This window comes from Diadema antillarum, unplaced genomic scaffold (assembly GCF_040938485.1).
Source record: "Diadema antillarum isolate AM-2024a unplaced genomic scaffold, OU_Dant_1.0 scf00000035, whole genome shotgun sequence".
Taxonomy (NCBI): Eukaryota; Metazoa; Echinodermata; class Echinoidea; order Diadematoida; family Diadematidae; genus Diadema; species Diadema antillarum.
In genome coordinates this window covers 2,898,527-3,186,884 of record NW_027270924.1, presented here as the reverse complement: position 1 = coordinate 3,186,884, position 288,358 = coordinate 2,898,527, and the positions used below count along the sequence as shown (strand labels likewise).

The 288,358-nt window shown below is 37.6% G+C and overlaps 5 protein-coding genes and 1 long non-coding RNA gene across 6 annotated transcripts; all 6 read right to left on the bottom strand.

Annotated features, from left to right (window-relative positions):
* Positions 1 to 106,238: 106,238 nt before the first annotated feature.
* On the bottom strand, positions 106,239 to 110,310 carry LOC139743930 (L-proline trans-4-hydroxylase-like). The gene is made up of 5 exons (XM_071654402.1): positions 110,128 to 110,310; positions 109,478 to 109,569; positions 108,246 to 108,339; positions 107,426 to 107,707; positions 106,239 to 106,545 (listed from the first exon to the last, which is right to left on the bottom strand). Exons 1-5 carry the CDS (start codon positions 110,296 to 110,298, stop codon positions 106,393 to 106,395), a joined length of 792 nt encoding a protein of 263 aa, XP_071510503.1. The 5' UTR covers positions 110,299 to 110,310; the 3' UTR covers positions 106,239 to 106,392.
* A 10,243-nt stretch (positions 110,311 to 120,553) lies between these two features.
* On the bottom strand, positions 120,554 to 127,334 carry LOC139744672 (uncharacterized). The gene is made up of 6 exons (XM_071655099.1): positions 126,899 to 127,334; positions 126,097 to 126,174; positions 124,947 to 125,216; positions 124,046 to 124,267; positions 123,442 to 123,507; positions 120,554 to 120,660 (listed from the first exon to the last, which is right to left on the bottom strand). The coding sequence occupies exons 1-6, from the start codon at positions 127,146 to 127,148 to the stop codon at positions 120,554 to 120,556; spliced, it is 993 nt and encodes a 330-aa protein (XP_071511200.1). The 5' UTR covers positions 127,149 to 127,334.
* A 9,091-nt stretch (positions 127,335 to 136,425) lies between these two features.
* LOC139744660 (uncharacterized) lies at positions 136,426 to 270,588 on the bottom strand. Its single transcript, XM_071655089.1, has 10 exons — positions 270,473 to 270,588; positions 269,746 to 270,061; positions 256,711 to 256,929; positions 256,169 to 256,243; positions 255,391 to 255,660; positions 254,753 to 254,962; positions 253,956 to 254,021; positions 252,956 to 253,018; positions 139,273 to 139,384; positions 136,426 to 137,560 (listed from the first exon to the last, which is right to left on the bottom strand). Exons 2-10 carry the CDS (start codon positions 269,765 to 269,767, stop codon positions 136,426 to 136,428), a joined length of 2,172 nt encoding a protein of 723 aa, XP_071511190.1. The 5' UTR covers positions 269,768 to 270,061; positions 270,473 to 270,588.
* On the bottom strand, positions 204,267 to 206,820 carry LOC139744383 (uncharacterized). Its single transcript, XM_071654828.1, has 3 exons — positions 206,672 to 206,820; positions 205,886 to 206,096; positions 204,267 to 205,034 (listed from the first exon to the last, which is right to left on the bottom strand). Exons 1-3 carry the CDS (start codon positions 206,818 to 206,820, stop codon positions 204,267 to 204,269), a joined length of 1,128 nt encoding a protein of 375 aa, XP_071510929.1.
* LOC139744373 (uncharacterized) lies at positions 229,109 to 234,261 on the bottom strand. Its single transcript, XM_071654817.1, has 6 exons — positions 234,038 to 234,261; positions 233,437 to 233,502; positions 232,761 to 232,829; positions 231,445 to 231,577; positions 230,658 to 230,868; positions 229,109 to 229,834 (listed from the first exon to the last, which is right to left on the bottom strand). Exons 1-6 carry the CDS (start codon positions 234,138 to 234,140, stop codon positions 229,109 to 229,111), a joined length of 1,308 nt encoding a protein of 435 aa, XP_071510918.1. The 5' UTR covers positions 234,141 to 234,261.
* Positions 237,050 to 240,348, bottom strand: LOC139743922 (uncharacterized). Its single transcript, XR_011711791.1, has 3 exons — positions 240,221 to 240,348; positions 239,623 to 239,938; positions 237,050 to 237,241 (listed from the first exon to the last, which is right to left on the bottom strand). It is a non-coding gene; the product is annotated as an uncharacterized lncRNA (long non-coding RNA).
* Positions 270,589 to 288,358: the final 17,770 nt, after the last annotated feature.

The window sequence follows — 288,358 nt, the reverse complement described above, 5'->3', positions numbered from 1 at the left end:
CTAGGACATGTGTATTTTCTATTGAAATCGAGAGGAGAAAGAGAAATGGGGAAAACACAAAATAAAATCAAAAAGAAGTACTACTGTTATGAGAAGCAGTGACAGGAAATGGTTACTCTGCAGTCATTCTCACAATTGAGGCTCTCACACCCCACCCCACTCTGACAACGAGCTATTTTTCAGGAGCACCTAAGCAGATTTCCGATCGGAAGTTTTCAGTCGCGGCTAAATTTGGTGGCCGGCCACGTCCGTCAACGCCATCCGTCAGAAGAGCCCGGGGTCCCAGCTCTGCTCTGTGAATATCTAAAAGCCACCCATGTCCGTGCCGTTTTCACTCGTGTTCGTGCTTTGAGGTGCTCACAACCGGCATTGTATGGGTTAAACTTTGCCATGATCGATTCACCATCTCTCTATCTATCTACCTCTATTTTTCCCTTCCTTCTCTTTAAATGCATGAGAAGGATATGCAAGTGATGAAAACAACTAGAAGCAAGTATCCTTTTTTGGGTGGCAATTCTGCACACTCTTCCTGTCCATTGCATATCCTGGTTGACAAGAATGAAATTGTTTATATTGTCTGCTATTTGTTTCTGTTTTTTTCCCCCTTCTTTTTGATAGGGGGGGGGGGGATTTCCAGATGTTTCTATAAATGGTATGTCTTACTTTTTATATTGGTCATTGGTCATTGGTCATTGGTTCCAGTGCTGTCTTGTCCACCTTGGTGTTGTGTGAGTGCATACTCGGAAAGATGTGTGTAATGCAGGCTCATATTTCCGAGGTGTTTGCATGTGTGTCTATGTATGTGTAATGTGTGATTGTCTGTTTGTGTGTATGTTCGTGCAAATTCTGCAGGGGTATGGGTATAATATGTACATGTTGGGCAGTGTCTGTTTGGTTTGTTTGGCTGTAGTTTGATTCCAAAGTAGGCCTACATGAAATTCTCATATTAACGTTTATCTCCAGAAAATAATAAAGTAGTCCACAGATGTCTTAGAGATGTCTTTGAATGTCATGTTTATTAAGAATAAGTAATAAAAACACAAATTTGTCACATGAGTTATGTTTAGTTTCAGTGAGTGGAATCAAGTACCTCTATGTAAGGAATGGTACATCTTGGTAGGAATTATATTGATATGTATATGATTTGGTAGGAGATTTTTATGGATGTGTGTTTGTGTGCTTGTTTGTGTGTTTTTGTTTGTTTGTTTGTGTATAAGTGTGTATAATGCAAACATTATGTCCATTGACAGCACAATTTATTTTTTCTGCCGCATGATATTGCAGTGTCTTTGCACTTTCTAGGCCTATATTTCTGTGGTCTCGCTTCCGTCCTTGACAGGTTCAGTCAATATTGACCCTATAGGTGGACCTGTAATTTGGCCATCAACGTTTCTACCTGGTCCATCCTTCCGATTCCACTCAAGCGAGGGCCTCCTGTCATTACACCTCATAATCCAGCCTTCCTCGCTCCTCGGCTCGTCCGCAAAGTTTGTGTGCACATCCTCCGAATTTCTCCTCGACAAGTCGTAATTAGGAAGTCCCTCGTTCAGCTAAAACAGACTTGAAACTTGTTTTTTTGAGCCGAGCCCCTCCCTGCAGTCACACGGAAATGACAGGTCGCAAAGTTTAGCTGTTGGCCGTCAGCGCGCTGTCTAGCCGCCGCAATTTTTAGCAAATCATCACTTCCCAAGCTCGCCTTCTTTCCCAGTATTCTTCCCCATTACTACGAGCCGTAATTCAATGAATTATTGCCTCTTTCTATGGCAGAAATTCATGACTTCCTGAAATTGTCGTCCCACCCGGAGACATCAACCCATTGTCTATTGGTTTGATATATGGGCAAGGAAAATTAAGCACTCATGAAAAGTTGTCTTGTAGAGCGAGAAGAAGATATTATTCCGTAATAGATGATGCATATCTCTATAGTAGCCATTTCTTAATTTATCTTCTTTTTTTTTTACATGTGACAGGTGAAAGAATAATTGTTGCACAAGGGCAACCCTAGATGATAATATGAATGTCTCCAGTAAGAATTTAACTTCATTATTCAAATTCAATGTTCTGTTAAATCTTTGATTATTCAACAGGGTTTGATATGAGATTATTAGCTATTGCATTTTCCCTTACACTCTCAGTGTACTTTTGAGAAACTGCCACAGAAGTGATAGCGATTAACAAAGTATTCTGAATCACAAGGAGGAAGTATTTGACACCATGGATTACATCTATAATCTACGTGTTTGTCAGTCATTTAGGCAGTTATTGGTTTTTTCTTCAACTGTTTTCATAATTCATACAAAAGAAATTTATATATATCAGTATTGCAAATGAAGCTAGACTGAGACTTAGAATCTTTGAGACTTTGACTTCACTTGTGTGTTGTGTAATAATTGCAAGGCTTGTGTTAGATGAGGGGGAAATTTTCCATGTCATTCAATGCCTTCCTAGAAGGAAACTTGGGCTTCATGTCCAGGAAAAGCTAATGGCTTCATGATTTCCAAATGCAAGGTTTGTGTCTTTTGCAACTTGCCTGCTTTTTTTTTTCTTTATTCATTCTTCTGGCACAGCATTCAAATTCAATATACCCTTGGAATAGCACATAATTTATGTGAGGTCATATGTGTGGATTACTTAGAATGGTACCAACTCAAAGAATTTTCCCCGTCATGGTGCACCCGTGACTTTATAAAAGTGCAAGCCGGCCCATCCTTCTCTGAACACTTCACAGCTATAGCAGTGCAGATTCCCTTGAGTGTGTAAACCATCATGTTTTTCGAGTTACTTCCTTTAGCTGGCCAGCCGAAAATATTGGGGCGGATGCCAACTTTTAGCCTGCCCACTGCCTAGACAGGCTGCGCAAGTTCCCCTGTCTCTGTCAAAATAGAAAGTGTGGAAAGTTATGTGGAAAAATAGGTTGTCAGGAAATGAAACAAACCAAAACAAACATATAAAATACTATCCGAAACTTTTTTTAATTCTTTTCTTTCCAAAAAAAAAAAGAAAAGCTCTGTCTCGAGTAAATGATCATCAGTCTTGTTTAAGAGAGAGAGAGAGAGACTGACAATGTCTTTTCCAAGTCTGAACTTAAGAGGAATTTGTACAACCTGGAAGCTTCTCATTTCCTTCTTCCGCGTGCTGCTTGCAAGAAAAGGAACTACACGTTACCATATATGTGCTTAGGTGGGAAAGGAAAATGCAGAGTACGCTTTTGTGCACAGGCTTACGTGAGTGAGTGACAAAATGTCCACATCATTCCACAAGTTATGGTGGAAGAAGTATGAATTGTTTTCCTAACCCTGTCACCCCTCCTGCTGATTGACTCATGCAGAATTTCAGTGGTATTCTGAGGTGGTCATCCACACTGGGTTAATCATGGAAATCTGAGCTGTGTCAATGGGGGGTACAGTGTTTGTAGGTTAGATGGCTCTGCTTTCTTTTCACACCATAACTCAAAATGACATATCGTACAAATTTTACTTTTTAAATCACATTCCATACAAAATTTTAAAAACATGCTTTATATGTAAGACTTTGATTCAGGCCAAAGAAAAATTTCCTTTCATATGATAAGCAGGTAATTTAGAAAATTCTCTGAGTCAACAAATCACTCTGAGAAAAAAAATATTGTAGAAAAAATATTTATGATGCTTTCCTAATACCCAATCATGTTCCTTTTTATCACTTTTATGATAAATTTTGTTTCTTTACCACATTTTTCATTATTCCTATGGAAACTAGTTTATCATTTCCTGATTAGAAACACACTTGAAAGTTTGAGGAAAGTTCATATTTTAAAAGTTGGATTAAATTCTAAAGTGCCATTTTCCTTAAAGGAGATGGCTAGTAGCTGATCAGTGGGAATGCTGGGGGATGATTGTTCCAATAAGATTTTGTTTCTTCACCATATTTTTCCATTATTCCTATGAAAACTAGTTTATTATTTCCTGGTTAGAAACACGCTTTCAAGTTTGAGGAAATTCAGACTATCCACTCAAAACTGTTCATATTTAAAAAGGTGGATTCAGTTCTAAAGTGCCATTTTCGCTGGATAAGAAGGCTAGGACAATGTATGATGTCACAGTCGGGAAACATTATAAAGAAAACATAAAGAAAATTGTGTCCATTTCATTTTTTGGCATTATGAAAGAGCAATCGACTTATCTCTTTCATAAGGAAGTAGAAATGATATTACCCGAAACGTATGTCAGCAACAAGTTTTGAGCACATTTCATTTCATTTCATTTCAGATAACTGATTTTTTGTGGTTTTTCTGCAGGCCTACAGTATTTCATATTGCACTGCAACTGTGACATCACACACTGTTGTAGAGGTTTTTTTCAGCAATGACAACACATGGGATTTAACTAAAAGCTTAACTGATAATATACATTTGAACAGATTGTATGATATTTTCTCAAACTTCACTCATGTGTGTCCTACTAATATGTTGACATTCATTAGATCCATGTATGCGTATGGGCTAGATTTTCATCTCCAATTGATCCAGTGTGAATCTCACACTGGTAATCTGGTACCCCTTTCAGTAAATCTCTGGTGAGGGCCAGGCCCGGCTAAGTTGTAAAATTTTGAGTTTACGAATGGCGCGGGCCAAAATGGCCCACGCCAGGCTTGGGTTACTAGTATTCAGCACCAGGCTAGCACCCATGCAGGCCCACGCCTGGCGCTGACCAAAGGGTTCATGAACAACAGCAGCACCAGGTTCCGGTCAAAATTCGTTGCATGGTCAAAAGTAACAATTCCCAAGCTGTACATCTGCAGGAGTGCGTGTTCAGGTACCATGTCAGTTTAGCGAAGAGCCCTTAGGTGGCTGAGTTTGTGAATCGGTCATCGTAAAAGAAGCGTGGCGCTGCTATAGTTGCTGAACACAATTTTTACATGCTTGGTGCGCAGACTATTTTAGCACGGGCCAGGAGCGGGCCAAAAATGCATCAGTTACTGAAAGGGGTAAAAGTATGTGTTACTGAGGGCAGCAACCTCTGTGGTCTATTTTCATTGAAGAAGAAAAAAAAAACCCACAAAAATAAGAAGGTTTGTCCTTCCCAAAGGCACTCAGCCTTGTCAGAATTCTCCCTAAGAATCAAAAGCAAGATGCTGGGCATTGCTTTGTCCTGATGCACTGGACCTCAGCATGCAGACTGTCTCCTTTAGAAATGGCATTGAAAAAAGGAAAAGAGAAGAAGAAGAAAAAAAAAGGAGATTAACTGAGGGTCACTGAAGGGTCAGGGAGTGGTCAATTTATGAGACCTGTTGTCTGCTGTGGTTTTCTTTTTGTCCTATTTTTCTCTCTTTCTTACTCTCTCTTTCTATCATTCTTTCTCCTTATGCTTTCATTGTTTTTACACATTCCACATATCTGTGACAGTCTAGAATTTCTTTGTTAACTTCTCACACATACACCCATTCCCCCCCCCCCCCCCGAAAAAAAAAAATAATGAGAACAGGTACACCCTTCCACAGACAGAAACTAATAGTACCTCCTTACTTCTAGAACTGTGTGTCATCATTGACGTGTTTCTTGACTCATAGAAAGAATTCTGTACCTGTGTTGATTCACCTGCGGCCTGAAGTATTGGCAAAATGCTGCAGAATGTCATCTGCATATTACTTTTTTTTGTGACAGATATGTTGCTCAAGCCTAAATTCTTCTTTAACCTGTTGAGGAGGAGGCCCGAGTGTACTCGGGCAGGTGTCTGGGAAATGCGCTTTGTAGCAAAACCAGCCAGTCCTCAACGGGTTAATGCATACCAGGGTGTCTATTTTCCACAACCTGCAGATTAGTTCCCTTCTTCCCAAAAATTTCATTTTCCACAGTTTTGTTCTCTCTTTTTGTGGGGGTAGATCCAGATGGGGAAGGAAATGATACCTGAAAGAGAAAAAAAAAATATCTGCCTCCATAACACAGACACAGCCAGAGCAGATAACTTTTACTCTTCATTTACTGGTAATCAACTTGCTCTACAATTTTGACTGTATACTCCCCCTGCATCTTACAAACTGTAGGGCCTACGTGTTTGCATTTCTGGTTACCAATATTTGAGTCTTGATAAATGTAATGGAAATAATATGGTAGAGATACTGAAATCCTGTCAAGAAGTTTGGAGAGTACTAGTATTGCCTGCAAAGTGACAATATTTTTCAGAGGTGGAATGCCTTCAAGAATGGGATTGTATCACTGTGGTTGACATGAGTATAAGAAAATGAAAGGCATAATGCAACTATTTTTTTTTTTGCATTATACCCTGGGACAATAATATTAGTTCTGAATATTATTCAGCTGTTGCAAACTGCACAAGGACTTTAAAGAAATCTATGCAAGTTAGCAAAAAATTCACATATTTGCTATCAAATTCACAGCTCAATCTGCATACTGTTAGTTTGTATAGCCCTTCATATCTTTCTTCCCCATTATCTTCTTCTTGCTCATCTCTCAGCAAATGTAATACTGTAAAAACCACAAATTTTCATGTGTATTTTAATTTTACGAATTTCATGAGAGCCAGCATTCACGAAATTGAAATGCGCGCAAAAGTTCTCCACTATAGTGCATTGGATGCCAGTGAGTGGCAATTCACGAAAAATTTCATGCCGTGAAGAGGCTGTCGGCTTAATTTGCCAAAATTTCATGCCACAAATGTTGCTTGCTTTACATGCTGGTCATGCTTCTGTTTCTCTTTCATATATTAGACGAGTATGCCTGAAAACCAACACCAAACTCACCCCTCCTTGTGATATGTAATTTTGTCTCCAAGCAAAGATTGACATGGTTGAGTGATGCCACTGGATATAAAGGCTATACCAGGTCAAACAATGGGACATCTTATGGAGGCGTTGACTTGTTTTGTGCACCATCACTTACTAATTGAATGAAAGGGGATGAGAAAAAGTATTGATCGTCCGGTCACACTGTTTTGGTGAGCAATTTACTGCATGGCTCTTGCGCCAGTTAGCGAGACAAAAGCCACCAAGCATCTCCATTGATTGGTCTAATTATAAACCTATCAATCAATCGGCTGATCTACCATCCTATAGAGGGCAAAAGTTCAATCCCTGTAAATACCATTGTTGGTCGTCCAGGAGATGGGACCGTGCCATCCTGTCAAACTTTCACATCTTCTATGGCATCATTCATGTAAATGTTTTGGCCAGTTAGTCCCTCTATCTATTCTGATATATATTTTAGACATTCTCAGTGATAACTTGCCCTACTAGATGTACAGATCAATTTTTTTTTATTAAGATTTGATAGTGGAAAAATGAGCCAGAAAAACATGGATTCGAACCCAAGACCTCTGGAGCTAGTTAGTAGAGCACCGGGCTAGCAATCCGGTGGTCTCAGGTTCGAATCCCGATGTAATCCCATTTTCTTTGCTCATTTTCCACTAATAAATTATAATCATTTCTGGTCAGTTTCCTTCTGCTTAAGATTTAATGGTGGTACATTGTGGAATCAAAAAGGCAGGAACTCAACTGCAGCATGGTTCAAAAGGAACCAACATGCTCTGGAGCACAAGTTTGCTTTACTATAAAAAGATTGCGATGCACCAATCACACTAAAAATATCTTGAGGTACCTCAATGTGCAAAAGACAGAAATCTATTTTGACAGACTTCTCTAAATGATATTTACAAATTAGCACTCTGCCTGAGCATCTGAAACAAGAAATGTGATATTTGTTTGTTTGTTTGTTTGTTTTTGTTTTTGGTTGGTTGGTTGGTTTTTTTTTTTTTTTTTTTTTTTGCTCCCTCTCTCCCTATCTCCTAATTGCCGATTGGACAGGTTGTAAGATGATTTTGGTAAATTCAGAGACTCTTAACTTTTTAATCTGATTTCTGTTTTCATTTAACTCTTCTTTGATTTCATGCCTCTGTTACAATGCTTAGTGCAAGTATCACACAGTTGAGCAAAGAAGCAGAGATGGACACATCATAAAATGAAATGTTCATATTCAGCTCTGATTGTATAAACATAAGAACTAACGTTGTTGGTGAGGGCATCTTGTAACCATCGTTCAATTGCCGGTTGAGTTTCTCAGGTTGCTAACAAAAGATCATACGTGCTTTGGCTTTTGATTGGCTTTTAACCAAGTTTGGGGCTAACTTCACTCAAAATTGAAATATTGGTATGGCCGTCTTTTGTGTCAATTTCGGGACAGCGTGATGTCAGCCTTAGAGAGCCACTTTGTGGTTGGAATGAATTATTTCCTTCAAGATTCATAATTCGTCACTGGATTGACAGGACCTCATATATCCACAAAATGTCAAATGTTCAGGAGAGCAAAGAAATATGGCAGCCAAAGCACTGCATCAAATGGGATAGCCTTTCCTTTGACATGTTATGGTGGCTTCATTTTGGGGGTAAACAGCTAGGATTTGGATGGGACATCACTTTAATAACTGATTATCTGACTATTAATTTAAAAAAAAAAAAGTCATTTTCACCAAAATTTGAGGTACAAGGTCTTGTCACCCCAGTCATGATAAGTGAATCTAACAGAATATTCTTTTTGTGAATGTGGAGCACAGATTATAGTTTTTATCCAGGAGAAACCTTTGTGTCTAATCTGAAACCTTAGAAAAAAGATGAATGTGTAGAGAGGTATAAGAAGTATTGCCTCATATCTTGATGAACAATATTGTTGATGGAAGGAACTTGGAAGTAAATCATGTACCTTTGAAATCAAAATGAAAACTGTCTAGTGGGTGTTTCGAGAAAGAGATGAGGAGTAGAATCGTTGTTGAAAATAGAAGCCATATTTCTCTCCACAGAGCAATATCTGTCCCATCTCAGCTTTTCGTCTTTTCTATCAGAATGTACATTCCTCTTGAGCTAACACACACACTCTGTTGCAACACTTCAGCATCGGTTTGTAATAAAGAGATAAGTCTGATAAATATTGTTTGCGTCCATGTACGACCGGTGCATCCATTATGGGAAAAGCATGCTCATATTTTTATTCACTCTCGTACCAGCGTATACCCTGATTTGATCAAACTCGGATGGACTCGAAAATCCGATCAAAATCTCCCTCACCACCCTGCCGCCACCAGCCAGAGCAGAAATATGCTTGTAAATGGATGGAAGTAGGTTGTGGTGACTCATCTCCAGTCAAATTAAAGTTGGAGCATACTCTGACACGAGGGGTAAGGGAAGAACTGATAGGAAGGGATGTTGACCCCGGTAGAATCACAGGGCAGAGCGTTGACCCTCTTCCCGTGGATGCGACAAAACTCAAGTGATGCGGGTTGGTGGTCGTGGTAGTGGTGGTGGGGAGGGGGGGGGGGGTGGATGGGGGATGGGGGAGGGGGATGATGTCATCCATGATGTCAGTGGACATATTTCTGAGTCTCACTCTTATTAGTCATCATGATTGATGTACAGGTATTATCATTATTATTTTTTTTTTTGAGGGGGGGGTAGGGGGTTGTGGTTGCTGAAAAGAGGTATGCGCATGGCTGTTAAGGCACGTAAACCAGTTTCTATTTGTTTAAGGTACATAAATCAGTTTCTATTGAGCATGTGGATAATTATGCGAGTCAAGCAAATGTTTGTAACAATTTGGTCTTTGAAAGGCCTTAAAAAAAAGAATATGATGTTGTAATAGGACTACAATTTCAGGATGCTACCTTATGTTTAGCGATACTCTTTCATCTGTTTTAGTACTTGACCATGCAAATCATATAAATATCATACTGACAAAAGAGTGTAAATGAAAATGCATGAGCTAGTTAGCCCCTTTTTCAGTAGTAGTAGTAGTAGTAGAAGAAGAAGATGTATACATAGTGCATTAACATACTGCAGCATAATATAAGATAATATCACACAACATGATATATAACATGTCACACGATTTGATATATAATATATCACAACGCGACATCACATGGCATGGCACAACAGAATAGAATACAGCAAAGCATCTATTCGCTACATTGACCCCTTTTGCATTTTAGCCATTTCAAAGAAGACAACAGCTAATCTGAGGATCTATGGAAAAAAAAAAGGTTGGTGTGCGCTGAAACATGACAAATCTTCTCAGCATTCATTTATGCTCCATGATCAGGGAGTCAAACTTTGTGAAAATTCAGAGGGTTAATTCAAAGGGGGTGGGGGTGGAGAGGGGGTTGGAAATAGGGGCTGGGGGCGCACCTGTTGTTTTCCTAGCTCCACTTCCTCTGGATGACAGTAGGTGCACTGGACTGAGACTGCTGCGGTCTTTGCAAGGGAAGTGGCTTTGTGGAAAAAATAACAAGTATTTCTTCTGGAGTAGAAGGTAGAGCGGGGTCTGCGGCCGATGGGGCTCAGACAATGCCCCGATCCAGGGTAGTAACCGTGTGCGGGGGATGTGGGCAGAGATAACAGGCATTGTGTCTCCCGATTTCTATTGTTTTCTTCCCAAACGGGGATGGACGGATGTGTCTACCCCCCGCATGTGAACGGAAGTGTAGGACGCTAATAGTTGCTTGTTTGAAAGGGAAATGTCACAAAGTTCTTTCTTTTCAAATGAGGAAGAGTAATGTCTGTCATTCATTGTTTACTTTCACTGACCCACTAGGAACATATACCAAAGTCAGTATAGTATTTTTGGTTATTCTGATAAAAGAGAATATTTATCAAAATGTGACTTTTTTGGTTGTTTTTTTTTCTAAGATGAATATACATATATGCATGCATACATACATGCATACATATATACACATACATACATACTTACATAAATACATGCATTCACATACATACATACATTGAATACATATATATATATATATATATATATATATATATATATATATATATATATATATATGTAGTATGCACACACATGTGTATTTACATATATATATACACAGACATATCTACATACATACTTATAGGCCCTATATTTCCATATGATGAAGATTGTCATATATTCATTATACATGTGTATTTCATACAGTCATGTTTTATAAAACATGAGAACAATCCCTTTTTAATAGAGTGATCACTATGTGCAGGAATGAAATACTCTATCACATTAAATCTGTTTGCCCTATAAATACCTGTATACAACCTCTCTCAATTATCACAATTACGATTACACACACGCACACACACACACACACGCACACACATACACACACACACTCCAAAATAGACCCCCAGAAATAGATTTCAACTCCCAGGCATGTGTCTAATTTCTCTCACCAATTTATGCGTGATTGATGGCCACCCTCCCATCCTCCAGAAGTTTATGAATGGTTTGTAAGGAGACCCTGGGAAAGATAATGATAGTAGGGAGATTAACTGACAAGGCAGTAGAGAGAGAGAGAGAGAGAGAGAGAGAGAGGGGGGGGGGGGAGGGGGGGGAAGAGGAGGGGAAGAGAATGATGGAGCAGTTGCTCTGCAGTTTGTTCTCCCTCATATCATGAGATGAGAAGAGTTGCAGCAAACTAATATTACTAAGATGACTCATCAATAGCTGGTTGGTGGTGGTTGATGGTGACTCATCCCGTCACTGCCGAAATATGCAATCCAAACAATGACCCATATGAGCATTCTCTTTCACACACACACACACACACACACACACACCGCACACAAAGTTATGCCTGTAACATTCAAAAGGAATGTATGAACTCTGCCCTCCATTCAAAATTCCCATCCCACCCCCCCCCCCCCCTTCCCCCTCTGTTAGTTCTGTCACTCCAACATGCTTTTCCTTGGGGAAAAAAATAACCCAACGGCCAATGACAGGGAACTATAATCATATTCAATTTCAGGAAACAGCGTTCCATAAATCAATGTGAAACCCCCTTCTACCCTTCACATCCCTACCTCCCCTCCCCCCCCCCCCCTTCCCTCTTCTCCAAACTTATTCCCAAAGTATGTCACGTAAAGCTTGCCACAGGCAGGGACAATCATAGAATTGACAAATCTGTCACTCATATTTCTGCCGGCTCTTATAACCATGGGGAATACAAACGGTATCATTTGCTTTTTTTTTTGTGCGCCCAATAATCTGTTATGTTTGCTTTAGGGGGGAATGCAAGTTATTATCTCTTGCCTGGGGGCACAAGTTACTCATCCATCTATCATGGCCGTTTGACATTTTCTACATTGTATCCATCTTTCTGATACAAAAAAAAAGGAAGACAATGATTCAGAGCATCTCTTGTAATACTGCAGTTCCGAATTTCTTATAACTAGCTTTCCTTATTGACTTTAAGACAAAAAAAAAATATTAAACTGATCATCACAAATGATGTATTTTTGAAAAGTTAGTTCAACCCCATTATAACTTGTGTTTAAATCATTTATACAAACCATAATTATCCTTTTTTATTAATGGACTTGTGCTTTGCAGCTGTCTTAATTAAGACAGAGCTTCATTAATTTCTGTCAGAAAAGTCACATAAATACCATGAAGTAAAATGCTTATGGCTAGCTTTCGTGATGAGTGTCATTCATCTCATGTATGAATGAATATGCATCAAAAACATCTACAAATTCTTCGCCAAATAAAGCTGCTTTTGTAGGAGGCAAATGATTGCTTTTATTTCGGTGCAGTCATAGCCGCCACGAGAGGAGAAAATAGAAGTGTTTCTTGCTTGCCACATGTTTCCATTTTTCATTTTCTAATATTGGAATAACAACTACAGTATTTTTTTTCCATCTTACATGCCAATATGTAAATGCTGTAATCCATTGTACAGAATACCAAAGTGATGATGTCACAGTCTTTTGTAATGATTATAGCTTCAGTTGGAACCAGGTGTGCTCATAAACACTCAGGCCAGGTGAGAATCTTTTACAAACCAAATTCTGTGGCAATGAATGGATATGACATCACACTTTGGTACTCTCTATATATAGCATTACAGCTAAGTTCATTGAACTTTTTTCTTTCATCTTAAATGCTCTGATTTTGGTCCAAGGGAGTAAAATAAAACAAAACAAACAATGTTCTGTTCAATAAGGAAATGGCGGGGGGGGGGGGGGGGGGATGGAAAAGAGGGGAAAGGAAAAGTGATTGTCTTGCAATCCGAAATCATATGTGCACAAGAGCAGTACCTATTTTGGAGAGGTGTACTTTTGGGCCAGAAATACCATGGCATTTCATGATTAGGTGCATCCACTTTAGAGTTATTTTGGTATGAAATACCACTTTAATTTTGTTGGTACAGTTCTTATTCTCACAAGATACCATGTTTTTTTCTGGACCATGGTAAGCACGGCATATATACATATCTGCTATAGTAGGCTATAGAAAGAATACAGGAAGTTTGTCAGGCCATGTTAGAAATGCACTGCTGTCTGAAAGGTGGTATTTTGTGACAGGATGCGCACTCAAATGTCGCTTGTGTAATTCATGCGAAGTTTGAGATACCACCCGAAATACCACTTTGTTGAGCGAGGTATTTGCGTTCATGTTACAAAATCACCGTAAGTGAAGTGTGAATGCCTTTGTGTGTTTGCGTAATTTGCATCAGTCTGGGATTGTGTAATATCATGTGTGATTAATCACACAACCAGGTCGAGGTGAAATGAGGCTGTTTTTTGTTGTAACACCCCATCCTTGATTTTCCACAACTATTCCTATTGTATGCAAAGGAGTCTCTTTCCTTTTGCAGTGATGGTAGCTGTGCTCACAGCCGTATTGTTTTGAAGTCAACTTACGTCACAAATGGCCCCTGGATTTTTAGCTCACCAATACCTTAAAATTTCATGAGGTCATGTGCTACGTAACGTAAACTTTCCAATCTTATCATTCTGTTCATCTGATTCTGCTCTTATTCATTCAAGTCAATCTGAACATGTTATGAAATTGCATCATGAGTAGCTGGCAAAAATCATCTTATTTTGAAAACTGCTGTATTTTCACTAACTTTGCCAGTACGCGCATTTGGTTTGAGCTCAAATATGGATATATGCAAAGGGCACAGCTCACATTAGATTTCGTCAATTTTAATAAGATAGAAAAAGCACTCTTACAACAGAAGGCCATTCATTCAGGACAGACTGCCCAGATACAATCTAACTCGGTGTTCGTCAGTGGATAGGACATTAACTCATCATCAGATGCCTCCAGAATTAAAGCAATTACCACCCTGCCCCTCTCTTTCTCCAGCTCTAGCTATCTTTTCCTTTTTCATATGCGCACAATATAATTTGAATAAGTAAAGAGGCGCTCATGTTTGTGGTGAGGGTTGAGGAGGAGACCAAAGGTCAGAGAGAGGTCATATGGAATTCCTCCTCCATCTCCTTCATGTGACTCATGAGATTCCCAGTCAATTGAATTCCTTCCCACTGGCATAGGACAATCTGTGGTATCCGAGGCATCTCCTCTTCCTCCTCTTGCTCAGAGTGATGCCGCCTCCTTACAGATGGGCCGGCCCATTAGTAACTCCGGTCACCATGACGGCTCCATGGCAACTACACCTCAGTATGGAGCGGTGGCGATGATAGTGATGATGACGATGATGACTATGATGATGGTAATGACTATGATTGTTGATGATGGTAATGACGATGATTGTGATGATGATTGTAATGATGATTGTGATGATGATGATTGTAATGATGATGATGATGGCAGGGATGAGGATGGTGAGGATTGAGGAGGAGAAGAGAGAGAGAGACCATATAGATTAGGATGAATAAAGATGGGAATCATGATGGTGATGATGATGGTGATGATATATGTAATGCTTATGATGATGATGAGGAGGAGGAGGAGAAGAAGGAGGAGAAAAAAGATATAAGTGTTATAATTGTTGGCATTTGTGATGATCCATGGAAAATTAAGATGCTGACAACAGTGACACTGGTGCTGTTCGTGAAGATGGTGGTGATCCCTAGGATGCCTTCTTCCCAAGGAAAGGATAACTGTGGAGAAGTCTTGAGATTACTAATGATACCAATTGAATCCATGATGGGTGATGGTCATTACCATGGTGACACTGCCTTGCTGATGAGGATTGGTATCTATGTGGGAGTGGTGTGATTGATGATCTCGATGATGCACAATGGTATTCCCTAGGGGGTGCAAAAAAAAAAATTCTCAGAAAGGGATGCTAAATATGGTTTCGGCTCATTCTCTGCTGAGCAGAACAGGGGCGTAACAGAACTCATTCTGCAATTATGCCAGATATCTCTGGAATTCAACATATCCTCTGGGTCATGGTTGTGTCACGACAATGGCACAGTCCACCGTAAAATGCTCACTTAATCTGTTACTCTTCTAGTAGGGCCTATACCTGATATCGTCAAGGGGTTGTAGTGGAATGTAAGACTCGAACTCCAAGCCAGGCAGGTAATCATGTATTGAGCAACTTACAGTTAATCACTTTTTGCTGATAAGAGGTCTAAAGGTACCAGAAGCGGCATGTTTAAAACTTTGATGATGGCGATATACAATGTTAAGTTGTTGATGATGATGATGATGGTGATGATGATGATGATGATGATAATGATAAACATCAAAAGAAGGGAGGCATAAACATGAATCAAAAAGAAAAGGATGATCATAGTATTAACAACAAATGCAGTTTATCAGTTTTGCAAACTGTGATAAGAAATTACCCTATTTCATAAAACAAGATGAAGTAGCAAAGCCAGTCCGTCAGCAAATTATATAAAAAGGAGCAAATGAAAGGAGTCCTTTCTCGTGTCTTTAATGATTGCCTAGCTTGTGAGAATCATCAGAGGTGAGGCGCAATCATCGAGGCGATGTAGCGTTGATGGGGTTGGGGGGCGGGCTTTGCATCGACACGGCGATTGAATTTCAAGTCATGCTGCGTGCTCCTCTTCATTGATGAGTCATGGAAGTGACAGTGAGGGAGAGAAAGAGAGACAGGCAGACAGGGGGAGAAGGGGAGAGATGGGTTAGAGGGAGGAGGGGGGCATTATGATCTCACCGTGGTAACCCCTACCAATGGCTGGCATCCAAAGTATTCTTGGTATTCCCAGGGTGATGGTAATTGCGTGAAATCTACCATTGTAGAACCCCCAGACTGGCTGCCAGGCCTTTATTCAAAAAGGAATGTCAAGAGATGTTTAAAAAAAAATGATAAGAATGAAATGGGCAGTGCTGGTCAATGATACTCCCAGAGGGATTTCTCGTGACAAATGGTGCAATATTTCAAATGAATCATATTTGTCTTCTTCTTTTTTTTAAACAATTAATATTGGTACCTGGGAAGTATTTTCAGAGAGAATGTGGTGCAAGAGAGATAACTGATAAGGGGGGAAAATAGGACGTTTGATGAATGACTTGCCCTGAGGAAAGTTCTGCAACAAATGGTATATGATATTTCTAAGTTATTACCCGCAGAGTATCATCTAGAGAAGATGGAAGAGCGGCTTTGTGTGAATGTTTTTTTCTTTCTTAGATAACCAGCGGGATCGACTGCTTTACAAGATCTGATAATCACTCGCAGTCCCAGTCTCCCAGGGCAGCAAGTTTTGCTCTACATATTTTTCTACCAGACATTATCATGGACATATGGGTATTGCTTCCTCCAAACATCAATCTATATTTCAAAATGACAGTTGCCCTAGATGCTCTCATATTGCATCTCTCCTATCATTTCCTCTAGGCCTGAGAAATGCTCCATCCCAGTCCAGTGCATTTCCCCAGCTGTCCATTTCTTGGTCATCCCAGGTTGGCCGGCCATGCTCGCTGCCATTTGGGTTTATTGACACAGAAAATGATGGCCGGCAAATATTGAGTGCTCTGCTCGGTGACTCACGCGGGACCCCTTCCCAATTTCCACCACGAAACAAACACCACCATCATTGGCCCCAGCATCTTTCCTCCTCCTCCTCCTCCTTATTCTGCATCCTACCAACATCCGCTCCTTGCCACTCTGTCCGTGTATGATGATATTCTGATAAACTTTGATGCATAAGGCAGGACCTTTTAGGGAGTGCAGTCACCCTACGAGGAAGTGTGTCCACTCATATTGAGTGTCATCCTCCAGCTTTCTCGAACATGGTATCTTTTCCCATCCTTTCCTCAAATGTAATGTCCTTCAATGTTTGTAATCCATCAAGTCCTCAAGTAACTTTGCTGTGGGAATATTTATCATTACTTTAGTAAAACATAATTTTACTGAACATCAGATTTTGGACAAAGACAAGGTTGAGCTAATTGAATTCATTTAACCCGTTGAGGATGGACTGATTTTGCTATAACACACATTTCCCATAGACACCTGCCCGAGTATTCTCAGGACTCGTCTTCAATGGGTTAATCTGGGACAAAATCAAGGGGAAATATTTTGAAAAGCCACTCTTAAAGAGAAATACCTACTAAGATCTTGTGAAATGCATCGCCAAATCAAGGATCAGTTGTGATTTTAGTGATTTAGAGGTTTTTGATAAATGTGCAACTGAAATAATCAATAGTATTTTGAACAAAATTTGGCTGACATGAAAGGGGAGTTTTGGTTTTAATTAATGAAATACTGACAATCAGTAGTAAATATATATGTATAAGATAACAAGATACAACACTAAATCCCAGAACTGTATTTCCTGATATTTAATAGATCATCAATAAGAGACTGGAAGACATGGGGAAGTTTTTCGCCAATGAGTAAGCGATGTGCACCAGGTATTCATTTTCTCTTCACTCCCACTCCCCTCCCCCAACTCCTTCCACTCACACTCCAAGCCCGGTGATACGAGTGCCGGATTGCCACTGAAAGGTTTGGCCAAATTAGGAGCATTCACATTGACAGTAAAACAATGTGGTATTTCTGTTGGTATTTTGTAATGTGAATGCAGATAACCACGAAATACATTGCAAAAATACTGTGGTATATAGGGTGTTGATTCAAGGTTTGGATGAAATATGAATGGGAGATTCAAGTGTGAATCATGTCAGGAAATACTACCGATAATACAGCTCCTTGGGAAAGCCGCAAGAGTTTCATGGATGTGATGAACATTTGTGTGGCGCTCCGACAAAATGAGTCATAAGTCGCACGGGGACTTTTCTCGTAATGAGCCGAAAATGAAGGGGAAGCACTACTCGGGTCGAAAATTTTTTATGACGGATTTAGATTCCATGACGTTTTATCTATTTGTACAGAAAATTTCAGCGTGTAAAAATGAGGACAAGTGTCCCAAATCACAGTTTTTCTGAGACAATTTTTTTCGGTTACATTTTTTTCGAACGCTCGCCTTTGCGCTGCGTTTCGCACCTATTGTTCTTGCCCGATTGAGACTCCGCCTCCGTTGCTAGGGCGTATGCTAATGAAGCATTGCTCTTGACCCCATTGAAGACAAAACAAAGCATGGTGCGCGCGGCGGCGTCGGCGGCGGCGAGGGCTTAATTACGCAATAACAGTGAGCTGACCAAGGCTATCGATTGCATGACCAGCGAGTTGCGTTTGATACATGCACCACATTTCATGAAGTGGTGATTGATGTGACGCACAAATGGCGCTGAAAAAAAAATCCAACGAATGATTACGCAAAATTTATGATACTTTATCAATGAGCTAATACATGATCACATATCGAACTTGAAACCTCTTTCTATGTGTGTGTACTTTTACAACTTTTATTGGCCTCATTAATGAATTCATTCAAATAATTATGTATAACTGTCGTTCCCTGGTATGTGACTTGCTGTTTAAAGTTCATCTTTGGAGATATAGCATGGCATAAGTTGTCAATTATTCTCGTCTTTATAAAGTCGACAATTCGCATGATAATTTAAGCCAAATGTGTGTAATGCGTAATTTTATTTCCCCGGTTAATAAAACTTATTGCCCTATTTTCTTATGATGGTTTGGGCCGCAACGGCATGGAGAGAAATCGGACGACAAACATTATCAATGCCCAAATAGCTCGTGTTCCCTTTGGAGGATATTCTGACTCTTGTCATTTGTGTATTTTTTTAGAAGTAGGACCTATGAGAAAGTGACAGAAAGCTGTGTCGCTACTCAAAAGTGTTTTTCTTCATTTTTTTTTTAAAATCAGAATGTGTGTAATGATAGTTGTTTGTCGTGTCTTACGTGTAGCTGACATGTGAGAGGTCAAGTTTGCAAAGAATTTGGCTAACAGCTTTGCGAAGTAGCAGCGCTAATTGCCTATTGAATTGTGTATTCTGAGGAATTCCGAATGAAAGAACTCGGACAACACTGTTCACGCCTTGTATCCGAGTAAACCCGGCATCAACGAAGCCTTGAACAATGAAAGGTAACTTCCTGCTATCACGGGGTGGATAATCACGCAACCAGTACAATTCTTTTTTTTTCGCTATTGATAGCAGAATTAGTGACGTAACGGAGCGACAGTGTTGGAGGATCGGCATTATGTCTGCTAATTTGTAAAAGATTTTTTCAGTCCCCTTTTGTGTTCAGAACCACAGCCAGGGACGCCAACTTACTTTATCTCCTACAAGCTATCGTTCCTATCTTAAAACGTGAATTTTATGAAAGGTTGAAAGTGATCGAGGAATCAGTTCTTCTGCGTGACACAAGGCTTTTATAATAGCATACCAAGCTTAAATCGTTTACCTGTATAGAAAGGGCGGGAATACACACTTATCGCAATCATCCGGATTTGAGAGTGATACACTCTACTATTTTTCTTCATCTTTCCCCCGACAAAGACCATGGTAATTCAAAACAAACAAGCAAGCAAACAAACAAACAGACAAACAAGCAGTTGCATTATATCAGAACGTACAGAATTATTGTGGTTCATGCATAGGTCATCTTTTGATGTATAGTAGTCATTACTTGTTGTCGTTTTTATAGCGTGTCCTAATAAATGCCTTTAGCGAAAACCCAACATAACTTTTATCAAGGAGGGAAGGGAACTTAAATTTAGATATAACATAGTTTATAGAAATCAGACATGTAAATAAGGCAATCATATACATCCGCATGGCCGATTGTAATCTCTTACTTTGACTATTAAACATGATCGCCTGCATTTACGTGCTTTTTCTAATTTCTTGAACTTTGCCTCATTTTCTCTTTTTTTTTTAAAGAATTGCTCGCAACGTTTAAAAATCGTAACGCAGTCCGCTTTCCCATAATTAAATGTTCCATTTGATTCGTCACTTATTGTTGGTCGGGTGACGACAAATGTTGGAAACTTGAGCGATGATACATGGCATTTTGTTTTGTTGGTTTTCGTCTCATTGCTCAAACGAATTTTGACTACGATTACAGAGGTATCATCTACGAGACTTATCTGATGGTTTTTAATACAGAAATGATCATCAATCAGCAAGGATTAATCAACAAGTCATGAATTCACTTTACCCATCATGTCTAATCGAACTACGACATTGTTGAGGTAACCGCGCCTTTTTATTTTCATAGTTCAAACTAATTCTTGGCATAATCCAAACAAATAATTCTTTATATAATTTCTCAAAACGCTCAAAAGATGGCCATAGTCAAAACTTTCTACAAGGATTGCATACGGCAATCTTTACTGGCCTAAACAAGTTTTCTAGAGCTATCAGTTCCCCCTATGACGATATTTCGTTTGCGTTTCGAACTTGTACCGAACTACTTTCAAAACAGCTATTACCTTTATGGTTCGATTAATGAACCAGTCTTTTGAATTCATAACCAACATTCGTAATCGTAACCATACAGTACCATAATACTGTCAATAACAGTTGGAAAATGTAAATGCTATAATAATAGCATGAAATAAATGAGTAACGATTATCTTCATATTCCTAAGTGATGCCGCTGCGATAATGACACATGGTTTGACTACTGCTTCAAGCAAATAAAAGGAAAAAGGAATGGGATATACTTCTAATGATGATACCACCCTGTACAATGCATTCCACTGTATTTGGTAACATTTGGTTACGTTTCTGTGCGCTTTACGTACGGAAAATAAAAGGCAGATTGATTCCATTAACACGCTAACACACAACGCATTCAAAATGTTTTTTGAAATACACCGTGTACAATGTAATGTTTTAGTATACGTTTTGAAACTTTGAATTTGCGAGTCCTTTGTAAAGTTATAAGGGTTGTTACATTATCAAGCAAAAATTAAAGTATATAGGGATTCGGATTTGCTCAGAAGACTAAAAATGCTTTATATGGCGATCGCTCGCAACAGAGACAATCCGTTTCAGTAGATATACAATGTAATTCTGTTTTCATAAAATGAAAGAGAAACGTAAAGAAGTCAACTTTTTAACTTCATTTAGCTTTCTCACCAATTGAACTTGATTTGATCTGCCACGCATGATATTGCTGTATGTTCTATTAATTCTATCAAATTATTTGATTGGCGTGCTTGTTTTTTATGCGGACTATTACAGGTAAGTATAATCACTAATTCATTGAAGTTCATCATGTACGATTCTGGCGTGTTAGTTGTTTTGTATTTTCATTTTTATGATAATATCACGTGTGTATCTGATTCTGACCACGAAAATATGGCGACTATCTAAATGCGGAGTATGTATACTGTAAAACTAATGTCTCCAGCCAGTATAGACAAACTAATTTCTAGTCTTTCCCCGCTTGAAATAGAATTAAAAAAAAAAAAAACAAAACGAAGTTCGACTTTCAGCAGATTTCAACCGTTTTGTATAGTGCCTGATACAATAATGATTGTATCTCATGGAAGAAAACTAGTCTCCTTGCCTGAATTTTAGCTGCTTCCTTTTCAAGCTTGCAGGAAAGAAATAGCTGAACATCAATCGCAATCATAAGGAGAGGCACATCCTTAAAATAAACACAGGAGTACTGAGACATACTACTAAATAAAAACGGGCCCTTTATCACTATTGACAACACATGACATTGAAATGTTTGTTTGTTTGTTTGTTTGGTTTTTTTTTTTTGGGGGGGGGGGTAATACAATTGATTATTCTGAAGGTTCGTTAATCATACAATGAAATATGGTTCGCTATTAGCTTAGGTTCGTTAAAAAACAACAACAAACAACACACACACATTAAATGCGGTTCCTTTTCCGGTGTTTCCTTTACCCGAAAGTAATCAAGCAATCATTTATTTTAGTAAGGTTTGTGAATACAAAACGAAATGAGGAAGGCCTAACTATCAATTTAGAATGTATGTCATTATAATTATCTATACTCAACTTCACAAATGCAGAAAGATTGTAACTGTAAATGTGATGTTAAAAAAAAAGATAAGCTTAAGCTACAAGTTAACGAGTCTTTATATGCTATGGTATTACAAAAGTGACCGAGAATAAGAAGTATATTCATGATACAGTCATAATTATAAACCCAACGTGAAGCTGTCAGGCCTACATCAACCTTTGCTTCTGATACGTATAGTACGTGCAACATTGGCAAGCTTGATAAGCAATAATTCTGTGGACGCAACGCCTATAAAGGATATGTGCCTAATATGGCGGGAATTCAGAATGTTACGGCTGTATACAGCTGCAGCAGAACAGACGCGAAAGCAGTCTTTGATGTTCTGCAACATTACGACCATGTGCGTAATTTGAGGGTTTTTAGTACACGCAAAGAATACGATCTCAAAAGACGACTATCGTTAATTAACTTCATTTTGAACCCCCGCCTACAATGGGTTCTCAGGTTCTATCTAGGTATTGGTACTTGCTAAACGCATCCTCTTTAGTTTCCATTGACAACAACTACATGGGAGGAGAATGGAAGCAATCAACGCCCTCGCTAAAAGACGCTTCTCGTAAGACGCATTGCGTGCCCGCCTATGCTACAATAGGTACTCAGGTTCGATTTAGGTATTGGTACTTGCTAAACGCATCCTCTATAGTTTCCATTGACAACAACATGGGAGGAGAATGGAAGCGATCAACGCTCTCGCTATAGACGCTTTTCGTAATACGCATTGCGTGCCTTTTTTCTTTCTACTGTTTCCTATTGTTTGTGAGTTAAAAACTTGCGGCAAACTACACCGCAGCCGACACACAACGCGTACCGACTCATTCATGCGGCGGCAGCGGCACGGACACAAACGCACCGAAGTTTACATCGGACGACCGTATTGGTCAGAATCGTTAATGATAGACCTGTCCTGCGATTGGTTAATTATCTTACACACCCAAGCTATCGCCTTATACGGTAGTGCGTGCGATGGAGCGTAAACGCCGTCGCTAAGCAGGACTGTTGTATTGTTTCATCCTGCGAAAGAAACAGGTTGTGAGCTTGAACCTAACCTGAACTTTGAGAGCGATTTTCTCCGTTATTTAGAAAAAGGACCGACATCGTAAGCGTAGTTAATATTCGTTTTTATGATCTACAGGGATGTCGAAATGAGTTGTATTACATATCAGTGTAAAGCTTAGAGTCTGTAGAATTCACATATAGGCATAACTACGATTTCATTTTTTGCGACTTTTGACTCATACCGACGGAGCGCCACACATTTCTGATTTTGCAGTAGTTCATGAATGAGAAAGGAACCAAGTGCATAACGGCAGTATCTATTACTGTGGAATTATACAAATGGAAATGGTGCCTACAAATTAGCGTGGTATCTAATACCATGATAATTTAGATGTGAATGCACCCAATGTGTCTCATGATATAGTCGTCATTGAACTTCAGTGACCGGAGCATGGGGGAATATATGAGTAATCAATCAGCAGTGAGGGTATCAAAGAGAAACTGAAACAAAGAAAAGGATTGTGAGGTTCATTGAGGAAAGAGCGTCCACATCTGGGGAATTTGCGAGGCAAAGGAAGTAAAGTAGAAGGAAATGGAAGTTATGGTAATGGAGAGTGCATACAGTATTTCTGGTAGTAGTTTATACGCCATTGCTTTTATAGCCCAATTAAGTTTGGTTATGAAAGTATACCTTTCAGAGAACCCCTGCACAGGTCACTCTGAATTACTGATGTTCCAGAAAATATAAATGCCGGCTTGATATTTGTGCATAATGACTGAGAAGTCAGCAAGTGAAAGAAAAGAAATTTCAAAACTTTAACTTTTAATTCTGCACTTGAGAAGAGAATATGTTCATATTCATGATGTTCATCGATTCAAGTCATATACACGCTGTAATTGACAACTTGTTTCGTATCCAACACCAGATGAAATGTTTAAATGTTTAGGGTGCTGCAATCTTTTTTTCTTCTTCTTTTTTCATGTAATGCCCACCAGGTGAGGAAATTTTACAACAATGGGGCCCCAAAGTGTAACTCATCGAGTCCTGGGATGATTTTAATGAAGAAAGTATCATCTCAACCTCATCAAATTGGCAATGCCAAGTTTTGCTGCATATCAATTGTTTAAGAGAAAGATTATGTGGAAGTTGTTCAGTTCATTAAATGTGCACAAAGTCAGAAAAAAAGAATGACCCCCCAAAAAAATGCCAATTCAAGACGGAAACATTTAAATTCAATCATGTAACACGTGTTGGTAATATTAGGATCAGTTCATGAATTCACCAAATTGACGGCTTGTCATAAATTGTAGTTCTGCAACTTAAATAAACAATGATATGTGAGCACAAAAATGGCCCAAATGAACCAGATCTTTCTCTCCACTGCCTCTCATATGAATTATGTCAGCAGTGAATGATAACTAGTGTAATAGAAAGATAAAGCACCAAAGTATAGAATGTGGTTTCTTGGACTTTGGTGGTGGAATAAAGCTGCTTTCGTGAATAAAGCAAAGAATCAAGAAAATGTAAGAATCATTACAGGAGCATTTGCTGTATTTGTTTTTGTTTTTCTATAGATGTTAAGGCAGCTCTTTGTACTTTTATTCTCTTTGAGGGGAGTACATTGAAAATTGAGTGACAGCTCTCTTTATTGGGAAAGCCCCCCAACAATATACTTCCTGGGTTTGTCATGTTTTTGATGTAACAGTTTTGATGTCTAAATAGTCTTCACATGATGAAGTACTGCTTTATTGGATACTCCGCTTATAGTTGATGCACAGACTGAACAAACAGTTCCGATGCATGTTATACTCACATAATAATTGGTTAGCATGTTGGTTAAATGGGTAGAAATTTTCCATACAAACCTGATCTACTTTTATAATTTTCTGCAATCAGTCTTCAAAATGGGTGTAAATATAAATCCTTGAGTGAGAAGCGACAGAGCTCTTAGTTTTTTACATTTAACATGGTATATGTGCAGTGTACGATTGGTTCGCTGTATCACTACAATGGTTAGCTCTATCACTACGAATTATAAATGCGTGCCTTGTACAAACCCGTACAAACTCGTACAAACCACTGCGCCAGCACCAAACACGCTACCAGAACTACACACTAGTCACACGCTAATCACTACATGTGTCTTGTAGAGCCAGCTCTCAAGAAAAACAAAGAATAATTAAGCTAGCTCCACTGAGATTTTAACATTTCTTCAGGCTGTTCATGGAAAAATGAACTTACAGTCACCATTTTAAGCTATGAGGACAGCAGAATTTATTGTAGCACATTTCCACGTGTTCAGCAGAGGAGTCTGGCTGCCCAGGAACAACCCAGTCATTAGCAAAGAAAAATGTATTTATGTGTTCTTTTCCTTGAAATCATTTCTAGAATAATTGGTGTTTCTGCAAAGGATGTTGTAATAAACAGAAGAGATAATGGCCCATTTGCATCACAAACATCCTGCGTGTGCCCGTATCATCGTCACAATTTCCTAGAAGGATCTGAGACCTAAATAGCGACGCACATGGAAGAGAATGACTAAATTTAATGTCAGACATCTTTAGGAGCGCTACAAAGTGATTTCTTGGAAGGAGCTCTGACTGATTAGCGCTTCATTATATTGAAGTACGACGAAATTGAATCTAGTTCGTCATTTCCGTATCACGTCATCATTATATTAGGATATTATCTTTTATGTCAAATAGAAATATATGTGCCTGCCGCATATGATTTTAGAATAATAATTGATACTTGTAGGGTACAGGGTATGTACATTGTAGACAGCATTGTGGCATACCAATAGTACTCTCTAAAAAATCAAATGAAAAATGTTCACTCTTGAAGGAGTAAATAACAGAAAAGAGTGGATTTAGAGTGAAATTGGAGTGAATTTTGAGAGAAAAATGTTCATTTTCACTCATTTTGGAGTGACCTCAGGGATCACTCCAAAATCTTTGAGTGATCCCTGAGGTAGAAAGTAGAGAACCCGAACAGACAGATGTAAAGAATGAATAATGGGGATGATACTCAAAATGACAAAAAATGCAGAAATATCAGGATCTTGATATTTGCACAGGGGGTTAAAAACCTGCATCATGATATTATCATGGAGCAATTCATTGGAAACAATCTAATGCTATCATGCTAGAAAGTATTCATTCAAATAGGATGGCTGTGGAATGTGATGCCCATTTAAAGACTACAAAATTATACTGGTCTCCATAGTTGGGGCTCATTACTCTGAGTAATTAGCTCTGTGAGGGGGAGGGAACCCCTCCCCCACCCCCAACCCCAATTAAAGAATATTGTAGCTATCACCATGGGAATGCAGTTGGCTTTCTTGGCCTGTACACGCCACTTTCCTATAGATTCTCTTATATCAAATGCGGAAACTTTGCCAAAGGTGATGCACTCTGTAAGAATAGTTACATATAGTTATAAGAATCGTTTCGTCATCATCATTAAATGGGAGCCAGACGGGTAAAGACCAAAATAGAACCAGATGATGTGTCAAGAAGGCGCTGGTGGTATATGTTTAGATTTTTAGTCTTTCGTATGTAATTCCCCTCTCAGGAACTTTAATTATGTGTACTTCATGTATTAATAGATCAATAGATGAATATAGTGTATAAATAGATAAATATATGATTAAATATTGTATAAATAGGTAGATGAATACATACATAGATAGATAGATAAATATAGCGGTATATAGATATCTGTAAGTATCTGGGAGAATGAGGCAGGGGGGACGAGAACAAAGCTGAGGATGCGATGGACATACAAGGTAAATGAAAATGGTGTAGGTGAGATAAAGATGATCAATGAAAAAGAGTTTCATATTCAGCTAGGTTGCAAATGTACATCTGGTATATTTCTGTGTGCATATGTCCATGATTGTGTGTGTGTATGTGTTTGTCTGTGTATGTGTGTGTCTGAGCATAGCAAGTACAGAAGGAGAAAGGAGGAGGGAGGGGGAGGTTGTGAGGAGGGTGGGGCAGAGGATGCAGGTCTGCCTGGCCATTCTATGTGGGGCACACAATGACTTGGACTTGATGAATGGACAAAGGAGATTGCTTCTCCAGACATCCCCCTTTTACCTCTACCTCACCCCACCCAAAGCTAGTCTTCAGTTTCAGACCCCATGTTCATTTATCATCACCACTCCTTTGCAACAGCAGAATGTGTTCTTTACAGGATAAAAACCATCATTGCTTTGCCAATATGAAATCTTGAAATATACGACAATAATGAAATAACATTTTTCGTTCTCTTTCCTCTGTTTTTCTCACAAAATATAGAAAGGTTTGGATACTATGAACTTTGACGTATGGCATCAGTTATGAAAAATGTATTGAGGAGCATGATTTCATGTCCACTGTGTGATTTCAGGGCATGCAATATATTAACGTAGAGATGGTATCCATTTCATCACGAATTTTCAACCTGTCCCCTTTTTTCTAAAGTCAGATTGGCATATTGTGAGCTGAACGATAAATTCATGTGAGTCTCGTTTCACCTTTCAAAATGTCAGACATTTCAGCTGATTGTAATTGTGCTGCCTTTTGACATTTGCTGGAATCAAATTTATAGAGAGAAACTAGACTTTTATGATACAACCCTATGTGTGTGTATTGAAGGACAAAAGATGCAAAGCTTGGATATGTTGATATTTACCAAAGGAACTTTCTGGCCTCGATTGCAATTTCTGTGATAAACTCGCAGTAAGCATCATGAGCGCAGAATGCTGGAATCTTACCTCTGTTAGTTTGCATAGAGTTGACTATTAGAATACGTACGATCATTTGCTCTGCCCAAATTTTATTCAAGCCGATAAATTCTCTCACTCATTCGCACTTGTCATTTCAAAATCTACCTTGATATGTACTTAGCATTGCTCTTGAAACAAAATTGTGTTCTTTTATGATGCGATGATGTTGAACCCAATTTCCAATGAGAATCTGTTTCAAGCGGTTCCATGACATTTGCTCCTGCGACAATTGCTCCCATGAAATATCTGCACGCTAATCCAACATAAAACCTGCTCACAAATATAACCACAACCCTAATCCTAACCGTCACATCAAAATAAACCTAAAATCCTATTACAACCCTAACCATAACCCTAAGTCATTGTAATAAATAAGACCGGAGCAGTTGTCGCAGGAGCAAATGTCGTGTCACTGTTTCAACCATGTCTGGGGGGAAGAAGACTACTACCCCCAGCCCTCCCTCCTGTCCCGATATTCATGAACTTGGTTGGTGAGCAAGATGGTAGTCTAGGCTGATGGCCACAATGAAAAACCACTTCCTCAGACAAAGCAACAAAGGGAGGTTAGTCACCGTGGAGACCAGGAGGAGACAAAAGAGACCAATGAAAAAAAGTGAGTCAACCCTGGAGGAGAGTTACTCCTGTTTCAGACAAAGGTTCCGAGACAGGCCGACTTTGTCTCCTGTCATTGGGTGCCCTCCTTGCCTCACTCGGCTCACAAGCATCATCATCATCATCATCATGATTATCATGCTGCATTTACAGTTATTGTAGCATCTTTTTCTTCATCGTCATCCTCATCATCTTCATCAACCTCATCATCTTATTCTTCACCTTGATGTATTCATCATTATCTTCTTCATCGTCATCTTTTGTGTAGTAATCATCGCCATCACGATCATCAGTTTGATCTTTATCCTGAATAACATCATCATCATCACCACCATCATCATAATTCATCATCATCATCATCATCATCATCATCATCTTCTTCTTCTTCATCTATGATGCATTCATCATCATCATCTCCTTCATCTTCATCTTTTGTGTATTAATCATCACCATCACCATCACCATCATCAATTTGACCTCTATCCTCCATATTATCATCATCCTCCTTTTTCCCCTCCTCTTCCTCCACCTCCTCTGCCTCACTGTCATCATATTCACTCTCATTAATGGCATGACAGTTGTTATCATCACCTTTATAACCATTAGCAACATCAAAGTCCCTATCAACATCATCATGACCACCATTCTTGACATCATCTTAGTCATCATCATTATCATCATTGCCATCATCATCATATTAAGTATCTTACCATCACCATTGTCATCATCATCATCATCATCATCATCATCATCATCATCATCATCATCATCATCATCATCATCATTATCAGTATCATCTTCCTCATTGTTAACATCACCATTACTAGCATCACCATCATCATCACTGTGTATTTCATCCCTGGTATCAATACCTTCATACTATCTTCATTTCTATATGTTCATATATCTGTCTGTCTGTCTATGTACACCAGCAAAATGATTCCTTGCTCTTCCGGACATACATCCCACTCCCCCCCCCCCCCAAAAAAAAGAACAAAAAATATGTTCCACTCTTTTGTCTTTGTTGTCGTCGGATCCACTTCCCACCTCATCCAGGATGCACTCTGGGAGGCCATTATCCTGCATCTCAGGGTCAGATGTAGAGTTGACATTTCAGCGCTCCAGTTAGGCAATTCTCCAGCATCCTCCCCCTACTTTTTTTTTTCTTTCTTCTCTCTTTGCTTTCCAATACACCCCTTCTTCTGCTGATGAAAAGGTCAATTCTAAGCAGTCTTCCATTTTGCTGGTGAATAGTGATTTGGTGGTTTGGTGTGGGTTTTTTTTTTTCTTTAGTGATGCACTCAGGCAGGTTTACCCTGTTTTGAATTGTGTAACCTTGATATATGTCTGCACTTTTCTGCACAAGTCAATTTGGGTCTAGCAGAATATTCAGAGCTCTGGTGTTTCTAAATGTTTGTAACATTTTGCTGTGGGATAGTCTCATTGTGTATCATTGTTCTGTAGTCGTGAGAAATATTTCTCTTTGTTTTGAGAGAGAGAGAGAGAAACATTTCTTTATCAGAACTATGCAAATTCTAGAATACTTCTAATGATTTTCTGCGATTGATACTCTGATCTCATTCTGTAGGGTGGCATCACAAGATGACAGTACGAACATGGAATTTCAATTTCGTACGAAGTTGGCCCCGAACATGGTCAAAAGTAAATCAGCCGCAAGAGCAAGTACAGAAATTCACACACTAAAAGCAGTGGCACCCGTGCTTCACCTGTAGGCTGCATGCCTTTTTTAAAGCTTCTTTTCCTTTTCCTAAATGCGAGTTCCCTTTATAGAAGACATTTATTATCATGCGCTCCCTTTAGGAGACATTTCACTAGTATGGTCTCCTGCATTTTCAGCTTCAAACCATTTGGGACAATTGGCATATGCTATTTATATGCAATTATGTGGGATAATACTTTGCACTAATGAAAATGATGTATCCAAGTAATGTATGTTTGTTTTGTGTCATGAGAAAGCCTGAAAAGAACAAAATTTATTCCAGAATAGGAAGCAAATAATAATCCAGGAGAGAATATTTCCATACGCACTCCCAAGAGCACACTGTTAGATTTAGGTGAAATGTGACCGGACACGCTATCCATACCAACTGTAACCCCGCGGAGGAAATTTCGGTGGAAATTGATTGGGCCCGCAAACGAGAACTCAGCGATGTAATGTCCTTTGTTGGGGTATATCGTTGTGCTTATCTGTGTACCAGAACTTCCACCTGGCTTTGTAAATGAGTCTTTTTACCTTTCGATGCGAAACTCCTACATCGGATCAGTCTTGTGAAAGGTGGCGTCTAGACAGCAACTCTCAATGTGTTAAAAGATAAACAGAAACAACAGCAAGCACACATTCAAAACTCACACACATACACACCCATGTACACAGAATAATACAAACTCACACCAACACACATACACATAAATACATTCTTCCTCATGGGTCGTAGAACTTATTGGCAGGTTATTTCGAGGTGGACTTCCTGTCACATGACCCGACAGTGACCTCTGGAAATGAGGCAGACCGCACAGAGAAAGAGGGAGAGAAATAGAGAGAGAGAGAGAGAGAGAGAGAGCAATGGGGTTGGAGACAGACAGACAGACATACATACAGACAGACAGACAGACAGAGATGTAGAAATGTTTGAATATGATTTATTCCCACCGCTCTTCCTGCATTAGAATTCCTGTAGAACTTGTGAAGTGAGGATCCATGTACCAGAGCATTTATTGGCATGCCTTGTGCTGTAGCATTCTGTATCCCATTTCATTAACCCTTTGAGGAAGAATCCTGTGTATACTCAGGCAGGTGTCTATGGGAAATGTGTGTTGTAGCAAAATCAGTCCGTCCTCAAAGGATTAAAGATGTTCGGATAGCAACCTCTTGCTAGAATATACGGTAGCAACTTCTCATAGCAACAGCCAATAAAGAAGCAGGATTTTTTTTGTGTCATTACCATGTCACTTGCCATTGCAGCAAGAGATGCTATCATAGCAATTCTTTTATTCTTTTTCTTTTTAGTAATGATATAATGGGACCCTGGAGTGCCCTTAGTTCATCCTTCACGCCCAGTTGAACATGTTTTAACCCATTGAAGATGAGTCCCAAGAATACTCAAGTAAGTGTCTATGGAAAATGTGCGTTGTAGCAATATCAGTCAGTCCTCAACTGGTTAAAAATGGTCATCAAAGAGAAGTGACCAAAAGCAACTACTATAAATGACCAATGGTCACTTTGAACAGTTTGCCTCTCACACAAGGTCTATTTGTTTGAAGTGAGCGGATGACCATCAACAGTTTGCTATATATACAGCAACAGTTTATCTGTGTGAAGAATCCATTGTCCACTAGACATTTATATGAGAATAGAGGAGGGGGGGGGGGGGGGGGTGATTTCATTTCATTAGAAGCAGTGCTGCAAGATCCAGTTGGCAGAGACAATATCTTTAAGAGTGACAAATTACATTTGTAAAAAGGAGAGTATACTTTGTAGAGGAAAAGCAGAGTCAGCATTCTGGGTCATTTACATCCATTACAAATATGCTATGCTATGGGTATTTACAAAATCTAAGGATTACTGGCACCAGAAGAAAGAAAATTTGTAGGCCCTAAATTGGTGATGAGAAAGGGGGTAGCTTTTTATTATTATCATTATTATTATTATTATTATTATTATCATTATTATTATCTTCATTTCATATTCTTTGTTTGCTATACAGACATACTCAAGCCACGCCAGAAGATAAGATGTCTTATTTCTCTTGGAAGGTGCCACATTGTAACTTAGAATTGACACATTTGTTTCATATTTTAGACTGAATTGACACATTTGTTTCATATTTTAGACTGAATTAAGCTCGCTTAGTTTCAAACCCTGCCTCACAACTATGGATTTGCAAGTTAAAAGTTTCCCTGAAAGACACAGAGAGGAATTTTTAAAGGAATTTAACACAATTAGTCCCATATTTGCTGCTCATGAGCATTTTATGTGCTCCATAGTAGCTCAGTACCGGTATTGTGAGATCCAAACTCAAAAGCTTGTTGCAAAATATCTGCTAAGAATCTACCTGATGCTGTTCAACCAACTTCACCCATAAATTGAAAGATGAACATGAGACTAGAGAAGAAGGGAGAAAGCCAGAAAGCCAGCACCATTTGTCCCCACAAGCCTTGTTGTCACTCTGAGGTCAACTTGAGGTCAGACTCAGACCCCAGTGTGACCTTAGATGACCTCATTAGCATATCCATGCCAGAAAGAATGTCTGCAATGCAAGCTAGGGTTGTGGGGTGTGTGGTTTTTTTTTTTTTTGGTTTTTTTTTTTGGTACCCTTGGGTCTTGGACACCAGTCTCCATATTCCAGACCCACTTTTTTAGATTTTTTTTTTTTTTTTTTTTTTTTTTTGGGGGGGGGGGATGGTTGGTCGATGTGAGTAGACAATCAGAATCTGCCTGTCATTTAGTATGACAGAATTTTTTCCTTTAGCAATTCTGTGGGAGAAATTGCAGGGTGGATTTATTTTTATGCACACAAAAACAGAAAGTACCAGTAATCTGTTTGTTACATACCATGTAAACTAGTACTGTTACATAAACAGGCACTGGCACATGCCCCTACACTGGCACACACTTATCTAGGGGCTGCACACCCACCCAAGAAACTCCAGACTAGGCATGTGTAGAAAAGGATGAGCTGGACATGTGTATACAACATGCCTGATTGAACAATCACCGGCACAGCAAACAACATCATTTGTGGTTAAAAGCCACAGAAGTACAAGCAACACCACAGAGTTTTTGACAAGATTTATTTTCAATGATAATTCTCCATCACAGTACACATCATTTGATTCAGCTCCAGTGTCACATATGAGGGAGGAAAAAGATGGATGCTTTCTTGTAGAGAATAAAAAGTTCCTGTTGTCCTTTTGAGCAGTTTTCATCATTTCTTGTGGTCCTTAAAGGACAAGTTCACCTTCATAGACATGTGGGTTGAGTGAATGCAGCAATATTAGTAGAATACATCAGTGAAAGTTTGAGGAAAATTGGACAATCCATTAAAAAGTTATGAATTTTTGAAGTTTCTGCTCAGTCACGGCTGGATGAAAAGACTACTATGGCTTGTGATGTCACATGAGTACAACGATATAAAGAAAGAATAAAGAAACTTCACCATATTTCCATTTTTCTTGCATAACAAAAGAACACTCGACTTCTCTCTTTCAGAAGGCAGGGGGAATAATATTACCCTTGACATACGTCAGTAGCAAGACGAAGAAATGTGCACTTTATTCAAAAAGTAAAGTTTTGTGAAATTCTCTTTTTATTTTCCTTATATAGTTGTACGCATGTGACATCATACACTGTAGTAGTCTTCTCTTCCAGCAGTGACTGCGCAGATACTTAAAATATTCGTAACTTTTGAACGGATTGTCGGATTTTCCTCAAACTTTCACTGATGTGTTCTACTAATATTGCTGCATTCTCTCAATCCTTATGTATAAGAAGGTAGACTTGTCCTTTAAAGGAAATGATACCTCTGAGTTTGTTTCTCTCTGTTGTCCAAGTCATTACACAGGGCTTAATTTTGGCAGTGGCCCGGTGGCCCAGGGCCACTAAAAATTGATGTCAGCTAGGCCACCAAATTGTCAAAAAGCATATCTTTTGGTGGCTCAATTGGGCACTAGGATTCAAAATAGATTGCTATTTTTCTTTTATTTGAATAGTGCCAAGCCATTTTGCTTTTGGGCCACAGACACTTCAGATTCAATGCTTTTAGTGGGCAGAGCAGGCTACCAGAGAAGACCCTGCATTATAATACCACAGAATAGTGGACAGAGCTTATAAGTGTAGCTCAAACAAGGACCAACTACATCAACTTTCTTTATCTTATTGCGAGTACTTCACAATAGCATGTTTTCAATGTGCTCTCATCTACAAAAACAAAACAGAAGCAAAAAAGACCATGACAGTTGTTGCTGTCATGGGGTATCATTGCAGCTCCCACTTTGAAAAATATTCCACAGGCCCTTATAACTTGCTTATGGCAAGCACATCTTCGGCATACTTACATCTTACACCTTCAACTTTCCAGAGAGGAAAATGACCACTCCTTGCCAATGAAAGCAGGAGTAAAAATTAGGGAAATATGTGTGGTGTGGCATGCCCATGGTAGGTATGCTGACATCTTGTGTGCAAACACACAGAAGAATTTTGGTGGAAATTTTATCTTACCCCCCCCCCCCCCCCTGACTTCCGATCTCCGGATGCGCATTTACACAAATGTACCAATACAAAGAACTTCATGTTTATGTGTAGACGGTTTGATTGCCAAAGTATGGCTCTACTATTCCTCCCCCCCCCCCCCCACCCCATCACATTTTTGACAGTATTCCTAGAAATCTGGCAAACTGTGAAGTTCGTTATGAAATTGCGCTCTGTGTAATCACACAAACACCCAGTGACATAGAATTACAAAGGTCTGCTTTTAATAGCCTAATCACCCCTTCTCCTCCTCCCCGCCACCCCCCCCCCCCCCCCACTGCCCCAGTTTAGTGTCAAGGCCTCCACCCCCCTGAGAATGACCTGCAATGGAGGAGGTCCTCACTTTCCAAGCCTGTCAGGAATTAGTCTAAATTTCAGCCTCTGTATATATCAGTATTATGTAAAATATGATCAGGAGGGATGTCTTTATCCAACTTTATACATGTACGTAATAGATAGAGAGGCAAATACAGAACTGTGCATAAAAAATTGATATAAAGTTATAGGAATGTTTACATGTTCATGCAAATCAATATCAACGCTTAGCAAAGATTTTGTCCTCACAAGCTTGCTGACCTCATTATGAGTATGGTTTGCTTAGGCAGACTTCAATATGACAGCATATGGTGTGTGTTTGGGGGGGATGAGATGATGATATATTGCTATACTGTAAAACATGATATCTTCGCGGCACGAAATTTTCGCGAATTGGAGCCGACGGCCTTTTTCGTGGCATGAAATTTTCGCGATTTGCCACTGGCGTTAAGTGCATATAGTGTTGACAAGAGATTTCGCGTGCATTTTAATTTCGCGAATCCTGGCGCTCGCGAAATTAAAATGCACGCGAACATTCCTCGTTTTACAGTATGAGGGCTTATATTGCCTGACCTTGGACAAGGACAAAGCCACACGGTGACTGTGGATGACAATAAACTGGAGCTATCAAGGCCAATAGGAGGTGGTTCCCCTGCCTAGTTTACTATATGAGGACAGCTTCCCTTATCCTAATCATTTACACTGGTTGATATAAGGAAACTCAGAAAAGTCTATTGCATGCTTTCCTTATGCATATTGGACAAGCAAGAAGATCAAATAAGTCATCAAGGGCATTACATCTCATTATACTTTGTGCTGCACTAGTGCCCTTCTAACCCTCACCAGCTGCCAATATGGAAATATGTGAGAGTCCCATTTTTTTTTCCCCAGGGCACGAGAATGTGGCCACATATGGATCATAAATCTATGACAATAGTAATCGTAATAAGGCAACTTTACTTCCTAGCCGAGGAGGGGGGAGGGGGGAGGGGTGGCTGACACCAGTTAGAAGACTTTGTACCGGTGAGAAGACAACCACCTGCACCCTCTAGGCTTCCGTTCAGAAGTCAATATTTTCATAACTATTACCTCCTCCCCCCCCCCCCCACCACCTCCTCCCTTCTCCCCAGTGCACAGTGCACCTGTCCCCGTTAAGTGTATCACCAGGAATCATTAAAATGCCACTTTTTCTGTCACTTCCTGTGTCAGGCTGGCATTGGGCAAATATTTGAAAGGCGACCTAATTAGGTTGATAAATCATCTGCGGCAGTGGGGACAGATCATAACCCAGACCGTATGTCATCGTGTGCCAGCTACGCAGGATTGACTTGTAATATTGATTTAAATTTTCACAATTTCAACATTTTGAGAGGCACTATCTTCTCTTCTTCATTTCGATGCTCATGGTAGATATTTACATGTTATTTGTGCAGTTCTCATGGAGTGATCATCAACATTCTTCTTTTCTTACTCAAAATGCATCCAGCTAATGAAGACAGCCAGAAATATAAAAACAAATAAAATATTTCATTTTTCCCTATCACAGTGCCATCTCCAAGTTGGAACTAACACAGCCACTTACTAGCAACTGGATTATTTTACCCAATAAACACTTCAAACACACCAAAAGCCTCTTATTCTGGATTGGTCTTTGTTGAAGTCTCTACCTCAAAATATTGCGAGAACATCAGGCATCAAGGGTCTCCTTGGCAGACTAATCACTGACCACTTGAAAATGACCTCGCCCCATAATCACTGTGCCTAGGGGGGCAGGAGACCTACATTCTCTTCGCTTGCGCAAAAAGGCCTCTTGAGCGAGCGCTGGAGAGTCCGGTCAGTTACACAGATTGTCACCGGAAATCTCTGATACTCTGGTAATGACTGCTAAATGTAAGAGTCGTGTATCGCCGGATTTGATGAAAAGACATCAAGATTTCCTCATCTGCTACCACCCAACCCCCAACACCTCCCCTCTGTATCATTTGCTTTCTTGCATGTGCTTGCTTACTATTTTCTGCATCTCAAATTACCAGAGTCAGCGTCATCCATAAGAGGTTTGAGTGAGAGAGAAATTACGCAAGGCGGTAACAGAAGTCTGTCGCTACATTCTGTTTACGCCATATATTTGTCAAGTTGTTAGATTTTCGCAATTTGGGGCTTCCTGACTATTTAGCAAGTTTTTTAAATTCGCGATCGTGGCGTACAGTACTGAACAGAGAAATGTATAGACATCACATTCATATTGGAATCAGGGCCAATATTTTCATGTATCTTTAAATTCATGAGTAGCACCTGATGAGAGAAATTTGCATAAATAAAATCCTCGCGAAATATTTGGCGTATGCAGCAATGATTCAAAAGTGAAGTCAGATTTTGTGGTTTTGTGGTTCTCCTATCTCGTGTTTGTGTAATTTGTGCAGTCATTCAGGTACTTATCAAAACAAATCATTTGGAAATTGGCCTACTTGTAACAGCAACCCAATGAAATCAGTACAGATTATGATAACGATATTTGTCATCATTATGAACATCATAATCATCATCATGATCATCCTCACCAGCATATCGTAAGATTAATAAAGTCACCAATGCATCTCAGAGCAATTAGTCATTCTGAGGAAAAGTGATTTTATGCTCTCCTTATCCTCCATCAGAACATGTACATTTAAGTACCCTTTACCTACCCCCCCCCCAATATGCTTGTACTAAGCCATTATTTTGACAGAAAATTGTATGTAGCTAGAGATGCTACTTACCACCCCTCCAGAAGCTGTTTTTGTTTGAAATAATCGATCAAGTGTGGGTATAAGTAAAGTCAACTTGTAAGCAGCTGTTAGTTGCAGCAGGTATTTAGGGCAGAGATGTACGTTTTTGTACAAAGTACCAGTCGACTGCAGTATTCCATCATTTGTAGTGCATCATGGGCTGTTCAGTCAGGTTAATGCATTCTAAAAACAGTGCAGTGCTCCTTGAAAACACAACAAAATGTGGTTGAAAATGACTACAGAATTTAACAAAAAAATAATCTCCCTCTAAAATTCTGAAAGAAAAGAGAAAGTGCTAAGTAGTAACTATTACCGGCAGTCACTGAATATCCAGTCAGACCAGGGAGGTGGTCAGACCAGCTTTACACAGGAGACTGCTATGAAACAATTTCTATAAAATAGCTTCAGTCTGTGGTAAAGAATGTGACAGTTGTGATAATGAATACTGATAATCAAAAGTGTAGTCACAAGTATTCACATATTCACAGTCACAAGTATCATCATTATTGCAGTTGCAGTGATGATAACTGTAAGTGTTATTCATTGCTACCATTATTTGTCACTATCATCATCATCATTAGTAGTAGTATCAATGTTATATTATCATTATGATTATTGTAGTAACCATCGTCATTATTATTGCCTTGAAATCTCATATTGCATGCAGACAACTACATGCCGCCATAGTCAACATCTTCTTTAAAATTACAGCTATATACTTTCTCTTTAAAAAAACACAACAACAACACTTATACTTTCCCTAGGCAAAAGCAGATAATTTTTTTTTAATGACTGACTAGGCTCTTTGTGACCCCAACTTGACCTCCAACAGTTTTTTTTACCAAGGTCACATGTTTGTGTTAATGCATATAACTAGTCAGTAAAGGATATTATATGCATGGAGAGTGTAGAATGCAGTATATTGGCAGGAATTCTGTCCACCACGATAAAATATTGATTGAAATTCCAGTCCTGTCATAAAATTTGATCTCCAACTTCCTGACCACCATGTGTATGTAGGAAGGGCTCGGTGAAAAAATGGAATTAATATTTGATAATTTGATGAGTTTATCAGGCAAAGATATTGGTGGTAAGTCTCCAGTAGGCTGCCTGCATTATCTGAAATTAGTTGGATGAATAAGGTCCTTCAGTGGAAGCTCCAATTTAAGCAAGTGATCACATTTTTTTTTTTGTTTTTTAGTAGAAAGCTGAAAAATAATAATGCATATATACCAAATTTATTGCTTCCCAGAAGACAATAGCATTAGAATAAGCTAGTCAGTATTTGATTTTTAGCATGGTGATATGCTTTAAGAGACCTCTTGCAATAGTGAAATCATACTCCTGAAACACTTTTGAATGCAGGAGTGTTTTTTTTTCTCTCTTATGCATTTGAATCTTATCATACAGCTCGATACTTAAGTTGTACAATTTCTGAAGTTTAAGTATCCAATGTTCAGCAGTAGGCCTATCTTTCAGTTGAAAACATACTCTTTCATGGTATATGGCAGCTTATACAGATATTTAGGAGCTTCAGCATTCAGAAGAAATTTGCAACTCACACATCATTAAAAAAATCCTTTTCATAGAAAGAAGAAAAAGTTATGAAAGTATATCCATTAAAGGTCCAGTTACCTATTGGAGCAGTGATTTTAAAAAAAATTCAAGATATCACTTTTGATGCATATGTGCAGGTCAGTTGTATCACAAAACATCCTACCATATAACATTTTTGCAACAAAGCCTAAAATGTGAGGAGATATCACTATTTTTCTCATTAAACCATAACTGTAGACGGTTTAGTCTGGAAACAATTTTATTAGAACTATTGTTCACATTTTTGCATATTTATCAATACTTAACATCGATTATACTTGTTCACATTTTTACATTGGTCGTTTCTATCCCAAACTCATACTTTATAGCCATTTCAAAGAACTTTTGCTGTTTTTTTGTTTCATCTGCAAATGGTAAATTATGCCTTTAATCTTGCACGTGGAAAATGATATGATGTGAAGAGGAATACCTTCCTGGCCTCAGAAAGTCTAATGAACGGTCCAGATGACGGGATTTTCCTGCCACCAAGGTGAAATAATTTTGGAAATTTCCCTTTCTGTATTAAGAGGAGAGAAGGTGGAAGTTACGCTGTGACCACTTTTCCTTCCAAGAGCACATCCCATTGTCTTTTGATGTGTCAGACAGATTCCGCTTCCTGGAAGTCACTGTAAAACCAGAAACATTCGTGGCATGAAACTTTTGCAAATATTGGAGCCAGTGGCCTTTCTCGTTGCATGAAACTTTCTTGAATCGCTACTGTCATTCTGCGCATTGTGTGTGAGTAGGATAAAAAATTTACAAATCATGGCTCCTCGCAAAAGTCACAGAAGTTTCATTCAAGTGAAAATGTCTGGTCTTACAGTAGTACGTTGCTGTGATCAATTGCAAAGATTAGTTTACACCTATGCTCGTGATTTGATTTCAGTTTGACCACCTCTCCCCTCCAAAACACGCACACACACACACACACACACAAACACACAAACACATACATGCACGCAATGATGGTCCATGCAAGAAGTACAGTAGCAACCGCTTAATTGGGGCGACTTGGGAGGGACACCTTTTTCTAGACAAATGCAACTGTCCAAATGAAATGAGGTCCGAAAATCCAGAGTCATCCGTATACTGCACAAAGTTCAAAACATGGCATTGCTTATCATATTGTATCTTGTGCAAATTCAAATATTGTCTATTCTGTCAATCAGCCTTATGTTACTGTTAAGTTTTTTTTCATGCATATCGTAGTTTGTGTTTGTTTGTTTGGATTTTTTTTTTCACTTAAGAGGCTGGCTGTGCACATATAGCTACCTTTTCTTTCATGCATGTTTTTCTTTCTTCATAGAGTTGAATAGTTCACAAAGTTTATACTTCATTTTCAGCTTAGTAAAAGTGAAAATTTTGGTTTGAATTTGCTGACCCCCCCCCCACACACACACACATGCACTCACTCACACATACATGATTTAGAAGCAACCAAAACCAGGGGGAGGGGGGCTATATGCAGATCAATTTTTGAAGCATATCTATTGGTTTTACTACAACGTAGAACAGTGTGGTGTGCGGCATTAAAATCACGTATGATTTAAAAGAAGGGGAAAGTGAAAACAATCCCCTGCAATATCCTTTTGCCCTGTCTGTGCCATGCTTTTGAAATTTGGAAATACCCTCGATTGACACAAGGTTGTCATTCCATGCGATACGGTGGTTATTTATAGCGCTTTGGCACACCATATGGTGCTTTCCCCACATAGGGTGCATGAAGAAAGCCTACTGCATCATTAGTCTTGTGACACAGACCACTATGCGGTCCATGCACTGCTAGGGTATTGAATGATATCGTGGAAGTGACAATTGTGGTTGTAAAAGACACATCTGAAATGCTGAATAAGATTGTTCTGCATTTCAAAGCAACAAGTATTTAGTGTCATTCAACTGACAAGTCTAGATAAACCATTAAAGAAGTGTAAAAACAGTCACTCTGTAATGTATGTGAATGACTCACGAAGTATTGATGACTATTAATGTGTAATATAATAGCCATGCTACTTCATGTTTATAGACACAGAAATAAGTGATCAAAGATGCATTTCGTTTTGGAACTTGGTCACAAAACGTTCATTTGTGTATTATGTTTATTTCATCAAGACAAAGTGGGTCTGCATAAAGAGACTATGCACCATCTGCTCTGTGGTCAAGGCTCAGTTGCTTACACATTATCTCTCTCCCTCTCTCTCTCCCTCTCTCACTCTCTCTCTTCCTCCTTTCTTTCTAGTAATTTTCCAGTCCCAGGGTTTTCCTGGTTTTTCTACAAGGCTACTCAATTGCAGTAAGATCAATAAGCATCATGCCAGTAAAGCCATAAAAGCGCATCATGTACAACTCATAGTCATAAACGGTCCTGGACATTGTGCCATGTTTGCCAATTAAGTCTTCCGACCTTCCATGAAAAACCTCTCATATGAAAGTGCAGTAAGCACCAATCATTGACAGCCTAGCTATCTATACTGAGGAAGGCCTTGAGATGTTATGATAAACCAAGCACATTCCTGTATGCATGTTATCCATGAATATTAAGGCGGTAGTGTGGTAGTATAGTGTGGATAAGATTCTTGACTTTCAAACGGGAAGTCCTGATTGCATATCCTGCCAAGTGCATAGATCCTCATAATAATGAGATGTTTTGAAGGACAAGTCCACCTTCATAGACGTTTGAATTGAGTGAATGCAGCAGTGTTACCAGAACATGTCAGTGAGAGTTTGAGGAAAATCTGATAATCCGACCAAAAGTTATGAATTGTTAAAGTTTCTGCTCAGTCACTGCTGGATGAGAAGACTACTACAGCTTGTGATGTCACATGTGTACAATGATATAAAGAAAATATAAGGAAAATTCAACATATTTTCACTTTTCTCGCATAATAAAATTATTAAAAAAAACATTTGGCTTGCCGTTTTCAGAAGGCAGAGAGAATGATACTACCCTTAACATACATCAATGACAAGTCGAGGAAATGTGCACCTTTTAAAAAAAGAATAGAAATTTGTGAAATGCTGTTTATAATTTCCTTATATTGTTCTACTCATGTGACATCATACACTGTAGTAGTCTTCTCATCCAGCAGTGACTGCGCAGATATTTTAAAAATCCATAACTTTTGAACAGATTTTCCACTTTCCCCCAAACTTTCACTGATGTGTTCTACTGTAGAAATTCCCCGCCCACATACCGATATAATGTACATTATCAAATTCATGTCCGTACAACTGACTCAATAATTGTTGTTGTTGTTGTTGTTTTTTCCTTTTAATGGTGCGTTTGTATTCAGCGGAAATGGGGATCGAGCACAGGAAAAAAAAATTGTACAGTAGCTGTGCACTTATTAGGCGAGGTAACCATGTTTGCTCACTATACATGTATATATATTTTTTTAATCGCTTGTCTGTCCGGAGTGGGTGAGAGTTGGGAGGTAATGAATTAGGTACTAGATAATGCATGGATTTCCTGCGATCTAAGAGTCAATACCCGCTATTTGGTTATTGCTCCAAAAGGGTTGTTTTTGACACACCCATATAAATTATACCTTGGACTGGCCACGCACGAGTGCAGCGTTTGAAAGGACTGTTCTGGGTAAAAGAATTGATTATGATATTTTGTGAAGGGGAATTACCTTGTATGTAGGGCAAGAAATGATGTGTTCTGGGTAAGAGAATTGATTATGATATTTTGTGAAGGGGAATTACCTTGTATGTAGGGCAAGAAATGATGGTGTGGTTTGAATTAACCCACAAATTCTAGCTTGTGCTTCTGAACAGAAAGTAAAATTTAGATCGGTCATTCAGGCAAATAATACAGGTTTTCCCGGTCAATTTCATACTTTTGTCATTCAAGCCCATATTCCGAGCGTTCACTTTCACGCATTCCACGCTCGCAGCACTGAATCAGCAATCAAATTCAAAATCCGGTCATTCGAATTCACTATCGGAGCATTCAAATTCACTATCGGAGCCTGATGTGCCTGTATATTCCTTCTCGTGAAGCCCGAGTTCAAATTTTACAATGAACAGGTGGACCTATACTGCAAAATAAATAGTCTTCATCATAAATCCCAATATATTCCAGGGGCCGCGGAACGTTTTTCAATTGGGGGGGGGGGGCTGGGCAGCCCGGGGGGGGGGGGTATCAAGGTCAACCCCCCCCCCCCCCCAGGCGTAGCCTGGATAATGGTCTTCTGATCTTGGGAGGGCGGCGGTTACTATGCGAGGGAGCCAAGCGACCGAGCCCGAGCGAGCGGAGGGAAGGGGGGGGGGGGGGGGAGAGTGTGGGAGGGGGATGTTCCCCCTCCCACGGGGAGAACTTTTTGCATTTTGATGTTTTGGTGCAATTTGATGCATCTTTTTGCGCCTTTTATCGACTTGAAACCCCTGCTTACACGCACCGGCGTAGCCTGGATAATGATCTTGTGATATTGGGAGGGCTGTGGTTACTATGCGAGGGAGCGAAGCGACCGAGACCGAGCAAGCAGAGGGAACGGGGGAAGGGGGGAGGGTGTGGGAGGGGGTGTTCCCCCTCCCACTGTGAGAACTTTTCGCATTTTTATGTTGTAAATGGTGCAATTTGATGTATGTTTTTCCGTCTTTTATCGACTTGAAACGGCACCACTTGTTTAAGGTAGCAGGATATTTTGATGTGGATTATTACTGAACAATTTGCCTTTAAAGTGGTAGCATATAAATAAACTTCTTGTATTAATTTATTGTTACAATTAATTTCGTGAAAGTTGTCTATTAAGCAATCAAACAGAAAAGGCATGCTCACGAGGGTGTATATACAAAAGGGATATTTCTCCTCCCACACGAAGGTGATTTTACATTTTCAGACCTGATTCAGCGATCTGGTGCAAACTTTTGGTGCAATACTTGGATTTTTTTCTAGCTCCCCCAGCCCCCCCCCCCCAAAAAAAATAAAATTATGGAAATGATTTAGACTTTTTCAGGAAAGTGTTAATAGCAAAATCACGGCATTTAGCTCTTATTCTGCGTGTGCATCATCTGTGTGTATGTACGAAGTCTAATGAGGTAGAGGGGGAGGGTGTGGGAGGGGGATGCCCCCTCCCACTCGACGGAGCTTTTGCGTTTTTAAAATCAAGATAAAGCGATCTGAAGCACACTTTTTGTGAGAAATTCGGGTAGTGTGATTTTCCCCCGATTTTTCCCCTTTCTTTCTTTTTTTTCTTTTCTTTTTTTTTCACGATCCAAAAGTGTGTGTGTGTGTGGGGGGGGGGGGGGGGGGCTGCAGCCCCCCCCCCCGTTCCGCGGCCCCTGTATTCAAAGCTTAATGAAAACGACACACATACACGGCACCAAATTAACTAAATTCAGGACTTCTTTTAAATTGAATGCATTTATTTGGAACTTGGTTGCCTATTCACGAATTTGAATGACCGACGAGATTCCATCGCCAGCTTGAGATGAATTTGAATGCTCATTGCTGAAATGCGTGCTCCTCTCTTAAATTTGAATGCCCCGATAGTGAATTCGAATGACCGGATTTTGAATTTGATTGCTGATTTAGTGCTGCGAGCGTGGAATGCGTGAAATTGAATGCTCGGAATAGGAACTTGAATGACAAAAGTATGAAATTGACCGGGAAAACCTACTACCGCAGTGACAAACTCTAGACGCACACACAGGACACACACACACACACACACACACACACACACACACACACATATATATATATATATATATATATATATATATATATATATATATATATATATATATATATACATGGATTGACAAACGCAATAAAGAGACATTTAGGAAGTGAACGAGCAGACAAACTAAGCGGCAAGGCTATAAAAACTAGAACAATCCCAAGACAAATGTAAACACGGATAGATAACAGAGAGAGGAAGACACTGTAAGGGATATAGCAGTGCCTCACCCTGCAACAAGAACTACATTCAAGCGTTATCACAAACATGACAACATTAAGAGTTGATTCGACGTCGATCGTTTCCATGCTAAGACGGGGGGGGGGGGGGGGCAGAGAACGCCGGAGTTGGGTTGAAGCCGTTGCCATAACAACTACGTTTAGAAAAAGGAAACGGAGGAGGGAACACATTGTGTGTAAATCGGAAGTACGAATCTGTGTATGGACAGCCGGGCAGCTCTTGTTTATAGCAGTGGTAATATGCATATATATACAAAATGTACACATACACACGGACACACACAGACATACCCACACACACGCACACACACACTCATCCGCACAACACTCATACAACACCGCGTCTTGTTGATTTATTGCGTACTGGGATAAGCGTGTGTGTACTGTAAACATAAAGGATATATTTCATAAGCACTCAGTCAGACATCTCAAAACGTCAATCATTTTGAGCTCTTACGCCAATAAAACTCGGTTTATCGTACATATTATCACTGGTGCTTGGACCCGAAATAAGATTAAAAATACATCATCAAATTTCATCTTTATCATTGTAGACATTTCAGACATTCCAAGTACCTATCTTGTTTGATAAAACAAGAAGAAGCTTGGTCGTGACTACCCGTATATTCCATAGACCCACCACTAAGTCCCCTCACCCTTCTCATCTTTATTGCTGTTTGCTATTCCTTATGGAGTCATGAAGACCGTGCCTGTGAAATAATCCATAGTTTAAAGCTACAGAGGGCCACTTGAAACCTATAGATCGACTAAGTACTTGGTTCATGTTTGTTTGCGGGCACATGGACATTTTTGTCACGTGTGTTTGTGTGTATATGTGTGTGTGTGTGCGTGTGTATGTGTGTGTGTGTGTGTGTGTGTGTGTGTGTGCTTGTACGTGATGAATACGAAGAGACGATAAAAAATTTACCCTTATCAACCAAGAAAGATGGGACCAACCTCCTATGAACCTGCGAAAGGCCGTTCATCCTTTCAAATCTGCTAGTTAAATAGACAACATTGCTTTGAAAATGTATGGAACGCGATACTTGAATACAGCACGATACAGCATGAATTACCAAGGTACACAAATTATCGATATCTCTCTTTCGCAATAGTTAAGGAAATGAAAATAGTGTACTAGTAGTCATCGATGTCGCTTCTATAAATATCAGATGTTTGTGGTGGTGTGGGATGTGACAAATTCAGCTTAGCTCTACCTAGTTTACTTCTCGTTCCCAATAGAGAGACGTTCGCTCTATTAAACAGCACACACAATGTTGTCACCACATCTTTGATTTAGTATAAAGGAAAAGTGATCTTTCATAGGCTATTGATAATCTGTATATCGCACATATTATTTAACCATTAGCACTGTAAGTTTTAGTGGCTGATGTTCAAATCTTAGATGGATATACCATTGCTCATGATTAAGATTCAAATTAATTTGAATTCCTAGACTATTGGCAATTCTGGAAAGGCCATAAACAGGAGCAGGTAACTTGAAAAAAACAGAAAAACAAACAAACAAGCACACGAACTATGAACGAACAAGAATAATGATAATTTTATGTCATGCTGGATTACTTGACTGCCGAGTTATGACACGCTTGCGCTACGCAATCTAGATTTCGTCCCCACCTAACCTTAAGCGACCCAGCCCAGAATAAGAGAGAGATACAGATAGATGGATAGAGAGGGGGATATATATATATATATATATATATATATATATATATATATATATATATATATATATATGTCTCCCTCTCTCGATCTAGATTTAATAGATGAATAGAGAGAGAGAGAGAGAGAGAGAGGGAGGGAGGGAGGAGGGAGGTGGGGGAGAGAGTTATTAGTTATTTTACCAAACTTTTCACTGTCACTCTTGAGATTGCGGAATCGAAATGACGTCACACACCATGTGATCACATTTCCATCTCAGACCAAGCCTCGCCCAGAACTCCAGGGGGGCATTTCATGAAGCATTTTGTCCGACAAGTTGTCGGACAAATTGGGCTCTCAACCAATCAGATGCAATGATTTCAATAGCTTGTAACAGTTTGTCTGAAAAATATCCAACCAAAATGCTTCATGAAATGCCCCCCAGGAGTTCAAAATTGAAGAGCGCAATACGTTTGAGAGTAAATTAATGCTGGACTATATAATATGCCGAAGAACAGTGAGAGTCTTTACTGGGGTTAATTGTTCTGCCGCTCTCCGATTTCAGGCCACTTCACCGTTGCAAGCGCAATCTGCATGATTGTCCATTACTACCTCTGTTCGACTTTTAATGGAGGAGTCCATTCAGGACTAGGGCCTGCCGAAACTCAATACGACAAGGAGACGTATTTTTTTTCTTTATTCTCTCCCTCTCTCTTTCTTTCTGGGTTCTCAACGGGGACCAATTCACGATTCACATCACCGCGGCGGGTCGCGTTACGCCTCGCTGAAGACCTCAAGAGGGCATGCAGATTTCCCGTACACACACACACACACACACACACACACACACACACACAGACAGACACATCATATACACACACATACGCAATGCGCGCACACACATACTTACACCCTAACTTTATAATGTTCTTTATTCAAATTTCGCCCGTTAAAAGCACATTCACAATGAAATGAGTATAAACAAAGCTAAGCGGCTATGCTTATTCTTAATTCTCACTTGTCACATGCTTGTGCTGCTAAATCACATTCATACCATGTAGCCTATGCAAAAGTAATACCAAATCCTACATAAGTTATGAAATAAAAAAATAATAACGATAAAAAGCTTATGATATTGACAGTATACATAACCAACGCATACTGTATCTTTCTCGGCCGCTTGTTTAATACAAACATATTGATTTTCACAATTGGTTTGCGCCAGTAGGCATTGCGCCAGTAGGCATTGCGCCAGTAGGCAGTTGACAATGCAAAATAGCCAGCGGATATGTGGCGCAATGTTTGTCATAATCATTCGACTCTTTCCTTCAATATTTTTATCTTTTACGGAATGCGTGATTCGACGTAATAGTATACTCTTCTAAGATGTATCAAAAAAGTCACTGTTTTCTATGATTGATTCATTCATCATTCCGTGGTCGATGTATATTTCCTATATGTCTGTCTATGCATGAGTATGAATTATGATGAAAATGTATAACAGAAAATGACACACATACACATACAAATATGTGTATAATGTATAAGAGGGAGAGAGGTGGATTGAAGAGTAATGTTCCCGTTATATGTTTACGATGAAAGAGAGATATTGTAGTGCACGGACTATGATATGCCGACTCCATACGAAAGAATTATTCGACACGGCTCAAGAAAGATAAAACGGCAGAGAGAAAGAGAAGGACCGTATGTAAAAGTAAGACTGAACATGTTTGCCTCGGGGCAGAACTTGGAAAACCCAACAAATAAAAAGACGATTTCAGGCTTGTTTAAAAACGAAAAGAAAAACAAAACACGCAACAATCTTGCATGCTCTATAATATCGTCAAAGGTCTTATCTTCTCACGAGGCTTTGCTCTTCGGCATTTCAAGCAAGCTTGTTATTATTCGAGAATTTGAAGAAATCATGGAATATTGCCGCATCAGAGACATTTAGGTGCAAAACCATTCTGTAAGCAATGAAAAAAGATAAACAAAGTTGAATTATAATGTAATGATTAACTTGCAGCTCTTGAATACAATTTCATTAAGGCTACAGGCCGTGAATACAAGTGCTTTTGTACCTGCAGCCCATTAATACACTTTCAACACGCCTAGTGATATGATCCTAAACTCATGGAACAGAAGAATTAATGTGATAACACGCATGAGTATCCAATTTTGTTCGTGCAAAAATAGAGCACATTACAGAAACTCAGAGGAGAAAGAGATAAGTGTTTTATCATATTCCCAATTGACAAATTTCACAAACCCTACAAAACCCATCTCGCCTACGCATTGTAAAAGTGATTATCATTTCGGAATATTTCGTTCTGGTAATAGTGTTGGCGGTAGCGAAGCGCATTGTGTCAATAGTCGTTGCCATAGTAACCGCGTCCTCACTTATATTTCCCCGATGGAAACTAATCTGTATTGCACGCACATCAATGTAAGTCTGGGCAATTATGATGAAAATATCGCTTATCACACTCAACCCTCTAACAACCACCGTTTTAACTTGCCTTTAATGTTGTATACTAAGTAAGTTCGTAAGTATGGGTATAGCAGTGTAAGAGTTTAGAGACTCATTTAAGAGAAATTGATAGAATTCCACGGGGAAATAAAAGACATTCTTGATGATTCTAGGCAATGTCAGTTATGATATGTACTCATGGCCAACTTTATATATTACTAGCAATATTGAAGAGACGACAAATTTTGATTCATTGTCAATGGAACACGCAGCAGTCATTAAATGTGAAATGCCATAAATCGCGACTGTGTGTAATCATCATCAATTCCGCTTTCACGCTCTCGCTCATAATCGCCGCAGTAGTCTCCTTCAAGACGCACAAGTTCTCTCCTATTACTCCGACAGTTATTTTAAACAAATCTCAAAGTTCGTCATATTATTACAGCTGATACTACTGGACTTGCTCTATTCAAATTTAAGGATAATCTTCCTCTCAGGACCCGAGCCACCAGTCGGACTTGAATAGCTTATTGTCTCGACTTTCATACTTCCTCGACTATATACATCACCTTAACATCTTATTTAATGTACTCGATGTTTATGTAGGCACTATGATGTATTTCATGAGATTATGGAGTGAATGTATTTGTTACGCTTAGGGTAACTATTCTTCGAACTTGGAGTTGTCAGTCGTATAGAGGTCAAGTGGTAATGGCAATGAACATCAAACACAATGCAACGATGCAGTACACGATACCACATGCATACATCAACACAAAATGTGGATAAACCATTGTTCCTTTCGTACGAGCGTATGTGAATACACACAGAACCAGTTACGCCTTGTACGCTAGATGCATTTTGCGTCGCCCTTTCAACATCATTTCAGATGTTTGCACTTACAACTGTGGGTAAACTATTCCGGGCACGTTATAACAGCTGGTTGATGTCAATTACAGGCCCTCATTACACAACGTGATAACATGGATCAGCAACATTCAAAATGTGCACTCGGGGTACGATGTATTCAAATGGCGCACGAGAGGAAAACGGAAAAAAAGGCGTTTTTATATCACCAGCACGAACCGCTCATGCTGAAAAGAGCCGATGTGATTACAGTGAAGAACAAGGATAAATTGTCATATATGCAATTTCGCATACTGTATAGAAGTAATAAGCGCTGATTATCATTTTCACCCTCAGCTTTACTTATATGCCAAATAAAAAATGCGGCCAAGTTGACGATCTATGATAACATGTCTTTTCCCAGTTGACGCTGTACATTATCTACTTTGGCAAATTAACAAAACGCACTCTGGCATGGATCACATAACATTGAATTTGATTACCTTTGAAAGGCTCATTGTGTCATTGGGTTGGAATAAAAAGGACTCAGTATTACGTCAGTGTCAAGCATTGACACAATCAACTGGGCAATATCTCATGTAGGCCCTGCATAAAATAATCTGTTATTGTGGTTATGTAGGCCTACATGAAATGACGTGGTAATATAAATGCATTGCTTTGCGCAAAAGTTATAATAACGAACAGTTTTCCAAAGCCCTATTATTCAACTCTGATTGGTTGTCGCTCGAAAGAGACTTTCTATATATATCCCTGGTAACCACCCATCCCCCCCCCAAGACCAGGTCGGCGTAGTAACTCAAACTGATGTCATTCAATCAATACGAAAAAATAAAAATAAAAATCATGAAGGCTGTATCAAAGAGGTATCACATATCATACACGAGTGTGACATCTCCTTGGTAGTATCAAGCCCCGTTGCGCCTAATGAAAACGTAGACCTCAATCGGTCTTAAAATAAATGTCACCAAAATTTGAAACAATGACGAACAGTGAATCAGCGATTCACTGCTCATTATTTATGTAGATTCCTCATATTTCATATTTGTAATTGTCTTAAATGCTGTATTTGACAATTCCCCCAAGCATTTTTTAAATGTTTATGGTTTATTTGTTGAAACGTGGGATATGGAACAATAAAAACAAACAAAACAAAGAAACGATCAAAATTTTTGTATAATGGACTCGAAATCAATCATATTCTGATTGTGTAGTTGGTAATATATCCTTTTTTCAGTGTTTATGTCCAAATATTTTGATGAGAGATGAACATTTTGATATGAAAAAGAGATTTCCATCGTCAAAATATATGTGAAAAAGATTCGGAAGGTATTTTGTTGATACTGCAGTTATTTTTTGTTTATTATTATTATCATTTTTTTTTTTTTGGGGGGGGGGGGTAAGATTTCATCCATGTCCATTTTCCGTTGGTTGTTTAAACCATAGTTATATCCATCATGTCCATAGAAACTTGATGAGTGATTTCTCTCCCTCACCCTTGACAATCACAGGGCTGCCAATATATCAAAATCAAAATCACGCAGAGCAATCAAGAAGATAATTGTGTTTTACATGCATCTCAATAGACAGAAATAGTTCCCGAATCACGGAGGTCTTAATATCAATAATATATATGTATATATATATATATATATATATATATATATGTTGTTGTTATTATCATTATCATCATTTTTTTCTTACCATTATTATTACTACTGTTATTACTACTAATATTATTGTTATTGTTATTGTTTTTGTAATTATTATTGTTATTATTATTATTATTATTATTGTTATTATTATTATTATCATTATTATTACAATCAAAAGATTATAATAGTCTATTGTAAGGACATGAAAAGATGAAGCCTCCTGAAACTTGGCAGCTCTGGAATCCTTTCAACACGAGTTTGACAAGAGAATCCCTCGAAGCAAAATTTGCAAAGAAAATGAAATAAACAGAAGCGACAGCAGAAACAAAGCCATGTGGAACTTACTTTGTATTCCTTTCGTCTGTTCATCATCAGATCGTCTGGTACAGTGTTCGCTCGTTCTCTGTAGAGACACATACACACACCAGAAGAGAGAGAAAGAGATAAGAGAGAAATATATATATAATATTACAAATTAAGTTTGCCAACTCGAGATGAAATATATCATGCCTAATTCATAACATAATATGCTTTTCTCGTCGTCTGGCCATCTCTCTCGAACAACTTAAAAGGCACGCTTCATTTCTGATTACCTACGTATTCCATGACATCTTCTTTCCTAAACCAATTTGACAGATATGACTGTAACAGAAGGAATAAAAGGGGGATGGGGAGGAGTAATCTGTTAAAGTTATTGGAGAATGCATCTTGGAGTGCATCAACTGAAACCCACATCGGAGATTTTAGCCACAAGACGTAATTTATCAGAAAGTGATTTGGGATAGAAACACGGAAATTTCTTGCAGAAATTTTTAAAAACCTAAGGCGTGCTTCCTTGCTACTTCACGAGGCGGGAAAAATTCCATAAGATATATTTCCAGGAAGATGTATACTTTCTTTGGAAATGGCACTTATACATCCATCTCTAATTCTGTGTGTGCAATGTCATTTTCATGTAGGATATTGTGATGGATCTCTCCGTTATTACAATGATTATTTTTGACAAATTTTCGAGTGATCTTTGGCATATGGTCACTTTGTTCTACTGGGTGGGGGTGAAGTAAGGCAGATTAACTCAAGGATATATCTATGCCCCCCCCCCCCGATAAAAAATAAGTATGTATTATCATTTACTTTGTTGAGCATAATCCTTTTTCTTTTTCTGTCTTCCTGCATATGATAATATGCATATATGTTTATAAACGCACCCCATGGGCCTCAGTTCGGGAGGGTAAAACGTATCCCTTTATAGCTCGTCCTTCATTTCATCTGGGGGTTTTAATGTTCCTTTTATTTTCTTAATTTCTTTCTCCCTTTCAAATACGGAATTGGTAAAAGTACAGTGGGTGACCCGATATTTGCACACCGGTGCACACCCGGTTTACCTTTCCTCTAATGACTTAATATGAGCAAACAGGGAGCGATGCATGGCCGGCCGAACCCGCCCCGCTCTCGTGGCGTTGAGATGGTTCAATCGGGCCGAGTGGTGGCGGGGGGAAACGCACAACCTCCACTCTATTACTTCTTCCACACCGCTGATCGTCTATGGGACTATGTTTGCCTGTTTCATTTACCAGCCGGACCCGTAATGTGTGGAGGGTTCATTTGTACCACTCATCAGCGGCAGTTCCACTGGCGATATCATTTTCCCCTCCTCATCATCTTTTTTTTTTTTTTTTTTTTTTTGGGGGGGGGGGGGGGGGAGGGGGGTTCTTTGGTGCTTTGTCGGTCTACCTTAATGGAAGAAGGAGAAACAAAGATTCCTTTCACAGTCCTCCGTGCCAGTGCACTACAGTTTGAACTTCGAGAAGCCAACGCACTCTAGAGCGAACCGCCATCTTTTAATGTGTTTGGGGTTTATATATTTGTCACGTTTTTTCTCAATCTCTCTCCCTCTACCCCCCCCCCCACTCTCTCTCTCTCTCTCTCTCTTTCTTTTTTTTTCTCTAGTATCTCTCTTTCTCTCTCTTGCTTTGCAAACATAATTGCTCGATAACAATCGGGCAAAAAAACAACAACAAAACAACCCAACAACTATCAGGGTCAGTTAACAAAACCATCACTGTATGTTTCTTTACTTATCCGAATGTCACTGCTAATCTCTTTCACGAATAGGTGTGAAAAGGATGCAACTATTGTATAAAAAACAAACAAAAAAACATTTATATATTTGTATATATATATATATATATATATATATATATTCATTTTCATTCATTAATTTCAAACATAAAAGATATAAATATTTCACAGACATTGAATACATAAATTTCATCATAATACATAATAAAGGTTAAGTTTACAAAATATTATAAGTATATGGAAATGCTGAAATATATATATATATATATATATATATATATATATATATATATATTTATTTATTTATTTATTTATATATATCTTGGGAAATATGTTCCCAAGATATGCTATTATGCAAGATTTCTTAATCATAACCAACATTGTCATCTAGTCTTCTACTACTCTCTTTTTACGAATCCTCGGAGAAAAATTGATGGTGCTTACTAATCGTAAAGATTCACGCTTACTGTCACAAAACCCGATGCTTACAGAATCGCCATAGTTTGAAATGGCAGAATGTCTGGTTTCCAAATAGGAAGGAAACGTTTTCCGTTCACTGAAAGATAAGAAATATGAAGTAATAATTTCGTTCTGCCACGTACGAATGCCTCCTTTGAGTGTGATGGTTGTAAAGTGATTTATGCAATAAATGTATGTTGTATAATCTGCTTGGAAGTTGAACAATGACGATGATAATAACATTGGAAACATTGACAATGATATAAAAAATTATGATGTTGAGATCAGTAAAATAGCGAAGAGTCCTGGTATTGTTAATGGTGTGTCGTGATAATCAGGAGCATGAAGATCAAGATTGTATAAATGTGTAAAAAGCTTGACATTTACAGCTGCAGTGTTTGACATCATAATTCAAACACCGTCAAAGCGGGTAGAAAATAAAAGGGTCCCAAATGTCATTGTATCTTATATCATGTTTTCTCGCGCTTTCCGGAGCGTAAAATACTCCATTGCAAATTGTGACATGCACAAATAGGATAAAGGCATCTTTTCAGCCACGAAACCGCTACTTCCGCGACTAAAACCATCTCTAACATTTAGTTTCTGTAGGGAAATATTTTTTTTTCCTGTTAGAAATTGAAACGGCTGAAGATTTGTTAGCAGATAAAGTTGTCTTGCAACAATAAAATCCAAGGAATATATGCACATTTACCATCTCGGCGTTGTTTGTATCGTTGCGAGTGAATATAAAAGAGAACAGTTAGATAGAGAGTTATAGGAAAAATTAGACATATTGAAGGTAACAACAATATATATATGGATATTGAAGATTTATATGTTGATTGCAAGTTGATACACGTATAAATGGATGAATATATAGAAAGAGAGAGAGTGCATGCATTTAGATGGAGGAGGAAGAGAATTTTATTTCAGCTTCAAATGATGTCGTCACATTAGTTGTGTAAATCAAGAATCCGAATCTAACACATATCCTCGTATATTGCCTCAAATGATGCTTGAGTTTGGTGGAAAATATTCCATATCATATCTTCGATTGTGTTGCCAATCTTTATTCATCAATCGTGCTCTAATTCAAGACGAACTGAGGAGACTTTGACATTGACGCCAATTATTTTACGAGACAAGGATTATGAATAGACACAAGTTACACCTAACATCGACAGAGTAACGGGCTATTGGTTGCAAACACTACCCCACAGTCAACAACACCGAGGAAAATCTGAAAATGAATCATACCATTAGATACGACCAGATTCAGTGGCTGTAACAGTAAAAAAACAAAACAAAACAAAACAACTACCACTGATTTGTACTCATATACGCTGACTAAGACGCCCTTACACAAACAAACAAGTTAATAATATATCGGTTTGGTTCTAATCTCCAAAATCTCATAGCTTTATGATATCAACAAAGGGTGACTCATGCATGTCTGCTGCCTATACTGTAAGGTAAGAGAATAAACAGAAACATTAAAGACTGTATGTATTTATATATACATATGAACATAATCATTTATTACACATAAGTATGGATATGTATGTATGTATGTATGTATGTATGAATATTTCAGTCACTCAGTTAAACAAACAAAAAAACAAAAACATTTTCAAGAGTAGTCGTGAACCGCAGTGGCTAAGGGAAAAAACGGGATTTTTTTTTTTCCTGTATGCGTTTACCCCGTGCATAGGTACCTTTTCAGAGTGTTGGGAATTACCACTATGCAAAAACAAAAAACACGTTTTACCTAATTTCCGAATTCATTCATTTGGTTTGAGTGATTTAAATTGCCCCAGATTTGTGTTAAAGGGTGTGTACAGCTCTGGTTGAGGTGAGGATTTAGCTTTTAACGTTTCGCAAGATATTCAGAAACCACTCTATGAGATGTCAAAGAGCATGCAATTCTAAGGGGTATCACAAGTTTATTTGATGAAAATCGGTTTTGAAATAGCTGAGATATCCCTAAACAAGGTGAAACAAAGATATCCTAATAAAAGGCGTGGCCTGTTGCCTTTTATTATTATCACTTTTTTTTTGGATATCTCAGCCATTTTAAAACCAATTTTCATCAAATAAAAGTTGAATCCTTCTTAAAATTACATGCTCTTTCATATTTCCTCAGAGGTTTCCCATTATCTCACTTACGAATGTTCAAAAAAAGAATTCCCACCTCAACCAGTATTGTACATTCCCTTTCAGGGTGCACTCGTAGAAATGTTAGTCGATAAACTTTTAGTAACTCATGGACAGAAAAAAAAGGGCCGAGAATCAATTTCCATATAATTAAGTTCCATATACTTGGTAAGGAAATGTGTCGATGATTGCTTATACATGATGTATAAACTCGAGAGGGATATCATTAACATGCTGTTCGGATTTGATCAAGCGATTCTCAGAATGTGAAGTATATATTCGTGCTGTGGCAAGAACGCAAGATTATATTTCTTTAACGGAAATAATATGAAATGTCAATCACTCTTATTACGATTGGAAAAAAATTTTCCGTCACATAGAAACTAACACGAACTTCTGTAATACCAAATATCTAGAAGATACGGGAATATTTGAGATGGATAGAATGTCGTGTAATATAGTTTTCTCCAGCGTTTCCAGCGAATGATATATTTAAGGTTCCATCTCAAGTGACGGTATGAACGAGATATTTTTTTCCGCCTCACATCCATTGCGTCATGTAAGCCAGAAACGCTTTTGTGCCGTTGCCCAGGTAACCGGCTAACAACATGTTTCACACATATGATATCGACATGACATTGATGATTTGGCGCAAACATGAGAAATGTATTTGCTTCGTTTTGTGCTCTTTTTTAAGGAGGAAAGGAAATACGAAAAGAGGATGCATGACGAAGACAAACGATTTTCTCTGTTCTTTTCCAGCTACTTTTCTTCAGACTTGCGAATCATATAGTTTGAATTTTCTTGGTTTGGGTTGATGATTAGCAACAAAAAAGACCTGTTTAATAGTATTCCAGCATTGCACAAAATGGGAATAACTGAAGAGTTAAACATGTCAAATGATTAGAATATACGTACTTTTTTTTAAACTTTCCATTTTACCTTTTTTTTATTTTTTCGTTCTGGGGCGACAAATGGGTGACAAATGAAGAGGTTTTTTTTAATGTAAATGATATAAACACACGGATTACGACACCTGCTCTTCATATTTTCACCTTCCCATTTTTACAAAATAATCAAAACATCTCTGTTTACATCTTACCATCCAAATAACGCCCCTTGTGCCACGGTTAAAATCTTGTTAAATGTCTGTTGAAGAAGTCGTAATGAAGCTCCCTAGAGACGTAAGAACTTCACCTTTGAAAGATTCTGTGAACACCGAGGGTTGCTGTAAAACACGTCAAACATACTACGCTTCTTAAGAGAAAACAAATATACATTTAGCTACGATGCAGTTTTGCTCTGAACAATAAACCCTCCTTCATATGTCCTTGTGCAATTCAGCGATAGTCTTCCCTTTGAATCGCCCCCAGCAAATGTGACGATGAACACTTTTGGAAATTCTAACCTTCATGTTCTTGCCTCGCCTGTGTTTTTTTTCCCCGCGCATTGTGGACGGCGATTCAAGCGCCTTGGAAAGCTTTTCGGCAAGCCCGCCAGAGGCAATAGAAAGGACGCCAAAGTGCAAAAACACGTGTTTAATATACTCACGATTTTGTCTACAGGTGGGAAATAGATCCCGATCCAGTCTGGATGTGAGAAGACTCGTCACTGCTGGTCGTTTGGCAGACAGAGGGGAAAAAAACCAGGAATAACAGAAAAGGCGCAAAGAAAGCACACAACTTGATCTACATGTGATTTTGTGGCCGCTTCATCACCTGTGTGAGCATTTTCGCACAAGATCGGGCATGGTCTCAGCTGATTTCCACGGCGCGATTACCACGTCTTGATCTTCGTGAGACGAAACACGGGAGTGTAAGTCTTTCCACGGTTCCTTCGAAATTAATGCCTCTTCGCGTTAGCGACATGATTTTCCCGCTGTCGGCGGGAAAGGGCTTGCTGAACTCACGAGTCTCATTACCGTACTAATTCGTATGGAGGTTGCACACGGTCGACCGGATCGCCGCTCTGCATGCATGAATAGTGTGCAGTTAAAAATCCGCGGGCCTTTTTCTCCGCGACGCGCCAGCAGCCAGCAAGCTTGGGATGGTGTTGGTCTTCCGCGACCAGATTTTCGGTCTCGCTAATTGCGCGCCAAAATTGGGAGCTCGCTGTGAATGGTTTACTCAAATATTGTGTTTTGATACGCGTCTTAGCGATTGGCAATGGAAAGAATGTCTCGTCGTTTTTTATATAAGAAGGGGGGGGGGGGGGTAGGGAAGAGGGGAGGTTGGGGTAGTTTTTCGTATATGCTTTGAAGGATGACCCGACCTCTTTGGGGACTGGGTTAATAACACAGGCAAGAATTTTGCAGGTAGAAATGTCATACAATATTAACTTTTCACCATGGATCTTATAGAGAAGGTTAGGATATTCAGATATTCGGCTGGAAGTGTATATTGGGGTAACAATAGATGAATGAACTATGTAATATCAACTGTGCATTCGTCTTGGTCGATCGATAAGCGTCACATGCGTGACTGTTGTGACTATTCGTTACATTTTGGGCAATGCGACGACGAGTTCTTGCACAAGAAGTTAATGTTGGATATGTATGCCTTTTAGTCACTCTAGCACTAGCGTCCGGTGCATAAACTTCATCATAGTATGTATGAGTCTTCGTACAATTCTGTTCAATATTCTGATAATCTGCAGATCCATGGACCAATGAATTTTGTCCGATGTAAACTGAATGTACATGATTATCCTAGTAAAATGCCGATTTTTGCAAAATATATTTACACTGCGACACACAACATCACATACATATAGAATGGATCGAGAGAGAGAGAGAGAGAGAGAGAGAGAGGGGGGGGGGGATGTCGCCCGAGAGAGAATAGCCTATATGAACAGAGAGAAGGGAAGAGAGGTGAGATAGTGAAGGAAGTAAGCAATCAAGTCGAATTCCCTGATGAAAGGCACTGAATTACTAGAATTATCAGCATACACAAACTGCGCTTCTCTCGTGTAATCTCCTTCGCCAACGACCAGCGCTGGAATTTTTTTTGAATGTCAGTCTCCACTCTTCGCGAACCGATGAACGGCGCCGCATTCCCCAATTGTGCTCGCTTGGCGAGCTTTAATTTACCTGATTACTCATTAAAACATCATTTGCGTACACCAGATAAGCCACTTTGGAGCGGCACTCATTTACCAGCTCGCATCGCGGCGGCGCTGCTTTCTACACTCAAATTAGGTCGACAGGTGGACGATTGGCTAAATCGCAACCGCGAATATTCTGGTTTATGACCTAGATCTAATAGGTTTGACATTAGGTATGCATAACGAAATAATAAATAAGTGAAACTAAACTGAACTGAACTGAACTGGAATATAGGCAAGACAATTTGTGCTTACAAATAAATGCGAGATTAAGCATCTGACAATAAAAGATTTTTATGCATTTTAACAGGGCCAGTTCATGTTTAATTGTATCATCAATCAACTTCCTAATTTCGTGATTTATTCCATACTAATTAGCCATGTGCATGATTACCCCACGCGACGATCCAACGAATTCTATCTTCCTTTGTTGAGAACAGTACATTCTCAAAATACATTTGTTTATACTGAACCCAAACTTTGAAATTAATGTAGATGCAATTTTTTTTTAAATCTTTTAAATTCATAGTATTAAAATATCGATTTAGAAAACATTTGCTTTCGATATATAACATTGGATAATCGTTATGTGATAACATTCGGTTGTGGCAACTTTTTTCCATTGTTATATAAACTTTTTGGTCAACCTTCCAAGGTATGCATTGCTATTCTTGGTTATTCTGCGAAATTGCATACGCTTCATTGTATACTTTACGATTTATGTAGTTCTTACTGATAAAACAACAGTTGTGCAATGGACAGTATGCTTTGTATTTTGTTTCACACTTTGTTTGATGGACATAAATGCCAAATTTGGGGGGATGATTACGTGTGAAACACGCACACACACGCTCGCGCGCGCGCCACACACGCACTCACATACCCACATTGCTCACTGTGCACAAACTCAATCGATCATTAGCGTTTATTATTATGCAAAGAGAGACCTGTCGTATGTACAGACACCGATTCTTATTCTCATTAAGCACACACCCCAACGCCCACTCACACAGGCGGACTTACAGGGCAGTTAAGAACGTACAGGCGAGTTCGCTTGCAGTTCGTCAGGATGCCTTAAAGTAAAACTCTGTTCCTTATTACATTTTTTTTTTTTGCTTCAATAGCCATGTCAAATACACGAAACAATGAAAGTGTCATAATTATGCCATCGAGAAATTACGCGTCGTTCTACTATTTCGGATAGAATCTTTTGCGTAGTTCACAATATACAAGCATATACAAGCATATTATATCAACAAGAACCTCTCAGTTCTTTTCCCCCTAAACGTAACTTTATATTTTGCCAGATAAAAGATGATAGACTATAACAAGACGAGAGTTGATGGATGGTTGAAGCCGCTCAGCAATAATTGTTTGATTTTAAAAGAAAATAAAGAATGTGTGCTCTTAAACAGAGGGAATTTCAAGTTGCTATTAGACCACTGAGAAGGATAATAACATATTCTTATTATCATCACCCAGGCAAAAACATTGGAAGAGTTGTGCTACGTCATGGACTCATTATTGCATATAATATCACTGTTCTAAATGTAAAACCTAATTCAATATGGCTCTCTCCTTGATCGTAATGAAACTTATTTGTTGGGTTGCTATTTGAATTCATTTTAAAATAGTCATTTATACCACATTTTCTTGAAATAAATTTTGTTTTCTCTTCGAGAAGTATACAATTTTAATTGGACAGACTCGAAATCGACGTGTCCATACGCATCCTTACTAACTTGTTAGTAATGAGTTTTTGATATTGTTGCATCACGTGGCTTTTCTGTGTTTTGTTTAGTAACATTTGTTTGACTTTTTTGTTTAGTTTCCATAAGTTCCTCCCAATCATAGATGGTCTGAATATATATCTGTACTTCAAAAATTCCTCCTATATGATTTATCCTGGGACCCGCGGCTGAACAAGCTTGCTTTTACGTAGGCCCCATCATTATTTTCGTACTATGACAAAGCTCAACTCTAAACAAACATTTTTGTCTCCATACTGAGAGAGACTGTTGTACATTTCGATGAAGTTTCAGCCAATTTATGCTTTGTATGATTTTTGTTTTGCAGAATTGTATTTTTTTCCTGCGCTATCACTGTGTAAAATATGAAATAAATTGAAATTGAAATTGAAATCATATGACCATAACCGCTGATGTCACACAAGGTCAATGTCATTTTAGGTTGACAATTTTGCTGCATACTCGCATCGGAGATACAAAAAAAAACAAACTAGATATATCGCTACGGCGACTGATATGCCTACGCCATAATGCATGGTTCTCCTAATAGGTCTATAGTACAATGTCTTGACAATATGTGATAACAGTTTCACACAATTGGCAAAATATTAAAATGACAGGTTTGACACAAATGTGCTGAATGTTCACTTTCCTAGAACTAGGTTCAATTGGATGAATGATTAAAATGTCAGAGTGCAGGTATTTGGGGAACTGATGATTTTTACTTGACTTTTGACCCTTTTATAAGTTTATGCATTGAGTAATTTTCAAGGTATTGAGAAAAAGTATAATTTCAGTATCAAATGGGAAAATAGCATTATCTAAACCTGGCCTTTGACCTTTGACCTCACAGTTCCAAAGAGAATCACTGTTAGGTTGAACATGCATAAATATGTAAGTTTCATGATGATACCTTGAGTTACTTTCGAGATATGGAGGAAAAAGTGCAATTTAGCACTTTCACTTGACCTTTTACCTTTTGACCTTTGACCTTTTGGCAAGAAACTTCCCCAAAAATATATATTGGGTAATACATGCCATACATCAAGTTTAAAAAAAAAAAACCTTCAGCCTATTGCATTTTAAGGAAAGTAGTGATATTTTGAGGAGTTGACCTTGACCTTTGACCCCCCTGACCTTTGACCCATGACCCCCAACTTCCCTAGATAATCACTGCCCATCGGTACAAGCATATATACTAAGTTCCATGAAGATACCTTGAACCATTTGCGAGATATGGAGAAAAACATGAAATTTCAATTTTTTTTTCACAAAATAAACCTGTGACCTTTGACCTTTGACCCTGTGACCCTAAAATCCACACAAAGTATTATCCCCCAAGGATATACCCTCATACCAAGTTTGATGTAAAACCATCACACGGTTCTTGAGATATCGACAAAAACAAAACGGGACGGACGGACGGACGGACGGACGGACGGACGGACGGACGACCCGAAAACATAATGCCTCCGGCCACTTCGTTGCGGAGGCATAAAAAAAGTGTATGTTATCAAGACAATTTCGTTCTATTCTTTTAGAACATATTTTCTCACAGACATCTGCAGTGTCAGTGTATGTTGTTGTCAACCAGTGCATGATGCACGACCTGTGTCTCTGTAAGGAACATGCTAGATGCAGTGCTCTTTACCTTGTGCATGAAGACAAGCGCTCTCTCAAATGCATTGTTGACATCCTTACCAAGTATATGGAACTTAATTATATGGAAATTGATTCTCGGCCCTTTTTTTTTCTGTCCATGAGTTACTAAAAGTTTATCGACTAACATTTCTACGAGTGCACCCTTCATGGAACCTAGTATATATGCTTGTTCCAATGGGCAGTTATTATCTAGGGAAGTTGGGGGGTCATGGTTCAAAGGTCAGTGGGTCAAAGGTCAAGGTCAACTCCTCAAAATATCACTACTTTCCTTACATTTATGCAATGCCTGAAGGTTTTTTTTTAAACTTGTATACATGTATTACCCAATATATATTCTGTGGGAAGTTTCTTGCCAAAAGGTCAAAGGTCAAAAAGTCAAAGGTCAAGTGAAAGTGCTGAATTGCACTGTTTCCTCCATACCTCAAAAGTAACTCAAGGTATCATCATGAAACTTACATATTTATGCATGTTCAACCTAACAGTGATTCTCTTTGGAACTGTGAGGTCAAAGGTCAAAGGCCAGGTTTAGATAATGCTATTTTCACATTTGATACTGAAATTATACTTTTTCTCAATACCTTGAAAATAACTCAATGCATAAACTTATAAAAGGATCAAAAGTCAAGTAAAAATCATCAGTTCCCCAAATACCTGCACTCTGACATTTTAATCATGCATCGGAGATACAAAAAAAAAAACAACTAGATATATCGCTACGGCGACTGATATGCCTACGCCATAATGCATGGTTCTCCTAATAGGTCTATAGTACAATGTCTTGACAATATGTGATAACAGTTTCACACAATTGGCAAAATATTAAAATGACAGGTTTGACACAAATGTGCTGAATGTTCACTTTCCTAGAACTAGGTTCAATTGGATGAATGATTAAAATGTCAGAGTGCAGGTATTTGGGGAACTGATGATTTTTACTTGACTTTTGACCCTTTTATAAGTTTATGCATTGAGTAATTTTCAAGGTATTGAGAAAAAGTATAATTTCAGTATCAAATGGGAAAATAGCATTATCTAAACCTGGCCTTTGAGCTTTGACCTCACAGTTCCAAAGAGAATCACTGTTAGGTTGAACATGCATAAATATGTAAGTTTCATGATGATACCTTGAGTTACTTTTGAGGTATGGAGGAAACAGTGCAATTCAGCACTTTCACTTGACCTTTGACTTTTTGACCTTTGACCTTTTGGCAAGAAACTTCCCACAGAATATATATTGGGTAATACATGTATACAAGTTTTAAAAAAAACCTTCAGGCATTGCATAAATGTAAGGAAAGTAGTGATATTTTGAGGAGTTGACCTTGACCTTTGACCCACTGACCTTTGAACCATGACCCCCCAACTTCCCTAGATAATAACTGCCCATTGGAACAAGCATATATACTAGGTTCCATGAAGATACCTTGAACCATTTGCGATATGGAGAAAAACATGAATTTTCAACCCCTTTTTTCACAAAATAATCTGTTACCTTTGACCTTTGACCCCGTGACCCTAAAATCCAAACAAAGTATTATCCCCCCAGGATATACCCTCATACCAAGTTTGATGTAAAACCACCACACGGTTCTTGAGATATCGACAAAAACAAAACGGGACGGACGTACGTACGGACGGACGGACGGACGGACGGACGACCCGAAAACATAATCCCCCCATATATATATATATATATATATATATATAGAACGTTTGGAAATAGAATGAGCTCCCTTTCACCTTTTAAACTGACAAGAAAACAGTCAGGATCCTACTAGATATGATTCGTTATGTAAGATAATAATTAGTTGTAAAATAAAATGATAACACTAATAACTTCTGACTGTTTCTAGAAGAAGACACATGTCTTATACAACAACAACAAAAAAAAAACATTGAAATTGATATTGACTATTCCAGTGACACATGAGGCAAAACAAAAGCAAGGAATAAAAGATAAACTTAAAGAAGTGAAACAGAGCGAATAGCTAAGCAAGCGCACGCACTTTTACACAGACCTGTATAGTCATGTGATTGAATTATTCCATCTTACCTCTTCTCTAAATTCGGTTTAATTTGGTTTTACAAATTTGACTGTTTGATTTCATCTTCCAGCAGAACAAATTCAAAATGCAAAACTGATACATCGGTACATCATCAGCGCAACGTATGGAAAGCAAATTACTTAAATTTCGAACACAGCTCCATTTCTCATGGTGAATTCTGGTACCAAGAAGCGGCTCACTATACATAAAGCAATGCTTGTAAACATTCTCTCCCACAAAAGGAGGTGGTGTTACTTCGAGCGAGAAACCGAACAAACTTTGAAGAAATGTAAAAAACATCTGACATCAAGCACTGATATCTACGCGCTACATTCCGACGTACTAACGTCATGCAATAATTTCATCAATCATATTGAATTGTGTATATTTCTTGACATGACGAATAGAATAATGCGCACACCACGTGATAAACACTGGAAGAGGCCGTGAAAGAAAAAAACACTCGTCTTGCCGACATCTGCCGATAACAACTACAAGGTATCTATCTTCCACGAATACCGACGGTAAAAGCATTGAATCCCGAAGATGGCGTGTTGTCGATCTGTTACACCAATACACACACGGATAGAGGCAAATTGGATTGTCCCTTTCTGTCGAACGATGCTATGCTAGTGACAAGCAGTTCGTAATAGAATTTACGCGTCTAATCGCTCCCACCGACGCGGAACGGGGGTGAAATACAAATTGTCAATCTACTGTCTTGTTATACAGAGTTGATAATTTGATAAGCACATCCATCATAAGGCAGGTTATATGGCATATTGACAATCAGACCCAATGAGATGGCAATACAGGCTTATGCTTTTTGACATAGACGGATAGACAAGGCTCTGACAGAACCCAGCAAGGACGAGGTAAAAAAGGGAGGTTGAGAATTGTTATAGAATGCAAGAACATCCTGGAATAAATCCATCAGACCGGGAGCTGGCACAGTTAATCTTATCAACTCGATCAATACAATTTAAAAAAGGCAAACGCTGCAGGTCTAATTAGCAAAATTTGTATAGATTCCAGATATAGAAGTTCATTGTTATTCTATAGAATTTACGATATAGATCATGACCTGATTACGTAAAGGGCTTAGCACTTTGTAGAATTTTCCACATAACCAGAAGAAGTACTAATGTATCTTGAACGCCATCTTTTTATGTATGTGCCTGCCAGAGAAGAAACACCAGACCAAAAATTATTCATTTGTACGCCAAAAGGAACTTCCGAGTGCTTGGGATATAACTACCACATGTCACTTACAACATAGAAACACAGACAGATTTGTACAGAGGAGAGAGGGGTTGGAAAGGTGAGAGATAGAGACAGACCGAGAGATAAATAAAGAGGGAGTTTCAGGCAGAAAAGCAGAGCAAAAAAACCACAGGAAAATTGGAAAATAGAGAGAAGGGGGGTGAGAGAAAGAGAGAAAAAAAGAGATAAGAGAAGCATATGGTAGAGATAAGTGATAAAAAGCAATAAGTCTGATTGGTTACTTTATTCCCTTGCTGTTTGTCTCTCTGACTTAGTTGAGGGGGAAGAGGCGAGCAAGTAATAGGAGCAAGTGACCACCTCGATCTACGGATTCCACAAGGGAAATCAAAATACGAATGGATGGGCCTTAAATGAGCCAATTCTATATCCCCTTTCCTCCCTTCTCACCCTCTTCTTATATTCTCCCCCCCCCCCTCCCTCCATGTCTCTTTCTCTCCCCCCTTTTTTTTTTCTTCTTTCTTGTGGCTTTTTTTTAACGTTCCTTCAATGAGCGAGAGTCACGTTCATGTTTTAATGGCCCGGAGAACGCAGCTAGATGCGAGAGTCGTAAAGTGTTCTTGCGACGATTACGCAGTAAAGAGTGCTTCTGCAGCACACAGCGCGGACTTCAGACAATATGTTATGATAATAGAAGATGGATTAAGGTGTGTAACTAGCATTTTCCTTGCCTGATTTCTGTCTGGAGAAGGTCATCTCATGAAGACAGAGGTTCTGGTAGGGGCAACTCTAATAACTAGATCTTTCTAAAGCCAACACTCTTACCATCATCAGAATCTCATGAAACTAACTTGTGATCTCCCTCCCACACACTCTCTCTCTCTCTCTTGTGTCATGCAAATGGGAAAAGATCGTAAACGCACATGCTCCTTAATTCCCTAATCCAATTACGTATGATGATACGATGAAATGATTATTGCCAACCGACTATAGTAAAGAGTAACATTGACATTAAGCCCCTCCCACACACACAAACATCAAACACAAACAAACTAACTAACACACAACCAAACACACACCCAAACAAACACACACCAGTGATACTGGTTTACAGACGACATATTTAAGACTATAATGGAATTTAAAAAAAAAGGAAATTAGGGACAGGTGCTACAAAAGTTGCGACAGGTGGAATACCAGTTGTATGTCATGTGACAGACCGTCCAACAAGCCAATCAAAATGGTCCTTCTTAATTGTCATGTGACAATAAACTCTGTCCGGTACTACTTACATGACTTATGGCTTATTCTTCTTAAGACAATTTTGCAACATGATGTTTGTTTTGACTTTTTGTTCTTGTTTTTGCTCTTGCATTTATTCATGTTTCTTTCTTGGCATGAGACTAGTAAATGTCCCTTTGTCTCGGGCCATATACGTAGAACACAAAGAAGAGACATAGAGTCTCCAGAGAAAATTAAAGCTATGAGGCTACGTCATAATAAAAGAGATAATGACGCCTGCTTCTCATTCAGTAAGCCATTATGACGCCATATACGTGTTCACTGCCAGTGTAATGGTTGTAACGCTTTCCCCATTATCTGATGTTATCGAATTATAGCTGTACTGTAAAATGCTGTTGCAATCGTTCGCGACAACGTTATCATCATTTGCGACAACATTGTTATAACGATTAAGTGGACGATGCCTTTACAAATAGTTCCAGCGCCATTTATACACCTGTTTGGGATTCTAACAATACCTGCCTGAACAAGCAAAGAAGTAGCCCGGATGTCTCCCTTGTATTGTTTTTATATGAGTCGCAAGTAAGAGCGACGTGTTGGTAAACACCCGTTGATGACACACCGTACGATGAGTCGGGTGCTATCATGCCGTCTGGACGGCTGCTATCATGGTTATTATTGCTGAACACAACTCCACGTGGTGGTCATCGGTTATATTACCATCACTGTCTACCTCTCGTATCTATGCATTTTGAACGACAAAATGTTCGGTTTTCTTGTTTGTGATCAATGCTATTGATTGTGAACTTGATTCAAGTCCACCACAACACACAACGTTTAAAGATATGACGTCTATATCAGCGTTAGCTATAAGTGTTCCAAAATACATTATATGCTTGGGTAGGAAAATAGCCAAACGTAAAAATAATGAAAGCAATTATGGCATTATAGAACAGACTCACATTATATTAACTCTAATAAAGACGAATGAGGGTCCCATCGTACAAGCTTTGCTTTTTAGTGGGAACCCCCACTTCCATTCACATCCTTATTTAATTTGTACTACTGGGTATGCATATGTATATATTTTAATAAATCATACAATTCTATGTTTCCTTCATTTTATTACTCATTACCAAATGTATTTTGTTAAGTTACGTTTTTGCAATTATTACAAATATGTTCTGCTTATACATTGTATATAATTATTCTGTTTATTTGATGAAAATGAAAATAAATTTGAACTTTGAACTTTGAACGAATGCATAAAATGGTCAGCAAACACAGCCCAAATACAATGTACTGACTTCGCATAGGTTGGTAACATCTGACACTGCCTTTTGCAGAAGGTAGGATCATTAATCTTTTCTACTGTACAGCTAATAATGGCTCTAAACTGATGTATGCTTTGTTACGTGACTTTACGAGATTATCAGATTGCGAATAGTACTATGACGACAAGTGCCATTAATGTTAGAACGTGATTGATGTAACAACTCGAGAGCTTCGATTCAAACCACCCAATGGAGTATTACAGGCCTGCGCGTTCCAAGTTGTGAACCACATAGAATGTGCCCTTGGTATTGAATCAATACTTAACTATTTTAAGGAAATATCATGCCGACACTGCTACTACCTCTTTAAAACCAATGATCTGGTTAGAACTGTTCCTTTTGTGTGTGTTTGTGTGTGTGTGTTTTTGTGTGTGTGTGTGTCCTGTCGTCTCTAGAAGTGGACTTGGTGGATATTGTTGTCGTTTGCTAATTATGCCAAGACAGCTTCCATTTCGAATAACTGATGATAATTAAGGTCGCTTATTTACTCTGCAGGATGAATAGTTCGTACATTGAATTCTTGATCTAGAGGTAAACAGGAGATGATTTGCTCCAATGATATGTGCATGTCACTTATCATACAAAACCAAAGGTATATTTATCGAGGACAATGTAAAAAATAACTATTTTGCTGCGATGCATTTGTTAAGCCCATAATCAAGACGCATAAAGTGTTCAGTGTTAGATGTAAAAGATTATTATGATATCCATAAGTGCAAATAAAGGTGTAATTTCCAATTGCTTGACCTTTAGAAAAAAAAATACTGCCTTGTGAAACTATGAAATTGATTGCTAACAGAGGAAAAATGTATGTTCCATTTTGCTTCGTTCAGAGAATTCATTCGGCAGGTGAGATTGACCACTATATATCAGTTTGTATTATGCGTTTAATGCGACGTTTCATCAATTTATTTGCCACTTATCCATTCGTTTATACTATTATCACTCGTTAAATCTCTCTATACATCAGTTTTCGTATCTATTCGATTGATCATTCATCTTTTCATACGCCGAATTAACTGTTATCATTTCCCTATTTATCTAAATATATACCTATCTAATTGGTTTAGTCAATTATTCATTATCCATGCTATATTTTCTTACTATTATCATATATATATATATATATATATATATATATATATATATATATAAGTAATTACACCCATCTATCTATTTCAATGAATCTCTTTATCTCTTTGTTTGCTTGTTTATCTATTGATTGCTTCAGCTCAGCGCCCCTGGAGAGGTGAACGGCATCGATGTGGCCCTCGGTGCGGGTTCCTATCCGGAACGGAAATGCATCGAGAATGGCAATTAATTCTCGTCAATTTTGACCGATAGGTCCAGGGGAATAGGTAGATACACAATTCATTACTGTCAGCGCTGCAAGAAAGCACAATGCCAATTTTCTTTTCCATTTTGTTGTTGTTGTTGTTGTCGTCGTTGTTGTTGCTACTGCTACTGCTGCTGCTGCCGCTGTTGAGTCGTATACTTCTTGAAACGGATCGCTCATTACATGCGAGGTATTGGCTCTTCATCTTAATCAGACGGAAATAAAGTAGAGAATCATCTAGACTCATTTCATTCCCCCGTCGTAGCATTATGATTGTTCTAGCAGATTGCCAGGGGAGAGAACGTAATTTTTCAAACAGAATAAAGAACATATCCCCGTGGAATGAAATTGTATCCGATGTTGCTCATGCGATATCCGCTACTTCGTTCTCTTGTCACAAATTAGGCCATGCTTCAACGCCGTAATAGGAAACAAAATATCAACTGTATGCATGACTTCTTTCCTATTGAACGAAGATAGAGTTTGCGTGCATGAGCTCTATCTAATCTTTCCGTGACATGAAATGACAATCAATCGTTAAGATATATATCATCATCATCATCATCATCATCATCATCATCATCATCATCATCTTCATCATCAGAGCTTGACACTTTATAACTCTTTTCTCTGATGATCCGTTCAGGCCACTAAAATCTTTCAATTTTGGTTCCCCGGAAAAGAAATCTAGTAGCCCGAAATAAACGGAATCGTAACAATCCGTTCTGAATATTACGTGCCACCAAAATAGCCTTTGTAGAAATTTCGTGGCCTAACATCCATTTTTGGTGGCCCTGGACCACCGAGCCACTGAAAATGTCGAGCCCTGTATTGTGATACTTTCGAGCACGTAATAACATATTGTCATTAAATTGAGTGCGGTTTAACTGCTACCTGGGGTCTGTTGTTGAAGGGTATGCGACTACCTCTCATTCGTTGTTGTAGCTGTGTCAAAATTCAACTCATGAAATACAGTGAACTCCCATTAGGTTTGTAATTCTGTTTTATATCTCGCAAGACGACATCATCAGTTTCAAATAGTGGACAGTCCTAGTCTCACACTTCAATGTGTTACACCTGACCACTGCGTCACATTGTTTCACAATGCAAAGTTTATTGTATTCATTTTAACACAGAGTATTCCATAACTTTCAATAGACATTTTAGAGCCAATATCTAAATGATTAATGCTGGGCTTTGAGACACAGACACGCACACACACACAACACACACACACACACACACGCACACACACACACACACACACACACACACACACACATATATATATATATATATATATATATATATATATGATAAAAACCTACAACGGCATAAAACTAAGCAGAAATAGATCAAGTCAAATCATATATATATATATATGATAAAAACCTACAACGGCATAAAATGCTTTATCCTGGCAGGGAAGCGTATGTTCTAGACACAAAAGCACCAACCAGGTTAGTGATCGCATTCTTCATCAGCGACCAGGATGCGATGTGATGTTAGATTAAAATCCGTTACTTTTTGAAGCAGACATACACACAAACAGACATACAAGCTATACGTCCGCGTAAACATTTTTTATGTCATAAATGTTTGAGTAAACATTTATATACTGGCCCCTATATACGTTTGCTTTGTTTCACCATGCAATATGTAGTTAATTCTTATTAGTTATATATGTCATTCATTCTTTCCCATATTTTTTTAACAGTTTTCACATAGCATATACGGGCGGTAAGCACTGTGCATGGGCACCGTTGATTGATGTATGCTGGTCGATTTCTTAATTAACTGAGAACCTGTGCAGAATTTCGTAGGGCTTTTTGGCTCGAACTCCCGCAACGAACGTCGAACATGATTTTAATGAACTGGGGAAGCCAGTGCGGATTAATAAAATTACAGTACTCCCCTCTTTAGGAGGACTCGGGTAAAGGCAAATGTTTAGTGACTATATAGGGACTGTTTCATAATACTATAGTAACCGCTCGGTTTCGTCCTGATGAAGGTTTATACAAATCAAGTTAGTGTGATGTTATTTTCAGACAACATTTTTTAAGAAACAAAACGTGACATCATATGAAGGATCTCACAATGTTGCGCTTAACAGGTGACCGACTCATAGATAAGTATTATTCAACACACGCTTCGAAAATGCTGCAAAGGAGTGGTGGATAAATCTTATTTCTATTCGCCTGTCATACTCAGTAAGACTTTGAATAAAGTTACACTGATTTTTTTCCTTTGTGTTTTTATATAAAGTAGAATTATATATTCCAGTAATTCTTTTACTTTATATTTTTCCTTGTATGATTTTTTTTGACACAGAAAATTTATTTCTTTGTGGGTACTAACAGTACTTTCGGCTTCATCTTCTCAAGCTCTCGGTGTACATATTGTTTTGTTGCTAATAATTATGTGACTGTATAAAACAAAACAAAAAACTGCACAAGACAAATGACGCTCTGGTAATGTGTGTTTCTTTTTTTTTTACGTGAAAATATGTTCTTATGTTAACTTGATGAAAAGGGGGACGGTTACCTGTATATCAATAGCGTAAAACTCATTTTACTGTAATGATGGCACTACAAAAATGTCTAAACGATAAAATCTATGTCTGAATCTTTAACTTTTGACATGATGTTATGAAGGAACCCTGTGAAATATTAAAAAAAAATGATTATTGAACCGTGGAAATGCAAGAAAAATAATAACAGGAAAGTTGCAGTTAAAAAGTATTCCCGGAAAAATCGGAGAATTTGTCCTTCGGATAAATGTGTATAGATGCCGATATTCAAAACACGAGGAAAAGTGGCCCTCTGCGTCATTAGAAGTGACTCTAATTAGCCAAATAAACTAAGCATCCGCCTCGCGTTAATTAAACGGGGCTGTTTCCGAGATTATCCGTTAGGAAGATGTCGTAGGCGGTTACGGGAAAAACACACTCCAGTTTTGATTCGCCAGTCGCGTATAATAGGCTGCCTCTCTCTTTGAGAGCATCTACCGGCTTTTCTTTTCACAGGAAAATCAGAGAGTTGCGTCCCGCTGGTATCGTATACACGGAGAATTGCGCGATCATTGATAAATATTCCAGTTCTATTTTCAAGGCCATGCTGAGACAGACAATGTGGAAAGAGATTTTCTGTGTATTACAAAAGCTAGCGACGTTGAGATATACCGCGTGGGGGGATTCGATTTCGCTGTCGATGTTCTTCGTCTCCTATCAGTGATGAGCTCAGCATGCATTGTGAGGGATACTATGGAGTGCGCGTGCTTTATTCTGATTTGTCAATGCCAAGATAGTCACTTGCACTCTATTAGCATTATCCACAAAATGACAGATAGGCAGTGGCGTCCGTGACGTATTGCATGTATAGCCATTGTGACGGGCTTACTTTAAGATTTATGGATCTTACACACAATTTTCTGTTCGTTCCATCTTTGATGTCGACGTATCATTTCCATACATCACTTTTTTTTTTTACAGAATTGTGAACACTATCTTTAAATGAAGAGCTTCAAGCGAGCAAATCTCATCGCAAAAGGGCATGATCGATATCAAGGTGTATTTTCGTATTCACGTGAGGCATTACCCGCAACACAACTATACATATCATTACATTGGCGTTACATTTCGGCATCAGTTTCGATACACATTCCTAGTGATATGCACGACAGGACATTATTCACCTGCTCCGGCATTTTTTTCACACCCCCTTCCTTTATCTATGCGCGCACACACACATACACACTTTTAACTGCTTTAACGAAGGGGGGGGGGGGGAGGGTCAACATGAAGAAACGTCATGACAGGTAAACAGAAGAATTATGCGTATTTACTATGCACAAATTATCCGCTCTCCAGCTCTCTCTCCGTCCCCCCCCCCCCCCTCTCTCTCTCTCTCTCCCTCTTTGCTAAATTGGGTCCATGTGTGGTGTAGTATACTTTATTCACATGCAAAATGGAGATTCTTATACGTGGCTGGCGCATTTTGATAGTCGAGTTCGTAATTTGATGTTTTAACGAGGATGATAATCTGTATACAACTTCTTTTTTTTAAATCGATAAGCATTATGAATTCAATCTCCTATTTTGCATCTCTGGTGCGAAAATGCCAAGAAGAAGCGTTCTTGTCACCCCAACGGGAGAGCTTTTTACACAAGGAGTGTGAAGAGAATGTTGTGAAAATTAGCTTTAGTTTTATGAGTCGCAAAACGATTTGTCAGATTTCTTTCCCCATTTCCTCTCCAACGTTTAGTAAACTACGACTATTGGACTATTGGACGTAAAGATCTCTTCAACGATTCATACACAGCAAACACACACACACACACACACACACACACACATAATGAACATGGGAATCAATGGGTACCTTCATTTTCGTAGCTCAGCAAACTTCATTAGGTCATTAAAGTGTTATTTCATTCATGTCATCTCATGAATCTCTAAATAAGTGAAAAATATCTTTAGGTGTAAAGTTGGGGAGAATGGTGAGGGCGTGACGATTTATCCCCAACATCTCTTTCACGGTGGTCGCTGAGAATCAGGTGCCTTATAAGGGGTACGACTGGCTGTCGGCCTTTAACCCATATCAGCGGTATACATTACGCAGGCGGAGGGAAAACGTTTCTTTCCCGTTACCATGGAGATTCGAACCCTTAAGTCTATTAGCGAGACGAGAACCATGAACGCTCTCCTGTATTATAGTGAGCTCGTGTTATTTTCAGATACAGCAACCTGTGAGGCAAGTATGGCAGAAGACAAGTCGCAAACGAAGTACAGTACGTTAAAAAGAGATGTATACTGTAATCATTGAAACACAAACATTAATAGGTTGTAGAGATCACCCTTAATCCCACAGTTTTCTTATGCAATTGTTCCATTTTCCTTTTGATACTATTGAACAACATTCTAACCCTATTTCACTGTATTGGACACGGTTTTGAGTCAGTAAAAGACAACAAACATGTACTGCGTAATTTCTTTGGTTTTGAATTGAATTGAATTGAACAGGTTTTGTTAAAAATCATGTCTGGCAGCCAAAGGCTGAATTGCACATGTTTTACAATCATAGTTATAAAAACAGACAGATTATTTCGGTACTCTGTACAAACAATGATATAACGACATGATATAAAAAAAGAACAAATATTACAGTGATCACATGTGGTAAATCACAAAAAGTGATCAATCTATTGGTACATGAAGTTTAGATGTTTACACAACAAAACGTTACAGGGTAAAATATGATAAACTTAATAATCTAATACCATACATCCCAATCCTACCCAAGAGTTTACATGGGAAAAATGTGATAAACTTATCAATTTCCTGCCATACATCCCATTCCTGCGCAACAGGTTCCGTGAGTCACATGAACCGATAATCATCACAGAAGAACTAATAGATCAATATAGTCGCCGTGCATACTGTCGCGTGCAAGAGATCAATCCAACATGTACTCCCGTAGCCTTTGTAAACGAAATTAATAGCCTCGCTATGTATTGCCATAAACATCGGATTGTGTGTGTGTGTGTGTGTGTGTGTGTGTGTGTGTGTGTGTGTGTGTGTGTGTATGTGCCGTATCCGATGACATTAATAAAATGAATGAAATAATACATATATAATACGATACAATATACATAATACAATAGTTTTTTTTTTCAAAAGTCGAGACATTTCTCTGGCGTTACCCTTCAAATTTACCAAGTCAATTCCAACTTTCGTGAAAAGGTATTTACTTTGTACGTCATCACAAGAACAATCATGTCAATTTCTCCCTTTCTCATCCTTTTCCAATTAAATCCATGAGTCATAGATAGATAAACTCATTATCTATTCAGTTCTCGCGTGCGTTCATGATGAGTCCGATGGCTTAACAGGTGTTTATCTTCTATCTCTTTCATTTGCCTAATAGTCGTACGGTTTGGCGTGTGAGGCGGTGGTGTTTAATCTCGTTCATTTTTTTTTGTTTTAGTTTGTAGCGGTGCAAGCAGAAATTCAACAGCGTGTGCATTAACCAAATGCATTTGCTCTTTGGCGAGATTACGTTTATGTGTGTTTGTGTATGTACGTATATATGATATGCAATATGTTTATTCTCGTTGGTAAACATACACATCAGCATACAACACACACACACACACACACACTCACATGATATATATATATATATATATATATATATATATATATATAAAACATACTGTATATATGTTAATGTATATGCTTATATATATATATATAGAGAGAGAGAGAGAGAGAGAGAGAGAGAGAGAGAGAGAAGAAAAGAGATACAATTATCTCTCTTTTTCTTGCAAAGAATAGTTTAAGGTATCAAATATATACCGGCATGTGCTTAAGGGATGTTGATTGGGTCTTGCGCCCGTCTCAAGTTTCTGAAAGGAGATATAAGGTATACTGTCCTCCTTTTGAGGATGCTTGGCCGCATTCTCTACTCCTCAAGAAGTGCTTCGCCCTCGCATAACGTCAGCGATACCCAGCGCATCTATTGACAGGGAACCTCCACCAAGGAAAGGGGGGAAAACTCCACCATCGAGCACCTGTTGATTAAGGGGAGTCCACAGGAGGCAGTAGGGGTGTGCAGACATCGTTATGTCTGCCTGGCACTGATTCTGCGGCCGTGGTAACAGCCTGCCTTAACTGCCTCATCTCACCAACGAGACAGGCGTAGGTGCCCCAAATTGACATTTTCACATTTCGCAGATCCAAGTCCAACGCACGTAATAAATGCGAATTATGGCGGGGTATATTCGCTCTGTCGTATACCGCGATTGAAATATCCAGCCAAATAACGCGGAATCATCGCTGGTACGTAACACTGTCAACTGTGTTGGGTCTTCGTTACATGCATGGGTCACAATCTTTTGCACCACGCAAGGCATCAAAGTTGGTTTGACGATTGTATACATGAAACATTTGCATAGAAACTGGTGCTCCATCCGAGTAACATTACTACCAAGGGGAGTTTCGTCGTCCTTCATAAACAAACCCAAATGTGGTAGTAGTTGGTTCCAAAATTAGTATAGATTCTCCCTAAAAAAGACCCCCCCCCAAAAAAAAAAAAAAGAAAAAAAAAAGGAAGTTAAGGTCAGAACACTGGAATGTACTTCTAAACGCCAAGACTTTTAGCTTTAGTCCTTATACTTCGTGTTAACATTTCTCCAACTGTAATCAAGAAATCCACTAAAGGTTTGTTGTTATCCGTGTCACATCACAAAAATAGTAATTAATGGCCTTCTCCCTATATGTGCCACAAAGGTTACTACGTTCTCACGTAAGAATTGGAATGCATGTAATTCTCTAAGAGCACGAAGTAGGACCAACATCAACAGCAATAATTATTGCAAGAGGGGGCCCAAGAACAATCTAACCCATGTACTCACACTACAAGAGCGTCCTAGGATGATTTTTCTAGACATCTCTTTTACTTTCTTCAAAAAGAGGGAGAAGAGAGAATCTAGGTCAAAACAAGCGAACAACAAAGTATCTTACTGACTGACTGAAACAACAGGTATAAATCCTATTTACCTGTTTATCGAATAGACAACAAAACATATGAAAAGATAACAACGAACACATCGTACATTCCTGGAAAATTGATAAGGCAACAAACAAACAAAAGTGAATAATGCAGACAAAATTACTCAAAGGTGTCATATATAGCAGTTTTTATAAGTTTTCCAACCTTATTCAGATTTAAGATCACTACAATCCCATTTTGTTATGTGTAAGTGGAAAACGATTACACTTTGCTGATCTCGCGTTTGCAGACGAGTCCAAGAACAAACCTGCCAGATTTACATGTCTTATGGATACAGAATGACTCGAAATTCATAATCGATGTTACCTCTACGAAACAGCAAGACGTGAAATGTTGTAGATGTTAGCTCTTTCATTCATCACTATCAGATTGCGAGGCTACATAAAAGAGATGCAATCTAATGACAGGTTTACACGTAAAAACAATGATTCTTGACATTGTAGCGGGAACAGCTGAAGAAAGACAATTACTACACCAAACGAGATGATATGAATGAATTGGTAAGTTTCCACACAAGAGACAAAAAAGCTAGCAGAAACTGCAGACTTTGTTATGTGTCTGAATATTGTAGACAGAAATTGATTGGTACATTTTGTCTGGCAAAGAAAAAAACATGCAAGAAAGTGACAAGACTTACTCGACTTTCTTTTTCGGCTTCATCATGGCGATGATCGTAACACAGCGAGCAGCAGAGGAGAGAGCAAAATCAGTAAGATTCCAAAAAGAGGGGCAAAGATTGAGCCGATGAGCCTCAGCACGATCAGGATTGGTTTGTCAAAAAAACGTGGTTTTTGTGACAAAATTTCAGGCAGCGATCTACACCCGATGTGAAACAACTAGAAAGCCATTGTCCGCTAGCTGTGCGAAGAGCCGTGAATGTGTGGCGCTTTTAGTACACGCCGCACTAAACAGGGCAGCTGTTCGAGCACATACACCTCTCGAAAAAAAAAATATGACGATTTAAAGCAAATTATGAAAGTAACCCACGGACAAATCGTCGCTGCTCGACGTGGGAGCGAGACAGAGGGGGCAAGGGATTCTCGCAAGTCAACTGAAAAGTCAACGAATCTGCGCGTGCTCAACCGTCCTCCCACTCTTTTAAAAGGCTTTCGAGTCCTTGAAACCGATATTAATTTACGGCTTTCTAGAGATTAAAAGACGGGGTGTCCTTGTTGTTATTGTTATGGTTGGCTAAGGAGCGAAGCCACGGACAAATGGCGCGCGCACACGAAAGAGGGGTCGCAAGAGATCGGGGAAGCGATTTCTGTGTGTACACATACTATGGAGATTAAGTTTGCTCATCGGCGGGAAAATTTATTTATGCCATTCACTGGGGTTAAGGAGGCGGAGCTCTATCGCCCAGGCTCAGAAATACAATTCTCTTCTTCTGCCGTCTCCTGCCTGCCCTCGTCCTCTTTTTCTCTCAAACGCACTTTTGAGCTTGGTCTTTTTTTTCTCTCCCTCTATTCTCTCTGCTCTCTCTCCACTTTCTCCATCTCTACTCCAACTCTCTCGCTCTCTGTCTCTCCGTATATATATATATATATATATATATATATATATATATATACATTTATTTATATACATATATATATATATATATATATACTATTTATCTTCTCTCCTTTATGTTGTTCTTTTTCATTCCTTTATTCTTTTACCACTTGTTTACTCTCCCAAAATGCTTCAGGGTTTGAGGACAAACAAACACCAGATTTGCCTGGATTATGTTAAACTTTCCTCTTGCGTTACTCTGGACATCACCTACGGAAATGGCATTCACCCATGTCCATGATTATTTCCTATGAAAACTGGTATATGAGATGATCATGACATTTATAATCATATCATTTTAGTTTTCATGTGAATATTATGAGCTATGCTCTGCGTTTTCGATATTTAATATTACGCTGTGATACCTTTGAACAACGTTGAAAAAATATGTACCTCTAATCTTCTGGTTCATCTTCTTTCTTTATTTCTATTTCCAGAACCAAGGTGAAACTCAATTAAAGTGCGGACAGAGTCATATGACAAAGGTCGAATTACTCGATTTTAAAAAGAAATGCTATTGTGCAACAATTTCGACTTTTTAATTTTAGAATCTTTCCCGAAAGCAAACTGACTGACTGAACTTAGCCGCTAATTCGCCTGATCCCTACCACAGGTGAAGTCTTGTTTAATATGTGATAAATGACATTTAAGATTGTGTTATGTTTGATATGTTTCAAAGTATTTAGTCTTTTCAGTGGATCCCCATTGCGGCCTACTTCTGTATCATAATCCCCTTTTTATGCTTATGTCTTTATATCAGTTATTTTCGATTTCAATCGTTCTGTCAAATACACACACACACACACACACACACACATATATACACACACAAACACACACACACACACACACATATATGTATATATATATATATATATATATATATATATATACATGTATATAATATTTATATATACATATATATATCATAATTATACACCCAACACAGCTCTATTAACTAATCATTAACCCCAAACTTCTGCAGCGTACCCATGTTGAAAGACCCGTCAATAATCTTTCCTGAGTGTATTGAATCCCATCTGCCCGCGTCTTGCGTTCCAATATTTCCTCCTTCCTATATTTTCGCCTCAAAACGTGTTGTTTGTTTTCTCTGCCTTGCTTTGTGTTTGTTTTCAACACAGCCCCAGCGTGACCCAGTTGTTTGCTGTTTTTCTCATTTTACCCCTTTTCTCCGTTTCGCTCTCTCTCTCTCTCCTCCCCCTCCGCCCTATCACATGACCGCACGTCCCCCATCATTAATGACGAAGAGAAAATTGATGACTTGAGTACTCCGAGGGTCATGGGGATATTTAGCCACCTTGATCACTAATGGATCACCCCTTTTTCGCGGTCACGTGACTCCCGCCTTCGGGTTTAATGATGGATAACGCATTCTGGACCCCTTGTATCGATGAGATGCTGACACATGAATAAATGATGATGGGGCTAGCTTGCAATGTGTCCTCCATTATCTGCGAGCCGCCCGCCGACTCGGTGCAGTTTTCCATAATTTCAGCAATCGCTCGTGCGGCTCAGTAAAGGGCGATTTTTTTCCCCCAGGAAAATAGATAATCATGTATAAGCTGTGTGTAGGAGCTTAAAGAGACGTACTGAGAGGAATATGAATATAAAGTGATGAAGGCACACACACGCACACACACACACACACAAACATGAATATATATATATATATATATATATATATATATATATATATATATATGTATATGTAATTATTAGAAGAAAGATTCTCAAGTACGCCATTGGTCCAACGAGAAGTTTTTTTATTACAAAATTTTCGGTCTGCCTCAGACCTTCGTCAGTGCAAAGACAAATTGCGCAGACCGAAAATTTTGTAATAAAAAAAAACTTCTCGTTGGACCCGTGGCGTACTTGAGAATCTTTCTTCTAATAATTACAGCATTCGAAGTCCAACACGTGGAAAGTTCCAAGATGAACATATGTACCTATATATATATATATATATATATATATATATATATATAGAGAGAGAGAGAGAGAGAGAGAGAGAGAGAGAGAGAGATGTATAATAATATTGACCACTTTCCCTCACACATGCAATTAAAACATCCCGAGAGCCAATGTAACCAAGGAGGTTTAAGAGATGGTAGTCACAACAGTCGTACTCCCTTTGATCCCATATTTTAGCGGTGAGTTGGCTCAGTCGGTAGCGCGTCTGCCTCAATATCCTAGGGACCGGGTTCGAACCCGAGTCTGGACTGAGCAATGTTGTGTGTAATCATACCGTCCACTCTAGCAAGAGGCAAAACACTCTGTCCCTCGGATAGGACATAAAATGGAGGTCCAGTGTGTGAGAGTCACAACTCATGCACGTAAAAGATCCCGCTTCATTCATTCATCTAAAAGAACAGGGTGTTTAACCCGGTGAAGTGGTCAAACCTCACATCAAATTGGGCCCCATGGAAGACCAGCTTAGCGTAGCTGAATATGGGATATCCCGCCATCTTCTCAGATGGAAATGAACAAACAAACAAACAAACAAACAAACACCGCCACCAAAAAACTTTTGAAATATGTGCTACACTTGAATTGCCCCACATATAGGACAATTGATTCATGTGTCATTGCACAGTGACCAGCTTCTCTCAAAGGAAGAATATGTCTTTATATTATTGTACTTACCGGTACTTTTCGCCGTCCCTTCATATACAAGATGAGCGGTACATACGAGTACAGACACGGGGATAAGCGAATATAATGTTGAAAGATTGATGAAACACAAATCAAAATTACTCGAGTGTGCATGACTTTAACCTAATCTGGCATATAAATAGATAGAGAACTATACTTGAAGATTATGCTAAATCTGTTTCATTTTTTTGTCCGAAACTATTGGAAAGATGATATTAACGTATTGGCTTTCCAGTGAGAGTGCACCTGCAGTTTCAAATACTTTCCCAACATACGGCTCAGCTTTACATTTTTGCCCATATATTTGGGCGGTTCTGTATATGTTTGCTTATAAGCATCCATTGCTTTCTGGGTGGCCACGTAAAATAGAAAAATTCCTGAATATATTTATTGAAGAAATAAATTCAGTGTTAATCAATCAATGTATACACAAACATTAATATGTACACGCAAATCATTTTCCCTCGTTCTCCCCAATTTATTCCTGCACCGCTTCTCCCTGTACATTCTCTTCTGTAAAACTCACTAAGAAATGTTCATGTCATGTATTTCCCATATCCAAAATAATACAAAACCATTACAGAGTTACAATAGTCCCTTGTGAAAACAATAAAGCAGGTAACAAGGCATATTGAAATACTACAATAAAGTAACTACAAATACGTACATGAAATAAACATAAAACACATGTATGAATCAATGTACAGTTTGTATGTCTACACGTACACATGAGCATATTACACATACACAATAAGAAGGGAAAGACATTCCTTCCTTACATTTTGTGTTGAATGTATGTCTCAATCATCATTATCTTTACATTCTAGAGTCAATAAAGACATTTACACATAATATACGCAGTTCATTGACTCTACTATATAATTATGATATCTGCTTGAACAATCTGATTTTGGCTCATTAGAGGGCTTTCAAATTAACATGATTGATGGGAAATGAATTGACAGTATAATGTGTGGAATACGGGATCAATCCTTGTGATTGCATCTTATAGCGTAATCGAGTGGGCTTTCTTTTATGAAGATATTCCTCCTTGATTTAATTGATGTTCTTTTGTAGCATGTCTTTTCTTTTTTTTTTCTTTTTGTTGTTGTTGTTGTTGTTGTTTAATTAGGATGCTTCGCAAAAGAGCTCGACCTTTCGCTTTCCGTGATTGAAACCAATGAATTAAGATGAGGGATGAACACATTAGAAATAAAAAAATAATAATCAAGAGTGATTTCCGTGACGTCACAAATGGATCTGACATCATCGTTGTCATGGAAGCAAATAAACCCGATTCAGATAACAACAGCAATAATGACACTGATGAAACTGTTCATCAAAAATTAACGGGCTAAAGAGAGTCATGATTCAATACATTAAGTATTCATCAGAACTTTGACAAACAGGAATCATGCAAGTAAAAATGTACTGAGAAGAGAATAACAAACCATTAAACTAAACACAGAATCAAACCTAAGAGGAAGGGAAAATAATGACATCACCTATAAAAGGTTGCCTGACCCACACAAGATCGCTTTTGTAATGGCGGGACCAATGATACCGCGCGGAAATGACATTTCAAGAACATCAATTAAAATGGCCGTTGATTTTGCAATAATTCATAGTTGCCCTTTCGTATTCGCTCCTACCTCGTTGAGGGTGGATTGATTAATTGAATTGATATTGATTCATATCCCGTCATTAGAAAGAGGTGACAAAAAAATAACATGATGACAATTATTCCTTTTTGTCCCGTTCCTCCATTACGTAGGTAGAAACAAAACATTGAAAAAGGAAAACTGTTGGCTATCTGAACTCTTATTCTAATAAATCATCCCAAAGATATGGTGCCTGATGAGACCTCATTTATGAGACATTCTGAAGGATTAATTCAGACTGAAAAATTAATATGTTATATAATATAAGCCTTGAACAGTGTAACTCAATCCGAATTTCTAATGACAACCGCCGTTATATAATCGAGAGGGTTTGAAAAATTAAACAAATGAAATATATATTAGAAATGAACGCATGACTGGGTGTGATGATTAACTATATGGCAATTAAACCACAGTGGACGGGTCTCAGAGAGAGAGAAAGAGAGAGAGAGAGAGAGAGAGAGAGAGGGAGAGAGGGAGAGAGAGAGGAGGAGGAGGAGGAGTAGGAGGAGGAGAAAGAATACGTTCAAGAGTATCGACAGAGTTTAAGATGATGTGATCATAACAACAGCGTTCGCGGTCGCACAATTGTAAGTGTGTGTATGTGTGTATGTATATATATATATATATGTGCGTGTGTGTGTGTGTGTGTGTGTGTGTGTGTGTGTTTTATATAACTGAGTTTGCAGTATATTTTGAAAATTTATTTGTTTGTATCTTTTAATTGTATTTGTATTGTTTTTGTTCATGTTATACCCAGAATGGGTTAATTCATGAATGACTTGAATGGAATCAATAAAGATCAAGGGAACCCCCCCCCCCAAAAAAAAAAAAAAAAAGGAAAAGAAGAATAGAGCTGTCATGGAGCAGTTTTCACTCATTTGAGATTCATTTACAAATATTCGTCGGAGCTTCCTTCCAAACTTTTATTTTTGTTAGTCTGTATGTTTTATCAATGTGCTGCAAACTATATAATCTCTAAAAATATCTTTAAATTGTTTAACATACTAAAGTATTTGATTTAATGTCAGTGTCGCTGCAGAAATAACTCTGCTAATAAGGATGAAAATGACAAAAATCTCACAACCCCTCTTTTGGCCACATCTTCCTCCCCCCCCCCCCCCTCACCTTACAACTAAAAATTGTCTCTATATAATTGCTGTCTATTACATGTTGTACCATCATGCATAATATGTAGTGATATGCCAAGGTTATATCTTGGGACGACATTGAAGGACATGAGAGAATGCAGCAATATTGACAGTTTGCATCAGTAAAAATTTGAGGAAGATTGGACAATTTGTTTAAAAGTCATGAATTTTTCAAGTTTCAGAGCCACCATCGCTGGATGCGAAGACTGCTTCAGCTTGTGATGTCACATGTGTGGAACAATAGAAAGAAAGTATAAAGAAAATTACCATATTTTCATTTTTCTCACACAATGAAAGAGCAATTAAATTACTTCTTTCAGAAGGCAAGGACAATAATATTTACCCTAATATACATCAGTGACAAGTCGAGGGACTGTGTACCTTTTTTTTCAAAAAAATAATCCATCTTAAGAAATTGTCTTGATAATTTCCTTATATCGTTCTACGCATGTGACAGCATAAGCCGTGGAAGTCTTTTCATCCAGCAATGGCTAAATAAAAAAAAAATCGAACATATTGTCTCATTTACCTCAAACTTTCACTGATGTGCTCTATTAATATTGCTGCATTCACTCAATCGACATGATGGAGGTGAACTTATCCTTTAACAACAGTTAAATAATGTCCCTCGAGGGTTTCACTGAAATGTCACAATCGCACATTATGTTTCCTCTTATGATTCAACTGACACTAAGCAATGTACCCCAATTTGCAATTTTGATGCATTTCGGGTAGTGTGACTATTTACTGTGTGCCCGTTTGAAACAGTATGCTTCTGTTTGAAGCATTATAATGCCCGTGCCAATGCTCTCTACGTGTTACTTGTTGAGTGAGTATTGTGTGAATCATTCCTTTACTCTTCATTATTGTGCATTCTTCTCAGTATTCGTCAAAGCTTAGGATCACTTTCGATGTTATTCTTTCTCTATATATCTCTATCTTTCTCTCTCGCTATCTTTCTCTCTCTCCCTATGTCGCTGTTTATATCTATTTATTCCTCTTCTAATGCCTCCGTCTGTCTGTGTATAGGGATTTAGATCTCTTTATTTCTCTTCTCTCTCTCCTTTTCATTCTTAGTCTCTTTCTACAGTTATGTCTGTCTCTCTCTCTCTGTATGTTTATCTGTCTGTCCATCTCTCTCTCTCTCTCCTTCTCCTTCTCTCTCTCTCTTTCTATCTATCTCTCTCTCCCTCATCCTCCCTTCCCCTGTTTCTCTCCCGGCATCGATATGCGAACCGTCCGTCTCATTTCCGGCATCGGACCGTAGCTCGTCACTCTTCGTCGCCTATAATCGGACTGGAAATGACAGTGGCGACAACGTTTTAAAGGGGAAGATATATGAAATGGAGAATTCTGTACAAAGCTTTGGAATATTATTCCGATTTTTTTTTTGTAAGTCAGCTCAAAATTAAATGTATGCGTGATATTTTGCTATATTGGCAGGGAGTTCATGCACGTAGCTTTATCTTGAGCGTCCACAGAGAGAGAGAAAGCGAAGACGCATTATGATTCTGCCAAGGTTTCCAGAGACTCTGATAGTGATACGTGATGGCAGAGAACGATCATTCAAATCAGTTAAATCAATAGATGATCGCATTTCCATCCCATCAAGGAATGATGCATCGGTTTAGCGTCCTGCAGTGCAAAGGGCTCGGGGTCAGATCACATTTGGGAGACTGCCATGCCAAACGTAAGAAGACATTCAACGCCTAAAAGAAAATAATAGATAACATGTTGTCTGAGCTGATTCAGATACTCATCAATGTTCAGCTAAGAAAGTCAGCGCCCATGTGGGATCTTACCACACTGCGACAAACTCTATACTAACTGCTCAAGTCGACTTGGCAACTTACGGTAGCTTGCATGGGTTTGCCAGCGCAGAATCTGATTGGTCAACGAGACGTCCAATCACCGCCCAGCAATGGATGGATGGAGAGGGAGATCAGTCCCCGGCGGTCGTATCAGAATCAAACGAGACGGAATGAGCGACGATGCTGTTTTGCAGGAGATAAAATCGCGCACCGTGCAAAGTTTGCCGCCACGGTTACGAATCATTTCAGAGCAGTCAGATGACAAGCGATACAGTGCAAGTTATTGTTTTGTTTGTTTATTTGTTTTGTTTGCTTATTTGGTTGGTTGGTTAGTTGGTTTGGTTTTATTGTTTCATGATATATAAAGATGCCATGGATTTTCAGACAGAGTCGAGACAACAAAGCAGGCATTTTTTTTTTGTTCAAATAATGTCTATTCACTTCCACAAACAATACAAGAAACATCAATTCACTTCGGTATTACTGTACAAACATGAAAAAATTCCCTTAAAGATAACTGTAATAATTTAACATTTTCATTGTTGAATATTCGTTTATTCATCTCATTTTCGGATAAAACAATACAACAGTACAACTTCCCCTAAACAGCAATTCTCCCTAGCTAACCTACGTACCATCCTAACCTACACTACTTTACCATAAACTACCCAAAAAAGCATATTATACAACGCACACACACACACACATACATACACACACACACACACACACACATAAACACATCACACACACATACACACGCATACACATATTTTTTGACTAGCAAGTGTGCATGAAAAAAAAAATGCAAGCTTTTCCAAGTGAATAGACAGACGAACCAAATCCAAACAAAATAAATACACACACATAAGTAGGAGGACACCATGGACTTTTAAAGGACAAATTTACCCAAACATAATATCTATGTTTGGATTGAGTGAATTCAGAAATATTAGTAGAAGACATCAGTGAAAGCTTGAGGAAAATCGGACAATCCGTTTCAAAGTTATGAATTTTTGTGAAGTTTTTGTGCAGCCATAGCTGCATGAGGCGGCTACTGCGGTTTGTGATGTCACGTATGTTCAACGATATAATGAAAATATTCAAAAAAAAATCTATAAAATCTCACGCATTTCCTAAAAATTTTCAACCGACACATGTTAGCGGTACAAATATTGTTTCCCTACTCTCTGAAAGCGCTCTTTCATTTTGCTAGATATATGAAAATGCGTTTGAATTCCATTTACATTTTGTTTTTATCATGGCCCTGTAGCAAAGTCACAAACTGTTGTAGTCTTCTCACCCAGCTATGGCAGCAATGAAACTTTAAGAATCCATACATTTTCTATTAATATTGCTGCATTCACTCAATCCATCGTATATGCGCACTATTTTTCCACAAGTGTATAAGAAGAAAGATAAGAATTATCTTAAGTTTGGATTCTGTGTCCGTTTTCTACAGGCTTATGATTGATTGCTTTTTATTTTTGTTAGGGTGTTCTTATCTAGTCTGTTTGATTTGATCTTTGAGCGTTGCAAAGAGAAAATAGATTTATCAGTATTCTACAGCGAAACGAATGAAGCAAAAAAAAAATAGCTTGGCATTTGAGTTCATGGTATAGTTTCCGAGACACGCGATTCAGTGAGCAGTATTCAAGGCTTGCATGACATTTTGCAGTTAAAAAAATGTTTCATCGCTGTATCTCTCTGATCAGCCGTCCGTAACATGGACGTGCAGAAAGGCAAAGGCGGCTTTTCCGTCATGTGACTTTTCTTAGTTTCTTTTACTTCTTTTCTTTCCTTCTTTTCTCTCGCTTTCATTGTAACGACGATGGAAGCAGAAACATAGACCTCGTCAAAATGAAACATACTATGTTGGCCCCCTCCTGTACAAATGGGCAAGATCTGTTTCTTTGCTGCTAGCAATTTAATTGGGAGACGGTTAAAAGGTTTGAGCCGGGAACAGGGCGCAAAGGAGAGGGAAGGGGAGAAGTAAAGTGGAAGGGAGGAAACGCTATCGGTGCCATTAGCGTATTCTTAGCTAATGGAATCACCACGAAATACAGCGGCTGTTGGCAACAGACGTTTCGAACAGGTCTTATTATGGTGCCATACCCGCCACAAAGTCTTCATGTAAGCCCTTGGTTTTGTGTGTATGCCGATGAAGACTGCGACACACGATGTAGGGAAGAGGATGGCGCGACAAGCCATACACTCTTTAGTGGAAAATTAGAATAGATGTGGTTTGTTACTCGACAATTGTTCGATGGATGGCGGATGTAGCTTGATACGGGGGAACCTTCTCTTATCGCTCGCAAAAAAAAAAATGCTATCAATTTCTCAAACATCAACAAGCTCGCTTGCGACGATGGCATAATATGCCAAGCAAATGGACAAAATTTAATGGCATCTCCTTTCTCGTTTCCACAATTTGAGTATCAAAACCTATCCGCTGGGCATGGACTAGGAATGATCTTCACATGTAGGTAACATGAGGCAAACTTAAATGAAGGGGACGTTACAAAGGAACAAACAATGTTTAAAGTATTAGCATTAAAGCGGCAGTAAAATTCAGATCCTAACTGGACACAAGTAGAAAATATCAAAGATTGAAAGATTGAAGACACGATTATTTTTGTTTCGGTCCCATGAAAGTGACAACTTCTTCTTTCCCTTTCAAGAAGAACTTCAAGTAACATCTATAAGATATCTCCAGCAGAGTTAAAGAAGAAATGGAAAGAGGAAAAAATCCAAACCAACATTATTCGTGTTAAGACCCGTTTACACCGAGCACGGAAACGGGCAACGGGCCGGGTTTTCGCTATGGTGCGTCAAAAGGAACCATGTCTGGTTCTGTTGCAATATCACTTCCCCGCTAATAATTTTGTTACAAAATTAATCTTCTACTGTTGATTTTTTTGTTGCTCTTGATTTTGACATATGATTTCGGGTGATTTTGTATCGAATTACTGATTCTTTTCTAACAGAACCAGATATGGATCCTTTTGGCGCACCATGGGAAAAAAACCGGCCCGTTCCCGTACCGTGCTCGGTGTAAATGCGCCCTTACTCGTACTCCATTCAGAGGAAGTAAAGGGGAGGATTGCTGAAGTGGCGTCGCAGTCACGTGATCATGGGACCTGACGAGGGAATGTCCTGAGAGGAAACCAGGCTAACTTGGTCAGCAACACTCAAAAGTTTGATATTAATGGTCTTGCCGTTCTCAATATTCACCCTCTTTTCACAAGAACCTTATTCAAGAATGATTCTTCGGATGTTTACAGGAAGTATGTTACCCATGTAAGAAGGCTGGCAGTCGACTCTTCAGAATAACAGCACTGACCATATTATCTTATGTAGCGTTCAACAGAGTTATATATATATATATATATATATATATATATATTTATTTATATAGCCATTTTCCTTCGATTATCTCAGCTTTCGTGCGAAAACTAGCCTGCACGATTCCAGCCATGATATCGTTTCTTTTCAAATTCTTCAAGAACAGCTTTTCTACACGTTTTTTTTCTTGTTTTTTGTCTCTTTTTTCACTATTCACGGTACATTGTAGCGATGCTGTGATCTGATGATGGCATGCTGCAGAAGGCTGTGATTTTGATATCATCTCCATTAAAACCGTTCATATTCAACTTTAATATATTATGTGTATATATATATATATATATATATATATATATATATATACATATATATATATATATATATAAACTGATGACATTTATTTGGAACGGCCAAACCAACAAGACTATTAGATGGAGGGCGCCATCCGCGTCAGACTCTTCTGAAGAATTAGATACAGTAATGAGCTCAGCCGCGGAGCCTTGATCACGAGGCTATGTTTGTAGCCAAGCTAAACTTTGATTTTAAAACCGTGATGATACTGATGTTTCAGCTTATTTTTCATTACGGGAAACCACGACATTGCAACACGCAATATTACTTAATCATAATGCTTACTACTTAAAGCAAGGATGAATTACTTATGGTCAAATTACCCGCGTGCGGCCAAACCGGCGGCTGACCGTGACAACATTCTCAGAAAGCCGGTATGTCAATTTTGCGTCATATATAGCTTACCGCGCTCCACAACTTCACGTAGATTTGACCTCAAGGTGTCTGTTTTTGTTAGCTCAGGCAAAAGTGCCAAACGTTTGCCCTCTCGTATTGACAGCCATCTACCTCGACCAAAGTTGACAGCTTCTGCATCTACCAACCCTGAAGCACAAATAGTCTCAGAATACGCGGAACTCCAATGCTAGCTAGATGAACGCTTGTGTAACGAATGCTTTTTATACGCGAAAACAAGCGAAGCGAAAGGTGTACATTTCCGGGAAAGTGTTAGCTTGATTTTGAGTGGGATGAATTCAACATGTCGTAAAAGCAGCTCGGTCTGAATTCGGCTAGTCGCTCATCGTCGCATTTTTTCCTTGTATTACTGTTTGAGTTTGAATCTTTGTGAGAACATAAGTAACCGCAGGTAGTCCAAAGTAACTGAGTTTCAAAGGAGATGGCAGACAAAAATTGACCTTCTCTACATTATCATTCGAAATCATCGAACCTTTCGTCAGTATTTAAGTGGTTAAGACAATACAATCTCAATATTGAGGCCCCCTGTTCAAGGGGGTCGTCCCACGAGACCTATTACATTGCACCCACGAGTCACATGGCCCATCGAGTTAGACATCGAATAAAGGTCCATGAGTCATACAACCCACCAGTCATATAGCCCATGAGTTCGACACTATAGGTAAATAAGGGCCATAAGTCCGACACTAAGTAAATAAGCCCACCAGTTCGACACTATTATAGGCAAACAAGGCCCACGAGTTCGACACTAAGCAAATAAGGCCCACGAGTTCGACACTAGGTAAAAAAGACCCACGAGTACGACAATATATTACTGGCGTAATGTGTCGGTCTCGTGGGCCTTGTTTGCCTTGTGTCAGACTCATGGGCTTTATTTGCTTATTGTCTAACTCATGGACTTTCTTTGCTTAGTGTCAAACACATGGGCTGTATGACTCGTGGACTGTATGACTCGTGGGCTGTATGATTCCTGGGTGTCAAACTTGTGACGTGCACCCTGCTCAAGTCCCCTGGTAGTAGCGGCTGTGCCCTCGGGCAAGCACATTAGTTATATTCCACATGAAAAGTTACGTACTGATGGACAGCTAAAAAGAAGAAAAAATCCTCCATACTGGACTTGATTTGATGAATAGAATGAAATCAAGCCAGATGAGCCTTGAAATTGTCCATGAAAAAACTTCTTCCAAAGATAAAAGGGATAAGGGACTTTCATTGCGTATGTTTTAAAAAGAAATGATATCTCTGACATCCTCTTCCATAATTATCTCTAATGTATCAATCAAATCATCCCCTTTTTTGAATGGATTTTAAAGTTAGAGAAGTCGTATACTTCTCATCAAATATTTCATCATATTAAATAAGCGATGACGAATGAATGAATCAATGAATGAATGAAAATGATCACTCAATAATTGCGAGTTATTACTACTAAAAGTCGACAAAATTAGTCGACTTATAGTCCTCTTATCATGTGAACAATCTATGGTGAGAGTTGAAAGTCAACACAATAATCCCTTGTCTAATTTGCACATTGTACTCTATGTCATTCCTTTACGAAAATTTGAAAGCATGCAAACCTCTACCATTCCAACACCTTTCATTCTTGTCTTTTCTCTTTGTTTTAATTTATCGTAGTTTTGACCAGTCTATACCGTCATTACTTCAATATTCTTTAGCGTTTAAAGGGGATGGCTAGTAACCGATCAGTGGGAATCAGTGGGAATGCTGAGGGATGATTGTTCCAATCCTTGTGGGATTCATTTAAGAGTACATTATATATCTACTGTTGTGTGAAAATTATTTGCTTCAGAACGGTCTCATATTCAAGTAATGTGCAGATTAATGCCCCGTCACTGACCAGGGATGCTTACCTGGAAACATTAAACTGCACATTACTTGAATTTGAGACCATTCTGAAGCAAATAGTTTTCACACAAGAATAGATATATAATGTACTCTTAAATGAATCCCACAAGGATTGGAACAATCATCCCTCAGCAATCCCACTGATTCCCACTGATCAGTTACTAGCTATCCCCTTTAAAGAGACCGTGATCGAAAATGTGCTTGATTTGCTCTTTTCATTACATTCAAGAACTTGGGACAGATGGTCAAGACGTCTGCACAAAAATACCAGACTCCCGCCTTTTTCAAGGTGTATGACAATGATTAGTCATGGTAGCAGCCTACAGCCTCTGAAAAGCAAAAAGAACCCCTCTCGCAACCAACACCCCGACATATCATAATTAACACAATATATCATAATAAAGGACACCGATGGGATCGAGATTGTTAACTATCACTAGCTAGCTGCTGTTGTACGGGTGTTGATCTCGATTCTGATAGATATCGGTGGCCAACTGCGCTGTACTTGGTCTTGAGAGGGCGGGCTTTATCATGCTATCACATCGTTATTTTCTTACTCTGCGATTTTTTGCTGGTACGTGGTACATGGTATTAGTTTGTCAATCCAGAAGTTGATATCACTGGTGGCATTTCTGGAATTTGTTGACACAAGAGTTGGGTTGCTCTTTCAATATCGTCGATTCACGCTTCTAGCTTTAGAGGTATGGACATTATGGATGAGGAAATAATGCCAGTTGTTCTCAAATGGAATTTAAAGGTCCAGTCGACAGCAAGGAGGCTTAGCTTATGTTCACGTTCAATGTAGAAGGGAAGAACAGTCTGCATCAATACAGAAGAAAGGGTTTCTCGATGAATATTTTCAACTCTATCCCTTGAAGTTGCAAATCCATTTGGGAAAGATGTGTTTTTATGCCGTGTCTCTGTTATGTCGTGGAGAGGGATCTGATTTCTTAACTTATCCATTGTGGAGAAATAGTTTTATTCAAACTGGGCAAAAAACATACAAACTTTAAAAAAAAAAAATCTTGGCATGAATATATGTATAAGTGTAAATCTCACATATTGATCTAAATTTATCGATTTCATACCGACGGCATCTTACTGTAAAAAAAAAGAAAAAAATATATATATACAAGTATATACATATATCTATATATATATATATATATATATATATATATATATATATATATATATGAATAACAGCAATAAATAGTTTCTGCTCGGAGTCATATGAAAGTATAGATTCACAACAGTAGGTCAATATAAACTCCGTTGGAGACGTAAATTCGACGAATTTTCGCCCATAGGGCTTTGTCAAATCTATCTATCCATCTATTTATAGATAGATAGATAGATACATAATAATATACATACTATCTGATATGTCTGTCATTATATACATAATGTGTTTGCATGTGTATGTGCTGTCCGTGTGTGTTCGTGTCTGGATGTGAGTGTGTGTTTGTGTGTATGTATATACATAGGAAGAGATACAGTATTCTTTTTCGCTGTTATGCACAGTGCTGAACTTCTGACATAATACTTTCCTTATGCCACGTGGTATCCACGTACACACTTTGGCAGAAGCTAATAAAGAGGGTGCCATTTTTATGCTGAAATGGAGAATTTGCATGTAGGAAGATTGCGACCTTTAACTGCATTAGTCGTGAACAAGAACAATATTAATTTACAAATTTAGCCATCCATAGAGTTGGTGTAATGTCGGTCTTCAATCGGTACCCTCAGTCCTAATAATTCCTTGAAATTGATTGCCTTCCTCCCTGTTGCCCTCGATAGATGTTGACAATTATTTTCGTCTGGTCTCTTTACGATCCCATACAGGTCGCTTTATTGATACAGTGTGTGGATTGTTTTAAGTATGAAATCACATGTTGTCTTTGATCAATGGACCATCGCATCATCGGTAGGAAGTTTGAATGGGTTTTACTATCGATGCATCCAATGAGACGTTTCAAATGACGAACATTAAGTCTTAATTACCGCATAACACCGGTGAATAATGAGACATCAATGAAAGCGACATGGGGTTCCGACATCCTACAGGCACACTATGTGATTTCAATTCTTTCAAGTATAAAGATTATGTTATAAACAAATTTGATGCAAAGTATGATAACGGATGGATAATGGATAATGGATGCGAAAAGATGTAAACAGTCAATGTAAGATAAATGTTCATTCTAAACAGGCATAAATGTACAATAATGTGCATTCGATGCCATGAGTATTCTTTTTTTTTTTTTTGGTAAGTTTTCAGGACTTAAGTCATTCTCTCCTAGATTCTGAACAGGCCGTGGACTCTGCACAAGGTCCACCGGTTGCTGTAGGAAATGGGTTAATCGCTGATTATCGTATAATTTTGAAAGATATCGACTATATAGTATGATGGCACTGTGTTCATTTGCTGCCGCATACACACGTTTGTAAATATACAGGTAACTGACAGGTGGCGTTGGAAATTTTATTTTTTCAATTCCATATCGAAGTGTCTTTTCTCTCTTTATTTTTTTTTAACAAAACAAAACTAAGCAATATATGTGTGTGTCTGTTTGTCTGTTTGTCTGGCTGTCTGTCTGTCCGTGCGTGTGTGTGTGTTTTGTCACCTTTCAGGAAAATCGCATGGGCCTCTATCAATATCAGTTTGCATTGGTCTGGTATAACGGGGAGAATGGTAGGGGAAAAACACGCCGCCTACCACCCGGTGCTAGCGCCTCACTATCGACCTCGGAACTTGATTACGATGGATATAATTGAATAAATTCCCCATAAATGGCTGGCTCATATCACTTGATAGCATGGTTTCGATTGCAACTTTACCAACATCTCACCAAACCCACCTCCTCCTCCTCCCCCCCCCCCCCCCGCGCAAGTTTGCAATAGCTCAAAAGCAGATACGATGATGGAATATAATGTGCTTCACGCATGGTGACGCCCCGATGTATCCGACTTTGTATTTCTCGTACAGGACACATCGGCTCTCCTTGGTGATATTTTACAATGTTTCTTCATAGCAATGATGAATTATGATGTTTTGCTTTCACAATGTGTCGTTTACATTATGCTTTTGCATAAAAAAGTGACGTGTATGTTATGTTCTGTCGAAAATGAAAATAAAATTGAATTGAATTGAATTGAATTAAAAGTATATGTCTCAATGTTTAGTTTGGTTTGCTTTGATTAGGTTTGCTTTGATTGGATTTGGTTTTGTATAGTTTTGATTTGATTTGGATTGGTTTGCTTTAGTTTGGAGTTGGTTTAGTTTGGTTTGATTTGGTTTGATAGATTTTTGTATGTGTCGTTTACATTATTCTTTTGCATAAAAAAGTGACGTGTATGTTATGTTATTCCAAAAATGGAAATAAAATTGAATTGAATTGATTTGGATTACAAATCTATGTCTCAATGTTTAGTTTGGTTTGGTTTGATTAGGTTTGCTTTGGTTGGATTTGGTTTTGTATAGTTTTGATTTGATTCGGATTGGTTTGCTTTAATTTGGAGTTGGTTTAGTTTGGTTTGGTTTGGTTTGGTTTGACAGATTTTTGTATGTGTCGTTTACATTATTCATTTGCATAAAAAATGACGCGCATGTTATGTTCTGTCAAAAATGAAAATAAATTGAATTGAATTGAAATGAATTGAAGTGAAGTGAAGTGAATTGAATTGAACTGAATTAAAAATCTATGTCTCAATGTATAGTTTGGTTTGGTTTAATTAGGTTTGCTTTGATTGGATTTGGTTTCGTATAGTTTTGATTTGATTCGGATTGGTTTGCTTTAGTTTGGAGTTGGTTTAGTTTAGTTTGGTTTGGTTTGATAGTTTTTTGTATGCAGAAACTGGCTATAAAGTGTTCATCTCATTTTTTCTTCATTGATGGTAGGAGGTTGGTTGACATCAAGGTCGGGCAGTTTCCCGCTTCTAATTTCGAATCTCAACTACAAATAAATTTCCACCACCTGACGAGACAAGAAGAGTCACGACACCTCCTTCAGAATGTTATCAAACTTGAAACTTTCAGTTGGACATTTTCTCTGTTTACCCGTGAAAACCCAGTCCTGTAGCATGTACGTGTAAAGTCGTGTTGCGCTTAATGCAGTTTTGTATTTGAATTCCGACTCTTCAGATGGAGATGGTATGAGTACGGGTGGAGCGGGAGGGGGGGGGGGGCTTTGACAGTGCAAAATTGCAATAGAGCGGACATGATTGTAGAATACGATGCTGATACTCTCGTTTTGACAACTTTTGTTTTCCCTCACTAGGCCCTTGTCTGATGAAAAATGAAAATGTATCTTCCGTAACGAAAGCGTCATTGAAAGCTCGTAAAGATTGTTAAGGAGAGTTGAATTAAAGCCGTCATGTACAGGAAATGAGATATCAACATAGATCATGTGTATTCGTCACTCATGCACAGAATGAACCTGACAGCAGTAATTCCGTGCACATGAAGAGAAAATATCAATTTATGAGTCCAAGGTACCGGAGTGTTTTCTTTTCATTTCGGTTAACATGGGGCGAAAGGCAGAAAGACAAACATTGTAATGAGTATGCTTTGCGTAGGGAACTACGTTTCATGCCTTCGAAGGCTACCTTCTTTATCTTCTTCTTCTTCTTCACTGCCTTATTACCACCATTTATGCTTTTTCATCATCATCATGTCTTATTTTTCTTCACCCTCTTTATCATCATCATCATCTTCTCGAATATTCGATGTAAATCGATGATCTATTTGAAAAGTCTTCCCCTTCTTCTTTTTCCCCTTCTTTTTCCTTTCCTCCTCCTCCTCCTCCTTCTTCTTCTTCTTCTTCTTCTTCTTCTTCTTCTTCGTCTTCTAGGGGAGGGGGAGGGGGAGGAAGATCTGCCCGTCAGTGACAAGAAAGCTCGATAGGGTTTGATTAAATAAGTTCACTTGTCATACGGAACCACCAGTGCGCCGTAACGTCCCAATTTGGTCGGATGAAAAATCAATTAGTAAATGTCGATACGCATTACGCACTCAGCCTTCTCATCAAGCCACCCCAGTTCATTTAACACTCGCGACGCGGGCACGCCGTACCGCACGTAAATCGTAGTGGATACGCACTGGTATACTGTACACGCTGTCATAGAGAATGGCGCGGGGGGGGGGGGGTAGACGTAGGACGTCACTCAAACATGGAATAGACACACGATGATTCTACCAATATATACTGGTGATAATTTTGAATGATTTGTGGGGGGGGGGGTCCATAGATGATTAGCCTCAGTGCATGCCAGGATTGGCAATCTTCAAAATGTTCTATAGAAGATATAAAGATATGGGAAAGTCTCTCAGATTGATGAAGCAACATGCCTGGATTCCTTCGACATCTACTCTGGATACTTATGTCTCACGAACAGCTAGGGTTTTGCTTTTTTTTTTTTTGGGGGGGGGGTAGATTTCCTATTAATCTTTCGAGGCAGCAAGAGGAATAGCATGTCAAAAACGATAACAAAAACAATAACAAAACACCCTGAGCTTCAAATGTGCCAAATGTACTCAGTGGAAAGAAAAGATAAGATTAAAGAGTAAGGCGATCATAAGGAAAAGGGAAAAAAATACTTCGATTGTTTCCCTTTTTTTTCAAACAAAATAACATTTTCAAAATAGCATCCAAAATCATATTGATCGAACGTCTTTTCAGTCCATTTTACTTGTAAATCGTTAACGTCACATGTTATAAGCTATTGATTACACTATCGATGTGAACATATCACAGGGTTTACATTCAGAATGGGATGTTTTCACTAGATGGAAACTTCAACGTCTGGAACTACGACTACGAAGAACCTGACATTTTCGACGTGCTAGTAATACTGTCCTTGATAGCGTGCAGTTATCATACACATGCATGCATGCATGCATGCAAAGGTGCACCCTTTTTCAGTGGTATTTATTTCATTTCCATTCAAATAATATGATTACAAAATATCTAAACTGTTCTTTCCTGTATAAGGTAACAAAGTATTCGCATAATTTTGAGACAATTTAACAAATATATGTCAGTCATGTGCACACACACACACACACAGAGACACGTAAACGGAAGAAAGAATAAGGTAAAAAGAAAATTGAGCTCTTGAGGTGACAAAACATCAAAATTATCTCACTTTGCATATATATAACAAATCTCCTAATCTAATTTTCAATGTAAAAAATACAGCTTTTAATTCTATTTTATGTATTTCATTTATTCATTTTCATTTTCAGAAATGCATGCATATCATGCAAAAAAGAAACATTGATATTCTACAGATATCGCAATGCAATATAAACACAAATGATTGAAAAGCCTATCTATGAAAAAAAAATGTGTGACATTAACTAAATAATGTTTAAAAAATGAAAATAGAGGGAAAATTCAAAAGCAGAGCTTGTAATATGCTTTCCCCTCAAAACCATTATTGATAAGGAACAATGTGATGGGAGAGAAACGTATACCGGTATCATGTATAAAATGACAGTACATCGGACATTGCCGACAAAACTAAAAACCCTTCAAAGCCCTTTACAAAATTGCCTTCTTGCAATAAGGAATGGGGGGTGGGATGAGAAGGAGTCACGAGTTGACTGACAGAACAAAACATTATTAATGTAATCTAAGCCGATGTTTCTGCATACTTTGACGTCAATTTGATGTTGTCTTGCGAAAACATTGCGAAAATCAAAAACTCCCTTTTCTCTCCCCTGAAAAATCCATGATTTCGAGAGAAGGATGACTCGTCACCCTGATGGGAACGCATGATGACTGGGGAGGCCGCCATGACGATGTTTCGTCACAAACGAGTTACGAGGACACTTTGATTAACTCGACATCGATTCTGCATCACAATCTCACGGGCATGATCATCTCAGGAGAACAGAGATTTTTCTAACAGCCGTCTAAATATATACCATGCCCTCAGGGCCACAGATCAAGCAGTGATCAGATTTATCCTCAAGTTTATCTCGGTAATCCGTATATCTATCAGTCTTAACCCACACACAAGATTTGGATTTGCATTCACCGAGAGCCCGTTTATTTCTTTATTCATTTATTTACATGCTTATTTATGTACGCATGTATCTTTGCCTCTGTTTGCTATATTCATTAGCTATTCATTCAATCAAGTAGTGATTTATGAGCTTATCTTGATTGTGATTACGTATTGATACATTAATTTGATTCCTCTATTCAGCAATTTATACATTTATCCTTTATTCTTAATATTATTGCCTTCCTAAATAAAAACACGACATTAAAAGGAATATCAACATGCATCAAACGTCAATCAAGCCAGAAACTATTAGTATAATTATTTGAATATTAGTATAATTTGAATTCATGAACAAAAGATTATTATTGAATTATGTGGTACATTCTTAAAAATCTATATGAGAAACCGTGGTCAAGCGCCCTACAATGATTTATGTTCGTTAAGCATGTTGCCAATCTTTATTTTGAATGTTGTGAATCCTTTTTTTTCCTTAGATTTTGCAGTAAGCAATTGCACACATAAACACACACGCACGCACACACACACACAGACACACACACACACATATACATGGGAGCAATGTTCATATCTCCAAGTATATCGTGTAATGCTAGTGTTCACATTGTCGTTTCCACCGCGTCTAAGGTAAAGGCATCAGTCGGTGCTTTACACCTGTGTTCTGCGTTAGGTTCCAGCACTTTGACGTCATCCGTTAAAAATGTAAATTTAGGAACATAATGTAGGCCAGATTGCGATAATTTCCGGGGGTTTTTTTTCAGCAAAGAACTAGAGCACGCCCTTAGAAATCTAGGCAAGATATTGAAAATCAACACTAAACATATTATGATATACACAGATATATGCGTGTATTTATAAGTGCGTATGTGATAAATACATATCAGGAAAAACAGAAATACAGGAAATAACAAAAGAAGCCATTGAGAGAGGTGGAGCGGAAAAAAAAAACATCCTGGGAATGAGGGAGAAGCAGTTTGATCGTACAAACGATGATTTGAACAACAAAAGTCTTTGGGGCGGACATATGGGGAGAAGGCATAAAAGGGATCGAGATAAACCGTTGGAATCAATCCTTTGACGTAGCAGTCAGGTAAAGATAGAACGAAAGATAGAAAACAAAATATCGACCAGAAGAAGTAATTACAGAGGAGAGCACATAATACTGTTTTCATTCATCTTCATTTTTTTTCTTAATATCATTGACTTTAAGAGAAAGAACAATAATAGCAGTTACTCAAAGGAAGCAAAAAGTAGATATCTGAACAAACCCATTCCGTATATTCCTTTCAATGCTACCGGCGAATATTTCATAATGATAAAAATAGGGGTAAAGAAATATTTTGAACCATACGCACTTTGATTTGGTTTGGACTGAAAATAACAGTTTCGCTCGAACCAATAACCACTCATCTTTTGCAGCGCAGTGATAAGCTTCGGGTGACTAATAAGAAAGCCCTGGTTTAGGTATATGGTTTGATTTTGGTTGGTTTCTGTATTTTTTTTTCCGTCCAAATTGTAATGAAATCACAAATGCAATACAAAGAAAGCAAATTTCAAAATAAAAATGGTTGATAGACAAGATGACATAATCAAATTTCATATCCTAGAGATCTTGTAGTTTTGGGGGTTTTGTTTTTTTGGGTTTTTTTACGTACACAAACTACCATTTTGTCACGGAGCATTTGCAGCAGGAGGCTGCATTTGAGGTAAGAAAGATTAATCTTATCTGACAAGAAAAAGAAGGAACATTCAGGTTGATGGACAGACGCCGAGATGGGTGGAAATGGAGGACGAGGCTGGAAGAATGTATTTTCTCGCTCTATGTTACGTTATCTAACTGCGAACTAGAAAAGATTTTCTTCGAAGTTCTGTATTAAGATTTCATTAACATGTGCAAGTAAAAGTGTGCGAGGGGCTTTCAATATCCGGTTGGTGCCTGGCTTATATAGAAAGAGGGAAGAAAATTGTTATTACGGGTGGCGCACACACTGGCAAAACGCATCTGTTGTCATTTCTTTTTATTTTCCCCCTTCCCTCCCCTCTTTCCCTACTGCTTTCCGTTCACAATTTCCTCGTTTATTTTTCGTACCACATCTACTGAGTATGTTACTGGACAAGAGTGCGGGCAGATGGACATGTATTATCGCGTTCCGTATCCACGCATGGGAAATGACAGAAGGCAACACTGGTGTAGAGCCAAATGGAAAGTGATGGGTTATTACATACATCTCTCCTCTGTCTGTATGTACGTATATCTGTTTGTCTGTCTGTCTGTCTGTCTGTCTTTTTCTCTCTCTCCTTCTTTGACATTAAATAATACACCATTTTCTTCCTATTACATTGATAACACCAGCAGAGCACTTAACGCGGGGCACCTTTAGACGAAATAAAAAGAACATTTAAAGCGTGACACTTCATGCGACATGTGTTTTCTCCAATCTGTATACTTTGAAAGTATTTCCCTAATTTTGCATTCTCTTTCAAAAGCACCATAAATTTTGGGATATTTCATAGCTCTTATGGTTATGGAACGTCAATTAGTGTCTGTCAAATTTCGTAGTGAACCACCTGCGCGTTTATCATTATGCCTGAAAGTTGTCTCTGAATTCAGGAATCTTCTTAACTAATTTTTCTTGTCTTCCTTCAGCAACTGAAGCAGCTCTTAAGTTTTTTCATCCCGGAAACGTCAAGATTCAGACTTAGGGTTACGCTGTGCTCGTGTACACAGATGATCTGTGCAGCTGTTAGTTCAAAGAACAAAAAAATATGAGCAGCTATTATTCCATTATCTTCTAACAAACACCTCTTCAAAGTTTTAGCATGTTTGAAATAAAACAAATCATACAGGGGGAAAAAATTAGATTTATAAGCTTTTAGGTATGCATTAACGAGGTGCGCATGATGTATACCAACACCGGTACGGACCAACAACCGCCGTGATTACAAGATGCATTTTGGTCCGTCAGGCATCACGTGATTTGTAGACGCCAGGAGGAGCCTATTTCCGCTTCGTCGCAAAAGCTTACTTTGGCCTCCATCAAAAATTTATGAATTGTCACTTCTCTGTTAGCAATAATTCCGTGTTTTCTAACGCCGTGTACATGGGGATTTAAGGAAAGGAAGAAGGGGAAAAAAGATAAAGCGCTGCGAGCCAGAAACTGTGGGGTTTGTTATGATAACGTCAACTCTCATTACTGGCGGCATGCTCACTGGGTACACGTTGAGGGTATCTCTTGGTGTATGGGGACAGCATGGAAATTGCTCGCATAACTTGCTTTCATATTATCTTTCAATATGGGTTCATTAGCGTGGTCCCGTGGTAATACATAGTGCCATACTCTGTGTTTATCACGTGCGAAGGTCTTGGTTCCATTTTTTTTTTCGCCCACCTTACCAATATTGACTCGTTTCTCCTGGGAGTATACCCTCCCAGGTATGACGCCAGCTAGTCTTGCAAGAAATTGTTGGAGAAGAGTCGGGTGTTTTCGTCATTGACAGATAATTAGCGCCGTGGAGTCGACTAGAGTTACACCTCCACGAGGAATGATAAATATACCAGACAACTGACATGGGAGAACTTTGGGAGACGGCGCTGCAAGGCAGGAAACGTGTCATTTTACTTACCGTCACGTGATGAAGCCCGACTGGCCTGCAGGAAGTGATAATATTTACAGGGAAAAAAAATATGTCTATTTATTGACGACGATATGAAATAAAGATCCGGATTCGAGTCGAAACACTTCTACAAGCTCCTGTTCAGTGTTGGTGGCTGTTACTGTCTTACGATCCGACAAACTAGGAACGGGGCGCAATGTTGGTAGTTAGTGAAATAGTTCAGTTAGTTGCCGACACACTGAAAGTCAAAGAGAGAAAACTTTGCTCGTCCTTCCCGGCATTGAGTAGAAAAACTTGCTCCTGTAATGCTTCGATAACAATCCACGCGTTTTTTCGTCGAAGCTGAAAAAACTGTCATAACAGACTACTCTATTGCCACCATAGAAGAATGAAGTCCGCTTTCAAAATGACGAGCCGGGAGAATCTGTCCAGTGTCCATACAAGAAGCAGGAACCAGCGGAAATTTCGTGTCTGTCGTTTGCCACTCTTTTTGGTCAAATCCAAGTGCATCATCCCCTTACTGTAGCCACTTGTGTGCCTAATTGAGCTGGATATTATTCTACACTAAGTAGTGAAGGGCGCCAGCTACGACACCTACCCCTGATTGATTGCACTTGAACTTGGTGGGATTGGCACGTAGACGAATATGGAGTGCGGGACAAGTCTCTTAAAAATTCTCTATAAAAGCTTACATTCAGAGACATTTGAATAATGAGAACACACACACACACACACACACACACACACACACACACACACACACACGCACAAACGAACACACATGCATCCACACACACGCAACTAGTAGAGACTTGCTCCAGAACAACACTCATTCCCAGTAATAGTATCACTCGTCCTTTCATCACATACACTGTATTATAAGGACTCTTAAAACAACAACAAAGAACTTACGAACCCTATCTATCGCATGTTCTTTTAAACCACAGAAAAAAAATGACGCTGGAGAGCAAAAGACTGATTAAATTGACCCTGAGTATAATGTATTTCCTCACTCAACATAATGAGCAATATCATTACCATGACATGCACAGAAAGACCTCTGCAATGATTGTCCCCATGTGAATGTCATCTTCTATCCAATTTCAGCCCACACTAAACGGTTCAATGAAACAAAAGACAATTTGCATCCGGGAAATATCTTGCTTGGATGTTCCGTTACGAGTCATGAAAGAATAGTTTGTCACCAATAAAATATGTTGTTGTTTGCAAACGAATCTCGTGAAATGGTTAATTTCGACAAGTATTTTCCTGTCACTTTCGCAGTTTTAGTTCGTTTCATTTCTCCACTGACTTGTCATGCTTTTACTGTATTAACCCTTTCTAGCCCAATGAGTCAAAAAGTATGCACAAATCTCGCACACAAACCTATGGACAGAAATTATTATGGCATACAAGGGTCAATCAAATCATTGTGACAAAATCGAAAATTGTCACATCAAAATAATTTTATACAAGAGTACTCAAAAGACAAAGATACAATAACGTGTATAATATACACACAATTCATTTTATACTAGAAGGTACATGTGGATTAGACCGTTATGAATAAGCACTTCGTTTGACTGGGATAACGGTCTTTGTGCAGTATGATATTGAGAAAAAAAACTCGCTTATCTTTAACTGAAGATTCAAAACACACACGCATCACATGCATAGAGCACAGAATTTCTGAGTATTTTCAATATCATCTGGCCGAGGGGGAGAACAAAAGGGAATATAACAAGACACAAATGAATTCACCGGACAAAGAAGGGGATTCTAGTACATGAATAGGGAAAATCTGGGAGAAGAGAAGCTATAGTATATAAGGCTTATGCTTAAAACAGAATTTGATGCAATCGTGGACAGACTGAACTCTGGAAAACTCATGAAAACAAGATTATACAATGACAGCAAGAGAAAATATTAAGCAAAGGCTTGTATTAATCGACATGTTTGTTAAACTATAGATCAGCTGTTGCGATCTTACAAATTTCATTTCTTAGAGGGAGACAAATTGCAGAAACTTCAAACCTCAAGAGTATACAATTTAAGGACTTTTGGAGGAAGAACTGAACATGTGACAAACTCGAAAATGTATTACTGTCAAACAAAGCCGCCCCTATAATGTCGACATTAGAGCCGTTGTTTGGAAAACGTATTTGCAGAATGAGGGAGGGGAGAGAGATAGATAGAAGGATAAGGAGAAAAGGTGAGGGAGAAACAGAGGGAACGGGAGGGGAGGGGGAGGGGAAGGGGAGGAGAGGAGAGGTAGAGGGAGGGGGAGATGAACTCTTACAACAAACTGAGTTCTATGTTCGTCGGTTTGGGTTCTCAAAGCCGCCTGCCTATATAGTCCGTAATGTTAATTTCAGACAAAAGTGGCAATCTTTTCGACAGAAAAAATAATAAAAACAAATAAACAGACAAACAGAACAAAACAACCGTAAAACATAGTAGACATACCGAAACCACTTCAACCAATTGATTGATCCTCGGCAGAAGCAATTTTCAAAAGTCTTAAGTTACATTTTCAAGACCTAAAAAAGTTCCTGACGCAAGTTCTCGCCGAAATACTTTCAGTCTACTTTGAAGTCCTGATTTCTGTAAGCCGCTTCATCTTTTCAATTAATTCATCGGTGGTCCATTTCATTCTCTCTTTTTTTCACATCTTCAAAAGAAACATACATGTAATGACACATTAACGGAACAATAAGCTGTGTCATTTGTGGTCAGTGGTTATTATATCATGTCTGCACGTCTCATGTCGAGTAAAGCTTCCTCTGGTTTTGTCTGTGAGCCGTTACAAACTGGGGTGCTTTTCTGCACATTTTCTTGTTTGAATCTTTAAACTAGGGAAAAAACCTGCACGTCCATATAAATCTTCAATTTTCCTTATAAAACTATAGACAATTCGCTTATGTCATTTCCACCGTTTATTGTGCCTTGTGCTCTGTTTTGAGTCTCTTAATGTCACTGTCTTCGTCGCCGTCCTTGTATCTAACCGTCTTGTCACTTTTTGGATCCAGAAAATCTTTTCCCGCCAAATCGGGCACGTCCGAACACTCCATGATAGCACTGTCTGGTACCTGGATGTGAAAAGAAGAAATCGATAATTCTAATTTTAATTTTAATTTTGATTTTTAACCGAATAAACCCGGTAAGTACAAAGCCCGTTTGCCACAAACTGAACAAGAATCATTCTTGTAGTTACCATTATTCAATTACAGTTAACAAATTCCTTAAGGATACAATTAAGTTCCACTCATCGAACACCATCAAACGGTAACGAAGCTGGTGAATGATTGGTCCTCTCGCTATTGTAGTATTTTCCTTTTTGGTCAGATGTTCTTACAAACTTGTTTTTAGTGCGACATCAATCATGGTGAAGTTCTAACCCAGAAGAGTGGAACATGGGAGTTGCAAAGTCTTGACTAATCTTGTTTCTATTTTCGCGCTTTCCGAACCTACAGTAAACACTGGTAAATGTGCTGTACTCAGGCTCTGCACATTGTTCGGTATCATGTGACATGTACATTTCATGGCATTACGTAACTGTTTTGTGAAAATCAATATAACCTCGTTCGTACCGGAAAGGCTTTAGTACATAATGCTGTTCAATTAGTTGGGGTTTTTTTTCGGGGTCAAGTTTGTAGGTGTTGCTGAAAAAGAAAGAGAGCTGTCTTTTCTGACGATGCTAACAAGGTGACATACACTGATGTTAAAATGTAAAATTCAGAAGTGGATTATTTACACTTATAATGTCGCTACGATCAATATTCAGGCGGAAGAATTGAATCCCTTCAATCGAAAACATGATCGATCAGTTTTTTGACACAGCATGAATGTTTTCCTCGCATAACATCGCATATCCAATTATTCATCCCCAAAATTGACCACAGACTTTAACATGGTATTCCCGGTATACCCACGAGCAAATATTTAAAGACTAAACCTTTCCCGAATTACCAACGTCATGGGCGTGTACTGCGGGTGGTGGTGCACGATCACCGGGTCGTTGTCCTTGCGACTGTAGGCGAGGATGAAGGACCACCGACGTCGCTCGCTGCTGTTTGGGCTGCTGCAGTGGAGGAGGTTGGAGTGGAAGAAGATGGCGTCGCCGGGTCCCAGCTCGACGAAGGCGAGTCCGAGTCTCTTCTTGGCGTGCTCGACGCGCTCCAGATTCGCTCCCGTCTGCCCGCCAATCATCTCGTGGTCGACTCGGCCCATTTTGTGTGAACCAGGTATGACCTGTTAAGCGACATTGCTTACTCATGACACTCACGCTGAAGGAAATATTGATATAAATGATTTGCTGAATTCTTAACGAATGATGACGAAAACAGCAATCCCACATTATTGCATATATATGGGGGTGAGGATGTAAATATATATATATATATATATATATATATATATATACTGTATATATCCACACTTCTAAGTTATTCACGAATGGAAATTTGTCTTTTAGAGCAAAATCATTATATCACTCCTATAGTCGTTAAAACGGGGCAGGAGGAATATCATATCACACAAACTTTCGAGGTTTAAACAAGTATTACATATATGGTATTGTTTGTCACTCTGAAATCATCTCTGAGTTAATAATACAAAATATCATAACTATCATTATACAACAAGATAAAAGCCACACATAATATATAATACACTCGTATGTATACAAAAAACAACAGAAAGCAACGCCATTTTATGTTTTATATATATATATATATATATATATATATATATATATATATACAAATCATCATGGTATGAACCGTCTTACCTGCAAACAGCCGTTTTCTTTGTCGCATTTGTCCACTGCGACGAATGTAGAACTCATCATATCGGGAAAGAGACATCCGTTTTTATACCAGTACCTTCGAATAGTATTCATAGCAACAAGCTTGTATCATTTCTTTATATATCTGTACATGGTCATAAATATATGCAAAAAAAAAAAGAGAAGCTATTAGCAAATCTGTTCATCCCGTAATTATGCAAATACAATGTCTGATCCGTTGACTACATGGACGCATTTCGTTACATTTTATGTTAGATTTTGAATTACGGGATCATATTGATAACTTTTTTAACGTTAACGCATGCAAGGTCTAAAAAATGGTAATATCATTATTACATATAAAATTTATCAATTGCATCTCTATTTCTGATTTCACGAATTTATGCATTTATTCATTTGACACGAGTTGCCTGGTTGATATACTGCAGAAAGATCGGTGTAAGATGGGTGTTAAATCTAACACCGATCAAGTGTCAATAGAGGACCACACCCACAGGTGTAGAAAGTATGTTGTGATGGTGTTGAAAAGTGTTTGCCTTGCACTTCGCGGTGTTAATTTGACACTGTTGCTGGTGATATTTTGACACCACGCTGGTGTTAATTCGACACTGACACTACATGGTGTTGATTTGATATTGTTGCTTTAATGTCAGTGGTATATCACCCGTCCAGTGTCAATAGGAAACCACACCAACTGGTGTTATTGTGGTGTAAATGTGTTCACATTTTTTTCCCTAAAAAATCGAGCACTGTATCGGAAAGTTCGTGCTCCTCTTGTTGAAGTTCAAAATCAACAAGATACACAGCAACTAATAATTATCTATATATAAAAAAGGTGTTTTTTGTTTTATTTTGAAGTGACACCCGTGGTGCTAATTCAACACGCGACTTTTTGCGGTGTACCGTTGCCAACCATTGCTATCTACTTGGAGGTAAGCACAAAGTGTGTGTATACTGTTTCTCCTCCTTTTCGGGCTGGAGAATTTAAAAAAAAAAAAAAAACCTCAGCAGAGAACAGAAGATCTTTTCTTAGTAAAAACAGCAAAAGACGAAAAAAAATGAATAAAAAGATAGATAGATAGATAAATAATTAAAGAAGTAAATAAGTAACTACATTTCTATATTTGTAAGGTATTGATATGTCATAAAGATACACTTCAGATTAGTCGATCCCGCAGAGAGAAATGAAGTATATAACAAGACAACTTGCTCACCCGTAGTCTTGGTGCCAGACAAACCGTCCACCTGTCTTTGGTTCTTTCATAATCATCTTGGTATGGTAGTGATATATTTCTCCTCCCAACAACTGAAAAAAAAATGCACCGCAAACGTCAACTCGCTTAATCACATCATAGTTATCCTGTTAGATGCACGACAGGTTGCAATTGTCTTTCATATTGGCCTCATTAAAGTGTCTCTTATATAATGGTGAATAAGTTCCAGGTGATTTGAAAACAAAAATATTACGTGCTTATCTTTATGTACATATTATATTTGTGCATTTCGTATGTTTGTTTGTTTGTGTGTAGTTTTTTGGGGTTTTTTTTCTTCTGACAAGATGGCTGCCAAGGAATAGCTCATTCATCAGCTGCACGAGGCTGGTGTTCCATGGAGTCCAGTTGTGAATATGCCCAACATTGTGCAATCGTGTGTTACACGTGGAGTGGTCAAGGGTAAAAAGAATAGAAAATGAAAACTAGAAGCGAAAAGAAGGAGAAATACTGAAAAAAAATGAACAAAAACAACTGAAGAAGAAGAAATTCTGAGTTCCATTATACTCGTGACATTCATAGCATGGATTTTGAAGTGTATATGTGAAACATATTGCGCGGGAAAAATCAGACGACAGGAAAGACTGGTCTACCTTCTCGCTGACTCCACCGACTTTCTGCGACCTGGCGATCATGCCTGTGATGTCGTTGCCGGGGTGACTCCAGATGACCAGGCGAGTCTCCCTGCCGTGGCCGTCGTTCAGGGGATACGAGTGTTTTAATATCCCCTCGTCGTTTTCTAGGGCTCGTCGCAGCTTCTTCATCTCAGCTGCACCGAGCAGTGACCTGCGAACCAGGGGCCAGAAAAGTTCACAACCTCAGCCAACGCCAAACGTTGTTTCTGTTTAGTTATTGTTGTTTTTTCGTCCTCCATACTGACTCTACAGATTGCAATAACATTGAATGTGTCTACATGAATGTTGCTCTAAATGAAAGAGAATTGATTTCAGAGGCTAGATCAATCTCATGCCAAACAAAGATAATTAATGTTGAAGGCAGCAAGCACATTACGTGCAACAAATTTCACACTCAGTATTAAGAGAACAAAGGGCAACCTTACAGCTCGAATGAATGCGGTAAATACCAATTTTACTTCCATGAGGCATCATGAACGCATATGCAAGACCATCGTCTTGGTTGAAGACGGGACTTGCATGTTTAATGATGGGAAGAGGATGAAGAGATGTGAATCCTTTTTAAGTTTTACGCTTATTCATGAAAAGGAGATGTCCAATTTTCATGAGTGCAGCACTCATGAAAATTGGACAATATTGATGAAGCTTCAAAAATTTATCATAAGGTTGTCCACCAAGTAATCTATGAGTGTAAACGATAATTGCAAACAAAATGATCTTAAAAATGGGGTTACGTTCAGGTATGTTTGAACCACGCAGTCAATGAGGTGATATTTCTGTGATGACGAGTTATTCCCGTAGTGATTGCTCATGATGAAGCGCGTCGCTGTTTGGCGCCCTCTCTTCAGACTTTGCAGTGTCCTATGATACGGCACTGAGACCTTATAGTCATTAATCATTGGTTATTACCCACTGATCTCTACAGGAAAGATCTACATATATCGCTTTGAAGCCACCGCGCCGCCATCTCACCAAGCACATCGCCTATAGGCCTACACATTGTGTAGGAACTCACAACATCACATAATCTATAGATGACAGTCTCTGCGTGCTGGACAACGTGTGCGAGTCAACATATAGAGTGTGCCTGGTAACATGGCGGCGCAGAGGCTTCACTTGTTGGTTCAGAGTGAATGGGTCAATGAGATATCCAGATACGTCCTATAAGAGATCAGTGGCATTACCCGGCCGCCAGTGGACTCAAGACTGCAGAGGTGCGCTTGACGATAAAGCTGAGATAGTCTTTGATATCGTACAATGTATATGCTCCTATACATGTGAAGAGTTTGGTTGCAAAATGAGTGAATTCAATTTTTGTCAATTTGAGATATTTGCAATTCAAGCTAATGGAGAACAAAGGATATGATAAAATAATTATGTGATATTTCTCATTAAATCTTCAAAAATGTTCCTTATCATGTAATGAGTAATGACATCAATGGAAATATCTGATTTTGTTCTATCTGATGATGGACTTACAGTTGAAAAAAATGTTTTAAAATGACTCTCCATGGATTTCACATCACGACTCAAACAGGGGCGTTAATACAAGAGCGTTGGAGTCACTGAATGGCACTTAAAGGGATCATATAGTTTTGGTTGAGACTGAACTTCAGGTTTTTATCATTTTTTTTGGAGAGATAGTAAGAAACCTCTTATGAAATATGAAAGAGCATGTAATTCCATGAGGATTTCAACGTTTGTTTGATGAAAATTGATTTTGAAATGGCTGAGATATCCAAAACAGAGCGATCCTAATAAAGTGTGGGACCCACATTTTATTACGATCGTTTTGTTTTACTTTGTTACTGGATGTTTCAGCTATTCGAAACCCGATTTTCATCAAATAAACTTTAAATTCATCTTAAAATGGTATGCTCTGTACTATTTTATAAGTGTTTTCTTGGTATCTCGCAAAAAAAGTTAAAACCCAATTTTTATCTCCACCAATTCTGTACCATCCCTTTAATAATTCATTTAGTTACCATTGGTTACTTCAAAAAATGGAATGGTCAAATTTGCCCTGCGTCGCCGAGTGACGTAAAATGTATAGCGGGTGAGCTTCTTCGAACAGAATTTTGCTTATTGGTTGTGATTTCTTTTCTTTTTGCTCCAAACTCTGGTGACAAATCAAATACATGCTACAGCGCTGGGGGTTGTCTCTTGGAGGGGTTTGATCCTTAGGGGTTTAGTGAGATCTTCTTTAACAAAGGCTAGTAAAAATCCTCCGATAATATTAGTTTAACTCTCGTGTGGTGATTTGTTCACATTAGTATCAACATTGTGATATAAAGAGCAGATGAAGATGGTGTTGTTACAGAGTGCGGTACACGCCCCCTCCGATCCTTATCACAAGGCACGAGACTGCAGTGGTTTATCCCATTCCAAAGGGCGACTGTTTACGTTGTATATGTGAGGTTAAAGTACACATTGTGTTTGTTTAAGCAGCAGTGATTTGAATACAAAATGTGGTACCCTGACAATATGTCATGTGTACGTGCGCTAATTCAAGTACAGGTAGTCATAGTTATGACAACAATTATATCAAGATGAATTGAGAGTGTCGAAACCTTTTCTTCCCCTCTTTTGAGGAGGTGTAAAGCATCTGCCGGCCACTCCCTCCGAAAAAAAAATTAAAGATGATTCCCCATGATTATGTAGAGTGAGAGTGAATATGTTGGTATATATACAAGTATATAAGCTCATAATAAGCTCGTAAGGGTTCATAATAGTGAAAGTTTGTATCCAACCTGACAATGATAAATCCGTGTTCATCGTAAGCTGCCTGAACTTCTGGGGTGACGTGAAACCCTTCTGTGAAGGCGAATTCTGTTAGTGGACGAGAACAGATATACATGGCGCCCGACGATCATTGTTTCCAATAATGATATTATCGTCATATTTCAGGAATAAACCAAAATATATACACATAGAGGTGTGAGATTTCTTCAATTTGTCTCCCTCTACAAATGAAATCTGTAAGATCGCAACTGCTGATCTACATTTTAACAAACAAGCAAGATAATCTCTTCATTTCAATATAAGCATATTCATGTATTTATGCAACAATGAGTAGGAGCACCAGTAGTAGTAACATAGTATATAGTTATTGCATTTCTTTAACTGACCAAAAAAAAAAAAATAGGAAGAAAGATAGAAGATACGTGACTTTCTCAAGATTTATCTTTGTACGTTTCGCCTTACAAATTAAGGAACAGGAAAACTTCAGACAGCAATCACAACGTTCTATTTCTAAACAGTGTGACTGTTCCTACGCATATGAATTAAAAGAGCAAAAATGCAATAGTAGTCTTTTACTAATCCAATAGCAGTCGCAGATTATTCTGAAGAATTGCAACAACAGTCTAACAAGTTTTACAGTGGTGAATTCCTTCATTTGGCTGAATCATAAACGTCTCACTCCCACGAACACTGACGAACAAGTCGTGCAGTGTAAATTACGTCACTATATTTAAAAATTCGTTCTGTCGTTTGCGAGAAATTATCTTCAGTTGACAAGCACACGCATCGTATAGACCTGTTTGGTCTCCTGTGACCATAAAGTGCCCGTACAAGCAAGGCACGATAAACGATGCAAACATTGCGGAGCTATCATTGCGGAGAACGCATACAATGTTTAATGTGACTTACAAGACTAACAAATACTTGCCTGCCTTTTCAACCATGACTAATGCTGTTTCACCTTCTCAGTGAACTGCTCTCTGTTGCGTCTAGAGAATTTTGCCAACTTCGGTCACACCAGTCATTCCAATCAATATTATATTTTCTTGTTCTTTCTTCAAACTTGTCGTTTCTCCATGCCCGCGAATGCAAACAAAGCTGACACGGTTGGTGAGAAGTCCAATTTATTGATAGGTGGCGGTGGTGCTATATAGCCCTGAATCATGCGAAATTTGAATGAGATTATCTTGTAGTCGTCGTAAAAGAAAATGAACTTTGTAATCATAGCAAATATAACTATAAAAACAACATCTACTGTCTGATGTCAAAGACTGCACGTTATTCAGAGTTTCGTGAATGACGTCTTGGATGGACGTAAAACCACGGAAAGGGATGAGGAGGTTAAGATTATCGCTGGGGGACTATAGTTATCTTATCAACAAATACGGACGGTGTGTTTGCTTCTTAAATATCAAAACAACAACATCTGCACATACTACGTCAAAACACAGCTCAGACTGTGTTTGGCGGGATCGCGTTCCAAACAACGACGAAACAAAACAAAACGAAACAAAGTGTAACATTAACTGAATACAGCGTACACAGTTGCGAAACAAAATCTTACTTTTCTTTTGTCACGGTCGGGTCTGAAAATAAGAAACTGAATGTGTGCATTTACTCATTGCTCCCGTATTTAAAAGATAATATACCCGGTATATGCAGGTGCAGATCCAGGAATTCCGTAAAGAGGGGGCTCCTTTACAAAATTAAAGGGGGGGGGGGGGACTAGAAACTTTAAAACTTCCCAACTTTCTCCTCGTAAGCCCAGGTATTGTGTTGGAATTTCCGTTGTTCTGTTTGTTTGCACTCTTGGCATCCAAGTCGACTTGAACAGGAAGAGAAATTCAAGTGAAACACACTTTGAAAAGACATATAAAAAACCGCATGAAAAACCATGACGTTCGAGTGTTCCGCCGTGCGTTCATTCCAATCAAAGGGGGGGGGGTGTTGACGGGAGGATGCATTGACCCCTGACTCAACCCCTCTCTTCCCCTACAAACACACACACACATACACACACACAACGGACACACACCATGCATAACGTTCCGCGGCCCCTGCTGCTGTGTATCCGCTTCGACAATCAATGAGTTAAATGCCAGCGGGAGACTGTAGAATTCCCTACCCCCCCCCCCCCCCCCCCGACCCACCCACCATCTCCTTTCCCGTGAATGTAGGAATTCTGTTGGAGCTGTACGCTCTTTTGTCGATAGATGGGGCTCTCCTGGTTTCTGTCGTTTCATTCTTAATCCACCACCCCCTCCTTTTTTATTTATTTTTGTTTTAGTGTCTAGGGCTAATCAGACAAAGAGTAAGTGTCGAACATGACTTTGTGTGTGTGTGTGTGTGTGTGCGTGCATGCGTGCGTGTGTTTGTATAAGTATATATAAAACATATCCACCACAAAGTTAATATGCCCTCATTATTTCATAAGATTTTTTTTTCATTTTGAAGCGCGAACGCGTGTTTTTGTTTAAGTAATAGGTATATAAAACATATCCATCACAAAGTTAATATGCCCTCATTATTTCATAAGATTTGTTCATTTTGAAGCGTGAACGCAGGGGTGCTATAAACATTCTTTTTGGTTGTTTTTTTTTTTCAAATGTGTCATGGTTAAAGGCATTGCGCTTTAAAAGAACTAAAGTAAATTGATTTTTTTTTGGGGGGGGGGTAGGAAGCATGCCAAATATTTAATTCCAAGATCCGGTTTCATTTTTAAGGTGCATGATCATGCAATGCTTTTATAGGAGGTGTAATTTTTAATGCAAAAATATTTTGGTTTTCTTTTGATAACCATTCCACATTCAATTTCAACATGCAAGGACTGGAAGTAGGAGATAATATTCAGACTACTTGCAGTGTGTGTCTTTGTATGTCATTAGTCATACGTTTTGATTTCAAAGGGGACTTTTCAAACGCTGTGAAACTTAGCAATGACTTGCAATGATTGCCCTCCTTCTGTTGATATCAGGTCGAAGCGCGGGATGAACTTGCGCAACTATTCTTCAAAAATTCCGAGTATGAGTGTGAAAGTGTAACTGAAGTTCGACCAAGCATATTGTATTATGTTGGTATTTCTGGCCTTCCGTGAGCTGCCTATGTCTATGCAAAGAAGAAAGCCCACTCCTCTCTCAAAATTTGTTTTCACTTTCATATCCTTGATTGCTAATAAATTTATAAATGCTGTTTGCCTCAAACATGGGGCTACTGAAAGGTAGTTGCTCCCTGTTCATCTACTTTCATTGCACTGAACATAATATTATTTAGTCAGCAATGAAATCTTTTGATTCTTAACGCGGGATTTCACTTCTTGCACGTGGATTAAATTGAGTCGTCGACAAACAGGTTGATAAAATGGTGATTTGATTCCTCTTTATTTCAAATCAATTTCTCCGGTATAGATAGTATAACTTTTCAAGGGTAGGCGTTTTGGAGTGATCGTATCCTTTTGCTTGATTGTTTTATGCTTGTCTACATAAAATGCATTTTCAGGATAAACACAGAACCGTTTAATATCAAACTCTTTCAAGCCTAGCTTCCGCATGATCTCTCCTTCTCAGCAGTGAACTCTTCAATGACAATTTTTTACACTTTCACATCATAATCATCAATAAGCAGCTGAGCGGGTCTTAATTCATCGATTTCCTGTCAGTTACAAAATTATCGATTCTCATGTTATTTACCATCACTGTGATATAATCGAAACCACAAATTCCATAAAAGCGTACTAATCTTACCACATCAGCAATGTGCTTTTTCCTTCCCTTCCTCAGCAAATTGTTTGTGAATAACGGCATCAGTAAGTAATGTTTTTTGTTATTAAGCCTCTTGTAATTGTACGAATATGATACAATGTATTTTCAGTATCTTTATAGGACATTAAGAAGTGGCACTGTAGACACTAATTATCTTTGTTACAATATCATCTATAATGTTTACTTATTACTTTCATTATTCAAAGTCCCGAATTTTAGCTCTGGATGTCTTCTGGTCATGAATGAAATAGTGCCAGGTATTTCCTGATATGACGAATTCCGGTACTGCATAATATCAGACAAACTATTATTTCCTCTGTTTTCAATTTAAAGAGTTCTTTGCCCTTAATTTAATTCAACAATATTACATGTGAAATCCATACCTGAAATTACTTTATACAATGTCCCATTGAGATTACCAAAGTTATGAACATTGTGTATACAGCATATTGGGTTAGTTGAGTTATCAAACGTCCCTCGCAGGTCTTAGTAAAGCTCTCAATAGTCATGATAGTGTTTGTTGCTTTCTCGTGTTTCTTATGTTAGCTCACTTGCTCACTTTCACCGAAACTTGTTAACTTGTAACTTGTTTCACAGAAATCACCGTAATGATGATAACTTATAGCAAACATTAATAAACATTGGAATTATCCTAAAGACCATGCATTATTATAAAAATGACACATTTTATGTTCTCAAGCATACTTTTCTTATTTTTTTTTACACAAAACCAGCTTCTTCAGTAATATAGCAAGGCACTTGCGATATCTGTTTAGTCCGGCCTGGCACGAAGAACTAAATGCCAGAAAACCTTTTTTATAATTCACGAGCAAATACGTGTGCCATCTATATTGATAGCACTGAAGTCTGACGACGTATCTACCTTAGATTGTATTATATATGTATCTGATATTTTTTTTAATAGCAGGGTAGAAAAAACGAGACTATTTAAATGATGATATGTCCTAGTCCAACCTAGAAACATGATGAAGTCTGTGCGTTCCTATAATTTTAAATTGCATTCATTTATCAATGTACTTCGGTAATTATAGCCCAACACACAGGGGCCCGTTTCATAAAACTTGTCATCACTGACAACTGCCATATTTCTACGACAAATTTGCTCTCAGCCAATTAGATGCAAGGATTTCAGTAGCTTGTCACATCTGTGACAACTTGTCACTGATGACAAGTTTTATGAAACGGGCCCCATCGTGCATACACAAACGTTATGGTAGGAAACAGGTATCTTCAATGAGGTATACAGATAGATCATGTACCTTTGCAGCGTATCGAGAAAGCACTCCAAAACAACATCCATTAATACAGTGTATAAACTTGAATGTGATTTGTCCTGCCAAGGATCCCACTTGCTGCCATAAGTCCTCAGTGTATTTACAAATCGAGTTTATCTTACATTCATCTTATAGTAACACAACCAATGAGTTTTCACAAAATGGAGTAAATATGTCACTTACATGAATATTGCAAAGAATGAGTTTTGAATGATGACAATGATGCTTCATGTATAATTTTCATCAGTGGATTACGATAAATATCACAAGTTATGATTATTTTGTTTTGCGTTCGTTCATAAATATTACTTTTGCTTTTCACTTGAATTCAACCTGTTAAAGACGAAGGCCGAATTCTCTTTGAAGGCTCTCTTCAAAAAGGCATTTGTTCTCATACTTTCGGGTTATACTGCATGGTTGTAATTAGGTTTATAAAGCTTAAATGATTCCCTAACGCTCCATGACGATTAGTTCACAGATAATTTAGCCAAAATATAAGCTGATATATTGGAAGTTTGGTTAGTGCACACCTTCTTATTACTTTCGGATTAACTAACCTTCCGAATAACAAACCTTATATCATTTTTGGATTAACGAACCTTTGGAATATCGAACTGTATTTCATTTTCAGATTGACGAACTTCCGGACGAACGAATCTTATGATCAACAAACCTTCGGAAATCTGAACTTTATTTAATATTCGGACAAACGAGTCTTATTATATATATGTTAGGATTAACGAACCTTCCAACTACCGAATTTCATATAATTTTTAGACTAGCGAACCTTCTGAATTACTCCGCAAATTTTCGAATTAAGGAACCCAATTTAATTTTTAGAATAACAAACATGTATTTCTAGGGAATTTATGTGTTACGGAATAACGAACATGCGGAATGACGAACATTACCCATCGTATATTCGTCGTTGCTGTGACATTATTTACCAGTTTGCAAAATAAGTATAAAGGCATCTTTACAGTTCTGGTTCGCGAGGAACATGAGGAATACTCTCATACACTGTTGAATTGAAGTGATCTTCTTTTGGGGGGGAAATGTTGTTTTAGTACAAATCTATCTTTGTGGAAGACAAGCTGTTGTGGCTCTCACAACCATCATTGACGTTTTCATCAGTAGGTGCTTCTAAAACGAGATAGCCATGTTCATCCACCTCATGCTCCACTCTTGGCGTGTTAGTATAGATAGATACCGCATATAAAGGATCGTTTCGGGTCATTGCATAAGGGCCAAATTCTGCATTTCCTTCGATATTCCAGTAGGTAGGACAGTACTGCGGTTCTGGAATAGGCGCGGATTGTTCGGAAGCTGAGGGAATTTCGTGGTAAATTGACGATTGGCATTTCCCACTTTGACTAGTGTCATCTACATCTCTGGACTGGATAGATGACGCTATGCTGGTTTCTTTACCACATGGTGAGACACTTGTTTCAGGTTGAAATCTAGCAGCTCTGTGCAGACTGACATTTGAAATGAGGTAGCCGTCTTCATCAACGTCTTCTTCCTCTTTTTTAAAATGCCTGGATTGAAGATATATAACCTTCTTCTGCCCCCTTTTCCCTGAACCTGACATGTCCATGTATAGTGCTTTCGTGTTATCCGCTGTTTCATTATTACACTCGTGTTTACCACCCTGGTGTATGACGTCATGAGGACATGATCTATTGTATGCTGAACCTCTCCCGCTCCTCTGTCTAGTTTCACAAAATCGGTCCGTTGAAGATGACATGTGACCCTGTATCAGGAAACCAACAAAAATTCTCCAGGAGGCATATCTATATGAGGATAGCTTCTGAAAAGGGAAATATCATTACTCAGGGAAATATCATCATCGAAATACATGATTGGAAATCAAAACAAATAGGAATGAGAAAAGGGGATCCGAAAAATACGGTCTATTCTAGTGCAATGAGTCAACTTATGTCGACGATTGTGTGTGGACTAAGTTGACATTTAAAACTAAAAAGCAACTACAGGTATACAGATTGTCAGATAGACGTAGATCTCGGGGCACTCAGTTCAATAGTTTAGCATGATTCTATCAAAATATTAAAGGTACCGCTGACTGAAATATACAGTGGATTCCCGCTATAATTAAGTCCTCGGGACCGGCAGTTTCCTTTCGTTATATCGAAATTTCGTTGTAAACGAGTAAATAAAAAAATAACTAACATAGAGTGGATAATGTTGATGAAGTTTATTATAACCGTGTTCGACATAACGGGAGTGAACTGTAATCACCTACGTTTGCTCGATGGACTGAGAGAAAAGGATTTGCTGTATACCAAGCCCGCAACACGCTCTGAATTGAAACACACACTCACACACACACACACACACACACACACTCACATACACAAGTTGAGGAGTTTCTTGCTTTCCGTTCCTTTTTTAAGCATGGTCACTCCCCCCCTTAAGATATATTATAAAATTATATATATATATATATATATATATATATGTATATATATACATGTATATATATATATATATATATATATATATATTATATACTTTCACACTTTAACATATAAAACCACAACCTGCAAACCCAAATTTGTGTGTCGTTAATCACCTCTGTTGAGTTCTCATACGTGTTCTCTTGGTGACTGGTGGCGCCTCCAGATTTGTTGCCCGGATGTTGAGGCAAAACCCGACCTGCTGAATAAGTGTCGATACTGGTAGAGTGCAATGAAACAACACCGTCTGTTGAGCCTGGAGTTGAAGTGTTTAGAGGATTCAGCTGCGACTGCTCTTCACTTGAGTTGACATTTGACTGACCAGAAGCCTCTGGACGCCTATATGTATTACATTGGGTAAAATAAAGAGAAAAAAACGTTAAGAAGTAAATGGATACTGTCAAACTGGAGGAGATGTAATTATAGACCGCTTAAAAATAAAATAAAAACAAAAAAATATGAGGCATTATTACTACGTAACCATAGATTAGCTAAAATTGTTTAATACAAAAGTAAGTTTTAACTTTTTGTCGAAAGTTTTGATGTGATTAGAATGCCATCGAGATTTAGCTTTCCTCTTTTTATCTTCAGTTCAGATTTGTTTATTGTCATTTATCAGTATAATGTTACAAAACATCATCAAGAGAATGCACCGATAGGTAAAACAGTAAATTCTAGCTGACATATTTTCTCCCCTACAGTATTTAATACCTTGATTTACCTATCAGGATTTCTTAAACCGGTCTTCTCAAAGGTATGTTTATTCATTGTTCACCGTTGTATTGAAATGGCGGTGAGATTTTGCGAAATAGGTAACAAAAATATCATTATAATGACAAAATTACAAAATCAGAAATTCGGTTCTCGGCGACTTTAATCATATTTTCGTAATGACCCGTTACTAAATAAATAAACCACCCATTCTCTTTCCCCCATATAATAGTTTGTATTGAAAAAAAAGTCACCTTTTATTTTGATGTTTCCACCAAGCCATTATCATGGACAGTATGACAAGCACGGCGAAAACAACACCGAGAAGGGTTCCCAAGATGAACGTAGTAAAATTAATCCCATAAAGTTCGGTATCTGGTTCGGTATCTGGAAGATAAATCATTTAGTTATTCCATCGTCACCCTGAAAGTCAATGGAGGAAGAATTTGCTCTCGCGGGTTTGTTTGTTTGTTTGTTTGTTTGTTTCCCTCTCTCTCTTTTATGATGACTATAGGCAGAAACGACGTTTTTTTTTCATATAATCAGATCAAATTATCCTGAAGAGAAATACAGCATGTACAGTGAAGTTCTATTCCGTAAACTGGCAAGATTTTTCACGTTGCTGAATTATCGCAGTATACTAACATAAAAGAAATTAATTGTTTTCGCTGTTGACGAGGGACTGTTCAGATAGCATGAGATGAGAGACTTCAGAAAATCAGATTATTTGAAGTGTTGTACTCATAGAAGTTTACATACTTGACGGAAAGAGCATATGGGAATTATTACACAAATTCGTATGCAGATTCTGAAGTGATTACTGTAGTAGAAATGTTTATCACAATAGTCCCTAAGTCCCTGATTTGCATTAAGACAGAGCATTCAGACCTGACCAAACTGTTAACGAATAACACGTGAATAAGGGATTAACAAAATGTTCTGTAAATATTTACTTTACATATAGGCAGACGTAATGTACTTGATCGCTTTTGTAAGCCATATTCACGAATGGAGCTTTTTCAAGAAAATGCATTTTTGTTAGACCAACGCAAATGTGTTCTATGACAGTAGCGATACTACGGAGACCTGATAACGTCGCCAGACATTATTATGTTTTCTTCAGTCCCTGTTGAAAAAAAAAAAAACCACACACACATTACTACTTGCCGTTTCTTCATGGACAATGGGTATTCTGACTTTTGGATATCCATCGTCTTTCTGTCTGTCTTGCTTTACTGTCTGCGACTTTCTTCTTATAATGCGTTCATTGTTTAGATATGAACTCAACTCACAAACTTAAAAAAAAAAAGAACTGGGCAAAAGCTTTATTGATTCCAATGTTATTTTAGTATCAGACTTTTTTGTCATCACAAGGCAGTAGCACTTTCATACCTTGAATTCAAATTCAAATAAAATGATGTCGAATTTACCAGGAATAGTCACCTGTGGTTTGCTTTTGCCATAAAAACATGTTAACAAAAGGGTTACCCTAAAATGTAGATCAATTGCAGCAAAATAGTTTTGACGTAACTACTGCCAGTGAGAAGGGGAAAATGCAGTAAAAAAAAAAAACACTTGCTATATGGATTGAATCAATTACTAAACTCACGTGACGAAGAAGTTACAGTAACTGTTGTCTCTCCAAATGACGTCAGAACTTGAATAGTCGGTCTATGCCCTGTGCATTTTAATCAAAACACAGGCAACACTGACAGTATATACTTGTACATGTTGATGGGAAATCTCCTAATCAGTTTGTACTTTTTGTGACAGCACTTTTCTGTGCAATATTACAGTTTTCACACTTTCCAGATCGACAATACGTGCATGCATATACAGAACAATTCTTGTATCTGTCAGATATCAGACTTATTTGCATGGTGATCAAAGTACAACAGTAACTGTTCGTAATGTATAAGAGTGCTCACAAGGGAGAAGTCGGCATTTTATTGAATTCATGAGATTGTCTTTGTTTTCTAACATGTCTCAAATTAACCGTTGCAGTCAAATGAAATGATACTACATTAACGACAATTGAATTTCGAGGAAGATGAGCATTTTTTAATCAATATTTTCGATATTGATTGACATTATCTTTGACGTCATCTTTGCTGCTGTTGTCACGGTTTTTCAGAAGCGCTTAGAGGCTGGTCGAGATTGTGCTTCATGAGCATGTATTATTATCTATTATAGTTATCATAATCATAATCTTTAGGGCATTTGTTGTTACACAAAAATTTTGTTCATGCGGATATGATGAGGTATATAATTGCAAGCCTTGGTACTTACCATTAGACGTGTTTTGCATACGTTGTGTGGGCTTTATGCTGACGTTGACATCTTCCCACTCATCGTCTGTGAACAAAAGGCCCACACACAAAAATAGTTACAACCACATTAACAGAATTCGTCCCATAGCGTAGCATAAAATGTCACTCAGAAACTTCACGGACTTAAAATGCTGTCTTATTGAAACGTAGTGATGAAAGCGCTGTAGTAATCTGTCATGAATCGCTTGTTAATGTTAAAAATACATTTCATCTCTTTTTGTATGTTTTCTAATAAAGGCGGGAAAATATCCAGGGGCATTTTCAAAAACGCATCAGCCATTCTCATGAACATAAAAGACCGAGATAGACTAATCTTTTCTTATGTTAGGGTATCAGAATCTGTGCATTACGAGTTGTATGATTTTAAGTTAATAAGTCTTGAATGATACAAACGCATTTGAGTTACTTAGTTCAATTGTTCCATCAGGCGTGGAAGTATTAATTCAATGTCGTTACAACCATCTGTCATTGTTCCACACTAATTGATGAGAGATTGGTTTGAAATACTGTGGTTATCCGAGATTAGGCAAGATTATACTGTAGGATGTATTTGCACGTCACACCGTTAGTCTCCTTTCTGGCTTCACGGCAAGACGGAGTTGAAGTGTTCCAAACAGGGAAGTAGGTCGACCGCCCTGGTAGTCCCATACACTGCATTGTCGCACTCCCGTTCACGACGAACTCTCTGCCACAAGCGAGAGTTATCTTGGACCCGAAGCGTGTGATATTCGAGTCCCAAACACCATTAGGCACAATCCCCGGATGATCACAAAACCCAACGGAGACTTTCAAGGAATAAAGAAGGCAGGGTTTAAAGTGCCATAATCAATTATATAGTAATATATGTTATTATGCAATCTTAATAATAATCAAGGGAAATGTATAACAATATATCTTTTTCCTACAACATATTCACAATGAAGTACCCCCGGATCTCACATCAGAAAGACCAGCACACACACACACACACCACACACACACACACACACACACACACACACACACCACACCACACACTTTTATTACACGTTCAAGGGAAATTTATGACTCAATCTAATATTCCAAGCCATGTCTAGAATCACTAAGAAATATGAATAATATACTATAATATAATAATATATATAAACGAAGATAATTAAAAAAAACAGTGATAATCAATCATTGATCAGTGAACACCTGAAAAATAACTATATTAAAAGAATCGTGTATTATTTACAAGAAGGTTTGGAATAACTTGTTATTTCAATCAAAAGCAACTACGTGCAATAACAAACTACATTTTATGCCATCAGTGAGGACAAATTAGTGCTTTTATGATGATCATTGAAGAAGTAGCAAATACAGTAGCCACCAAAAAAAAAAAAAAAATATATATATATATATATATGTATATACTGAAGATCATTTTTGATAAGTTATACACATTTCGGAGTAATATGGACATTACATACTTCCGATACTCACGGATGAATGAATAAAATTGGTCGGATTCAAGCTGTGTCCTGAGAGGACATGTCCAATTGTGGGAAAAGCTTCCGCCAGAAAGGGCTGTTGTATACACTTCCGACTGGAAACACATGCATCCCTCTTGATGCATGACAGCAACGCTATAATTTACGGGGTATTGCAAACAGGTAGATATACACTCTTCGTCCGAATGAACGCCAAATCCAAAGTTAGAAACGGCCTGAAATTCATGTTCGTTATCCTTGTAGCATCCGAGAAATCCGGGTTCTACGCAGTTACAGAATATGATGATGAAAACCAGCAAGTGTGGCTTATATGATATCATACTTATAATTTTTCATGCAGGTGTCAATGACTTTAGATGATTAAAATAGAGATAGAAAACATACAGTCAATGGAAATAAAGATCATATTCAATTTAAGGGACAGGGAATCATCCAAGAAGTGGTATTTTGTAACTGCTTGCTGGCATAATGATAAGAGTTTTTTCTCAGTTAAAAAAAAAAATCAAGTTCATGACATGTGAAGATAAACGTGTTTGATTATATTGGGAAATATTTTTTTTTTTGGGGGGGTGGAATCATTTCTTCATTCAAGGAAATGTTTAACATACATAACAAGGGCAATTATTTAGATAATTTCAGGTATACATCGAAAGCTATATAAATCACAATTTAAAGAACATATAATACAGATGACATCCGTGAAAATTATGCACCGATTTCAACAATATAATATTTCACACTAACAATCATTATACAATTATATCAATTCCATAAACAAATATATATTCATACAATCATGCAGACTTTAAAACATTTAAAGGAGGATTAAACATTAAGGGTCTCCATGTGAGGTTTTCTTTCTTAAACAGAAATAATTCTGAAAATTGTGTCTATCTTTTCCTTCCAATATTTTGCAACATGAACTTTAATATAGTATTTAGTGGGGACCTGCGCACAGGGGGGTTCGAGTGTCAATGGTACTTTACAACTTGAATCTCTGGACGTAATCCTCTGAAAGTCATGAATATTGTGATTTTTTTTCGATCTTTTCGTTCTCTTTTTCAAAACAAGGGCCAAAAGTGTATTTCACAAGTCAAGGGTGTATATAATTATTAATGGATTCTGTATACGGTATGTCTTACCTCGGCATTTGAGCCTAACAGCTCTGTTTGAAGAACACTCGATGGTTGTCGATAAGCATTCATCCAAACGTAGAGATCCTGTGCATTGGTATCGAGGACAACTTACTGAGCTATTCAATAGTTTCTTAATTTAGAGCTCACGAATTATTAATGAAATTCTTGCGTAGAGTTGTTTTTATTGCAACTGATTGACAAATTGCCCTATAAGGTAAATCGACGTAAATATATGCACGGAATTAATCAGTTTTAGTAGTAGCCACGAAAGAAATCATGGGCATACATACTTGGGCAGGATTTGAAGTTACGACATTCTGATCACCGTACAGGCGTCTTATCCACTAGACCACCGAGCAAGTTAGAGCTGGTTGTATTCCTTATAACATGCAGCGGGTATTTATTAAAATCAATGATTTTTTTTTTTGTACGACTGATTGACACACATCGATGTGAATATCGTGGCTACTACTAAACACTGATTCATTAGGTGGTTATCAACGTTTATGTATAGGACGATCTGTCAGTCAGTTTTAAGAACTCACGATGTTGGTAGTAACAGTCAGCAAGAAATACCCCATGTAATGAAAAATTGTAATTCTGTTAACAGTAATAACCGAATAAGACGGGAATTTTAAAAGAAAAAAAGTCATGAGAATGAAAATAATTTGCACTTTTCAACCAATATTGAGTGATGAATTTACCATATGTTTTTAATCGAAATTATCTTGATCTTTCAGTGAGGTATTGTACACTCGAGTTATACTACGCATCGAGTATGAATTTCATTGCCTAATTCTGTAGTCACCGTTCGAACACGATAGGCGTTCAACCCTCCTCCCTGCTGCTGTATGCTTACTGGTCAAAATCTGACCAGAAAACTCCTTTGCCGCTGGAAAGCCGAGCTCTTTGCAGACCAGTTTTGCAGTTATGTTGCTAAATCCATCAAAGCAGACATAGTTGCCTGATCCGGTGACTAGTAGGCCGTCTAGGTGAGAGTGGCCGTCAATCAGCTTCACCGACGGTATTCCTTGAAGATTAATGAACAGTAGTTTCATGCTCTATTGCTTCTGTTTATTGGTATAGTATCAAAATGGAATGCTAAATTCAATCGTGGTATGAGTATTGAACGAACACAGTTGTATTAAATGAGCACGACGTAGGAGAATGATGATTACGCGTATTGTTTCAGAGAGTCATTGAATGAAATTCTCCCTACCATGCCTACTTTGACAAATGTTTTATTTACATCGATTCATCAAAATAGTAGTCATTGTCAATTCTATTTTTGATATAATCAAGACCGATGAACTTTACCCCTGGGAAGCTGTGCGTGTAACCTGATAATGCTAGTCGGAAATGAAAGAACACACTTATGAATATTATATTTATATAGTGTAATAGCTGAAGACTTATTTATGGTACGCAGAATGCCTATTGTCCAAATAGAATATCAACACAAAGAATGTCTTACAGAAAACTTTTTGCTAGGTCTCTAGATCTGTCAACAAAGCTATAATACAAAATTAATTCATGCAAATGACGGGTTTGTAAGTCACACTCTATTCTTACTGCATTCACTCTGCAAAGTAGCAAATAGATGCCTGAATACAAAACCTTGTCCCCTTTACGCGACTTGAATTTTATAAAACCTAGGAGGATCAAGAGAAGAAGTCCAACAGTCTAATTCCCTTTTGAACCCATGTCTATATGCAGGCATTAAAGTAAAAGTCGAAGTATGTTCCAAGTCGGATATATCTCACCCGGTGTCTAGGGCAATTACCCCCTTGGCACTTACCCCGGACCCTTCCCCTGACCCTAACCCCAATCCTAATCCTGAAGCTAATCCTAATCCTAACCCTAAACCCATACCCTAACCCTAATCTTTACTCTAACCTTATCACTAACCGGTATTTAGCGGGGGGGGGGGGGTAATTGCCCTCTATGGGAAATTGCCCTGATACGCCTCGGCCACCATTTCTCAATGGAAGACGCGTTTTAATGATGGGAATAACTTTTCGTCATCCCTTGGTATAAAAAATGAGCGACACACAATGGCATAAATACACGGGAATGCGCAAACAGAAATTGCCCAAAGATTGATGAAATGAATATAGACATTACTCGACTGGGCACTTCCGGGCAATTACTTAACATACTAATCTATAATGAACTGTACTTGGAGACTATGCCATATTAGTTTTATTTGTCGGAATTAAGCGGAAAAGGGATGAAATCGGTTTTCCAGGAGGTTGCACTTTCAAACATTCGTCTTTCACAACACACACAGCTTTGATCTATATTTTTGCGTATATTTCTGGACGTAATTTACTTTCGTATCATACGTTTTATCATAAAGGCGAAATCATATTTCAGTTAATGATTACTAAGCAACATATCTCCTACAATATTCTATAGAGTTCGAAATGAATCTTAATTGAGATTGCTCAGAAAGATGGTGGTTTCAAACCTCTGACATTAAAGGCATTTATAAGCATGACATTCATTTGAAATGCTCTTGTGCCTCTGTAGTAAACTAAGGGCTGCTTTAATAACTATTAGCCAGGTGGAGATCCAACCTCCTAGGTAAAACATTGAAAGAAACGTTTTCAAAGCCGTGAACACAGGCTGCTATTGTGGATTTATATTGAATAACATTTATATTGCAAGCAATTCATGAGAAATATCATTCTCTCTACAATAGTTTTCACTGAAGTAGGCACAGATAGGCCTACTATAAATGCATAAAGTCAACATTTGTTTAGTTCACGTAGCCACCGAGGAAGAACTTTACAAAAGGAAATAGCCACCTTGGCCACTGCTATGACGGTCTCAAATCCCTTCAAAGGACCAGGATATTGTGATAGAGTGTTTTTTGTTTTGTTTTTTGTTTTGTTTTTGCACAGAACACTGCGAACCCGAAGATTTCCGTCCTTCTTAACACACCCAATATACACAATTATTCCGAATACGCATTCCAGAGTGGGGGGGGGGGGGGGGGAATACTATCGTATCATTTGGATAAGTGGCAAAAACGACAAGACATTATTGTGTCTATCGACCTGTTCGGGTTGGGCCCTGTTTTCCATGTTAATATCTGTTTCGGCCATAACCGGGAAGCTACGGGATGCCTACCTATAGTTGATTTATGCACTTACGTAGCGATGCACCTAGATCACTGCGTACAAACTATCGAAAAATCTTTCCTTCTCTTTGTGGAATCTCACCAGTTCCTGCTGACATAAGTTACAGTGTTTGGATCCCTGTGTGTGTGTGTGTGTTTTTTTTTTTGAGCAAGTCTTTGGTGAGTAAAAGTTCATTGTCACACACACACACACACACACACACACAAACACAAAAGAGAAAGATCATGTTCAAAGAAAAGAATAAGAGAAAAGAGAAATTAATTACCGACAGTAGTGAAAATCATATATGCAGATTATATGGATATTCATATTTATATACTCATGCAAATAACACTATATCAATATGCAGTACTTACCCCCGTAACAAGTCACGTTGATCTTGAATTTAACTGGGTAGGTATATATACTGTATCCATAGCTTCACTCGATGGGTAAGAGATAAAGTGAAGGAAGGCTGGTTTTGACCGAAAATTAGGAAAGAAGTCTTCGTGTTTGATATTTCATCGATAATGTTGAATGCCAAGAATCGGTTGTTAATGGACTCCAAGGTAGAGACAATTCGCCGTCCAAGAGGTGCCAGTAGAACCCAGCTATTACTGTTTTTAACGCAGCTTCTGTCACACCATATCTCACGTTCTAGTGGCTTTCCCGAACAGTTAAAAGTAAATTCAGCTGGAGATTAAAAAACAACAACGCAATGACAAACATATCTTGTGGTATTTTGTTTTGTAAAAAAAAAAAGAGAGAAAAGCACTATGAAAATATTTATAGGAATACGGATATTCAGCAAAAGCTTTAAAACAATCTACCCTACGTTCTATTTCTAGTGGTTCATTCGTCTTTTTAGATGTTATAAAACAAAAATGATAGTAGACTTTAACCAGTGTATCTCCATGAAAATTGTAGTGCTTTTAGTACTTTGAATAAAATGTGAGGTATACATACCTGTCGTTTGTAAGTCTGGCGCAGAAGAATTCACGAAAGGACAGCAAAAGATGAAACAGGCAAGCCAGAACCAAGCGGACTGCATTTTTCTTTCCATTGCGAAAAAGCGATATGGAAAATCGATATCTGACTGTGGTAATTCTCTGACCAGTTCCAGCTCAACACAGAATACTAATGCCTAAACCAAGGCAGTCTAATTAAACTGCAAAATGAAGGTATATGCTAGAATTGTTGTGTTATTATCCTTCCCCTGTGTTGTAAGATGTAGAATCGAGCAGTGTCCACTTCTGGTTATTTTGTACCTGCTGATGACATTCAAAAAGTAAAATCAGTTTTGCTCACGTGAGGCTGCGCAACTGCACGACCACTCCCTGCGTTAACCTTTTGAAGTTGAATCGTGATATCTCTTCATGTTTCCAATGCCTTCAAGGAAGTAGTGCATTACTAAATGCAGTAACCACTTGAAAATGTCAATCAGATGTTCTCTTTTCATTACAACAGAAACTCCGTCCCTCGATAGATATGATTAGTTTTAATTACTTTTGTTTCTGCAATTTTTCTTCTTTATAGGGTAATAATGGCTCATTGTCCTTTAATAATCTGCATGCCTGACATCCACACTCTTCACTGCGTGTGATTCAAATCATCGTGCCAGATGTTAGTTTTGAACATCAAAGTAATTAATGTAGGGTGTTATGATCAGCATAACTTCGAGATGCTTGGGGTGATTAGAACGTCAAGATGATCTTCTTCCGACCTTCTCTCAAGGCATCTTGAAGAAAGAAAGGCACGTTTTAACACTTTTACCCCCTGTATGAAACTCAAATCTGTTAGGCAAGTGTGATTTAAAAACAGAAAGTTTCGATACAGTTGTTCATTTAAGGTCATCCCAAGAGAACGACACGCACGAGTTATACGACCCACGAGTTAAACATTGAAAGAAAGTTCACTGGTCATACAGCCCATGAACTCGACACTAGGCAAATAAGGCCCATGAGTCCGACACAAGGCAAACAAGGCCCGGGAGTTTGACTCTAGGCAAAAAGGCCCACGAGACATTCAAGTGAACGTTCAAAGAAGATTACAATTTGGCACAGATTTATAACCTGTGTTTATTCTAGAATGTAAAATTCATACGATGTCTGCGGTAATGCAAGCACTCTTGGATGAATTCGGGAAAATTCGGCGAAGGTTTTTCTGACGTCAAACAGAGCAAGGCCAGAGAATGCTGACAATGACTTTTGGTGAAGCGTTCGGGGCAGGTAAGTGCCTGAGAGACATGGAATTTTACCTTCTATTTGAAGATTATAATATGCTTACTATTGATGTTTTAAAAGCAGATCATTCAAATGAAAGATTCACTTTGGAAATGTTAGATTCACTTTGCATTGTCATGGCATTTGTTCCGGCTAGATACCAATTAAACGCTCACCATGGAAAACAGTTCCACCTTTGACATCGGACGTTTTCTTCTATCGCTCCTCACCTGTGGAACTTCATCCCATTTTTTTTCCCGTGAAATTGACATAGTAAAGCACTTCCAAACCTCACTCGAGACTCACATTTTGTTTAACCAGTCATTTAATTTCGAACTTTCTTGCAGGAGTCTGCGCCTTTGAATGTTTCTACAACAGATATTTGACACTATACAAAATCATCATCATCATCAGCCTGTGCATTATCTATAGGACGTAGTCTGCTCCTGTGTGCCGATTCCATTCAGTGACGTCACAAACATCAGGCGTATTTTGCGAGATTCTTAGGTTTTTCAAAATAGACAGGAGAATGGTATTCTCTTCGCTTTATGTTGCTTAAATCTTTTCCGTTTGGTCGGTAATTGTAATATCTGGAGCAGGCTTTAAAACTCTATTTGCAATTTCACGAAATGTTATTCATGTTTAATATCTTGGAATGGGCGGTTTAAGCCCTGTGATGTAATGAGTGTCGAGCTATAGTGAACTTTGGCTATCTAATGTTGGACTCGTGGACTGTGTTTGCCTAGTTAATGACTCATCGGCCTTAATTGCCTCGTGTAGTGTCGAGTTCATGGGCAGTTTGGCTCGTTAGGTCTATGACTCGTAGGCTATACGACTCGTGGGTGTCGAACTCATGACGTGCACCCGTGAATTTTCCTTTCCTTCGCAGAAAGCCTCATCATTGCCTATCAAGCCAAAGAACGAATTTCTTCTTTTTATCTGTTTGACATGAATTTGTGATATTTGTTATTATTTCAAGAATAACTCTACCTTTCAATCTTATGAATCAAAAGAATAAACGTTCATTAAAAGTATACAAAGCGGGGTCTCCGTTTGTTTGTTTGTTTGTTTGTTTTTTGGTCCGTTGTTTTCTTTCCCATTATCTAGTAACCCGATGTTTTTTTTTAAGTTTTTGATCATAAAATATTAACATCGACTAAACTGCAAATATCTAAGGATGTATAGTCACTATCAACTAAAAAACAACAGAATACCACGACTTAATTTTGGTTAACCTCAAAATGGCGATGATTGATTCAAACCCGGAAGTGGTTTACCACTGCAGGGACTTTTGAACTGAAGAAAACTATTATTCAGCAAAACTTTCTGTCAGGAAAATCATTGAATAATCAAACTTATCTTTTACGTGACCTCTACGACCAGGCATCCACTAGGGCGCGGACAAGACGCGGACAAGACCCGGAAAGCAAATTTAGTAATTTCGCACTCATTCGGCAGCCTCTTCGCACGTTCTTGAAAGAGTCCGTTCACTGTCTTAAACATGTCCGGGCGTTTCCGCACTTTCGGGAGAGAGAAAAAATCCGCGTCCAAATTTTGATCGTGTCCAACATTTGGACCCGGAAATGAACTTCCTGACACCTCCGGCAGCTTGTCGTGAGAACATCTTCAGGACATCCCGCCTGTCCGAACCCTTCCGCTCCTTCCGCAAACGCTCCTGAAAAAAAAAATCCCGCGGAGTGGGGAAGCTTCGCGAATGAAAGCGGAAGACAACCGGAATGTTTCAGGACAGCACGGTGCCGATGCGGATCTATATGCAAGTGTCCGGAGCCAATGCGGACATTTTGTGATCAAGACATGAAAGAGTCAACACGTTCCATGTTCGAAAGGATTTTGAAACTTAAGAAGATAGATCAATGCAGCATCATGTCAGTGAAACGCAAAAAGACCAATAAGGGAGGCGAGGTCCCCATGCTAGTCCCACAGCCAAATCTCTCTTCCACTGATTAGGAACAGGTAAATATCACATTTCCCAGACCCAATTTTAAATGAAGCAGAAGGCAGTGGATATTTTGCCAACAGTAACTAGGAAAAAGTGGAAGCAGCAATTTCGCGCTTTTCCTGAGCGATTCTAGGACATTCCTAAGACATACCTATGTTTGTCTGCAGTCAGTTCGCAGAGATTCCTAGGAATGTCCCAGCACAAGCCGATTCGCACATGTTTTCCGCGTCTGACGCGGACAGGATGTCGCAATGACAGAATTTTCTTCCGCAACCCTTCCTGGGCTTGTCCGCTCCCTAGTGGACGTCAGCCCAGGAAGCAATGATCTTTATTAGCAAGCAACCATGGAATCGACTGCTTTGGTTCCCATCCGAAGGACTAGGCAATGGGATAAAGTGCCCAATGGGATAAAAACACTTATGATATATACCATTTCAAGAGGAATTCAAAGTTTAGTTGATGGAAACCGGGTTTGGAATGATTGAAACATCCAAAAACAAAGTGTAATAATATTTCTAATAACGATTCTAATAAAGTGTGGCCCCAACACTTTATTATCATCGTTCTTTTTTGGATATCTCAGCCATTTCAAAACCAATTTTCATGAAATAAACGTTGAATTCCTCACAGAATTACATGCTCTTTCATATCTTATAAGAGGTTTCTCATTATCTCACCAGAAATGTTAGAAACCTGAAATAAGGTCTCAGACAAAACTATACGATCACTTTAATGTCAAGCAGCATCCCTTTCTGTGTCTAAATTACTCCATGGAGAATTAGAAACATTTCATTTTATGTGAAAAAACAAACGGAGCCATTAAAAAGGGGGCAACAAGAACATTTCCTTACCGATAAGCAACGTACACTCAAACACACGCACACACCTACCTCGCCATTCAAAGATTGACACTTCATAAGCCCAACAATCACTTTAGAAAAGAAAAAAAATAACCAAAAACCGAACAAACAAAAACAGAACATTTGTGCATCTATTACTTGATGTTCGAACAGCATAGTTGACCACCTATTTGAAGGTGATATCTATAATTACAAAATAAAACACTTTATGATACATATACAAAGATATGCAAGAAATAACTCACATCACTTCCGCATGCATTTTCACAGGCAAATTGCACACACTGCACCATAGATTACCCCAACCCCACTGTGTAACATACTTGTTATCTGCTGTAATAGGTTAACTGTTTAAAAAAAAACTGTTTCAGTTATGATGATTAAATACTGACAAGTATGTAGATCTTCTTCTTCTTCATGTACAAAATAATTCGTATGCACGCAAACAAGTCTGGAGAATCCTAAGTGGACGATAAAATAGAACTGAAGTGAACTGAACTGAATAAACTTGTTTAAATATTTTGAACGGCTGATTCAGTTGCATTACGGGATCCCGTTTAACAATTTGTTAGTATACGCTCTCTACATACACGCCAACCACACAAGCCACAATCAATAGAATTTGAATCAGAACTGTCTTTCGTCTATTAATAACACGGCGAATGAAAAACAAACAAGAAAAAAATGTCCAGCAATAAGCATGGATGTATTATTGAAGATTGCATCCAGTAGGCAGAAATCTGGAGACTCTCGTGCCTCTCATGTCAATTCACTGCGCATTGTTGGAAATGTGTTAGGCACCAAAAGAGTTAAAAAGTAAAATTGTAGAAGGCATACTCTCCACGTTAACATCATGCATTAAAGTGCGAGAAGGGGTTCCCGACCGTGTACAGAATGTGTATCATTTCACAGCCCTGATGAAGGTCTTAACAAGATAGAAATAATCCTCCATGAACGCAAATTCACCGCACAAAGGCAATAAACAACGGCTTTGATTAATTGTTTGCTATAATATACAATAATAATGTGATGTTAATGTTAAGTGCATCTATTTTTACATAGGAAATTAGCCTACAAAATGTCCATTAAGATTACTCCCGACTCTTGAGTCATTCAAACTGACCTCCTCTATCTTACATCTCAAGCAAGTATGGACAACCAAGCAAATGATGAAAGATTGGTCACGTATCTTTTTGATCCGTCACCATGTTGCAGTCTATATTTAAACAAGCACATTTCAAATAGGTGAATTAGATGACACACAAACTAGAACTTAAGAAATCATTCATTCAAAATCTGTACTTAGACATGTCATACCTGTGTTTGTTCCAAAGCCGTTTGGTATTTGAGCAGCATATTACCTTTTCTATTTCATTTGCTAAAATGCTAACTCTCATATGTAGCAAAACTTTCATGTCATTTCTGTTGGAACTGTGTATATATTATTTACGATTTCTTTGCCGTTCTCGTGATGGGTTTTGGGTAACGAATGGTACAAAATTTTTACCATCGAAAAGAAATCCAGAAACTGATTAACTCTGTTATTACTCTTTCAGAAAATATGCCAAATCAAGGACTGACTAGGTGGAGCTATGACACCTATTTTGAGTTCTCACGTATAGCTGGAAGTAGCAACTTTGTGTTGGTTTTGTGATGCACTGTCATATATGCTAAAATATAGGAAAACGTTCATGTCATTTCAATTTGACCTGTGCATATACAGTGCGATCTCTCTATCCGGACATGTAGGGACCTGTGCTAATGCGGATAAGGGATTTGGCCGGATATGGGAGACTCAATGTTTAATAAGCGCAGTTGCCGAAGAAACCATGAAATCTTAGAGGAAAAAGGAAAAATGTTAATAATAAGCTACTTGGTTGAATTTATACACTATATACATCATCAAACTTTAAGATATTCATCAATACTATAATGATACATCAAAAAACATTCATCGCTATTTGAATTTTTTTGTTTCTTTTGCAATTTTGTTTATTTTATTAAAATGTCGTTCATATACTTAATTTGCATATTGATTTAAGCAATAAAATGAAATATTTCAATATAACGATCACAAGTATATGATACTTTCTAAGAACTTTATGATATGTGCTGTTTCGGTATATACATTCTGTGAGAACCCATAGTGTCCTCTTTCAAGCAGCCACCTACATATTAGTGAAGTTCATATAGATTTCTTCCTGCATCGTTGGCTCTGACTCAACCCTCGAAGCTCCTCGTGTTTTATCCACCTGTGCATAGAGCTCCTCACACGGTGGCGGTTCTACGATCGAAATGTTACCTACTGTTTTGTTCACCGTCGCGTACATGTCCTCTCGGGTTTGGGATCTTGACGTAAAACTCTCCGGGTTCTGAATCTCAGTGTCGTGACAACCATGGAAGCTGTCCCCTTCTCCCATCTTAGGACGAAGATCATTGGCGAAGTCTTTTTCAGGATTCAACAGACTATAATCTCCAGAGTCGAAAGCTTCAGGACATCGCGGTTGCTTGTTGGTATCAATGTCACGTTGTTGCTCCGGATTCAGTTGATAGTAGAAGACGTCTTCAAAAGGCATGGCTGTCATGGCATCCTTGCTGGAACAGGGCTTATTATATTTTCTGTCAGGGTAGATCTTATGCTGTGAAGTTTGACCAATAGGTGACAGACCAGGGTTGCGACTTCCTGTTCTGTCGTCAGGGAAAGCATGATTGAGGCGATCGTACTCGCTTTCTGTAGTCATTTCGGATGAATTGGGAAATAACGTCAGTGAATTGTAATAACTGTCATCAAGCAAGCACGCTTTACCAGTGGATCTAATGCCACTATTCGTCATCCTGTCCAACTTACAAAGGTCTACAGCCTGGTAGTCATTATCATCTCCGTAAGCACACGCTGGTTGTTCCAGCGATGTCTCCTGCAGGCCACAATATTCATTATCAGAAGGAATATTCATTGAAATCAAAGAAGTGCCGATGCCGGTATTTAAGTGACTTTCGTCAGGAACTGTACAAGGGAAGCCATGATTTGTGCTGGTAAAGGTAGAAAGCCCCTCGTCTATCTCTTCAGCATCCTGGTAGATGTGACTAGTGTGCGCTAGATGGCCCCCTCTGTCTCCGACGGTGATGCCCAGATTATGGGGCAAAAAGCGACCAGCTGTTGTAGCATTAGGATTGGTAGCGTCCGACAAAACGGTATGATCCGTCGTGATTGGCTCTTGTACAGAAGTGTCGATGGGATTCATCTGAAGCTGTCCGCCATTTGGGTGAACATTTGGCTGATGCGAGGTTTGGGATCTCCAATGTCTGCAATTTAATGGGGAAATTGAATTTATGATTTTACGCATGTGACCGTGCATCGCAAAGCCACCAAAAAGTCGCCATACATGGATTTTTAGTTAAGAGTAGATTGTGGAAGAGCAGAATCTAAGATTTAAAATGAAATATATACGTCAGTGCAAACAGACTTGCCAAACCAATTTAAACAATGGAAAGACAGGCACACTTTGCAAAAGTGTGTAGTCAAAAGAGAGGCTTTAAACTTTAGGGTCTATAGGCAAATGCGTAATTTCCCCCAGCTGTCTGCAATGAATGGAACAAAGAAAAAACATATAAATTTCCATGAAAATCACAATTAAGTGGTTATTAAACTAAACAGAAAGTTTGCTCATCATTAAAGTACGTTATATTTATGGCCAATATAAACTTCAAATGCAACATTAGTGTGATTTCAATTATTAGAGATGAAAACTGTTTGAAGGGTTTCTAGTGTTTTAAATCGGTAAATCTGAGAAAGCTTACATCAGACCGAAACAAAGTATTTGAAAAACTGCAGAAGAATCAAGGTGCGCAATCACATAGTATAGTGTCGTTGTATCGACAGCGCTTGACGCTTGACCATGTAGTTTAGCGTAATAAAGTCGGAAATCCTAGAGCTGACAAAAAGAGGTATATTCATTTTGCCCTTTCTTCGTATTCACCCATGCCGCTTTACTCTTGATTAGGTTCATTTCAATTTGAAGGTCTAGTAAGCTTGACTGCCTATTGTTATATCATTCGAGGCTTTCTCCCTGCACACTATTCAGACGACTGGTGAGAATTTTCAATAATTAAAGACTCGGTAGCATTGGAAAATGTGGGTGTCCGATTGAATCGGTCTTAATTCGCTGCCCACCGAGGCATATTCGAAACAACGAATAGTGCTCGTCAGCCAGTTGTTTTAGGGACGATTCTAGTCAAGATTTTTCTTCTCCCCTTCCCCTCCCCCTTTTTTTTTATTTTACGCTGAGTATGTACTTGCACACCAGTGATCAGTGATAAAACTGTGCACAATTTGTTACGGGGATTTTCGAATATACCTGAACCGGGCCCGCCTTTCGAATCCATGTATCCCCACGATACGGGGTCTTTAAAAGATGCAATTTTTATTTTAAAAAAATATTTACGAGATCAGCAAATTAAATCAAGATGAATGTCTTTAATTGTTTTAAAACAATACCAGAAGGCTGACTCAATACTTGGACTTGGACTGGGAGAGATACTCATCTCGTATGATAAGCCTGCATTCACAAATTGGCAGTCTAACCACTCACACTCGCTTGACAGCCTCCAAAATTCAACTCCACATCATTTTGTCTTTGCTTGTTTTTCTGTGTTGTCCGTATCCTTTTCTCTAGTTTTTTTTTGACTTTGTATACATAGGCGGATGGCTCCTTGCCATTGATTTGGTGGTTTTCGTAAAATTTTATGTTGAAAAAATACTGTATCAATGAAAGTTTTGGGCGACAGATGGAATAATAACATGATAAAATGTCTGGCGACCAGAAATTCGGGTTTTCGTGATAACAAGTCCACCCACCAATAGTTATGTAAGAAGAATACAAATCAGCAAATTTACTTCAACATTCATGTGCATTCAGTAATGTACACTCACTTCTGAATATGCTTTATTTGTTTCCTGGGTTGCATACAATGATTCCACACCCTAGATTTACAAACTAGTTTTCACAAAAATTCACCTTTTCTGTTGATGCCTACACCAAGCGATGGATAGTATGCCAACCACAGCAAAAACAACGAGAAGGGTTCCCAGGATGTACGTAGTATAATTATTCTCGTCACTCTCAGGAACTGGAAGATAGAGCATTAACTTATTTAAGATATAAATACACAATATTTATATACATGTACACTGCATATTCCTAATGTCCCATTTTATTTCGATACAATTACTAAAAGATACATGTAATTATAATGTTTAATAAAACATCTATATTGAAATGAATTATAGATTATGTAAACATACATACTATGAAAATATTTTGGATAGTAAAGTAGTAAAGTGTATTACATCAAAATCTGATCTATTATAGGCAGTGGGTTTAGAATTTCCAAAATTATAAAAGAATAACGGGGGAACAAAATAATTATGGTCATTGATATTGCTTACTTTATACTTCACAGTATCACTTGGCCCTTTTGCACAATGACAAAGGTGTAATTTCATTGCACTTGTAACCTATTTTCCCTCATTAAGCTTCTTTTTTTTTCAGGAAAATGCCTTTCCATTAGATCAGCGAATATTTGCGTTACGATATAGTCACATCACCACGAAAATCTGATAATTGATGAATGGCTCCTGTTGAAGAACGGCGCTTTGCAGCATTTCTTCATAGACATTTTTGTTATTCTTGTATCATAAGAATTAAACACTTCTTCTCTCTGAGACAGTAACAACTTCAAAATTTGAATCCAGGTCATTGATTCATGATGAATTCACTATGAAGAAACGATGAAGAACCAAATCTAGTGTGTTTCCATTTAAACAAAGTGGTGAAACAAATGATGCATTTTAGGCAATAATTGCGAAGTAGTCCTAATGTAATTATGCGTATGCAATTAATGCGTTAAGAGGTAAAAGTGGAAACACTAGAAGCAGAAATATATATATATATATATATATATATATATATATATATATTTTTTTTTTTTTTTTTTTTTTTTTTACTACGGGTCGAATCATATTACTTCACTCACCTGACTGAGACGTTTCAGTTGCCGCTCGCAATGACGTAATTGCTTGGGTAGTCTGCGTCTGCCCTGTGCATCGAGATAAACCCACTGCAATTATTGATGGTATACATGCTGATGATATAATGTCCTAAACTCCTATTCTCAAGATGGAAAATACGTTCATAATATAAATTCATTTATCTATCTGTAAGATATCAGACTTTTGTACGTGGTGATAATAAAAGTATGAAAATTTGTAGACCATGAATGCTCATAATGGAGATGTTGGCATTGCACAGGTCGCCGACCCTCATCCCCCCCCCCCAAAAAAAAAAAAAAAAAAAATCTGGCTCTCCCGAAACAAAAATAAGGGGAAGAGGACTTAGAAATCCTGATAGCAAATATCAAAACGAAAAAATCCAAAATTCCGCCATGAGATTCTTCCCCTCAAAGGGAATTATACACTACACAGAAATTTTGTATTGAATTCATGTCATTGTCTTGTAATTGTACGTCCTAAATTAATTGTATAAATAGTTTTAAAAAATGAAGTGATAGGCTTTGCAGATAACAGAAATTTAAGCAGATAGTCGTCATTACTCTCGATGCCTGCGAACTTCATATTAGTGAATTACCATCTTTTTTTGTTGGTGGTGATCTTTATTCAAGCGCATAGGGGCCTTCCAGCTTATCACACTCTAGAAAAATTCCAAATATCAATTACTGTTAACATTGCGATCACTTTATTACTGTACACAAAGTTTTGCTCATATTACGTTACACCGTACTTGCCAATGTAGTACATACCCTGAGCAGTGCTTTCTATACTTTGTGTAGGCATCGTGGTGATATTGCCATCTTGCCACTCTGCGTCTGTGAACAAACATTCCCATCCACAAAAAAAAGACAAACTTATGGAAAGATGTGTGAAAGCACAGCAAAAAAAAGATGAAATTCAGTAACTTCATGGAGTTCAAATCAGTGGTGCCTGTGGTGTTGTAATCTTGCGTGATCAGGTGGTAAAAATGCCCATCTCTTTGGCATATTTTCAAATTAAGAGAAGGAAAACATGCAGTGAGCATTCCAGAGCACGTATCATGCTCATGAAGACGATATACCGATTATAAAAATAGATTGATATTTCCCAATGAATTACTTCACGGGATACAATACGATTGTGTATAATTTCGAGAAATTGATAATTTTGTTGTTAAGCATTGTCTCCTGTCAATTTGATTTGATTTCATTTATTTCCGCATTCAATCAGATACAAATTTAACTACACAAATTTCAAAAGCACAAAGAAAAAGAATAGCAAGTGCAGTGAAATAAATCGATAACAGTACACAAATAGATACACATAAGTGATGGCATTGAGCAGTATACATACACAGAAACATGAAATGAAATATATAGTATTTTTTTCAAGAAATAACAGAGATAATTGAATGCAGGAGACCGCCATCGTAAACGATTAAGCTTGAAATGGATGGGGGCCTCAATGCATTTGAATGACTACTAGTAATTTCAATTTTTCTCCTATCATGCCTATCAATTATGGCAGTATTAATTTCCACTGGTGTGCTCTACGTGGTGTGTTTTAGGTGAAGGCTCAAATGGCACACATTTTCATCATCCGCACTCATATGACGATAACTCTCGGAAAATCTAAATGCTTACAAAAAAAAAAAAAATCCGCATTTTTTTTTTGAATATCATTTGCAGCTCCTCCCTTTCAGATATAATGTAAAATGTTGTATTTTTATTTCTCTTACACTATTGCACAAAGCAGAGATTTTTAAGATCTTAATCATTGATAATTTATTTTCAAATTGATGCCGTTTGTTTTACTTTCGACGGCTCGGCAAGAAGGGACCGAAGCGTTCCAAATCGGGAAGTAAGTCGACCATCCTGGTTGTCGTATCACACATTGCAGTGTCGAACTCCCGTTGACGGCGTAACCTTTGTCACAGATGAGAGTTATCTCCGACCCGAAGCTCGTGATATCCGAGTCCCAACTTCCATTGGGCACTGTCCCAGGATGTTCACAAAATCCGACAGAGACTTCCAATAAAGAAGACATGGGAATTCCCGTGAGTCATGAGGGAAAACTTGAAATAATCATATCATTACGATGTATTACATGAAATAATCATTGTGAAGAAAGATACTATAATCATGTAAACAGAATCAGTTTTGTATCTCTTTCGGTAAGGTTCAGATGCCTGTTCATATGCCAAGTTAAAAGACTAGCTGACTAGCACAGAACGTAAACATAATTATAAATATTGATTGTATACGATACCAGTAAACATATGTGATGAAGTTTATTTACTTTTTATTAAACATGTTAAAGGTATGAACCTGACAAAGCATATTACAGGTATTAATAGTCGCTGACAAATTATACTGTCATTACCATCCCTGATGCTTGCCTACATTCATTTCATTCTCTGATGTCAAGAAATCTTTGTTTGTCGATTACTCACGGTTAAATGAATGATGTCGGTTGTACCCTAATTCTATCGCAAGTGGACATGTCCAATTGTGAGAAAAGTTTCCGCCAGAAATGATCTGCGCATACGTCTCGGACTGAAAACAAATGCACAATCCTTCACGCATGACAGCAACGCCATTGTTTTCGGACTGTCTTCTACAGGTAGACATGCACTCGCCGTCCGAATCAACGCCAAATCCGGTGTTAAATGCTGTTTGTAAGTTTAGTTGGTTGTCTTTGTAGCATCCAAGAAATGCAGGCTCTACGCAGTGACAGAATATTATGATTATTTCAAACTTTCAATACCTGATACTTTGAAGTGTGCATCATGGAGAATATCTTGTATTTTAACAACAGCTAGTCACAAATCATCCCTGAAATTACAGTTTGATAAGTGTTTTTGTTTGAATACAGGTTAATTACTCTACATCTGTAGCGCCTGAAAATATCAAACACATGGACATACATACATATGTGCGTGTGTGTGTGTGTGTGTTTGTGTTGACAGTGTTGAATCTATAGTTTTTAACAGTGTCGAGTTTCATTCCACACCATACACATAATACACAATTAGAGACTAAGAATACACTAGTTCGCATACATCAAACACACTGATTTACTCTTTCCATGCGACGTAGAGTCACACAAAAGCATAAGAATAGAATGATATCAATGTTTGCGAACGTCTGAACTTTATGAATGATAAAGAATATCTAAATGTTTTAATATGACAAATTTGAATCTCTTACCTCGGCATTGGAGTCTAACAATCCTGTTTGAGAAACACTCGGTTGTTGTCATTGAACAGTCCATTACACGCAGCGAATCTGTGCATTGACATTGTACAAATCGTTCATGAAATAAATAAAGTTTGAACGCCGCATTTCTCATAAAAGTTTGATACACAAATAACGGCTCTCGTGTGTAATATGCATGTAAAAAGAAAATAGCTACATAGTAACAAAACATAACGACAATATCAGTAATGAACACATTTGGCCATTAATAAGTTTGTGTGTAGAGAAAACGAATCTTATTCTAATGAACGTTCGATTGCTACATTTGTACCATTAAGTTCTGTCATCCAACGTCAAAGAACGTAGTCATTAGTAAGTATGATTGTTCATCGTTGTGCATGTCTGTAGCAAGAAAATTGGCCGTATAGTTTAAAAAGAGGGTGTGAGGAGTTTTTAGATATTGGGAAATTGCAACTGTTGCATGTACGAATCATGGCAATGACAAAAGGCCTACGTCATTAGCTTTAGTTTATGTATTTCCATCTTTAAATATCTTGCAGAGTTACTTCGGACGCAAAGTGTTCTTTGTAGTGATCAAGTTTATTTGATGCGATACATGCTATTCTTTCTGGGATGGTATTACATATGCATTCACAAGTTCTGATCTGCATGCATATAATTCTGCGGTTACCTATACGACATGACATCGCTTGAATCTCGTGTCGTGTTGCTGTAGTCATACTGGCCAAACTTGAATGACCCGTAAAATCCTTTGCAGCCGGGAAGCCTAGCTCTTTGCAGACCAATGCAGCAGCTTTGTTGGTAAATCCATCCAAGCAGACGTATTTGTCTGATTCGATAACCACTAGGCCTTCAAGGGGAGAGGGTCCGTCAGCCAGTTTTACCGATGGTATCCCTTGAAAATAATGACAAAGGTTCTAACCAGTAATCTATAAGCAATCATTCACGTCGTAGCTCATTCGAGGTGAAGACGATTATCAGAATTATGGTCTAAACCCTTCCACGAGTTGATATACACTGATGCATAGTTTGCCCTTTACAATTTTTCAAAAGGAACAGAAGAAGCAATGCGATTTATATATTCGTTGTTGTTGTAGTTGTTTTTAATGCAGATCGCACTCTACTTTAATTCTCCTCCCCACATTATTTAGGGAACAATATGACAAAACTGAATAAACTTTCCTGAGTCAACTGGCATCAATAGAATCCATAAATAAATGCAATTCACACGTTACGCAAAGATCAGTGATAACACTTATTATTATAGAGATTATTAGCGAATGTCGAGATATCAATCTATCAACTAATAATCGGTAAGCGTACTTGACGGCTTTCTGTTCATCCGGTATTGGAATAAACATTTGCCCCAATATTTGAGTACAATATACAGTACAATAATACATTATGACAGATACGGGTACAGAATGATGGCTATTATGTGAATTGATTTCACAACAACACTCATGGGCAACAACACAACACATGTACAACGACATTAATAAATTCTTTCTGTTTTTGCAGTTTTTTTAAAGAATAATGGCAAGGATACCTACCAACGAAGTATCCAAAAAAAAAAGTCAAATTTGCCGGATACTCCCCATGGCAATTGCCATCGAGTATCTTCCAGGAAAAAAAAATACTGTCGCAAATTCTATGCCGTATGTTTCTCTCCCCTGAGTCACAACATTCCCATGAAATAATTCAATTTGATTTAATTCAATTTATTTTCATATTTATCAATGAAGGAATGTACATCAAAAATAATAAGATAAAGTGAATCCAAATATCCGGCCAGGACACACAGTCTGTGGTTTGGTATTACCCCAAGTAGCCATGACCATAAAGTGATCGCTTAAACTCAGGGGTATTACATCACAAAATGATATTTTCTCATGATTTGAGGAAAACAAAACATCAATTAGAGTTGAGGTTTTAGATGTAATCCGACAGTCCGAGTAGGCAATTCAACGAATTGTTTCAGCTCGTGCTCTTCCGCTATTTGCAATAAACGTTTGGTGTGATGTGCTGATGGCACTTTGTTAAGATCAAAATTCATGTCACCCAAAAGAAACATAATCAATGCTCTGGGTTTCAATATTCTCTAAGAGATTTTCTACTTTATCAAACATATCGATATAAGAATATGGGGGTCTATAATAGTAAAGCACAAGAAATAGCTTTTGTTTTGGTAAACAAATTTCGATACACAATAACTCCAGTTTATCATAAGAGATATCCTGTCTCTTTTTATATATTACAGACTCGTGAATATATATATCAAGTTACCTCCACCATTTCTGTTTCTGTCCATTCTGATGCTTGCATATCCTTCAATAGAAAATTCATTATCAGTAATAGATTGGTCTAGTTTTGCTTCAGAAAGACGCAACACATGGATTTTATTTGTTTTCACTATGTGTGTTATTTCATCAAAAATTTTTCAAAAGAGAGCATACATTCAAATGTGCAATGTTAAAACCAGGATGCGAGTTTACATGTTGAAATATAACTTCAGGGTTTTGATGACTGATAAATCTATCTGTTACAGTTTATCAACACTTTCCTGACTGATAGTTACATATTCATCATCATTATCATTCAACTTATCTATGTTTCGAGGTAGTTCATTCATCAAACACGCATTGCACATCCAATCTACATCAGAATTGAAAAGTTCACGAGAAGCTCCCGAGCAGCGGAAGTGTGCCCATTTTAAACAGGAGACGCAAAGTACACCTTTCTGATTAGACCTGACTGACTTGTCACATGATAAACACGGAAAAACACGGAAATTTAACAGCCATCTACAAGACTAGTGTATATGATGATATACAAAACTGATATGTAAAAGTGTTCTGATTCTTTCAAGATCTGCCAGATGTCGAATGTTCACTATCTTGCTATCCCTTGTCAGTGCACGAATTCTGCCGTCATTGGTCCATACTCTGGTGATCGAGTCACATCTCAGAGCCTCACGGACGAGTTCTTGCCTAGATGATGTCAGGTCTTCGCGAATGTATATCGGGGTTCTCTTCAGCTTCATTCTGGCGGCATGTTACACTTTTTGACGAACATTGTACCGCGCAAAATTGATGATCAGTGGCCGTGGGTGATCAGCTCTTCATGTCTGAGGTGTTTTCGGTTGAATCCGGTGTGTTCTGTCGAGGTCGCCTTCCCCCACGTTGAAACCGAGGTCGAGTTTGGAGTTGAGAAGATCGAGCACAACGTCATCGCTGATTTCGTCCTTCTTCTCCGGCACGCCGTATATTCGAAGGCAGTTTCGCCTTGAGTACTGCTCTTGTTCCTCCTGGTAGTTTTCGCTGTCACAGAGCTTTTTCTCTAGTTGTTTGACTTTTTTCTCGAGTTCATTCACTTCTTGTTGCTTTTTCTCGACGTCCAGGTTGACTGCCGCATACACACTTTGAGATACCCGCGGGTCTATCAGAGCCGCTGCGAGGAGGTCAACCAACTTTGAAAGAATTGGCTCAGCACAAAGGACTTCTTTTATCTGGTCTTTGAGTTTCATTGTGTGACTCTCGTCGAACTTGAATGACGCATATTCCGGAAACATATAAAAAAAAAGAAACATATAAAAAAAAAGAAAACATGGCGGTCCCTCTTCGTAAATTTGGCTCTCTGTATAAATGCTAGAGAAAATGATGGAACCTACATAAAAGCAAGCCTGTTAAGCGTAGGACCCAAATTCTGAACAGAGGGTACAAAAACAAATGAGGAGCACGGGTGCAACATAGGACTAAAATATAGAAAACAAAACTGAAAGGCAAGGATATCCGTGGAAATCACAGATTCTTCTCAAATGCATATAGTGAAAACAAACAAATAACCACATTCTGCAGAGGTATGAACAGTTGTTTTAGCAATGTTAACAGTATGGTGTGATAATAAGATTTGAATAATGCTGCAAACACTCAACATGCAGGTCCTCGTGCAGAAGAGACATGGGAAGCCTTAATAAGGGAGAGAGAACTTGCATGTACTAACACTTCAAAAAAGATTTACCAGCCAGTAGCAACGACGTGAGTGCAACAAAGCCAGTTGTTAACGAGTTCCAAAGTCTATACACTAGGAAGACGTATAATGATTTGGTGGGATTTAAGAGCGCAAACAGCGAGGCTCAACAAATTTGAATGACAACAACCAAGCACGGCAGCAAAACGCGCATAAACAAGGTAGAAAGAAATTTTAATGATCGTACGCAATTTAATTTGTGTCTTAATTTGTACTGGGAGAGCATTCCAGTATTTCGGTCCTGTATACAATATATTTGTATACTGTACATAAAATGACATTTTGATACATCAATTGTACAGTATTATGGCTTCGATAAAAATGGGGCTTATGACAAGACATTCAATTACCTTGTATACTTTCATTTTACTTCTATTTTATGTCACTGTTTCATCGTGTCTTTTACATTTTAAGACTTGAATCTATTGTTTTTAATAGTAATGTGTGTCAACGGAGTGCGTCCTCACTGTAGATCTTCATGTTTCACTCTTTTAAAAACACGATGTCAGCCATTTTGAAATCACACGGCTATTTTTACAATTATTGTCAACTCATTCCTAGTCTTATGTCCTGTCATGCAGATGGAAACATCATGTTTCGAATGATGGAGGGAAAAAAGTGTTGGAGTAAGTAACAGTCAGTGAACAGTTGTATTCATGCTGTGGAAACTACACTTACCTTCGTAACACTTCACGTTCATGTTGAATCTCACAGGGTAGATATATATACCATAACCGTAGCTTCGTCCGATGGGTAAGTGATAAAAAGGGAGAATACTCTTTGTCTCTCACTATCAGATTCCGAGAGGTCATGTTTGCTATTTCATCAAGTCTTTCGAATCCCACCACAATATTGTTGATGGAATTGAGGGTATAGAGGATTCTCCTTCCACGGGGTGCCTGCAGAACCCAACTATCATGGTTGTCATCGCAGGTTCGGTCACACCGTATCTCCCGTTCTGGAATCCCCGAACAATTTAGACTGAAATCTGCGTGATGATAAGGATAACAAAGGGTTCACGTAAATGAATGAATTATGAGAATAGTAATAAAAGGAACAATGAAACATTCCTCAAGTATTCGAGCTGATGTCAGTTCGGTGACATGATTTAAAGCACCGAATCATGTACTATTTCTTACCAAATTCTTTGAACGCATTCGTCTTCCTGGAGGTAATAGCCCATTAGTTAAGTTATATATCGTTTTTCTTTCAAAAGCGTAGCAGATTAAAAAAAATGATAAAGGTTAACTTAATAGAACCTAATTACTCGTGGGAATTTTTAGAACAGATGTTCAAGCATATCTGATATAACATCCCATTCTTGTGTAAAGACTGACATGCTTAACCCGGTGAAGTGGTCCCACCTCACATCCAACTGGACCCCATGGAAGACCAGCTTAACGTAGTTGAATATGGGCTATCCAGCCATCTTCTCCGATGGAAAATGAACAAACAAACAAACAAACAATAAGAACTGAGAAAGAGAGAAATGTGCGAGGTATGTCAATGATGGAATGAAAATTGAAAGGTATACCTACATGTATTAGTTCCCAATGCTGACGACCTCATAGAAGGATTGCAAAACATGAAATGAGCAGAAATCCATACAAGGAATATCATTCTTTCCTCCATCGCGAAAAAGGGGGAATCATAGCACAGCCACTGCAGATAACTCCGAAATACCAGCACGCTATTATACGAAAGACTGAAAGTCGGTGTAATGTTCCCTTGAAACCCTACATGCAACCCGTACGTGGAATAGGAATGAACGATAATTGCAGTTGATGGTACTGATTGATGACGTTGGAGTATTAAAAAGTCTGAGTGCGCATGATAAGAATGCGTTCGAGCATAATGAAATTGTAATTATCTCATAAAGTTGCCTGGGTTTTCAAGGAAGCGATACAGGAGAATCCACAGCATACAGCCACTCGATAATGCCAATCATTATAGTTTCAGTAATATTACGCCCACGCTATCGTTTGAGATATTGTATTGTCATGTTACTATCATAGATCTATTATCATATTTCTGTGATAGTTACAGACTTTCATGAGATACTTTCGGACTACACTATACTGGATAAGTGCTTCCAGCAAGCTGAACGACTCCATAAAGAATTGTGCTGTACTATGATGCATGTTTTGAACACGAAATATGTAAACCAAAGTGATAAGCAAAACTCTTGAGGGTGGAAAACTACTTTCGACCCTTAACAAATTCACAAAGCATTATCTCTTTTTCTCCTCTCTCTCTCTCTCTCTCTATCTATCTCTTTGGCCTGTGCATTATATATCATTTTAAATGTTTGATAGTATTGGTGCAAGAAGCTGAACCCGCCTGTTTTGCTTTTTTCTTTTGTGAGTGCTGGATTCAAATCTGGATGATAAAGCTCTTTTACAATTGAGCGCTTTGAAATATCAAAGGACAAATCCACCTTCATGAGGATTGAGTGAATGCATGCAGTACAGCATATCAGTGAAAGTTTGGGGGAAATCGGACAGTCAGTTCAAAAGTTTAGAATTTTTTAAGTTTCTGCTCTGTCACTGCAGGGTGAGAAGACTATTACAGCGAGTGATGTTACATGTATAGAACAATGTTAAGAAAATATAAAGACATTTCAACATATTTTCACTTTTCTCGCATCATTAAAAAGACCACTTGACTTGCCTCTTTCAGAAGGCAGGGGATAATATAGGTTTTCCCGCCTTATTTCATCAGATTTGCATTCGATTTCACGGACATGAGTGAGCACCACGGACACGAGTGAGCACAATTCTAAGTGCCCCTTCATCGTCACATATACCAGTGATCACCTCATCAAGTAGGAAACTGACCTACAAGAAACTGAGAGGGATGAACGTCGACAATCTTAAAGTCGTGCCAAATTTAAGTAATTCTTTTGTAGAGTCCAATTGTAATGTCTGTTTATGGAATGCGCATTCTGTCAGAAACAAAACTATATGCATTGCTGAATATGTTCACGAACATGACTTCGATATCATGTTTATCACAGAAACCTGGCTTAACTCCAAGGACGATGTGATAATTGGGGAGTTGACTCCTAGAGTGTATTCTTTTATAAATTCACCACGAAATACAAGTACACGTGGGGGTGGAATTGGTGTATTGTACAAGTCTACTCTTAAGTTGATGATGAAAAATTCTGTTCTGTCTTTTTCCACTTTTGAGTATGCACACATTACTGATTTGTCATGTTCGGTCAATTTTTCATTGTGATAGACCACCACCCTCTTCAGTAAATAGACTCACATCTTCTAAGTTTCTGAACGAATTCGATGAATTTGTAAGTGAGATATCCTTGTATCCGGGGAAATCGGTGTTATTAGGAGACTTCAATATCCATTGGGAAGACATGTCTAAAAGCGATGTGCTCCATATGAATAATAGTATAGCATCTGGGGCCCGTTTCATAAAACTTGTCATCAGTGACAAGTTGTCATAGATGTGACAAGCTACTGAAATCCTTGCATCTGATTGGCTGAGAGCAAATTTGTCATAGAAATGTGGCAGTTGTCACTTTATACAATAAGTTTTATGAAACGGGCCCCTCCTGGGCTTATCCAACACGTTCAAGGTCCAACTTATAATCTGGGTCACACCTTAGATTTAGTTTTTACCCGAGATGATTTAGTAATATCAGATTTTAGTACAGTTGAAACATGTATCTCTGATCAGCATATGATCCGTTTCTCACTGGCTAAACAGAAATCAGAGTTAATTTCTATTACTTCTTCATTACGCAATTATCGCAAGTTCAATTTGCTAATGCTTTGCATAGTGTCGTCTCAACCCGCAGGATTAGATAGCGAGTCCTTGTTTGATTGGTATGTTTCTGGAGTTACTAAGGTACTCGATACCTATGCTCCATCTGAGACAAAATCTCGCCCTTTGAAATCACGTATGCCTTGGTTTAATGAGTCCACACTTGTAGCTCGCCAACTTCGTCGTAAAGCAGAACGAAAATGGCGGAAAACAAGACTTGATTCAGATCGTAAACTGTTCATTGCAGCAAACAGAAATGCATGTCGGGTTATTAATGTCTCTAAAGAGAAATTTTTGAAAGACAAGTTGAGTTCATGCACTGTCAAGGAGGTATATCGCATTATCCACTCACTTTTGAATAAGAAAGCAAGTCATCTCCCCTTGTATGATTCTGCATCCATATTAGCTAATCAATTTTCTTTGTTTTTTGTCGGAAAGATTAAAAAAAATTAGAGATGAAGTAGATGCGTGCAACAGAATCACTGTAAACCAGTTTTGTGATACTGTAAACATTCCTCTTTTTGAGAATTTTCAGTTGCTTACACAATCAGACTCGTCCAGAATCATTATGTCATCTGCTACTAAATCTTGTCAACTTGATCCCATTCCAACATGGCTCCTGAAAGAGAACCTCAATCATGTATTACCACTGCTTACAAATATAGTCAATCAATCTCTTTCCACAGGTGTTTTTCCCAAAGGAGCACACTCGGCAATAGTAAAACCACTTTTGAAGAAACCCAGCCTGGACCAAAACGAACTTAAAAATTATAGACCAGTGTTAAATTTAACATTTCTAGGTAAACTTATCGAGAAAGCAGTTTGTAAACAGTTAGTTCATCACATTGAGTCTAATAATCTTTTTGATTCTTTTCAATCTGCTTACAGGTCTCGGCACAGTACTGAGTCGGCTTTAGTAAAAGTGAAAAATAATATTATGTTTGCCATTGATTCAAACAATGTTGTTTTTGCTGTACTTTTAGATCTGTCAGCCGCATTTGACACAATTGACCATCAATTTTTTTCTTTCCCGTTTATATAAACGAACAGGTGTTAGGTCAACAGTCTTGTCCTGGTTTCAGTCATACCTTTTAGGATGGTCTTCTCAAGTTGACATTGCCGGCAATTTGTCAAACCCCACAATGTTAGAGTTTGGACTTCCCCAGGGATCAATAGTAGGACCCATAGGATACTCAATTTATACTCTTCCAGTTGGCGAGATAGCCCAACATCACGATGTTAATTACCATCTTTATGGTGATGACATACAGTTATATATTTCTTATGACCCGAAGATTGCAGGAGCTTCTTGTAATGCCATTACTAAACTTCAAACGTGTATTTTAGATATTAAGAAATGGATGGTAGCAAATAAGTTGAAACTGAATGATTCGAAGACTGAGTTTTTTGTTGCGGTTTCAGCCCACAATCTGCGCGGTCTTCCAAACATTCAGCTCAATGTTGGTTGCACACTAATTAGCCCCTCAGAAACAATGAGAAATCTTGGTGTTATTTTTGATCGTCGAATGTTCATGTCTCAACATGTTTCTCAAATTTGTAGTACTGTTACGTTTTATTTAAGAAATATTGCTAGAAATAGGAGATTTATTGATCAATCTGCATGTCATAACGCAGTGCGTTCTTTAGTTCTATCCCGTATAGATTATTGTAGCGGGCTTCTCTCTTCCATTCCTTCAACTCAATTGGATCGTGTGCAGCGACTTCAAAATTGGGCAGCCCGATTAGTGTTTCAGGTTTCTAGGGACTACCCATCTCAGCCACTTCTGAAGTCGTTGCACTGGCTTCCTTTGAAGCAACGGATAATTTTCAAACTAGTTTTGTTTGTCTATAAAATCCTCAACAATCAAGCTCCGAAATATATAGACGCCTGTTTGACTTTATATACACCTACTAGAAATTTGAGGTCATCTAGTGATCCGCTTCGTCTCACATACTCTGTTACTCGCACCTTAATCGGTGATAGGACATTTACTGTGTCTGCTTCAAAGCACTGGAACGATTTACCGGGTGCTGTTCGTTATTCCGAAGATTCGATATTCCGAAGGTTCGTTATTCCGAAGGTTCGTTAATCCGAAACACACAAATTCCCTATACCTAGAGGTTCGTTAATCCGAAAATGAAAAAGGGTTCGTTAATCCGAACATTTGTGGCGTTATTCCGAAGGTTCGTTATTCCGAAGATTTGTTCATCCGAAAATGAAATTCGGAAAAACGAACCTTCGGAATAACGAATCTTCGGACTGAAGAGCCTTCGGAATAACGAACCTTCGGAATAACGAGCTGTAACCCAATTTACCACTTACCGTTAGACAGTCTCCATCAGTCAGTGTTTTCAAAAAAGCCTTGAAATCACATCTTTTTAGTAGCAACTAGTTCGTAGCTGTAACATCGATTTTATCCAATCACACATACTGTCGTACATGTTTTGAATTGATTGTAAGCGCTTTGGGCCTTGTGGGAAAAGCGCACTATAAATAATAGTAATAGTAATAGTAATAGATTTAAAAATGTGATCATTCAAGTTCGAGTGAATTTTTGAATGATCACAGAGATCAGCATTCAAGAAAGAACAGGTTTATTCAATTTGATTTAATCAACATACAATTTCATGAGTTTCTCAAATAAACATGTAAAAAGGGCGTTAGAAGAAGGTTAAGGAATTCAAATTCACGATAAGCAATAAGGCAAACATTTGCAACATATGGACAGTCTTTTTCGTTGTTTCTTATATTCCTTGTAGTTACTCATCTATTTGAATATGCACACTTAATGTATTCTGAAATGAGACTTTTGCCTTGTATAGGGCCTATGAAAGCTCGTATAATTCTTCTTTGAATCACTTATTATGTACATTACATTCATACACGACCCTAACACTGCTATAGAGAAGAGTATACATGAATATCTCGAATACGGACAGAATTCAAGGGCGAAGCTTTTGACAACTAGCAAGACTATATCACTGGCGAAACCATTGGGTGAAACAGGTCTACAGTTGAACCGACTGTGGCAACTTATGGTATGGACACGGGGAAGATGGGAATGGAATCAAAATGTAAATTTGAATGTAGACAAAATTTTGAGATATAGCCATTCCCTTAATGTTACATCAACACTGTAAGGAAGTACATATTGTAATTTGAACGTGGAAGACGAGATTATTCACACAATACAGTAGACTAAAACTGAATAAACGAAACTTTGAAATTAAAATGTAATTGTATGTATACAGCAATCCAATATATTGCAGACAGAAACAAGAAAGGACCCGTAGAAACGCATGGGAACTTCTTATGTTGATTGAATTTGAAATTTCAAAGTGCGAAGTTGTATTCCTGTAAATGAAATTGAAACTGGTAATTCTTAACTTTTGAACGAATTGCCCGATTTTCCCCAAACTTTCAGATGCTCTCTACTAATATTGCTGCATTCACCCGATTCACACAGTGGCGAATCCAGAGGGGGTTGCACCGGGTGCGCGCTACCTCTTCATTTGTTGTTAAAACAAAAGAAATAAAAAGGAAAATGAGATGAAACCCGGAAGTAGCACCAAAAATATTGTTTGCGCCCCCTCCCCCTTTACAGAATTCCTGGATCCGCCCCTGCCACATGCCTATGAAGGTGGACTTGTCCTTTAAAGATGGTAGCCAAAATTGCCGCATAAAATGACGTCTTGCCACATTTTCTTTTAGATTGTTGAAAAGGGAGAAACAAAAATTAAAGATTTTCTTTACATTTTTAATCTCGAGTTAGCTGAACCTGTATCTGGATGTAGCAACTTTTGCATCCTTGAGAATTATGAGATATTCAAGATTCAGAATGCATGTAGTACCAGTTTGTTTGAAGTTATTTTATTTTTAGTATGATTATGTTGAATTTATGATATTATGATACGGATAGTCAGGCCCGTTCCCCCTCGATATGGAAAATGTCTGCAGAACGGATGACGTTTCCAGGAGATCTTTCCTGCTCTGTAGAGTTATGTGAACACATAATATCCTTACTCTGTCAGTGCTGAGGAAGAAAAGGGCTCGAGTACACGTCATGAGACCTCTTCAGCTGATCGGCCACTCCCTGCGCGTGCGTAGATGTCCAATCGAAAGCGTACTAGCCGATTCCCAAGGCTTTTAGGAAAGTGGCACGAGCGAGTACTTACATTGTCGATCATCTTTCAATTCATTTTTACCACGACTCAGACACACACACACAAACACACACACCCTCGTCCTGTACCTACCAATAGACACATGCACACACGTACATCTATTACACTTCAGTTAATACTTGATATTTATTAAACCTTCCTGCTTACATTGAGATTATGACAGCTTTATTCACACACAAAAAAATACATACCAATTATATATATATATATATATATATATATATATATATATATATTGTCTTTAGAATCTGAAGGAAAATATGATATATGCCTCCTTATGTAAATTATGAGGTGACACGAAATTCGCTCCTGCGACAATTGTTCCCGTCTCATTTTCTCCTAGGACTTAGGGCTCAGGTTTGGGTTGTGATATTAGTGTTTTAGGTTTAGTTTGATGTGAGGATTAGGATTAGGGTTAGGGTTATGTTTGTGGGTAGAATTTATGTTTAGCTTAGCGTGCAAATATTTCATGGCGGCAATTGTCACAGGAGCAAATGTCAATGAACCAAATTATAAACCTTCCCATTTCCTACCTTTTTTGACAGCATTTTGTTTCTCTTCCCCATAATTGAATTGCTGTTCTAACCTCTTGCAATAACTGAATACAGTGTAGCTGATTCTGACCTTATTAAACATGTTACTTCTTTCAAAGGTCCCTTCAATACCATGTACAGTGTATTTGTACACACATTCAAACATACTCACACACACACACACACACACACACACAGAGAGAGAGAGAGAGAGAGAGAGAGGCGTAGCATGCATATACACATCCATACAGCTTCAAATGCTGTACATCCACGCATCTGGATGCAAATAAAAACATATGTATGCATCAGTTACAGATCAAGAGGAAAGACACATTTGATAAACTAATAAGATTCACCAGTACACCATGGCTGTGGATGTAAAGACACATAGTTTTTAATAGAAGCAGGAAGCTTGTAGCAGTCCTCTGACCAAAAGTTCATTTGGATATCATGTTCCAATATATCAAAAATAAGTTAGTTCGGAATACTGTTCAGTGTCGCACATTTAATAACCTTTAAAGTCCAAGCATTTGCTAGACAACTTCTCACACTTGAGATTAGAGGGAAAAAAAAATCTACACTACATCATCTGTACAACTATTAATGAAACACTATCAGACGGGCTAATTTTGGCACAAATTACTTTACGCGCACAGACAACACTATGAAAACTGACAATGTCAACAACTCAAAAAATGCCACTAAGTTACACTAAGAAGTTACACACTAAACTGCACTATTTTCTTCTTCTTCTTGATACAGTGTACTTCCACTAAATAACGGCATCAGTAACTAATGTTTCTTGTTATTAAGCTTCTTGTAATTGTACGAATATGATACAATGTATTTTCAGTGTCTTTATAGGACATTAAGAAGTAGCACTGCAGACACTAATTATCTTTGTTACAATATCATCTAATGATTACTTATTACCAGCGTTGCTTTCATTATTCAAAGTCCGGAATTTTAGCTCTGGATGTCTTCTGGTCATGAATGAAATTGTGCCAGGTATTTCCTGATAACACGAATTCCGGTACTGCATAACATCAGACAAACTATTATTTCCTCTGTTTTCAATCTGAAGAACGATGACTTCTTTGCCCCTAATTCAATTTGACAATATTACATGTGAAATCCATACCTGAAATTACTTTCTACAATGTCCCATTGAGATTACCATAGTTATGAACATTGTGTATACAACATTCTGGGTTAGTTGAGTTATCAAACGTCCCTCGCAGGTCCTACTAAAGCTCTGAATAGTCTTCGTTGCTTTCTCGCGTTTCTTACGTCAGCTCACTTGTTCACTTTCACTGAAACTTATTGACTTGTAACTTGTTTCTCAGATATCACCGTAATAATGATAACTTATAGTAAACACTAATAAACATTGGAATTATCCGAAAGACCATGCATTATTATAAAATATTATGACACATTTTATGTTCTCAAGCATATTTATCATTTTTGGTTGTTGTTCTTTTTTTTTCGTTTTTGTTTTTTTGTTTTGTTTTGTTTTTTTAATACACAAAACCAGCTTATTCAGAAATATAGCAAGGCACTTGCGATATCTGTTTAGTCCAGTCTGGCACGAAGAACGAAATGCCAGAAAACCTTTTTATAATTCACGAGCACTGAAATACGTGTGCCGTCTACATTGATACCACTGAAGTCTGACGACGTAATTTACCTTAGATTGTATTATATATATTTTTTAATAGTAGGGTGGGAAAATGAGACTATTTAAATGATGACATGTCCTAGTCCAAGCTAGAAACATGATGAAGTTCGTGCGTTCCTATAATTTTAAATTGCTTTCATTTACCAATGTACTTCGGTAATTATAACCTAACACACCTGATCATCGTGCATACACAAACGTCCTGGTTGGAAACAGGTATCTTCAATGAGGTATACAAATAGATCATGTACCTTTGCAGCGTATCGAGAAAACACTCCAAAATAACATCCATTAATTCAGTGTATAAACATGAATGTGATTTGTCCTGTCAAGGATTCCACTTGTTGCTATAAGTCCCAAGTGTATTTACAAGTCAAGTTTATCTTACATTCATCTTATAGTAACGATACCAATATGAGTTTTCACAAAATGGAGTTAATGTGTCACTAACACGAATATTGCAAAGAATGAGTTTTGAATGATGACAATGATGCTTCATGTATAATTTTCATCAGTGGATTATGATAAACATCACAGGTTATAATTATTTTGCTTTGCGTTCGTTCATAAATATTACTTTTGCTTTTCACTTGAATTCAACCTGTTAAGGACGAAGGTCAAATCCTCTTTGAAGGCAAAAAGTCATTTGTTCTCATACTTACGGGTTATACTGCATGGTTGTAATTAGGTTTATAAAGCTTAAATGATTCCCTAACGCTCCATGACGAATAGTTCACAGATAATTTAGCCAAAATATAAGTTGATATATTAGAAGTTTTGTTAGTGCGCACCTTCTTACTATTTTCGGATTAACAAACCTTCGGAACAACAAACCTTACATTATTTTTGGATTAACGAACCTTTGGAATATCGAACTGTTTTTCAATTTCAGATTGACGAATTTCCGGACGAACGAACCTTATGATCAACAAGCCTTCGGAAATCTGAACTTTATTTAATTTTGGGATATTCGAATCTATCATATGTTAGGATTAACGAACCTTCCAAATTACTCCGCTTCTGAATTACTCCGCTTATTTTCGACTTACGGAACCCAATTTAATTTTTAGAATAACAAACATGTATTTATAGGGAATTTGCGTGTTATGGAATAACGAACATCCGGAATGACCAACATCGTATATTCGTCGTTGTTGTGAAATTATTTACCAGTTTGCAAAATAAGTATAAAGGCATCTTTACAGTTCTGGTTCGCGAGGAATACTCTCATACACTGTTGAATTGAAGTGATCTTCTGTTTGGGGGGAAATTTCGTTTTCGTACAAATCTATCTTTGTGGAAGACAAGCTGTTGTGGCTCTCACAACCATCATTGACGCTTTCACCATGATCTGCTTCTAAAACGAGATAGCCATGTTCATCCATCTCATGCTCCACTCGTGACCTGCTAGGACAGATAGATACCGCATATAAAGGATCGTTTCGGGTCATTGCATAAGGGCCAAATTCGGCATTTCCCTCGATATTCCAGTAGGTAGTACAGTACTGCGGTTCTGGAATAGGCGCGGATTGTTCGGAAGCTGAGGGAATTTCGTGGTAAATTGACGATTGGCATTTCCCACATTGACTAGCGTCATCTACACTTCTGGACTGAATAGATGACGCTATGCTGATTTCTTTACCACATGGTGAGACACTTGCTTCAGGTTGAAATCTAGTAGCTCTGTGCAGACTGACATTGGAAAGGAGGTAGCCGTCTTCATCAACATCTTCTTCCTCTTTATCAAAATGCCTGGATTGAAGAAATATTACCTTCTTCTTCCCTTTCTTCTCTGAACCTGACATGTCCATGTATAGTGCTTTCGTGTTATCCGCTGTTTCATTATTACACTCGTTTTTACCATCCTGGTGTATGACGTCATGAGGACATGATCTATTGTATGCTGAACCTCTCCCGCTCCTCTGTCTAGTTTCACGAGATCGGTCCGTTGAAGATGACGTATGACCCTGTATCAGGAAACCCACAAAAAATCGCCAGGAGGCATATCTATATGAGGATAGCTTCTGAAAAGGGAAATATCATTACTCAGCAAACTTTCATGTTTCCTCATCATCAAAATACATGATTGGAAATCAAAACAAACAGGAATGATGCTTTAGAGAAAAGGAGATCCGAAAAATACCGTCTATTCTAGTGAGTGCAATGAGTCAACTTATGTCGACGATTTGTGTGTGGACTAAGTTGACATTCAAAACTAAAAAGCAACTACAGGTACAGATTGTCAGATAGACGTAGATCTCGGGGCACTTAGTTGCATTAGTTTAGCATGATCATATCAAAATATCAAAGGTACCGCTGACTGAAATATACAGTGGACTCCCGTTATAACGAAGTCCTCGGGACCGGCAGTTTTCTTTCGTAATATCGAAATTTCGTTGTAAATGAACAGTGTTAAACAATTAAAAAACAAAACAAAACATATAGTGGATAATTTTGCGGAATTGTATCATAATCGTGTTCGATATAACGAGAGTGCAGTGCACTGTAATCACCTACGTTTGCTCGATGGAATGAGATAAAAGAATTTGCTCTATATCAAAGCCCGCAACACGCTCTGAATTGAAATACACTCACACACACACACGCATACACACGCACACACACACACAAGTTGAGGGGTTTCTTGCTTTCGGTTCCTTTTTGAAGAATGCTCACCCCCTTAAGATATATATATATATATATATATATATATATATATATATATATATAACACTTTCACATGTAAAACCACAACCTGCGAACCCGAATTTATGTGTCGTTAATCACCTCTGCTGAGTTCTCATACGTGTTTTCTCGGTGACCGATGGCGCCACCAGATTTGTTGTCTGGATGTTGAGGCAAAACATAAGTGTCGATACTGGTAGAGTGCAATAAAACAACGCCGTCTGTTGAGCCTGGTGTCGAAGTGTTCAGAGGATTCAGCTGCGACTGCTCTTCACTTGAGTTGACATTTGACTGACCAGAAGCCTCTGTACGCCTGTATTACATTATGTAAAATAAAGAGGAAAAACGTTAAGGAGTGAATCCATACTGTCAAACTGGAGGAGATGTAATTATAGACCGCTTAAAAAAATAAAATAAAAATAAAAGAGTTATGAGACATTATTACTACGTAACCATAAATTAGCTAGTATAGTTTAATACAAAAGAAAGTTTTAACTTTTTGTTCAAAGTTTTGATGTGATTAGAATTCCATTGAGATGTAGCTTTCCTCTTTATTTTCAGTTTAGATTTGATTATTGTCATTATCAGTATGTTACAAAACATCATCAGGAGAATGCAATGATAGGTAAAACAGCAAATTCTAGCTGAGATGTTTTTCTCCTCTATTTGATCCCTTGATAAGGTATGTTTATTCAGTGTTCACCGTTGTATTGGTGGTGAGATTTTGCGAAATAAGTAACAAAAATATCGTTATAATGACAGAATTACAAAATCAGAAATTCGATTCCTATTGACTTTAATCATACTGTTGTGATGACCTGTTACCACTAAATAAATAAACCACCCCTATTCCCTTTCCCCATATAATAGTTTGTATTAAAAAAAGTCACCTTTTCTTTTGATGTTTCCACCAAGCCATTATCATGGACAGCATGACAAGAACGGCGAAAACAACGCCGAGAAGGGTTCCCAAGATGTACGTAATGAAATTCATCCCACAAAGTTCGGTATCTGGTTCGGTATCTGGAAGATAAATCATCTAGTTATTCCATCGTCACCTCGAAAGCCAATGGAGGAAGAATTTGCTCTCGCAGTTTTTTTTCTCTTTAATGATGACTATAGGCAGAAATGACGTTTGTTTTTGTTTTTCATAATCAGATCAAATCATTATGAAGAGAAATAGTTCTATTCCGTAACCTGGCAAGATTTCTCACTTTGCTGAATTATCGCAGTATACTAACATTAAAAAATTAATTGTTTTTGCTGTTGACGAGTGACTGTTAAGATAGCATGAGATGAGAGACTTCAGAAAATCAGATTATTCGTGCCCGGTTTGAAGTGTTGTACTCATAGAAGTTCACACACCTGACGGAAAGAGCATAATTATGGGAATTATTACACAAATTCGTATAAGCAGATTCTGAAGTGATTACTGTAGTCGAAATGGTTTATCACAACAGTTCCCAAGTCCCTGATTTACATTCAGGCAGAGCATTCAAACCTGACCAAAACTGTAAACGAATAAGGGATTAACAAAATTTTCTGTAAATGTTTACTTTGCATAGGCAGACGTAATGTACTTGATCGCTTTTGTAGGCCATATTCACGATTGGAGCTTTTTCAAGAAAATGCATTTCTGTTCGACCAACGCAATGTGTTCTATGACAGTAACGATACTACGAAGACCTGATAAAGTCGCCAGACATAATATGTTTTCTTCAGTCCCTGTTGAAAAAAAGCACATTACAACTTGCCATTTCTTCATGGACAATGGGTATTCTGACTTTTGAATATGCATCGTCTTTCTGTCTGTCTTGCTTTACTGTCTGCGACTTTCTTCTTATAATGTGTTCATTGAGATATGAACTCAACTCACAAACTTTCATATAAAAAAAAGAACTGGGCCAACGCTTTATTGATTCCAATATTATTTTAGTATCAGACTTTTTTGTCATCATAAATAAAGCAGTAGCACTTTCATACCTTGAATTTAAATTCAAATAAAATGATGTCGAATTTACCATAATTGTCACCCGTGGTTCGCTTTTGCCATAAAAACATGTTAACAAAAGGATTACCCTAAAATGTAGATCAATTGCACCAAAATAGTTTGACGAAATTACTGCCAGTGAGAAGGGGAAAATGCAGTAAAAAAAAGCACTTGCTATATGGTTTGAATCAATTACTAAACTCACGTGACGAAGAAGTTACAGTAACTGTTGTCTCTCCAAATGACGTCTGAACTTGAATAGTCGGTCTATGCCCTGTGCATTTTAATCAAAACACAGGCAATAACTGACAGTATACTAGTACATGTTGATGGAAATCTCCTAATCAGTTTGTACTTTTTGTGACAGCACTTTTCTGTGCAATATTACAGTTTTCACACTATCCAGATCGACAATACGTACATGCATATACACAGAACAATTCTTGTATCTGTCAGATATCAGACTTATTTGCTTGGTGATCAAAGTACAACAGTAACAGTTTGTAGTGTATGAGTGCTCACAAAGGAGAAGTCGGCATTTTATTGAATTCATGAGATTGTCTTTGTTTTCTAACATGTCTCAAATCAACCGTTGCAGTCAAATGAAATAATACCACATTAACGACAACTGAATTTCGAGGAAGATGAACATTTTTTTAATTAATATTTTCGATAGTGATTGACATTATCTTTGACGTCATCTTTGCTGTTGTTGTCACGGTTTTTCAAAAGCGCTTTGAGGCTGGTCGAGATTGTGCTCATGAGCATGCTATTATTATCTATTATAATTGATCATAATCATAATCTTTAGGACATTTGTTACAACACAAAAAATTTTGTTCATGCGGATATGATGAGCTATATAACTGCAAGCCTTGGTACTTACCATTAGACGTGTTTTGCATACTTTGTGTGGGCTTTGTGCTGATGTTGACATCTTCCCACTCATCGTCTGTGAGCAAAAGACCCACACCCAAAAATAGTGAGAACCACATAAACAGAATTCGTCCCATAGCGTGGCATAAAATGTCACTCAGAAACTTCATGGACTTAAAACGTTGTCTTATTGAAACGTAGTGATGAAAGCGCTGTAGTAATCTGTCATGAATCGCTTGTTAATGTTAAAAAATACATTTCATCTCTTTTTGTATGTTTTCTAATAAAGGCGGGAAAAGATCCAGGGGCATTTTCAAAAACGCATCAGTCATTCTCATGAACATAAAAGACCGAGATAAGACTAATCTTTCCCAATGGTTTACATGTTAGGGTATCATTTAATCTGTGCATTACGAGTTGTATGATTTTAAGTTAATTAAGTCTTGAATGATACAAACGCATTTGCATTACTAGTTCAATTGTTCATCAGGCGTGGAAGTATTAATTCAATGTCGTTCCTAATACAACCATTTGTCATTGTTCCACACTAATTGATGAGAGATTGGTTTGAAATGCTGTGGTTATCCGAAATTAGGCAAGATTATACTGTAGGATGTATTTGCAAGTCACACCGTTGGTCTCCTTTCTGGCTTCACGGCAAGACGGAGTTGAAGTGTTCCAAACAGGGAAGTAGGTCGACCGCCGGCCTGGTAGTCCCATACACTGCATTGTCGCACTCCCGTTCACGACGAACTCTCTGCCACAAGCGAGAGTTATCTTGGACCCGAAGCGTGTGATATTCGAGTCCCAAAGACCGTTAGGCACAATCCCCGGATGATCACAAAACCCAACGGAGACTTTCAATGAATAAAGAAGGCAGGGATTAACTTGCCATAATCAATTATATATAATCCATGTTAATATGCAATCATGATAATAATGAAGGAGAATATATCACAATATATCTTTTTTTCCTACAACATAATAATTCACTTGTTAGTCCCTTAATTGGACCGACGCGACAATGAAGTACCCGCGGATCTCAGATCAGAAAGACCAGCACATACACAAACACACACACACACACACACTTTTATTACACGTACAAGGAAAATGTATGACTCAATTTTTCCAAGCCATGTATAGAATCACTAAGAAATATGAATAATACACTTACCCATATATCATACATAATAATTAATCCTTGTAGTTTCTGTAATCTTAATGTATGATGCCATCCACAAAGATAATAAAAATCAGTGATAATCAATTGATCAGTGAACTCTTGTAAAATAACAATATTAAAAGACTCATGTATTATTTACCAGAAGGTTTGGAATAACTTGTTATTTCAATTAAAAGCAAGTACGTGCAATAACAAAGTACATTTTATGCCATCAGTGTGGACAAATTTGTGCTTCTGTGATGATCATTGAAGAAGTAGCAAATACAGTAGCCATGGAAATATATATACATATATATATATATATATATATATATATTTTATATATATTGAAGATAATTTTTGATAAGTTATAAACATTTCGAAACAATGTGGGCATTACAGATTTTAACTATCAGGACCAATTAACACCTACTACGTTGACTGATGTTTGGCTGCATTCATTTCACTCTCTGTTAAAAAAAAAAATACTTCTGATACTCACGGTTGAATGAATAAAATTGGTCGGATTCAAGCTGTGTCCTGAGAGGACATGTCCAATCGTGGGAAAAGCTTCCGTCAGAAAGGACGTTTGTATACACTTCCGACTGGAAACATATGCATCCCTCTTGATGCATGACAGCAACGTTATTATCTACGAGGTTTTCCAAACAGGCAGATATACACTCTTCGTCCGAATGAAGGCCAAATCCAAAGTTAGAAACGGCCTGAAATTCCTGTTGGTTATCCTTGTAGCATCCGAGAAATCCGGGTTCTACGCAGTTTCAAAATATGATGATGAAAACCAGCAAGTGCGGCTTTTATAATATCATCCTTATCATTTTTCATGCAGGTGTCAATAACTTTAGATGATTAAAATAGAGATAGAAAACATACAGTCAATGGAAATAAAGAGCATATTCAATTTAAGGAACAGGGAATCATCCAACAAAGGGGATTTGTAACTGCATACTGGCATAATGATAAGGGTTTTTTTCTCACAGTTTAAACAAAATCAAGTTCGTGATAATGTGTACGTAAACGTGTTTGATTATATTGCGAAATATATATATTTACATTTTGGGGGGGGGGTGGTGGAATCATTTCTTTATTCAAGGAATTATATAACATACATAACCAGGTCAATTATTTAGATAATTGCAGGTATACATCAAAACTTACAAATCACAATTGTAAGAACATATGATACAGATGACACCCGTGAAAATAATGCGCCGATTTCAACAATATAACATTTAACACTAACAATCATTATACAAATATATCAATTCCATAAACCAAATATATATTCATACAAACATGGATAAACATTTCAAGGAGGATTAAAGATTAAGGATCTCCATGTGAGGTTTTCTTTCTCAAACAGTAACTCTGAAAATTGTGTCTCTATCTTTTCCTTCCAATATTTTGCAACATCAACTTCAAGTGCCAATGGTACCCTACAACTCGAATCTCCGGACGTAATCCTCTGAAAGTCATGAATATTGTGATTCTTTTTTTTTCGATCTTTTCGATTTCTTTTTCAAAACACGAGCCAAAAGTGTGTTCACAAGTGAAGAGTGTGTACGCATAATTATTCATGGATTCTGTATATACCGTATGTCTTACCTCGGCATTTGAGCCTAACAGCTCTGTTTGAAGAACACTCGGTGGTTGTCGATAAGCATTCATCAAAACGTAGAGATCCTGTACATTGGTATCGAGGACAATTGAGCTATTCAATAGTTTCTTAATTTAGAGCTCACGATTTACTCAAATTAATGAAATTCTTGCGTAGAGTTTTGACTGATTTTTTAACTGATTTTTAATGATTGACAAATTGCCCTATAATGTACATCGACGTAAATATATGCATGGAATTAATCAGTTTTTAGTAGTAGCCACGAAAGAAAACATGGGCATACATACTTGCAGGATGGGCAGGATTTCAAGTTACGACCTTCTGATCACCGTACAGGCGTCTTATCCACTAGACCGCCGAGATTCCGCCCGACAGTTAATGCTGGTTGTATTCCTTATAGCATGCAGCGGGTACTGCGTATTTATTCAAATCAATGGAATTCTTGAGTCGATATTATTATTATTATTTTTTTTTTTGGTGCGACTGATTGGCACACATCGACGTGAATATCGTGGCTACTACTAAAAACACTGATTCATTTCGTAGTTATCAACGTTTATGTATAGGACGATCTGTCAGTCAGTTTCAAGAACTCACGATGTTACAAACAGTCAGCAAGAAATGACCCATGTAATGGAAAATTGTAATGATGTTAAGAGTAATAACCGAATAAGACGGGAATTTTAAAAGAAAACAAGTTATAACAATGAAAATAAATTGCACTATTCAACAAATATTGAGTGATGATTTTACCATGTGTTTTTAATCGAAATAATCTTGATCTTTCAGTGACTCAGAGGTATTGTACACTCGAGTACGCATCGAGTATTAATTTCATTGCCAAATTCTATAGTCACCGTTCGAACACGATAGGCGTTCAATCCTCTTCCATGCTGCTGTATGATTACTGATCAAAATCTGACCAGAGAACTCCTTTGCCGCTGGAAAGCCGAGCTCTGTGCACACCCGTTTCGCAGATGCGTTGGTAAATCCATCAAAGCAGACATAGTTGTCTGATCCGGTGACTAGAAGGCCGTCCAGGTGAGAGGGTCCGTCAACCAGCTTCACCGACGGTATTCCTTGAAGATTGATGAACAGTAGTTTCATGCTCTATTGCTTCAGTTTATTGGTATAGTACTGAATGGAATGCTCCATTCAAACATGGTATGAGTATTGAACGAGCACTTATCGTATTGAATGAGCACAACGTGTTGCAGGGTATTAGAGATAACACGGAGAATGATGATCACGCGTTTTGTTACAGAAAGTCATTGAATGAAATTCTCCCTACCATGCCTACTTTGACAAATGTTTTATTTACATCAATTCATCAAAAGAGTCGTCATTGTCAATTTTTTTGTGTGTGTGGATATGATCAAGACCGATGAACTTTACCCCGGGGAAGCTGTGCGTGTAACCTGAAAATGCTAATCGGAAATGAAAGAACACACTAATGAATATTATAATCATATAGTGTAATAGCTGAAGACATGCCTATGGTACACAGAATGCCTATTTGTCCAGATAGAATATCAACAGAAATTCAAATTCAAATTCAAATTCAAACTTTATTTTCACTTTCTTCCTTCCACAGAATGTACAAGAAACATTATTATGAATTTGACATGCGAATCGTTGCAAATGTATATAACCAAACAGGATTAACAACATGTTCATGTCTACATGATCAGTACAATAAAGATACACACACTCTATATACACCCTGAGAAAAAAAAAGTGGAGGTACCCACTCAAAAGACTAAGCTTGTAACATATGGATACCTCTGAGGGAAAGGGGGGAAATGGGGTGAAAACTTACAACTACAAAGAGTGCGGGAAACTGGGGAAGTGGGGAATAGAGAAAAAAAAGAAAGCAAAAGTATGAAAAAAAGGGAACAAAAAACAGGGAAAAGAGGAAGAGAGAGAGAGAAAATCCAAAAAATTGTTGATGCATACACCAAGGGCGAAAGCCCACAGAGACAATCAGCCAAGTGTTTTCGAAAGTGACACATTGTCGAGCAGCTTTCCAGCGGAAGAGATTCAACTGTGAGGACGAGAGGACGAGAGCACGTATAGAATACTACCAGGTAGTAAAAATAATATTGGTGCCTCGAGAGAAAGCAGCCTTACAGTGAAAGAAGAGAAGATGATATCGTGCTCACAGAAATATTACAAAATTAAATACATTCAGTTACATTATAAGACTTCAAAAGAAACATTTTCAATCTCTTTTTAAAAGAATTCAATGAAGGTGCATTTTTTATATCCATAGGAAGGGAGTTCCACAATCTTGGACCTACATAAATAAAAGTCTGTTGAGCTAGCAAGGTTCTTAACAGAGTAACTGAAATTCATTTGACTGTCTAGTTGGGTATCTATGGTATGTCCGGTTACGCATAAACATGGAGTTAAATACAAACGGGAGGCAATTATTATTATAAGTATACATAAACTGCCCTAATTGTAATAAAAACAAATCTTTAATTTTCAGAATCTTGTTATCGAAAAACAAAGGATCTGTATGTGAATATGGAACGGTATTACAAATAATGCGAAGAGCCTTCTTTTGTAACAGTAGAATCCTATCCAATAATAATTGATGCGTGTTTCCCCATACCAAAATTCCATAATTTAAATAAGGCAATATCAAAGATGAATACAATGTTAACAACGAATGCTGAGGAATAGACAGTTTTAATCTATTAATAACACCTATGTTACGTGAAATTTTCTTGCAGACATTATCAATATGAAATTTCCAAGAAAGTTTGTTATCAACTATAACACCGAGAAACTTTATATGGGAAACACTTTTAAGACAGCGTCACCAAAACAAATGTCCATATTTAAATTATCTAAAGTGTTACTAAAAAGCATATATTTTGTTTTTTGGATATTCAAAGACAACTTATTTGCTTTTATCCACTCACATAAATTTTCTAATTCGGAATTAACTGTCTGCACAAGAATATTATTACTTTATGTGAGTAAAAAACATTTGAATCGTCGGCAAAAAGTATGAACGATTACACATCTGACGAAGCACAAAAATCTTTAATGTAAACAATAAACAATAGTGGGCCCAATAAACTACCTTGTGGCACGCCACACTTCAGTTCTCTCATATCAGAATTATGATTGTTCAAAAATACATATTGTTTGAGATCAGTTAGATAACTCCTGAACCACTCCAAGGCCTTCCCACGTATACCATAATGAGACAACTTGTAGAGTAAGATATCATGGTTTATAGTGTCGAAGGCCTTGGAGAAGTCCAGGAAGATACCAATCAAATGTGAGCGATTGTCTAAAGCATGTGCTACTTTGTCAACAAAATTAAGCAAAGCGTGACAGGTGCTATGCTTTTCTCGGAATCCAAACTGCGAATTTGTAAAAACATCACACATCTTTAGAAAATTCTTCGTTCTTTTATATATAATTTTCTCTAAAATCTTGGACAAACAGATAATAAAGAAATAGGTCTGTAATTACTAACATCTAACTTATCTCCATTCTTATATATGGGAATAACTTTAGCTGCTTTCATTTGCTCCGGAAACACACCCGTTAACATTGACAAATTAAAAATATGTGCCAAAGGATCCGCAACAGAAGATATAACACTTTTCAAAATCATATTGCTTATGTCATCATAACCGGAATTTTTTTTGTTTTTCAAACCAGATACAATATCAGTAATCTCGTACCTCGTGGTAGGGGTAAAAAATATTGAATTCATATTATATCGATTTAAAAAATCAGAGAAATGTTTATTAGTATCGGGAATTTCTTGACCAAGGTTTTCTCCGATTGTTGTAAAATATATGTTAAAAACACTTGCTATATCAACATGATTATCAATAATTTCATCATTAAATCTCATTTTCGAAATACTTAACTTTTCATTTGCAATATTCATTGCTTGTTTCAATACGTTCCATGTACTTTTCATATCACACCTATATCTCTCTAATTGTTTATGATAATATTTTTTCTTTTCAATACGTATTATCTTAGTGAGAGTATTCTTATACAAAGTATATTTAATTCGTGCTTGTTCAGTTTTTTTTCATTTTAAATACATAAAACAGTTTATTTTTCCTATTTATGGAAAGTAAAATAGACTTGGAAATCCATGGAAGCTTTGGAGTTGTTTTATAATTCCCCCGCTTATCCTTTCTTTTAGGAATGTGAATATCCGTATGATTATCAAAAATTTCCAAAAAATTATTCAAAGCCAAATTAATGTCATCAGTATCAAACACACAATCCCAATTAACATTATCCAAGAAAGCACAAAAAGAAGACAAATTTTCTTGGGTTACTTTACGCCTCAAATATCGCTGGGATGAATTATTACTAATATGGCTAAATTTAAGGTGCGTCATTATTGGAAAATGATCAGTAATATCTGATAAGATTATCGACGAATTTGGAAGGGTTAAAACGTTACTAAAAATATTGTCAATTAGAGTGGCTGACTGACGTGAAACGCGTGTCGGTTTCGAAATAAGAGGTAAGAAAGAAAAGGATAAGAATGTCTCAAGAAATTCTCCCGAGATGTTGTCCGTTGTATGCTTTAAGAAGTCAATATTGAAATCACCGAATATAAAAGAGTTTGAGTTTATAAATAAAGGGTTTGTAAGCACCTCAGTGAGATATGATAAAAAGTCTCTGTTGTTGGAATTTGGAGGTCTGTAAATAATACCTATTACAATGTTTTTATTACCGGGGACAGTAATCTCAATGAAAAGTGACTCAACAATGTCATTCATTTTGCTAAGCTCATCAAGGACAGTGCATTCAAAGCAGCAAAGACAAAGACTGTCTTACAGAAAACTTTTTGCTAGGTCTCTAGATCTGTCAACAAAGCTATGATACAAAATTAATTCATGCAAATGACTTGTTTTGTAAGTCACACTCTATTCTTACTGCATCCACTCTGCAAAGTGGCAAATGGATGCCTGAATACAAAACATTGTCCCCTTTACGCGACTTGAATTTTATAAAACCTAGGAGGATCAAGAGAAGGAGTCCAACTGTCTAACTCCCTTTGAACCCATGTCTATATATGAAGGCATTAAAGTAAAAGTCGGAGTATGTTCCAAGCTGGATAAACCTCAACCGGGTCTAGGGCAATTATCCCCTGGGCACTTACCCAGGACCCTTCCCCGACCCTAACCCCAATCCTAATCCTGAACCTAATCCTAACCCTAATCCAAACTCTAACCCTAAACCCTTACCCTAACCCTAATCTTTACTCTAACCTTATCACTAACAAGTATTAGCCAGGGGTAATTGCCTTTGGGGGTAATTGCCTTGATACGCCTCAGCCATCATTTCTCTATGGAAGCTCTTTATAAGTTTTAATGATGGTAATAACTTTTCGCCATCCCTTGGTATAAAAAATTAGCGACACACAATGGTATAAAGACCAGGGAATGCGCTAACAGAAATTGCGCAAAGATTGATGAAATAAAAATAAACATCACTCGACTGGGCACTTCCGGGCAATCACTTAACATACTACTCTATAAAGAACTGTACTTGGAGACTATGCCATATTAGTTTTATTCGTCGGAATTAAGCGGAAAAGTGATGAAATCGGTTTTCCAGGAGGTTGCACTTTCAAACACTCGTCTTTCACAACACACACAGCTTTGATCCATACTTTTGCGTATATTTCTGGACGGAATTTACTTTCGTATCATACGGTTTTATCATAAAGGCGAAATCTCATTTCAGTTAATGAGTAATAAGCAATATATCTCCTACAATATTTTAGAGTTCGAGATGAATCTTAATTGAGATTGCTCAGAAAGATAATGGTTTCAAACCTCTGACAGGAAAGGCATAAGCATGATTTTATTCATGTGAACTGCTCTTGTGCCTCTATTCTCGGAAACTTACAGCTGCTTTAATAACTATTAGCCAGGTGGAAATCTAACCTCCTTGTTAAAACATTGAAAGAAACTTTTTCAAAGTCGTGAACACAGGCTGCTAACGTGGATTAAGATTGAATAATATCTATATTGCAAGCAATTCATGAGAAATATCATTCTCTCTACAGTAGTTTTTCACTGAAGTAGGCACAGATACTATTGAATGCATAAAGTCAAAATTTGTTTAGTTCACGTAGCCACCAAGGAAGAACTTTACAAAAGGAAATAGCCACTGCTATATATGACGGTCTTTGGTGAGTGAAAGTTCAATGTCACACACACACACACACACACACACACAAGAGAGAAAGATCACGTTCCAAGAAAAGAATAAGAGAAAAGAGAAAGTAATTTGCGACAGTAGTAAAAATCATATACAGATTATATAGATATTCATATTTATATACTCATGCAAATAACGCTATAACAATATACAGTACTTACCCCCGTAACAAGTTACGTTGATCTTGAATTTAACTGGGTAGGTATATATACCGTAACAATAGCTTCACTCGATGGGTAAGAGATAAAGTGGAGGAAGGCTGGTTTTGACCGAGAATTAGGACAGAAGTCTTCGTGTTTGACATTTCATCGATCATGTTGAATGCCGTGAATCTATTGTTAATGGACTCCAAGGTAGAGACAATTCGCCGTCCAAGAGGTGCCCGTAGAACCCAGCTATTACCGTTTTTAACGCAGCTTCTGTCACACCATATCTCATGTTCCAGCGGCTTTCCCGAACAGTTAAAAGTAAATTCAGCTGGAGATTAAAAAACAACAACGCAATGATAAACAGATCTTGTGGTATTTTGTTTTGTAAAAAAAAAAAAGAGAGAAAAAAGCACTATGAAAATATTTATAGGAATACGGATATTCAGCAAAAGCTTTAAAAACAATCTAACCTACGTTCTATTTCTAGTGGTTCTTTCGTCTTTTTAGATGTCATAAGACAAAAATGTTGTAGACTTTAACCAGTGTATCTCAATGAAAATTGTAGTGCTTTTAGTACTTTTGAAAGTCTGAATAAAATGTTAGGTATACATACCTGTCGTTTGTAAGTCTAGCGCTGAAGAATTCACGAAAGGACAGCAAAAGATGAAACAGGCAAACCAAAACCAACCGGACTGCATTCTTCCTTCCATTGCGAGAAAAGCAATATGGAAAAACGATATCTGACTATGGTAATTCTCAGAATACTAATGCCCACGCCAAGGCAGTCTAATTTACAGCATAATGAAGGTATACAATATATTTGTTGTTCTATTATCCTTCCCTTTGTTGTAAAATGTAGAATTGAGCAGTGTCCACTTCTGCTTATTTTGTGCCTGCTGATGACATTCAAAAAGTAGAATCAGATTTGCTCAAGTGAGACTGCGCAACTGCACGACCACTCCCTGCGTTTACCTATCGAAGTTGAATTGTGATATCTCTTCATGTTTCCAAGGCCTTCAAGGAAGTAGTGCATTAAGAAATGCAGTAAGCACTTGAAAATGTCAATCAGATGTTCTCTTTGCATTACAACAGAAACTCCGTCCCTCGATAGATATGATTAGTTTAATTACTTTTGTTTCTGCAATTTTTTTCTGCTTTATAGGGCAATAATGGCTCATGTCCTTTAACAATCTGCATGCCTGATATCTACACTCTTCACTGCGTGTGATTCAAATCATCGTGCCAGATGTTAGTTTTGAACATCAAAGTAATTAATGTAGGATACGTGTTATGATCAGCATAACTTCGAGATGCTTGGGGTGATTAGAACGTCAAGATGATCTTCTTCCGACCTTCTCTCAAGGCATCTTGAAGAAAGAAAGGCACGTTTTAACACTATTAGCCCCTGTATGAAACTCAAATCTGTTAGGCAAGTGTGATTTAAAAACAGAAAGTATCAATACAGTTGTTCATTTAAGGTCATCCCAAGAGAACGACACGCACGAGTTATACGACCCACGAGTTAAACATTGAAAGAAAGTTCACTGGTCATACAGCCCATGAACTCGACACTAGGCAAATAAGGCCCATGAGTCCGACACAAGGCAAACAAGCCCGCGAGTTTGACTCTAGGCATAAAGGCCCACGAGACATTCAAGTGAACGTTCAAAGAAGATTACAATTTGGCACAGATTTATAAGCTGTGTTTATGCTAGAGTGTAAAATTCATACGATGTCTGCGGTAATGCAAGCACTCTTATGGATGAATTCGGGAAAATTCGGCGAAGGTTTTTCTGACGTCAAACAGAGCAAGGCCAGAGAATGCTGACAATGACTTTTGGCGAAGCGTTCGGGGCAGGTAAGTGCCTGAGAGACATGGAATTTTACCTTCTATTTGGAGATTATAATATGCTTACTATTGATGTTTTAAAAGCAGATCATTCAAATGAAAGATTCACTTTGGAAATGTTAGATTCACTTTGCATTGTCATGGCATTTATTCCGACTAGATACCAATCAAACGCTCACCAAGGAAAACAGTTACACCTTTGAGACCGGACGTTTTCTTCTATCGCTCCTCGCCTATGGAACTTCATCCCATATTTTTTTTCCGTGAAATTGACATGGTAAAGCACTTCCAAACCTCACTCGAGACTCACATTTTGTTTAATCAGTCATTCAATTGCTAACTTTCTTGCAGGAGTTTGCGCCTTTGAATGTTTCTACAACAGATATTTGACACTATACAAAATCATCATCATCATCAGCCTGTGCATTATCTATAGGACGTAGTCTGCTCCTGTGTGCCGATTCCATTCAGTGACGTCACAAATATCAGGCGTATTTTGCGACATTCTTAGGTTTTTCAAAATAGACAGGAGAATGGTATTCTCTTCGCTTTATGTTGCTCAAATCTTTTGGTCGGTAATTGTAATATCTGGAGCAGGCTTTAAAACTCTATTTGCAATTTCACGAAATGTTATTCATGTTTAATATCTTGGAATGGGCGGTTCAAGCCCCATGATGTAATGAGTGTCGAGCTATAGTGAACTTTGGTTATCTAGTGTTGGACTCGTGGACTGTGTTTGCCTAGTTAATGACTCATCGGCCTTAATTGCCTCGTGTAGTGTCGAGTTCGTGGGCAGCATGGCTCGTTAGGTCTATGACTCGTAGGCTATACGACTCGTGGGTGTCGAACTCGTGACGTGCACCCGTGAATTTTCCTTCCTTCGCAGAAAGCCTCATCATCGCCTATCAAGCCAAAGAACGAATTTCTTCTTTTTATCTGTTTGACATGAATTTGTGATATTTGTTATTATTTCAAGAATAACTCTACCTTTCAATCTTATGAATCAAAAGAATAAACGTTCATTAAAAGTATACAAAGCGGGGTCTCCGTTTGTTTGTTTGTTTTTTGGTCCGTTCTTTTCTTTCCCATTATCTAGTAACCCGATGTTTTTGTTTAAAGTTTTTGGTCATAAAATATTCACATCGACTAAACTGCAAATATCTAAAGATGTATAGTCACTATCAACTAAAAAACAACAGAATACCACGACTTAATTTTGGTTAACCTCAAAATGGCGATGATTGATTCAAACCCGGAAGCGGTTTACCACTGCAGGGACTTTTGAACTGAAGAAAACTATTATTCAGCAAAACTTTCTGTCAGGAAAATCATTGAATAATCAAACTTATCTTTTACGTGACCTCTAACACCAGACATCCACTAGGGCGCGGACAAGACGCGGACAAGACCCGGAAAGCAAATTTAGTAATTTCGCACTCATTCGGCAGCCTCTCCGCACGTTCTTCAAAGAGTCCGTTCACTGTCCTAAACATGTTCGGGCGTTTCCGCACTTTCGGGAGAGAGAAAAAATTCCGCGTCCAAATTTTGATCGTGTCCAAAATTTGGACCCGGAAATGAACTTCCTGACACCTCCGGCAGCTAGTCGTGAGAACATCTTCAGGACATCCCGCCTGTCCGAACCCTTCCGCTCCTTCCGCAAACGCTCCTGAAAAAAAAAAATCCCGCGGAGTGGGGAAGCTTCGCGAATGAAAGCGGAAGACACCCGGAATGTTTCAGGACAGCACGGTGCCGATGCGGATCTATATGCAAGTGTCCGGAGCCAATGCAGACATTTTGTGATCAAGACATGAAAGAGTCAACACGTTCTACGATCGAAAGGATTTTGAAAGTTAAGAAGATAGATCAATGCAGCACCATGTCAATGAAACGCAAAAAGACCAAAAAGGGAGGCGAGGTCCCCATGCTAGTCCCACAGCCAAACCTCTCTTCCACTGATTAGGAACAGGTAAATATCAACATTTCCCAGTCCCAATTTTAAATGAAGAAAACAAAGCAGAAGGCAGTGGATATTTTGCCAACAGTAACTAGGAAAAAGTGGAAGCAGCAATTTCGCGCTTTTCCTGAGCGATTCTAGGACATTCCTAAGACATACCTATGTTTGTTTGCAGTCAGTCCGCAGAGATTCCTAGGAATGTCCCAGCACAAGCCGATTCGCTCATGTTTTCCGCGTCTGACGCGGACAGGATGTCGAAATGACAGAATTTTCTTCCGCAACCCTTCCTGGGCTTGTCCGCTCCGTAGTGGACGTCAGCCCTGGAAGCAATGATCGTTATTAGCAAGCAACCACGGGATTGACTGCTTTGGTTCCCCTCCGAAGGACTAGGCAATGGGATAAAGTGCCTTGCTGATTGGGCACAATCGCTGCAGGCAGGAGGTTAAAACCAAGTACAGCCTGATTGATAATTCACGGGCTTATCCACTGAGATCCAACAGCTCAATTGATTTCACTGACATTAGCACGTTAAGATGCGATACAAGCCATTAAATCTTTGAAGGGTTAAAGGGATGGTACAGTATTGGTGGAGATGAGAATTGGGCTTTTAACTTTTTGCGAGATACCAAGAAACACTTATGATATATACCATTTCAAGAGAAATTCAAAGTTTAGTTGATGGAAACCGGGTTTGGAATGATTGAAACATCCAAAAACAAAGTGTAATAATATTTCTAATAACGATTCTAATAAAGTGTGGGCCCAACACTTTATTAGCATCGCTCTTTTTTGGATATCTCAGCCATTTCAAAACCAATTTTCATGAAATAAACGTTGAATTCCTCACAGAATTACATGCTCTTTCATATTCTATAATTGAATACTTTATAATTTTATAATCATATTTTATAATTGAATGAATTGAATTGAATTGAATAAGAGGTTTCTCATTATCTCACCAGAAATGTTAGAAACCTGAAATAAGGTCTCAGCGAAAACTATACGATCCCTTTAATGTCAAGCAGCATCCCTTTCTGTGTCTAAATTACTCTATGGAGAATTAGAAACATTTAATTTTATGTGAAAAAACAAACGGAGCCATTAAAAAGGGGGCAACAAGAACATTTCCTTACCGATAAGCACTCAAACACACGCACACACCTACCTCGCCATTCAAAGATTGACACTTCATAAGCCCAGCAATCACTTTAGAAAAGAAAAAAAAATAACCAAAAACCAAACAAAGAAACAAAAGAACATTTGTGCATATATTACTTGATGTTCGAACAGCATAGTTGACCACCTATTTAAAGGTGATATCTATAATTACAAAATAAAACACTTTATAATACATATAATGCAAGAAATAACTCACATCACTTCCGCATGCATTTTCACAGGCAAATTGCATACACTGCACCATAGATTACCCCAAACCCCACTGTGTAACATACTTGTTATCTGATGTAATAGGTTAACTGTAAAAAAAACTGTTTCAGTTATGATAATTAAATACTGACAAGTATGTAGATCTTCTTCTTCTTCATGTACAATATAACGCGTATGCACGCAAACAAGTCTGGAGACTCCTAAGTGGACGATAAAATTCAATTCAATTCAATTCAATTTATTTTCATACTTCTCAATGAAGGAATGTACATCAAATATAATAAAAACATAGTGAATCATAATATCCGGCTTGGATGTACAGTAAATTAATGTAAGAATATAAAACATATAGTGGTCACTCATCGTACGTTTAGTTCTATGTATAACGCTAAAGAAATATGACGGAACCTACTTAAAAGCGGGCTTGTTAAGCGTAGGTCCCAAATTCTGAACAGAGTGTATAGATGAGGAGCACGGATGCAACGTAGGACCAAAATAAAGAGAAACAAAAATGAAAGGCAAAAATACCTGGTGCACTAACAGAATCTTCTCGATACATTAATAGTGATATACAGACAACCACATTCTGCAGATGTAAGAACAGTTGATTTAACAATGTTGACAATAGTGTAGTAATATGATTTGAATAATGGTGAAAAGAGAACAACTCGACATGCGAGTCCTCGGAGGAGATACGGGAAACCTAAAGAGTGAACATACAAGTACTAACATTCAAAGAAGAATTGGAATTAGAATTAGAATTACCAGCCAGTATAGCACTGAGGGGAATACAACAAGCCAGCTGTTCACGCGTTCCGAAGTCTTTTTTCAGCTTTTTACACTCGCCAATTAGTCCCGTACTATCTCTTGTCCGGGGCTAAGGATAAAACTGACCTTTTTACACTCGTATTTCTTAGCCCCGGACTTTCCAAACCACATGAATATTCATAATTACGCTGTGTACTGTACATGTACACGCACGCACCGGCAGCACTTGATTACCTCGTTTCTGATTGGTCAGTGAGGGTCGGACTTCGTCTCCGTCGCTTAGCCCAGGATTATTTTTTCGTTCTGTTTACACTCACTTGCTTGGCACCGCAATTGCGGTGCTAGCACCGCAATTGCGGTGCTAACCCCTGCTATTTTGCAGGGCCAGATAGTACCGTACTATCGGTGGGGCTAGCCCACTTTGGCAAAAACGAGTGTAAACAGAAAGTGGGCTAAGGATAGTCCCGTACCAACGGTGGGGCTAAGGCCCCCCCCCCCCCCCCCCCCTTAGCCCCACCGTTGGTCCGGGGCTAAGCAAAATTTTACAAGTGTAAAATTAGGGTACCAAAAGGGGTACTGGTGTGAAGGAATTTAAGAGCGCAAACAGAGAGGCTTAACTGATTTGAATGACAACAACCAACACAGCAGGAAAAGGCACATAAACAAGAAAGAAGGAAATTTCAATGGACTTACGCAATGTAATTATTCAATAAATTATGTCTTAGTTTGTATTTGAAGGTCGACAAAGACAAGCAACCTGCGAGTTCTATGGGGAGATCGTTCCAGTATTTCGGCCCTGTATACATAATTGTTTTTTTTTTCGCAAAAATGGTTCGGGTACGTGGTAGGTGATAATCGTCACGTTGGCGGGTGGGATAGTTATGAATAGAGTAATTTCTTTTAAACATATGCAAAAAAATATCAGGAAGATCATTTTTGGATAATTTATACATGAATATCCCCAAATTGTAATAAAACAAATCTGACAATTTCAAAATTTTGTTCTTATGGAAAAATTCATCTGTATGAGATAAATACCCAGTCTTATTAATTATTCTAATAGCGCGCTTTTGTAAGAGAAAGAGCGAGTCAAGCAAAGACTGGGACGTGTTACCCCATGCCAGTATTTCGTAGTTGAGGTAAGGGGAAATCATAGTCGAGTATATAATTTGCAATATATTGGTGGGGAAATAATCTTTCAGTTTATTTAGAATAAGAATCATGCATTCCTAGATAAAAATTTGGTTAAAAAGTTGATGTGAGACTTCCAAGATAAATCGCTATCAATATACAGTCCTAGAAACTTAATACTATCAACCTTCGTTAGATTAATGCCATTAATTTGGACATGACCAGGAATAAATTGCAAAGAGTTACTGAACAGCATATAATATGTTTTATCAATGTTTAGTGATAACTTGTTGGCATGAATCCAGGACTGAACAAGTTTCAATTAGTTGTTTAACATATGAACAAGCGTATTAGAATTACGATGTGAAAGAAATAAATTTGTGTCATCTGCAAAGCATATAAGAGAAAGAATTTCTGATGAATTTTGGAGGTCATTTATGTACAAGATGAATAGTAGCGGGCCGAGTAGGGAACCCTGGGGGACACCACATGTAATTGATTTCATTGAGGACTCATGACCATTAAGATAAACATACTGCTTTCTATCAGTAAGATAATCTCTAAACCATTCTAAAGCCGTCCCGCGAATGCCGTAATAAAGGAGAATATCATGGTCTATCGTGTCAAAAGCCTTCGAGAAATCAATAAAAACACCGATAGTGTGTGAAGCATCGTCAAGAGCATGTGCCACTTTATCAATAAAAGCCAATAAAGCATGGGTCGTGCTGTGTTGCTTTCTGAAACCGAACTGAAAATTCGAAAGAATATTACAATTAATAAGAAATCTAAGAGTTCTTTTATGAACAAGCTTTTCCAAAATTTTTGAAATAGAACTGATCTTTTTTTGGAAATAGAACTGAACTGAACTGAACTGAATAAACTTGTTTAAATATTTTGAACGGCTGATTCAGTTGCATTACGGGATCCCGTTTAACAATGTTAGTATACGCTCTCTACATACACGCCAACCACACAAGCCACAATCAATAGAATTTGAATCAGAACTGCGAATGAAAAACAAAAAAGAAAAAATGTCCAGCAATAAGCATGGATGTATTATTGAAGATTGCATCCAGTAGGCAGAAATCTGGAGGCTCTCGTGCCTCTCATGTCTATTCACTGCGCATTGTTGAAAATGTGTTAGGCACCAAAAGAGTTAAAAAGTAAAATTGTAGAAGGTATACTCTCCACGTTAACATCATGCTTTAAAGTGCGAGAAGGGGTTCCCGACCGTGTACAATGTGTATCATTTCACAGCCCTGATGAAGGTCTTAACAAGATAGAAATAATCCTCCATGAACGCAAATTCACCGCACAAAGGCGATAAACAACGGCTTTAATTAATTGTTTGCTATAATATACAATAATAATGTGATGTTCATGTTAAGTGCATCTATTTTTACATAGGAAATTAGCCTACAAAATGTCCATTAAGATTACTTGCGATTCTTGAGTCATTCAAACTGACCTCCTCTATCTTACATCTCAAGCAAGTATGGATAACCAAGCAAATGATGAAAGATTCGTCACGTATCTTTTTGATCCGTCACCATGTTGCAGATATTTAAACAAGCACATTTCAAATAGGTGAATTAGATGACACACAAACTAGAACTTAAGAAACCATTCATTCAAAATCTGTACTTCGACATGTCATACCTGTGTTTGTTCCAAAGCCGTTTGGTATTTGAGCAGCATATTACCTTTTCTATTTCATTTGCTAGAATGCTAACTCTCATATGTAGCAAAACTTTCATGTCATTTCTGTTCGAACTGTGTATATATTATTTACGATTTCTTTGCCGTTCTCGTGATGGGTTTGGGGTAACGAATGGTACAACATTTTGACCATAGAAAAGAAATCCAGAAACTGATTAACTCTGTTATAATAATAATGATAATTCACAACATTTATACAGCGCACTATTACATAAAATGTCTCTAAGCGCTATGGGAAAAAAGAAAACAATAGAAAGGGAAGAAGAGGAAAGTAAAGAAAGAAAGAAAGAAGAAGAGGGTACAGTTTCAGAAACGGTATAAGACATGAGACACATTCATAATACTACTCAATAAACAAATACGTTTTTAACATGGATTTAAATTTGTCTACTGAGTCTGTTTGTTTCAAGCATTCAGGTAAACTGTTCCAGAGTTGAGGTGATGCTTACTGAAAAGCTCTAGAACCATAAGATTGTGTATTAACAGGAGGAGGTATTAAAAGTGATTTGTTGTTAGACCGCAAGTTATGACTCTTTCAGGAAATTTGCCAAATTAAGGACTGACTAGGTTGACCTATGACACCTATTTTGAGTTCTCACGTATAGCTGGAAGTAGCAACTTTGTGTTGGTTTTGTGATGCACTATCACATATATGCTAAAATATGGAAAACGTTCATGTCATTTCAATTTGAACTGTGCATATACAGTCCGATCTCTCTATCCGGACATGTAGGGACCTGTGCTAATGCGGATAAGGGATTTGGCCGGATATGGGAGACTCAATGTTTAATAAGCGCAGTTGCCGAAGAAACCATGAAATCTTAGAGGAAAAAGAAAAAATGTTAATAATAAGCTACTTGGTTGAATTTATACACTATATACATCATCAAACTTTAAGATATTCATCAATACTATAATGATACATAAAAAAAACATTCCTCGCTATTTAAATCATTTTGTTTGTTTTGCAATTTTGTCTATTTTATCAAAATGTCGTTCATATACTTAATTTGCATATTGATTTAAGCAATAAAATGAAATATTTCAAAATAACAATCACAAGTATGTGATACTTTCTAACAACTTTATGATATGTGCTGTTTCGGTATATACACTCTGTGAGAACCCATAGTGTCCTCTTTCAAGCAGCCACCTACATATTAGTGAAGTTCATATAGATTTCTTCCTGCATCGTTGGCTCTGACTCAACCCTAGAAGCTCCTCGTGTTTTATCCACCTGTGCATACAGCTCCTCACACGGTGGCGGTTCTGCGACCGAAATGTTACCTACTGTTTTGTTCACCGTCGCGTACATTTCCTCACAGCTTTGGGGTCTTGACGTAAAAGTTTCCGGGTTCTGAATCTCGGTGTCGTGATGGTCATTGAAGTCGTTCTCTTCCATCATCTTAGGACGAAGATAATTGGCGAAGTCTCTTTCAGGATTCAACAGACTATAATCTCCAGAGTCGAAAGCTTCAGGACATCGCGGTTGCTTGTTGGTATCGATGTCACGTTGTTGCTCCGGATTCAGTTGATAGTAGAAGACGTCTTCAAAAGGCATGGCTGTCATGGCATCCTTGCTGGAACAGGGCTTATTATATTTTCTGTCAGGGTAGATCTTATGCTGTGAAGTTTGACCAATAGGTGACAGACCAGGGTTGCGACTTCCTGTTCTGTCGTCAGGGAAAGCATGATTGAGGCGATCGTACTCGCTTTCTGTAGTCATTTCGGATGAATTGGGAAATAACGTCAGTGAATTGTAATAACTGTCATCAAGCAAGCACGCTTTACCAGTGGATCTAATGCCACTATTCGTCATCCTGTCCAACTTACAACGGTCTACAGCCTGGTAGTCATTATCATCTCCATAAGCACACGCTGGTTGGTCCAGCGATGTCTCCTGCAGGCCACAATATTCATTATCAGAAGGAATATTCATTGAGGTCAAAGAAGTGCCGACGCGGGTTTCTATGTTACTTTCTCCATGAACTGTACAAGGGAAGCCACGATTTATGTTGATAAAGGTAGAAAGCCCCTCGTCTATCTCTTCGGCATCCTGGTAGATGTGACTAGTGTGCGCTAGATGGCCCCCTCTATCTCCGACGGTGTTGCCCAGAATGTGGGGCAAAAAGCGACCAGCTGTTGTAGCATTAGGATTGGTAGCGTCCGACAAAATGGCATGATTCGTCGTGACTGGTTCTTGTACGGAAGTGTCGATGGGATTCATCTGAAGCTGCCCGCCATTTGGGTGAACATTCGACTGATGCGAAGTTTGGGATCTCCATCGTCTGTAATTCAATGGGAAATTGAATTTATAATTTTAAGCATATGTGACCGTGCATTGCAAAACCACCAAAAAGTCGCCATACATGGATATTTAGTTAAGAGTAGACTGTGGAAGAGCAGAATCTAAGATTTAAAATGAAGTATATACTTCAGTGCAAATAAACTTGTCAAACCCATTTAAATAATGGAAAGACAGTATACACACTTTGCAAAAGTGTGTACTCATAAGACAGGCTGGAAACTTTATTGTCTAGGAAAATGCATAATTTCCCCCAGCTGTCTGCAATGAATTAAACAAAGAAAAAGATATAAATTTCAATGAAAACCACAATTAAGTGGTTATTAAAGTAAACTGAAAGTTTGCTCATCATTAAAGCACATTATATTTGTGGCCAATATAAACTTCAAATGCAATATCAGCGTGTTTCAATTATTAGAGGTAAAAAGTATTTGAAGGGTTTCTAGTGTTTTTAATCGGTAAATCTGAGAAAGCCTACATCAGACCGAAACAAAGTGTTTGAAAAACTGCAAAAGCATCATGGTATCATGGTGCGCATTCACATTGTATAGTGTCGTGGTATCGACAGCGCTTGACGCGTGACCATGTAGTTTAGCGTAATAAAGTCGGAAATCCTAGGGCTGACAAAAAAAAATATGCATATATATTTATTTTGCCCTTTCTTTGTGTTCACCAGTGCAACTTTACTTTTGATTAGGTTAATTTCAATTTGAAAGTCTAGTAAGCTTGATTTCCTATTGTTATATCATTCTCGGCTTTCTCCCCGCACACAAGTCAGACGACTGGTGAGAATTTTTAATAACTGAAGACTCGATAGCACGGGAAAATGTGGGTGTCCGATTGAATCGGTCTTAATTCGCTGCCCACCGAGGCATATTCAAAGCAACGGATAGTGCTCGTCAGCCAATTGTACGGGACAATTCCAGTCAAAAATTTTTCTCCCCCCCCCCCCTTTCTTTTTTTTAATTTCATTTTTTAGGTTGAGTATGTACTTGCACATCAGTGATCAGTGATAAAACTGTGCACAATTTGTTACGGAAATTTTCGAATATACCCGAACCGGGCCCGCCTTCCGAATCCATGTATCCCCACGATACGGGGTCTTTAAAAGATACCATTTTTCATTACTAAAAATTATAAATATCATATTTTTTCCGAGATCAGCAAATCAAATCAAGATGAATGTCTTTGATTGTCTTTAAAACAATACCACGAGGCTGACTCAATACTTGGACTGGAAGACATACTCATCTCGTATGATAAGCCTGCATTTACAAATTGGCAGTCTAACCACTCACACTCGCTTGACAGCCTCCAACATTCAACTCCACATAATTTTGTCTTTGCTTGTTTTTCTGTGTTGTCCGTATTTTGTCTTTAGTTTTTGACTGTGTATACATAAGCGTCTCCTTGCCATTGATTTGGTGGTGGTTTTCGTAAAATACGTTGAAAAAATACTGTATTAATGACAGTTTTGGGCGACAGATGGAATGATAACATGATAAAATGTCTGGCGACCAGAAACTCGGGTTTTCGTGATAACAAGTCCACCCACCAATTATGTAAGAGGAATGCAAATCAGCTAAATTACTTTAACATATTCAATGTACACTCACTTCTGAATATGCTCTACTTGTGTCCTGTGTTTCATACAATGATTCCACACCCTAGATTTACAAACTAGTTTTGACAAAAATTTACCTTTTCTGTTGATGCCTACACCAAGCGATGGACAGTATGCCAACTACAGCAAAAAGAACGAGAAGGATTCCCAGGATGTACGTAATGATATCCTTCCCGTCACTCTCATTATCTGGAAGATAAAGCATTAACTTATTTAAGATATGGATACACGATATTTATATACATGTATAAACTGTATATTCCTAATGTCACATTTTATTTCGATACAATTGCTAAAAAACAAATGTAATTAAAATGTTTAATAAAAACATCTATATTGAAATGAATTATAGATAATGTAAACATACTATGAAAATATTTTGGATAGTAAAGTAGTAAAGTGTATTACATCAAAATCTGATCTATTATAGGCAGTGGGTTTAGAATTTCCAAAATTATAAAAGAATAACGGGGGAAAAAAATATGGTCATTGATATTGCTTACTTTATACTTCACAGTATTATTGACCCTTTTGCACAATGATATGGATGTAATTTCATTGCACTTGTAACCCATTTTCCCTCAGTAAGCTTTATTTTCAGGAAAATGCATGTTCATTATATCAACGAATATTTGCTTAAATGACAGTTACATCACCATGAAAATCTGATAATCGATGAATAAGAGTTCTTTGATCCTGTTGAAGAACGGCGCTTTGCAAAATTTCTTCATGGACATTTTTGTTATTCTTGTATAAGAATTAAACACTTCTTCTCTCTGAGACAGTAACAACTTCAAAACTTGAATCCAGTTCATTGATTCATGATGAATTCACTATGAACAAACGATGAAGAACCAAATCTAGTGTGTTTCCATTTAAACAAAGTGGTGAAACAAATGATGCTTTTAGGCAATAGTAGCGAAGTAGTCCTAATGTAATTATGCGTATGCAATTAATGCGTTAAGAGGTAAGGTGGAAACACTAGAAGCAGAAATATATATATATATATATATATATAGATATATATATATATATATATATATATTTTTTTTTTTTTTTTTTTTTTTACTACGGGTCGAATCAATTGCTAAACTCACCTGACTGAGACGTTTCAGTTGTCGCTCGCAATGGCGTAATGTCTTGGGTAGTCTGCGTCTGCCCTGTACATTGAGATAAACCCATTGCAATTATTGATGGTATACATGCTGATGATATAATGTCCTGAACTCCTGCACGGAAAATACGTTCATCATATAATTTTTTTTATCTGTAACATATCTGACTTTTTGTACGTGGTGATAATAAAAGTATGAAAATTTGTAGACCATGAATGTTCATAAAGGAGATGTTGGCATTGCACAGGCCGCCGACCCTCATCCCCCCCCCCCCCAAAAAAAAAAAAAAAATCTGGCTCTCCCTGAACAAAAATAAGGGGAAGAGGACTCAGAAATCCTGATAGCAAAAATCAAAAGAAAAAATCCAAAATTCCGCCATGAGATTCTTCCCCTGAAAGGGAATTATACACTACACAGAAAATTGACCCTCGACCCTCTTTGGCGCAGTCATCGCCCTATCAAACACACACACACACACACACACACACACACACACACGCACGCACGGACACACACACAGTCACATGGCCCCTGCACTGTATTGAATTCATGTCATTGTCTTGTAATTGTATGTCCCAAATTAATTGTAATAGTAAAAAAAAAATGAAGTGATAGGCTTTGTAGATAACAGAAAATTAAGCAGCTAGTCGTCATTACTCTCGATGCCTGCGAACTTCATTTTAGTAAATTACCATCTTTTTTTGTTGGTGGTGATGTTTATTCAAGCGCATAGGGGCCTTCAAGCTTATCACACTCTAGAAAAATTCCAAATATCAATTACTGTTAACATTGCGATCACTTTATTATTGCACACAAAGTTTTGTTCATATTATTGTTACACCGTACTTGCCAATGTAGTACATACCCTGAGCAGTGCTTTCTATACTTTGTGTAGGCATCGTGGTGATATTGCCATCTTGCCACTCTGCGTCTGTGAACAAACATTCCCATCCACAAAAACAATGAAAAACTCATGAAAAAATATGTGAAAGTACGGCAAAGAAAGGATGAATTTCAGTAACTTCATATAGTTCAAATCAGTGGTGCCTGTGGCCGGTGTCGTAATCTCACGTGATCAGGTGGTAAAAATGCCCATCTCTTTGTCATATTAAATTAAGGGAAGGAAGACATGCAGTGAGCATTTCAGAGCGCGTATCATGCTCACGAAGAAGATAGACCGATTATTAAAAAAAAAGATTGATATTTCCCAATGAATTACTTCACGGGATACAACACGATCGTATATAATTCCGAGAAATGGGAAATTTGTTGGTAAGCATTGTCTCATGTCAATGCATTTGAATGACTGTTAGCAATTTCAATTTTTCTCCTATCATGCCTATCAAATATGGCAGTATTAATTCCCACTGGTGCGTTCTACGTGGTGTGTTTTAGGTGAAGGCTCAAATGGCACACATTTTTATCATCCGCACTCAGATGACGATAACTCTCGGAAAGTATAAATGCTTACAACAACAACAACAACAAAATCCGCAAAAAAAAAATAGAATATCATTTGCAGTTCCTCCCTTTCAGGTATAATGTAAAATGCTGTCTTTTTATTTCTCTTAAACTATTGCACAAAGCAGAGATTTTTAGAATCATAATCACTGATAATATATTGTCAAATTAATTTCAGGAGATGCCGTTTGTTTTACTTTCGACTGCTTGGCAAGAAGGGACTGAAGCATTCCAAACCGGGAAGTAAGTCGACCATCCTGGTAGTCCCACACACTGCAGTGTCGAATTCCCGTTGACGTTGTAACCTTTGTCACAGATGAGAGTTATCTTCGACCCGAAGCTCGTGATATCCGAGTCCCAACTCCCATTGGGCACAACCCCAGGATGATCACAAAATCCGACAGAGACTTTCAGTAAAGGAGACACGTATAGAGAATTCCCATGAGCCATGAGGGAAAACTTGAAATAATCATATCATTACGATATGTTACATGGAATAATCATTATGAAGAAAGATACTATAATTATGTAAACAGATTCACTTTTGTATCTCTTTTGGTAAGGTTCAGATGCCTGTTCATATGCCAAATTAAAAGACTAGCTGACTAGCATAGAACGTAAACATAATAATAAACATTGATTGTATACGATAACAGTAAATATATATGATGAAGTTTTTTTTTTTTTTTTTGGTTATAAAACATGTTAAAGGTTTGAACCTGACAAAGCATATTACAGGTATTAACAGTCGCTGACAAATTATACTGTCGTCATTATCATCACCGATGCTTGCCTATATTTATTTCACTCTCTGATGTCAAGAAATCTTTGCTTGTCGAATTACTCACGGTTAAATGAATGATGTCGGTTGATGGAGTTAAATTCTGTCGCAAGTGGACATGCCCATCTGTGAGAAAAGTTTCCGCCAGAAATGATCTGCGCATACGTTTCAGACTGAAAACAAGTGCACAATTCTTGATGCATGACAGCAACGCTATTGTTTTCGGGCTTTCTTCTACAGGTAGACATGCACTCGCCGTCCGAATCAACGCCAAGTCCGGTGTTAAATGCTGTTTGAACGTTTAGTTGGTTGTCTTTGTAGCATCCAAGAAATGCAGGCTCTACGCAGTGACAGAATATTGTGATTATTTCAACCTTCCAATGCCTGATACTTTGAAGTGTGCATTATGGCCAATATATTTTAACAACAGCTAGTCACAAATCATCCCTGAAACTACAGTTTGATAAATGATAAGTGTTTCTGTTTGAATACATGTTAATCACTTTACATATATGTAGCGCCTGAAAATATCAAACACATACATACATGCATACATACATACATATATGTGTGCATATGTCTGTGTGTGTGTGTGTGTGTGTGTGTGTGTGTGTGTGTGTGTGTGTGTGTTGACAGCGGAATCTATGGTTTTTAACAGTGTCGAGTTTCAGTCCACCGTACACAATTAGCGTATAAAAGAACACTATGTTCGTATACATCAAACACACTAATTCACTGTTTCTATGCGACGTATAATTATGTAGAGTCACGCAAAAGCATAAGAATAGATATCAATATGTTTGCGAATGTCTGAACTTTATGATTTATGAATGATAAAGAATATATAAATGTTTTCATATGACATTTGGAATCTCTTACCTCGGCATTGGAGTCTAACAATTCTGTTTGAGAAACACTCGGTTGCTGTCATTGAACAGTCCATTACACGCAGCGAATCTGTGCATTGATATTGTACAAATCGTTCATGAAATCGATAAAGTTTGAACGCCGTATTTCTCATAAAAGTTTGATACACAGATAACGGTTCTCATGTGTAATATGTATGTAAAAAGAAAATAGCTACAAAGTAACAAAACAATATCGACAACATCAGTAATGATTTGGGCATTAATAAGTTTGTGTGTAGAGAAAACGAATCTTATTCTAATGAACGTTTGATTGCGGCATTTATACCATTAAGTTCTGTCATCCAACGTCAAAGAACGTAGTCATTTGTAAGTATTATTTTCCATCATTGTGTATGTCTGTAGCAAGAAAACTTGCGTATAGTTTAAAAAGAGAGTTTATTATATAGCCTAAGGAGTTTTGAAATATCGGGAAATTAAAACTGTTGCACGTTCAGAAAACGAACCATCGCAATGACAATAGGCCTTTCCAATTGGTAATTAGCTTCTAATCTGCATGCATATTATTCTGCTGTTACCTTCACGACATGACAGCACTTGAGCTTTTTTTCGTGTTGTCGTCGCAATTGAGGCCAAACTCTGACCGGTATAATCCTTTGCCGTCGGGAAGCCGAGCTCTTCACAGACAAGTTCAGCTGCTTTGGGGGTAAATCCATCCAAGCAGACGTATCGGTCTGATTCGATGACCAACAGGCCTTCAAGGGGAGAGGATCCATCAACCAGCTTCACTGTTGGTATCCCTTGAAAATTAATTACCCAGGTTCGAAATATTACTTGGCAAATGGTTTGGGGGTAACTAATAATCTATAAGCAATCATTCACCATGTTCACGTCGTAGCTCATCCAAGGTGAAGACGATTATCAGAATTATGGTCTAAACCCTTCTTCGAGTTATACGCTGTTTCCCCTTAACGGTTTCTCAAAAGGAACAGAAGAAGCAATGCGATTTATAATTTTCTGTTGTTGTTTTTAACGCAGATCGCACTCTACTTTATTTCTCCTCCCCACATTATTTTGGGAACAATATGACGAAACTGAATAAACTTTCGTGAGTCAACTGGCATTATCATGCAATTCATATACGTGACCTAAAGATCAATAATAACGCTTATTATTCTAGAGATTATTAGCGAATGTCGAGATATCAATCTATTAACTAATAGTTGGTAAGCCTACTTGACGGCTTTCTGTTCATCCGGTATTGGAATAAACATTAATTTGCACCAATTTGAGTACAATATACAGTACAATAATACATTATGACAGATAAGGATACAGAATAATGGCTATTATGTGAATTGACTTTCACAACAACACTCATGGGCAACGACACAACACATGGTCAAGGACATTAATAAACTCTTTCTGTTTTGCATTTTTTAAAGAATAATGGCCAGGATATCTACCAACGAAGTATTAAAAAAATAAAATGTCAAATTTGCGGGATACTCCCCATTGCAATTGCCATCGAGTATCTTCCAGGACAAAGTACTGTCGCAAATTTTATTTCGTATGTTTCTCTTCCCTGAGCCATATCAATCCCATGAAATAATTTGATTCAATTTAAGTCAATTCATTTTCATATTTTTCAATGAAGGAATGTACATCAAATATGATAAGATAAAGTGAATCAAATTATCCGGCTAGGATGCACAGTAAATTATTGTAAACATATTAAAAAAATGACGGTCACTCTTCGTAAATTTGGCTCTCTGTATAAATGCTAGAGAAAAATGATGGAACCTACTTAAAAGCAAGCGTTATAGGTCCCAAATTCTGAACAGAGGGTACAAAAACGCATAAGGAGCACGGGTGCAACATAGCACCAAAATATAGAAAACAAAACTGAAAGGCAAGGATACCCGGGGAAATAACAGATTCTTCTCAAATACATGCAATGTATAGTGAAAACGAACAAAAATAACCACATTCTGCAGACGTATATGAACAGTTGTTCTAGAGATGTTAACAACATGGTGTGATAATACGATTTGAACAATACTGCAGACACTCGACATGTGGGTCCTCAGAAGAGACATGGGAAGCCTTATAAAGGGAGAGAGAACATGCATGTACTAACAATTCAAAAACGATTTACCAGCTAGTAGTAATGAAGTGAATACAACAAAGCCAGCTGTTAACGAGTTACAATGTCTATACACTAGGAAGAAGTATACTGATGTGGAGAAATTAAAGAGCGCAAACAGCGAGGCTCAACTGATTTGAATGACAACAACCAAGCACAGCAGCAAAACGCGAATAAACAAGATAGAGAGAAATTTCAATGAACATACGCAATGTAATTATTCAATAAATTGTGCCTTAATTTGTACTGGGAGATCGTTCCAGTATTTTGGTTGTACACATAATTGTTTGTCAATCACTGAATATTTGTATACTGTACATAAAATGACATTTTGATACATTGTAGTATGGCTTCGATGAAAATGAGGCATATGACACGGCATTCAATTACTTTGTATACTTTCACTTTACTTCTATTTTATGTCACTTTTTCACCTCGTCTTTTACGTTTTAAGACTTGTATAATTTATTGTTTTTAATAGTAATGTGTGTCAACGGAGTGCGTCCTCGCTGTAGATCTTCATGTTTCACTCTTTTAAAAACACGATGTCAGCCATTTTGAAATCACACAGCTTTTTAACAATTATTGTCAACTCATTCCTAGATCTCATGCCCTGTCATGCAAATGGAAACATCAGGTTTCAAATAACGGAGGGAAAAACAAGAGTTGGAGTAAGTAACAGTCAGTGAACAGTTGTGTTCATGATGTGGAAACTACACTTACCTTCGTAACACTTCACGCTCATGTTGAATCTCACAGGGTAGACATATATACAATAACTGTAGCTTCGTCTGATGGGTGAGCGATAAAAAGGGAGAATACTCTGAGTCTTTCACTATCAGATTCCGAGATTTCTTGTTTGCTATTTCGTCAAGTCTTACGAATCCCACCACTCCATTGTTGATGGGATTGAGGGTATAGAGGATTCTCCTTCCACGGGGTGCCTGCAGAACCCAACTATCACGGTTGTCAGCGCAGGTTCGGTCACACCGTATCTCCCGTTCTGGAATCCCCGAACAATTTAGACTGAAATCTGCGTGATGATAAGGATAACAAAGGGTTCACGTAAATCAATGAATTATGAGAATAGTAATAAAAGGAACAATGAAACATTCCTCAAGTATTCGAGCTGATGTCAGTTCGGTGACATGATTTAAAGCACCGAATCATGTACTATTTCTTACCAAATTCTTTGAACGCATTCGTCTTCCTGGAGGTAATAGCCCATTAGTTAAGTTATATATCGTTTTTCTTTCAAAAGCGTAGCAGATAAAAAAAAAATGATAAAGGTTAACTTAATAGAACCTAATTACTCGTGGGAATTTTTAGAACAGAGGATCAAGCATATCTGATATAACATCCCATTCTTGTGTAAAGACTGACATGCTTAACCCGGTGAAGTGGTCCCACCTCACATCCAACTGGACCCCATGGAAGACCAGCTTAACGTAGCTGAATATGGGCTATCCAGCCATCTTCTCAGATGGAAAATGAACAAACAACCAAACAAACAATAAGAACTGAGAAAGAGAGAAATGTGCGAGGTATGTCAATGATGGAATGAAAATTGAAAGGTATACCTACATGTATTAGTTCCCAATGCTGAGGACCTCATAGAAGGATTGCAAAACATGAAATGAGCAGAAATCCATACCAGGAATATCATTCTTTCCTCCATCGCGAAAAAGGGGGAATCATAGCACAGCCACTGCAGATAACTCCGAAATACCAGCACGCTATTATACGAAAGACTGAAAGTCGGTGTAATGTTCCCTTCAAACCCTACATGCAACCGGTACGTGGAATAAGAATGAACGATAATTACTGTTGATGGTATACTGAGCTGATTGATCACGTTGGAGTATTAAAAAGTCTGAGTGCGCATGAGACTGCGTTCGAGCAGAATGAAATTGCAATTATCTCATAAAGTTGTCTGGGCTTTCAAGGAAGCGATACAGGAGGATCCACAGCATACAGTCACTCGAGAACGCCAATCTTTAGTTTCAGTAATATAACGCCCACGCTATCGTTTGAGATATTGTATTGTCATGTTACTATCATAGATCTATTATCATATTTCTGTGATAGTTACAGACTTTCATGAGATACTTTCGGACTACATTTATACTGGATAAGTGCTTCCAACAACGACTGAATGACTCCATAAAGAATTGTGCTGTACTATGATGCATGTTTTGAACACGAAATATGTAAACCAAAGTGATAAGCAAAACTCTTGAGGGTGGAAAACTACTTTCGACCCTTAACAAAGTCACAAAGCATTATCTCTTTTTCTCCTCTCTCTCTCTCTCTCTCTCTCTCTCTCTCTCTCTCTCTCTCTCTATCTATCTATCTATCTCTTTGGCCTGTGCATTATATATCATTTTAAATGTTTGATAGTATTGGTGCAAGAAGCTGAACCCGCCTGTTTTGCTTTTTTCTTTTGTGAGTGCTGGATTCAAATCTTGATGATAAAGCTCTTTTACAATTGAGGGCTTTGAAATATCAAAGGACAAATCCACCTTCATGAGGATTGAGTGAATGCATGCAGTACAGCATATCAGTGAAAGTTTGGGGGAAATCGGACAGTCAGTTCAAAAGTTTTGAATTTCTTAAGTTTCTGCTCTGTCACTACAGGGTGAGAAGACTATTACAGCTAGTCATGTTACATGTATAGAACAATGTTAAGAAAGTATAAAGACATTTCAACATATTTTCACTTTTCTCGCATCATTAAAAAGACCACTTGACTTGCCTCTTTCAGAAGGCAGGGGGATAATATAGGTTTTCCCGCCTTATTTCATCAGATTTGCATTCGATTTCACGGACATGAGTGAGCACCACGGACACGAGTGAGCACAATTCTAAGTGCCCCTTCATCGTCACATATACCAGTGATCACCTCATCAAGTAGGAAACTGACCTACAAGAAACTGAGAGGGATGAACGTCGACAATCTTAAAGTCGTGCCAAATTTAAGTAATTCTTTTGTAGAGTCCAATCGTAATGTCTGTTTATGGAATGCACATTCTGTCAGAAACAAAACTATATGCATTGCTGAATATGTTCACGAACATGACTTCGATATCATGTTTATCACAGAAACCTGGCTTAACTCCAAGGACGATGTGATAATTGGGGAGTTGACTCCTAGAGGGTATTCTTTTATAAATTCACCACGAAATACAAGTACACGTGGGGGTGGAATTGGTGTATTGTACAAGTCTACTCTTAAGTTGATGATGAAAAATTCTGTTTTGTCTTTTTCCACTTTTGAGTATGCACACATTACTGATTTGTCATGTTCGGTCAATTTTTTCATTGTGATAGATCACCACCCTCTTCAGTAAATAGACTCACATCTTCTAAGTTTCTGAACGAATTCGATGAATTTGTAAGTGAGATATCCTTGTATCCGGGGAAATTGGTGTTATTAGGAGACTTCAATATCCATTGGGAAGACATGTCTAAAAGCGATGTGCTCCATATGAATAATAGTATAGCATCTGCTGGGCTTATCCAACACGTCCAAGGTCCAACTCATAATCTGGGTCACACCTTAGATTTAGTTTTTACCCGAGATGATTTAGTAATATCAGATTGTAATACAGTTGAAACATGTATCTCTGATCATCATATGATCCGTTTCTCACTGGCTAAACAGAAATCAGAGTTAATTTCTATTACTTCTTCATTACGCAATTATCGCAAAATTGATAAAGTTCAATTTGCTAATGCTTTGCAGGATTTAGTGTCGTCTCAACCCGCAGGATTAGATAGCGAGTTCTTGTTTGATTGGTATGTTTCTGGAGTTACTAAGGTACTCGATACCTATGCTCCATCTGAGACAAAATCTCGCCCTTTGAAATTACGTATGCCTTGGTTTAATGAGTCCACACTTGTAGCTCGCCAACTTCGTCGTAAAGCAGAACGAAAATGGTGGAAAACAAGACTTGACTCAGATCGTAAACTGTTCATTGCAGCAAACAGAAATGCATGTCGGGTTATTAATGTCTCTAAAGAGAAATTTTTGAAAGACAAGTTGAGTTCATGCACTGTCAAGGAGGTATATCGCATTATCCACTCACTTTTGAATAAGAAAGCAAGTCATCTCCCCTTGTATGATTCTGCATCCATATTAGCTAATCAATTTTCTTTGTTTTTTTGTCGGAAAGATAAGAAAAATTAGAGATGAAGTAGATGCGTGCAACAGAATAACTGTAAACCAGTTTTGTGATACTGTAAACGTAAATATTCCTCTTTTTGAGAATTTTCAGTTGCTTACACAATCAGATTTGTCCAGAATCATTATGTCATCTGCTACTAAATCTTGTCAACTTGATCCCATTCCAACATGGCTCCTGAAAGAGAACCTCAATCATGTATTACCATTGCTTACAAATATAGTCAATCAATCTCTTTCCACAGGTGTTTTTCCCAAAGGAGCACAATCGGCAATAGTAAAACCACTTTTGAAGAAACCCAGCCTGGACCAAAACGAACTTAAAAATTATAGACCAGTGTTAAATTTAACATTTCTAAGTAAACTTATCGAGAAAGCAGTTTGTAAACAGTTAGTTCATCACATTGAGTCTAATAATCTTTTTGATTCTTTTCAATCTGCTTACAGGTCTCGGCACAGTACTGAGTCAGCTTTAGTAAAAGTGAAAAATAATATTATGTTTGCCATTGATTCAAACAAGGTTGTTTTTGCTGTACTTTTAGATCTGTCAGCCGCATTTGACACGATTGACCATCATTTTTTTCTTTCCCGTTTATATAAACGAACAGGTGTTAGGTCAACAGTCTTGTCCTGGTTTCATACCTTTTGGGATGGTCTTCTCAAGTTGACATTGCCGGCAATTTGTCAAACCCCACAATGTTAGAGTTTGGACTTCCCCAGGGATCAATAGTAGGACCCATAGGATACTCAATTTATACTCTTCCAGTTGGCGAGATAGCCCAACATCACGATGTTAATTGCCATCTTTATGCTGATGACATACAGTTATATATTTCTTATGACCCGAAGATTGTAGGAGCTTCTTGTAATACCATTACTAAACTTCAAACGTGTATTTTAGATATTAAGAAATGGATGGTAGCAAATAAGTTGAAACTGAATGATTCGAAGACTGATTTTTTTGTTGTGGCTTCAGCCCACAATCTGCGCGGTCTTCCAAACATTCAGCTCAATGTTGGTTGCACACTAATTAGGCCCTCAGAAACAATAAGAAATCTTGGTGTTATTTTTGATCGTCGAATGTTAATGTCTCAACATATTTCTCAAATTTGTAGTACTGTTACGTTTTATTTAAGAAATATTGCTAGAATTAGGAGATTTATTGATCAATCTGCATGTCATATCGCAGTGCGTTCTTTAGTTCTATCCCGTATAGATTATTGTAACGGGCTTCTCTCTTCCATTCCTTCAACTCAATTGGATCGTGTGCAGCGACTTCAAAATTGGGCAGCCCGATTAGTGTTTCAGGTTTCTAGGGACTACCCATCTCAGCCACTTCTGAAGTCGTTGCACTGGCTTCCTTTGAAGCAACGGATAATTTTCAAACTAGTTTTGTTTGTCTATAAAATCCTCAACAATCAAGCTCCGAAATATATAGACGCCTGTTTGACTTTATATACACCTACTAGAAATTTGAGGTCATCTAGTGATCCGCTTCGTCTCACATACTCTGTTACTCGCACCTTAGTCGGTGATAGGAAAGCACTGGAACAAGTTACCACTTACCGTTAGACAGTCTCCATCTGTCAGTGTTTTCAAAAAAGCCTTGAAAACACATCTTTTTAGTAGCAACTAGTTCGTAGCTGTTTTATTTTAATCCAATTACACATACTGTCGTACATGTTTTGAATTGATTGTAAGCGCTTTGGGCCTTGCGGGAAAAGCGCACTATAAATAATAGTAATAGTGATAGTAATAGTAATAGATTTAAAATGTGATCATTCAAGTTCGAGTGAATTTTTGAATGATCACAGAGATCAGCATTCAAGAAAGTAACTGGTTTATTAAATTTGATTTAATCAACATACAATTTCATGAGTTTCTCAAATAAACATGTAAAAAGGGCGTTAGAAGAAGGTTAAGGAATTCAAATTCACGATAAGCAATAAGGCAAACATTTGCAACATATGGACAGTCTTTTTCGTTGTTTCTCATATTCCTTGTAGTTACTCATCTATTTGAATATGCACACTTAATGTATTCTGAAATGAGACTTGCCTTGTATAGGGCCTATGAAAGCTCGTACAACTCTTCTTTGAATCACTTATTATGTACATTACATTCATACACGACCCTAACACTGCTATAAAGAAGAGTATACATAAATATCTCGAATACGGACAGAATTCAAGGGCGAAGCTTTTGACAACTAGCAAGACTATATCACTGGCGAAACCATTGGGTGAAACAGGTCTACAGTTGAGCCGACTGTGGCAACTTATGGTATGGACACGGGGAAGATGGGAATGGAATCAAAATGTAAATTTGAATGTAGACAAAATTTTGAGATATAGCCATTCCCTTAATGTTACATCAACACTGTAAGGAAGTACATATTGTAATTTGAACGTGGGAGACGAGATTATTCACGCAATACAGTAGACTAAAACTGAATAAACGAAACTTTGAAATTAAAATGTAATTGTATGTATACAGCAATCCAATAGCAACAAGAAAGGACCCGTAGAAACGCATGGGAACTTCTTATGTTGATTGAATTTGAAATTTCAAAGTGCGAAGTTGTATTCCTGGTGAAATGAAATTGAAACTGGTAATTCTTAACTTTTGAACGAATTGCCCGATTTTCCCCAAACTTTCAGATGCTCTCTACTAATATTGCTGCATTCACCCGATTCACACAGTGGCAAATCCAGAGGGGGTTGCACCGGGTGCGCGCTACCTCTTCATTTGTTGTTAAAACAAAAGAAATAAAAAGGAAAAATGAGATGAAACCCGGAAGTAGCACCAAAAATATTGTTTGCGCCCCTCCCCCTTTACAGAATTCCTGGATCCGCCCCTGCCACATGCCTATGAAGGTGGACTTGTCCTTTAAAGATGGTAGCCAAAATTGCCGCATAAAATGACGTCTTGCCACATTTTCTTTTAAATTGTTGAAAAGGGAGAAACAAAAATTAAAGATTTTCTTTACATTTTTAATCTCGAGTTAGCTGAACCTGCATCTGGATGTAGCAACTTTTGCATCCTTGAGAATTATGAGATATTCAAGATTCAGAATGCATGTAGTCCCAGTTTGTTTTAAGTTATTTTATTTTTAGCGTGATTATGTTGAATTTATGATATTTTGATATGGATAGTCAGGCCCGTTCCCCCTCGATATGGAAAATGTCTGCAGAACGGATGACGTTTCCAGGAGATCTTTCCTGCTCTGTAGAGTTATGTGAACACATAATATCCCTACTCTGTCAGTGTTGAGGAAAAAAAGGGCTCGAGTGTATACACGTCATGAGACCTCTTCAGCTAATCGGCCACTCCCTGCGCGTGCGTAGATGTCCAATCGAAAGCGTACTAGCCGATTCCCAAGGCTTTTAGGAAAGTGGCACGAGCGAGTACTTACATTGTCGATCATCTTTCAATTCGTTTTTACCACGACTCACACACACACACACACACACACACAAACACACACACCCTCGTCCTGTATTACACTTCAGTTAATACTTGATATTCATCAAACCTTCCTGCTTACATTGAGATTATGACAGCTGTATTCACACACAAAAAAAATACATACATATTATATATATATATATATATATATTACATATATATATATATTATATATATATATATATATATATATATATATATATATGTATATTGTCTTTAGAATCTGAAGGAAAATATGGTATATGCCTCCTTATGTAAATTATGAGGTGACACGAAATTCGCTCCTGCGACAACTGTTCCCGTCTCATATCTCCCAGGACTTAGGGTTCAGGTTTGGGTTGTGATCGTATTTTAGGTTTAGTTTGATGTGAGGATTAGGATTAGGGTTAGGGTTATGTTTGTGGGTAGAATTTATGTTTAGCTTAGCGTGCAAATATTTCATGGCGGCAATTGTCACAGGAGCAAATGTCAATGAACCAAATTATAAACCTTCCCATTTCCTACCTTTTTTGACAGCATTTTGTTTCTCTTCCCCATAATTGAATTGCTGTTCTATAACCTCTTGCAATAACTGAATACAGTGTAGCTGATTCTGACCTTATTAAACATGTTGCTTCTTTCAAAGGTCCCTTCAATACCATGTACAGTGTATGTGTACACACATTCAAACATACTCACACACACACACACACACACACACACACACACACACACACAGGCGTAGCATGCATATACACATCCATACAGCTTCAAATGCTGTACATCCACGCATCTGGATGCAAATAAAAACATATGTATGCATCAGTTACAGATCAAGAGGAAAGACACATTTGATAAACTAATAAGATTCACCAGTACACCATGGCTGTGGATGTAAAGACACATAGTTTTTAATAGAAGCAGGAAGCTTGTAGCAGTCCTCTGACCAAAAGTTCATTTGGATATCATGTTCCAATATATCAAAAATAAGTTAGTTCGGAATACTGTTCAGTGTCGCACATTTAATAACCTTTAAAGTCCAAGCATTTGCTAGACAACTTCTCACACTTGAGATTAGAGGGGAAAAAAATCTACACTACATCATCTGTACAACTATTGATGAAACACTATCGGACGGGCTAATTTTGGCACAAATTACTTTACGCGCACAGACAACGCTATGAAAACTGACAATGTCAACAACTCAAAAAATGCCACTAAGTTACACTAAGAAGTTACACACTAAACTGCACTATTTTCTTCTTCTTCTTGATACAGTGTACTTCCACTAAATAACGGCATCAGTAACTAATGTTTCTTGTTATTAAGCATCTTGTAATTGTACGAATATGATACAATGTATTTTCAGTGTCTTTATAGGACATTAAGAAGTAGCACTGCATACACTAATTATCTTTGTTACAATATCATCTAATGGTTACTTATTACCAGCGTTGCTTTCATTATTCAAAGTCCGGAATTTTAGCTCTGGATGTCTTCTGGTCATGAATGAAATTGTGCCAGGTATTTCCTGATAACACGAATTCCGGTACTGCATAACATCAGCCAAACTATTATTTCCTCTGTTTTCAATCTAAAGAACGATGACTTCTTTGCCCTTAATTCAATTTGACAATATTACATGTGAAATCCATACCTGAAATTACTTTCTACAATGTCCCATTGAGATTACCATAGTTATGAACATTGTGTATACAACATTCTGGGTTAGTTGAGTTATCAAACGTCCCTCGCAGGTCCTACTAAAGCTCTGAATAGTGTTCGTTGCTTTCTCGCGTTTCTTACGTCAGCTCACTTGTTCACTTTCACTGAAACTTATTGACTTGTAACTTGTTTCACAGATATTACCGTAATGACGATAACTTATAGTAAACATTAATAAACATTGGAATTATCCGAAAGACCATCCATTATTATAAAATATGACACATTTTATGTTCTCAAGCATATTTCTCATTTTTGGTTGTTGTTGTTTTTTTTTCGTTTTTTTTTTCGTTTGTTTTTTTTTAATACACAAAACCAGCTTATTCAGAAATGTAGCAAGGCACTTGCGATATCTGTTTAGTCCAGCCTGGCACGAAAAATGAAATGCCAGAAAACCTTTTTATAATTCACGAGCAAATACGTGTGCCGTCTACATTGATACCACTAAAGTCTGACGACGTAATTTACCTTAGATTGTATTATATATATATTTTTAATAGTGTCATGATATGACATATTTTGTATTTGTCACGTAATAATTTGTCTCATTGTACTACTGTTTATTAGGTAGCTCATGTAAGAAATTGATGTTATCGCAATGGTTACAAAAGAAGTGCAGCTTTAAAGACAAAAGCTTGCATCAAAATAACCATATAAGGAGATGTTGCGATGCACAATCAAAGTAAAAGAGAGTGATTTGGAATTAAATGTTTTGGGGATGAGTAAACCCTACACGACGTCAAAATACGAGGAAAGGGTATCCCTGGTAGTATGCCTCATACTATCTGATATGTGGACGTCATTCACGACGTCAAACACAAGTTTCTAGCTAGGACAAAACAGGACCACTTCAAAGAATTTTGGTTTCCGTGGACAGGAAGTGATGACGTCAAGCAGGGGCTTGACCAATGCAAAATGAGATACTCAGGAAAGTTTTGACAGACAGAAAACTCCATCCAATAAGAAAAGGGGGCAGGACTTCTATGAAAACTTTCTAGGAAGTCACTTCATTTAATTAATTTTACATGGAGAACTATGGTCCAACAAACGTATAAATATGCAATGTTTGGGCACAAAATTCAGATACCACATAATTTGCGGAACACTCAGGACCAGGCTACGGTACTTCGAGAATTGCGAAGTTAGAGAGTAGCAGAGTGTTATTTGGAATCAGTTTGATTCAGGGATTGTTGCATTTCGGCTTGGACAGCCTGACCGTCCAGCAGAGAATCTAGGAGGATTCGAGTTTAAACACCAACAACTGTTGTAAGTACACGATCATTCAATTGAAGTTGTTTGTGCCTTGTAAGTTTCTATGTAATTCCCGATATTGCATTGTATGTGTGATGTTTTTATGTCAAACCAAATTTTAATTGCGTCGTGAAAGAAATAGAGAATTAGAACAACGCTTAGATTCTAATGGGCTGATTAATCACCCTATTCAACATTGAAAGATAAAGATCCATGGTGAAACATTATTATGAAGATTATGTGTGGCTAATCAATGTTAATATAATGGAATATATAATTATATGTTTTGTTGAAGTTATATGAATAGAATCAGGAATAACTAAAGACCACAAATTATAAGAGAGGTATCATGTTATTAAATTAACAGGGTGTTTAGGGTTCCAGGGAGAGAGCCACCGTTTAGGGTTCCAGAGAGAGAGCCACCGTTTAGGGTTCCAGCGAGGACCAAGTTTAGGGTTCCAGAGAGGGCTACAGTTTGGGGTTCCAGAGAGGACCAGAAGAAAGGGGAGACGACCCGCTACTTCAGGCAGGGCATCGTCGACAACCTAGAGCAACCAAGCACGGGAGCTTCCAGAATAAACCAACGAGCAGAGCAACCAAGCTCAAGATCGAGTGGAATTGGATATCTGTATTCAAGTTTGTACTATGTTATTGTTGTAAACGACCACAATTTGAGACCAGTATAATGAATCTTATTGATTGTTATATTGTAAGAATACTGTGTGATTGGCTACTTATTTCGAGGCACAGTAGTTGCACAAGTCGAAAGAGTTGAATGAATGAATGGTCTGCTAACAATCTGCTGCATTTAGAGAAAGTCAACCTTTGACTAAAGAAAAGATCCCAGTCGCAGGGAGGACTTTCGCTCCCCACATTCAGAGGAAAGTCCCCTGTGACAAATAGTAGGGTGGAAAAATGAGACTATTTAAATGATGACATGTCTTAGTCCAAGCTAGAAACATGATGAAGTTCTTGCGTTCCTATAATTTTAAATTGCATTCATTTACCAATGTACTTCGGTAATTATAACCCAACACACCTGATCATCGTGCATACACAAACGTCCTGGTAGGAAACAGGTATCTTCAATGAGGTATACTGATAGATCATGTACCTTTGCAGCGTATCGAGAAAACACTCCAAAATAACATCCATTAATTCAGTGTACAAACATGAATGTGATTTGTCCTGTCAAGGATTCCACTTGTTGCTATAAGTCCTTAGTGTATTTACAAATCAAGTTTATCTTACATTCATCTTATAGTAACGCAACCAATATGAGTTTTCACAAAATGGAGTTAATGTTTCACTAACACGAATATTGCAAAGAATGAGTTTTGAATGATGACAATGATGCTTCATGTATAATTTTCATCAGTGGATTATGATAAACATCACAGGTTATAATTATTTTGCTTTGCGTTCGTTCATAAATATTACTTTTGCGTTTCACTTGAATTCAACCTGTTAAGGACGAAGGTCAAATCCTCTTTGAAGGCAAAAAGTCATTTGTTCTCATACTTCCGGGTTATACTGCATGGTTGTAATTAGGTTTATAAAGCTTAAATGATTCCCTAACGCTCCATGACGAATAGTTCACAGATAATTTAGCCAAAATATAAGTTGATATATTAGAAGTTTTGTTAGTGCGCACCTTCTTACTATTTTCGGATTAACAAACCTTCGGAACAACAAACCTTACATTATTTTTGGATTAACGAACCTTTGGAATATCGAACTGTTTTTCACTTTCAGATTGACGAATTTCCGGACGAACGAACCTTATGATCAACAAGCCTTCGGAAATCTGAACTTTATTTAATTTTCGGATATTCGAATCTATTATATGTTAGGATTAACGAACCTTCCAAATTCCAAATTTCATATCATTTTTAGACCAACGAACCTTCTCAATTACTCCGCTTATTTTCGACTTAAGGAACCCAATTTAATTTTTAGAATAACAAACATGTATTTATAGGGAATTTGCGTGTTATGGAATAACGAACATCCGGAATGACCAACATCGTATATTCGTCGTTGTTGTGAAATTATTTACCTGTTTGCAAAATAAGTATAAAGGCATCTTTACAGTTCTGGTTCGCGAGGAATACTCTCATACACTGTTGAATTGAAGTGATCTTCTGTTTGGGGGGAAATTTCGTTTTCGTACAAATCTATCTTTGTGGAAGACAAGCTGTTGTGGCTCTCACAACCATCATTGACGCTTTCACCAGGATCTGCTTCTAAAACGAGATAGCCATGTTCATCCATCTCATGCTCCACTCGTGACCTGCTAGGACAGATAGATACCGCATATAAAGGATCGTTTCGGGTCATTGCATAAGGGCCAAATTCGGCATTTCCCTCGATATTCCAGTAGGTAGTACAGTACTGCGGTTCTGGAATAGGCGCGGATTGTTCGGAAGCTGAGGGAATTTCGTGGTAAATTGACGATTGGCATTTCCCACATTGACTAGCGTCATCTACACCTCTGGACTGAATAGATGACGCTATGCTGATTTCTTTACCACATGGTGAGACACTTGCTTCAGGTTGAAATCTAGTAGCTCTGTGCAGACTGACATTGGAAAGGAGGTAGCCGTCTTCATCAACATCTTCTTCCTCTTTATCAAAATGCCTGGATTGAAGAAATATTACCTTCTTCTTCCCTTTCTTCTCTGAACCTGACATGTCCATGTATAGTGCTTTCGTGTTATCCGCTGCCTCATTATTACACTCGTGTTTACCACCCTGGTGTATGACGTCATGAGGACATGATCTAGTGTATGCTGAACCTCTCCCGCTCCTCTGTCTAGTTTCACGAGATCGGTCCGTTGAAGATGACGTATGACCCTGTATCAGGAAACCCACAAAAAATCGCCAGGAGGCATATCTATATGAGGATAGCTTCTGAAAAGGAAAATATCATTACTCAGCAAACTTTCATGTTTCCTCATCATCAAAATACATGATTGGAAATCAAAACAAACAGGAATGATGCTTTAGAGAAAAGGAGATCCGAAAAATACCGTCTATTCTAGTGCAATGAGTCAACTTATGTCGACGATTTGTGTGTGGACTAAGTTGACATTCAAAACTAAAAAGCAAATACAGGTACAGATTGTCAGATTGTCAGATAGACGTAGATCTCGGGGCACTTAGTTGCATTAGTTTAGCATGATCATATCAAAATATCAAAGGTACCGCTGACTGAAATATACAGTGGACTCCCGTTATAACGAAGTCCTCGGGACCGGCAGTTTTCTTTCTTTATATCGAAATTTCGTTGTAAACGAACAGTGTTAAACAATTAAAAAACAAAACAAAACATATAGTGGATAATTTTGCGGAATTGTATCATAACCGTGTTCGATATAACGAGAGTGCAGTGCACTGTAATCACCTACGTTTGCTCGATGGAATGAGATAAAAGAATTTGCTCTATATCAAAGCCCGCAACACGCTCTGAATTGAAATACACTCACAAACACACACGCATACGCACATACACACACATACACACACACACAAGTTGAGGGGTTTCTTGCTTTCTGTTCCTTTTTGAAGAATGCTCACCCCCTTAAGATATATATATATATATATATATATATATATATATATATATATATAATATATATATATATATAACACTTTCACATGTAAAACCACAACCTGCGAACCCGAATTTATGTGTCGTTAATCACCTCTGCTGAGTTCTCATACGTGTTTTCTCGGTGACCGATGGCGCCACCAGATTTGTTGTCTGGATGTTGAGGCAAAACATAAGTGTCGATAGTGGTAGAGTGCAATGAAACAACACCGTCTGTTGAGCCTGGTGTCGAAGTGTTTAGAGGATTCAGCTGCGACTGCTCTTCACTTGAGTTGACATTTGACTGACCAGAAGCCTCTGGACGCCTGTATTACATTATGTAAAATAAAGAGGAAAAACGTTAAGAAGTGAATCCATACTGTCAAACTGGAGATGTAATTATAGACCGCTTAAAAAAATAAAATAAAAATAAAAGAGTTATGAGACATTATTACTACGTAACCATAAATTAGCTAGTATAGTTTAATACAAAAGAAAGTTTTAACTTTTTGTTGAAAGTTTTGATGTGATTAGAATTCCATTGAGATGTAGCTTTCCTCTTTTTATTTTCAGTTTAGATTTGATTATTTTCATTATCAGTATGTTACAAAACATCATCAGGAGAATGCACTGATAGGTAAAACAGCAAATTCTAGCTGAGATGTTTTCTCCTCTATTTGATCCCTTGATAAGGTATGTTTATTCAGTGTTCACCGTTGTATTGGTGGTGAGATTTTGCGAAATAAGTAACAAAAATATCGTTATAATGACAGAATTACAAAATCAGAAATTCGATTCCCATTGACTTTAATCATACTGTTGTGATGACCTGTTACCACTAAATAAATAAACCACCCCTATTCCCTTTCCCCATATAATAGTTTGTATTAAAAAAAGTCACCTTTTCTTTTGATGTTTCCACCAAGCCATTATCATGGACAGTATGACAAGAACGGCGAAAACAACGCCGAGAAGGGTTCCCAAGATGTACGTAATGAAATTCATCCCACAAAGTTCGGTATCTGGTTCGGTATCTGGAAGATAAATCATCTAGTTATTCCATCGTCACCTCGAAAGTCAATGGAGGAAGAATTTTCTCTCGCAGTTTTTTTTTTCTCTTTAATGATGACTATAGGCAGAAATGACGTTTGTTTTTGTTTTTCATAATCAGATCAAATCATTATGAAGAGAAATAGTTCTATTTTGTAACCTGGCAAGATTTCTCACTTTGCTGAATTATCGCAGTATACTAACATAAAAGAAATGAATTGTTTTTGCTGTTGACGAGTGACTGTTAAGATAGCATGAGATGAGAGACTTCAGAAAATCAGATTATTCGTGCCCGGTTTGAAGGGTTGTACTCATAGAAGTTCACGCACTTGACGGAAAGAGCATATGGGAATTATTACACAAATTCGTAAGCAGATTTTGTAGTGATTACTGTAGTACAAAATAATATAATGTTTTTCACAACAGTTCCTAAGTCCCTGATTTAAGGCAGAGCATTCAGACCTGACCAAAACTGTAAACGAATAAGGGATTAACAAAATGTTATATTAGATGGGTTAGTCAAATACCGGTTAGTGAATGGCTAAATACAGTCACGTGATAGAGGCACATTGGTTATGTTCGCCCATGGGCAGAACATTTTTGTAATGTTCTCCCATGGGAAAACATTTTCACGTAACAAATGACAAACGATACCAAACGATTGAACGATCATATTTTCCACGCCATCGATAGGATAAATTTGCCTAGTCCATACAATGTGAAAAAGCAGATGACCGATTATTGTAATACGTACGAAAGTGTGAGAGAAGGAGATGCAACTCCCGCTCTCCTTTGAAGTCATGCGCGGCACCGCCGAGAAGTTATGTGCTTAACTACAGGTGGGAACCAGGTGCTTTGACAAAAGAGAGCATGCAATAATCGGAACTAGGGCTCTCACACCAGGAAAGAATTACCCCTACTGCGGTTCGCTCTCTCTCTCAATGTGATGGCAACAATGAATTTGTGTGCCTTGAATTGGAGCAGCGAATCAAAATGCAGCGTAAAGTGACAATTTTAACAGTAACAAGTTTAAAAGCACGCTGGAACACGCTTTAGCAGAGGACTTTATTTGAAAGATCAAAATATCCCAGATTGAAAGATTAAAAAATAAAATGCGCAAATGTGCGCATCATAGGTTTTTAAGAGGACCAAATTTTCATTTCATGTCGATTTGCACATCACGAAGAAACTAGAAATATATGTTTATAATATCGAATTCTTTCCTAAACTCTTCTCAGTCAATTCGAGCATTTCACTTTAGATTTTACGATGAAATATAGCTCGTAATTCGATGAAAAGTGAAATGCATTCGTTGTCTCCAAACTTCGTCTTGCAGCTAGAGCGGTGATGAGCATGACTTAAAAGCGTAGTGGAATGTTAGACTTCCCATCGTCAACGCTTTGAACCCGAGCATGTGTTTGCATGAATTATGAAGAGTTGCCACTCCATCTACGTAAAGCCCCCGTTCCACTATCACGATTTCGACCCCGATCTGTCCCGATCGAGCAGATCGGGAGAGAGCGGCAAAAGCGTACGGGGATCGGAAGCATCGCAGTAGCAGCGTTTGGAAGTCGGGGTTGGAGCGGGCGTTTTTTCAGGTCGAGAAGAAATTTTGAACCTGTTCAAAATTTCTTCCCGATCTCCCCGATCAAAATTGACCTATTTTGAATCGTACGGCAAGCGGGGAGAGCGTAGTTACAGCGTAAATACCGCGGGTGCTTACATATTTGGCTGAGTGATGCACTGTCCCTGTATAGCCCAATGTGATTGGTGGTTATTTTTGGTAGGAAGTTTATGCACATAGTTAGGCAGTGAGTCAGCTAGGATTTCTGGAACAGTCTTGGACTTGCTAGTTATACAAGTGTGTAGCCCCGGGTTGGAGCAAATTACAGAATATTCAAGAAAGGGGTGAATGGACATATATAAGCCGGAGAAATTCTGCAGTAGGCAGAGTACCCAACACCTCTGCTCTGAGAGTTACGTCACTCCTGGCTCTGAAGCGACTTGTTATAATCAGTCCTGTGTTACCTGCTGACCTGTTATGTTTGTGGAGATAAGGCCTGGGAGACATTTTGCCTGCAGAGAATTAATTTGCCAGATTGGAGATAGACTCCATACTTTAATGTCAATGGACATTGCTACGGCAAAGCTGTGACGGGCTGGATTTCTAGCTGAACATTATTGAGCAAATCATCATTCAACGCATCGACTGGACGCAGTCGTCATAACATTTGGATTCTGCACGTTTCGCTGTGGACATATACCCTGGATCTTTGCCCTGGATCTATATCGTGGATTATTGTAACCGGTGCCTCTGGATTTACGTCGGAGGAATCATTCATCGGTGCATCAAGGATCATTCATCTGTGCATCAAACATCGTATTTGGACATTTCCAGGGGATTACATGGACATTGTGATTTAAGATTTGGCTGTAATGCGTGTAAGTGATTCTATTACTGGTTTATGATTGTTTCTATTGATCATTATTGAACTGATGTGAAAACCGATTACGAGTCTGTACCCACAATATCACTGTTAATAAACCGCCTGAACATTAGTTGATTGTTTCTTTTGTGCGATCATTCTCAGTGTGATTTTGGTGGTAACAACATGAACGCAACTCACAAACTTTCATTAGAAAAGAACTGGGCAAACGCTTTATTGATTCCCATGTTATTTTAATATCAGACTTTTTTTGTCATCATAAACCGGTAGCACTTTCATACCTTGAATTTAATTTCAAATAAAATGATTTCAAATTTACCATGAATAGTCACCTATGGTTTGCTTTTGCCATAAAAAACGTTAACAAAAGGGTTACCCTAAAATGTAGATTAATTGCAGCAAAATAGTTTTGACGTAATTACTGCCAGTGAGAAGGGGAAAATGCAGTACACAAAAAAGCACTTGCTATATGGGTTGAATCAATTACTAAACTCAGGTGACGAAGAATTTACAGTAACTGTTGTCTCTCCAAATGACGTCAGAACCTGAATAGTCCGTCTGTGCCCTGTGTATTTTAATCAGAACACAGGCAATACTGACAGTATACTAGTACATGTTGATGGAAAATCTCCTAATCAGTTTCTACTTTTTTGTGACAGCACTTTTCTGTGCAATATTACAGTAACACTTTCCAGGTTGACAATACGTACATGCATATGCAGAAAAATTCTTGTATCTGTCAGATATCAGACTTATTTGCATGGTGATCAAAGTACAACAGTAACAGTTTGTAGTGTATGAGTGCTCACAAATTCATAATATTTATATATATTCCTAATGTCACATTTTATTTCGATACAATTACTAAAAAACATGATGTAATTATAATGTTTGATAAAACATCTATATTGAAATGAATTATAGATTATGTAAACATACATACTATGAAAATAGTTTGGATAGTAAAGTAGTAATTTAAGTGTATTACACCAAAATCTGATCTATAGGCAGTGGGTTTAGAATTTCCAAACTTATAAAAGAATAACGGGGGAACAAAATAATTATGGTCATTGATATTGCTTACTTTATACTTCACAGTATCACTTGGCCCTTTTGCACAATGACAAAGATGTAATTTCATTGCACTTGTAACCTATTTTCCCTCATTAAGCTTCTTTTTTTTTTTTCAGGAAAATGTTTTTTCATTAGATCAGCGAATATTTGCGTTACGATATAGTCACATCACCACGAAAATCTGATAATCGATGAATAGTTCCTGTTGAAGAACGGCGCTTTGCAGCATTTCTTCATAGACATTTTTGTTATTCTTGTATCAAAAGAATGAAACACTTCTTCTGTCTGAGACAGTAACAACTTCAAAATTTGAATCCAGTTCATTGATTCATGATGAATTCACTATGAACAAACGATGAAGAACCAAATCTAGTGTGTTTCCATTTAAACAAAGTGGTGAAACAAATGATGCATTTTAGGCAATAGTAGCGAAGTAATTATGCGTATGCAATTAATGCGTTAAGAGGTAAAAGTGGAAACACTAGAAGCAGAAATATATATATATATATATATATATATATATATATATATTTTTTTTTTTTTTTTTTTTTTACTACGGGTCGAATCATATTACTTCACTCACCTGGCTGAGACGTCTCAGTTGTATCTCGCAATGACGTAATGGCTTGGGTAGTCTGCGTCTGCTCTGTGCATCGAGATAAACCCACTGCAATTATTGATGGTATACATGCTGATGATATAATGTCCTAAACTCCTATTCTCAAGATGGAAAATACGTTCATAATATAAATTCATTCATCTGTAAGATATCAGACTTTTGTACGTGGTGATGATAAAAGTATGAAATTTGTAGACCATGAAGGCTCATAATGGAGATGTTGGCATTGCACAGGTCGCCGACCCTCATCCCCCCCCCCTAAAAAAAAAAAAAAAAAAAAAAAAAAAAATCTGGCTCTCCCGAAACAAAAATAAGGGGAAGAAGACTCAGAAATCCTGATAGCAAAAATCAAAAGAAAAAAATCCAAAATTCCGCCATGAGATTCTTCCCCTCAAAGGGAATTATACACTACACAGAAAATTGACCCTCGACCCTCTTTGGCGCAGTCATCGCCCTACCAAACACACACACACACACACACGCACACACACACAGTCACATGGCCCCTGCACTGTATTGAATTCATGTCATTGTCTTGTAATTGTATGTCCCAAATTAATTGTAATAGTAAAAAAAAATAAAAAAAATGAAGTGATAGGCTTTGCAGAAAACAGAAATTTAAGCAGATAGTCGTCATTACTCTCGATGCCTGCGAACTTCATATTAGTGAATTACCATCTTTTTTTGTTGGTGGTGATGTTTATTCAAGCGCATAGGGGCCTTCAAGCTTATCACACTCTAGAAAAATTCCAAATATCAATTACTGTTAACATTGCGATCACTTTATTATTGCACACAAAGTTTTGTTCATATTATTGTTACACCGTACTTGCCAATGTAGTACATACCCTGAGCAGTGCTTTCTATACTTTGTGTAGGCATCGTGGTGATATTGCCATCTTGCCACTCTGCGTCTGTGAACAAACATTCCCATCCACAAAAACAATGACAAACTCATGAAAAAATGTGTGAAAGTACAGCAAAGAAAGGATGAATATTAGTAACTTCATGGAGTTCAAATCAGTGGTGCCTGTGGTGTCGTAATCTCACGTGATCAGGTGGTAAAAATGCCCATCTCTTTGGCATATTTTCAAATTAAGAGAAGGAAAACATGCAGTGAGCATTTCAGAGCACGTATCATGCTCACGAAGAAGATAGACCGATTATAAAAAAAAGAAAGAAAAAAGATTGATATTTCCCAATGAATTACTTCACGGGATACAATACGATTGTGCATAATTCTGAGAAATGGGAAATTTGTCGGTAAGCATTGTCTCATGTCAATGCATTTGAATGACTGCTAGTAATTTCAATTTTTCTCCTATCATGCCTATCAAATATGGCAGTATTAATTCCCACTGGTGCGCTCTACGTGGTGTGTTTCATGTGAAGGCTCAAATGGCACACATTTTTATCATCCGCACTCAGATGACGATAACTCTCGGAAAGTATAGATGCTTACAACAACAACAACAAAAAAAATCCGCAAAAAAAAGTTAGAGTATAATTTGCAGTTCCTCCCTTTCAGGTATAATGTAAAATGCTGTCTTTTTATTTCTCTTACACTATTGCACAAAGCAGAGACTTTTAAGATCATAATCACCGATAAAATAGTCAAATTGATTTCAGGAGATGCCGTTTGTTTTTACTTTCGACTGCTCGGCAAGAAGGGACCGAAGCGTTCCAAACCGGGAAGTAAGTCGACCATCCTGGTAGTCCCACACACTGCAGTATCGCACTCCCGTTGACGGTGTAACCTTCGTCACAGGTGAGAGTTATCTTCGACCCGAAGCTCGTGATATCCGAGTCCCAACTTCCATTGGGCACAACCCCAGGATGATCACAAAATCCGACAGAGACTTCAATAAAGGAGACATGTATAGGGAATTCCCATGAGCCATGAGGGAAAACTTGAAATAATCATATCATTGCGATATGTTACATGGAATAATCATTATGAAGAAATATACTATAGTTATGTAAACAGATTCACTTTTGTATCGCTTTTGGTAAGGTTCAGATGCCTGTTCATCTGCCAAATTAAAAGACTAGCCGCCTAGCACAGAACGTAAACGTAATTATAAACATTGATTGTATACGATAACAGTAAATATGTAGGAGTTTAATTTTGTTATTAAACATGTCAAAGATATGAACCTGACAAAGCATATTACAGGTATTAACAGTCGCTGACAAATTATACTGTCGTCATTATCATCACTGATGCTTGCCTACATTTATTTCACTCTCTGATGTCAAGAAATCTTTGCTTGTCGGATTACTCACGGTTAAATGAATGATGTCGGTTGTACCCTAATTCTATCGCAAGTGGACATGTCCAATTGTGAGAAAAGTTTCCGCCAGAAATGATCTGCGCATACGTCTCGGACTGAAAGCAAATGCACAATCCTTCATGCATGACAGCAACGCCATTGCTTTCGGGCTGTCTTCTACATGTAGACATGCACTCGCTTTCCGAATCAACGCCAAATCCGGTGTTAAACTCTGTTTGAAAGTTTAGTTGGTTGTCTTTGTAGCATCCAAGAAATGCAGGCTCTACGCAGTGACAGAATATTATGATTATTTCAGCCTTCCAATACCTGATACATGTACTTTGAAGTGTGCATTATGGCCAATACATTTTAACAACAGCTATCACTAGTCACAAATCATCCCTGAAATTACAGTTTGATAAGTGTTTCTGTTTGAATACAGGTTAATTACTTTACATCTGTAGCGCCTGAAAATATCAAACACATACATACATACATACATACATACATATATGTGTGTGTGTGTTGACAGCGGAATCTATGGTTCTTAACAGTGTCTAGTTTCATTCCACCAAACACAATTAGCGACTAAAAGAACACTATGTTCGCATACATCAAACACACTAATTCACTCTTTCCATGCGACGTATAATATGCGACGTTTAGCGTTATACATAGAACCAAACGTACGATGGTTGACCGCTATATGTTTTACATGCTTACATTAATTTACTGTACATCCAAGCCGGATATTATGATTCACTATGTTTTTATTACATTTGATGTACATTCCTCCACTGAGAACTATGAAAATAAATTGAATTGAATTGAATTGAATTGAATTGAATAATATAGAGTCACACAAAAGCATAAGAATAGGTATCAATATGTTCGCGAACGTCTGGACTTTATGAATGATAAGAATATATAAATGTTTTCATAAGACATTTTGAATCTCTTACCTCGGCATTGGAGTCTAACAATCCTGTTTGAGAAACACTCGGTTACTGTCAAGCAGTCCATTACACGCAGCGAATCTGTGTATTGATATTGTACAAATCGTTCATGAAATAGATAAAGTTTGAACGCCGCATTTCTCATAAAAGTTTGATACACAGATAACGGCTCTCATGTGTAATATGTATGTAAAAAGAAACTAGCTACATACAAAACATAACGACAATATCAGTAATGAACGCAATTGGGCATTAACAAGTTTGTGACGAATCTTATTCGAATGAACGTTTGATTTCTGCATTTCAACGTCAAAGAACGTAGTCATTTGTAAGTATTATTTTTCATCATTGTGTATGTCTGTAGCAAGAAAACTGGCAGTAGGCCTATTTAGTTTAAAAAGAGAGTTTATTATACAAGGAGTTTTGAAATATCGGGAAATTAAAACTGTTGCATAGCACGTTCAGAAAACGAACCATCGCAATGACAAAAGGCCATTATAATACCTCATTAGCTTCTAATCTGCAAGCATATTATTCTGCTGTTATACCTTCACGACATGACAGCACTTGAGGTTTTTTTCGTGTTGTCGTCGCAATTGAGGCCAAACTCTGACCGGTATAATTTTTTGCCGTCGGGAAGCCGAGCTCTTCACAGACCAATTCAGCTGCTTTGGGGGTAAATTCATCCAAGCAGACGTATCGGTCTGATTCGATGACCAACAGGCCTTCAAGGGGAGAGGATCCATCAACCAGCTTCACTGTTGGTATCCCTTGAAAATTAATGACCAAAGTTCGAAATATTATTTGGCAAATGGTTTGGGGTAATTGATAATCTATAAGCAATCATTCACGTCGTAGCTCATTCGAGGTGAAGACGATTATCAGAATGATGGTCTAAATCCTTCTTCGAGATATACACTGTATAGTTTCCCCTTAACAGTTTCTCAAAAGGAACAGAAGAAGCAATGCGATTTATATTTTTGTCGTTGTTTTTAATGCAGATCGCACTCTATACTATACTCTATCCTCCCCACATTATTTCGGGAACAATATGACAAAACTGAATAAACTTTTCTGAGTCAACTGACATCAATGGAATCCATAAATGCAATTCACACGTTACGTAAAGATCAGTGATAACACTTATTATTATAGAGATTATTAGCGAATGTCGAGATATTTTAATAGTCGGTAAGCGTACTTGACGACTTTCTGTTCCTCCAGGATTTGAATAAACATTTGCATCAATTTGAGTACAATATACAGTACAATCATACATTATGACAGATACGGGTACAGAATGATGGCTATTACGTGAATTGATTTTCACAACAACACTCATGGGCAACAACACAACACATGTACAACGACATTAATAAACTCTTTCTGTTTTTGCAGTTTTTTTTAAAGAATAATGGCAAGGATACCTACCAACGAAGTATCCAAAAAAAAAAGTCAAATTTGCCGGATACTCCCCATTGCAATTGCCATCGAGTATCTTCCAGGAAAAAAAAAATACTGTCGCAAATTCTATGCCGTATGTTTCTCTCCCCTGAGTCACAACATTCCCATGAAATAAGTCAATTTGATTTAATTCAATTTATTTTCATATTTATCAATGAAGGAATGTACATCAAATATAATAAGATAAAGTGAATCCAAATATCCGGCCAGGACACACAGTCCTGGCCGGGAAGAAAAATACTGTCGCAAATTCTATGCCGTATGTTTCTATCCCCTGAGTCACAACATTCCCATGAAATAATTCAATTTCATTTAATTCAATTTATTTTCATATTTATCAATGAAGGAATGTACATCAAATATAATAAGATAAAGTGAATCCAAATATCCGACCAGGACACACAGTAAATTATTGTATTGAATTGAATTCAATTTATTTATTTAACCACGGTAAAAGCCTGCTATCAGCTATAAGCTGTTTTTCAGCAAGGCCGTGAAATGATAACAAACATAGAAATCATACATTGAAGAGAATGCACACAAGAAACACAAAATAATCATTACAAACAAACGCCAGAACAAATGAAAAAAAAAGTCACAGAGAATACATTGTGTAGATACAGACAAAAAAAGAAAAGAAAAGGAAAATCAAACATGTGACAAAATATTGGGAGATGGTAATTACATAAGCATTGTGTACTTTGATGAATTTGATATAATCAGGTATACTTAGCAAAGGAAATGTAGGAAATTGCTCTTGAAAATGCCGTAATTGAAGTCAAGGATCTTGTTTCTGTTGGTAGTGTATTGAATAATCTCGATGCCGAATATAAAGTACTATTTTTAAGAATAGTTGATTTGGGCTTAGGGAGGTTAAGAATATTTCCATGATTACGTAGATCGTAGTGGCTTACTCTTTTCTCGAGACATTAACATAGACTTTCTGGTAGAAAATTATTCAGCAGTTTGAAGATGAAAATTAATGCTTGCTTTTTCCAACGATCAATTAAACAGTCAATCTTAAGTGTACTATATACTGTTTGGCGGTTAAAACGATTATCAACTTGCAACACGATTCTCAGCGCTCTGTTTTGTATTATCTGCAATCGCCTTAAGTGCACTGAATTGCCACTCATCCACAGAGTACAACAGTAGTCAAAGTGACTTTGGATTAAAGTGTGGTACAGCGTAAGAGCTGTTGCTTTGTCAATAAAACCCCTTGCCCTTCTGAGTAAGATTGCGTATGGCCTTAACTCTTACACTTTCAATTTGCTGAGACCAAGTTAGATTACAATCAATAATTACACCGAGGTATTTACTTTGATAAACTCTTTCAAGTTCTGCATTACCAATACAAAAATTGAAAATTTACTTTAGATCCTAAGATCATGTATCATACCCTGATCATACCCTGGCGATAGCTTTAATGCAACAACAGTGTATAGTGTATATACCAAAGTAGGCTTTATGATTATGCAAATCATGTTGTACTCCTGAAACCAATGATAGCTCGGTCACAGTAATAGTTCACATTTTAGTTTTTTTTTTCTTATTTGGCACCCTTACATCATCTGGTCTTATCTACTATCCGTTCTCCGTTTCTTTTTCACAAACACTGATTACTCGGGGCTTACAGCCAAACAAGTTTGCTTTCATGTAGGTCCCGCCATACTTTTCTTTGATCAACCCCATCTCGATTTCGAATTTGACCAGTTATTACATATAATTACAGTGTTATCACCATGTATATTGTTGTGTTTTGCAAGGTGAAAGAACTTGTTTGATTTCTGTTATAATGTCCATGAATGAGAAGTATGGAAATAAAATGAATTGAATTGAATTGAATGTAATTACATTTCTGTACATTTAATATCAGGTGGTTATGCGAAAACCAATTGGCCATCAGCGAAAGATCATTGTTCAAGACGTGCTGTAATTCTTGGGGGGTTTTGGATGCAAAATACACACAGGTGTCATCCGCATACAAAGACAGGCGACACTTTTCAACAACTTTTGCGAGATCGTTTGAGAACGATATAAATAAGAGGGGACCGAATATGCTGCCCTGCGGTACACCACAATGTACAAAAGAACAGGATGATTCGTTTCCATTGACCACAGTTATCTGTCTCCTTTGACTAAGGTAATGTCTAAACCATCTGGTCACATTCTCATCAAAACCATAGTAAACTAATTTCTTTGATAGAATGTCATGCGAAATAAGATCAAACGCTTTTTCAAGATCTAATGAGATCAAACCAACAACATAACCTTTGTCTATGGCACACACAAGGTCTTCAATGACATTCATTACAGCAGTCGAAGTGGAATGTTTTGGTCGAAAACCGTGTTGTTATTGTGAACATAAAAGACGATTTTCCGTTAGATACGCAGTGACCTGCTGAAACACTATTTTTTTTCCAATACCTTAAAAAGCACAGGTAAAACAGAAATTGGCCTGTAATTGATTACATTGGTTGGATCACCATCTTTATAAAGTGGCGTGATACGTGCTAATCTCCATGCGCTTGGTACTACACCTTTCACCAGAGATGAATTGATCAAATGTGCTAAAGGCCGTAACATATGACTTACTGATATTTTGAGTATGCTTGCAGGAATATGATGAAGACCAGTTGCCTTGTTCAAAGGTATTGTATTGACATGCTTTAGAATGTCTTGTTCTGAGATCTCCTGAAAACTAAACACAGACGATGCTTTTTCCATAAATTGTTCCATGTTATTACCAAACAGTTGCGCTTCTTTACGTTTTTTTTTTTTGCAATACCTGTGAAATGGTCATTCAGATGAGATGCAATATTTCTATATCCACTGACATCTTCGCCTGAGACAACCAACTTATTAATAGAAATATTCTTTTTTTTTTGTTCGGAAAAACACAACGCAAAGATTTCCACATAGCGGAGGGGTTACCCTTGTTATCTCCGATCATTTTAGAGACGTATAATTGTTTGGCCATTCGTATCATGGATGTAACTCTATTTCGAAGTTGTTTATACATGTCCCAATGAAGCTCAGATCCAGACTTTTTGGCTTGCTTTTTCATCTGGTCCCTTTCTCGAATCTTACTTAATACATCATTATTCATCCATGGTGTGTCTCTTTTAGTTTGACTCGCCTTTTCCGAAGTGAAACATGTTTGTCGAGAATGAAATTGAATTTTGAGACCAATAGTTCATTATGCTTTTTCTACATCACTTTCCGCAAGCACGTCACTCCAAGACACCTGCTGCAGGTCTTCAATGAATTCGTCTTCACGTAACTTCTTAACACTTCGGCTGACTACATATCTATGGTTACCTGGCTGTGGTTTGGTATTACCCCAAGTAGCCATGACCATAAAGTGATCGCTTAAACTCAGGGGTATTACATCACAAAATGATATTTTCTCATGATTTGAGGAAAACAAAACATCAATTAGAGTTGAGGTTTTAGATGTAATCCGACAGTCCGAGTAGGCAATTCAACGAATTGTTTCAGCTCGTGCTCTTCCGCTATTTGCAATAAACGTTTGGTGTGATGTGCTGATGGCACTTTGTTAAGATCAAAGTTCATGTCACCCAAAAGAAACATAATCAATGCTCTGGGTTTCAATATTCTCTAAGAGATTTTCTACTTTATCAAACATATCGATATAAGAATATGGGGGTCTATAATAGTAAAGCACAAGAAATAGCTTTTGTTTTGGTAAACAAATTTCGATACACAATAACTCCAGTTTATCATAAGAGATATCCTGTCTCTTTTTATATATTACAGACTCGTGAATATATATATCAAGATACCTCCACCATTTCTGTTTCTGTCCATTCTGATGCTTGCATATCCTTCAATAGAAAATTCATTATCAGTAATAGATTGGTCTAGTTTTGCTTCAGAAAGACGCAACACATGGATTTTATTTGTTTTCACTATGTGTGTTATTTCATCAAAAAATTTTCAAAAGAGAGCATACATTCAACTGTGCAATGTTAAAACCAGGATGCGAGTTTACATGCTGAAATATAACTTCAGGGTTTTGATGACTGATAAATCTATCTGTTACAGTTTATCAACACTTTCCTGACTGATAGTTACATATTCATCATCATTATCATTCAACTTATCTATGTTTCGAGGTAGTTCATTCATCAAACACGCATTGCACATCCAATCTACATCAGAATTGAAAAGTTCATGAGAAGCTCCCGAGCAGCGGAAGTGTGCCCATTTTAAACAGGAGACGCAAAGTACACCTTTCTGATTAGACCTGACTGACTTGTCACATGATAAACACGGAAATTTAACAGCCATCTACAAGACTAGTGTATATGATAATATACAAAACTAATATGTAAAAGTGTTCTGATTCTTTCAAGATCTACCAGATGTCGAATGTTCACTATCTTGCTATCCCTTGTCAGTGCACGAATTCTGCCGTCATTGGTCCATACTCTGGTGATCGAGTCACATCTCAGAGCCTCACGGACGAGTTCTTGCCTAGATGATGTCAGGTCTTCGCGAATATATATCGGGGTTCTCTTCAGCTTCATTCTAGCGGCATGTTACACTTTTTGACGAACATTGTACCGCGCAAACTTGATGATCAGTGGCCGTGGGTGATCAGCTCTTCATGTCTGAGGTCTTTTCGGTTGAATCCGGTGTGTTCTGTCGAGGTCGCCTTCCCCCACGTTGAAACCGAGGTCGAGTTTGGAGTTGAGAAGATCGAGCACAACGTCATCGCTGATTTCGTCCTTCTTCTCCGGCACGCCGTATATTCGAAGGCAGTTTCGCCTTGAGTACTGCTCTTGTTCCTCCTGGTAGTTTTCGCTGTCAGAGAGCTTTTTCTCCAGTTGTTTGACTTTTTTCTCGAGTTCATTCACTTCTTGTTGCTTTTTCTCGACGTCCAGGTTGACTGCCGCATACACACTTTGAGATACCCGCGGGTCTATCAGAGCCGCTGCGAGGAGGTCAACCAACTTTGAAAGAATTGGCTCAGCACAAAGGACTTCTTTTATCTGGTCTTTGAGTTTCATTGTGTGACTCTCGTCGAACTTGAATGACGCATATTCCGGAAACATATTAAAAAAAGAAACATATAAAAAAAAGAAAACATGGCGGTCCCTCTTCGTAAATTTGGCTCTCTGTATAAATGCTAGAGAAAATGATGGAACCTACTTAAATGCAAGCCTGTTAAGCGTAGGTCCCAAATTCTGAACAGAGGGTACAAAAACAAATGAGGAGCACGGGTGCAACATAGGACTAAAATATAGAAAACAAAACTGAAAGGCAAGGATATCCGTGGAAATCACAGATTCTTCTCAAATGCATATAGTGAAAACAAACAAATAACCACATTCTGCAGAGGTATGAACAGTTGTTTTAGCAATGTTAACAGTATGGTGTGATAATAAGATTTGAATAATGCTGCAAACACTCAACATGCAGGTCCTCGTGCAGAAGAGACATGGGAAGCCTTAATAAGGGAGAGAGAACTTGCATGTACTAACACTTCAAAAAAGATTTACCAGCCAGTAGCAACGACGTGAGTGCAACAAAGCCAGTTGTTAACGAGTTCCAAAGTCTATACACTAGGAAGACGTATAATGATTTGGTGGAATTTAAGAGCGCAAACAGCAAGGCTCAACAAATTTGAATGACAACAACCAAGCACGGCAGCAAAACGCGCATAAACAAGGTAGAAAGAAATTTTAATGATCGTACGCAATTTAATTTTAATTTGTACTGGGAGAGCATTCCAGTATTTCGGTCCTGTATACAATTGTTTGTCAATCGCTATATATTTGTATACTGTACATAAAATGACAGTTTGATACATTAATTGTACAGTATTATGGCTTCGATAAAAATGGGGCTTATGACAAGACATTCAATTACCTTGTATACTTTCATTTTACTTCTATTTTATGTCACTGTTTCATCGCGTCTTTTACATTTTAAGACTTAAATCTATTGTTTTTAATAGTAATGTGTGTCAACGGAGTGCGTCCTCACTGTAGATCTTCATGTTTCACTCTTTTAAAAACACGATGTCAGCCATTTTGAAATCACACGGCTATTTGTACAATTATTGTCAACTCATTCCTAGTCTTATGTCCTGTCATGCAGATGGAAACATCATGTTTCGAATGATGGAGGGAAAAAAGGGTTGGAGGGAGTAACAGTCAGTGAACAGTTGTATTCATGCTATGGAAACTACACTTACCTTCGTAACACTTCACGTTCATGTTGAATCTCACAGGGTAGATATATATACCATAACCGTAGCTTCGTCCGATGGGTAAGTGATAAAAAGGGAGAATACTCTTTGTCTTTCACTATCACATTCCGAGAGGTCATGTTTGCTATTTCATCAAGTCTTTCGAATCCCACCACAATATTGTTGATGGAATTGAGGGTATAGAGGATTCTCCTTCCACGGGGTGCCTGCAGAACCCAACTATCATGGTTGTCAGCGCAGGTTCGGTCACACCGTATCTCCCGTTCTGGAATCCCCGAACAATTTAGACTGAAATCTGCGTGATGATAAGGATAACAAAGGGTTCACGTAAATCAATGAATTATGAGAATAGTAATAAAAGGAACAATGAAACATTCCTCAAGTATTCGAGCTGATGTCAGTTCGGTGACATGATTTAAAGCACCGAATCATGTACTATTTCTTACCAAATTCTTTGAACGCATTCGTCTTCCTGGAGGTAATAGCCCATTAGTTAAGTTATATATCGTTTTTCTTTCAAAAGCGTAGCAGATGAAAAAAAAATGATAAAGGTTAACTTAATAGAACCTAATTACTCGTGGGAATTTTTAGAACAGAGGTTCAAGCATATCTGATATAACATCCCATTCTTGTGTAAAGACTGACATGCTTAACCCGGTGAAGTGGTCCCACCTCACATCCAACTGGACCCCATGGAAGACCAGCTTAACGTAGTTGAATATGGGCTATCCAGCCATCTTCTCAGATGGAAAATGAACAAACAAACAAACAAACAAACAATAAGAACTGAGAAAGAGAGAAATGTGCGAGGTATGTCAATGATGGAATGAAAATTGAAAGGTATACCTACATGTATTAGTTTCCAATGCTGAGGACTTCATAGAAGGATTGCAAAACATGAAATGAGCAGAAATCCATACAAGGAATATCATTCTTTCCTCCATTGCGAAAAAGGGGGAATCATAGCACAGCCACTGCAGATAACTCCGAAATACCAGCACGCTGTTATTCAAAAGACTGAAAGTCGGTGTAATGTTCCCTTCAAACCCTACATGCAACCGGTACGTGGAATAAGAATGAACGATAATTACTGTTGATGGTACTGAGCTGATTGATGACGTTGGAGTATTAAAAAGTCTGAGTGCGCATGAGACTGCGTTCGAGCAGAATGAAATTGCAATTATCTCATAAAGTTGTCTGGGCTTTCAAGGAAGCGATACAGGAGGATCCACAGCATACAGTCACTCGAGAACGCCAATCATTAGTTTCAGTAATGTAACGCCCACGCTGTCGTTTGAGATATTGTATTGTGTCACGTTATTATTACAGATCTATTATCATATTTCTGTGATAGTTACTGAAATTCATGGGATACTTTTGGACTACATTATTACTGGCTAAGTGCTTCCAGCAAGCTGAACGACTCCATAAAGAATTGTGCATGTTTTGAACATGAAATATGTAAAACAAAGTGATAAACAAAATTCTTGAAGGTGGAAAACTACTTTCGACACTTAAACAAATTCACAAAGCATTATCTCTTTTTCTTTACCTCCCCCCCCCTCTCTCTCTCTCTCTCTCTGTCTTTCCATTTCTTTGGCCTATGCATTTTAGATTATTTTAAATGTATGATAGTCTTGGTGCAAGAAGCTGAACCCGCCTGTTTTGCTTCTTTTTTTTCTTTTGTGAGTACTGGATTCAAATCTGGATGATAAAGCTCTTTTACAATTGAGGGCTTTGAAATATCAAAGGACAAGTCCACCTTCATGTGGATTGAGTGAATGCAGTAATATTACATCAGTGAAAGTTTTGGGAAAATCGGACAGTCAGTTCAGAAGTTTTGATTTTTTAAAGTTTCTGCTCTGTCACTGCAGGATGAGAAGACTATTACAGCTTGTGATGTCACATGTATAGAACAATGTAATGAAAATATAAAGACATTTCAACATATTTTCACTTTTCTCGCATCGTTAAAAAAAAAACCCAAAACACTTGATTTGCCTCTTTCAGAAGGCAGGGGGATAATACAGGTTTTCCCGCCTAATTTCATCAGATTTTCATTCCATTTAAAAATGTGATCATTCAAGTTCGAGTGAATTTTTGAATGATCACGGAGATCAGCATTCAAGAAAGTAACTGGTTTATTCAATGTATAATCAGCATACAATTTCATGAGTTTCTCAAATAAACATGTAAAAAGGGCGTTAGAAGAAGGTTAAGGAATTCAAATTTACGATAAGCAATAAGGCAAAATTTTTACAACATATGGACAGTCTTTTTCGTTGTTTCTTATATTCTTTGTAGTTACTCGTCTATTTGAATATGCACACTTAATGTATTCTGAAAATGGGACTTTTGCCTTGTGTAGGGCCTATGAAAGCTCGTTTAACTCTTTGAAACACTTATTATGTACATTACATTCATACACGACCCTGACGCTGCTAGAGAAGAGTACACGTATACATGAATATCTCGAATACGGACAGAATTTATGGGCGAAGCTTTTGACAACTATAGCAAGACTATATCACTGGAGAAACCATTGGGTGAAACAGGTCTACAGTTGAACCGACTGTGGCAACTTATGATATGGACACGGGGAAGGTGTGAATGGAATCAAAATGTAAATTTGAATGTAGACAAATTTTGAGATATAGCCATTCTCTTAATGTTACATCGATACTGTAAGGAAGTAATTTGAACGTGGAAGACAAAATTATTCACAAAATACAGTAGACTAAAACTGAATAAATGAAACTTTGAAATTAAAATGTAATTGTGTACAGCAATCCAATGTATTGCAGAGAGAAACCAGAAAGGACTCGCAGAAATGCATGGGAACTTCTTATGTTGATTGAATTTGATTTTTTTTTGAAAGTTGTATTCCTATAAATGAAATTGAAACTGGTAATTCTAAACTTTTGAACGAATTGCCCGATTTTCCCAAAACTTTCACTAATGCTCTCTACTAATATTGCTGCGTTCACTCAATTCACACAGTGGCAGATCCAGAGGGGGGGCGTACCGGGCGCCCGCCACCTCTTTATTTGTAGTTAAAACAAAAGAAATAAAAAGGAAAAATGAGATGAAACCCGGAAGTAGCACCAGACATATTGTTTGCGCCCCCCCCCCCTTTACGGAATTCCTGGATCCGCCCCTGTCACATGCCTATGAAGGTGGACTTGTCCTTTACAGATGGTAGCCAAAATTGGCGCATAAAATGACGTCTTGCCACATTTTCTTTTAAATTGTTGAAAAGGGAGAAACAAAAATTAAAGATTTTCTTTACATTTTTAATCTCGAGTTAGCTGAACCTGTATCTGGATGTAGCAACTTTTGCATCCTTGAGAATTATGAGATATTCAAGATTCAGAATGCATGTAGTACCAGTTTGTTTTAAGTTATTTTATTTTTAGCATGATTATGTTGAATTTATGATATTATGATATGGATAGTCAGGCCCGTTCCCCCTCGATATGGAAAATGTCTGCAGAACGGATGACGTTTCCAGGAGATCTTTCCTGCTCTGTAGAGTTATGTGAACACATAATATCCCTACTCTGTCAGTGCTGAGGAAGAAAAGGGCTCGAGTACACGTCATGAGACCTCTTCAGCTAATCGGCCACTCCCTGCGCGTGCGTAGATGTCCAATCGAAAGCGTACTAGCCGATTCCCAAGGCTTTTAGGAAAGTGGCACGAGCGAGTACTTACATTGTCGATCATCTTTCAATTCATTTTTACCACAACTCACACACACACACACACAAACACACACACCCTCGTCCTGTACCTATCAATACACGAATGCACACACGTACATCTATTACACTTCAGTTAATACTTGATATTTATCAAACCTTCCTGCTTACATTGAGATTATGACAGCTTTATTTACACACAAAAAATACATACATATTATATATATATATATATATATATATATGTATATATATATATACATATATATATATATATATATATATATATATATATATATATATAAATGTATATTGTCTTTAGAATCTGAAGGAAAATATGGTATATGCCTCCTTATGTAAATTATGAGGTGACACGAAATTTGCTCCTGCGACAATTGTTCCCGTCTCATTATCTCCCAGGACTTAGGGCTCAGGTTTGGGTTGTGATATTAGTGTTTTAGGTTTAGTTTGATGTGAGGATTAGGATTAGGGTTAGGGTTATGTTTGTGGGTAGAATTTATGTTTAGCTTAGCGTGCAAATATTTCATGGCGACAATTGTCATAGGAGCAAATGTCAATGAACCATATCATAAACCTTCCCATTTCCTACCTTTTTTGACAGCATTTTGTTTCCCTTCCCCATAATTGAATTGCTGTTCTAACCTCTTGCAATAACTGAATACAGTGTAGCTGATTCTGACCTTATTAAACATGTTAATTCTTTCAAAGGTCCCTTCAATACCATGTACAGTGTATGTGTACACACATTCAAACATACTCACACACACACACACACACACAGGCGTAGCATGCATATACACATCCATACAGCTTCAAATGCTGTACATCCACGCATCTGGATGCAAATAAAAACATATGTATGCATCAGTTACAGATCAAGAGGAAAGACACATTTGATAAACTAATAAGATTCGCCAATACACCATGGCTGTGGATGTAAAGACACATAGTTTTTAATAGAAGCAGGAAGCTTGTAGCAGTCCTCTGACCAAAAGTTCATTTGGATATCATGTTCCAATATATCAAAAATAAGTTAGTTCGGAATACTGTTCAGTGTTGCACATTCAATAACCTTTAAAGTCCAAGCATTTGCTAGACAACTTCTCACACTTGAGATTAGAGGGGAAAAAAATCTACACTACATCATCTATACAACTCTTAATGAAACACTATCAGACGGGCTAATTTTGGCACAAATTACTTTACGCGCACAGACAACACTATGAAAACTGACAATGTCAACAACTCAAAAAATGCCACTAAGTTACACTAAGAAGTTACACACTAAACTGCACTATTTTCTTTTCTTCTTGATACAGTGTACCTCCACTAAATAACGGCATCAGTAACTAATGTTTCTTGTTATTAAGCTTCTTGTAATTGTACGAATATGATACAATGTATTTTCAGTGTCTTTATAGGACATTAAGAAGTAGCACTGCAGACACTAATTATCTTTGTTACAATATCATCTAATGATTACTTATTACCAGCGTTGCTTTCATTATTCAAAGTCCGGAATTTTAGCTCTGGATGTCTTCTGATCATGAATGAAATTGTGCCAGGTATTTCCTGATAACACGAATTCCGGTACTGCATAACATCAGACAAACTATTATTTCCTCTGTTTTCAATCTAAAGAACGATGACTTCTTTGCCCTTAATTCAATTTGACAATATTACATGTGAAATCCATACCTGAAATTACTTTATACAATGTCCCATTGAGATTACCATAGTTATGAACATTGTGTATACAACATTCTGGGTTAGTTGAGTTATCAAACGTCCCTCGCAGGTCCTACTAAAGCTCTGAATAGTGTTCGTTGCTTTCTCGCGTTTCTTACGTCAGCTCACTTGTTCACTTTCACTGAAACTTATTGACTTGTAACTTGTTTCACAGATATCACCGTAATGATGACAACTTATAGTAAACATTACTAAACATTGGAATTATCCGAAAGACCATCCATTATTATAAAATATTATGACACATTTTATGTTCTCAAGCATATTTCTCATTTTTGGTTGTTGTTGTTTTTTTTCGTTTTTGTTTTTTTTTTGTTTTGTTTTGTTTTTTTAATACACAAAACCAGCTTATTCAGAAATATAGCAAGGCACTTGCGATATCTGTTTAGTCCAGCCTGGCACGAAGAATGAAATGCCAGAAAACCTTTTTATAATTCACGAGCAAATACGTGTGCCGTCTACATTGATACCACTAAAGTCTGACGACGTAATTTACCTTAGATTGTATTATATATATTTTTTAATAGTAGGGTGGGAAAATGAGACTATTTAAATGATGACATGTCCTAGTCCAAGCTAGAAACATGATGAAGTTCTTGCGTTCCTATAATTTTAAATTGCATTCATTTACCAATGTACTTCGGTAATTATAACCCAACACACCTGATCATCGTGCATACACAAACGTCATGGTAGGAAACAGGTATCTTCAATGAGGTATACAGATAGATCATGTACCTTTGCAGCGTATCGAGAAAACACTCCAAAATAACATCCATTAATACAGTGTATAAACATGAATGTGATTTGTCCTGTCAAGGATCCCACTTGTTGCTATAAGTCCTTAGTGTATTTACAAATCAAGTTTATCTTACATTCATCTTATAGTAACGATACCAATATGAGTTTTCACAAATGGAGTTAATGTGTCACTAACACGAATATTGCAAAGAATGAGTTTTGAATGATGACAATGATGCTTTATGTATAATTTTCATCAGTGGATAATGATAAACATCACAGGTTATAATTATTTTGCTTTGCGTTCGTTCATAAATATTACTTTTGCTTTTCACTTGAATTCAACCTGTTAAGGACGAAGGTCGAATCCTCTTTGAAGGCTCTCTTCAAAAAGGCATTTGTTCTCATACTTCCGGGTTATACTGCATGGTTGTAATTAAGGTTTATAAAGCTTAAATGATTCCCTAACGCTCCATGACGAATAGTTCACAGATAATTTAGCCAAAATATAAGTTGATATATTAGAAGTTTTGTTAGTGCGCACCTTCTTACTATTTTCGGATTAACAAACCTTCGGAATAACAAACCTTACATTATTTTTGGATTAACGAACCTTTGGAATATCGAACTGTTTTTCAATTTCAGATTGAAGAATTTCCGGACGAACGAACCTTATGATCAACAAGCCATTGGAAATCTGAACTTTATTTAATTTTCGGATATTCGAATCTATTATTTATTATGTTAGGATTAACGAACCTTCCAAATTCCAAATTTCATATCATTTTTAGACCAACGAACCTTCTGAATTACTCCGCAAATTTTCGAATTAAGGAACCCAATTTAATTTTTAAAATAACAAACATGTATTTAAAGGGAATTTGTGTGTTACGGAATAACGAACATCCGGAATGACGAACATTACCCATCGTAATCCCCAACTATATTCGTCGCTGTTGTGAAATTATTTTAATACCAGTTTCCAAAATAAGTATAAAGGCATCTTTACAGTTCTGGTTCGCGAGGAATACTCTCATACACTGTTGAATTGAAGTGATCTTCTGTTTGGGGGGAAATTTCGTTTTCGTACAAATCTATCTTTGTGGAAGACAAGCTGTTGTGGCTCTCACAGCCATCATTGACGCTTTCACCAGGATCTGCTTCTAAAACGAGATAGCCATGTTCATCCATCTCATGCTCCACTCGTGACCCTCGGGTCATTGCATAATGGCCAAATTCGGCATTTCCTTCAATATTCCAGTAGGTAGGACAGCACTGCGGTTCTGGAATAGGCGCGGATTGTTCGGAAGCTGAGGGAATTTCGTGGTAAATTGACGATTGGCATTTCCCACATTTGTCATCTACACCTCTGGCCTGAATAGATGACGCTATGCTGATTTCTTTACCACATGGTGACACACTTGCTTTAGGTTGAAATCTAGTAGCTCTGTGCAGACTGACATTGGAAAGGAGGTAGCCGTCTTCATCAATATCTTCTTCCTCTTTATTAAAATGCCTGGATTGAAGAAATATTACCTTCTTCTTCCCTTTCTTCTCTGAACCTGACATGTCCATGTATAGTGCTTTCGTGTTATCCGCTGCCTCATTATTACACTCGTGTTTACCACCCTGGTGTATGACGTCATGAGGACATGATCTAGTGTATGCTGAACCTCTCCCGCTCCTCTGTCTAGTTTCACGAGATCGGTCCGTTGAAGATGACGTATGACCCTGTATCAGGAAACCCACAAAAAAAAATCGCCAGGAGGCATATCTATATGAGGATAGCTTCTGAAAAGGGAAATATAATTACTCAGCAAACTTTCATGTTTCCTCATCATCAAAATACATGATTGGAAATCAAAACAAACAGGAATGATGCTTTAGAGAAAAGGAGATCCGAAAAATACCGTCTATTCTAGTGCAATGAGTCAACTTATGTCGACGATTTGTGTGTGGACTAAGTCGACATTCAAAACTAAAAAGCAACTACAGGTACAGATTGTCAGATAGACGTAGATCTCGGGGCACTTAGTTGCATTAGTTTAGCATGATCATATCAAAATATCAAAGGTACCGCTGACTGAAATATACAGTGGACTCCCGTTATAACGAAGTCCTCGGGACCGGCAGTTTTCTTTCGTAATATCGAAATTTCGTTGTAAATGAACAGTGTTAAACAATTAAAAAACAAAACAAAACATATAGTGGATAATTTTGCGGAATTGTATCATAATCGTGTTCGATATAACGAGAGTGCAGTGCACTGTAATCACCTACGTTTGCTCGATGGAATGAGATAAAAGAATTTGCTCTATATCAAAGCCCGCAACACGCTCTGAATTGAAATACACTCACACACACACACGCATACACACGCACACACACACACACACACACACACAAGTTGAGGGGTTTCTTGCTTTCTGTTCCTTTTTGAAGAATGCTCACCCCCTTAAGATATATATATATATATATATATATATATATATATATAACACTTTCACATGTAAAACCACAACCTGCGAACCCGAATTTATGTGTCGTTAATCACCTCTGCTGAGTTCTCATACGTGTTTTCTCGGTGACCGATGGCGCCACCAGATTTGTTGTCTGGATGTTGAGGCAAAACATAAGTGTCGATACTGGTAGAGTGCAATAAAACAACGCCGTCTGTTGAGCCTGGTGTCGAAGTGTTCAGAGGATTCAGCTGCGACTGCTCTTCACTTGAGTTGACATTTGACTGACCAGAAGCCTCTGTACGCCTGTATTACATTATGTAAAATAAAGAGGAAAAACGTTAAGGAGTGAATCCATACTGTCAAACTGGAGGAGATGTAATTATAGACCGCTTAAAAAAATAAAATAAAAATAAAAGAGTTATGAGACATTATTACTACGTAACCATAAATTAGCTAGTATAGTTTAATACAAAAGAAAGTTTTAACTTTTTGTTGAAAGTTTTGATGTGATTAGAATTCCATTGAGATGTAGCTTTCCTCTTTATTTTCAGTTTAGATTTGATTATTGTCATTATCAGTATGTTACAAAACATCATCAGGAGAATGCAATGATAGGTAAAACAGCAAATTCTAGCTGAGATGTTTTCTCCTCTATTTGATCCCTTGATAAGGTATGTTTATTCAGTGTTCACCGTTGTATTGGTGGTGAGATTTTGCGAAATAAGTAACAAAAATATCGTTATAATGACAGAATTACAAAATCAGAAATTCGATTCCCATTGACTTTAATCATACTGTTGTGATGACCTGTTACCACTAAATAAATAAACCACCCCTATTCCCTTTCCCCATATAATAGTTTGTATTAAAAAAAGTCACCTTTTCTTTTGATGTTTCCACCAAGCCATTATCATGGACAGCATGACAAGAACGGCGAAAACAACGCCGAGAAGGGTTCCCAAGATGTACGTAATGAAATTCATCCCACAAAGTTCGGTATCTGGTTCGGTATCTGGAAGATAAATCATCTAGTTATTCCATCGTCACCTCGAAAGCCAATGGAGGAAGAATTTGCTCTCGCAGTTTTTTTTTCTCTTTAATGATGACTATAGGCAGAAATGACGTTTGTTTTTGTTTTTCATAATCAGATCAAATCATTATGAAGAGAAATAGTTCTATCCCGTAACCTGGCAAGATTTCTCACTTTGCTGAATTATCGCAGTATACTAACATAAAAAAATTAATTGTTTTTGCTGTTGACGAGTGACTGTTAAGATAGCATGAGATGAGAGACTTCAGAAAATCAGATTATTCGTGCCCGGTTTGAAGTGTTGTACTCATAGAAGTTCACACACTTGACGGAAAGAGCATAATTATGGGAATTATTACACAAATTCGTATAAGCAGATTCTGAAGTGATTACTGTAGTCGAAATGTTTATCACAACAGTTCCCAAGTCCCTGATTTACATTCAGGCAGAGCATTCAAACCTGACCAAAACTGTAAACGAATAAGGGATTAACAAAATTTTCTGTAAATGTTTACTTTGCATAGGCAGACGTAATGTACTTGATCGCTTTTGTAGGCCATATTCACGATTGGAGCTTTTTCAACTGTTCAAGAAAATGCATTTCTGTTCGACCAACGCAATGTGTTCTATGACAGTAACGATACTACGAAGACCTGATAAAGTCGCCAGACATAATATGTTTTCTTCAGTCCCTGTTGAAAAAAAGCACATTACAACTTGCCATTTCTTCATGGACAATGGGTATTCTGACTTTTGAATATGCATCGTCTTTCTGTCTGTCTTGCTTTACTGTCTGCGACTTTCGTCTTATAATGTGTTCATTGAGATATGAACTCAACTCACAAACTTTCATATAAAAAAAAGAACTGGGCCAACGCTTTATTGATTCCAATATTATTTTAGTATCAGACTTTTTTGTCATCATAAATAAAGCAGTAGCACTTTCATACCTTGAATTTAAATTCAAATAAAATGATGTCGAATTTACCATAAATTGTCACCCGTGGTTCGCTTTTGCCATAAAAACATGTTAACAAAAGGATTACCCTAAATTGTAGATCAATTGCAGCAAAATAGTTTTGACGAAATTACTGCCAGTGAGAAGGGGAAAATGCAGTAAAAAAAACCCACTTGCTATATGGGTTGAATTAATTACTAAACTCACGTGACGAAGAAGTTACAGTAACTGTTGTCTCTCCAAATGACGTCAGAACTTGAATAGTCGGTCTATGCCCTGTGCATTTTAATCAAAACACAGGCAATACTGACAGTATATACTAGTACATGTTGATGGGAAATCTCCTAATCAGTTTGTACTTTTTGTGACAGCACTTTTCTGGGCAATATTACAGTTTTCACACTTTCCAGATCGACAATACGTACATGCATATACAGAACAATTCTTGTATCTGTCAGATATCAGACTTATTTGCATGGTGATCAAAGTACAACAGTAACTGTTTGTAATGTAAGAGTGCTCACAAAGGAGAAGTCGGCATTTTATTGAATTCATGAGATTGTCCTTGTTTTCTAACATGTATCAAATTAACCGTTGCAGTCAAATGAAATAATTCTACATTAACAACAACTGAATTTCGAGGAAGATGAGCATTTTTTTAAATTAATATTTTCGATAGTGATTGACATTATCTTTGACGTCATCGCTGCTGTTATTGTCACGGTTTTTCAAAAGCGCTTTGAGGCTGGTCGAGATTGTGCTTCATGAGCATGCTATCATTATCTATTATTATTATCATAATAATCTTTAGGACATTTGTTATTACACAAAAATTTTGTTCATGCGGATATGATGCGCTGTAATTGCAAGCCTTGGTACTTACCATTAGACGTGTTTTGCATACTTTGTGTGGGCTTTATGCTGATGTTGACATCCTCCCACTCATCGTCTGTGAACAAAAGACCCCCACACAAAAATAGTGACAACAACATAAACAGAATTCGTCCCACAGCATAGCATAAAATACCACTTAGACTTAAAATGTTGTCTTATTGAAACGTAGTGATGAAAGTGCTGTAGTAATCTGTCATGAATCACTTGTTAATGTTAAAATACATTCATCCTCTTTTTGTATGTTTTCTAATAAAGGCGGGAAAATATCCAGGGGCATTTTCAAAAACGTATCATTCTCATGAACATAAAAGACCGAAATAAGACTAATCTTTCCCAATGGTTTACATGTTAGGGTATAAGATTCTGTGCATTCCGAGTTGTATGATTTTAATTTAATAAGTCTTGAAAGATACAAACGCATTTGATTTACTTAGTTCAATTCTTCAATCAGATGTGGAAGTACTAATTCAATGTCGGTACAATCATCTGTCATTGTTCCACACTAATTGATGGGAGATCGGTTTGAAATACTCCAGTGGTAATCAAAGATTAGACAAGATTATACTGAAGGATGTATTTGCACGTCACACCGTTAGTTCCCTTTCTGGCTTCACCATGTTCACGGCAAGACGGTGTTGAAGTGTTCCAAACAGGGAAGTAGGTCGACCGCCCTGGTAGTCCTACACACTGCATTGTCGCACTCCCGTTCACGACGAATTCTTTGCCACAAGTGAGAGTTATCTTGGACCCGAAGCGTGTGATATTCGAGTCCCAAAGACCGTTAGGCACAATCCCCGGATAATCACAAAACCCGACGGAGACTTTCAATGAGTGAAGAAGGCAGGGATTAACGTGCCATAATGAACAATTATATACTAGTAGTAATATATGTTAATATTTCATTTCATTTCATTTATTTGCAATCATAATAATAATAAAGGGAAATTTATTTCAATATATCTTTTTCCTACAACATAATTATTCACAATGAAGTACCCCCGGATCTCAGATCAGAAAGACCAGCACACACACACACATGCACACACACACACTAACACACACTAACACACACACACACACACACACACTTTTATTACACGTACAAGGAAATGTATGACTAAATCTAGTCTTTCCAAGCCATGTATAGAATCACTAAGAAATATGAATAATATATTTACCCATATATTATACATGATAATCAATCCTTGTAGTTTCTGTATTCTTAATGTATGATGCCATCAACGAAGATAATAAAAAAAATCAGTGATAATCAATTGATCAGTGAATACTTGAAAAATAACATTATTAAAAGAATCTTGTATTATTTACCAGGAGGTTTGGAATAACTTGTTATTTCAATTAAGAGCAACTACGTGCAATAACAAACTACATTTTATGCCATCAGTGAGGACAAATTTGTGTTTTTATGATGATCATTGAAGAAGCAGCAAATACAGTAGCCACCGAAATATATATATATATATATATATAATGAAGATCATTTTTGATAAGTTATACACATTTCGGAGTAATATGGACATTACAAATATATTTTAAAAAATACTTCTGATACTCACGGTTGAATGAATAAAATTGGTCGGATTCAAGCTGTGTCCTGAGAGGACATGTCCAATTGTGGGAAAAGCTTCCCCCAGAAACGGCTGTTGTATACACTTCCGACTGGAAACACATGCATCCCTCTTGATGCATGACAGCAACGCTACAATCTACGGGGTTTTGCAAACAGGTAGATATACACTCTTCGTCCGAATGAACGCCAAATCCAAAGTTAGAAACGGCCTGAAATTCATGTTCGTTATCCTTGTAGCATCCGAGAAATCCGGGTTCTACGCAGTTACAGAATATAATGATGAAAACCAGCAAGTGTGGCTTATATGATATCATAGTTATCATTTTTCATGTAGGTGTCAATGACTTTAGATGATTAAAATAGAGATAGAAAACATACAGTCAATGGAAATAAAGAGCATATTCAATTTAAGGGACAGGGAATCATCCAAGAAGTGGTATTTTGTCACTGCTTGCTGGCATAATGATAAGGGTTTTTTCTCAGTTTAAAAAAAAATCAAGTTCATGACATGCAAGGTAAACATGTTTGATTATATTAGGAAATTTTTTTTTTTTTGGGGGGGGGTGGAATCATTTCTTTATTCAAGGAAATGTTTAACACACATAACAAGGTCAATTATTTAGATAATTTCAGGTATACATCGAAAGCTGTACAAATCACAATTTAAAGAACATATAATACAGATGACATCCGTGAAAATTATGCGCCGATTTCATCAATATAATATTTTACACTAACAATCGTTATACAATTATATCAATTCCATAAACAAATATATATTCATACAATCATGCAGACTTTAAAACATTTAAAGGGGGATTAAACATTAAGGGTCTCCATGTGAGGTTTTCTTTCTTAAACAGAAATAATTCTGAAAATTGTGTCTATCTTTTCCTTCCAATATTTTGCAACATCAACTTTAATATAATATTTAGTGGGGACCTGCGCACAGGGGGGTTCGAGTGTCAATGGTACTTTACAACTTGAATCTCTGGACGTAATCCTCTGAAAGTCATGAATAGGCCTATTGTGATTTTTTTCGATCTTTTCGATCTCTTTTTCAAAACAAGGGCCAAAAGTGTATTTCACAAGTCAAGGGTGTATATAATTATTAATGGATTCTGTATACGGTATGTCTTACCTCGGCATTTTAGCCTAACAGCTCTGACTGAAGAACACTCGGTGGTTGTTGATATGCATTCATCCAAACGTAGAGATCCTGTACATTGGTATCGAGGACAACTGAGATATTCAATAGTTTCTTAATTTAGAGCTCACGATTTATTCAAATTAATGAAATTCTTAATTGGGAAGAGTTGTTTTTATTGCAACTGATTGACAAATTGCCCTATAATGTACATCGACGTAAATATATGCACGGAATTCGTCAGTTTTTAGTAGTAGCCACGAAAGAATTCATGGGCATACATACTTCGGCAGGATTTGAAATTACGACCTTCTGATCACCGTACAGGCGCCTTATGCACTAGACCACCGAGCTTCCGCCCGACAGTGCTGGTTGTATTCTATAGCATGTAACGGATACTGCGTATTTATTCAAATGAATGAAATTCTTGAGTCGATTTTTTTTTTCTTGTGCGACTGATTGACACACATCGATGTGAATATCGTGGTTACTACTAAACACTGATTCATTAGGTAGTTATCAACGTTTATGTATAGGACGATCTGTCAGTCATTTTCAAGAATTCACGATGTTACTAACAGTCAGCAAGAAATGACCCATGCATGTAATGGAAAATTGCAATAATTTTAACAGTATTAACCGAATAACACGGGAATTTTAAAAGAAATCAATTTATGACAATGAAAATAAATTGCACTATTTGGCAAATATTGAGTGATGAATTTACCATGTGTTTTTAATCGAAATAATCTTGATCTTTCAGTGAGGTATTGTACACTCGAGTACGCATCGAGTACTACGAGTATTAATTTCATTGTCAAATTCTGTAGTCACCGTTCGAACACGATAGGCGTTCAACCCTCCTCCCTGTTGCTGTATGATTACTGGTCAAAATCTGACCAGAGAACTCCTTTGCCGCTGGAAAGCCGATCTCTCTGCAGACCAGTTTTGCAGTTGCGTTGTTAAATCCATCAAAGCAGACATATCGGTCTGATCCGGTGACTAGTAGGCCGTCCAGGTGAGAGGGTCCGTCAACCAGCTTCACCGACGGTATTCCTTGAAGATTAATGAACAGTAGTTTCATGCTCTATTGCTTCTGTTTATTGGTATAGTATTAAATGGAATGCTCTATTCTATCATGGTATGAATATTGAACGAACACAATTGTATTGAATGAGCACAACGTGTTGCAGGGTATCCACGGAGAATGATGACTACGCGTATTGTTACACAAAGTCATTAAATGAAATTCTCCCTACCATGCCTACTTTGACAAATGTTTTATTTACATCAATTCATCAAAAGAGTCGTCGCTGTCAATTCTATTTGTGATATAATCAAGACCGATGAACTTTACCCCGGGGACACTGTGCGTGTAACCTGAAAATGCTAATCGGAAATGAAAGAACACACTAATAAATATTATAATTATATAGTGTAATAGCTGAAGACCTACTTATGGTACCCAGAATGCCTATTTGTCCAGATAGCATATCAACACAAAAAAATGTCTTACAGAAAACTTTTTTTGCTAGGTTTCTAGATCTGTCAACAAAGCTTTAATACAAAATTAATTCATGCAAATGACTTGTTTTGTAAGTCACACTCTATTCTTACTACATCCACTCTGCAAAGTGGCAAATGGATGCCTGAATACAAAACATTGTCCCCTTTACGCGACTTGAATTTTATAAAACCTAGGAGGATCAAGAGGAGTCCAACTGTCTAATTCCCTTTGAACCCATGTCTATATGAAGCCATTAAAGTAAAAGTCGGAGTATGTTCCAAGCTGGATAAACCTCAACCGGGTCTAGGGCGATTATCCCCTGGGCACTTACCCATGCAGGACCCTTCCCCGACCCTAACCCCAATCCTAATCCTGAACCTAATCCTAACCCTAATCCAAACTCTAACCCTAAATCCATACCCTAACCCTAATCTTTACTCTAACCCTATCACTAACCAGTATCTAGCCTAAGGGGGGGGGGGGGGGGGGTAATGGCCCTGATACACCTCAGTCACCGGCCACCGTCTCTCTATGGAAGATATTTGTTTTAATGATGGTAATAACTTTTCGTCATCCCTTGGTATAAAAAATGAGCGACACACAATGGTATAAAGACACGGGAATGCGCGAACAGAAATTGCGCAAAGATTGGTGAAATGAAAATAAACATCACTCGACTGGGCACTTCCAGGCAATTACTTAACATACTAATCTATAAAGAACTGTACTTGGAGACCATGCCATATTAGTTGAATTTGTCGGAATTAAGCGGAAAAGTGATGAAATCGGTTTTCAAACACTCGTCTTTCACATCACACACAGCTTTGATCTATACTTTTGCGCATATTTCTGGACGGAATTTACTTTCGTATCATACGTTTTATCATAAAGGCGAAATCTCATTTCAGTTAATGAATAATAAGCAATATATCTCCTACAATATTCTAGAGTTCGAAATGAATCTTAATTGAGATTGCTCAGAAAGATAGTGCTTTCAAACTTCTGACACTAAAGACATAAGCATGACATTATTCATGTGAACTGGTCTTGTGCCTCTATAGGAAACTAACAGCTGCTTTGATAACTATTAGCCAGGTGGAAATCCAACCTCCCTGGTAAAAACATATAAAAAACCGTTTTCAAAGTCGTGAACACAGGCTGCTATTGTGGATTAATATTGAATAATATTTATATTGCAAGCAATTCATGAGAAATATTATTCTCTCTACAATAGTTTTCACTGAAGTAGGCACAGATACTATAAATGCATAAAGTCAGAAATACAGTTCACGTAGCCACCAAGGAAGAACTTTACAAAGGGAAATAGCCACTGCTATGACGGTCTCAAATCCCTTCAAAGTGTGCACAGAACACTACGAACCCGAAGATTTCCGTCCTTCTTAACACACCCAATGTACATAATTATTCCGAATACGCATTTCACACTGGGGGGGGGGGGGGGGAATACCATCGTATCATTTGGATAAGTGACAAAAACGACAAGACATTATTATATCTATCGACCTGTTCGGTTTGGGCCCTGTTTTCCATGTTAATATCTGTTTCGGCCATAACCGGTAAGCTACGGGATTCCTACCTATAGTTGATTTATGCATTGACGTTTATAGCGATGCATCTAGATCACTGCGTACAAACCATCGAATAATCTTTTCTTCTCATTGTGGAATCTCGCCAGTTACTGCTGACATAAGTTACAGTGTTTGGATCCCTGAGCAAGTCTTTGGTGAGTGAAAGTTCAATGTCATACACACACACACACACACACAGAAAAAAATCAAATTCCATGAAAAGAATAAGAGAAAAGAGAAAGTAATTAAGCGACAGTAGTGAAAATCACATGCAGAATATATAGATATTCGTATTTATATACTCATGCAAATAAGGCATTATAACTATACACAGTACTTACCCCCGTAACAAGTCACGTTGATCTTGAATTTGACTGGGTAGGTATATATACTGTATCCATAGCTTCACTCGATGGGTAAGAGATAAAGTGGAGGAAAGCTGGTTTTGACCGAGAATTGGGAAAGAAGTCTTCGTGTTTGATATTTCATCGATAATATTGAATATCGTCACTCTGTTGTTAATGGACTCCAGGGTAGAGACAATTCGCCATCCAAGAGGTGCCCGTAGAATCCAACTATTACCATTTTTAACGCAGCTTCTGTCACACCATATCTCACGTTCCAGTGGCTTTCCCGAACAGTTTAAAGGAAATTCAGCTGGAGATTAAAAAACAACAACGCAATGATAAACAGATCTTGTGGTATTTTGTTTTGTAAAAAAGAGAGAAAAGCACAATGAAAATATTTATAGGAATAAGGATACTGTATTCAGCAAAAGCTTCAAAAACAATCTACCCCACTTTCTATTTCTAGTGGTTCTTTCGTCTTTTTAGATGTCATAAGACAAACATGTTGTAGACTTTAACAAATGTATCTCAATGAAAATTGTAGTGCTTTTAGTACTTTTGAAAGTCTGAGTAAAATTTTAGGTATACATACCTGTCGTTTGTAAGTCTAGCGCTGAAGAATTCACGAAAGGACAGCAAAAGATGAAACAGGCAAACCAAAACCAACCGGACTGCATTCTTCCTTCCATTGCAAGAAAAGCAATATGGAAAAACGATATCTGACTATGATAATTCTCAGAAGAATGCCCACGCCAAGGCAGTCTAATTTACTGCATAATGAAGGTATACGATATATTTGTTGTTCTATTTTCCTTCCCTTTGTTGTAAAATGTAGAATTGAGCAGTGTCCACTTCTGCTTATTTTGTGCCTGCTGATGCCATTCAAAAAGTAGAATCAGATTTGCTCAAGTGAGACTGCGCAACTGCACGACCACTCCCTGCGTTTACCTTTCGAAGTTGAATTGTGATATCTCTTCATGTTTCCAAGGCCTTCAAGGAAGTAGTGCATTAAGAAATGCAGTAAGCACTTGAAAATGTCAATCAGATGTTCTCTTTGCATTACAACAGAAACTCCGTCCCTCGATAGATATGATTAGTTTAATTACTTTTGTTTCTGCAATTTTTTTTCTGCTTTATAGGGCAATAATGGCTCATGTCCTTTAACAATCTCCATGCCTGATATCTACACTCTTCACTGCGTGTGATTCAAATCATCGTGCCAGATGTTAGTTTTGAACATCAAAGTAATTATTGTAGGATACGTGTTATGATCAGCATAACTTCGAGATGCTTGGGGTGATTAGAACGTCAAGATGATCTTCTTCCGACCTTCTCTCAAGGCATCTTGAAGAAAGAAAGGCACGTTTTAACACTATTAGCCCCTGTATGAAACTCAAATCTGTTAGGCAAGTGTGATTTAAAAACAGAAAGTATCAATACAGTTGTTCATTTAAGGTCATCCCAAGAGAACGACACGCACGAGTTATACGACCCACGAGTTAAACATTGAAAGAAAGTTCACTGGTCATACAGCCCATGAACTCGACACTAGGCAAATAAGGCCCATGAGTCCGACACAAGGCAAACAAGCCCGCGAGTTTGACTCTAGGCAAAAAGGCCCACGAGACATTCAAGTGAACGTTCAAAGAAGATTACAATTTGGCACAGATTTATAAGCTGTGTTTATGCTAGAGTGTAAAATTCATACGATGTCTGCGGTAATGCAAGCATTCGTGGATGAATTCGGGAAAATTCGGCGAAGGTTTTTCTGACGTCAAACAGAGCAAGGTCAGAGAATGCTGACAATGACTTTTGGTGAAGTGTTCGGGGCAGGTAAGTGCCTGAGAGACATGGAATTTTACCTTCTATTTGAAGATTATGATATGCTTACTATTGATGTTTTAAAAGCAGATCATTCAAATGAAAGATTCACTTTGGAAATGTTAGATTCACTTTGCATTGTCATGGCATTTATTCCGGCTAGATACCAATCAAACGCTCACCAAGGAAAACAGTTACACCTTTGAGACCGGACGTTTTCTTCTATCGCTCCTCGCCTATGGAACTTCATCCCATATTTTTTTTTCCGTGAAATTGACATGGTAAAGCACTTCCAAACCTCACTCGAGACTCACAGTTTGTTTAACCAGTCATTTAATTGCTAACTTTCTTGCAGGAGTCTGCGCCTTTGAATGTTTCTCAGATATTTGACACTATACAAAATCATCATCATCATCAGCCTGTGCATTATCTATAGGACGTAGTCTGCTCCTGTGTGCCGATTCCATTCAGTGACGTCACAAATATCAGGCGTATTTTGCGAGATTCTTAGGTTTTTCAAAATAGACAGGAGAATGGTATTCTCTTCGCTTTATGTTGCTCAAATCTTTTCCGTTTGGTCGGTAATTGTAATATCTGGAGCAGGCTTTAAAACTCTATTTGCAATTTCACGAAATGTTATTCATGTTTAATATCTTGGAATGGGCGGTTTAAGCCCCGTGATGTAATGAGTGTCGAGCTATAGTGAACTTTGACTATCTAATGTTGGACTCGTGGACTGTGTTTGCCTAGTTAATGACTCATCGGCCTTAATTGCCTCGTGTAGTGTCGAGTTCATGGGCAGTATGGCTCGTTAGGTCTATGACTCGTAGGCTATACGACTCGTGGGTGTCGAACTCATGACGTGCACCCGTGAATTTTCCTTTCCTTCGCAGAAAGCCTCATCATTGCCTATCAAGCCAAAGAACGAATTTCTTCTTTTTATCTGTTTGACATGAATTTGTGATATTTGTTATTATTTCAAGAATAACTCTACCTTTCAATCTTATGAATCAAAAGAATAAACGTTCATTAAAAGTATACAAAGCGGGGTCTCCGTTTGTATGTTTGTTTGTTTGTTTTTTGGTCCGTTGTTTTCTTTCCCATTATCTAGTAACCCGATGTTTTTGTTTTAAGTTTTTGATCATAAAATATTAACATCGACTAAACTGCAAATATCTAAGGATGTATAGTCACTATCAACTAAAAAACAACAGAATACCACGACTTAATTTTGGTTAACCTCAAAATGGCGATGATTGATTCAAACCCGGAAGTGGTTTACCACTGCAGGGACTTTTGAACTGAAGAAAACTATTATTCAGCAAAACTTTCTGTCAGGAAAATCATTGAATAATCAAACTTATCTTTTACGTGACCTCTACGACCAGGCATCCACTAGGGCGCGGACAAGACGCGGACAAGACCCGGAAAGCAAATTTAGTAATTTCGCACTCATTCGGCAGCCTCTTCGCACGTTCTTGAAAGAGTCCGTTCACTGTCTTAAACATGTCCGGGCGTTTCCGCACTTTCGGGAGAGAGAAAAAATCCGCGTCCAAATTTTGATCGTGTCCAACATTTGGACCCGGAAATGAACTTCCTGACACCTCCGGCAGCTTGTCGTGAGAACATCTTCAGGACATCCCGCCTGTCCGAACCCTTCCGCTCCTTCCGCAAACGCTCCTGAAAAAAAAAAATCCCGCGGAGTGGGGAATCTTCGCGAATGAAAGCGGAAGACAACCGGAATGTTTCAGGACAGCACGGTGCCGATGCGGATCTATATGCAAGTGTCCGGAGCCAATGCGGACATTTTGTGATCAAGACATGAAAGAGTCAACACGTTCCATGTTCGAAAGGATTTTGAAACTTAAGAAGATAGATCAATGCAGCATCATGTCAGTGAAACGCAAAAAGACCAATAAGGGAGGCGAGGTCCCCATGCTAGTCCCACAGCCAAACCTCTCTTCCACTGATTAGGAACAGGTAAATATCAACATTTCCCAGACCCAATTTTAAATGAAGAAAACAAAGCAGAAGGCAGTGGATATTTTGCCAACAGTAACTAGGAAAAAATGGAAGCAGCAATTTCGCGCTTATCCTGAGCGATTCTAGGACATTCCTAAGACATACCTATGTTTGTCTGCAGTCAGTTCGCAGAGATTCCTAGGAATGTCCCAGCACAAGCCGATTCGCACATGTTTTCCGCGTCTGACGCGGACAGGATGTCGCAATGACAGAATTTTCTTCCGCAACCCTTCCTGGGCTTGTCCGCTCCGTAGTGGACGTCAGCCCAGGAAACAATGATAGTTATTTGCAAGCAACCATGGAATCGACTGCTTTGGTTCCCATCCGAAGGACTAGGCAATGGGATAAAGTGCCTTGCTGATTGGGCACAATCGCTGCAGGCAGGAGGTTAAAACCAAGTACAGCCTGATTGATAATTCACGGGCTTATCCACTGAGATCCAACAGCTCAATGAGATGCGATACAAGCCATTAAATCTTTTAAGGGTTAAAGGGATGGTAGAGTATTGGTAGAGATGAGATTTTTGCGAGATACCAAGAAACACTTATGATATATACCATTTCAAGAGGAATTCAAAGTTTAGTTGATGGAAACCGGGTTTGGAATGATTGAAACATCCAAAAACAAAGTGTAATAATATTTCTAATAACGATTCTAATAAAGTGTGGGCCCAACACTTTATTAGCATCGCTCTTTTTTGGATATCTCAGCCATTTCAAAACCAATTTTCATGAAATAAACGTTGAATTCCTCACAGAATCACATGCTCTTTCATATTCTATAATTGAATATTTTATAATTTTATAATCATATTTTATAATTGAATGAATTGAATTGAATTGAATTGAATAAGAGGTTTCTCATTATCTCATCAGAAATGTTAGAAACCTGAAATAAGGTCTCAGCGAAAACTATACGATCCCTTTAATGTCAAGCAGCATCCCTTTCTGTGTCTAAATTACTCTATGGAGAATTAGAAACATTTAATTTTATGTGAAAAAACAAACGGAGCCATTAAAAAGGGGGCAACAAGAACATTTCCTTACCGATAAGCACTCAAACACACGCACACACCTACCTCGCCATTCAAAGATTGACACTTCATAAGCCCAACAATCACTTTAGAAAAGAAAAAAAAATAACCAAAAACCAAACAAACAAACAAAAGAACATTTGTGCATATATTACTTGATGTTCGAACAGCATAGTTGACCACCTATTTAAAGGTGATATCTATAATTACAAAATAAAACACTTTATAATACATATAATGCAAGAAATAACTCACATCACTTCCGCATGCATTTTCACAGGCAAATTGCATACACTGCACCATAGATTACCCCAAACCCCACTGTGTAACATACTTGTTATCTGCTGTAATAGGTTAACTGTAAAAAAAACTGTTTCAGTTATGATAATTAAATACTGACAAGTATGTAGATCTTCTTCTTCTTCATGTACAATATAATGCGTATGCACGCAAACAAGTCTGGAGACTCCTAAGTGGACGATAAAATTCAATTCAATTCAATTCAATTTATTTTCATACTTCTCAATGAAGGAATGTACATCAAATATAATAAAAACATAGTGAATCATAATATCCGGCTTGGATGTACAGTAAATCAATGTAAGAATATAAAACATATAGTGGTCACTCATCGTACGTTTAGTTCTATGTATAACGCTAAAGAAATATGACGGAACCTACTTAAAAGCGGGCTTGTTAAGCGTAGGACCCAAATTCTGAACAGAGTGTATAGATGAGGAGCACGGATGCAACGTAGGACCAAAATAAAGAGAAACAAAAATGAAAGGCAAAAATACCTGGTGCACTAACAGAATTTTCTCAATACATTAATAGTGATATACAGACAACCACATTCTGCAGATGTAAGAACAGTTGATTTAACAATGTTGACAATAGTGTAGTAATATGATTTGAATAATGGTGAAAAGAGAACAACTCGACATGCGAGTCCTCGGAGGAGATACGGGAAACCTAAAGAGTGAACATACAAGTACTAACATTCAAAGAAGAATTGGAATTAGAATTAGAATTACCAGCCAGTATAGCACTGAGGGGAATACAACAAGCCAGCTGTTCACGCGTTCCGAAGTCTTAGGGTACCAAAAGGGGTACTGGTGTGAAGGAATTTAAGAGCGCAAACAGAGAGGCTTAACTGATTTGAATGACAACAACCAACACAGCAGGAAAAGGCACATAAACAAGAAAGAAGGAAATTTCAATGGACTTACGCAATGTAATTATTCAATAAATTATGTCTTAGTTTGTATTTGAAGGTCGACAAAGACAAGCAACCTGCGAGTTCTATGGGGAGATCGTTCCAGTATTTCGGCCCTGTATACATAATTGTTTTTTTTTTCGCAAAAATGGTTCGGGTACGTGGTAGGTGATAATCGTCACGTTGGCGGGTGGGATAGTTATGAATAGAGTAATTTCTTTTAAACATATGCAAAAAAATATCAGGAAGATCATTTTTGGATAATTTATACATGAATATCCCCAAATTGTAATAAAACAAATCTGACAATTTCAAAATTTTGTTCTTATGGAAAAATTCATCTGTATGAGATAAATACCCAGTCTTATTAATTATTCTAATAGCGCGCTTTTGTAAGAGAAAGAGCGAGTCAAGCAAAGACTGGGACGTGTTACCCCATGCCAGTATTTCGTAGTTGAGGTAAGGGGAAATCATAGTCGAGTATATAATTTGCAATATATTGGTGGGGAAATAATCTTTCAGTTTATTTAGAATAAGAATCATGCATTCCTAGATAAAAATTTGGTTAAAAAGTTGATGTGAGACTTCCAAGATAAATCGCTATCAATATACAGTCCTAGAAACTTAATACTATCAACCTTCGTTAGATTAATGCCATTAATTTGGACATGACCAGGAATAAATTGCAAAGAGTTACTGAACAGCATATAATATGTTTTATCAATGTTTAGTGATAACTTGTTGGCATGAATCCAGGACTGAACAAGTTTCAATTAGTTGTTTAACATATGAACAAGCGTATTAGAATTACGATGTGAAAGAAATAAATTTGTGTCATCTGCAAAGCATATAAGAGAAAGAATTTCTGATGAATTTTGGAGGTCATTTATGTACAAGATGAATAGTAGCGGGCCGAGTAGGGAACCCTGGGGGACACCACATGTAATTGATTTCATTGAGGACTCATGACCATTAAGATAAACATACTGCTTTCTATCAGTAAGATAATCTCTAAACCATTCTAAAGCCGTCCCGCGAATGCCGTAATAAAGGAGAATATCATGGTCTATCGTGTCAAAAGCCTTCGAGAAATCAATAAAAACACCGATAGTGTGTGAAGCATCGTCAAGAGCATGTGCCACTTTATCAATAAAAGCCAATAAAGCATGGGTCGTGCTGTGTTGCTTTCTGAAACCGAACTGAAAATTCGAAAGAATATTACAATTAATAAGAAATCTAAGAGTTCTTTTATGAACAAGCTTTTCCAAAATTTTTGAAATAGAACTGATCTTTTTTTGGAAATAGAACTGAACTGAACTGAACTGAATAAACTTGTTTAAATATTTTGAACGGCTGATTCAGTTGCATTACGGGATCCCGTTTAACAATGTTAGTATACGCTCTCTACATACACGCCAACCACACAAGCCACAATCAATAGAATTTGAATCAGAACTGCGAATGAAAAACAAAAAAGAAAAAATGTCCAGCAATAAGCATGGATGTATTATTGAAGATTGCATCCAGTAGGCAGAAATCTGGAGGCTCTCGTGCCTCTCATGTCTATTCACTGCGCATTGTTGAAAATGTGTTAGGCACCAAAAGAGTTAAAAAGTAAAATTGTAGAAGGTATACTCTCCACGTTAACATCATGCTTTAAAGTGCGAGAAGGGGTTCCCGACCGTGTACAGAATGTGTATCATTTCACAGCCCTGATGAAGGTCTTAACAAGATAGAAATAATCCTCCATGAACGCAAATTCACCGCACAAAGGCGATAAACAACGGCTTTAATTAATTGTTTGCTATAATATACAATAATAATGTGATGTTAATGTTAAGTGCATCTATTTTTACATAGGAAATTAGCCTACAAAATGTCCATTAAGATTACTTGCGATTCTTGAGTCATTCAAACTGACCTCCTCTATCTTACATCTCAAGCAAGTATGGACAACCAAGCAAATGATGAAAGATTCGTCACGTATCTTTTTGATCCGTCACCATGTTGCAGATATTTAAACAAGCACATTTCAAATAGGTGAATTAGATGACACACAAACTAGAACTTAAGAAACCATTCATTCAAAATCTGTACTTAGACATGTCATACCTGTGTTTGTTCCAAAGCCGTTTGGTATTTGAGCAGCATATTACCTTTTCTATTTCATTTGCTAGAATGCTAACTCTCATATGTAGCAAAACTTTCATGTCATTTCTGTTCGAACTGTGTATATATTATTTACGATTTCTTTGCCGTTCTCGTGATGGGTTTGGGGTAACGAATGGTACAACATTTTGACCATAGAAAAGAAATCCAGAAACTGATTAACTCTGTTATAATAATAATGATAATTCACAACATTTATACAGCGCACTATTACATAAAATGTCTCTAAGCGCTATGGGAAAAAAGAAAACAATAGAAAGGGAAGAAGAGGAAAGTAAAGAAAGAAAGAAAGAAGAAGAGGGTACAGTTTCAGAAACGGTATAAGACATGAGACACATTCATAATACTACTCAATAAACAAATACGTTTTTAACATGGATTTAAATTTGTCTACTGAGTCTGTTTGTTTCAAGCATTCAGGTAAACTGTTCCAGAGTTGAGGTGATGCTTACTGAAAAGCTCTAGAACCATAAGATTGTGTATTAACAGGAGGAGGTATTAAAAGTGATTTGTTGTTAGACCGCAAGTTATGACTCTTTCAGGAAATTTGCCAAATTAAGGACTGACTAGGTTGACCTATGACACCTATTTTGAGTTCTCACGTATAGCTGGAAGTAGCAACTTTGTGTTGGTTTTGTGATGCACTATCACATATATGCTAAAATATAGGAAAACGTTCATGTCATTTCAATTTGAACTGTGCATGTATACAGTCCGATCTCTCTATCCGGACATGTAGGGACCTGTGCTAATGCGGATAAGGGATTTGGCCGGATATGGGAGACTCAATGTTTAATAAGCGCAGTTGCCGAAGAAACCATGAAATCTTAGAGGAAAAAGAAAAAATGTTAATAATAAGCTACTTGGTTGAATTTATACACTATATACATCATCAAACTTTAAGATATTCATCAATACTATAATGATACATAAAAAAACATTCCTCGCTATTTAAATCATTTTGTTTGTTTTGCAATTTTGTCTATTTTATCAAAATGTCGTTCATATACTTAATTTGCATATTGATTTAAGCAATAAAATGAAATATTTCAAAATAACAATCACAAGTATGTGATACTTTCTAAGAACTTTATGATATGTGCTGTTTCGGTATATACATTCTGTGAGAACCCATAGTGTCCTCTTTCAAGCAGCCACCTACATATTAGTGAAGTTCATATAGATTTCTTCCTGCATCGTTGGCTCTGACTCAACCCTAGAAGCTCCTCGTGTTTTATCCACCTGTGCATACAGCTCCTCACACGGTGGCGGTTCTGCGACCGAAATGTTACCTACTGTTTTGTTCACCGTCGCGTACATTTCCTCACAGCTTTGGGGTCTTGACGTAAAAGTTTCCGGGTTCTGAATCTCGGTGTCGTGATGGTCATTGAAGTCGTTCTCTTCCATCATCTTAGGACGAAGATGATTGGCGAAGTCTCTTTCAGGATTCAACAGACTATAATCTCCAGAGTCGAAAGCTTCAGGACATCGCGGTTGCTTGTTGGTATCAATGTCACTTTGTTGCTCCGGATTCAGTTGATAGTAGAAGACGTCTTCAGAAGGCATGGCTGTCATGGCATCCTTGCTGGAACAGGGCTTATTATATTTTCTGTCAGGGTAGATCTTATGCTGTGAAGTTTGTCCAATAGGTGACGGACCAGGGTTGCGACTTCCTGTTCTGTCGTCAGGGAAAGCATGATTGAGGCGATCGTACTCGCTTTCTGTAGGCATTTCGGATGAATCGTGAAATAAAGTCAGTGAATTGTAATAACTGTCATCAAACAAGCACGCTTTACCAGTGGATCTAATGGCACCATTCGTCATCCTGTCCAACTTACAAAGGTCTACATCCTGGTAGTCATTATCATCTCCATAAGCACACGCTGGTTGGTCCAGCGATGTCTCCTGCAGGCCACAATATTCACTATCAGAAGGAATATTCATTGAAATCAAAGAAGTGCCGATGCCGGTATTTAAGTGACTTTCCTCAGGAACTGTACAAGGGAAGCCATGATTTGTGCTGGTAAAGATAGAAAGCCCCTCGTCTATCTCTTCAGCATCCTGGTAGATGTGACTAGTGTGCGCTAGATGGCCCCCTCTTTCTCCGACGGTGATGCCCAGATTATGGGGCCAAAAGCTACCAGCTGTTGTAGCATTAGGATTGGTAGCGTCCGACAAAATGGCATGGTTCGTCGTGATTGGCTCTTGTACGGAAGTGTCGATGGGATTCATCTGAAGCTGTCCGCCATTTGGGTGAACATTCGACTGATGCGAAGTTTGGGATCTCCATCGTCTGTAATTCAATGGGAAATTGGATTTATAATTTTAAGCATTATGTGACCGTACATTGCAAAACCACCAAAAAGTCACCATACATGGATTTTTAGTTAAGAGTAGATTGTGGAAGAGCAGAATCTAAGATTTAAAATGAAATATATACTTCAGGGCAAATAGACTTGCCAAACCCATTTAAATAATGGAAAGACAGTATACACACTTTGCAAAAGTGTGTACTCATAAGAGAGGCTGGAAAGTTTATGGTCTAGGAAAATGCATAATTTCCCCCAGCTGTCTGCAATGAATTAAACAAAGAAAAAGATATAAATTTCCATGAAAACCACAATTAAGTGGTTATTAAACTAAACTGAAAGTTTGCTCATCATTAGAGTACATTATATTTGTGGCCAATATAAACTTCAAATGCAATATCAGTGTGTTTCAATTATTAGAGGTAAAAAGTGTTTGAAGGGTTTCTAGTGTTTTTAATCGGTAAATCTGAGAAAGCCTACATCAGACCGAAACAAAGTGTTTGAAAAACTGCAAAAGAATCATGGTATCATGGTGCGCATTCACATTGTATAGTGTCGTGGTATCCACAGCGCTTGACGCGTGACCATGTAGTTTAGCGTAATAAAGTCGGAAATCCTAGGGCTGACAAAAAAAAAATAAATATATATATATATATATATATATATATATATATATATTCATTTTGCCCTTTCTTTGTGTTCACCAGTGCAACTTCATTTTTGATTAGGTTAATTTCAATTTGAAAGTCTAGTAAACTTGATTTCCTATTGTTATATCATTCTGGGCTTTCTCCCCGCACACAAGTCAGACGACTGGTGAGAATTTTTAATAATTGAAGACTCGATAGCACGGGAATATGTGGGTGTCCGATTGAATCGGTCTTAATTCGCTGCCCACCGAGGCATATTCGAAGCAACGGATAGTGCTCGTCAGTCAATTGTACGGGACAATTCCAGTCAAAAAATTTTCTCCCCCCCCCCCCCTTTTTTTTTTTTTTTTTTTTTTTTTTTTTTAGGCTGAGTATGTACTTGCACATCAGTGATCAGTGATAAAACTGTGCACAATTTGTTACGGGAATTTTCGAATATACTCGAACCGGGCCCGCCTTCCGAATCCATGTATCCCCACGATACGGGGTCTTTAAAAGATACAATTCTTTATTACTAGAAATTATAAGTATCATAAATTATTTTTTCCGAGATCAGCAAATCAAATCAAGATGAATGTCTTTGATTGTCTTTAAAACAATACCACGAGGCTGACTCAATACTTGGACTGGAAGACATACTCATCTGGTATAATAAGCATGCATATACAAATTGGCAGTCTAACCACTCACACTCGCTTGACAGCCTCCAACATTCAACTCCACATAATTTTGTCTTTACTTGTTTTTCTGTGTTGTCCGTATTTTGTCTTTAGTTTTTTGACTGTGTATACACTAAGCGTCTCCTTGCCATTGATTTGGTGGTGGTTTTCGTAAAATATGTTGAAAAAATACTGTATTAATGACAGTTTTGAGCGACAGATGGAATGATAACATGATAAAATGTCTGGCGACCAGAAACTCGGGTTTTCGTTATAACAAGTCCACCCACCAATTATGTAAGAGGAATGCAAATCAGCTAAATTACTTTAACATATTCAATGTACACTCACTTCTGAATATGCTCTACTTGTGTCCTGTGTTTCATACAATGATTCCACACCCTAGATTTACAAACTAGTTTTGACAAAAATTCACCTTTTCTGTTGATGCCTGCACCAAGCGATGGACAGTATGCCAACTACAGCAAAAAGAACGAGAAGGGTTCCCAGGATGTACGTGATAATATCCTTCCCGTCACTCTCATGATCTGGAAGATAAAGCATTAACTTATTTAAGATATGGATACACGATATTTATATACATGTATAAACTGTATATTCCTAATGTCACATTTTATTTCGATACAATTACTAAAAGATACATGTAATTATAATGTTTAATAAAACATCTATATTGAAATGAATTATAGATTATGTAAACATACATACTATGAAAATATTTTGGAGAGTAAAGTAGTAAAGTGTATTACACCAAAATCTGATCTATAGGCAGTGGGTTTAGAATTTCCAAAATTATAAAAGAATAACGGGGGAACAAAATATCGTCAATGATATTGCTTACCTTATACTTCACAGAATTACTTGGCCCTTTTGCACAATGATATGGATGTAATTCTATTGCACTTGTATACCATTTTCCCTCATTAAGCTTCTTTTTTTTGTTCAGGAAAATGCCTTTTCATCAGATCAACGAATATTTGCTTTATGGTACTAACATCACCATGAAAATCTGATAATCGATGAGAAAGAGTTTTCTTTTTAGTTCCTGTTGAAGAACGGCGCTTTGCACCATTTATTCAAAGACATTTTTGTTATTCTTGTATCATAAGAATTGAACACTTCTTCTGTCCGACACAGTAACAACTTCAAAACTTGAATCCAGTTCATTGATTCATGATGAATTCACTATGAACAAACGATGAAGAACCACATCTAGTGTGTTTCCATCTAAACAAAGTGGTGAAACAATAATGCATTTTAGGCGATAGTAGCGAAGTAGTCCTAATGTAATTATGCGTGTGCATGATTAATGCGTTAAGAGGTAAAAGTGGAAACAGTAGAAGCAAATGTATATATATATATATATATATATATATATATATGTTTTTTTCTTTTTTACTGCGGGTCGAATCAATTACTAAACTCACCTGGCTGAGACATTTCAGTTGTCTTTCGCAATGACGTAATTGCTTGGGTAGTTTGCGTCTGCCCTGTGCAATGAGATAAACCCACCGCAATTATTGATGGTGTACATGCTGATGATATAATGTCCTAAACACCTATTCTCAAGATGGAATATACGTTTATAAAAGATCTATTTATCTGTAAGATATCAGACTTTTGTACGTGGTGATAAAAGTATGAAAAGTTGTAGACCATGAATGCTGATAATGGAGATGTTGACATTACACAGGCCGCCGACCCTCAACCCCCCCCCCAAAAAAAAAAAAAAATATATATATATACATATATATCTGGCTCTCCCTAAACAAAAATAAGGGGAAGAGGACTCAGAAATCCTGATAGCAAAAAAAAAAAATCAACAGAAAAAATCCAAAATTCCGCCATGAGATTCTTCCCCTCAAAGGGAAATATACACTACACAGAAAATTGACCCTCGACCCTCTTTGGCGCGGTCATCGCCCTACACACACACACACACACACACACACACACACACACACACACACTCACACAGTCACATGGTCCCTGCACTGTATTGAATTCATGCCATTGTCTTGTAATTGTATGTCCCAAATTAATTTAATAGTAAAAACAAAATGAAGTGATAGGCTTTGCAGATAACAGAAATTTAAGCAGCTAGTCGTCATTTCTCTCAATGTCTGCATGGGAACTTCATAATTACCATCTTTTTTGTTGGTGGTGATGTTTATTCCAAGCGCATAAGTGCCTTCGAGCTTACACTCTACGAAAATTCCAAATATCAATTATTGTTAACATTAGGCGTTTTCACATCAGCCCGATAAAAATCCAAGCTCGAGATATTTTTCGCAGAAAATAGTCAGCAAAATAGCGCGCTATTTCGAAACATCGGGCTGATGTGAAAACGCCTAATGTGATCATTATATCATTACACACAAAGTTTTGCTTATAAAGTTACACCGTAATCTCTAATGTAGTACATACCCTGAGAAGTGCTTTCTATACTTTGTGTAGGCATTGTGGTGATATTGCCATCTTGCCACTCTGCATCTGTGAAAAAAAATCCCATCCACAAAAACAATGACAAACTTATGGAAAGATGTGTGAAATCACAGCAAAGAAATGATGAAATTCAGTAACTTCATGGAGTTCAAATCAGTGGTGCCTGTGGTGTCGTAATCTCACGTGATCAGGTGGTAAAAATGTCCATCTCTTTGGCATATTTTCAAATTAAGAGAAGGAAGACATGCAGTGAGCATTTCAGAGCACGTATTATGCTCACGAAGAAGATAGACCGATTATTTAAAAAAAAAAAGATTGATATTTCCCTGAATTACTTCACGGGATACAACACGATTGTGTATAATTCCGAGAAATGGGAAATTTGTTGGTAAGCATTGTCTCATGTCAATGCATTTGAATGACTGCTAGTAATTAGGCATTTTCAATTTTTCTCCTATCATGCCTATCAAATATGGCAGTATTAATTCCCACCGGTGCGTTCTACCTGGTGTGTTTTAGGTGAAGGCTCAAATGGCACACATTTTTATCATCCGCACTCATGACAGATGACGATAACTCTCGGAAAGTATAAATGCTTACAACAACAACAACAACAAAATCCGCAAAAAAAAAATAGAATATCATTTGCAGTTCCTCCCTTTCAGGTATAATGTAAAATACTGTCTTTTTATTTCTATTGCACAAAGCAGAGATTTTTAAAATCATAATCACTGATAATATATTGTCAAATCAATTTCAGGAGATGCCGTTTGTTTTACTTTCGACTGCTTGGCAAGAAGGGGCTGAAACATTCCAAACCGGGAAGTAAGTCGACCATCCTGGTAGTCCCACACACTGCAGTATCGCACTCCCGTTGACGTTGTAACCTTTGTCACAGGTGAGAGTTATCTTCGACCCGAAGCTCGTGATATCCGAGTCCCAACTTCCATTGGGCACAACCCCAGGATGATCACAAAATCCGACAGAGACTTTCAATAAAGGAGACATATACAGTGAATTCCCATGAGCCATGAGGGAAAACTTGAAATAATCATATCATTGCGATATATTACATGGAATAATCATTATGAAGAAAGATACTATAATTATGTAAACAGATTCACTTTTGTATCGCTTTTGGTAAGGTTCAGATGCCTGTTCATCTGCCCAATTAAAAGACTAGCTGACAAGCACAGAACGTAAACATAATTATAAACATTGATTGTATACGATAACAGTAAATATATAGGAGTTTATTTTTGTTATTAAACATGTCAAAGATATGAACCTGACAAAGTATATTACAGGTATTAACAGTCGCTGACAAATTATACTGTTGTCATTATCATCACTGATGCTTGCCTACATTTATTTCACTCTCTGATGTCAAGAAATCTTTGCTTGTCGGATTACTCACGGTTAAATGAATGATGTCGGTTGGAGTCAGCCTCTGTCGCAAGTGGACATACCCAATTGTGAGAAAAGTTTCCGCCAGAAATTATCTGCGCATACGTTTCAGACTGAAAACAAATGCACAATCCTTCATGCATGACAGCAACGCCATTGCTTTCGGGCTGTCTTCTACAGGTAGACATGCACTCGCTTTCCGAATCAACGCCAAATCCGGTGTTAAATGCTGTTTGAAAGTTTGATTGGTTGTCTTTGTAGCACCCAAGAAATGCAGGCTCTACGCAGTGACAGAATATTATGATTATTTCAACCTTCCAATACCTGATACTTTGAAGTGTGCATTATAGCCAATACATTTTAACAACATCTATCACTAGTCACAAATCATCCCTGAAATTACAGTTTGATAAGTGTTTCTGTTTGCATACAGGTTAATTACTTTACATCTTTAGCGTCTGAGAATATCAAACACATACATACATACATACATACATACATACATACATATATATATATATATATATATGTGTGTGTGTGTGTGTGTTGACAGCGTCATCTATGGTTCTTAACATTGTCTAGTTTCATTCCACCATACACAATTAGCGACTAAAAGAACACTATGTTCGCATACATCAAACACACTAATTCACTCTTTCCATGCGACGTATATAATATAGAGTCACACAAAAGCATAAGAATAGGTATCAATATGTTTGCGAACGTCTGGACTTTATGAATGATACAGAATATATAAATGTTTTCATATGACATTTTGAATCTCTTACCTCGGCATTGGAGTCTAACAATCCTGTTTGAGAAACACTCGGTTACTGTCAAGCAGTCCATTACACGCAGCGAATCTGTGTATTGATATTGTACAAATCGTTCATGAAATAGATAAAGTTTGAACGCGGCATTTCTCATAAAAGTTTGATACACAGATAACGGCTCTCATGTGTAATATGTATGTAAAAAGAAAATAGCTACATACAAAACATAACGACAATATCAATAATGAACGCAATTGGGCATTAATAAGTTTGTGACGAATCTTATTCTAATGAACGTTTGATTTCTGCATTTCAACGTCAAAGAACGTAGTCATTTGTAAGTATTATTTTTCATCATTGTGTATGTCTGTATAGCAAGAAAACTGGCAGTAGGCCTATTATTATAGTTTAAAAAGAGAGTTTATTATATAAGGAGTTTTGAAATATCGGGAAATTAAAACTGTTGCACGTTCAGAAAACGAACCATCGCAATGACAAAAGGCCTTTATAATACCTCATTAGCTTCTAATCTGCAAGCATTAAATTTCTGCTGTTACCTTCACATGACAGTAGTTGAGGTCTTTTTCGTGTTGTCGTCGCAATTGACGCCAAACTCTGACCGGTATAATTCTTTACCGTCGGGAAGCCGAGCTCTTCACAGACCAATTCAGCTGCTTTGGGGGTAAATCCATTCAAGCAGACGTATCGGTCTGATTCGATGACCAACAGGCCTTCAATGGGAGAGGATCCATCAACCAGCTTCACTGTTGGTATCCCTTGAAAATTAATGACCAGTTAAGGTTCGAAATATTATTTGGCAAATGCAATGGGGTAACTAATGTTCTATAAGTAACGAGACATGAAAACTCGTCACATTGAGGACGAGTTAGGTGATACGCTTGTGGTCATCAGATGACGGTCATCTGTGATCGACAAGAAAAGAATGTGATATAGGCACCTTGAAGTTATATTGAGCGTGCATGCGAAACCGTTTCTTTAACCACTCGGCCACGGGTCATCCACGGAAATGGTAAGACAAAAAAAAAACAACAATGTATAGATATAACAGGGGGAAAGTCAATGCCCACTCAACTAACGTGGCCGTGTGAACATCTATTGCATTGCTAGACGGAAAAGCGGCCTTGTAACGACTGAGCTCGCTATGCCATTTCTGGCAACTTGGGAAAAATACGTCCCGCAGACATAAAACCTATAATCGGCTGGTTTTGATACCTTGCCTTTAATCACAATTTTCAGTGTAATGACGTCATCAAATTACAAAACAATGACATCGTCTTGAAAGACAGTTCAAAGTACAACACCTCAGTTGTCGTCATTACATACTATGATTGGTTTGACAAAGTCAACCTGCAAAATTTTGCTGCAGTCGAAGCAATGTGGTCTCCAACACACAAAAAAGAGGGATATGGCGTGTGTGTGTGTCTGTGTGTGTGTATAGGTGTGTTTATATACGAACGTGATTTCTACATGGACGAATATGTAATACAAAATTGAAGAAAAAAAAAGTAAAATAGCTAAGTATTTTGTTTCGTGATCTTGTGGGGTTCGAACCCGCAACCTCACGTCTCTGAGACGTCGACTTTATCCACTCGGCCATACGTCTCGACGAGAAAATATGGGGAACGTAAACTTATGTATGTGAAAGATACATGAGGAATCGTTTTGTCCACATTCCATTTTCATTTTCATTTTAAACTGCAAAATTGTCAATCTGATGAGAAGATTTCAAAGAATGAAATGCATGATTACTGCAGCTTATTGTCTCAGCTACAACATACTAAAGTTTCAGAGGAAATGAAGCAAAATCAGCTGAGATAAAGGTGCTTAAACGTTGTTAAGTCAATGCATGGTTTAAAAAAAAATCACCTCCCATAGACAATACACGTAAACTTGTCCGATTTTGCGTCTTTACCTTTAATCACAATTTAAGGTATGATGACGTCATCAAATATCAAAAGCATGACATGGACTTAAAAGGTAAATGTTCAAAGTACAACATATCTGAATTTGGGAAAATATTGAGCTTAAACAACAGAGATACGAGCAAATGAATGTCAGAAACAGTACCTTAAAAAAATTAATTCCACTTTTTTGAATTCAGATGACGATATGATGACGTCATAATGTATTTATGGAAATAATGATGCTTGAAACGTTATGTCCAATTTATATGCTTTTGTAATATGCAATAAAAACATAGGGTCACCTGACGTTTTAAAGAGCTATGGCGAAATAAATAAAGACATGTTTTTTCACTATATTTGCACATAGATGCGCATGTGAAATTTCAACTTTGACGCCAGTGCATTGCTTTGTTATTTGTCAGAATCGATCAAAAATCAATGGATATTGTTACTCAAAGTATCAGGAATCCAAATCAGTCAAAAAAAGTGCATTTTCATGTTACTGATACGCTGTGCGCGCGAAAACGCGCGGACGGACGCGCACGCGCAAAATTGTTTGAAACGCTTAAAATTGTCTGAAACTTCGAGATTTCCCATTGGGAAGTCGTTTTGAGCCTTTTAAAATTTTGACGCGCGCAAACGCGCGCGTAATGAAGACCTGGGTAACTAGCATTAAAAAGTAAGATAGAGCGTGACCTGAACTTTATGTCCACCGAAAATGATGCAGAAATGACATCTAGTTATGAAGTTATGATCGATCATGTGACAAGGTCCGAAAATCACAAAATGGCGCCTAAATGACGTCATAGATATGTTACTGTCATGAAAACCTTATTGTGGCTAGATATTGTTATGAGACATGTTGACTGAAAATTTCATGTCATTCCGTAATGTCATTGTTGAGATATTGACGACACAAAATTGTCCAGAAAGAAAGAAGAATAAAAAAAAAAAATAAAGAGAGATTTTGACAATCACAATAGGTGATACGCTGATAGCGTATCACCTAACGAGACATGAAAACTCGTCACATTGAGGACGAGTTAGGTGATACGCTTGTGGTCATGAGATGACAGTCATCTGTGATCGACAAAGAAAAGAATGTGATATAGGCACCTTGAAGTTATATTGAGCGTGCATGCGAAACCGTATCTGTAACCACTCGACCACGGGTCATCCACGGAAATGGTAAGACAAAAAAACAACAACAATGTATAGATATAACGGGGGGAAAGTCAATGCCCACTCAACTAACGTGGCCGTGTGAACATCTATTGCATTGCTAGACGGAAAAGCGGCCTTGTAACGACTGAGGTCGCTATGCCATTTCTGGCAACTTGGGAAAAATACGTCCCGCAGACATAAAACCTATAATCGGCTGGTTTTGATACCTTGCCTTTAATCACAATTTTCAGTGTAATGACGTCATCAAATTACAAAACAATGACATGGTCTTGAAAGAAAATTGTTCAAAGTACAACACCTCAGTCGTCGTCATTACATACTATGATCGGTTTGACAAAGTCAACCTGCAAAATGTTGCTGCAGTCGAAGCAATGTGGTCTCCAACACACAAAAAAGAGGGATATGGCGTGTGTGTGTGTCTGTGTGTGTGTATAGGTGCGTTTATATACGAACGTGATTTCTACATGGACGAATATGTAATACAAAATTGAAGAAAAAAAAACAGTAAAGTAGCTAATTATTTTGTTTCGTGATCTTGTGGGGTTCGAACCCGCAACCTCACGTCTCTGAGACGTCGCCTTTAACCACTCGGCGACACGTCTCGACGGGAAAATATGGGGAACGTTATGGACTTGAAAGACAGTTGTTCAATATATAACACATTCATCGTACGTTGTCAGTTTGCTATTGACATGACGATCTATCATTTGAATATGAGGCAGGCATTAGTACCTGTATGAAATTATTATAGGCATGGTTATCAAATTGCCCTAAAATATCCTTATAATTGCCTTATTTTTACACACAGTTACGCTATCCCTTTAAACTCGTCACAGTTTAATCAGAATCATTAACATCATACATTAGTACCATATTCAGTTCCATAGCTGATCACGTTTGCTAATCAATTAAGAGTAATTGTCTAGAATGTGTCATATGGCCAACCTGTATACACACGTATATACACACACACAATGCTAAATGTATGTATCAAACATCTGTAACACAGCTTTGAACTAACTATAGGAATTATCGCTGCACTTATCATCCATACTTTTTATCACTATCTGAAACTCCACAAAAACCACTAATTGACAAATAATCATCAATACAGAAGACTGAATACCTTTTTTACAATGTATAGCTTGTTACATGTATAAATCAGCACAAAGTAACCACGACTACATTGTGTTACTGAATTGATATGAACAAATTTCATTTTGTTACAGTATACTGTATCAGTTTGAAAAGCCCAACCTGCAAAACTATAATTTTGCAGCAGACGAAGTAATGCAGTCTCCAACGCAAAACAAAGGTATACTGTGTGAGTGCGTGCGTATAGGTGTGTTTACATGCAAACGTGATTTCTACATGGACGAAGGTGTAGTACTCCATTGAAGAAAAAAAGTTAAAAAAAAATTATTATTTTCTTTCGTGCTCTTGTGAGGATCGAACCCGTACGTGTGCAACCTCACGTTTCTAAGACGACGCCTCTAACCACTCGGCCATACGTCTCGACGAGAAAATTAGAGGAACGTAAGCTTATGTACGTGAAAGATGAATCACGAATCGTTTGGTCCGCATTCCATTCTCATTTTCAGTTTTAAATTGCAAAATTGTCAACCTCATGAGGAGATTTCAAAGAATAAAATGCATGATTACTGCAGCTTATTGTCACATCTACAACATAAATAAGTTTCAGAGGAAATGAAGCAAAATCAGCTGAGATAAAGGTGCTTAAACGTTGTCAAGTCAATGCATGGTTTCTAAAAAAATCACCTCCCATAGACAATACACGTAAACTTGTCCGATTTTGCGTCTTTACCTTTAAACACAATTTAAAGCATGATGACGTCATCAAATTTCAAAACCATGACATGGACTTGAAAGGCAAATGTTCAAAGTACAACATATCTGAATTTGGGATAATATTGAGCTTAAACAACAGAGATACGAGCAAATGAATGTCAGAAACAGTACCTCAAAAAAATTAATTCCACTTTTTTGATTTCAGATGACGATATGATGACGTCATAATGTAATTATGGAAATAATGATACTTGAAACGTCAAGTCCAATTTATATGCTTTTGTAATATGCAATAAAAACATAGGGTCACCTGACGTTTTAAAGAGCTATGGCGAAATAAACAAAGACATGTTTTTTCACTATATTTGCACATAGACGCGCAGGCGAAATTTGAACTTTGACGCAAGTGCATTGCTTTGTTATTTGTAGGAATCGATTAGAAATCAATGGATATTGTTGCTCAAAGTATCAGGAATCCAAATCTGTCAAAAAAAGTGTATTTTCATGTTGCTGACGCGCTGTGCGCGCGAAAATGCGCGGACGGACGCGCACGCGCAAAATTGTTTGAAACGCATAAAATTGTCTGAAACTTCGAGATTTCCCATTGGAAAGTTGTTTTGAGCCTTTTAAAATTTTGACGCGCGCTTACGCGCACTTAATGATGTCCTAGGTAATTAGCATCAAAAGAAGTAAGATAGAACGTGACCTGAACTTTATGTCCACAAAAAATGATACAGAAATGACCTTTAGTTATGAAGTTATGATCGATCATGTAACATGGTCCAAAAATCACAAAATGGCGCCTAGACGACGTCATAGATATGTTACTGTCATGAAAACCTTATTGTGGCTAGATATTGTCATGAGACATGTTCCCTGAAAATGTCATGTTATTCCGTAATGTCATTCTTGAGATATTGATGACACAAAATTGTCCAGAAAGAAAGAAGAATAAAAAGAAACGAGACATGAAAACTCGTCACATTGAGGACGAGTTAGGTGATACGCTTGTGGTCATCAGATGACAGTCATCTGTGATCGACAAAGAAAAGAATGTGATATAGGCACCTTGAAGTTATATTGAGCGTGCATGCGAAACCGTTTCTGTAACCACTCGGCCACGGGTCATCCACGGAAATGGTAAGACAAAAAAAAAAAAACAATGTATAGATATAACAGGGGGAAAGTCAATGCCCACTCAACTAACGTGGCCGTGTGAACATCTATTGCATTGCTAGACGGAAAAGCGGCCATGTAACGACTGAGGTCGCTATGCCATTTCTGGCAACTTGGGAAAAATACGTCCCGCAGACATAAAACCTATAATCGGCTGGTTTTGATACCTTGCCTTTAATCACAATTTTCAGTGTAATGACGTCATCAAATTACAAAACAATGACATCGTCTTGAAAGACAATTGTTCAAAGTACAACACCTCAGTCGTCGTCATTACATACTATGATCGGTTTGACAAAGTCAACCTGCAAAATGTTGCTGCAGTCGAAGCAATGTGGTCTCCAACACACAAAAAAGAGGGATATGGCGTGTGTGTGTGTCTGTGTGTGTGTATAGGTGCGTTTATATACGAACGTGATTTCTACATGGACGAATATATAATACAAATTGAAGAAAAAAAAGTAAAATAAAAAAAAATTGTTTCGTGATCTTGTGGGGTTCGAACCCGCAACCTCACGTCTCTGAGACGGCGCCTTTAACCACTCGGCCATACGTCTCGACGAGAAAATATGGGGAACGTAAACTTATGTATATGAAAGATACATGAGGAATCGTTTTGTCCACATTCCATTTTCATTTTCAGTTTTAAACTGCAAAATTGTCAATCTGATGAGGAGATTTCAAAGAATAAAATGCATGATTACTGCAGCTTATTGTCTCAGCTACAACATACTAAAGTTTCAGAGGAAATGAAGCAAAATCAGCTGAGATAAAGGTGCTTAAACGTTGTTAAGTCAATGCATGCTTTTAAAAAAAATCACCTCCCATAGACATAACACGTAAACTTGTCCGATTTTGCATCTTTACTTTTAATCACAATTTAAAGTATGATGACGTCATCAAATTTCAAAACCATGACATGGACTTGAAAGGCAAATGTTTAAAGGACAACATATGTGAATTTGGGATAATATTGAGCTTAAACAACAGAGATACGAGCAAATGAATGTCAGAAACAGTACCTCAAAAAAATCAATTCCACTTTTTTTATTCAAAATGACGATATGATCACTTCATCGCGTTTTCCTGGCAATATTGATACTAGGAATGTTATTTACAATTCATATGCTTTTGTAATATGCAATAGAAATATCGGGTCAACGGACGATTTAAAGAGCTATGGCGAAATAAACAAAGACATGTTTTTTCACTATATTTGCAGAAAGACGCGCGCGCGGAATTTCAACTTTGACGCCAGTGCATTCCTTTGTTATAGGTCAACATCGATCGGAAATCAGTGGATATTGTTACTCAAAGTATCAGGAATCCAAATCAGTCAAAAAAATTGCATTTTCATGTTGGTTACGCCCTCTGCGCGTGAAATTGCGCGGACGGACGCGCACGCGAGAAAATGTTTGAAACGCTTAAAATTGTCTGAAACTTCGAGATTTCCCATTGGGAAGTCGTTTTGAGCCTTTTAAAATTTTGACGCGCGCGTAGGCGCGCGTAATGAAGACCTGGGTAACTAGCGTTAAAAAGTAAGATAGAGCGTGACCTGAACTTTATGTCCACCGAAAATGATGCAGAAATGACATCTAGTTATGAAGTTATGATCGATCATGTGACAAGGTCCGAAAATCACAAAATGGCGCCTAGATGACGTCATAGATATGTTACTGTCATGAAAACCTTATTGTGGCTAGATATTGTTATGAGACATGTTGACTGAAAATTTCATGTCATTCCGTAATGTCATTGTTGAGATATTGACGACACAAAATTGTCCAGAAAGAAAGAAGAATAAAAACGAGACATGAAAACTCGTCACATTGAGGACGAGTTAGGTGATACGCTTGTGGTCATCAGATGACAGTCATCTGTGATCGACAAAGAAAAGAATGTGATATAGGCACCTTGAAGTTATATTGAGCGTGCATGCGAAACCGTTTCTGTAACCACTCGGCCACGGGTCATCCACGGAAATGGTAAGACAAAAAAAAAAAAACAATGTATAGATATAACAGGGGGAAAGTCAATGCCCACTCAACTAACGTGGCCGTGTGAACATCTATTGCATTGCTAGACGGAAAAGCGGCCATGTAACGACTGAGGTCGCTATGCCATTTCTGGCAACTTGGGAAAAATACGTCCCGCAGACATAAAACCTATAATCGGCTGGTTTTGATACCTTGCCTTTAATCACAATTTTCAGTGTAATGACGTCATCAAATTACAAAACAATGACATCGTCTTGAAAGACAATTGTTCAAAGTACAACACCTCAGTCGTCGTCATTACATACTATGATCGGTTTGACAAAGTCAACCTGCAAAATGTTGCTGCAGTCGAAGCAATGTGGTCTCCAACACACAAAAAAGAGGGATATGGCGTGTGTGTGTGTCTGTGTGTGTGTATAGGTGCGTTTATATACGAACGTGATTTCTACATGGACGAATATATAATACAAATTGAAGAAAAAAAAGTAAAATAAAAAAAAATTGTTTCGTGATCTTGTGGGGTTCGAACCCGCAACCTCACGTCTCTGAGACGGCGCCTTTAACCACTCGGCCATACGTCTCGACGAGAAAATATGGGGAACGTAAACTTATGTATATGAAAGATACATGAGGAATCGTTTTGTCCACATTCCATTTTCATTTTCAGTTTTAAACTGCAAAATTGTCAATCTGATGAGGAGATTTCAAAGAATAAAATGCATGATTACTGCAGCTTATTGTCTCAGCTACAACATACTAAAGTTTCAGAGGAAATGAAGCAAAATCAGCTGAGATAAAGGTGCTTAAACGTTGTTAAGTCAATGCATGCTTTTAAAAAAAATCACCTCCCATAGACATAACACGTAAACTTGTCCGATTTTGCATCTTTACTTTTAATCACAATTTAAAGTATGATGACGTCATCAAATTTCAAAACCATGACATGGACTTGAAAGGCAAATGTTTAAAGGACAACATATGTGAATTTGGGATAATATTGAGCTTAAACAACAGAGATACGAGCAAATGAATGTCAGAAACAGTACCTCAAAAAAATCAATTCCACTTTTTTTATTCAAAATGACGATATGATCACTTCATCGCGTTTTCCTGGCAATATTGATACTAGGAATGTTATTTACAATTCATATGCTTTTGTAATATGCAATAGAAATATCGGGTCAACGGACGATTTAAAGAGCTATGGCGAAATAAACAAAGACATGTTTTTTCACTATATTTGCAGAAAGACGCGCGCGCGGAATTTCAACTTTGACGCCAGTGCATTCCTTTGTTATAGGTCAACATCGATCGGAAATCAGTGGATATTGTTACTCAAAGTATCAGGAATCCAAATCAGTCAAAAAAATTGCATTTTCATGTTGGTTACGCCCTCTGCGCGTGAAATTGCGCGGACGGACGCGCACGCGAGAAAATGTTTGAAACGCTTAAAATTGTCTGAAACTTCGAGATTTCCCATTGGGAAGTCGTTTTGAGCCTTTTAAAATTTTGACGCGCGCGTAGGCGCGCGTAATGAAGACCTGGGTAACTAGCGTTAAAAAGTAAGATAGAGCGTGACCTGAACTTTATGTCCACCGAAAATGATGCAGAAATGACATCTAGTTATGAAGTTATGATCGATCATGTGACAAGGTCCGAAAATCACAAAATGGCGCCTAGATGACGTCATAGATATGTTACTGTCATGAAAACCTTATTGTGGCTAGATATTGTTATGAGACATGTTGACTGAAAATTTCATGTCATTCCGTAATGTCATTGTTGAGATATTGACGACACAAAATTGTCCAGAAAGAAAGAAGAATAAAAAAAAATAAAGAGAGATTTTGACAATCACAATAGGTGATACGCTGATAGCGTATCACCTAAAAAATAAAGAGAGATTTTGACAATCACAATAGGTGATACGCTGATAGCGTATCACCTAATAAAGAGATTTTGACAATCACAATAGGTGATACGCTGATAGCGTATCACCTAATAATTCACGTCGTAGCTCATTCGAGGTGAAGGCGATTATCAGAATTATGGTCTAAATCCTTCTTCGAGTTATACACTATAGTTTCCCCTTAACAGTTTCTCAAAAGGAACAGAAGAAGCAATGCGATTTATAATTTTTTGTCGTTGTTTTTAATGCAGATCGCACTCTGCTTTAATTCTCCTCCCCACATTATTTGGGAACAATATGACGAAACAAAATAAACTTTCGTGAGTCAACTGGCATCAATAGAATCCATAAATACAATTCATAGTGACCTAAAGATCAATGATAACGCTTATTATTCTAGAGATTATTAGCGAATATCGAGATATCAATCTATTAACTAATAGTCGGTAAGCCTACTTGACGGCTTTCTGTTCATCCGGTACTGGAATAAACATTTGCACCAATTTGAGTACAATATACAGTACAATAATACATTATGACAGATACGGATACAGAATGATGGCTATTATGTGAATTGATTTTCGAAACACTCATGGGCAACGACACAACACGTGTACAACGACATTAATAAACTCTTTCTGTTTTGCATTTGTTTTGTTTTGTTTTGTTTTTTAAGAATAATGGCAAGGATATCTACAAACGAAGTATTCAAACTTGAAATAATGAAATGGCAAATGTGCCGATACTCTGCATTGCAATTGCCATCGAGTATCTTCCAGGACAAATTACTGTCGCAAATTATATTTCGCATGTTTCTCTCCCCTGAGCCATAACAATCCCATGATGAAATAATTCAATTTAATTTAATTCAATTCATTTTCATATTTCTCAATGTAGGAATGTACATCTAATATAATAAAATAAAGTGAATAAAATTATCCAGCTAGGATGCACAGTAAATTATTGTAAACATAATCATTAAAAAAACATGGCTGTCACTCTTCGTAAATTTGGCTCTCTGTATAAATGCTAGAGAAAAATGATGGAACCTACTTAAAAGCAAGCTTGTTAAGCGTAGGTCCCAAATTCTGAACAGAGGGTACAAAAACACATAAGGAGCACGGGTGCAACATAGCACCAAAATATAGAAAACAAAACTGAAAGGCAAGGATATCTGGGAAATAAAAGATTTTTCTCAAATACATATAGCGAAAACAAACAAATAACCACATTCTGCAGACGTATATGAGCAGTTGTTTTAGGGATGTTAACAATATGGTGTGATAATACGATTTGAACAATACTGCAAACACTCGACATGTGGGTCCTCAGAAGAGACATGGGAAGCCTTTATAAGGGAGAGAGAACATGCATGTACCAAGGAGGTTTTATACATTGGAGTTCCAACTGGTGTAATTATTCAAACAGTTGTCAGATTTCTATTGATGTACAAAGGAATTCCACAGGCATGACAGGTGCACTTGTGCCTTTGATGATCGATGTTTCAAGCCGCCGTCTTGCTGAGCAATCTGAAGATTCATTTTGAACGTTATCATAATGTTGGTCATATTTTGCTTATTTATTTATCAAATGAAATGAAATTTCACTTAATGATAAAGCATGTAAAACAAAAGTCAATCCCTTCCAGAAATTTGTGCAAAAGTGTAAATCAGAGCTGTATCATATGAAAATGTTTAAAACTGTAGCATCCTGGAAAGCTGGTTTTATCACTTTTCCGCATAATTTCCACAAATGAAACTAATATGGAATAATCTTCAAGTATAATTCTTTATTGATAGGTATATCAAATTAGTGCCCGGGTATGCCCAGTCGAGTAATTTTCATCTTTATTTCAACATTTTTTGCTCCATTTCTATTCGCGCATCCTCGTGTCTGTACCACCTACCTTTTATAAGAAGAGATAGCGAAAAGTAATTACCAACACAAAGACATATCTTCCTTTGAAAGTGGCTGGTGATTATGCAATGAGACACGAGTCAATTGTCTTCGGCATCTGCGCGGCAGATCCTGTTTTGCACATGCTTCAAATATTTTTGAGCGGCGGGTTCGAACATCTAGCAAAGGAAATAAGACGGTTGTGACTCCATTCTCTAGAACCTCCTTGCATGTACTAACAAAAGATTTACCAGCTGCCGTGAGTACAACCAAGGAGGTTCTAGAGAATTTAGTCACAGCCGTCTTATTTCCTTTGCTAGATGTTCGAACCCGCCGCTCAAAAATATTTGAAGCATGTGCAAAACAGGATCTGCCGCGCAGATAGGAAGACAAGTGACTTGTGTCTCATTGCATAATTACTAGCCACTTTCAAAGGAAGATATTTCTTTGTGATGGTAATTACTTTTCGCTATCCCTTCTTATAAAAGGTATGTGGTACAGACATGAGGATGCGCGAATAGAAATTGAGCAAAAAATGCTGAAATGAATATGAAAATTACTCGACTGGGCATATGCGGGCACTAATCTGATATATCTATCAATAAAGAATTATACTTGAAGATTATTCCATATTAGTTTCATTTGTGGAAACTAAGCGGAAAAGTGATAAAACCAGCTTTCCAGGATGGTACAGTTTTAAACATTTTCACATGATACAGCTCAGATTTACACTTTTGCGCAAATTTCTGGACGGAAATGTCTTTTGTTTTACATGCTTTATCATTAATTGAAATTTCATTTCATTTAATAAATAGATAAGCAAAATATGGCCAAAATTGTGATAACGTTCAAAATTAATCTTCAGAATGCTGAGCAAGACGGCGGCAAGGAACATCGATCATCAAAGGCACAAGTGCACCTGTGGAATTCCTTTGTACATCAATAGAAATCTGACAACTGTTTGAATAATCACAGCCAGTTGGAACTCCAATGTATAAAACCTCCTTGGTACAACAAAGCCAGCTGTTAACGAGTTCCAAAGTCTGTACATTAGGAAGAAGTATACTAATGTGGAGGAATTAAAGAGCGCAAACAGCTAGACTCAACTGATTTGAATGACAACAACCAAGCACAGCAGCAAAACCCGCATAAACAAGATAGAGAGAAATTTCAATGGACTTACGCAAATGTAATAATTCAATAAATTGTGTCTTAATTTGTATTGGGAGATCGTTCCAGTATTTCTGTCCTGTATATATAATTGTTTGTCAATCACTGAATATTTGTATACTGTACATAAAATGACATTTTGATACATTGCAGTATGGCTTCGATGAAAATGAGGCATATGACACGGCATTCAATTACTTTGTATACTTTCACTTTACTTCTATTTTATGTCACTTTTTCATCGCGTCTTTTACGTTTTAAGACTTGAATAATTTATTGTTTCTAATAGTAATGTGTGTCAACGGAGTGCGTCCTCGCTGTAGATTTTCATGTTTCACTCTTTTAAAAACACGATGATTAAACCACACGTCTTTTTTACAATTATTGTCAACTCATCCCTATATAGATCTTATGTTCTGTCATGCAGATTGAAACATCAGGTTTCGAATAACGGAGGGAAAACAAGTGTTGGAGTAAGTAATAGTCAGTGAACAGTTGTGTTCATGATGTGGAAACTACACTTACCTTCGTAACACTTCACGCTCATGTTGAATCTCACAGGGTAGACATATAGACAATATTATAAACTGTAGCTTCGTCTGATGGGTGAGTGATAAAGAGGGAGAATACTCTGAGTCTTTCACTATCAGATTCCGAGATTTCTTGTTTGCTATTTCATCAATTCTGTTGAATACCACCACTACATTGTTGATTAATTTGAGGGTATAGAGGATTCTCCTTCCACGGGGTGCCTGCAGAACCCAACTATCACGGTTGTCGGCGCAGGTTCGGTCACACCATATCTCCCGTTCTGGAATCCCCGAACAATTTAGACTGAAATCTGCGTGATGATAAGGATAACAAAGGGTTCACGTAAATCAATGAATTATGAGAATAGTAATTAAAGGAACAATGAAACATTCCAAAAGTATTCGAGCTGATGTCAGTTCGGTGACATGATTTAAAGCACCGAATCATGTACTATTTCTTACCAAATTCTTTGAACGCATTCGTCTTCATTATTTAATAAGTCATATAATGTTTTTCTTTCAAAAGCGTAGCAGATAAAAAAAATGATAAAGGTTAACTTAATAGAACCTAATTACTCGTGGGAATTGTTAGAACAGAGGTTCAAGCATATCTGATATAACATTCCATTCTTGTGTAAAGACTGACATGCAATAAGAACTGAGAAAGAGAGAAATGTGCGAGGTATGTCAATGATGGAAAGAAAATTGAAAGGTATACCTACATGTATTAGTTCCCAATGCTGAGGACTTCATAGAAGGATTGCAAAACGTGAAATGAGCAGAAATCCATACCAGGAATATCATTCTTTCCTCCATCGCGAAAAAGGGGGAATCATAGCACAGCCACTGCAGATAACTCCGAAATACCAGCACGCTGTTATTCAAAAGACTGAAAGTCGGTGTAATGTTCCCTTGAAACCCTACATGCAACCGGTACGTGGAATAGGAATGAACGATAATTGCAGTTGATGGTACTGATTGATGACGTTGGAGTATTAAAAAGTCTGAGTGCGCATGATAAGAATACGTTCGATCATAATGAAATTGTAATCATCTCATAAAGTTGCCTGGGCTTTCAAGGAAGCGATACAGGAGGATCCACAGCATACAGCCACTCGATAATGCCAATCATTATAGTTTCAGTAATATAACGCCCACGCTATCGTTTGAGATATTGTATTGTCATGTTACTATCATAGATCTATTATCATATTTCTGTGATAGTTACAGACTTTCATGAGATACTTTCGGACTACATTTATACTGGATAAGTGCTTCCAACAACGACTGAATGACTCCATAAAGAATTGTGCTGTACTATGATGCATGTTTTGAACACGAAATATGTAAACCAAAGTGATAAGCAAAACTCTTGAGGGTGGAAAACTACTTTCGACCCTTAACAAAGTCACAAAGCATTATCTCTTTTTCTCCTCTCTCTCTCTCTCTCTCTCTCTATCTATCTATCTATCTCTTTGGCCTGTGCATTATATATCATTTTAAATGTTTGATAGTATTGGTGCAAGAAGCTGAACCCGCCTGTTTTGCTTTTTTCTTTTGTGAGTGCTGGATTCAAATCTGGATGATAAAGCTCTTTTACAATTGAGGGCTTTGAAATATCAAAGGACAAATCCACCTTCATGAGGATTGAGTGAATGCATGCAGTACAGCATATCAGTGAAAGTTTGGGGGAAATCGGACAGTCAGTTCAAAAGTTTTGAATTTTTTAAGTTTCTGCTCTGTCACTACAGGGTGAGAAGACAATTACAGCTAGTGATGTTACATGTATAGAACAATGTTAAGAAAATATAAAGACATTTCAACATATTTTCACTTTTCTCGCATCATTAAAAAGACCACTTGACTTGCCTCTTTCAGAAGGCAGGGGGATAATATAGGTTTTCCCGCCTTATTTCATCAGATTTGCATTCGATTTCACGGACATGAGTGAGCACCACGGACACGAGTGAGCACAATTCTAAGTGCCCCTTCATCGTCACATATACCAGTGATCACCTCATCAAGTAGGAAACTGACCTACAAGAAACTGAGAGGGATGAACGTCGACAATCTTAAAGTTGTGCCAAATTTAAGTAATTCTTTTGCAGAGTCCAATTGTAATGTCTGTTTATGGAATGCACATTCTGTCAGAAACAAAACTATATGCATTGCTGAATATGTTCACGAACATGACTTCGATATCATGTTTATCACGGAAACCTGGCTTAACTCCAAGGACGATGTGATAATTGGGGAGTTGACTCCTAGAGGGTATTCTTTTATAAATTCACCACGAAATACAAGTACACGTGGGGGTGGAATTGGTGTATTGTACAAGTCTACTCTTAAGTTGATGATGAAAAATTCTGTTCTGTCTTTTTCCACTTTTGAGTATGCACACATTACTGATTTGTCATGTTCGGTCAATTTTTTCATTGTGATAGACCACCACCCTCTTCAGTAAATAGACTCACATCTTCTAAGTTTCTGAACGAATTCGATGAATTTGTAAGTGAGATATCCTTGTATCCGGGGAAATTGGTGTTATTAGGAGACTTCAATATCCATTGGGAAGACATGTCTAAAAGCGATGTGCTCCATATGAATAATAGTATAGCATCTGCTGGGCTTATCCAACACGTCCAAGGTCCAACTCGTAATCTGGGTCACACCTTAGATTTAGTTTTTACCCGAGATGATTTAGTAATATCAGATTGTAATACAGTTGAAACATGTATCTCTGATCATCATATGATCCGTTTCTCACTGGCTAAACAGAAATCAGAGTTAATTTCTATTACTTCTTCATTACGCAATTATCGCAAATAATTGATAAAGTTCAATTTGCTAATGCTTTGCAGGATTTAGTGTCGTCTCAACCCGCAGGATTAGATAGCGAGTCCTTGTTTGATTGGTATGTTTCTGGAGTTACTAAGGTACTCGATACCTATGCTCCATCTGAGACAAAATCTCGCCCTTTGAAATCACGTATGCCTTGGTTTAATGAGTCCACACTTGTAGCTCGCCAACTTCGTCGTAAAGCAGAACGAAAATGGCGGAAAACAAGACTTGATTCAGATCGTAAACTGTTCATTGCAGCAAACAGAAATGCATGTCGGGTTATTAATGTCTCTAAAGAGAAATTTTTGAAAGACAAGTTGAGTTCATGCACTGTCAAGGAGGTATATCGCATTATCCACTCACTTTTGAATAAGAAAGCAAGTCATCTCCCCTTGTATGATTCTGCATCCATATTAGCTAATCAATTTTCTTTGTTTTTTTGTCGGAAAGATAAGAAAAATTAGAGATGAAGTAGATGCGTGCAACAGAATAACTGTAAACCAGTTTTGTGATACTGTAAACGTAAATATTCCTCTTTTTGAGAATTTTCAGTTGCTTACACAATCAGATTTGTCCAGAATCATTATGTCATCTGCTACTAAATCTTGTCAACTTGATCCCATTCCAACATGGCTCCTGAAAGAGAACCTCAATCATGTATTACCATTGCTTACAAATATAGTCAATCAATCTCTTTCCACAGGTGTTTTTCCCAAAGGAGCACAATCGGCAATAGTAAAACCACTTTTGAAGAAACCCAGCCTGGACCAAAACGAACTTAAAAATTATAGACCAGTGTTAAATTTAACATTTCTAGGTAAACTTATCGAGAAAGCAGTTTGTAAACAGTTAGTTCATCACATTGAGTCTAATAATCTTTTTGATTCTTTTCAATCTGCTTACAGGTCTCGGCACAGTACTGAGTCAGCTTTAGTAAAAGTGAAAAATAATATTATGTTTGCCATTGATTCAAACAAGGTTGTTTTTGCTGTACTTTTAGATCTGTCAGCCGCATTTGACACGATTGACCATCAATTTTTTTCTTTCCCGTTTATATAAACGAACAGGTGTTAGGTCAACAGTCTTGTCCTGGTTTCATACCTTTTGGGATGGTCTTCTCAAGTTGACATTGCCGGCAATTTGTCAAACCCCACAATGTTAGAGTTTGGACTTCCCCAGGGATCAATAGTAGGACCCATAGGATACTCAATTTATACTCTTCCAGTTGGCGAGATAGCCCAACATCACGATGTTAATTGCCATCTTTATGCTGATGACATACAGTTATATATTTCTTATGACCCGAAGATTGTAGGAGCTTCTTGTAATACCATTACTAAACTTCAAACGTGTATTTTAGATATTAAGAAATGGATGGTAGCAAATAAGTTGAAACTGAATGATTCGAAGACTGAGTTTTTTGTTGCGGCTTCAGCCCACAATCTGCGCGGTCTTCCAAACATTCAGCTCAATGTTGGTTGCACACTAATTAGCCCCTCAGAAACAATAAGAAATCTTGGTGTTATTTTTGATCGTCGAATGTTAATGTCTCAACATATTTCTCAAATTTGTAGTACTGTTACGTTTTATTTAAGAAATATTGCTAGAATTAGGAGATTTATTGATCAATCTGCATGTCATATCGCAGTGCGTTCTTTAGTTCTATCCCGTATAGATTATTGTAACGGGCTTCTCTCTTCCATTCCTTCAACTCAATTGGATCGTGTGCAGCGACTTCAAAATTGGGCAGCCCGATTAGTGTTTCAGGTTTCTAGGGACTACCCATCTCAGCCACTTCTGAAGTCGTTGCACTGGCTTCCTTTGAAGCAACGGATAATTTTCAAACTAGTTTTGTTTGTCTATAAAATCCTCAACAATCAAGCTCCGAAATATATAGACGCCTGTTTGACTTTATATACACCTACTAGAAATTTGAGGTCATCTAGTGATCCGCTTCGTCTCACATACTCTGTTACTCGCACCTTAATCGGTGATAGGACATTTACTGTGTCTGCTTCAAAGCACTGGAACGATTTACCGGGTGCTGTTCGTTATTCCGAAGCACTGTTATTCCGAACAAGTTATACCACGTTACCGAAAATGAAAAAGGGTTCGTTAATCCGAACATTTGTGGCGTTATTCCGAAGGTTCGTTATTCCGAAGATTTGTTCACAATAACGAATCTTCGTTCGGAATAACTTCGGAATAACGAGCTGTAACCCAATTTACCACTTACCGTTAGACAGTCTCCATCAGTCAGTGTTTTCAAAAAAGCCTTGAAAACACATCTTTTTAGTAGCAACTAGTTCGTAGCTGTTTTCGATTTTATCCAATTACACATACTGTCGTACATGTTTTGAATTGATTGTAAGCGCTTTGGGCCTTGCGGGAAAAGCGCACTATAAATAATAGTAATAGTAATAGTAATAGTAATAGATTTAAAATGTGATCATTCAAGTTCGAGTGAATTTTTGAATGATCACAGAGATCAGCATTCAAGAAAGTAACTGGTTTATTCAATTTGATTTAATCAACATACAATTTCATGAGTTTCTCAAATAAACATGTAAAAAGGGCGTTAGAAGAAGGTTAAGGAATTCAAATTCACGATAAGCAATAAGGCAAACATTTGCAACATATGGACAGTCTTTTTCGTTGTTTCTCATATTCCTTGTAGTTACTCATCTATTTGAATATGCACACTTAATGTATTCTGAAATGAGACTTGCCTTGTATAGGGCCTATGAAAGCTCGTATAACTCTTCTTTGAATCACTTATTATGTACATTACATTCATACACGACCCTAACACTGCTATAGAGAAGAGTATACATGAATATCTCGAATACGGACAGAATTCAAGGGCGAAGCTTTTGACAACTAGCAAGACTATATCACTGGCGAAACCATTGGGTGAAACAGGTCTACAGTTGAGCCGACTGTGGCAACTTATGGTATGGACACGGGGAAGATGGGAATGGAATCAAAATGTAAATTTGAATGTAGACAAAATTTTGAGATATAGCCATTCCCTTAATGTTACATCAACACTGTAAGGAAGTACATATTGTAATTTGAACGTGGAAGACGAGATTATTCACACAATACAGTAGACTAAAACTGAATAAACGAAACTTTGAAATTAAAATGTAATTGTATGTATACAGCAATCCAATATATTGCAGAGAGAAACAAGAAAGGACCCGTAGAAACGCATGGGAACTTCTTATGTTGATTGAATTTGAAATTTCAAAGTGCGAAGTTGTATTCCTGGTGAAAATTGAAACTGGTAATTCTTAACTTTTGAACGAATTGCCCGATTTTCCCCAAACTTTCAGATGCTCTCTACTAATATTGCTGCATTCACCCGATTCACACAGTGGCAAATCCAGAGGGGGTTGCACCGGGTGCGCGCTACCTCTTCATTTGTTGTTAAAACAAAAGAAATAAAAAGGAAAAATGAGATGAAACCCGGAAGTAGCACCAAAAATATTGTTTGCGCCCCCTCCCCCTTTACAGAATTCCTGGATCCGCCCCTGCCACATGCCTATGAAGGTGGACTTGTCCTTTAAAGATGGTAGCCAAAATTGCCGCATAAAATGACGTCTTGCCACATTTTCTTTTAAATTGTTGAAAAGGGAGAAACAAAAATTAAAGATTTTCTTTACATTTTTAATCTCGAGTTAGCTGAACCTGCATCTGGATGTAGCAACTTTTGCATCCTTGAGAATTATGAGATATTCAAGATTCAGAATGCATGTAGTCCCAGTTTGTTTTAAGTTATTTTATTTTTAGCGTGATTATGTTGAATTTATGATATTATGATATGGATAGTCAGGCCCGTTCCCCCTCGATATGGAAAATGTCTGCAGAACGGATGACGTTTCCAGGAGATCTTTCCTGCTCTGTAGAGTTATGTGAACACATAATATCCCTACTCTGTCAGTGTTGAGGAAGAAAAGGGCTCGAGTACACGTCATGAGACCTCTTCAGCTAATCGGCCACTCCCTGCGCGTGCGTAGATGTCCAATCGAAAGCGTACTAGCCGATTCCCAAGGCTTTTAGGAAAGTGGCACGAGCGAGTACTTACATTGTCGATCATCTTTCAATTCGTTTTTACCACGACTCACACACACACACACACACAAACACACACACCCTCGTCCTGTACCTATCAATACACACATGCACACACGTACATCTATTACACTTCAGTTAATACTTGATATTCATCAAACCTTCCTGCTTACATTGAGATTATGACAGCTATATTCACACACACAAAAATACATACATATTATATATATATATATATATATATATATATATATATATATATATATATATATATATATATGTATATTATATATATGTCTTTAGAATCTGAAGGAAAATATGGTATATGCCTCCTTATGTAAATTATGAGGTGACACGAAATTCGCTCCTGCGACAACTGTTCCCGTCTCATATCTCCCAGGACTTAGGGTTCAGGTTTGGGTTGTGATCGTATTTTAGGTTTAGTTTGATGTGAGGATTAGGATTAGGGTTAGGGTTATGTTTGTGGGTAGAATTTATGTTTAGCTTAGCGTGCAAATATTTCATGGCGGCAATTGTCACAGGAGCAAATGTCAATGAACCAAATTATAAACCTTCCCATTTCCTACCTTTTTTGACAGCATTTTGTTTCTCTTCCCCATAATTGAATTGCTGTTCTAACCTCTTGCAATAACTGAATACAGTGTAGCTGATTCTGACCTTATTAAACATGTTACTTCTTTCAAAGGTCCCTACAATACCATGTACAGTGTATGTGTACACACATTCAAACATACTCACACACACACACACACACACACACACACACACACACACACACACAGGCGTAGCATGCATATACACATCCATACAGCTTCAAATGCTGTACATCCACGCATCTGGATGCAAATAAAAACATATGTATGCATCAGTTACAGATCAAGAGGAAAGACACATTTGATAAACTAATAAGATTCACCAGTACACCATGGCTGTGGATGTAAAGACACATAGTTTTTAATAGAAGCAGGAAGCTTGTAGCAGTCCTCTGACCAAAAGTTCATTTGGATATCATGTTCCAATATATCAAAAATAAGTTAGTTCGGAATACTGTTCAGTGTCGCACATTTAATAACCTTTAAAGTCCAAGCATTTGCTAGACAACTTCTCACACTTGAGATTAGAGGGAAAAAAATCTACACTACATCATCTGTACAACTATTGATGAAACACTATCGGACGGGCTAATTTTGGCACAAATTACTTTACGCGCACAGACAACGCTATGAAAACTGACAATGTCAACAACTCAAAAAATGCCACTAAGTTACACTAAGAAGTTACACACTAAACTGCACTATTTTCTTCTTCTTCTTGATACAGTGTACTTCCACTAAATAACGGCATCAGTAACTAATGTTTCTTGTTATTAAGCATCTTGTAATTGTACGAATATGATACAATGTATTTTCAGTGTCTTTATAGGACATTAAGAAGTAGCACTGCATACACTAATTATCTTTGTTACAATATCATCTAATGGTTACTTATTACCAGCGTTGCTTTCATTATTCAAAGTCCGGAATTTTAGCTCTGGATGTCTTCTGGTCATGAATGAAATTGTGCCAGGTATTTCCTGATAACACGAATTCCGGTACTGCATAACATCAGCCGAACTATTATTTCCTCTGTTTTCAATCTAAAGAACGATGACTTCTTTGCCCTTAATTCAATTTGACAATATTACATGTGAAATCCATACCTGAAATTACTTTCTACAATGTCCCATTGAGATTACCATAGTTATGAACATTGTGTATACAACATTCTGGGTTAGTTGAGTTATCAAACGTCCCTCGCAGGTCCTACTAAAGCTCTGAATAGTGTTCGTTGCTTTCTCGCGTTTCTTACGTCAGCTCACTTGTTCACTTTCACTGAAACTTATTGACTTGTAACTTGTTTCACAGATATCACCGTAATGACGATAACTTATAGTAAACATTAATAAACATTGGAATTATCCGAAAGACCATCCATTATTATAAAATATGACACATTTTATGTTCTCAAGCATATTTCCCATTTTTGGTTGTTGTTGTTTTTTTTTCGTTTTTTTTTTTTTTTTAATACACAAAACCAGCTTATTCAGAAATGTAGCAAGGCACTTGCGATATCTGTTTAGTCCAGCCTGGCACGAAAAATGAAATGCCAGAAAACCTTTTTATAATTCACGAGCAAATACGTGTGCCGTCTACATTGATACCACTAAAGTCTGACGACGTAATTTACCTTAGATTGTATTATATATATTTTTTAATAGTGTCATGATATGACATATTTTGTATTTGTCACGTAATAATTTGTCTCATTGTACTACTGTTTATTAGGTAGCTCATGTAAGAAATTGATGTTATCGCAATGGTTACAAAAGAAGTGCAGCTTTAAAGACAAAAGCTTGCATCAAAATAACCATATAAGGAGATGTTGCGATGCACAATCAAAGTAAAAGAGAGTGATCTGGAATTAAATGTTTTGGGGATGAGTAAACCCTACATGACGTCAAAATACGAGGAAAGGGTATCCCTGGTAGTATGCCTCATACTATCTGATATGTGGACGTCATTCACGACGTCAAACACAAGTTTCTAGCTAGGACAAAACAGGACCACTTCAAAGAATTTTGGTTTCCGTGGACAGGAAGTGATGACGTCAAGCAGGGGCTTGACCAATGCAAAATGAGATACTCAGGAAAGTTTTGACAGACAGAAAACTCCATCCAATAAGAAAAGGGGGCAGGACTTCTATGAAAACTTTCTAGGAAGTCACTTCATTTAATTAATTTTACATGGAGAACTATGGTCCAACAAACGTATAAATATGCAATGTTTGGGCACAAAATTCAGATACCACATAATTTGCGGAACACTTAGGACCAGGCTACGGTACTTCGAGAATTGCGAAGTTAGAGAGTAGCAGAGTGTTATTTGGAATCAGTTTGATTCAGGGATTGTTGCATTTCGGCTTGGACAGCCTGACCGTCCAGCAGAGAATCTAGGAGGATTCGAGTTTAAACACCAACAACTGTTGTAAGTACACGATCATTCAATTGAAGTTGTTTGTGCCTTGTAAGTTTCTATGTAATTCCCGATATTGCATTGTATGTGTGATGTTTTTATGTCAAACCAAATTTTAATTGCGTCGTGAAAGAAATAGAGAATTAGAACAACGCTTAGATTCTAATGGGCTGATTAATCACCCTATTCAACATTGAAAGATAAAGATCCATGGTGAAACATTATTATGAAGATTATGTGTGGCTAATCAATGTTAATATAATGGAATATATAATTATATGTTTTGTTGAAGTTATATGAATAGAATCAGGAATAACTAAAGACCACAAATTATAAGAGACTCTGAGAGAGGTATCATGTTATTAAATTAACAGGGTGTTTAGGGTTCCAGGGAGAGAGCCACCGTTTAGGGTTCCAGAGAGAGAGCCACCGTTTAGGGTTCCAGCGAGGACCAAGTTTAGGGTTCCAGAGAGGGCCACAGTTTGGGGTTCCAGAGAGGACCAGAAGAAAGGGGAGACGACCCGCTACTTCAGGCAGGGCATCGTCGACAACCTAGAGCAACCAAGCACGGGAGCTTCCAGAATAAACCAACGAGCAGAGCAACCAAGCTCAAGATCGAGTGGAATTCAAGTTTGTACTATGTTATTGTTGTAAACGACCACAATTTGAGACCAGTATAATGAATCTTATTGATTGTTATATTGTAAGAATACTGTGTGATTGGCTACTTATTTCGAGGCACAGTAGTTGCACAAGTCGAAAGAGTTGAATGAATGAATGGTCTGCTAACAATCTGCTGCATTTAGAGAAAGTCAACCTTTGACTATAGAAAAGATCCCAGTCGCAGGGAGGACTTTCGCTCCCCACATTCAGAGGAAAGTCCCCTGTGACAAATAGTAGGGTGGAAAAATGAGACTATTTAAATGATGACATGTCCTAGTCCAAGCTAGAAACATGATGAAGTTCGTGCGTTCCTATAATTTTAAATTGCATTCATTTACCAATGTACTTCGGTAATTATAACCCAACACACCTGATCATCGTGCATACACAAACGTCATGGTAGGAAACAGGTATCTTCAATGAGGTATACAGATAGATCATGTACCTTTGCAGCGTATCGAGAAAACATTCCAAAATAACATCCATTAATTCAGTGTACAAACATGAATGTGATTTGTCCTGTCAAGGATTCCACTTGTTGCTATAAGTCCTTAGTGTATTTACAAATCAAGTTTATCTTACATTCATCTTATAGTAACGCAACCAATATGAGTTTTCACAAAATGGAGTTAATGTTTCACTAACACGAATATTGCAAAGAATGAGTTTTGAATGATGACAATGATGCTTCATGTATAATTTTCATCAGTGGATTATGATAAACATCACAGGTTATAATTATTTTGCTTTGCGTTCGTTCATAAATATTACTTTTGCTTTTCACTTGAATTCAACCTGTTAAGGACGAAGGTCAAATCCTCTTTGAAGGCTCTCTTCAAAAAGTCATTTGTTCTCATACTTCCGGGTTATACTGCATGGTTGTAATTAGGTTTATAAAGCTTAAATGATTCCCTAACGCTCCATGACGAATAGTTCACAGATAATTTAGCCAAAATATAAGTTGATATATTAGAAGTTTTGTTAGTGCGCACCTTCTTACTATTTTCGGATTAACAAACCTTCGGAATAACAAACCTTACATTATTTTTGGATTAACGAACCTTTGGAATATCGAACTGTTTTTCAATTTCAGATTGACGAATTTCCGGACGAACGAACCTTATGATCAACAAGCCTTCGGAAATCTGAACTTTATTTAATTTTCGGATATTCGAATCTATTATATGTTAGGATTAACGAACCTTCCAAATTCCAAATTTCATATTTTACTCCGCTTATTTTCGACTTAAGGAACCCAATTTAATTTTTAGAATAACAAACATGTATTTATAGGGAATTTGCGTGTTATGGAATAACGAACATCCGGAATGACCAACATCGTATATTCGTCGTTGTTGTGAAATTATTTACCAGTTTGCAAAATAAGTATAAAGGCATCTTTACAGTTCTGGTTCGCGAGGAATACTCTCATACACTGTTGAATTGAAGTGATCTTCTGTTTGGGGGGAAATTTCGTTTTCGTACAAATCTATCTTTGTGGAAGACAAGCTGTTGTGGCTCTCACAACCATCATTGACGCTTTCACCAGGATCTGCTTCTAAAACTAGATAGCCATGTTCATCCATCTCATGCTCCACTCGTGACCTGCTAGGACAGATAGATACCGCATATAAAGGATCGTTTCGGGTCATTGCATAAGGGCCAAATTCGGCATTTCCCTCGATATTCCAGTTGGTAGTACAGTACTGCGGTTCTGGAATAGGCGCGGATTGTTCGGAAGCTGAGGGAATTTCGTGGTAAATTGACGATTGGCATTTCCCACATTGACTAGCGTCATCTACACCTCTGGACTGAATAGATGACGCTATGCTGATTTCTTTACCACATGGTGAGACACTTGCTTCAGGTTGAAATCTAGTAGCTCTGTGCAGACTGACATTGGAAAGGAGGTAGCCGTCTTCATCAACATCTTCTTCCTCTTTATCAAAATGCTTGGATTGAAGAAATATTACCTTCTTCTTCCCTTTCTTCTCTGAACCTGACATGTCCATGTATAGTGCTTTCGTGTTATCCGCTGCCTTATTATCACACTCGTGTTTACCACCCTGGTGTATGACGTCATGAGGACATGATCTATTGTATGCTGAACCTCTCCCGCTCCTCTGTTTAGTTTCACGAGATCGGTCCGTTGAAGATGACGTATGACCCTGTATCAGGAAACCCACAAAAAATCGCCAGGAGGCATATCTATATGAGGATAGCTTCTGAAAAGGGAAATATCATTACTCAGCAAACTTTCATGTTTCCTCATCATCAAAATACATGATTGGAAATCAAAACAAACAGGAATGACGTTATAGAGAAAAGGAGATCCAAAAAAATACCGTCTATTCTAGTGAGTACAATGAGTCAACTTATGTCGACAATTTGTGTGTGGACTAAGTTGACATTCAAAACTAAAAGCAACTACAGGTACAGATTGTCAGACAGACGTAGATCTCGGAGCACTTAGTTGCATTAGTTTAGCATGATCATATCAAAATATCAAAGGTACCGCTGACTGAAATATACAGTGAACTCCCGTTATAACGAAGTCCTCGGGACCGGCAGTTTTCTTTCGTAATATCGAAATTTCGTTGTAAACGAACAGTGTTAAACAATTAAAAAACAAAACAAAACATATAGTGGATAATTTTGCGGAATTGTATCATAACCGTGTTCGATATAACGAGAGTGCAGTGCACTGTAATCACCTACGTTTGCTCGATGGAATGAGATAAAAGAATTTGCTCTATACCAAAGCCCGCAACACGCTCTGAATTGAAATACACTCACACACACACACGCATACACACATACACACATACACACACACACACACACACACACACACACAAGTTGAGGGGTTTCTTGCTTTCTGTTCCTTTTTGAAGAATGCTCACCCCCTTAAGATATATGTATATATATATATATATATATATATATATATATATATATACAAGTGTATATATATATAACACTTTCACATGTAAAACCACAACCTGCGAACCCGAATCTATGTGTCGTTAATCACCTCTGCTGAGTTCTCATACGTGTTTTCTCGGTGACCGATGGCGCCACCAGATTTGTTGTCTGGATGTTGAGGCAAAACATAAGTGTCGATACTGGTAGAGTGCAATGAAACAACACCGTCTGTTGAGCCTGGTGTCGAAGTGTTCAGAGGATTCAGCTGCGACTGCTCTTCACTTGAGTTGACATTTGACTGACCAGAAGCCTCTGGACGCCTGTATTACATTATGTAAAATAAAGAGGAAAAACGTTAAGAAGTGAATCCATACTGTCAAACTGGAGGAGATGTAATTATAGACCGCTTAAAAAAATGAAATAAAAATAAAAGAGTTATAGAGACATTATTACTACGTAACCATAAATTAGCTAGTATATATCATAGTTTAATACAAAAGAAAGTTTTAACTTTTTGTTGAAAGTTTTGATGTAATTAGAATTCCATTGAGATGTAGCTTTCCTCTTTTTATTTTCAGTTTAGATTTGATTATTGTCATTATCAGTATGTTACAAAACATCATCAGGAGAATGCACTGATAGGTAAAACAGCAAATTCTAGCTGAGATGTTTTCTCCTCTATTTGATCCCTTGATAAGGTATGTTTATTCAGTGTTCACCGTTGTATTGGTGGTGAGATTTTGCGAAATAAGTAAAAAAAATATCGTTATAATGACAGAATTACAAAATCAGAAATTCGATTCCCATTGACTTTAATCATACTGTTGTGATGACCTGTTACCACGAAATAAACAAACCACCCCCATTCCCTTTCCCCATATAATAGTTTGTATTAAAAAAAAAAGTCACCTTTTCTTTTGATGTTTCCACCAAGCCATTATCATGGACAGTATGACAAGAACGGCGAAAACAACGCCGAGAAGGGTTCCCAAGATGTACGTAATGAAATTCATGCCACAAAGTTCGGTATCTGGTTCGGTATCTGGAAGATAAATCATCTAGTTATTCCATCGTCACCTCGAAAGTCAATGGAGGAAGAATTTGCTCTCGCAGTTTTTTTTTTTCTCTCTTTTATGATGACTATAGGCAGAAATGACGTTTGCTTTTTTTTTATAATCAGATCAAATCATTATGAAGAGAAATAGTTCTATTTCGTAACCTGGCAAGATTTCTCACTTTGCTGAATTATCGCAGTATACTAACATAAAAGAAATGAATTGTTTTCGCTGTTGACGAGGGACTGTTAAGATAGCATGAGATGAGAGACTTCAGAAAATCAGATTATTTGAAGTGTTGTACTCATAGAAGTTCACTTACTTGACGGAAAGAGCATATGGGAATTATTACACAAATTCCTAAGCAGATTCTGAAGTGATTACTGTAGTAGAAATGTTGATCACAACAGTCCCTGAGTCCCTGATTTACATTAAGGCAGAGCATTCACAGCTGACAAAAACTATCGAATAAAGGATTAATGTTCTGTATAATGTTTACTTTGCATAGGTAGACGTAATGTACTTGATCGCTTTTGCAACCCATATTCACGAATGGAGGAAAATGCAGTTTTGTTAGGCCAACGCAAATGTGTTCTATGACAGTAACGATACTATACGAAGACCTGATAAAGTCGCCAGACATATTATGATTTCTTCAGTCCCTGTTGAAAAAACACACACATTACAACTTGCCGTTTCTTCATGGACAATGGGTATTCTGACTTTTGAATATGCATTGTCTTTCTGTCTGTTTTGCTTTCCTGTCTGCGACTTTCTTCTTGCAACATGTTTATTGTTTGTACATGAACTCAACTCACAAACTTTCACACACACAAAAAAGAACTGGGCAAACACTTTAATGATGTTATTTTAGTATTAGACTTTTTTGTCATCATAAAACAGTAACACTTTCATACCTTGAATTTAAATCAAATAAAATGATGTCGAATTTACCATGAATAGAATGAATATTAATGTACTAAATTGAAATATTCATTCAGGTCTTTTATATTCTGAAATCTCAGATCATATCCCTGTCTTTGTAATGATTGATTCCGCTCCTCCTCGTAGAAATGGACAAATATTTTATGCTCGTAAATTTACCACTGAAAATGTAGTTAGGTTAAATGGATATTTGCAGAATAAAGATTGGGAAGATGTTTTAACCTGTGACGATACCGAAAGAGCATATCAGTTATTCTGGGCAAAATTTGAGATATATTTCAACACTAGTATACCTAAGACCAAGGCAGGGAGAAAATGTAATAAACCTATTAAACCTTGGATAACAAGAGGAATTTTGAATTCTATAAATAAAAGAAACATTTTGTACAAAATGAGTCTCCATCGAGCTAGTGCTGAAAATGTTTTCAATTATAAGACATATCGAAATACATTAACAAGCATTATTAAACAGTCTAAACAATTGTATTTTTCTAAAAGATAGATAATGCTCAAGGTAAAAGCTCAACTATATGGAAAATAATCAATGAAATTCTTAATAAGAGCAAATCATCACCTGATTCTCAAGTATCTTATAAAGATGGCAATATTTTAAGTAATCCGGTAGATATAAGTAATATGTTTAATGAATATTTTGTACACATTGGTCCACAACAGGGCTCTAAAATTGATAAGAGTAATTGTGATTTCGCACATTTTCTACCACAACCAATAAATTCATCCTTATTTTTAAACCCAACTGATTTTATTGAAATATTAAGAATTGTTCGCACTTTTAAAAACAGTTATTCTGTCAGTCATGATGAAATTATCACCCACTTACTTAAGCAGATTATAGGTAGTATCTTGTCTCCCTTAGTCCATATTTTTAATCTATCTCTTTCTTCTGGTATTTTTCCAAGTTTCTTCAAAATTGCTAAAGTTATACCGATTTCTAAAAAAGATGATCCAACATGTGTAACAAATTACCGTCCCATTTCCATTCTCTCTAGTTTCTCCAAAATACTCGAGAGAATTGTTTATATTAGGCTGTATGGATTTTTATGTCAGAATGATTTCTTCAATCCTGATCAATTCGGTTTCCGAACTATACTGATCACGCGCTAATGCAGTTATTTGACAGAGTGTCGAATGCCTTGGCGGATCTTAAGCATGTAATTGGTATATTTATGGATCTGAACAAGGCATTCGATACTCTTGACCACATAAGCTACGACATTATGGGATTCGGGGTACTGTACTTACATGATTTGAAAACTATTTGTTATGGAGAAAACATTTTGCTTCCTTTGATTCAGTATCCTCCAATACATTACCTGAAACATGTGGAGTTCCCCAGGGTTCAATCTTAGGTCCGTTATTGTTTTTAATCTACATTATGATATTTCAAACGCATCATCTATGTTACAGTATATATTATTTGCTGATGATACAAATGTGTTTTACTCACATGCTGTCCTAAACCACCTAGTTACTACTTTGAACAATGAATTACAGAAATTATCTACATGGTTTAAAAGTAATATACTGGCACTTAATTTAAGCAAAACTAATTTCATTCATTTTAAATGTAAAAGAAAAAAAGCTGATTTACCAGAATATGAATTGTATATTGATGATACATCTCTTGAAAGGAAAACATTAAATAAATTTCTCGGTGTGTATATAAATGAAAACCTAAAATGGGATGATCATGTAAAACACATTATTTTGCCTGTATCCCGAAACGCTGGCATGTTAACTAAGCTTCAATATTTTTACCAACTCGTGTATTGTATAAAATGCTTTAATCCTGCCATATATATCGTATTGCAACAGTATTTGGGCAACCCACAAATGTAACACAGACCGTATACTTCTCCTGCAAAAAAAAAAAAGCAATTCGAGTGTGCAGTCGAGCACGCTCTCGAGATCACACCGACCCATTGTTTTTCCAGCTTAAATCCCTTAAGATAAATGACAATAACTTTCTCCAAAAAGCTGTATTTATGTTTTGCCTCAAGTCAAACTTCTTGCCTCCAATATTTAACAGAATTTTCGGTCAAATTCAGAGATTCACTCTTATCCTACCAGACAATCCACAAATTTGCACTTATTTAACCCCAAAACTCCACTCGCGCATCATTCTATCAGACACTCCGGCACTGACACTTGGAAATCCCTTCCACCGAAATTAAAAACATGACCACTATGTATTCATTTAAGAAGGCTGTAAAACTTCACCTCCTTAAGCAGTATTCCCCAAGATAACATTCTGATTTCTTTATTGTATTATAATCAAATGTATATGAACATGTACGTGATACATGATGGATGTATGTGTGCATACATATATCAATTTATTTATCTATCCATATATACCGTATGTATATATTATGAATATGGGTATGTATGTGTATGTATAGGATAGGCCTAGGTACATGTATATTATATGAGCATGTATATGTATGTATAGGATAGGCCTAGGTACATGTATATTATATGAGCATGTATATGTATGTATACGATGTGCCTTACCATTACTGCGCACATAAAATAAGCACGATTTATTTTATTTCATGTCAGATGACCTTATGTATACTTTGTATTCACACATTACTATTTTCATATAGTGTATATATTCTGTCAGTACTCCGGCAAAGGCAACTGAACGTGTTAACTTTAATGTTATTATCATATTATACTTATTACCATTACTATTATTGTAAAGTAGTTGGAGTGGTACACATACACTCTGTGATTTTCCCTTTTCTCCCTTTTCCCTTCCCCCCACCCTTCCCTATCTCTCTCCCTCTCTCTCTCTCTCTCTCTCTCTCTCTCTATCCCCTATTCTATCCGGATTAGCTAAGCATAGAGTCTCCATACCGTCAAGTCTCGGCTTATTTTGGAGACCCTTCTGTTTAAGTTCCCTAAGCTGTTGGTATTTGTCTTGTATAATTGTACAAAAAATTATGGCCCGAATTCACGAAGGTGGTACAAATGAAACCATGGTTTAAACCATGGACAAAAACCATGGAGCACAAAGTGTCGCATGGAATATTTCGTTACAAAA

Coding starts and splice junctions, on each gene's coding strand:
- LOC139743930 (XM_071654402.1), bottom strand. CDS start 110,298: ATGAAGAAGCTGCGACGAGCCCTAGAAAACGACGAGGGGATATTAAAA. Junction 108,340..109,477: donor GTCTGGCACCAAGACTACGG/GTGAGCAAGTTG, acceptor TACTATTCGAAG/GTACTGGTATAAAAACGGAT. Junction 107,708..108,245: donor AAGAAAACGGCTGTTTGCAG/GTAAGACGGTTC, acceptor GTCGCTTAACAG/GTCATACCTGGTTCACACAA.
- LOC139744672 (XM_071655099.1), bottom strand. CDS start 127,148: ATGAAACTACTGTTCATTAATCTTCAAGGAATACCGTCGGTGAAGCTG. Junction 126,175..126,898: donor ACGCCTATCGTGTTCGAACG/GTGACTACAGAA, acceptor ACCAATGCACAG/GATCTCTACGTTTGGATGAA. Junction 120,661..123,441: donor TATGCAAAACACGTCTAATG/GTAAGTACCAAG, acceptor GCACTCTACCAG/TATCGACACTTATTCAGCAG.
- LOC139744383 (XM_071654828.1), bottom strand. CDS start 206,820: ATGATTTATCTTCCAGATACCGAACCAGATACCGAACTTTGTGGGATG. Junction 206,097..206,671: donor TGGAAACATCAAAAGAAAAG/GTGACTTTTTTT, acceptor AATGTAATACAG/GCGTCCAGAGGCTTCTGGTC. Junction 205,035..205,885: donor CGTATGAGAACTCAGCAGAG/GTGATTAACGAC, acceptor TTCCTGATACAG/GGTCATACGTCATCTTCAAC.
- LOC139744373 (XM_071654817.1), bottom strand. CDS start 234,140: ATGCAGTGTGTAGGACTACCAGGGCGGTCGACCTACTTCCCTGTTTGG. Junction 233,503..234,037: donor AGCCAGAAAGGGAACTAACG/GTGTGACGTGCA, acceptor TTTTGTTCACAG/ACGATGAGTGGGAGGATGTC. Junction 232,830..233,436: donor TATGCAAAACACGTCTAATG/GTAAGTACCAAG, acceptor TAAAATGCACAG/GGCATAGACCGACTATTCAA.
- LOC139744660 (XM_071655089.1), bottom strand. CDS start 269,767: ATGAGCGTGAAGTGTTACGAAG. Junction 256,930..269,745: donor GAGCGTGAAGTGTTACGAAG/GTAAGTGTAGTT, acceptor TTAATTTTCAAG/GGATACCAACAGTGAAGCTG. Junction 254,022..254,752: donor TTCTTGCCAAGCAGTCGAAA/GTAAAACAAACG, acceptor TTTTTTTCACAG/ATGCAGAGTGGCAAGATGGC.